The sequence below is a fragment of the Cynocephalus volans genome, chromosome 9 (assembly GCF_027409185.1).
Source record: "Cynocephalus volans isolate mCynVol1 chromosome 9, mCynVol1.pri, whole genome shotgun sequence".
In the NCBI taxonomy this organism is placed as follows: Eukaryota; Metazoa; Chordata; class Mammalia; order Dermoptera; family Cynocephalidae; genus Cynocephalus; species Cynocephalus volans.
Window position 1 is genome coordinate 98,350,213 of NC_084468.1, and position 288,358 is coordinate 98,638,570.

The 288,358-nt window shown below is 36.8% G+C and overlaps 3 protein-coding genes and 1 non-coding gene across 7 annotated transcripts; 2 read left to right on the forward strand and 2 right to left on the reverse strand.

The window, feature by feature from the left end:
* Window positions 1-751: 751 nt before the first annotated feature.
* Window positions 752-1,570, reverse strand: NEUROG2 (neurogenin 2). The gene has a single exon (XM_063107334.1). It carries the CDS (start codon window positions 1,568-1,570, stop codon window positions 752-754), a length of 819 nt encoding a protein of 272 aa, XP_062963404.1.
* Window positions 1,571-6,511: 4,941 nt separating this feature from the next.
* Window positions 6,512-104,173, reverse strand: ZGRF1 (zinc finger GRF-type containing 1). Its single transcript, XM_063107470.1, has 25 exons — window positions 104,153-104,173; window positions 102,716-102,775; window positions 100,633-100,818; window positions 98,359-100,314; window positions 88,346-88,396; window positions 84,420-84,605; window positions 81,714-81,813; window positions 81,532-81,624; window positions 75,002-75,666; window positions 74,142-74,280; window positions 70,311-70,495; window positions 68,152-68,348; window positions 67,171-67,310; window positions 46,452-46,566; window positions 44,976-45,238; window positions 42,935-43,094; window positions 39,755-39,832; window positions 39,403-39,550; window positions 35,987-36,114; window positions 34,606-34,729; window positions 29,262-29,438; window positions 28,993-29,127; window positions 27,967-28,228; window positions 8,398-8,617; window positions 6,512-7,235 (listed from the first exon to the last, which is right to left on the reverse strand). Exons 1-25 carry the CDS (start codon window positions 104,171-104,173, stop codon window positions 6,512-6,514), a joined length of 6,513 nt encoding a protein of 2,170 aa, XP_062963540.1.
* Window positions 104,174-113,202: 9,029 nt separating this feature from the next.
* Window positions 113,203-130,179, forward strand: LARP7 (La ribonucleoprotein 7, transcriptional regulator). Of its 4 annotated transcripts, none has more exons than XM_063107785.1 (13): window positions 113,203-113,366; window positions 117,623-117,826; window positions 118,488-118,588; window positions 118,662-118,745; window positions 118,921-119,085; window positions 119,167-119,260; window positions 119,334-119,684; window positions 119,868-120,012; window positions 121,732-121,865; window positions 122,688-122,806; window positions 125,971-126,130; window positions 126,362-126,453; window positions 129,938-130,179. In XM_063107785.1, the coding sequence occupies exons 2-13, from the start codon at window positions 117,625-117,627 to the stop codon at window positions 130,016-130,018; spliced, it is 1,728 nt and encodes a 575-aa protein (XP_062963855.1). In that variant the 5' UTR covers window positions 113,203-113,366; window positions 117,623-117,624; the 3' UTR covers window positions 130,019-130,179. The 4 variants fall into 4 exon arrangements, with proteins under 4 accessions (XP_062963855.1, XP_062963856.1, XP_062963852.1 ...); XM_063107782.1 differs by having other exon boundaries at window positions 113,204-113,366; window positions 119,331-119,684; XM_063107783.1 differs by lacking the exon at window positions 113,203-113,366 and adding an exon at window positions 113,700-113,719 and having other exon boundaries at window positions 119,331-119,684.
* A 65,112-nt stretch (window positions 130,180-195,291) lies between these two features.
* Window positions 195,292-195,365, forward strand: TRNAI-GAU (transfer RNA isoleucine (anticodon GAU)). The gene has a single exon. It is a non-coding gene; the product is annotated as a tRNA-Ile (tRNA).
* Window positions 195,366-288,358: the final 92,993 nt, after the last annotated feature.

Genomic DNA, 288,358 nt, shown 5'->3' on the forward strand with positions numbered 1-288,358 from the left:
ATGACTTCTAACCTGGCCCTCTAACAAAACAAGTTCTTTCCCCCTTATAAATCATAAGAGACAGATGGCAAAATGGGGAAGAAAAAGGAAAGAGAAAGAAGGGACAATAGGCATTGTGACGAATCTGGGAAACAGAACAAAGTGCACATCAGAGAGGGAAAGTTTGGTTTGACAGGTGAAATTCCCACAGCCTGCAGACAGCAATGGGAATAAAGCAGATGCTAGCCATTGCAAATCTGTGGATAATATTATTACCGGTAAAATCATTCAGATGCTAAGATACATTTCTTTCTACTCGACATTAACATCTCTATGTAGAAGCAAAGGTGAAGAGATCACAGGGACCAGTTGTCTCTCTCCTCTGGGAGATTCACAGGAACTGCACCGAGTCCACCCGCTACAGAGAGAGGGGAGGAGCGTCTGTCCGCTCTGCAAACTCTTTAGATATGCCACCCTCATCTCTTCCCAGCGTCTTTTTAGTCTCGAAAAGCGCCCCCCAAAACACCACCATCCTCTTTGACAATAAGCTCCATCACACCTTCAATAAATCAGAGCCCGTCTGAATGAATGAAACTCACAGCCAAGGAATGCAATAAAGAACAGAGGAATCAGAATAGCCACATCTGCTCTGTGAAGTGAGGTGGCTTCCAGGGTGTGGAAAGTGGGGCAGGAGAGGAGTGGGTGGAGGGCTCGGTTGGGGACAGAAAAAGGAATCCACTAAGGCCTGGTGTGGGTAACAGAGATGGCAGCTCTAGATACAATCCCTGGCTATGGGGAGGTGGGGTGCGTAGCGGTGCTTGTCGGGAGGTGGGGGCTGCCAATAGTCCATGTCCGACCCGGCCGGGCTGGCGGGCGATAAAGTGCAGCTGTAGGGGGAGGTGGAATTGGAGGACGCCGCGGAGGATGGCGCAGGGCTGTTGGTGCAACTCCACGTGGAGGCGGGCGACGGGCTGTCTCCGCTGCTGCTCAGGGCGGTGCTAGTGCCTCCAGGGCTCAGCAACACGGCCTCGGAGAAGAGCGCCCCCGGCAGGCCCCCGCCGCCGCCCCCACAGTGATCTGCCAGGCGCAGGGTCTCGGTGAGCGCCCAGATGTAGTTGTGGGCGAAGCGCAGGGTCTCGATCTTGGTGAGCTTGGCGTCCTCGGGGAACGTGGGCAGCACCTCGCGCAGCGCGTCCAGCGCCGCGTTGAGGTTGTGCATGCGGTTGCGCTCGCGGTTGTTGGCCTTCAGCCTACGGGTCTTCTTGATGCGCTGCACCGTTTCGGCCGTCTTGGCGCCGCGGGAGACGGCCCGCGCCCGGGAGGGGCGCCTCTTGCACTCGTGCACCAGACCCAGCAGCCGCGCGGGCCGGCAGCCCTCGCCACCCGCCACAGAGCCGCCCCGGACCCCCTGCCCGGCCGCGGCCCCACGCTGCCGACGCGCCCCGCCCGACGCGCCCAGCTCCTCCTCCTCTTCCTCGTCGGCGCTGGACGACAGCGGCGTCAGGGCCGCCGAGGCGGGTGAGGCTGAGCCGAGCAGCACCAGCACGTCCTCTTCCTCCTTCAACTCCAAGGTCTCGGATTTGACGAACATCCTACTGAAGAGAGCAGGGGAGGAGAAAGAGGTAAATGAGGGGTAAACATAGCAGCAGAGGCGAGTTCTGCGTGTCACTCGGCGTGCTCCTGCGCGCACCCGAGAGGACCGGCTCGGAACGGCGAGGAGGAACGTAGTTGGGGAGGAAACCCAGCCAGGGCTCTCCAAGGTCTGGGGCGCTCCTCGTTGGGACCCCGCTGCGGTCAGCCGACCCCCGCACTCTGCGGCCGCCCTGACGGCTGGGAACAGCCTGCGAAGTTGGTAGCCCGGCGCGGGTACTTACTTAGCTGGCCCTAAATGTGCCTTAGCGTCGCTGTTACTTTGGCGTGTGCCCGGAATCTGCGCGCAGCCGGAAGCGCAGCGCCGCGTCTTTCGCCCCGCTTGAAAGCAGCGGGCCTGGCGCTACCGTGGCGCGGCTCCGCAGGGGACCTCTCCGACCGGCGAGTTTGCCAAGAGCTTCGGCGGCGGCGGCGGCGGCGGCCCGCCCGGGTCTCGTGTGTTGTGGCGGTGGTGCGTGTCTGTCTGTCAGTCAGTCCCTGGCCGTGCGGCTCCTGGCACGCGACTCCCAGGCACTCCAGTTAAAGCGAAGCTGCTTGTGGTTCAGTGGCTGCGTGTCTGGCACACGACTCTCCTTAAAACCCCTTATATACCACCGAGAAAACAATCAGATCTGCCCCCGGGCCCCCACCTCGCCCACCCCCCGCCGCCGCCTTCTCCCCCCGCCGTCCTGCCCCCCCTCCCTCCCCCGGCTATTCTTTTCATTGCATTATCATCATTCATTTCTTTCTCTTTCTTCACCCCTTCCCTCCTCCCCTGGCCCTGCCATCCATCCTCCCACCCCCCCGCCTCGCTTCCCCCCTTTATCTAATCAGCATAAAATGGTTCTAAAGCTCCTGTTGGAGCTCCAGGCTGCGGCCCGAGCCGAAGCGGCGGCGGCGGCGGCGGCGGCGGCTCAAGCTGCGGCTGTTGTCGCCGCCGCTGTCCATTGTGATTGGTGGCTCGCGCTCGGCTGGAGCGTGCCGCTAATTTATTAATGAATGGAGGTCGCGAGGCGCAGCTGGCCAATCAGGGCGCCCCGGACTCCGGGAGGCCTGCGAGCCACGCGCACAGGAGCCCGCTCCCTTTCAGCAGCTCATTAGGGGCCGAAGCGCTGGGGGCGGATGGGGGACCCCGGCTACCGCCCCCGCCCGCGTTCTCGCGGCCGCCGGGCCTCCTAACTCCCGGGCGATGGGAACTAGGAATTAGTTAATGGGGGTCAGAATCCCGGGGAAAGCAGTTAGCCCTGTGCTGCTGCCGGGCGTCTCTTGGCAAAGCTTCTTAGGGGCTGTAACACGTAGTAAACGATTTTAAAACTCATTCATTTGGTTAAGGGAGGAAAGGGGTATGGGGGGCGAGAGGTGCGCACATAGTAGACAAGAGTGTTTGGGTTCCAGAGAAACACGTGGAAGGTGGGAAGGTGAAGGAAGAGGACATTGGGATTCACACAGGCGTCTCCGGAAAGGGCGAGCGGGTCGGGGAGTTGATGGGCTTTTAGAGGACGTGAGAACAGAAACACGTTAGAGCTCAAAGGAGCCTCCTCATTTTACCTGGGGCACACTGAGGCTCCGGGCACTGACAGGTTCTGGGGGGTTAGCCCCGGTTTACAGCGGGCGGCACAGCAAGGAGGCTTCCTGCGCGGCTGGCAGCGAGCAGAGCGGGACGCGCGGCGGAGCTGCCGCTGCTGTGAGCGAATGGGCTGCGCTGACATTTCCGTGACCTCTGCTCCGCGCTGGGGGGCGTTGTAGGGACATGGGGCCCGTCCTCCCGATTCTCCCGCTTTTCAATGAGAAAAAAGAGCTGAAGGGTTACTGGACTTCGGAGGAAACTTGTTCTGAATTGCTCGTCAGCCCTTCCCCCTTCCCGCACGCTCACGCCCACCCTCTTGTCAACGTGGCTGACTTTTCTCAGAGGCACAACCAGAGCCCCCAGAAGTGTGTGCTGGGCCAAGTGTTAGCCGGTACGTGAGTGGCGACAATGGATGTGGACTCCAGTAGACTGGAGAGGCGTCCCTTGAGATGCCTTTTGCAAATTAAGTTTAAGCAAGGCGCAGTTGGAGTGTTAGTCGAAGAGCGGCGAGAGAAAGAATACTTCTGGTCTCTGTCTCCCTTGGTTTGTGGGAATTGGCAACGACTTGTATTTCAGAGGAGGGGAGTGCTGAAAGTGTTGCTACTGTTTTGGCATAGTTTTAATTTGTTTAGTGTTTTCTGTGAGGAGGGAAAGAGCAAAATTGGAAGGCACAAAGTAAAGAAAGTGAAAATTGAGATTCTGGGAAAGAGACTGTTGCCTGTTGGAGCTCTCCAACCTTCAGACTTCTGTCTGTCTTGAAATGACTTTAAAACTATCGTGATTCTCAGTTTGCTCTTTGATATCTGTGTTTTCATCTCCACTCCTTTCAAAACAAATTCCCTAAATTTAATCATTCCCCAGTTCCCTCCTAAATCCTTCAGAACAGCTTGCTTTCATTCATTAGAAATGCAGACATGCAAAGGAAAGAAGAAAAGAGAGACATGATCAGTCTCTGCAGCACACAGCATCTGCCTCTCTCACACTTCTCTGGATCTGTCTCTGAAACCTGCAGAATCAGAACTTCATAAAGGAGTTTGATCAAACAAAAGACAGGTCAGTCGTAAAAGATGCCAGATATGTTTATCTTGGTTGCATGTACACATGAGCATTACTTTATACGTGATGATCATTGAAACCAAACAAGCAAATACTCTTCTCAAAGTCTCCCTAAAAGAAAACCCACAAAGGGTGTGGCCTTGGTCAGCTGGGTAGGGATTGAAGGAACAAGCGGGGGTGATTGCAGGATATTTTGTTTGTAGATTTGGATGAAATAAAGGATGAGAAGGCTAGGTTCTGAGAAAATGATCAAAGAGTGCTAAAAATTACTATCAGAATGGTAGGAGAAACCATGGTATGTTAGTCTTTGGATATCTACATCTCTCCACAGGAGTAGCCTGCAAAGAACAAGCCAGTAGATTAATGTGACAGAAAATAAAAGAAGGATTATGTTAGTATCAGTAGAAACATACCTTTTTGGACATGCTACTTTAAATTTTTGATTTAGCTAGGAACTGCTGGGTTGATTTAGTGATATGATATATTTGGGGAAGAACAGAATCAGAATCCAGTTAAGCAAAGGCTTAAAGGGAAACTTGGTGAGCCTTGTATAACCCCAAATAACAATGAGATCAAGCTGGGTCCGATGCTTAATGCTAGAGAAACACACAATGATTTCTTTAGTTGATTGTTAACAGTGTTTGGGCATTTGACTCCCCAGTTTTACATTCTCCCAGGATTTTATGTTTTTATGATTCACTGAAAGGGCACATGCTTTCCTTTGACAAAATCCAAACCTTCTATACTGTCTATGAGTGAGAAGTTAATAATGCATATTTAATTGTATTCTGTGCAGATGTTTAGTAATGGTAAAATAGTAAGGCAAACCACACATTTCCTATTCTGGAAGTTTTTTTCAAAAGGGAAAAGTATTCCAACACTGTCAAGAAACGTAGGGTTGTGTACTTATTTAAACATTGATATAAATCAGTTTTCAATCCATTTAAATATAAGGGCATCATGGGGTTCATAGAATTTTATTTTTAAAATAAGGTCTTCTTTGGGTATATTCAATGATGTATGTTAGATTACTGTGCAAAGTACCAGTGTAAAAAAATCACTGTATCACCTTGAAATACTGAGAATTTTTGTCATTCATTTGTACTGTAGCTTTCAAGAACTGTCTCACTCTTGATAACATAGCACTTCTGGAAATATAGCTATGAAAAATACCATTTTTAAAAAGAAAAGAAACAACCCCAAGGACCAGCTAACAACACTCGTGCAATCCAGAGACAAACCATTCACACTCAGTTGCCTAGACAGCAGAATTCTATTTGTTCAGCATTTTGCTCGGTTTTGCTGGGGGAAGAAAAAAAAAAAGCAATTTCGATTTGTACTCAGCTTTGCTAAGATGTGACCACCGTCAAATATCCTTAGCTGGACTCTTCTAGCACTCTTTTAACTTAAATAAATTCAAGAGGCACTTGTGTGGTCTAAAAGATTGTCCAGATGAAACGAGGCTGAAATGTTATGTGACGGGGGAGGGGAGCTCGTGAATAGCATCAGCAAGGATGGTGACCGAGGGCCGCTCCTGTCCATTGCGTGAACTGTCCTAAAGGGTCAAACTGTTCATCTTCAGCCCCTCTTTCAGTGTGCAATCCTACTTTAAGAGAACAAAAGCTCAAAGCAGGCAGTTATCAAGAAATGGGAGCACAATGATTTAAACTCATCCCTAAGCCTTAGAAAGAAAGGGGGCCGAGTGCCTGTAGCGAGAGAAAATGAAGTAAGGGGAGGGGTGAAGGGGTGGAGATCTTTAGAAAGTCTTTGTTACTTCTAAGAAGCTTGAACTTTGAGACGACCTAAAAGCCCTAAAGTTTAGGGTAGGTGTTGCTGTGGGGCCATAGGCTACATCCCATCCACACTTCGACCTCACAAGTAGCGAAAGAGGACAAATGGTCCCCGCACCGACTCTTGCTGTTGCAGGTGGATATCCGGCGACACGAAGGAGGGCGCCCTTCCTAGAGAGCACGAGAGCAAACGTTTGGCTGTCCAGCGAGCCCTCTCTCCAACTCACAGTACACCGCCCTGGCCGCAAGGAGAGCTGCTGGAAGGAACGGGGTGACGTGCCTGCCAAGGGGGGCTTTGTAGCCTGAATCCTAATCCTCCGGGTGAGCTCTCAGAAAATAGGAAAGATAGCGAGAAAAAGTTGGCAGATCTGAACATCTTTCATCTCCGCGGTCTCCAGTTCTTGGCCACGGGCTAGAGACGCAGTTTCCAGAGCAGGGAAGCCTAGGATGGGAACAGTTCGCTTGCTCTGCAGAGGGACCCCTTGCAGTGTCAGGATTCGTTACTGGTGGTGGTGAGCGCTGGGGGCGAGCGTGAGTTCGGGTTGTTTGGCAGACCCCTCTCCGGAAGCCAGGGAAAAAACAATGTAAGCTCACAGCCGCCTTCGTCCTGGTCCCCAGCCACCGCTCCCGCATGGTATTCCCTGTCTCCTCCTCGTTTTCTGCTTGGATCCTGTCCGCAGGGGATTCGGCTTCCACCGAGTCCTGCAGAGGTCCGGGCTGGGTCGCGGAGCAGCCGGACCCTCCCCTTCAGTGTATTCCCCGCGTCGGAGGAATCAGCGAGAGGAGAGAGACAGCGGGGAAGATGGTCCCCCAGCCGCGGAGCTCCATTCTGGAGACCCTTGCCCCCGGCCCACAAAATGTGCTGTGGTACCCCCAAACCAGACACGCGGGCTTGACGCGCAGGTCGGCTGGGTGGTGGCGGAATGTGCCCCACAGGAGCTGGGAGGCTCCCCTCCTTCTCAGACCTGCCCTCTCCCCGATGCGCTCTGGAGGCGCAGAGCCCCTCACACTTCTCCTCACCCTTGATGAGGCCCGCTACCCAAAGGGCCCTCTTCTTCCCCACGAAGGAAATAAGTCCGTTTAGGAGATTTTGCCAGTCTCGGGCAGCTTTCTCATTGCTTTCCTCAGGTAAGGGCAAAAGAAGAGCCGGCGTGTGAATAGGAGTTGGGGGCCCACTAGGGAGAGACACGTCCCCATCCCCCAACCCTCTGTGCCTGCAAAAAGGGACATTGGCTATCCAGGGGAAAGTGCAAGAAAGAGAGCACTAATCGCTGAACCAGGAGACAAACACGATTACCAGCTCTGAGCCTTGAGTCAGAAAGTCTCATAGACTTTAAGATGTTAATCCCCAGCATAATCCTTCCTTTGGCGTGTAGGAATAGTGCAGCCACAAGAGTTGTTTTGTTATTTATATTGGCGTTTAATAAAACTCAGCCAGTGGTGAATGGGCTGCCCACTCTCCAATGGTAATTAATTCCCTATTTCAGTGACCCGATTGTCCTGGGACAGAGCGGTGGGCCCGTCCCGGTGCCCCGATCTGCCTTTGTGCGGATACACTGCCCTCGTGCTTCAACAGCTATGGAAACTCATTCTTTTGATGTCATTCAAGGAGTTTTCCTTGGGCATCTTCTAAACTTCAAGGACCCTTTTCTTTCTCCGTTTCATGAAAAGCAGTGAGAGCTTGACCACCTCTGTAGAATTTAATGATTTGGTGAAAGGGCCCTTTGGGGTTTGTGTAAGGAGTTAGAGAGAAAGGAAATTTGGCAGCCTGCTCCCTCGCAGGGACGCTCCTGAACCTGGAAAACACAAAACATATTCAGAGAAATGGATAAAGATCTTGGCAGCTGATTTTCCCTTTCCTCTCCCCACTGAGGAAAAAGCAAAAACACAGAAAAACAACACAATTCTCTTCTGGAAATAAATGTATTGTTTGTTGTTGTCGTTGTTGATATAAGTTCAAAAGGTGAGGTTGGGGTAAGGAAGTTTGAGTCTTTAACAGAGAAGGTTTCCTAAGCTGTGCCTTTTGGGAATAGAATATCATTTATTACTTTATTCATTGAATCATCTTTCCTTCCTACATTCAAAATATAGTTCATGAGCCACCGATGTACCAGCCCCGGGAAACACTGCGATGCGCAGGAAAGACACAATTCCTGCCCCCATAGAGCTTACATTCAAATAAGTAGACCAAAAAATTATATACGTCAAAAAACGATATGTTATGTAGACAATAAAACAGTGTAATGCAGCAGAGAGTGTCAGGAGAGGGCGAGGACACGGTTTGTTTTCAGGGACCCAGGGAGATACTTTAGAACCCAAAACATTCGGGGTCGACCCTTACAGCTGACTTGTTCTCTCATTTCCCTCCCTCCACACCCCAACATTTCTCGAGCGCCTACTGTGTGCCAGCGAACCCAACAGCTGTGTCCTGCTTGGTTGTTTATCATAATATTGCGATAACGCAGTTGCTGCTGCCACCCCCGGCGGCGGAGCGAGCGCCGGGTCCCCAGGCCGGGAGGGGGCGGCCGCGGCGGGCCCCGGCTGCGCTCCCTGCACAAGTAGCTCTTCTGTGTCTTTACACGCACTTCCAAAAAAACTTCGCAAGTGACAGAAACAATTCAGAATTCAACTACGAAAATACAGAGTGAACCATATGGCCCGGGTGGCTCGAGTCGGCTGCATTTTCCTCCAGACAAAGAAGGGATTGAGGGTTGAAGGAAAGGAGGAAAAAAAAAATCCCAACTTTCCGGCTGATGAAGCTGTTGTCTGGAGGCAATGATCCCAAATCTGAAGGCTTTATTCCGGCTCCGACGGAGACGTGATATGTCATATGATTAGCATCTTTCATATTTACAAGAGTGGTATGGGCTGCCAGTCTTGAGAGAAAGGCGAGAGAAAGAAGGGGGCATATGCTGAAATGGATTTAGCATTTGAAAGAGAGAAAGGAGATCGGATAAATACACTTAAACGAGGATTTAGTTTTAGTCCTGTTGAGTTCTAATGGATTGTTGATTGAGATTTTAGGGGCCTGGAACCGAGGTGTCAGCAGTAATTTAAAGAAGGTATTCAGTCCCCAGCGCCTCTTTTCTCCATTTCCCCCTCCCAGTCCTCATTCATTTACGCCTTCAAGCAGTACGGGGGCGGAGAAGGCTTTTAAAACAAAACACAAAACAAGATTTTACTCGAGGGCGGTGTCCGGAGGAGCCCGAGCGTGGCTGGGCTTGGAGGAAGCGCCCCCTGCAGCCGGCTGCGCCCCCTGGGGGTCAAGCTCCCTTCTTGCCACACCTGAGCGTTTTCAGCGCGCGGTGAAGTCCTGACGCCCCCTGGCGGGGCATGGCGCGGGGGAGAGGGGGGTGGGATACGGCTGGGCCTGAGGCCGCGGGGAAGCTCCTTGGCCAGCCGGCCGCAAACAGGACCGTGGACTTGGCGTGGCTTCGCAGTCGCTCCCGGGACGCCCTCTGGGAGCCTTCACCTGTGGCTCGGGTTACAAACGCACAGTACCCAGCCGCCCCCTAACTTGCAGATTCAAAAGCATCAGTGGTGGGTGCCTCTGAGCCGAAATCAACACATAAACACTCAACACCTCCCCCAGTGGTGCTGATGGCAGACAAGTTTGAGAACAATCGGATCTAAGCCCCAAGACATTTGCTTTGTTTTGAAGATTCAGCAATACAGCTAGAAGTGACAACAAGATCCAGTAAACTGGGGCAAAGACTTGGGCTCCAAACTGTGAAAAGGACCTCTATTTTATATTACGTAATGTATGTACAGAACAACGTATTCTTCATTCACCCAGAGCCACATTCCAGATTCATTCTCCAGACTGCTTGTCGCTCTCTGGTACATTTTTGTTCTCTTCCGAATTGGCATTTTTTTTGTTCATCTTTAGCTAGATGCCACGTGTGTAAAATGAGGCTCACAGCGTCATTTGCCTCAAGCCTCAGCTTCTGGGTACAGACACTCGAATTCCTTTTCCCCCTCCCCATTTTCATCTCTTTCCTGCTTAAATTTACTTGTCCCTAACTTTGTCAAATTATTGTGCTTTCCCAAGAGTCAAAGGTAACTTAAAGACTTATTTTAGCACTTTACCTGTGAATCAGAATGAATTAGGGGTGCCCACATTTACCAACAGTAGAGACTAATAATAAATTATACAATAATTTACTACACTATTTTTGTAGTAAGTAGTGTAGTAAATATATTTTAGTATAATTACTACAATAACAGCATGTCATTCAGACTTTTAAATCATGTTTTTGATGGATATTTAATTTTTTTTAAATCACATAATGCTTATTTAGTGTGACCCCAGTTTGTAGACAATATTTGTACCTGAATGATTGAACAGACATAGATGCATATAATATACATCCTGGACAGAAAAGTATTCATAGTGGTTATCTTTTTTGCCAGTAGGTAGTGGTAATTTAAATTTTCATCTTTGCATTTTCTAAGCAAATATTGGAATATTTATAATCAGAAGTTGTTATTTTAAAAATGCCAGCCTTCTGGAGAGTGCCTTTTCTTTTGTAGTCTTCCTTAAAATTGAAGGGAAATTTCAGATCAGAATTGTCTGAAGTGGGGTGAATTACATCATAGAACTCATCCACAGTTAAAATTCAGGTTTCAGGAGTTGAATCACCAAGGCTGACGTGGGATATTGTAATTCAAAAACAAAGATTTAAAGCTTGGTCTTGAACTATCAATATAAACACTGTTGCAGAGGACTGAAAGATACAGTGCTAATTTCAGTATTTTTCATAAATCGAAATTCCTGGGGCTGGACAGAGAAAGGAACACTCCTAGATGCTACTATCTTCTATATTCTGGGTAGATCACACCTAATCTTCAGAGAGATAAGACCACATCATAGAATTTGGGTAAATTTCTAAAGAAAGTTTTTTTAACCAATATCTCAAAATAATACATTCCTTTATTTAATAACACTTGATAACAGGAAATCCTTTCTGTCTAATCTTTCTTAAGTGTATTTCTTCTTGACCTGCCCTCAGCAGTGATTAAAAACTTTCCTCCTCTTTCATTTTGTGCTTGAAAATATGGCATTTATAGCTACTATTTTAAAAATAAACAAGATCCAGGAAATATTTAATTCTGAGTTTTGCTTTTCTATGCTTTTAGGCTTTTGGCTTTCTCTGTGACAGAAGACATTACCCTGAAGGAGGCTTCTGTGAGTTCCTATTTAACCGTATTTTTATAGCACCAATCACCACACTGAAACTATGTTGTGCTATTGTTGATGTATGAGACAGCCAGACTGAGAATTAGAGAAAGGAAAGGATTTGCAAGAGAATAATGGCATTCTCCTCAGCAAATTCTCTTTTTCTCCAGGCTTTTTATTTTTGAGGATTTGAAGGATCATTTTCTCTTGAAGGAAGAAAAAGAATAATTTCACAATGCAATATTGTACAAGAAAATCAAGAGATGTTTTCTAAGGCTTTTCATGGTAAAAGTCTACTAAGGAATTCTGAAAGAAGCAAAATCAGCTGGAAATAAAAAATAAAACTCTATGTCAATAATAACCCAAACTGAACTCCTATTAATGCCATACGTAGAACATAGCTTTCCCCTTGCTTTTAATTTTTTAAAATTTTTCAAATTTCCCAGATGGGTAGAATCTAATATGCCACTAAAAATTGGAGAAAAATACAGTTTTATTATTTGCATGACTCTGATTACTCCTATCTTTGTACTTCAAATTGAGTTACATTGGATTTGAGAGACCAATGATATCTCTCAGAAAATGGGTGATCAGAGATTTAAGGAAGTTGCTTTAGGGCTAAATGCATTGTTTTCTAGGATAAATTGCTGGCCACTCCCAAAGAATCACATAGTATTTTGGCTGCTTCTCTGAAACTTCCTTTGGCTCTCAATTGGCATCAACGATGCTTGCTTTTTCCCATACTGATGCTTGGAAAAAATTCATTTGTTCACAGTGAGCTAATTAAGGAGCAGAGCCTTGTTAAAATAACAGCCTTTCCTTCCCTCTCATCCCCAGAAGTTCAAAGTGATTTTCTTTTCCTCATAAATTAGAGAAGAAATAAAATAATCCACATGGGATTTTTAAATAATAATGAAATAAAAATGTATACATATGATCTCATAAGAAATCAGTAGTATATTTCTTGATTCCAAGCATTCAGCTAGGAAAGAATATCTAGGTAGTGACTTCATTCACAATTTGCTGGCAAGTGGAATTTCTCTCTAAATTGATATTTAAGGAGAAAGTCTGTAACTACAGAATACAAAGTGATTTTTTCTTTAATCACCAAGATTATTTGATTACTGTAGAGACCCAAGTCAAAATTTAGGTCAACATGGCATCTCTAGAAATGAGCACCATCTCTTTTTCCTCCTCCTCCTCTTCATTAATTAATATTAATTGGACAGTGTGCAGTTCGTGGCTATACTACGGCTGTGTCCGATCCACATCAGTGCTCTTGCCAAAATGGTCCTCTAAAGGAATAATCTCTTTTGCAGCTTTTTCTCTGCTTAGTCTTTCCCTGTATTTTCAGTTGATTGGCCAAAGGAGGCAGGGTTTTTTCTGGAGTGCTTTCTTATAGGCTTATTTGTGGCTGATACCTGATGAAAACTTAGACGAAAAAGAAACTACTTTTCATAGAAGTAAAGCAAACCTATAATGAGCCAGGCACTGTAGTGAGTATGAACTTTGAATATATTATTTTACTTTGTCTTCACACAAATCCCAATGAGGACATTATTGTCATTACCATTTTCACAAATGAGAAAGTTTGCCCAAGATCACCCATCAACCAAGGGCCAGCATCCTGATTGTAGTCAGGCCTGTCACAGTGTATACCCAGGCTTGACAATTCCATGCTGTGCCATTTCCTTGAATAATGTGTTGATCATTCTGAAAGGGAAAAGATTCTTTGTGGCCCCATCAGTGTAGACCACGGCTATTGTCATCATGATGTTATCTAAAGATGCACAAACATAAATCTTGCTATAAGTTCCTTATGTTTTATTGTTTTTACAACTTTGAAAACAAAATTTATAAATTAGATGTACACACAACTATAAAGGCAATTTCATCCAAATCAATATTAACTTGATGTGATAGAGGATATATAGTTTTTAATTACCTAAAGACACAACACAAATTCCATACAACCTGCCACTATGAAGTTTCAAGTTTGGGGATCTTTACTATGACACCAAGTATTGTGTGATATGCCCACCACTTTTCTCCTTTAGATATAATCTTTGTTCATACAGTGACATTTGGCTGTAAGTGTTGACCAATAATATATATAGTAAGTTCCCTTTTTTTTCTCATTAGCTATTAAAGCACTCCTTGAAGCCAACATGATCAGAAACATAAATGTAAACAAGGATGCTAAAATCACATTTACCATTGACCACAGAGAACCTCTATGTCACCATAAACACCTGTCCTTAGATCCATAAGCTCCACACAAGAGCTGGGATCTACCCCATGAACTGATGGGAACACTACCTCCTGAGTCCTTCAAGGCATGCAAAGAAGTAGATATATACTAATGAGATTGAATGGGAATGTCTTTAATGTGACACCCTGTGGAAGAGACTGGCAATGGTCATCTGTTAGCTATTTTCTCCTCTTTTTAGAGTAATAGACCCCCACTTTTAGCTGGGCACTTGGCTGCCTAGAACAAAGTCTCCATTTCTCACTTTCCTTGCAGCTAGGCCTGGTCAGTGCAACCCAATTCTAGCCAATGAGATGCAATGGCAGTGGTGTATGCAACTTTACGTCCTTATGTGTAGGGGTGTGCCCTCCCTCCTCCTCTTCCCTCCACCCTGTTGCTTGGAACATGGCTCTGATATCAGGATCTCCATCTTGGATCATGAGGAAGAGGAGCACAGCCTGGAGATGGTGGAGCAGTGACACCATGTCAATTCTCCATTGCCTACTTCCAAATTTGTATGCATGACACAAACTTTTACTTATTTAAGCCATTGTTGTTTGGGTTTTTTTGTCATTCACAACAGAATGTAACAAGCTCCAAACTTCCAAACCCATAAAAACAGAAAGAAGAAGCTCTTTTTTGCCTCTCTGTCAATTTCACCTTGATTCCCAGATAGCCAAAGATGGCAGTCTTGGTAACAGAAGAAGGTAAACTAGCAAGCATCTTACTTGATCCCTCATAATCTAGACAGGATATCCAGAATACCCAGCAGATTGTATAATTGGAGTGAGTTAAATGAGCACACACAAGCAGAACGCCTCAATTTAACAACTGCTAATGACAACTTTTCTATCTTTAGAGAATGTGAGACAAGATCAGAATGGATAGGTAGCACTTGGTGGCTGATTCAATCTATTATCATGAGGAGGCAAAGATAACATATCCCTGAGGAAACAGAATTAGAAGCACAATCTTAAAATGAGCAAAGTTGAATCTTAGAAGAAAAGTTGTGTGTTGGTCATTTGTCTGTTTTTTAGCTGAGGTATAATTTATGTAAAATAAATCCCCATCTTTATGTACAGATCTATGAGTTTTGAAAAACTCCTACAAACCTGTAATCACTACCACAATCAAGATGTAGAAGTTTCCTCACTCTAAATAATTCTCCCCTGCCCTTTGTAATCAGTCTCTCTTCCCTTCCCCAGTCCTTAGCAACCACTGACCTGTAAATGGAAGCATACAGTATGTAACCCTTTGAGAACAGCTTCTTTCATTTAGCATAATGCATTTTACCTATGTTGTGAGTTTCAATAGTTCATTTCTTTTTATTGCTGAGTAGTATTTTCTTGTATAGCTATACCGCAGTGTTGAGGGTTAGAAATCTTGATTCTCATTTGATTTTTAGAATAGGGTTTTTAGATAAATACATATTGGGGCAAAAGCCCTTGCGTAGGGGGCCACAGCCCACAGATAGCCAGGCCACAGCTCATCTAATCAACTCTAATCACTGTTTAGGTATGGTATTGCATACTATAATTTTAGAGCTAACAGGTGGTTGTCATACCAATACTGTTAAGAGATTTTAAGAATTACTGAAGGAAAAGATGTGAAAAAAATAGTTGCTAGGGGCAAGCTGTCAGTTGGGGGAAACTTTAGAGATAATTGTACTTAGATTTTATCTTAAGAACGTAACTCTTGCTTAAGGAGAGGTTAGTTATACTTTAGATAATGAGCCAGTTTGACCAATTTAGCTTTTCACAAATTGTACTTTGGAATGTCACATTGTTAATTTTACTGATGTTACTAGTATCCATTGCTTAAGCTATACTTAGCCGTAGATAACTTTTGTAACACTGTCCATGTTCTTGTGTCCTTTTTAAATGATTGAATCAACTTAATTTTCTTGTGAAACTTCCTTTTCTTTACAATAAAAACCAGAAGCTAACTTTGAACCAGGGCTGCTACACTCAGCTTTGTCCTTCTAACAGAGAAATTGCTGGGGTATAGTCACTGTGGGCTTCTCAACGCATCCATGGTGCTTTGAGTAATCCCTTTTTTCATCTCCCTTACATAGTGGGAAGTGTAACGCCACAGTTTATCTGTTCACCAGTTGAAGGGCATTTGGATTGTTGCCACTTTGGGGCAGTTATGAACAAAGCCACTATATACATTCATATGCAAGTTTTCCAATGAACCTAAGTTTTCATTTCACTTGGGTATTGGAGTAGGATTTCTGGGTCATATGGTAAGTATGTATTTGACCTTATTAAAACCTGCCAAACTCTTACAAAATTATTGTACCATTTTGTATTCTTATCAGTAAAGTTTGAGTTCTACTTGCTCTGACTCTTTGTCAGCACTTAACATTGTCAGGGTTTTTTTATTTGTTTTGTTTTCTTAGTCATATGTGGTGATATTACATTGTGGTTTTAACTTACATTCCTTTCATGACTAATGAGACTGAGCATGTTTTCATGTATTAATTTGCCATTCCCATGTCTTTTCTTGGTCAAGTATCTTCAAATCTCTTGTCCAATTTAAAATTGGGTTATTTACTTTCTTATTATTGAATTTGGAGATTTCCTTATATATTCTGAAAACAAGTTTTTTATCAGATGTGTTTTGCAAATATTTTCTCTGTTCCTTGTCTTTTCATTAAATTTTGAAGTGCTCTTTATCAATTTTTTCTTCTACAGATAGTGCTTTTGGCATATTATCTAAGAAATCTTTAAATCAGGACACAAGAAATGTCTTATCATTTCTTCAACCAGTTCTGTAGTTTTATATTTTACAGATTTATCTATGGTTTATTTTTGCATATGGTGCAAGGTATGGATTGGGTTCATTTCTTTGCATGTGGATGTTAATTGTTCCAGAACCATTTGTTGAAAAGACTGACCTTTATTCACTGAATTATTTTTGTATCTTTGTCAAAAATAAATTGTTCATAATTATGTGTGTCTATTTCTGTACTTTCAGTTCTGTTGCACTGATTTCTGTCTCTATGCTTTCATACAACTTTCTTGATCACTATAGCTTTATAGTAAGTTATGCAGTCAGATAGTGTGAGTCTTCCCTCCAAATTTGTCCTTCTTTTTCAAAATTGCTTTGGCTTACCTAGATCTTTTGCCTTTCTATATACATATTAGAATTAGTTTATTGATTTCCACACACACAAAAAAAATCCTGCTGGGATTTTGATTGGAGCTGCATTAAATCTATATATAGATCTGGTTGGGAAGAATTGATGTTTTAACATTATTTAATCTGTCAACCCTTCAAAACGGAATATCTCTCCCTTTATTTAGGTCTTTGATTTTTTTCATCATGTTTTGTAGTTTTCAGCATACAGATATTACACATAGTTTTAAAAAATTATACCTAAGTATTTTATGGTTTTTGGTATGATTGTAAATTGTATTATTTAATTTCCATTTTCAATTATTCCTTACCAGTATATAGAAATATAGTTAACATTTTTATGTTAAGGTTGAAACATTGATAAACTCATTTAGTTCCAGTAGTCTTTTTGAACATTTTTTGGATTTTCTATATAGGCAATCATTTTATTTGTGAGTAGAGACAGTTTTATTTCTTCTTTTCCAATTTGTATGCCTATCATTTCTTTTTCTTGCCCATGGCATTAGTTATGACCTCTAGTACAATGTTTAATAGGAATGATAGAAACAAACATCTTTTACCTTGTTCCTAATATTAGGGAGAAAACATTCAATCTTTCACCATTAATTATGATGTTAACTGTAAGTTTTTTGTAGATGCTCTTTATCAAATTGTAGAAGTCCTCTTCTATTTCTAGTTTGCTGAGTTTCCCTCATGAATGAATGTTGAATTTGATCAAATGATTTTCCTGAATCTATGAAATGATAATAAGGCTTTTCTTCTTACATCTGTTTATATAGTGAATTATGTTATTTTAGAGTGTTGAACCATACTTGCATCCCTGAAATAAATCTCATTTAATCATGATGAATTATCATTTCTATATATTGTTGAATTGCATTAGCTAATATTTTGTTCAGGATTGTTGCTTCTGAATTCATGAGGGATATTTGCATTACCAGGAGTTGGTAAACTATATCCCATGGGCAAGATGTCTGTTTTTGTAAATAAAATTTTATTTAACAGCCATTTCAATTTGTTTACATATCGTTGATGGCTGCTTTCATGCTACATGGTAGAGCTGAATAGCTGCAACAGAGACTGTATGACCTGCAAATCTAAAATACTTACTATCACACCCTTTAAGAAAAAGTTTGCCAACCCCTTGGTTGATAGTTTTCTTTTCTTGTAATGTCTTTTTTTGGTTTTGGTCTTAGGGTGTATTAGTCCATTTCTGTTGCTTGTAACAAAATACCTGGAACCGGGTAATTTATAAGAAAACAAAATCTATTTGCTTACAGTTTCTGAGGCTGGGAAGTCTAAAGTACAGGGAACATGTGACGGTCTTGGTGGTGGTGACAGTGACCCAGGGGTCTCACATGGCAGAGCAGAGAGAGAAAAACTTGTAAAACCCTCAGAATCATGCCCCTGACTGCCATTATTAATTCATTCACTACAGCATAGTCCTACAATCTAATCACCTCTTCAAGGCCCCACCTTTCAATTACTATAATAGGATTTCCCACCCTGAATGGTTACTGTGGGGATTAAGTGTCAAGGCGGGGGGGGGGGGGGGGGCATCCAATCTTCCAAACAAGCTAATGTTGCCTCACAGAATGAGTTGAGAAGCATTTCACTTCTATTTGCTGGAATGGTTTGTATAGAATTCGTATTATTTATTTCTTAAGTATGTGTTAGAATTAACCAGTGAAGTCATGTGGGCCTGGAGTTTTCTTTATTCAGAGGCTTTTAACTGTGAATTCAATTTCTCTAGTAGATTAGAATTCTTCAGATTACTTATTTCTTCATGAGTGAACTTTGATACTTGTGTCTTTCAAAGAATTTGTCCATTTGACTAAATTGTTGAATTTATGGGCATAATGCTTTCTGTTTGGGTTTTTGTTATTATTGTTGTTTTGTCTCAGACTTAAACAACTCTTTTCCTGCCAACAACAATTTCCCAGCCTCCTTGGTTTGGCCAGTGGGAAGCACTGGAAGGAAAGTAAAAGGCAAGAGGAAGGTAGAAGCAAGCCTTTGGGGCTTTGAAGCAGTATTTCTGGTAATAACTGTATCTTCTTCATTATACTTGCTCCAGCTGAACAGCTAATCCATCCTACTCTCCATTATCCAAGTTTCTGCCAGATTGCTTCCAATGGCTCCCACCAAACAGTCCCAACACTAGGACCTGGTACCTTCTTCTCTCTTTGCCTTTACTAATCTCTGTGCTGCCTCATTGTTTTGTTTGGCTTTTCAACTCCCACAATATCTTTGTAATTAGTTCTTTTTAAAGTTCTTCTATTGGATTTCCTGGCTTGGGCTATATTTTCCTAACTGGACCCTTACTGATGGGTTTAACTTTGATAGACAGTTTTTCTGGATCCTGATTTAAATTATTTACTGGAGTTCAACCTTAACACTATTCACTACTCAATGAATGAGAAGAGTCATCTGTACTGTATGAATGAATACAATAATAAGGTACTTCTTACTCAGCTACACTTAGAAAGTAAAGGCAATTTGCCATTCCCAAAAGACATTTACTTAAGTCATCATGTGGAACAGTGAGACTCCTGGCCCCATCTTCCCCACATGTACAACCCTGGACAGGCAATAGGAGAAATGAGTAGCCTCAGAGAAAGTACATACACCTACGGGAGTTCCCAGTGAAACATCTTGCTCACCACCTGGTGACCTGAAAGTGAAGCCCATTAATTGAGCTAGTCCTCCCCACCAACATTCCCACTCCCATATAAGAGCTTCCAGTTAACTTTTTAGTATCTTCCTTCTGAATATGAATATAAGGTCAAGAATCATTACACATATCAGGAAAATCTTCAGCATGTAAGTGTGAGATAAAAACAAGCTGAAAAATAAATCTGGAGTAAACAGAAATATTTTAACGAGGATTTTTTAAACAAATATTTTCAAAAAGAGAAAAGAAAATATTACCTATAAAACAAGAATAGAATGCTACAAAAAAAGAGGAATAATCAGAGAATAAGAAAGTTCCTGGAAATTAAAATTATATATGTGTAATAATGTACATGTTATAATATATGTATGTATAATTATAATACATTATACCTGGCATTATAGGTTATAACTTTAATAAAAGACTTTGAAGATAAAGTCAAGGAAATCTCCCAGAGTGCAGGAAAAAAAAGTCAAAGATACAGACAATAGTAGGATAAGATATTTAGAGAATCAGTCCAGGAGTTCATCATATGACCAGTGGGAGCTGTAGACAGGACAGAGAAAGAGGAGATAAATTATCCCAGAAGTAAGGCTGGCTGGATAGCTCACTTGGTTAGAGCTTGGTGCTGATAACACCAAGGTCAAGGGTTCATTTCCCCTTACGGGCCAGCTGCCAAAAAAACAAAAAGAAAGAAAGAAAGAAATTATGTCAGAAGTAAAGAACAGGTGAATAGATTAAAAATACCAACTATCACTATTGTTGATCTATACGAAGTTTTAAGGCAGGCAAAACTAGTATATGGTGAGAGTGGATTAGTAGTTAGCTTGTGAGGAGGGATTGATTCCAAAGGGGCACAAGGAAACTTTTGGGGATGATGGAAATGTTCTATATCTTGATTGTGGTGATTATACAGGTATATACTTAAATTGGGCATATTTCTTGTATGTACCTCAATGAAAATAGTTTTTGAAAACAAAAGAAATTTCTTAGGATAAATGACTTTGAACTTAATGGTTCTGTTACAGGTGAACCAATGATTATATGCTGAAAAACTATTATAGGTGATGAGAGGACATCAAAAAATTCTAATGTGATCACATTTTCATGTTAGAAAAATTATTCTCATGGGAAGAGTGACTCAATGAGTTCAAGAGCTTATTAGGGACATGTAACTTCTGGGCATGTTGGACGTGTGAGATCAGTTATCATAAATGTATTTTGGCACCCATCTATCTGCACATTAGTACAATTCTCTCTAGAGCACCCAATAGCCCAAGTGTATGAAAACAGAAAAGAATGTGTGGACTAATCCACGGTTAAAGTTTTATCAGCTGGAAAAACCTACAGCAAAGCAGCAATATGCCAAGGCAGTTGAGAGAGGTTAAAAGGATGGTGTCTGGGCAGACAGAAATTGATAAGGAACCGATAGATTGACAGAATAGTGAGGAGTCAGGAGGTGAGAGACTGTGATGAAGCCAGAAGGTATGTGTAGGTGAAGTGAGGGAGAGACTGCTGTGGTAGTGGGAGGTTGGAATAACTTAGGGTGATGACTAACATTAGATGATTTTTAAAAAAAGTACAGACAACACAGAATGATCTCTAAGACATATTGTTTAGTAAAAAAGGCAATGTACACAAAACTGTGCATAGTAGGTTACTATGTTAAGACCATTTAGATTCATTTACTTGTATGTTAATAAGAACCTCGTAATGTTGGTTGACTCTGGGGAGGAAAACTAGAAGACTGGGGACACAGGAGGGAGGGAGACTTTTCTCTGTATTGCCTTTTGTTCCTCTTGAATGCTGAACCATGTGAATGTTATTACCTATTCAAAAATATATAAACAGAATTAAACAAATAAGGAAAAAAGAAATAGATGTAATATAATGAATAAAAACAATACAGAATGAGGTATTCATGCTTGAAGTGTATAAATTAGGCATATACAAGAGTACTACAAAAATATCATGGAAAAATAGAATTAAACAATAATAAGAATCTTTCAATGAATTTTTTGAAGCACTTTGTGTATGAACAAATACCAGAAGGTAAGAGAACTTAAGCCCCATTTGATTTATTTAAGAATAAATAGAATAAAATGTTTAATAGTAGGCAATGTAAAAAAAAAAAAAAAATAGATCACCTGGACATTCTAGATTTTTATATCATTCAATGGTTAAGCACTTACTAATCATCTATTGTGCTGGTGCTGATCCCAAATTATAAAGGCAAAATATGATTCTGAAGAGCCACTGGCACTAAATTATACACGTAGTTCCTTTACCAATATGTTGTCTATTTTGTCCTTGGTCCCTATATTGTCAGCTTGCCTGTGCAGTCTGCATGATACATAAAAGCAAGTCTCATACAACAATGTCTAGACTCAACAAGTTACCCTGGACTATTTGCTTTCATTACACTTTGCCTTATGCCCAAATCCTGTATTCACGTGATGTCACCATGTTGCTCAAGAAAGTCATCATCAACCCAATACACTGGACAGGACCTGTGATACCTAAAAGAAGTCACAGACCAGTTGGAAATACTATTTGGTTACACAGACAGACAGACAGACAGACACACACACACACACACACACACGCACACACACACACGCACACACACACACACAGTGCTAAAAGACCTGAGATCTTTTCATGCCTCACAATTTGTCAACCGTATGTCTTCCCTACCAGTTACTTCCCTCTTTCTTCTACCTGTCACTGCCTTACCTGATCTTCCTGTACCTCACACCCAGTAGCCTGACACTGACTCTAGAGATAAGGAACTCAGGATGTAGGAGACAAAGTATCTGAGCTCCTGACAACATCATGGCCATATTATTTCTTGGTTTATTTAGAAGTACACATTCCAAAAATGGGAAAGGGGCCTGATTTTCTTACTTCAAGTATGCCCCCAAATTTCTCCATCAGATTTGCCCCACATGAGGTTAGGGTGTTATGTAACTAGCGCTGCACTGCATGCATGGCCTGACATAAAACAAGCTGCACCCACCTCATACAGAAGATTGAACCAGACTGCTCCCTAGTTAATTTACACCGGGCCAGCAGCCACAGAGTAGATGCTCTATGAATGACCTAACTGCACCAGAGAATTAGTTCTATTCCAAGAAGCCACAAATCCATCATAATTGAGCCAATAAAATGTATTGTTTCTGTCTTAAAAGAGGCTGGGTAACAGAGGTACCCTAAAACTTTCATTTAAGAAGTCTTCCGTACTAGTTCTTTAGCCACAAGTTGACTGATTCCTGATTTTTCACACATACATGTGCGTACACACACAGACAGCCTCGTTTACTCTATTGTCAGGACCAGATCTGCCTAATTAGAAAGTAGAATATAAGGAAAAGCAATAATTTAGAGACTAAGAGTTTAAAAAAACCAACCTAACTAGTGTTTTGGCGTGAAAGGAACTCAAGAGGCTCGCAGAGATATTTGGTTTGTATTTTTCCTTTACTTTATAATCAAATCATTTTAATATTAACCAAAAACACAACTTGAACTGGCATACATTTCACTCATGACTAATTACAAAGCAGGCTTTTCAAATCAGTGTTGATCTAATGTTTTTAGAAATTATTTAATTTTCAGGGTCCAATATCTGTCGAGTAAATCACCAATTTCCAGTTCATTCTTATTTAATATAAAAAAATCTAATTAGTATGAAGCTATTTCACAGCTGTCTTTAAATTAAACCACAGTCAACAGCATGCAGCATTTGGGGTTTGCTTTGGCATCTCCAAATCAATTGTTCTTTTTGTTCAAATATAAAAGTTAAGCTTTATTTTGAAGTATTAAGCTGAGCTTCATAACCTCAGATTTTAACTTGTAATTTTTCACAAGTAACTCAAATTTTGAAATGTATGTTTCTAAGGACAGGGGTTGGCTACAGAGGAGAGCAGAGTACAAAACATATGCAGTATATTATTTTAAACCTACTTCTGATAATTAGAAGAATTTTGAGAATCACCAGCTCATTTATTAATACTTTAGTTAATAATCAGGTTTTTTTGCATTAAGTAGATAACTAGATCTTCCTCTAGCAAATGTACACCTTCAAAGACCTTCAAAGTGAAATCAACAAACCCAATTCTCTAGTAAAAGTTGTATTTGTCAGGAAGGTATGGATTGTGCAAACAAACAAATTGCTAATAAATTGTTACACACTAAATTAAACAAGGTAAATTATCAGAACATGAGTCTTATTGGATCAAAGAGGATTATAAGATTTTTGGTTCTAGGTCTTTCACCCTTTGATGAAGTAAAGTGACTTACAATGCAGGCAGTGCAGTATAGCCTAGCCTTGGAATTGGTATATTCTGGGTTCCAGCCATGTCTCATACTAGATATGGTAGATTAGGAAGATCACTTCAAATTCTCTGACCCTTGGCTAAATTATTTATAGAGTGAGGAAAATTCATGTCTCCCCACTGGGGATCAATGTGATGTTTATGAAAGAATCTTGAAAAAACCCAACACACATAACATGTAAAGTAAAGGCAATTAATAATGAGTGGATTAAAGCCTAGAAATTTCATTTTATTTCAGTATGTCATGCATAATCTAATAGACTTCTTCTATAAATAAAAGTCTTGAGAATATTCTTATACAATCCTAGTACATATTGAACACAAGATGGAAGACATCATTTTACGATTATTGTTATCTGTAGATATTTGACAGCTATAATTGTAAAACTGACTTATTACTTTGAGCATATTGTAAAATCATGAGAAATTTTAATATTTTGATTGTTTATTGAATGGGATACTCTTTAAAGTTCAATTTTTGTCCTTTCAACTTTGAAACTTGAGATGAAAAAGATAAAGAATGTGTCAGTCTAGGTTTTGGGGATTTTTCTATGTCAAATATTGTTATGGTCTTTTTGTTCTTGAAAATATAAATAAAGGCACTACTAATATTCATGGTTTAGACAGTATAATTTGATAATTTAGATAGTGTATGTTGCTCAAAATATATGATGAACAAAAGACAACTCTACAATGATCAACACTACCCAATCAGAAGAATGTTTTATTGGTCTCTTTAAGAAAGATACAGTAGATGAGCCAATAGATTGCCACTTCTCTTACTGGGTCTTTGAAAGAAATAGGAAATGAGAGCTAACTGTTCTTCCCTCTATTTCTATTGTAACAGGCTTGGGGAAAAGGAATGAGTGAAGATGACTGTGCTCTGATGGAAAGGGTGTGGAGCAAGAGGACTGTGTAAGATCTGACCACTAAATATTAAATCAGGCCTGCTGCAGCTGACATTACATTTAGGGATGACACTCTGTGACCCAATCCAAGATGGGAAAGTTGTTGTTTCTGTTTTGTGCTCAGCCACAGTGATGAAACAAACCCTGGACCTTGGTGTTATCAGCACCATGCTCTAACCTACAGGATGGGAAAGATTAAAACTAGAGACAAAGCTACTAATACCATATCCACTGTAAGTCAGGTCTACGCAGAGGGAAAGAAAGCCTGAAATACAAATCTCCTCCCTGGGCTAAGTGAATGGGGTAGCAGGGGAACAGAAACTAAGCCATTTCTGTTTTTTCCCTTATTCCTCCCACACCATCATTACTTAACGTGCCTGGTATAAAAGAGTGCTTAATGTAGTGAACTATGTAGATGAGCTAGAAAGAATGAAAAGGGTTGGTCCAGAAGCAACTCTGCAAGACCAATGTTATTTTCTATTAATTAGGTTTTAGTTTTCTGTTAATTATACTATAGAGAAAGGAAAAACATTGTGTATATAATTATATGTAAAATTGTGTACATAGCTACCTCTTATCGAAAATACTAGTATACTACATTATCAATTTCTTAGCCACCTACTATACCATAACATTTATACCAACTTCTTATGTTCTAAACAAGAGGAATATTGTTGAATGGTAAGTTCTTTTAAAGATTTCAATGTGTCCTGTTTAAAAGGTTTCAGTAGCCTCTGCCACATTAAAGTAACTATGATAACATATATTTGACACTCATAACTGACACTGTCAGAAATTGGGAGAAATAGTCATGAACTGAAAGGAATATGGAATTGGACTGAAAACTTGTATAATGTCATTAGAAACAGAGTAAGTATACCCACTTAAAAATAAAAAGACCCTCTGCCCACCTTTATTAACTGTTGTCTGGATTAAAAATATGAGATTTATACCAACTAAAAAAATAGGGCAGCCATACTTCTAAGTGCAATTTCTGCTTCCTGAGACAGCTTGAATGCTAGGCCCACCCTCTCTCTACATCAGGATGTGTGGCAATGTCTGGAGACATTTTAGTTGTCACAACTCGGGGGGTAAGGTGCTACTGGCATCTAGTGGGCAGAGGCCAGGGATGCTGCTAAACATCCTATGAGGCACAGGACAGCCCCCCATACTAAAGAATTATCTGGCCCAAAATGTCAAGAATGCCAAAGTTGAGAAATCCTGCTCTATACCATCAAGACCTCTTCCCACATCATTGCAGAAATTGAAAACTCTCGAAAACTGACAAAATGAGACGTGGAGGGGAGGGAGGAAATATTGCCAGCACAGGCACAAGTGAGGAAGATTGTATTGGAGTCTTTGAGCAGTTCTAGATGAGAATTAGTAGGAGTTAGACTAGGAGCTGTGTGAAATCAGTCATCCAGCTGTAGATCTGAAATGGAAACGAACAGAAATCGAGACCCAAGGTCAATTCCCATAGTGTCTAGATAGCTCTCACAAGTGTATGTAACAGAAATATATCCTCATATATACAAAGACTCAAAATATATATCATCTACATATACTTTTCTTGGGAAAAAAAATTGAGACTTAGCTCCAGCTGGTCAAGAACAGACTCAAAATTAAGAAATAAACAGGGGAAGTTTGGGCAGCAAAATTCAGGAATCCAGTTTAAAAATATTTTGTCAGTTAGACTGTACAGTTCATAGGCAATGTATGGCTCTGTAATAAATACTTCCTTCAACTGTTCCTTACTCATTGTAAGAAACTGTTGGGAGTCACATTTTTGCTTCACAGTTTGAATGAACACTTAAAAAAGTAACTGTTGTTGTAATCGGTAACACATTTGGGACAAAGCTTGGAAAATTACTAAACCACAAGTTTTATTTGTTGGATTTTTCTGTCTAACATAAGAAAAGAGTCATAGAAGTAGGCGGGCCATTTTTTCTTGTGAAGTAATTCAAGTAAGCAATTTTCATAATCTTTAAAATGAATATTAAGTGACTTGAGTCACTGAGTTTTTTTTAATTACTAAAGAGAAATATTTCATTGATATTAGTTATACAGTCAAGCCCTTCTCATTTTTCTGTTTATGATGTGTAAATGTTCCTTTGTTAATAATGTCTAAATATCAGTATGGACTCACATGGTTCAAAATTTATCTACATGTAGAATATAAGCATAGAAAAGATTGAAGAAATATGTTAATGATTATCTCTGGGTAGTGGATTTCTAGGTGATTGCTGTGGGTTTTTTGGTATACTTTTTTGTATTTTGCAAATTTTCTACAAGGAGTATGTATTATTTTTATATTAAAAAGTTTTAATTCATATATTATATATATCAATATATATCAATAACTACTGTGTAAATAAATGCCTAGGAAAAAGACTAGAAGGAAATGGACAAAGGTAGTCTTTCATTCATTTGTTCATTCATCCAATGGATACTTTTTAAACACTTACTAAACCAGGTGTGTGTGTGTGTGTGTGTGTGTGTGTGTGTGTGTGTGTGTGTGTGTGTGTGTGTGTGTGTGTGTGTGTGTGTGTGTGTGTGTGCGTGTGCGTGCACGCGCGCGGGCACTGGCCATGGCAAGGTGTTGAACACTGCTATCTACAGGTTTGAACTTTTAGTGTTCTTTTTTCTTTTTTGTACTTCTCAGAAGTTTTATTGTGGAGATGTTTTTGCTTATAAAATGATGGGACATTATTTACAAAAGATTCTGATAAAGTTAGAGTTCAGAAAGGAGTGTGTTGTTATATCTGTGTAGACATGATCTAATAGATGAGCTTTTGAGATATTTACTTCTTTTGGAAGTACACTGGTATTCCCCATGATGGCTTTCCCTCCCTCTTGTAAAATTCATTTCTTTAGCAAACAGAAAAAATACTTTTTAGAAAAAAAAATGTTTTTATCAGTAAGATTTTATATTACCTTCAACATCTGCCTATCTTAATAGAGGTAACATATACTTTTTTGAAGAGCAAAGTTGTAAATGTGTTTATTTAGTATGTTATTTAAATATCATCATGTATTTTTTTATAATAGGGGTTTTAGACTAATACAAATATAAAAAATTATACAGTGTAAAATGAGTATGAATTTACATAAATACAAACTATCTATACCATGTCTTTTTGTGAAAGAGATTTATCTTTAGATTGACCTTTCTCACTCTTTTTCTTCTGTTTTTCTTCTGCTTGTTTTTCAAAATAATCTTTAAGGAGAATGTTCAGCTGTGGTTCATACTGACTTGCATGTTGCAATCCATCTTCCCTTCCTTAAAGAGATATAAAACATGAGACAACTATTCTTTATTTTATAGTAGTCCTTATATTATTAACATGTGAATTATCTCCCACAGTAGCAAATTCAGAGCTGTTTCTGCCTGAAAATCCACAAGTATTAACCCATCAAAGTCAGTTTTAATTAAAATGCTTAAGTTAAACACATTCTTACTTTACCTTCACAGTGTTGGATCACACGCCCCCATAGTCGATTTTTCCTCAAACAGGCTAAATTTCCCACAATCAGCAAATGCCTTCTTCCTCTTGTCAATGCAACATTCATTCTTTTTTCTGAATCAATGAAGCCTACTTGTCTTGTCCTTACGCAGGACAGAATAATGATCTCCTTTTCAGCTCCCTGAAAAGCATCTACTGTGGACACCTGCACAGTTTTAATATTAGGATGGTCAAAGTCCACAGCACTAAGTAAATGACAAAGCTGTGGAGAAAAGAAGACAAGGATCATACAGTGCAGAGACTGTATGAAGAAATGTACGAAGGGATCACTGTATAAAGGGATCATACAATGCAGAAGAACGAAAGCCTCTGAACCTACTCACAACAACCATTTTAATTTAAAGTGGATAATTTCCATTTTTCTTTAATAACTCACATAGACTTAGCCAGATAGTTTCTAAAATAACAGATAAATGACTAGATGACAATACCAATTATGAAATAAAATCAAAACTGGTGATTTATCTTTTGGTGAGGAACTCATTTGGATATGCTAATTTGAAGGTGATAAACTAATAATAAAACAGATGAAAAAATACTAAGAGAAAAAGAAAAATCTAGTTAGAAGTAGTTGGCTCATGTGTACATTAATATTTGGTATCTATCCTTGATTTCTAGTAAAATGTAATAATAATGAAAGAACATTTTGGAAAACAGAGATTCGATCCCATCTGTCCCAAAACACAAAGCATACACCATATTTTCTTCCCTCTAATTTGTTTATTTGCATTTTTGCCCCAACAGCTGTAAACTGAATTTAATTAAACCTTGTTAGGTTTATATTTAATTATACAGAAAAAAAGCCAGACCAGAAAAAAATCAGAATGTTTCTTTTTAAATACATTAATTACAGTCCCCAAAGTTTTTCAAACACCAAACCAAACTACTACAAATGTAATATAAAATATTGTAATATATAATTATAATATTTAATGTATAACAAATATTGTAATATGTAATACAAACCTTGTACACCTGGGATTTGTATAATGTTATTACCCCAATCATAGAGCCTGCTATTCCACTTGCAATCAGTGACTCAATCAGCTTGAGTGTAAAAGTAGCTTCTGCCACGTTATGAAAGCTGTTATCTCTTTCAATCTGGAATAAGAAACAGATCCAAAATTATATTTCCCAGAAAGGCTAGAAAGACCAAGTAAAACCATACAAACAACAATAAAATTAAACCAGGAAACTAAACCATGTTGAGTCCCATCAACATTAATGTCATTTACCTGTTCCAGTCCTCTAACGTTATAGAAACATAGGGTTGGTAGCCATTCCAATAAAGGGCTCCTCTCTGTTTCCGAAACACCATTCATGAGGTTTCCTTCATAAAATAGATCATTAGCAATAGCACTAATTGCAGGGTGACAACGATATTGGGTTCTCAATAGAATTGGCTTGTGACCCTAAGAAATTTAAATGCAGAAAAATAAATTAAAACATAACATTTTTTTTTCTCAAGGGAAAGAAAAATAGCAATATGATAAAAATTGTAAATGTTGCTTTTCTGTGGTCTTAAGAGAGATGAATTACAACCATGATAAAGACAATAAATAAAAATATTTTTAAGATAAATTACTAAAAAATATGCTCATATTAAATTGACACAAGAAAATTAAAAATATAAAACATTTCAAATCTTTGACTTATTATCTAATTAATTTTGGCACCTAACATTATGCTTTTGCAATCTATCTGGAGTTGGCCTAACATTAAATTGAAAAAGAATCTTCAAAATTAGAAAGTGTTGTTAACTCTTTATTAACTTTCCTCACTGAATAAAAAGCCATTTTTCATTCTTAATCTTCAAAGAAGTTTCAGTTTTTGTTAATCTATCAAAAAATCCAAGTTCCATCTATTTTAGGCTCTTCTGGAGCATGTTTTTATTTGAAAAAAGTTCTACAGTAATGTTGAAACATTTTGAATAGCTACAACACATTCTAATAATAATACATATATAATTAAATGCAGAATTAATGACCACATGGACAAAATATCTTCTATAGGGGAAAAACATAAGAAAAAAAAATCAATTCTCAGTACTTTCTGGGGCATAAATTCGTCTAAGTTTATAAGTCCAAGTCAGTACGTATGTGAAACCTCTGACAAAAAGTGTTAAGTACAAAAATAATCAGCAAAAAAAAAAATGCTTAATGGATCATTATTTATAACTGAAAACAACTAAATGTTCAATGTTAGACAAATGACTAAATTATGCAATATACAACATAATACTAAGTGATTAAATATACATATGACAACAGTGATGATTACACAGCTAGTAATAACAAGAGTAGATGATTTACCATTATGCAGAGTTAAAAAAAAGCAGAATAATATATTTATGGTATAGTTTCAATTATGTAAAAATACATACATTTGATATATGCATATAGTCCTAGGATAAAATATGGAAGGAAAAAAATACTAAAACACTACAAAGGGTTTTCTTTTGGGTGCAGTGAGGTTATTATAGTTGTATTATTTTCACCTGGTAGGAGGACAGGCGTGAAATTCTTCACTGTCTCCATGCTTTTTGGTTCCTCTAGAATTTTGAACCATGTGACTATATTTCCTATTCAAAAATGTTTTAAGAATTTAAATAATTTCTTAAAATTAAGATTTTAAAAAGCCATTAAAAAGATCTGATTCAAATGAGGCTAGACACTGACATTGTGGAAGGAGTAGAACATTTTACAATTCAATTCAATTACAATCAAAAACACAGGACAACGGAAGCTTGGTTCTTCATAAAACTGAACACAACGCAACTCAAAAGTTAATGCAAGTTGAAATTCAGTTTAAGAAGGAACTTCTGAAATAACAGGGAAGAATAAAGCTGCCTTGCAGAACCCATTCTCTAATACATAAATGTACAAAAAAATGCTAAAAACAGCAGCAAAGAAAAAAATTCAGCAGTCATGCAACAAAGAAAGGTTTACAGCCAGCCCAGTGCCATAAACATTAAACAGTGCTTGTCATCAAGAAAGAAACAAGATTCTGAGGTAGGAAAGAGAAATGCAGCAGAGTGAGATTACTAATTTCTCCAGAAGTCATATAATGGAAATAGCTCCTAAGAAGAATAATGAAACAGGAGAAGTGAATACGAAGTTTTTAGTGGAAGCAAAGGCTCTGAGGACCATACATGGAACTGATGGGACATTTGAGGCCCAGGAGTATTCCTACTTTGGGAAAGGAACAATACCTCCAACCATGTGAACTGAATCCTTGTATAATGTGTTTAACAAAACCTTAGAAGTGAGCATTGCCCACATAAGGTCATAAAGACAGCATACATTCTTAACCCGGTTCTATTTCAATTCTACCTCTTTTTTTTTTTTTTTTTTTTTTTTTTTTTTTTTTTTGTCTTTTTCGTGACCGGCACTCAGCCAGTGAGCGCACCGGCCATTCCCATATAGGATCCGAACCCGCGGCCGGAGCGTCGCTGCGCTCCCAGCGCTGCACTCTCCCGACAATTCTACCTCTAACCCTCTCTCCCACCAACATATTTTCATGGAACTGGGAAAACAGAAAGAACACAGAATACAAATCTGAGAGAGCTGCCCAAGAAAGTCAGAAAATGAAACAGGAATGGCAATCATGCAAACATACTATAGCCCCTCCCTCAAAATTAATAAAATAAAGGAAGACAATGCAAAGGATACATACAGAACCCAACGCAGGCAAAAACATAACCAAGGAACAGAAGAAAAATGTCCATAATTTAATCAGAATTTAGAATTTAATCAGAATACAATTCAGTAAAACAAAATCTCAAAGGTGATATGATTAAAAGATAATGAGATTAAAAGGGAAATTTCAATCCTAAAAAAACAAACTGGTTTTCAAAACAATATCATTTAAAAAACTAATAAACTAAAAGCAGCAAAGAACAAAATAGAATTTCTTCACAAAACTCACTAAAATTCAACTTAAAACTAAATGCAACTTGAAACTCAATGTAAGGGGAACAGAAATAAAATTCCTGACATAGAAGAAAGGCTTCACAGATAATGTAGATGAAATTAAAGTAATTTAAACAGAAGACAGATAAAGACACCTAATTATAAGAATAATTGAAGTACTTCTATGTTATGGACTAAATGTCTGTGTGCCCTCAAAATTCATATGTTGAAGCCTTAACACCCAATGTGATGGTATTTGGAGGGAAGACCTTGGGTGGTAATTAGTTTTAGATGAGGTCATGAGGAAAAGGGCATGATGGGATTAGTGTCCTGATAAGAAAAGGAAGAGACCAGAGCTCTTTCTCTCTTTCTCTTTCTCTCTCTGCCATGTGAGGACACAACAGGAAGGCAGCCCTCTGCAAGCCAGTGATCAATGGAATAGAATAGGGAGCCTAGAAATAAGCTCTTATATAAGTGGCCAATTAATTTTTGATGAGGGTGCCAAGACAATTCAATGGAAAAAGGACAGCCTTTTTAACAAATGGTGTTGGGAAAACCAGATATCCACATGCAAAAGAATAAAGTTGGACACTTACCTTATACTATATTCAAAAATTAAGTCAAAATGGATCAAAGACCTAAATATAAGAGCTAAAATTATAAAACTCTGAGAAGTAAACACTGGGGAAAATCTTCATGACACTGGATTTGGAAACAATTTCACTGATACGATATCAAAAGCACAAGCAACACAAGAAAAAATAGGTGAATTGGACATCAAAATCAAGAACTTCTGTGCATCTATCAAGAAAGCAAAAAGACAACCTACAGAATGGAGGAAAATATTTGCAAATCATACATCTGATAAGAGATTAATATCTAGAATATATGAAGAACTCTTATAACTCAACAACAAAAAACCAACCCAATTCAAAAATGGGTAAAAGGCATGAATCAGCATTTCTTCAAAGAGTATATACTCGTACAAATGGCCAATAAACACATGAATAGATGCCCAACATCATTAGTCATTAGGGAAACCACAATGAGATACTACTTCACACCCGTTAGGATGGCTATTATTTAAAAAAAAAAAAAAAAAAAAAAAAGAAAGGAAAATAACAAGAGTTGGCCAGGATGTGAAGAAATTGAAACCCCTGTGCATTGCTGCTGGAAAGGTAAAATGGTGCAGCTGCTATAAAAAATACTGTGGCAGTTCCTCAAAAAGTTAAATATAGAATTATCATATGACCCAACAATTGTATTTCTAGGTAAATAATGAACTAAAAGCAGGGATTTGGATAGATAGTGTGCAGAAATGTTCACAACACCGTTATTCACAATAACCAAAATGTGGAAACAACCCAAATATCCATCACTAAAAATGCAGTATATACATGCGATCTAATATTATTCAGCCTTAAAAAGGAATGAAATTCTGATACATGCTGCAACATGGATGAACCTTGAAAACATATGCTAAGTAAATAAGACAGACACAAAATGATAAATACTGTATGATTCCACTTATATGAGGCACCTAGAATAGGTACATTCATAGAGACAGAAAGCAGAATAGAGTTTACCAGGGGCTGGGGGAAGGCGGAATAGAGAATAATTGTTAAATGGGTACAAAGTTTCTGTTTGGGATGGAGAGGTGACAGTTGGACAACACTGCAAATGTACTTAAAAAAAAAGTAGTATAGTGCTGATTTATGCTACAATGTGGGTGAACCTAAAAAATGTCATGCTAAGGGAAAGAAGCCAGACACAAAAGGTCACACTTTGTATGATTCCATTTATATGAAATATTCAGAATAAATAAATCAATATACAGAAAATAGACTTGTAGTTGCCTGAAGCTGGAAGGAAGAGGGAATGGGAAGTAACTGCTAAATGAGTGTGAGGTTTTATTTTGGAGGGATGAAAATGTTTTGGACCTAGATAGAGATAGTGGTTGCACAGCATTGTGAATGTACTAAATGCCAATGAATTATTCACTTTAAAATGCTTAGTTTTATGTTAGGTGAATTCCACCTCAATTTAAAACTATATTAATAATTAATATAAAAACTTTTTTAAAATGTGAAATAGAGCTCTACACAGATAAAAGAGGTGTAAGTTTTTTGATTTTAGAACAAAATCAATATGCTTATTATCCACTACTAAAGTACACAGGGAAAAGATTCCTTTCATTTTATTTATTTATTTATTTTTATTTTATTTTATTTATTTTATTTTATTTTATTTTATTTTTTATTTAATTTAATTTAATTTTATTTTATTTATTTTTTTGGTGGCTGGCCGGTATGGAGAACCAAACCTTTAGACCTTGGTGTTACAAGGCTGTGCTCTAACCAACTGAGCTAATCTACCAGTGCAGATTCTTTTTATGAAGGAGTACTTGAATTATAGGGTCCTACTTATCTTTAAAATGTGTACTTTTTTTTTTTTTTTTTTTTCCTTGTGACCGGTAAGGGGATCGCAACCCTCGGCATGGTGTGGTCCGCACCACACTCAGCCACTGAGCACACCGGCCATCCCTATATAGGATCCGAACCCGCGGCCTCTCTTCCGAGTGAGCCACGGGGCCAGCCCTAAAATGTGTCAACCCCCCACACAGTATATAATTAATAAATGATAACTGTATGAATTTAGCAATAGGTACCATTAAGCAAAGTCGATCAAAAAGAGTTTGTTCCAGTCCATTTTCATGAGCTGCATCAGAACCCTGAATAGTAGGAGGCAGCTGTTTGGGGTCTCCAACAAGAACCAGCTTTTCACATTCAAACCTAAAAACAGAATTTCAAAAATTAATCTAAGCCATGAAAAAAGGGTACCAGATCATTTATTGCACTGCTTTCCAAAATGTATTTCAAAGAATTCAAATCCCATGAAGTGTCCCAAGAAGTAACAAGGCTTAATAGTGCTAACAAGTGTATTAAAGGCTTTCAAAAGTTACACAGTAAAGAATCCTTCATATAACTTGATTTTTTCCTACATAAAACCTGTTAAGCCTTGCCTCTACATGAATTTAGTATTTCACAGAACATATTTGGGAAATACTGATTTTTAGAATCCATATACTATTAGAATTAGAGGCTTTCTTAGAAGTCATTTGGCTTAAACTCTTGTTTTAGAGATGAAATAAATTAGGCTCTTGGAGGCTAAAAGTCTTTCTAAAGAGGAGTAGGATAAAGTGGGAAAACATCCAAATTTTGTAAGCAAACCTATATCCAAATTTCAATTCTATTATATTTTATGGATACAGCATATTAATTAATCTCTTCATGTTTCAGTATTCTTAGTAACCTGTAGGTAATAGTACCTTGCATGGCTTTGCAAGGATTAAATTAAATATATGAGTTTAGTATGCTCAACAAGTATTAATCCTCTACCCTCTGCCACTCTTCCATCCCTGGCTCCTTAGTAGGGTGACCAACTCATCCTAAAAACTGAAAGCCTCATGATTTGGGAACCTCCAAGTCTCGGGCAAACCATGACAGTTGGTTCCCTACTCCCTCATTAATTGGGACAGAGCAAGGACTTCCCAAGAAGAGTGCTCTAGTACTCTTTCCACTACTTTTAGGAGTCCTCAATAAGGGATGCTTTACAAGCACACTATTTCAATTGGCTGAAACAGCTTAAAGGATTTCACAGTTTTCTAATTTTAAGAGAAAAGTTTTCATTTTCAACTTGTTTTTCTTTATATACTTTATATCATTTCACAATCTAAAAATTATTTTCAGAAACTAAACACGAATTTTATCAAGGTAAGGAAACTGAAGGACATTCTTCAGTGGAGTTTATGATTAAAGAGCAACTTTTAATTTAGTTGAGAAATCTGCAAGATTTTAGTAGAATCCTAGCACTAGGGTTATCAATGCTTTAAGAATTATGTCATCCAATTTTCTAAACTGTGATCTTACAATATTTTGATATATTAACCCCAAAATTTCCCTCTGTATTTGTCTTAAAAGTCAGTTTAGTACTTGAATTGCTACGAATTTTCACAAAAATTTGGTAAGGGAAAAGAATTTTTAGTTTACCTTGCAATGGGAAGTAGAGAGGCTGGTTCAGTTATTTGACTACACTCATCCAGCACTACCACAGGAAATTTAAGATCACTCATGCATGGGAATGGGCAGGCTGCACAGGTAACTCCAACTACTCGAACCTTTATTACAACAAAAATGTTATTAATTAACAACTATTAAAAGAAAATGAAATTATGTATTTACCAAAGAAATTGTAGGCTAAAATCAGAAAGCGAGTTAGTCCTAATTTAATTTCTGGCAATCAGAAATCATAGGTCACTTTATCTCCACATTTTCATTATTCTTACATACAAAATTGAAATCAGAATATAAGCTACTTAAGCCACAAGTCCCTTAATAAGAACAAACAAAAGTCATGTTTTGATATTCAAAAGTAAAATATTACAATATTGAGGATTTTTTTTTTTTTTTTTTTTTTTTTTTTTGTGACCGGCACTCAGCCAGTGAGTGCACCGGTCAGTCCTATATAGGATCCGAACCCGCGGCGGGAAGATCGCCGCGCTCCCAGCGCAGCACCCTACCAAGTGCGCCACGGGCTCGGCCCTGAGGATTTTTAAAGTATCAAGGATAACACACATTTTTATCTTCTAGATGGGCTGAATAAAGATAACATGCCTTATATCAACACAGGCCAAAGTTCTCCACAAAGAACACTGAATATGCTAATAAACTATCCTTTGCTTAACCTTCAAGCACACTAGGTTTTTGATTTACTTAATTAGGTAAAGAGGGCTAACTAATTCTGAATAACAGTAAATTAAAGTGTACTTGTAGCCCGTAAGTATACTTGAATCTTACAAGTTAAATATTATATCAGAATGCTATTATTCTAGGCAAAAAACTTAATAAAAGCTGGTATTTAATCTCTGGAACTAAATGGAAACAATGGAAAAATCTGTGAATTTTCTAATTGGATGTGGTCATTGGCCTAGTAGTCCACTAGCTATACACATGCATGCATGGACACATGGATGTGCCTGTGTATATATGCATATATTTACATATATGTATACACACATATATTCTTATGTACATACACTCATACATATATACATATTACTAATTACACTTCTTGGTAACAGGGTAGTCCATAAAAAACAGACCATATCTTTTTTTCAACAAATATAAGTGACGAAAATATGCTTTAAATTTCAAACAAATTAAATATTGCTTCCACAGATCCTGTGAAATAAAATATCATACCCATCCTACCTATATATCTTTAATAATAAATAACATTCATCTCACACAATAGCTCTATATCAGTTATGTTTTCCTTCTCTTGTTAAAAACAAAAACAAAAATCCTAAAGCCACATTTATATTAGAAATTCCAGAGTATTTAAACATTTGATTCTCTAAAAATGATTAAGCCTTGGTATTATTCTGGAAATATCATTCATTATCTAGTTTCTGATAATAATATCTGATAAAAACAACTTTAGAATGAGAACTCCAAAGTTATGAATCAGGAAGCATGTTTTTTAATTTAAAGAAATATCTAATACAAAAACCTGAAGTACTAATTTTTTTCTTTAAAAAATTATATTGTTATTTAATTTATTACTATATTGCTGAGATTCTAACAGCAGAAAAGATTTAGTTATTGACCTAGGAAGCAGTGATGAACTATGAAGCACTTTTTAAAATTAGTTTTATTGTAAAGACATGTCACTTTAGGAATGTGTCAGGTCTGAATGCCTGATTGGACCTTGGAAATATGTTAGAGAAAACTTAAAAAAAAAAAAAGATTCTTCTAAAATAGCTTTCATTTGTGAATAGGTGGGACCAATAAGCAATAGATTATGGTAACCAGGCTTTCATTTAGAAAATTATCAAAGAAACCATTAGCAGTTATTTTTACAAGTCATTATTATGTTGGGTAAGTGAGCAGAATGGTAAGTAGTTTATATAAATAATTTGCATTAACTAAATACTACCAAACTAAGCTTTTCTAGATTTGGTTGAAAACAGGGTACAGATTTAACTGTATAATTCAGATAACAGAAAGATAGTCTGAAACCCTTTGAGGATTCTAGAACCAAAACTTATTGTGGATTTGTTATTTCTGATTTCTCTCTTCCTCCCTGTGAGAGTACTATTACACATCCACACCCTTTGCTACGTGACTTAGTAGTGCGTCCCACCAGAGAAGTAGGTGGAACATAGGAGCTTACTTCAAAAAGCTCATGGAAAGATTTGTATCATGTTTCAATTCTTTTTTTCACGAACTTTTTGAAGTACCCTCGTGTTTCCCTGCCTCACTGATGTTGGGCTTAGCCATATGACCTGTTATACAGCAAATGGAATGTTAGCAGACATGATGTGAACAGATGCTTTAAATGTGTCATGTGATCTGACCTGCCTCTTACTTTTCTGCCATATATCTGGAGAAGAGCATCATGCCATAGGCAACTGTTCTCATAATAAGAGACTTGACCCATTGCCTCAAGCCAAGCCACACCAGTTACCTGTATAATCATAAGTTGTTGTCTTAAAATATTAAGATTTTATTTGTTTTTTTTTTTTTTTCCGTGACCGGCACTCAGCCAGTGAGTGCACCGGTCAGTCCTATATAGGATCCGAACCCGCTCCCAGCGCAGCACTCTACCAAGTGCGCCACGGGCTCGGCCCTAAGATTTTATTTGTTAAGCATCATTATTTCAGCAATAGCTGCTCAATACAGAGTCCCAAGCAGGATGATTTTCCCAAATCTGTTACAGAAAGTAACCAATGTCCACATGGGCCAAGAAGCCAACAACCCCATCCCCCTTTCTTTTCCCCATGCTCTCCTTTCATAGGAGGAAGCTACTGATTAATTTCTTTTCCTTCTACCAGCTGATGCCCAAGCTGCCCTGGATCAGAACTTGAAAAAGGGAACAATACTACTTGTTACAGCTTGGGATCCTGTGTCTCCAGTCTTGGCTCCCAAAATCTGGAAGCAAGTGTCTGAGCCTCCTGGATTCTGGGATGTAGACAGACTCTGAAATGACTAGCTTTCTAGGAAAGCATCGAAGACAAATTTCACTTGGATATTTTGACCAGGGTCAGATCTTCTCTTTCTCTATTTTTCCTCAAATACAACCAATTTCATTTAACTTGCCAGGAATCTATTCCCACCTGTACACTTTCCTCTTCAAGCCTATAAAAAGGTATGCAAATAAGGCAAAGAAGAAAGAATGACTCAGTCATAGTGAGTTGGATCTGTTCATAAATGTGAAGAATGCTTTGAAGCAAACATAAAATATGCACTGGGTAGATTATATCCAAGGATGTACATGTGCATGCCTTAGTTAAATCTAAGTTATCACAATAGTTTTGTTTTTGTTTTTAAACCCATCAACAGAAATAAGAGAATCTGAATAGTATATATTAATTAAGAAACAAATTGAAGTTTCTTCCTTTTACCTGCTTCAGCAGGGTTTTATTGGTCCCCAGTTTATGCTGCTCAATACTTTTTCTCACATAGACTCTTTCCACAGGAGTTAGGTCTTCTTTCATTAGAGCGTGTAGTTCTTTTAATTGTTCATTTTCATTTTCTGAGCCAGCATGCAAGCTAAAGAAAGAATTACATAAGAACACCCCTCTTTATTCCACTTTTCATAGCATCACTAAAAAGTAAAATACAGACTAAGATAACCAAGAAATAGATAAGGCTTTCTCCACTCTTCTTCAAAAACTAAATTTACGGTAAGAGTTATATAAAATTACCATACTTCTCTCTAAACATTCTGCGACTTTTGAAATTTAGCATTCTTACCTATAAGGTAAAATTGGCTTGGCAATCTTCCTAACACTTCCAACTCTGACAAACTTTTCAAATCCAAGACTGAGAAGCCTTCAAAAAACAAACAAACAAACAAAAAAACAAAATAAATTCTGATTACTTAGAAAATAGAATATAAAACAAAGTTTCATGTAATATTTTGTTATAAAAGTTAATTTTCTATACAGTATATTATAGAGTTATATAATTTAATGTGAAATACCCAAACTCAAATAAAGTAAATGCAGTGTAGTTGAAAGATTTTTTAATATAATGCATTTTCTAGAGAACTTAAAAATACCTATAAAGGTACTTCAGAAAGTTCACAGAAAAACAGAATTAAAAGATAATGCAGGGGCCGAGCCCGTGGCGCACTCGGTAGAGTGCTGCGCTGGGAGCGTGGCGACGCTCCCGCCGCGGGTTCGGATCCTATATAGGAATGACCGGTGCACTCACTGGCTGAGTGCCGGTCACGAAAAAACGACAAAAAAAAAAAAAAAAGATAATGCAAATCTTTCCATGAACTTTTTGAAGACTCATATTATTTTATGTTGAAGTCTCATTAAATGGTCATAAAATACCAATGTTAGTACTTATCACAAAGAAAATTACCTCTAAAGACATAATAATATGGAAAACAATAGCTACCATATATTTAACACTGAGATTTATGAAGAAGAGCCTCTCTACATGAATTACCTTGTTTAATACTACATCTCTGCACAATATCTCATCTTGGAGATGAAGACACAAGTTCAGAGGTAAAGTCATTTTGCTGAAGCCACATAGCTAATACATGAGGTCAGCCATGATTCAAACCCAGTCAAATCTGTCTATATCCAAAGGCTTTGGTCCTTTCTCTACACACATTACCCCCCAGTTAGAGCTTTGTGAGGAAGGACCCCTCTCCTACCCTTTCCTCTTATATATCTTACAGCTTTAGCTCTATGCTAGGAACAGAATTGGAAATAAGTGAATACCGAATCCTCCAAAACATCTACCACCTCAAAATGAGAATTTAAAGAGCTAGAGAATGAAACTATAGCTCTCCAAACATAATTTCCCAAAATATTTATGAAGCAATTTATTTAATGTCAATACATTTCAATTTTTATATTTTTCATAGTCTTCATTTTGGGGAATAGTCAGCTACTTTTCAGTTTGAAATACTAGCTTACATTTTTTTCAATGCAAGTTGTGTTAAATCTATAATAACAAAGGGTACAATATCCTCATAGTACTGCTATTTACCAATGCTCTTCCATTTCTTCTCAGGAAACTGTACTATCCTGTCCATTATGATAGGAATACATTGTCTGTTCAAGTGCACATCAAACACATTATTTCAGCATAAAGAAATATATTATGAGTTCAGACTATAAGCAGTTGAGGCATATATCCTAATTATATATTCACATTTCTCAGCTCCTTATCAGAGGTTTAAGCATTAAAGAATCTCTTTTAAATGTTTCCTGTTACCTTTTAGTATTCAGTATTTACCTTCTTTCTTCATTCCAACTTCTTGATTTTTGTTTTGTTTTGTTTGCTAACAGTCTACAGTTAAATTTTCTTCTCAGGCTAAGCAATCTAAAGTTCTTTCCTGTTCAGTCCACAGGTCCTCATTGTCTTTAATCAAAAAAATATCCTAGGGCTGGCCAGTTAGCTCAGTTGGTTAGAACGTGGTGTTACAACACTAATGTCAACGGTTTGGATCACTGCACCAGCCAGCCACCAAAAAAAAAAAGCATTGTCCTCACTTTTTGATTACTTTTAGATTACTTACATGAGTGAACACCTTTCTGAAAGGCAATTTTGCAAAGAAGCTTAAAAATGTTCATATCTTTTATTTTAGACTTGGGACTTTTTCCTAAGAAAAGAATCAAAAATGGGTACAAAAATTTATGTTTAAAGGTATTTGTAATAATTTTGAAAGAACTTACTAATCAAAAATCGCTTAAAGTATATATAAGCAAATCATTGAATATAATAGCTATAAAAAGTTATGTTTTCTAATAAGATTTAATGCCAGAGAGGAACAATATTTATGTAAAAAAAGCAAGACACAAAACAATATATACAATTGAATCTCAAGTCTGGAAAACAAAGTGTATGTGTGTGTGTGTATTAAAAAATCTGCAAATAAATATAATAAAATATTAGCCGTATAGACTGCATATTTTCTACCATAGGCATTAACTTATGTGATTATAAAAGCTAATTTTTTAAAAAGCCTAGACTTATAAATAATGCATTATTTCTACTAATCAAACTTTTTCATTTATCTTGAAATTCAGATCATTAAACACTGGAATATTGGTAAAATACTGTAATATTTTCTTTGCATTTTAAATAAAATGTTATGCAATCATAACATTTTCTACCTGCAGAACAGACTGCTATTGCCTTCTCTGGATCCTTCTTATTGAAATAAAAAGCATAATTTACTTAAATTGTTCAGCTCTTTTACTATTATGTGTTCATACATGCAGATGAGCAAGAGACTGACCTATAACTGTTGGTTCTGGGATTTGTTTTAGCCTACTTCTAAGGTAATAGACCTGAGACTCCTGGGTCAGAGGCAAAGGACTTTTACTTATGGCACAGGAAGCAGCATAAACGCCATCGTATCTGCACTGGTTTCCCTTGGCCACCAAGTCACACAGGGAGACTCAGAGGGTCCAGGTGGATGCCTGCACATGCAGTGGGTTGAGTTGTAGGACAGAAGCACTAGGTTGGGGATCCACTGTTTTTACAACAAGGAGTAAGCAGGCCTGCTCTTTGTCCTGGAAGGAGACATTACCTCATCAGTCAAAGCTGCTTACTGCAAACACAACCCTGAGAAATGTCTTTCATAAGCATGGTCACAGCCTTGCATCTCTGGAATCTATGGCAGATTGCCTCCCCCAACAATACACGTCTAGCCCTACATGTTCTTGGCTAAACTCGAATTTTTATATGAGTATCCCCATGCCAAAATTGTCAGGTTTGGTATTTGATTTTATCCCACTTACAAATTAACTAGTTAGCCTGTTGCACAGATGGGTCAGAGACAAAGGCCTTACATTCTTGGCTTATCCAGCAAGAATGTGCACGGACACTCAGGGCCCGTGGTGGATTGCCTCTCTCAACAATAACCTAAAACATTAGCTACTTAAATTCACTTGTCATACCTACCCAAGAAGTACTCTGTCAACAGCTACATTAGTAGAAGAAGCAATCAGAAGTTTCCATGGCCTTGCATTTCCAATTGTAGGAGCTTCACTCCTTTCAAATAGCTGTACAAAGAACAAAATCACCACTGCCAGCAAATAACTCTTTCCTGCTCCAAAAACACCTAATTATTTTAAAGAAAGGGGAAAAAAATAAAGGCAATATAATAAATTTCTGAAAGAACAAGAAATTTTTCTTCCCCCTCTCTCTGTCTCTCTCTCTCTCCTTCATTTGATTAATTTGTTCAAAAAACACTGAGTGTTCACTATATGCTAAGCACAAAGGATAAATAGATAAACAGTCAAAATACCTCCATCTTTAATGAGACCACAGTTTTCAGATGATAGACAAGTAAGGAAATGAAAATAAGATAATATGGTAAGTAAGACTAATATGGGATCAGAGAAGGAAGAAAATCGATCTCTGCTTTGGTGGAGATAGGAATGCTTCCTAAAAGTAAGGAGCAGAACTAAGCCTTCCAGGATAAGATATTCAGACTGTTTAGAGAAAGGGTCATTCTAAGCAGGGGCATGACAAAGCATGTAACTGTTAAAAGAACTTTAAGTATTTCTATGTAGCTTACAGCAAATAGGCAAGGGATGACGTTGATGAGATAGGCAAGGGGATAAATCACAAAATCTCGGCTTGCTACGACTAAGAAAGTTTAAATTTTATCTTAAAGGCCAGGAAAAATTACTGAAGGATTTTAAGCAATGGGATTGACTTAATCAGATTGTTTTAGAAAAACAACTTGGGTGAAAATAGGAAGAAAGGGAAAACTAACAGTAGATCATCAACTAGAAAGTTGTGCGCAATAATCATAACAATAATAATGCCAACTTTACCTAGTGCCTCCCATATTCTAGGCACTGTTCCAAGCCCTTTACAAACTATATTAACTCATTTAATCATCCAACTCTATGAGGTAGATGCTATTAACATCCCCATTTTACAGAGCAGGAAATTAAAGCTAAGTGATAAGTAACCTGCCCCAAATCATATAGCTATCAAATGGTAGATGCACAATATAAATCCAGGATTCTGTGGAGGTGTGATAAAGGTATGATGAAACTGGAAAGGAGATAATCAATAGGAAATATGGGTAGAAGCTAGAAGGGACACATCTCAATGACGGATATGATGTGGGGAGATAAATAGTAAGAGAATAGGAGAAGGATTAAGAGAGAGAGTCAATCTAGAGAGAAAGAATAATCAAGGATGACTCTCAGGTGTTGATTTGGTTAACAGGGTAGATGTGGTGTAATTTCTCAAAACAGGACACAAAAGTAGAATTAGCTTTGAGACAGAGATCTATGGGAGAAAATGTCCTACAGAAGTTACAGAATCTAGATAAAAGTATGTACTCTGAATAGGAGGAAGTAAAGCTTCTTCATTGGGACAGAACCAAAAGAGGTAAGAACAGGTCCAAAATTAGGTAAGTTGGAGAAGGAAGGCAGAATACTGAAAGAAATTTCTATTATAAACTTCATTTTCTGTTTTAGAGGCAAGATCAAAAGAGCATGGGGCAAGGATGGGGTCATGAGAACAATGACAGTTTGGAATAGCTGCTGTGAAGGACAGAAGAGTGAGTGACTAGGAATTAATAAGAGGTTTTGCTACATATTGTACCCATGTATTGATATTCGATTCTGTACCTCAAAAATACATATAATCAATAAAAAAAAAAAGAGGTTTTGCTGATCAAAGTTGAAGTCCACTCTAACAGAACAACATGTAGACAACTAGTTGAAATCTGGATACTTTGATAACAAGTGTATAATGCTATTCATTCATCAGATATGCTGCCAATTCTCCCTTTTAAAAAGGTGGTCAGTTCTGCTCTCATCTAATAGTTTACTAAAATAGGTTCAGGTTAAAAAAAAATCTACTTAAAAGTTATTTTTGAACCCTGTTTGACTAAGAAATTACAAAGGATTAGTCTGAGTTACAAAAGTTTACACATAATAATGTATTTACTAGAACTGTTTTCTTCCTTGTTTCTTACCATGTATGATTGTGATAGGGAGGGTATGGGTTCGCAGTTCTTTCACTTCTTCAGCATTTTTGTGTGATGCCATCATTTGAGCTATTTGAATTAGAGCCGTTGCTTGATCCTTGTTTAACTTGTGTGCCTGAATTAACTCACTAGCTAACTGCAATGCTGCTCCTAGGCTGAGTAGTTCAAATTTTGTGTTTATATTTGTGAAGCCTGGTGGGATAAATTTTCTCTTATTGACTCTCTTGTTGCTAAGTGTAGCTGACGAAGACCTAATAAAACAGCAACAATCAAAATCAAAGAAAAATTAGGGGCTTTTGAAATAGGTATGTAGACCTATTCATAACTTAGTTTTCACTTTATCAGCATTACAGAGAACTTTTTTTTTACGGGAACAAACCAGAAATGGTACATACCCCAATTTGGAGAAAGAAAACCACCATTTGCTGACTACCTACTCGGTGCTGGCATTATGCTAAGCATTTTTTCTTTTTCTTTCTTTTTTTTGTTTTGGCAGCTGGCTGGTATAGGAATCCAAACTCATGACCTTTGTGTTACAGGACTGAGCTCTAACCAACTGAGCTAACTGGCCAGCCCTTATGCTAATATTACAATATTACTTGATGAAATCTTCACGATAACACTAGGAAGTAGTTAATTATCCCAAACAGAGATGCAAAAATATTAATTTTTCCCCCCAAATTGCACCACCAATAAGTTATGAACTGGCCCATGCTCTGTTATGTAAACCTGACTTAGATCATTAATATAGTCCCTATTCAGGTAAGACTACAATTAATGAATTGGTTTTATTTCTATTTCTATAAAGACTGAATTCATATCAAATTGCATAAATAATATAATGGAACCATAAGGATATTTATGATTAAATATGAATATTAAATATAACGATTATAATATCCTTATGGGACTTCATTGTGGGAAGAAAAATGAAACACCATGAATAGTTAATAATACTCTAAATTGGAAAATAAATTTTTTCTATTGCTTTAATGCATTTAATATAGTATCACTTCTAATTTTTAAAAAGATTTGGTGCTTGAAAAATTAAATATGAAATATAGATAATATCTAGAATAAAATCAATATTTATTTATATATTAGATTGAAGCTATAAAATGATTCTTTTAAATGTTAAATAATTTGTGGTATAAAAATACAGATGAACAAAAAAATAAAACCAACACTCAAATGATTCTTAAGAAATTATCCCTTGACAAAAAGAAAAAATTTGCAGTAACATTAGCCCAAACCATAATAAATAAATAGGTAGGTGGATGGAAAATGATGCATATTTCCCTTTCTCTTTTTATTTTTAACTACTGACAGATGGTAATGCCATAGTCTGAAAGATAATTAAAATTTTATTAGCAACATTTATGCATGTACTTTTACTGTATTTTCATATTCACTTTTAGTTACCATTTTTAAATACCAATGACCCAAAGGCAAATAATGACTTACATTGTTAACAGGTATTGCGTTAGAGGTAGAGTAGCTGGATTAAAGTAGTCCTGAATGTTTTTCAAAGTAGTCAGCTCTGTGCTAGCATTACAAACCAATAATGCGTGGACGACTACTGCAGAGAGGATGCAGAAAATGAACATTTGACATAAATAAAATGGACCATAAAAAAACTCTGTATTAAACGTCCACATAACTCAGAGTTCAGCTACTGAATTAATTACACAACATAAAATAAACCCTTAAGTACATGCAGAGGTCCCAAACACTCAGCCGTTAAATAAGTATACTACCTGCTCATTCCTTTTATATATGGGTATCCATAAATTATATAACCTAAATCACAGGAGGGTACTTCAAAAAATTTGTGGAAAGATTTGTATTCTTTTAATTCTATTTTTCCACAAAATTTTTGAAGTACCCTCATATGTGAACTTCCATGTGTCAGCAAATGAACAAGAACACCTGCCAAGAGTTGTTGTATAGTGGCACTGCCTGACATCCAGCAGTTTCCTTTCATCAGCATACCACTTGTGCTATACAGTGGAATTTGTCTAATTTTTAAACATTTTCTTGCATTTCTTCCTCAATTACTTTATAGAAACATATGGAAAACAGAAAATTACAATGTTGATATTGGTGAGGAAACAAGTGCAACAAAAATGAAAATATCCATATAAAAAGCAACAAACATTTACTTAATTAGGCTCTTACTGGACTCAAGCTGGTTGGCTATATTTATTCAATTATGAAAGAAAGATCAAAAATTAAAAACATATATGAAATACTAGAAATGTATCATGAAATACTACTGCATCTTTAATTAGTTATGGACCAAATTCAACTATCAGAAATAATTCCAGAGATCTAAATGTATAGAGAAGTCTAGTGATTCATAGAACTGTACAGAAATTCAGCTTACTAAACATTTCTTTCTTAAAAGAAAAATAAGGCTGTTAGCTTACTGTCTAATTAAGAATTTCTCAAGACAGATGATAAGATACTCTCAAAGCAAAAATCACAACCTCTGCGCAGTTCCTTGCAAAATCTACAAGACCTTCTCAATGTAAAAATAAATTGTTTACTAAATGCACCTTCAAATAAACCAAGACAATGAGAACTCAATGGTAGAAATTATTTGAGAAAATTCTCATTTAAAATGTTTAATGTTTACATTTTTAAAAATCAGGTATATACTATGTAAAATTCAACTTTACAAAATGAGTAATTGTTCAAGAATTCATGGTCAGCCCTACAATACTAACTGCAGAAACTGCAGAGATTTTTATATATTCAACTTTCATACACATTTTTCAGGAACACATTGTACACAATAGTAGGAACCAGAGGTGGGTGCATTTGGTTGGCTTTTTTTGTTTTTTCTTCCAAATTTTATTTTATTTTGTCAATATACACTGTGGTTGATTATTGTGGCCAGTTACAGAAACCTCCCTCCCGCCTCCCTCTCCCGCCTCAATCCCAACAATGTCCTTTCTGTTTGCTTGTCATATCCACTTCAAGGAATTGTAAGTGTTATGTCGTCTTCCCTCCCTCGCCCCTGGTTTTTGTGTATTTATTTTTAGCTCCCACCAATAAGTGAGAACATGTGGTATTTCTCTTTCTGTGCCTGACTTGTTTCACTTAATATAATTCTCTCTAGGTCCATCCACTTCGTTGCAAATGGCAGTATTTCATTCTTTTTTACAGCAGAGTAGTATTCCATTGTGTAGATATACCACATTTTCCGTATCCACTCAACTGATGATGGACATTTGGGCTGGTACCAACTCTTAGCTATTGTAAAGAGTTCTGCGATGAACATTGGGGAACAGGTATACCTTCGACTTGATGATTTCCATTCCTCTGGGTATATTCCCAGCAGTAGGATAGCTGGGTCATATGCTAGGTATATCAGCAATTGTTTGAGGAACCTCCATACCATTTTCCATATAGGCTGCACCATTTTGCAGTCCCACCAACAATGTATGAGAGTTCCTTTTCCTCCACAACCTCGCCAGCATATATCGTTCAGAGTCTTTTGGATTTTAGCCATCCTAACTGGGGTTAGATGGTATCTCAGTATGGTTTTGATTTGCATTTCCCGAATGCTGAGTGATGTTGAGCATTTTTTCATATGTCTGTTGGCCATTCGTATATCTTCCTTAGAGAAATGCCTACTTAGCTCTTTTGCCCTTTTTTAAATTGGGTTGCTTGTTTTTTTCTTGTAAAGTTGTTTGAGTTCCTTATATATTCTGGATATTAATCCTTTGTCAGATGTATATTTTGCATATATTTTCTCCCACTCTGTTAGTTGTCTTTTAACTCTGTTGTTTCTTTTCCTGTGCACAAGCTTTTAAGTTTGCTATAATCCCATTTGTTTATTTTTCCTTTGGTTGCCCATGCTTTTGAGGTCATATTCATGAAGTCTGTGTCCAGTCCTCCTTCATGAAGTGTTTCTCCTATGTTTTCTTTAATAAGTTTTATTATTTCAGGGTGTATATTTAATTCTTTAATCCACTTCGAGTTGATTTTAGTATATGGTGAGAGGTATGGGTCTAGTTTCATTCTCCTGCATATGGATATCCAGTTATCCCAGCACCATTTCCTGAAGAGGCAGTCTCTTCCCCAGTGTATAGGCTTGATGCCTTTGTCAAAGATCAGATGGCTGTAGGTGTGTGGGTTGATTTCTGGATTCTCTATTCTATTCCATTGGTCAGTGTGTCTGTTTTTATGCCAGTACCATGTTGTTTTGGTTATTATAGCTTTGTAGTATAGGTTAAAGTCAAGAAGTGTTATGCCTCCAGCTTTATTATTTTTCTCAGCATTGCTTTGGCTATGCGTGGTCTTTTGTTATTCCATATAAATGTCTGGATAGTTTTTTCTATTTCTGAGAAAAATATCATTGGAATTTTGATGGGGATTGCGTTGAATCTGTAGATCACTTTGGGTAGTATGTACATTTTCACAATGTTGATTCTTCCAATCCAAGAGCATGGGATATCTTTCCATCTTCTTGTATCCTCCCTAAATTCTCTCAGCAGTGGTTTGTAGTTCTCATTATAGAGATTTTTCACATCCTTGGTTAACTCTATTCCTAAGTATTTTATTTTTTTGGTGGCTATTGTAAATGGGCAGGCTTTCTTGATTTCTCGTTCTGCATGTTCACTATTGGAGAATAGAAATGCAACTGATTTTTGTGTGTTGATTTTGTATCCTGCTACTGTGCTGAAATCATTTATCAATTCCAGCAGTTTTTTTGTAGAGGTTTTAGGCTGTTCGATATATAGGATCATGTCATCTGCAAACAGGGACAGTTTGACTTCATCTTTTCCAATCTGGATGCCCTTTATTTCCTTCTCTTCTCTGATTGCTCTGGCTAGTACTTCCAACACTATGTTGAATAGGAGTGGTGAGAGTGGGCATCCTTGTCTAGTCCTGTTCTTAAAGGAAAAGCTTTCAGCTTTTCCCCATTCAGGATGATATTGGCAGTGGGTTTGGCATAAATGGCTTTAATTAGGTTGAGATACTTTCCATCTATACATAACTTATAAAGGGTCTTTTTTGAATTTTATGAAATGCCTTTTCAGCATCTATAGAGATGATCATATGGCCCTTGTGTTCTATTTTCTTAATATGGTGTATCACATTTATTGATTTGCATATGTTGAACCAAACTTGCATCCCTGGGATCAATCCCACTTGATTGTGGTGAATAATTTTACGTATGTGTTGCTGTATTCTGTTAGCTAGTATTTTACTGAGGATTTTTGCATCTATATTCATCAAGGATATCAGCCTGTAGTTTTCTTTTTCAGTTGTATCTTTACCTGGTTTTGGTATCAGGATGATGTTTGCTTCATAGAATGAGTTTGGGAGATTTGCGTCTGTTTCAATCTTTTGGAATGGTTTGTAGAGAATTGGTGTCAATTCCTCTTTGAATGTTTGGTAGAATTCTGCTGTGAATCCATCTGGTCCTGGGCTTTTCTTTGTTGGGAGCCTTCTGATAACAGCTTCAATCTCCTTTATTGTTATTGGTCTGTTCAGATTTTCTACATCTTCTTGGCTCAGTTTTGGTAGCTTGTGTGTGTCCAGAAATTTATCCATTTCCTCCATATTTTCAACTTTGTTGGCATATAGCTGTTTATAGTAGTCTCGAATGATTCCTTGTATATCAGATGAATCAGTTGTAATATCGCCTTTTTCATTTCTAATTTTTGTTATTTGGATACTCTCTCTTCTTTTTTTTGTTAGCCATGCTAATGGTTTGTCAATTTTATTTATCTTTTCAAAAAACCAACTTCTTGATTTGTTGTTCTTTTGAATTGTCCTTTGGGTATCAATTTTATTCAGTTCTGCTCTGATCTTAATGATTTCTTTCCGTCTGCTAACATTAGGTTTGGATTGTTCTTGTTTTTCTAGTTCTTTAAGGTGAAGTGTTAGGTTGTTCACTTGCCATCTTTCCATTCTTCTGAGGTGAGCATTTAATGTGATAAATATCCCCCTTAGTACTGCTTTTGCAGTATCGCACAGGTTTCGGTATGATGTATCATTATGTTCATTAGTTTCAATAAATTTCTTGATTTCCTGCTTGATTTCTTCTTGGACCCATATGTCATTAAGTAGAATGCTGTTTAATTTCCATGTGTTTGCATAGTTTCCATAATTTCGTTACTGATTTCTAATTTTAATCCATTGTGGTCTGAAAATATACATGGGATAATTCCAATGTTTTTGAATTTGTTAAGACTTGATTTGTGACCTAACATGTGATCTATCCTGGAGAATGATCCATGTGCTGATGAGAAGAATGAATATTCTGAGGTCATTGGATGGAATGTACTGTAGATATCTGCCAAGTCCAAGTGGTCTGGTATGTTGTTAGATCTTGTGTTTCTCTGTTGATTCTTTGCCTAGATGATCTGTCCAATATTGACAGCGCGGTGTTCAGGTCCCCTGCTATTATGGTATTAGTGTCTATTTCCTTCTTTAGGTCTAATAGAGTTTGTTTTATAAATCTGGCTGCTCCAAAATTGGGTGCATACATATTTATGATTGTTATGTCTTCTTGATGGATCAGTCCTTTTATCATTAAGTAGGGTCCCTCATTGTCTCTTTTTCTGGTTTTTAGTTTAAAGTCTATTTTGTCAGATATAAGAATAGCTACTCCAGCTCGTTTTTCTTTTCTGTTTGCATGGTAAATCTTTTTCCATCCTTTCACTCTTATTCTATGTGAATCTTTATGGGTGAGGTGGGTCTCTTGTAGGCAGCATATAGTTCGGTCCTCCTTTTTGATCCAGTCAGCCAATCTGTGTCTTTTGATTGGGGAATTTAAGCCTTTTACATTAAGAGATGTTATTGAAAGTTGTTGATTTATTCCTAGCATTTTATTGGTTGTTTGGTTGTCTTAGGTGTCTTTTGTTCCTTGCTTTCTGATTTACTGTTTGGTTTCTGTGTTTGTTGGTTCCTTAGGTTGTAGATAGTGTTTTTGCTTGCTTGTTTTCTCTTCATGAATGCCATTTTTATTATACTAGCGGGTTTAGATTTTTCTTGGGTTTTTATGGCAGTGGTAGTTATTTTTCAGGAACCAAACCCAGTACTCCCTTGAGGATTTCTTGTAAGGGTGGTTGTGTGGTAGTGAACTCCCACAGTTTTTGTTTGTCTGAGAAATATACTATTTGCCCTTCATTTCGGAAGAATAGCCTTGCAGGGTAAAGTATTCTTGGCTGGCAATCTTTGTCTTTTAGTATTTTGAATATATCATCCCATTCCTTTCTAGCTTTTAGGGTTTGTGATGAAAAGTCTGATGTTAGCCTGATGGGGGTTCCCTTATAGGTGATTTGACACTTCTCTCTTGTAGCTTTTAAGATTCTCACTTTGTCTCTGAGTTTTGCCAATTTGACTATAACATGTCTTGGAGAAGGCCTTTTTGGGTTGAATACGTTTGGAGATCGTTGAGCTTCCTGGATCTGAAGATCTGTGATTTTTCCTATACCTGGGAAGTTTTCTGCCACTATTTTGTTGAATATGTTTTCAATGGAATCTCCATTTTCCTCCCCTTCTGGAACACCCATGACTCGGATATTTGAGCGCTTAAGGTTGTCTGATATCTCTCTCAGATTTTCTTCAATGCCTTTGATTGTTTTTTCTTTCTTTTTGTCTGCTTGTGTTATTTCAAATAGCCCATCTTAAAGTTCAGAGGTTCTCTCTTCAACTTCGACACGCCTGCTGGTTAAACTCTCCGTTGTGTTTTTTATTTCGCTGAATAACTTCTTCAGTTCAGCAAGTTCTGCTACATTTTTATTTCAGGACATCGATTTCCTTGTACATGTCCTCTTTCAGGTCCTGTATACTTTTCCTCATTTCATCATGATGTCTAGCTGAGTTTTCTTGTATCTCATTCAGTTTCCTTAGAATTATCACTCGAAATTCCTTGTCAGTCATTTCAAGGGCTTCTTGTTCTATAGGATCTAGAGTTTGAGATTTATTAACTTTTGGTGGTGTACTTTCTTGATTTTTTGTATTTCTGGTATCTTTTTTTTTATGTTTATTCATTGTGGCAGGGGGTTTCACAGTCCACCGGTTTGAGACTATTGACTAACTAAGATGTCGCTGTGGTTGCCAATTAGGTATGGCTACCTCCGTAAATGCTCAGTTGGCCTTTAGTGCCTTGTGTGTATGGTTGCCTCGGGTCGTGGGCCTCTCCGGGGAGCCACCTCTCTGGTCAGCTTGGACTCTGCTGGGCTGCTGGATCACGTACCACAGGGTGTGTGATCTCTGTTGAGCTTTCACTTACCGTGCAGGACTTCTCCCTGTTCCGTGTGCTCTGGCCCCGGCTGTTGGATCGTGCAGTGGCGACCCCACAGGGTGTGTGGTTTCTCTCTAGTTTCCGCCTCCCTGGCCGCACGTCTCCCCACTCTGTGCGCACTGGGCTGGGCTGGGACGTGTCTTCTGGAACCCTCGTCTATCAGCTGGGCCTTCAAGACCCTGCTTGGCACTGCCTCACCCAGGAAGTCTACCAGGTTTCTGCTAGGCACTGACGACCGGTCCCTCTGGGTGCCTTTGTAGCACTCTGTAGATCTTTCTCGGGACTAATCACCTTCCTCCTGGTTTTGCGGTTATTTGTGTACTTGTCTTATCTCCCACACCATAGCGTGAGCTCCTCGGGGGAGGAGCCCGTAGCACATGGTTCACCTTTGTATCCCCCCGGCCCAGACGAGTCCAGTGCCCGCCTGCAGACAGCTCTCCTGCAGGTTTAAGCGGACTTGGGAACTCTCCTACCACACTGTTCCCAACCAGAAATTGGTTAGGCGTTTTTCCGAACTGGTGTCCGCAGGACGGTATCTGCCTCCCAGTAACAGGAAGTGTACCGGGCCGGAGTCCAGGGTGTGGTGGAGTGACAGTCGGCCCCGCCCGTACTAGCTTGCCCTCCCGACACTGGCCGGGGACGCCCCACGCCACCAGCCCCACCAGAGAACCACGGAGGGAGTAGGAGGGGAGCCCAGCCCGTAGGCTCCGGGAAGCCCCGTGCCGGAGCAAGCAAGTGGGAAGGCTCAGTGAGGAGCCGAGCTGGGCCGGAGCTGCCACCACCTGAGAAAATGGAGGCAGCCCTGGGGCGGTGAGTGGCCCAGTGATGCAGGCGGAAGCCGGGTGGGCGTCAGCCCCCCCCCCCCCCCCCCCCCCCCCGAGCAGGGCCAGGCCAGGGGTCACTCACAGGGCTGTGCCAGGTCGGGCGCTCACTCTCTGGTTTGTCGCCTTCCCCGTTCTCGGTTCCCGCCCCCTCAGGCTGCTTGCTCGGTCCCGTGGCGCGGCTCAGGCGCTCCCAGGAATCTTCTTTTATGCCGGCCTGAAACCTCGAATCCTGAATAGGGCAGCTGGCCGCCTTCAGCGCGTCCCCGGCCTCCGGGATCCTGTCTGCATCCACAGCAGCCCTGGCGCCGTGTTCCCTGTTTAGAGACTTGCTTTTGCAGCTATGAAATTGTGCTTTATTCTCGTTTTGCATTTCTGTTTGCAGGATAAATGTTTTTCCATCCTTTCACTCTTAGTCTATGTGAGCCTTTATGGGCGAGGTGGGTCTCTTGAAGGCAGCATATAGTTGGGTCCTCCTTTTTAATCCAGTCAGCCATTCTGTGTCTTTTGATTGGGGAATTTAAGCCTTTTACATTAAGAGTTGTTATTGAAAAGTGTTGATTTAATGCTAGCATTTTATTGATTTTTATTTGGAAGTCTTAGGTGTCTTTTGTTCCTTTCTTTCTGATTTACTGTTTGTTTTCTGTGTTTGTTGGTTCCTTGGGTTGTAAATAGCCTTTCTATTTGTTTGTTTTCTCTTCATGGATGCCATTTTTATTATACTAGTGGGTTTTGATTTTTCTTGGGTTTTTATGGCAGTGGTAGTTGTTTTTCAGGTACCAAACCCAGTACTCCCTTGAGAATTTCTTGTAAGGGTGTTCGTGTGGTAGTGAACACCCAAAGTTTTTGTTTGTCTGAGAAGTATACTATTTGCCCTTCATTTCGGAAGGACAGCCTTGTGGGGTAGAGTATTCTTGGCTGGCAATCTCTGTCTTTTAGTATTTTGAATATATCATCCCATTCCTTTCTGGCTTTTAGGGTTTGTGATGAAAAGTCTGATGTTAGCCTGATTGGGGCTCCCCTGTAGCTGATTTGATGCTTCTCTCTTGCAGCTTTTAAGATTCTCTCTTTGTCTTTGAGTTTTGCCAATTTGATTATAACATCTCTTGGAGAAGACCTTTTGGGTTGAATACGTTTGGGGATATATCAGCTTCCTGAATCTGAAGATATGTGTCTTTTCCTATACCTGGGAAGTTTTCTGCCACTATTTTGTTGAATATGTTTTCAATTCAATCTTTTTCCTGCCCTTCTGGAATACCCATCATTCAGATATTTGAGCACTTAAGGTTGTCTGATATCTCTTTTTGATTTTCCTCAATGTTTTTAATTCTTTTTTTTTTTTTTTTGTCTGCCTGTGTTATTTCAAACAGCCCATCTTCAAGGTCATGAGTTCTCCCTTCTACTTCTGCAAGCCTTCTGGTTAAACTCTCTGTTCTGTTTTGTTATTTTGCTGAATGAATTCTTCAGCTCAGCAAGCTCTGCTACATTCTTTTTCAGGGCATTGATTTTCTTGTACATTTCTTCTTTCAGATCCTATATACTTTTCCTCCTTTCATCATGTTATCTAGCTGAGTGTTCTTGTATCTCATTCAGTTTCCTTAGAATTATCACTCGAAATTCCTTGTCAGACATTTCAAGGGCTTCTTGTTCTATAGGATCTAGTGCTTGAGAGTTATTACCATTTGGTGGTGTACTTTCTTGATTTTTCATATTTCTGGTATCTTTCCTTTGATGTTTAGTCATTGTGGTAGGGGGTTTCACAGTCCACTGGTTTGACACTATTGTCTGGCTAGAATGTTGCTGGGGTTGCCAATTTGGTATGGCTACCTCAGTGTCTGCTCAGTTGGCCACTAGTGCCTTGTGTGTGTGGTTGCCTAGGGTCTTGGGCCTCTCTGGGGAGCTGCCTCTCTGGTCAGCGTGCACTTGGCCAGGCTGGGGATGGAGTCGGGTGGCAGCGGTGAGACCTACCTCCTGGGTCACGTGCTGGCACCACAGGATGTGTGGTCTCTGCGGAGCTTCTGCTTCCCCTGCTGGATGTCTCCCTGCTCTGTGCGCAGTCGGCTGGGCTGCAGTGTCACACGCTGGAACCGCCGGGCATGTGGTCTCTGCAGATCTTCCACCTCCCCTGCTGTACGTCTCCCTGCTCTCCGCGCACTCAGCCGGGCTGGGGATGGAGTCAGGTGGCGGCGGTGAGGCCTACCTGTTGGGTCTTGCTCCAGCACGGCAGGGCGTGTGATCTCTGTGGAGCTTCTGCCTCCCCTCCAATGTTTTAAAATTTTTTGATAAACTGGTTTAATGCATGCAGATACACCCTCCTGTGGTATTTTCCTTTTGTTGGCTTTAATAAAACAATCCCACACACAGCATTCTTGCTCATAGTATATCCTATGACTATCATTCTTTTTAAATATAAATTAAGATGATCAAGGTACTTACCATTAGTGGGCCAATTAGAAGGGAAATAGCCTTTCAAAGGTAGAAGCTCTACCTCATTGATAGATGATGGTCCATAGAAAGCACTACATGCAATAAAAGTATCCAGTTCAAAGTCTAGGGTTTTTGAAACCACCCAAAGATCATCTGAAAAGATAAACATTTTTTCTCAGCTTTACTGAAGTATGATTGACAATTAAAAATTGTGTATATTTAACATGTACAACATGGTGTTTTAAGTATTCCTACAATCAAGCTAATTAACTTATCCATCACCTGACATAGCTAACTTTTTTTTATAGTGAGAACACTTAAGATCTACTCCCTTAGCAAATTTCAAGTATACGATACATTATTATTAACTATAGTTACCATGCTGTACATTAGATCTCTAGAGTGTATTCATCTTGTAACTAAAGTTTGTATCCTTTGACTAACATCTCCCCGTTTCTCCCAGCCCCCATTCCACCCCCAGCCTCTGGCAACCGCCATTCTACCCTGTTTCTCTATTTTAGGTTCCACATATATGTGATACCATGTAATATTTGTCTTTCTGTGTCTGGCATATTTCATTTAGCATAATGATCTCCAAGTTCATGCATGTTGTTGCAAATAGGAGGATTTCTTTCTTTTTCAAAGCTGAATAATATTCCATTGTATATATAAGATACTTAGGTTGTTTCCATGTCTTGGTTATTGTGAATAATATTACAGTGAACATGGGAATGCAGATATTTCTTCAAGATACTGATTTTATTTCCTTCAGATATATACTCAGAAGTGGGATTGCTGGATCTATTTTTAGTTTTAGTTTTTTGAGAAACCTCCATACTGTTTTCCATAATGACTGAACCAGTTTACATTCCCATCAACAGTGTACGAGGATTCCCTTTTCTCCATATCCTCACCAAGACTTTCTATCTTTTGTCTTTTTTATATCAACCATTCTAACAGATTTGAGGTGATATCTCATTGTGGTTTTGATTCACGTTTCCCTGATGATTAGTGATGTTGAACACTTTTCCATAAACCTGTTGGTCATTTGTGTGTCTTCTTTGGAGAAATGCTTATTGAGGTCCTTTCCCCATTTTTTAATCCAAATATTTGTTTTCTTACTATTTAATTAAGTTTTTATAACATATTTTGAATATTAACCCCTTATCAGATATACGGTTTGGTACTGGCAATGTTTTTTTGGATATGACACCAAAAGCAGAAAACAAAAGAAAAATAAATAACCATGCTATGATTTAAGTGTTGCGCTCCATCTAAAATTCATGTTGAAACTTCGCCAATGTGACAATAGTAAGAGGTGGGATTTTCAGGTGATTAAGTCAGGAGAGTGGAACCCTCATGAATGGAATTAGGTACCCTTATAAAAGGACTTGCCAGAGGGAGTTCGTCCTTTTTGCCCTTCTGCCTTCTGCCATGTAAGGACACAGTGTTCAAAGTGTCACCTTGGATGCAGAGACATTACCCTCACCAGACAACAAAACTACCAGTGTCTTGATCTTAGACGTCTCAGCCTCCAGAACTGTGAGAAATAAATTTCTGTCTTTAGAAATTATACAGGCTGTGTTATTTTGTTATAGCAGCACAAACAAAGTAAGACAAAGTGAGACTACATCAAACTAAAAAGCTTCTGCACTGCAACAATCAAAATAAAAAGGCAACCTATAAAATGGGAGAAAATATTTGCAAACCATGTATCTGATAAAGACAAACTTTTTTTTAAAGTATGTAGAACTTTGCTCAACCCAAAGCTAAATTTGGATTTCTTCAACGATTATTCCCATGTTGTTTTTTAAAAAAAAAAAAAAAAAAAAAAATGGAATTGGTTATTATAATCTATAAGATTCCACCTAAACTAAGACTGGAACATATAATATTTTATTTGCATGTCTGTAACTTGATTAGTTTTATGTTTTTAAAGTTAGTTTTATAATTACTAAAAAATATATAAATAAAGCAAAGAAGTCAACATCTAAATCATCTTTCTCTTGTAATAAGCTTTATAGCTACATCACACTTTCCTAAGATAGAATATTAATCTAAAAAGATACGCTGTGATGTAATGGTTTCCCCATGCTCAAATGAAGTCAGTAGTCCATGGATAGAATACACATTCTTTTAATAGGCTTCCACTTAACTGACTCCAGATTAACTGATGTTATTCTTTCTTTCTGTATCACACGCCTACTCATCTCCACAGTACACCAAGCACCCCTAGCTAGCCGGCTACTTTCCATAGTACCTGTACAATATTTCTACCACCAGTTGCGTTTATATTCACAAAGAACCAATTGTATCTGTTCTAAAACTTATTTATACTAGTTTTATTTATTATTATAACTTAATCATGTATTAATGGAAACAATGAGTATGAAGAAAAGAATTGCTATTTTAGAAAAACTAAAGTAAATAATTTAGAAACACTTAAATTTGCTTAAAAAAATTGCTATGACTCTAGTGCAGGTGAGATAAATGTAAACCATTAGAAAAGATATTGAAAAAAACCTATAATGATTCTCCACTTAGATTGCTTCTCAAGTACCTTTCAGTTCTTATTCCATGTTAAGGAATTCAAAAGGGAAATCCTTAGTTTATACAGGAAAGATAAAAAGAATCTTCAATCAAAAATCCCATATTCAAAGAAAAAGCCTTGATTTTTCATCAGAAGATCATTAAATAAAAATATACTCATATACTTTAAGTTAAAATAAAATATTTAATATTTGTATGCATTATTGCTATGATTTGAATGTTTGTCCCTTCCAAAACTCATGTTGAAACTTAATCCCCATTGTATTAGTATTAAAAGGGTGGGAAATCTGACTATGGTATTTGAAAGGTGTAGCTTAATACCCATCAGTAGGAAGTGACTTAATAAATTATGGCACACCTATACTGCAGACTTTTATGCAATAGTTAAAAAGAATGTGATATGTTTATCTTAGTGTTTCTCAAGAATGCCACTGGCATTTTGGGGTGGAAAAATTTCTCACCATGTGAGGAATATATGCATCACAGGATATTTTGTGTACTTGGACCCAGACATTTAAGTACCAGTAGTGGCCCCAGTCATATCTCTAAATGTTTTCTAGAGGGAAGTACAACCTCTGGTTAAGAATAAGCAATCTATCATGGAAAATCTCCAAAATAAAAATTAGATACAATATATAAATAGTTCATATAAATATATATTTACACATACATATATGTATGTATATTTATACTACACAGACACATACAGTATGGTCCTATATATTTAAAAATTATATATATGTACATACATGTCTAAATACATCTACATGTATACATATACCTAGACATGCTTAGAAATAAAGTTCTGGAAAGATACTTGTTTTAGTCCGTTTTGTGTTGCTATAACAGAAATACCTGAGACTGGGTAATTTATAAGGAAAAGGGGTTTATTTGGCTTACGATTCTGAGACAGCTGCATCTGGCATGGGCCTCAGACTGCTTCTACTCATGGCAGAAAGTGGCAGGCAGCCAGTAGGTACAAGCAGATCACATGGTGAGAAGAAGCACGAGAGAGGAAGCAAGAGAGAGAGAGAAGGTGCCAGGGTCTTTTAAACAACAAGCTCTCGCGGGAACTGATAGAGTGAGAACTCACTCATTTATCCCCCCTCCTCCAGGGAGAGCATTAATCCATTCATGAGGGATCCTCCCCCATGACTCAATCAGTTTCCAACACTGCCACATTGGGGATCAAAATTCCACGTGAGTTTTGGAGGGGATAACACATCTAAACTGCATCAATACTCATCAAACTGTTAACCTGAGGTTGGGAGTGCTCCTGAACAAAAATAAACAACATCAGATTCTGCATTCCTAATCCAGTGCCCCAGACTTTAAAGAGATGGCAGAATGACTTGATGAGCCAGAAAGAGGCCAGTGACATTGCACAGGAAGCTGAGTTTGGTAAAATGGGGTTTTGCATGAACCTACAGAAGGCCTAAGAAGGCAGGACATGAGTTGACACATAAGACCACTGTTTCCATCTGTTCAGGCTGCTATAACAAAATGCCTTTGGTGAATAATTTATAAATAATAGAAATTTATTTCTCACAGTTCTGGAAGCTAGGAAGTTCAAGATCAAGGCTCCAGCAGATTTGGCATTTGGTGAAGTCTTGCTCTCTCTGCTTCATGGATGGAGCCACTTGCTGTATCCTCACATGACAGAGAGGCAGAAGGCTGTGTCCTCATGTGGCAGAAGGGGCCAAAGGAGCTAGGGCACTCCCTTCTATCTCTTTTATAAGGTCACACTAATCCCACTCATGATAGCAGAGCCCTCATGACTTAAGGGCTCTATGTCTTAGTGCTATCACGTATGAATTTTGAGGGGACACATTCAGATCATAGCAACCATCTAACATACTGCAAAAGAAAGTAGTATTAGACTCAGTTTAGGCTAACAAAACCAACGGCCAAGGCATTGGCAATTGCAACAGTGCCAATGATTAGATCAGAAAGGATGTTAGCAATTCCAGTAAGCTGAAAAATAGCCGCAAAATAGCAACATAATGATCCCATTTCCACTGACAAGCCCTCTTTCAGAAAAGGTGACCTTCCTCCCCTCTTGCAACTGCCTAGCAATTAGCAGGTGAATTTTGTGAAATCAGAATTACGTCCAGGGAGGAACAGGCTTTTAAAAAATGAGAAAGGTGTGGAAGCTCTGAAAGATGGACCTTAAACTAAGCAGTGACTAAGATTTTAATACCCAAACTAGTTTAAAAATTACTAGACAAAATCTACCCGATAGGATTCATCTTAAATTTTCCCTGCTGCAAATAGGAATGGGGGATTAGAGTGAAGAAGAGTACAAACAGTTATGAAGATGAAAGAGAACTTTGAGATTATACATATCTAAGCAGCAATTACTATGCACTTTCAAATGGTAACCTACAAGAAAGTGAAAATCAAAGGTATTAAAGAAAAATTTTCATGTTTAACTAATACATACTGTTTCTTTATTTCTTGATTTTTCATTGTATATATTTATGTATTACTTGTTTAATTATTTTAAAAACCTTTTTTGAATGTTCAATTTCTAAAACTTCAACCACTTCATGAATATCTTATATGTAATATAAATTAAAAAAATAAAAACATAATGGTCCTGCACAGAAGTTTCCTAAGAAGGCCACATTACAAATTTTTTTTGCTTACTGAATTAATAACATAATTCAAAACATGCACGAAAAATACTCAATAAAATTCTTAAATAAACACATTTGAAATGCTTAGGGGGCTTCCTAATTTTAATTCCAAACCAAGATGCTGAATGGCACAGTATGATCACTAGCTCCCTTCCTGGAGGGAACAGAGGGAAGTACATAAAGCTATGGAAAAACCCCGGAGTTGGAGAGGCTGTTTTGAATGGGGGGGGGGGGTGTCCCTGAGGTGGTTTTGGCCTACGATAGAAAGGTATCCGAGCAGGGCTGTGGAAGAGGAGATCAAAAAAGGTGGAAAGGCTGTTGGAGTTCTGTTCTTATTTTCCATCCCCGGCCTCTCTCCCACTCCCAGTTGCACTGGGACAAATAGGGTGTACCCATTCATAGGGCAATTCACACTTCTGGTTCAGAAATCCTTTGGAAAAAAATCAAGGCAGCAAGCTCTCTGTGTAAAGAGCAGAGAAAAGCAGGTGACAACTAACTGATCACAGGCAGTCTCTACCCCACATCATTCTCTCCAATCTCTTAGAGCTAAAGAATTTTGCAATATAAGAAATGTTTCTTCTTAACGTTGCTTCTTCCTCATTGGAGCTGACAAGACTGGGGTGGGTCTTCCCCAATATTCATTGCCACAAAGACTAGCTGATACCACCAGGAGAATATGAGTTCACAGGCCAAAATAATGAGACATGTGAGGAACACAAACACTTCAAAAGAAAAGCATACTGAATTATAGATTCCTACAGAAAAGGAAATACAAAAACAGAAGGGTAAAAAATTGACATTTAGCCTGGAAAGGTATAAAAAGAGATAACAGAAGGTAGTAGCAATGTAAAATAAGAAGAAAATGTGGAAAAGAAATGAACAAAAATATTAAGTTGGAAAAATATGGCAGTTGAAATGAAGTTATAATTGATAAATACAAGAATGGATATATTTGAGGAATAAATAAGCAATCCAGAAGACCGTAGTGAAGATGCATTTCAAAAGGAAAACAAAAAACAAAACCCCACAAAATAGAAAAGTTAAGAGATCTGGAAGACAGATTCAGAAATACTAACTAATAAAAGACCTAAAAAGAAAAGAGAGAGAAAATAAAGAGATAAAGAGGAAGATTATTTGAAGAAATAATGAAGATCAATTTCCCAGAATTAAAAAAAGATAAAGGTCCTTAGATTTATAAGGCCAATAGTGCGCCCAAGAGGAGAAAAAAGGAAAAGCCCACAGTGAGACACAATTATAGGGAAATATACAACTATCAAAGTCATAGAGAAAATTCTAAAGCTTCTAGCCTGAAAAAACAAACATAAACAAACATGAACAAACATAAAGAATCAGAGTGCCATCAGATTTTTCAACAGCAAAAACATATGAAATTGCTATTTTTGTAGGTCAAAAGTATTAAAGGAAAAGAACTTAGAACCTAGAATAGAAAATAGACCCTTACTAATCCAGAAATTACATGTTTAGACTAGCACTACTCAAAGTAGCCTGTACTAATGGTTTGTTATTGGTCTACAACAAGAAGTTTGTGCCACAATATAATTAAACAAACCAACATAATTCTTCCTTTATTCAGAAAATCTTGCTACAAATAAAACAAAACACAGCTGAACTAAACAGTCTTCTGAATGACATAGACGATTTACATTCTGGAGCAATTCCTCACCTCTCTTTGGAAACCAGTAAGGCTACAGACCAGAACCAGCTTGCAGACCATACTTTGAGTAGCACTAGTCTGTATGGTGTCAACTGGGGGCAGGGGTAAGGAATAGTGAGGGGAAGGATCAGGGAAAGAACCAAGGAATATGAGTGCTTTCTAAGTACTTGTTTTATTGTGGGGAGGGGTAAGATTTAACTATCTTTTGTGTTTGTTTTTTTTTAAAGGCAAAAAAGTATTTAAAAGAACATAAGGTAGAATGAACAGAAATAATAATTTAAGGTTGTAGAAACATACCCAAGTATTTCAATTATAATAAACTTAACTACTGAGCTTATTCCATTTACAAGTCAAATTTTAAAAATTGAGACATATGCTATTTAAAAGGGACACACCTATAAGAACACAAAAAGGTGAAAAAAGGTTGAAAAATGACATCAAGCAAATACTAGTCAAAATAAACTTGGTATATTGATATTAATAAATAGTCTGCATGACCAACCACTAAAAAATGAAGGAAAAGCAGAAATAATTATTAGAGATGGTGAGACTCTCTACATAATGATAACTTGGTATATCTGTATTAATAGATTTTAATAAAATGTATTAGAGATGGTGAGGGTCTCTACATAATGCTAAAAGTTTCAATTTACCAAGAAGATAATAGTAATTTAAAACATATATGTGCCTAATAAAATACTCAATATATAAAATGCAAAAAGTAATAAAATAACACAAAGAAAGTACACGATAGAGGCAGATTTCAACTTATCTCCCTTGATTACTGATAGATAACTGCCATAAAAAATTGGCAAGACTATAGAAGATCTGGAGAAGACACTTAATAAGCTTCACCTGATGGCTAAAGTATTCTACATCCAACAATTAGAGAAAATTAGATATATTTCTCATGTATTATACCATTAAGAAAATCTTAATAAACTTTAAATAGTATGAAAACCATAATGTCTGCCCATAACACAATTAAGTCAGAAGTTAATTAACAAAAATACAGAATAGAAATTCTTTACATATTTGAATATTAAAACATATGCTAAATAACTCACAGGTTAAAAAAGAAATCATAATGGAAAATTTAAAAATCTGAATTATAAGGAAAAAATTACTTCAGCAAAAGTACAGTGGTACTTTGAGGGAAATTTACAACCTGACTAATTAAATTAGAAAAGAAGAAAGCCTCAAAATTAACAAGCTAAGCAACCACCTAAGATGTGTGAAAAAGAACACTGTACTATACCCGAACAAAACAGAAAAGGTCATAAAAATAAGAATGGAAGTCAACAATGAAAACAAAACAAAGATACTTTGCTGATCTTCTGATCAACAAAGCCAAAAGTTGGTTCTTTGAAAAAACTAACAAAATATATAAACCTCAGGCGAGACTGATCAAGAGAACAAAAATACAAATAATATGATAGTATCAGAGAATATAAAGTGTCTATAAATAAATCTTTTAAAAAAAGGTTAAAGACCTCCACAGAGAAATTTGTAAAACTGTATTACAAGACGTTATAAAAGATTTAAATAAACAGATATAGCAAGTTCATGGATAATAAAACTTACTATTTAAAAAATGTCATCCCTCCCCAAGTTGATCTATAGATACCATTCCAATCAAGATCCCTACAGGTTATTTTCATGAAATTTGATAAGATTACTCTAAAATACATATGGAAGAGAGAAGGACAAAGAAGGACAAAGATGTTCTTCACATCTAAGAAGAACAAGGAGGGGGAACTTGCACTATCTGGATCAGGACTTAAGAAACTACAGTAATTAAGATAGTGTGGGATTGGCACAAGGATAGGCAAATTGACCAATAATATAAAATAGAGAGTCCAGAAACAGACCTAGGCTACTTTGAACTTGATTATGTATGACAGAGGTAGCATTTCAGATCAGAGAGGAAAACAGAGACTAATCACTAAAAAATGGTTAGTTTTCCAGCAAAACTGGTAACTATAAAGAAAAAGATGAACTTAGATCCACATCTCACCTATATACAAAAAAAAAAAAAACTCCAAATGGATTTAAGAAGGTGAAAAACAAAACTTTAAAACACTCAGTACAGGGCCGAGCCTGTGGCGCACTTGGTTGAGTGCTGCGCTGAGAGCGCGGCGACGCTCCCGCCGCGGGTTCGGATCCCATATAGGAATGGCCAGTGCGCTCACTGGCTGAGTGCTGGTCAAGAAAAAGATAAAACACTCAGTACAAAATATAGGTAAATAATTTTAGACCTTAGCACAGGAGAAAATTTTTATAATAAAACACAAAAATCATTGTCCAAAAAAAAAGAAAGACTAATAAATCTGACTATCCTAAAATTAAGAATATTTGTTTATCTAAAGATACCTTAAAGGAAGTGAAAGACATGAAACACACTGGGAACAGATATTCTCAGTATACATGATCAACAAAGAATTAACATGAAAAATATGTAAAGAAATTACATAAATAAAAAAGTTTACAAAGAACCCAATAGTAAAATAGGTGAAAAGAAACACATATAGATAATATGTACATGAAGAGCATTTCAATATAATTGGTGAGCAGAGAAATGCAAACTAAAACCACAATGAGATCATTTCACACCCATATAAGTAGGCTGATACATAAGATCTCTTATACTTTGATAGTATGAGTATAAATTGATATAACTACTTTAGAAATCAGTTTGCCATTAAAACCTAAAGATATATAAAGCATTTTCACATCCTGTAACGCAACATTTTCATTTATAGAATTATATTCAGAAGAAACTTCCACATCTACAAGAGAATACAAGAATACTCATACATAGCACATTGTTCACAATGGCAAAACTTAGAAACCCAAATGACCATCAACGGGAGACTGAATGAATGAACTGCAGCATATTCACAAAATAAAATATTATACAATAGTCAAAACAAATAATCTAGACTCTAGAGCAGCACCAAATAATATAAATAAATTACAGCAATACATTAAGTGAAAAATATAAATTCCAAAAGACTGTACACAGAATATCATTTTAATAAGGTTAAACAAAACTGAAAATTTTTAAAATGCTCTTTAGGAATTCATTTATATAAATCTATATGCAAAGGAAAGCAAGAAGTTGATGATGACAAGAATCAAAATAATTACCTTGGGTTAGGAGAGACAGCCAGATGAGTTAGTGGGTTTAATTTATATTAAATGGACGTTAGTATTAAGTTATTAGATTTTGCTTTGATTTATGGGTTCACAGATACTTACATTATTTTAAGCAATTAAATAACTAAATAAAAGCAAGCTGTGTGAGAACCAATGACAAGAAACCAAAAGATAATGATTAATCCAATTTATTATACCTATGCTCCTTTAAAAAACTCTGTTTAAACGATTTTATTTCCAAGAATACAAAATTTAGGGTCCAGTGTTGTCAATATGTGGAGACAATGAAAGAAGTACCAATAAACATTACATTTTTCAGCTTAAATATAAATATTAGGTCAGAGTACAGTTGAATCAATATACTTATTTATATGATGCCAACCAAGAACTTAGTGTAACTTTTTAAACAAAATTAAAACAGTTTTCAGTTTTTAGTATTCTTTTAATAAAGTTTAGAAAAAAGCCCTAAAATATTAAAATGATTTTTAGAAATGGTCTAATTTATTATACAGTAATAAAATACAATATGTAACACTATTAAACTATACTTTTAAAATTCTCTTTAATATAAAGAATTTATAGAGCTATATGGAATGGAGATACAAGGCTAGACTGAAACACTAACATGATCACATCTACTTACCTTTGCTATAAACTGAAGAACTTTCCTTCCGACTCAGCTTTAGATAAAGTTTGCTTTTTGGTTCATTGTAAAACTCAGGATTTACAGCCGTAAACTTCTTTAGTTTGCCGTACTGTTTTCTCTGAAAATCAAATCCTTTTCTAAAAAAAGACCAAAAATTAAAAATGAATTTTAATATTAAGGTACAAATTTTTTCAAAATCTTTAAGGTACAGTATGAAAAGGAAAGAACTAGGGTTGTATATATGTTTATATCCTTTCACACATGAATACAAAATATAAATTATTCTGTCAAAATAAGAAAACAACCTTCATAGAATTGTCATTGGTTTTAAAAAAGATTGAGATAAGAAAAGTATCTAAAAGACAGACCATCTCATTTTCTACAGCTGTAAAATGGGAATAATAACATCCCCATTATCTCCACATCTTATAGGTTATTGTGATGATTACATGAAATAATACATGCAAAGTGCTTAGAAGAGGGCCTGGCATATATAAGCTCCCAATAAAGGTTACTGTTATTATTAAATTACCATGCAAACGGTCAGTATGTTTACTTTTTGAGTAATCTCAGTTTTATAAAAGATATGTTTCCAAAAAGTAGCATTCTATTATCCTACAAGATACGTAGTTCAGGCTTGTGAATAATAACTTACCTATTAGCCTGCACTGAGAAAAATTATTCCTATGGTTTGTTCAATAGGGTTTCTCTTAAGATTGTGAAGAATAGCCCTGACTGTACATAAAAATGGCTAGAAAAATAGCATCCTGCCAATTATCTTGACATTGCTGACACTGCATAATGTTTAGAGGGGGTCAAAATAACTTTAAAGATTTATTCCCATTTAACAGTTATACAAACAGGTACTCTTTTAGAGACTTTTCCTATCTCAGCCTCTTTTAAAACTAATGATAATTCTGTGATGGTTGCTATTCTCTAATACAATTATAGGCAATTATTTGGTATTATATAACATACCTCACCAAAAGCTGGCATTCCTCATAGAGTGGTATCTTTTGACTTCTTAAGTACAAGCCAATACTCTTAATATCACTTAAAACAATGCTAGGTAGAGATTCTTCCTGTGTTAAATATCCTGGAGTCACTTCCTCAAGCCATTTGAAAAATTTACATTGATCAGCTTTGGGTCCATCACATGCATAAAAGAGACGACCCTAAGGGAAAAAAAAGATATTAAAAATTGGTGAAGAAAAATGCTTTTATTTTTCTATTGTTTTTATGTAGGTCAAGACTTTAATAATAAAAACTGCTTGGCATTAATGTACTTCAGTAAATTAGTGATGGAGTTTGGATGTGTTGTCCCTTCCAAAACTCACTTGGAAATTTGATCTCCAATGTGGCAGTGTTGGAAACTGATTGAGTCATGGGGGCGGATCCCTCATGAATAGATTAATGCTCTCCCTGGGGGAGGGGGAATTAATGAGTGAGTTCTCACTTGATTAGTTCCCGCGAGAGCTCGTTGCTTAAAAAGACCTTGGCATCTTCTCTCTCTCTCTTGCTTCCTCTCACCATGTGATCTGTTTGTACCTGCCGGCTGCCTGCCGCTTTCTGCCATGAGTAGAAGCAGCCTGAGGCCTGTGCCAGATGCAGCTGTCCCTGAATCGTAAGCCAAATAAATCTCTTTTCTTTATAAATTACCCACTCTCAGGTGTTTCTTTTATAGCAACACAAAACGGACTAAAACAATTAGTCACCATACAACTTAACTAATTTAAACAATAAAAATTTAAAACCACCTACTTTTCCATTTATTTTCTCTTCATCAAAAGATTATGTTATTGGAAGTAAGGAATGGGAAAAGGGCCATGAAGAGCAATGATAGTGTATATTATTGAATATAGTAATTATTCTGATGTGAGCGTCACATATTTCACACGAATATTGATGTTCAATTCTGTACCCTACAGATATGTACAATCAACTTTGTTACAATAAACATAAATAAAAAAACAAAAGATTACATTATTTTGAGAATAAAACCTTACTTGAAAATTTGGTTTCCGATTAAAAATGTTCACTATAGACAACTTGAAAACTGCCCAGAAACAACTACAAGCAATATTTTATGCATTTCTTTCCATCTTTTTCCTCACATAAGTAGACACACATACACACACACAAAGATATACACACGTATGTGAGGGTACTTCAAAAAGTCCATGGAAAAAAAATTATAAGATATATGAATCTTTTCATGAACTTTTTAAAGTACTCTCCTATTTTTTTTAAAACAAAACGCAAATGATATATTTTCTACTCTGTAACCTAATTCTTATACCCAACAACATAGTATGAGCATGTAACTATGACATCAAACAATCTTAGAAAGAAAATAAAGAAATTTAGTGGCTATATAATATTTTACTCTATGGTTACATTATTATGTATGAATTCTAGCCTTGACAACTAAATTTAAATCCAATTTTTTTTTTTTTTTTTGGCAGCTGGCTGCCCTGGCCCTTGGTGTTATCAGCACCACACTGTGCTAAATGGCCAGACCCAAATCCAAATTTAAACATCCAATAATGATGAAGTAGGATACGCAAACGGTGGAGGAAAACTGTATTATTATTAGTGAAAGCAGTCTGTACAAGCCATCAATCAACATACATTTTACTAACCTAGCTTCCTCCACAATATGTTACCAGCAATATAAATTGTCAACATGTTTTTCTGTTCCTCTGATCTTATCTGTTACCTGTACTGGGGATTTCATTTCTTTCAGACTCATCTCTGAATTCACTCTCTAAGCCCTCAGGTTGGGACACACTTCCCTTCACAGTGCTCTCACTGTAACTTGAGCATATCCCTCCTACTTCATCAGTTATAGTACCACAGAAAATTTTCTTTTATGTATCTCTCTCTGTACACGACCATACAATAAGTTCATAAGCAACTTAAAGGTTGATCTTAACTCATTTTTGTGTCCTCGAACACAGATCATTCTTCCAATAAAAATTTGAGAGCTTACTACATGTTAAGTTACTAACACTTCCAAAAAAAAAAGGCTCCTAATCAAGACTAACTCTTTAAGTCTGTCATAATGCAATACGTACCTAAACTTTTTATAAGACAAGTATTTGGTGGGGTGGGGGAAAGGGAGGCGGGAACTTTACCTTATTTGGACCTTCCTTTTTAACCATGACAAGTTTTGCAGGTTGATTATGATGGCAGAGTGGCACATTATTTTCTATGTTTTTCAATTTCTCTCCTCTTGATGATGTGTAGAATGACATGTCAACTTTTGAAAGAGCTTTGTGCAACCTTTGTGCCAACCCAAAAAGCAATATGTTTAGATGTTCTACAAAAAAAAAAAAAAAACTGAAAATTAAATACAAAATAATTCATGTTTGTATCACATATCTGCTGCGTGTTAACTAAATCTGAAAATGGCCTTTTAACAGAATCAACAACATAATACTATTGTCTATTTTTTTTAAGGCAAGTTTTGACCTTTACTTCAAAACAATCAGACCTAATCATGCATCATATTTAAAATTTTCCAGTTAATGTGACAAGGTCATTTGTAAGACTTCTACTTTTTGAAGAAAAATAAGGGACTTCCGGTCAAGATGGTGGAATAGACGGTCCCCAGTGTCACTCCCTCCCACAAATCAATGAATTTACAACTATAAAAATGTAACATCAGCCACGCTGGGGCTGCTGGAGCTCAGGTGCAGAGGAGAGACCTATGGAACTCATGAAGGCAGGAGAAACCACGAAGAGAGAAAGAAAAATCTGCTCTCAGCGTTTTGGGCCATGGCCACTTTAATGCTGGAGCACATGGAGCAGGAGCCGGCAAAAGCCACAGCTGTGTCCCTTAGATGGAATTACTTGGAGGCGGAAAGGGAGAAGGACTTTGATGGCCCCCAGGACAGCAAGACCACTAACCGGGTTCCCGTGGACCCATGCAGGAGCGAGGAGCCAGAACAGCTGAAAAAGGGGAGCCACTCAGAAGCTGGTGAGTCATCACAAGGGACTGGCGCAGGGCCCATCTCATGGGAAGTGTTTGGAGCACGAGCGGTGGGGGAGATGAGCCCACTGGGAGAACACTGGGATACAGCAAGGACAGCCAGTCTGCCCTCCAATCAGTGCAGGACCACTCAGAGGAAACCGGTCAGGAATGCAGAATTGCATGAGGTGCAATTCGATGAAAAAACTCAGGCCCAGATCAGAGTTTCTTTTTTTTTTTTTTTTTTTTTTTTTTTGTCGTTTTTTCGTGACCGGCACTCAGCCAGTGAGTGCACTGGTCAGTCCTATATAGGATCCGAACCCGCGGCGGGAGCGTTGCCGCGCTCCCAGCGCAGCACTCTACCAAGTGCGCCACGGGCTCGGCCCCCAGATCAGAGTTTCTACACAACCTAGTTGCACTGAGTATCTGGAGAGCCAGAAGTACCTATAAGGTCAACCATTAATCCCTGAGCTCCACAAAAAGCCTTCCCTAGGGAAACAGCAGCAAAACAGCAATTTACCTCAACCACACAGCTCAAGCACTGGTTCCCACAGGAAGTTCCCCTGGGTTAGAAGCAAGCAAAGGACAAAAACTTAGTTCCGGCCCAGGCACACCATGAATGCCTTGGGGCCCACCAAGGGACATGAGGGATGGAGCCAGGGGCAGGACCCCTGCCCACACCCACTCACACCACCAGCACCTTGGGGCCCCACCCAGGAACACCAAGGATTGGAGCCAGGGACTGGACCCCACTCCCACATACAGGCACACAACACCAATGCCTAGGGGCCCATCCGGGGACCCGGGGCTAGCAGCCAGGGACCGAACCCCTTCCCACAACCAGGCACACCATGCCAGCACCTCAGAGCCCACCCAGGGACCCAAGGCATGGAGAAGGGGACCAAGACCCCCTCCCACAACCAGGCACATAGTGCCAGCACCTTGGGGCCCACCCAGAGACCCGAGGCATGGAGAATGGGACCGGATTCCCCTACCACAACCAGGCACCCTCTGCCAGCGCCTCCGGTACCACCTGGGGACCTGAGGCATGTAGAATGGGACCGGACCCCCCTCCCACAACAAGGCACACCATGCCAGCACCTCAGGGCCTGCCCAGGGACCTGGGGCATGGAGAAAGGGACCGGACCCCCCTCCCACAACAAGGCACACCATGCCAGCACCTCAGGGCTTGCCCAGGGACCCAGGAGAAGGAGTTGGGACTGGACCCACCCTCCCACAACCAGGCACCCCGTGCCAGCGCCTCGGGCCTACCCTGGGACCTGGGGCATGGAGAAGGGGACCAGACCCCCCTCCCACAACCAGGCACCCTGTGTCAGCACCTCAGGGCCTGCCCTGGGACCCAGGGTATGGAGCCAGGGACCGCACCCCCCCCCACACAACTAGGCACACTGTGCCAGCGCCTCGGGTCCTGCCTGGGGACCTGGGGAATAGCGAAGGGGACCGTATCCCCCTTCCACAACCAGGTACACCATGCCAGCATCTCGAGGCCCACGCTGGGATCTGAGGTATAGAGTAGAGGACTGGACCCCCCTTCCACAACCAGGTGCACTGTGCCAACACTTTGGGGTCTGCCCTGGGACCCAGGGCATGGAGAAGGGGACCGAATCCCCCTCCTACCACCAGGCACACTGCACCAGTGCCTTGGGGCCTGCTGTGGACCGAGGCATGGAGAAGGGGAATGAAACCCCCTCCCACAATCAGGCACACTGCACCAGCGCCTCGGGGCATGCCTAGAGACCCAGGGTAAGGGGCTGGGGACAGGACCCCCCTTCCACAACCAGGCGCACTGTGCCAACACTTTGGGGTCTGCCCTGGGACCCAGGGCATGGAGAAGGGGACCGAATCCCCCTCCTACCACCAGGCACACTGCACCAGTGCCTTGGGGCCTGCTGTGGACCAAGGCATGGAGAAGGGGAATGAAACCCCCTCCCACAATCAGGCACACTGCACCAGCGCCTCGGGGCATGCCTAGAGACCCAGGGTAAGGGGCTGGGGACAGGACCCCCCTCCCACAACCAGGCACACCATGCTAGCACCTCGGGACCCCCTCGGGGACCCAGGGCATGGAACCAGGATTAGACACTCTCCACAACCAGGCACACTGCCAGCACCACGGAGCAGGCCAAAAACATCTCCTCCATGTGGGTGGCCCACCACAGCCACCACGATAACCATGGCTGCCGTGAAGGCGGCTAGATGCCACAACCACCATGCAGATGGTCCACCAGCCACTGGAGTGAGTTGACACAAGGAGAGTCACCAGCAGAGATAAAGAAAAGAGGAGGATGTCTGTCTCCACAGAGCCTATTTCATAGTGACGGAAGAGACATCTGCTCTATGGTAGTATTGGGGGACCTGATCACGCCTCTCAGCATTGGACAGATCATTTGAGCAGCAAATCAACAGAGTAACCATTTCAGAGTAACCATTATTCTCCTCAAAAACAACAGGGCATATATGGGTAGTAAAAATTAAGAAACACTCTAGGAATAATAAAGGTCAATACTGACTCTTTAAATACAAAAACTGATGTGGCAACATCAATTCAGTTAATGCCTAAGGGGAAGTAACTGTGAAATCTCTGTTTAAATTTCAACACTAATAACGTAAGGAGAGTGGGTGATAATAGTACCAAACTGACAAAATCGTTGTGAGAATTAAATGACCAAAGCACTTAGAGCACTACTTGGACTGTGTTTCAATAAATGTTAGCCAATATCATCACAAGATAAAGAAATAAATAATTATAACTTTTAAAAGGTAATGTTATCATTTCCCACTTTTAAAATTCAATTTTGATCTAAAGTTGGAATAAAAGTTACTGTAATAACTGGAGTAAACATGGAAAATAACAAATCTCAAGTGGAGAATTTAGTACAAAAATTCACAATATAAGATATTACACTCTCTCATAGTTTACTACTTACATTAAGCAGCAATCAATCATAATAAAGTGAAAGTATAACAGTCATACCTATGAGACAAGATGTAAAAGTCTGCTTATAATGAGCAGGAGACTGAAAAACAGCTGGTATGTGAATTTGTCTCTGAGGAAGATAAGCAGATTTTATTTTCTGCCCACTTGGGAAGCATAGCTCAGAACTGTTTATCTCCTGAAATGGAATAATTCAAGTTATTATAATAACTCCAGAAAAATACTGCTTACTCATGAGCAAATTACTTTCCATAGATATGTTTAAGAAAACCACACTAATTTTTCTTTTGATTTCTAAAATCGTTGAAGATTATTTTCTAATTTTAAATGAGAAACCAAGTGTAGCAAGAATAGCTATGTATGGCACGTTTAACCCTAAATAAGACTAACTTTTCTTGTCTGCCCCATAATAAGCTTTTAAATATTTTTTCCCAGAAAAATTTAACTGATATGAATGGATCATTATGTATCTTTATTTCTGGTTATGACTATAAGAATTACTCACAACTAATATGTAATAAGTTGTACCTTTACCCTAACAATGTCCTTATCAGCAAAACCGAGCTGATAGTCAAAAGTAAAAACAATCATAGTAATAGCAGTAATGGAAGGAGTGGTGAAAACAGGAATAGGAGCAATGATTTACTAAGCACCTATTATGTGCTTAGTAAGCACTGCACCAGATACTTTCAAATACATAATTTCATTTGATGTTTACAACTACTAGGAAAGAATTTAAGTTAAAGGAGATAAGGCGACTATAGCTAGAGTTTTAGGTCAAAAAAAGCCATCTGCTCCAAAAGTAAAATTTGTATTACAGAATTTTGGCAATTCTTTTGTTGCAATTCAGATAATTACTATTAGAAAAAATGTACCAAGAGACTGGTACATTTCCTCACCTGTAAATCTTTTACACTGTAGTTGTAGCAGGCGGACCCTCCTAACACATTTTGAACTTCCTCAGTCTTGGATGTCTGCTTTAAATTCAAAGAAAGTACTAACTTTCTGGAAGCCAAATCTTGACTGCTAAGATTCTGCTGCTGTTGATAGAGCATATCTTTTATCACTTGCAAATGCTCAGAGTCTAAGGAGCTTTGATTCATAGCATCGTTCTGCCTTTCGCCTATGTCACTAAAATGTATCCCAGAAACATCCTCAGCAAAAAAGCCAGCTGTTACTTTCTTATCAATTCCATTTGGAGTAGTCAAGTTGCATTGGGAGGTGTTTTGATATTTCAGCCACTTGCTTTGAGTAGACATATTACTGAGAAGTAAAACATCCCTTGGAGTCTCTTCCCTAGATTCTTTCACTAGGTCCTCAGGCAAAGAAATTTCACTTTGGTCCTCAGGCCCAAAGCTAAAAGAAAGAACTGCCGACTCTTCACACAAGTTGAACATGGGGGAACCAGAAGACTCTTGTGTGTCACAGTTGATCACATATGAACAAGAATCTAAGTCCAGTGACCCATCTGTAGGTGGCAAAGTAATAAGTGGAACTTGGCCTCTACTTACTAATGGTAGCTTTTGAAGGTTTTTATTCTCTAGAGAACTGAATTTTTTCATTCCTAAAAGAAAACAAAATGACAATTAAATAAAAATGTACTACTAGTCATCACCCAGCTCTGGAAAACAGCAAGCAACTATACAAAAGCAAAAAGTACCAACTTGCCCTGAAAAAAGAAAAAATCACATAATTTTATTTTCTTTAAAAAAAACTAATGGTTTTAATCTAAAAAAAATAAATAAATAAAGATTTTAAAGCTTAATTTATAGCTCCAAAACTTAATTTTAAGTTTGATGAACTTGAAGTTTTTCTCTTTATCTTTTCCTCCTTACCTATTTTTTTCCTAATTACTATATTATGCTTATATAAACTTATGTTTTCAAGGCACTTTAAAGCTAACAAATGATGCATAATTCTCATTTTACAGATGAGATTACAGAGACCTAGAGGTAACATGACTACCAATAGAGAGAGTCAGGATGAGAACCCAGAACTAGTTTTTGATATTGACTTTATATTCCTTCTCCAGAGACTGAAGTTCATGGTTCATTTATATGACTATGTGATTATAACTTCCTTTATATATTCATTACACTCACAAATTACTACATTACCCTTCAGGGTAAAGAAGATTTTAGCTTTATTTTTATCTATTGGTATGTGATAAGAGTACAAGTCTGTACATTCATGTCAGATATTGTCTGAAAGATTTTTACAATTTCTTCTATCTCTCAGTGATTTTAGTAATAGATATATCCCTGAAAATGTAAAAAGCAATAAATATTTGTTGAGTACATAAATGAATAATACTGCATGGGAACTAGGCAGGCTTAAAGTTTTTATCTAACAATGTTATGGGTTCCTATTTTATAATAACGTGCCTTTCTGACAGAGTTTCTATTTTGTTGGAAATAAATTCTGGAGTTGATGTGGGAAGTAGTGTAGCAGTAAGTGAGACAATGAATATTCTTTTATAAAGTGCTATGTTGTGATTTTAACAACTCAATCAAGCAACATTGACATAAAAGTTAAAACTCCATTAAAGAAGTAAAAGATTTGTGGGATAACTGTGAAAATCATTTATTATTCCACTGCCACTTCACTTGTTTTAGAATACCTACACTTCCCATACTGACTCTTCCCAACCTTGTTGCCTCCTACTAATATCCACTAAACCTTCTCCAACACAACAACCCATTTACATTACAAAATTTTTATTTTTTGTATCATCAAAAAAATTACATACAACTTCACCCCTCACCCAACAGAACTTCAGAATCAGGGAAGGATATATTGATGAGATTATAAGAGAGAGGAAACGAGAAGTTAGTGGAAGGGATCCCACAGAATAGTATTACACTTATCAAGAAGCAGGAATCAAAATGAGTCAAAATGTATGAAAACACAGAGGACTGAGAGTGGAATGGTTGTAGCAGCAGTTGAAGAGTTTCCTGATATTGCAAGGATCTCAAAGCAAAAAAGGAGAAACTAAGAGATTATACTAAAGTCAACCAATGGTGTTGATGATTCACAATGAGTCGTTCCCCTGGAAGAGGAAGTAGCTAATAGAGGGATCAGGCTCTGAAGTTACAGCTGTGAGAAGTATTCAATGGAAGAAGACACTTTCAGAGTTCTGTGATGACAAAGTTGGGGGGAGAAATAAGAAGGAACTTGAAAGCTGTAAGGGAGTATTGTACTCAGAATAGCTATCTATAATAGAAAAAGTCAGAAAGAAAGGGCGGGGGAATGCTTCAAATGGTATGACACTGAATCTGGTTCCAAAACATTTTTAGTTTAGTAACAATCTCCCAAAAAAACCCACTTCATTTTACATGGACAGACAGATGTTAGAGCAGTATGATAACAACTATACTCCACATTGAGAAAGTAAAGATCACCAAGTAAAGTTCTTGCTTTCAGGCACTCCTCAGAGAATTCTAGCACGAAGTCTTCATCTCTTGACTTCAAAGAAAAAGTAGAAATAGGGCTCAATGTAGAGATCTTTTGTCTTGGTGATGTTACCTATCCAGAAAGAAAAAACAAAACTACAGACCAAAATCTTATTGCATTTTTTCCCTACTGTTTGAATAAATTTTAGTAATATATATTATAAATTTAATGATTTCAAGCATATTGTATAGAGCTATTGTGGTGGCAAGAACTATAAACTTCTTCCAAAAAGGACAGAATAGAATAAACTCATTAAAATCAACAAGAATAACAAAGTGAAATACAGAACATAAAACACTTTGAATTTATTTGAAATGGGTCAGATTCTGATTTAGACTGATCTCGGTTATGGGGATTTGGTTCTGAAGATCAATTATCATTTTAAGAGGCTCAGGCCAAATCAGACCTCATATTTAGAGCTGCGAAGATCTAAATGCCTACAGATTCAAGGACTGAAGAGTTTTCTCTTATGTCCTCAGGCCTAGGGTTTATCTATAGTTAATCTAAACCTCATGATATTGCTCCCAAATGAAGTGAACTTTTTAAATATATCCTAGATCTGAATAGCCATATAATTCACCATGTTATTCTTGTTAGAACAGCATTTAATTTTGCTTCTGCTTCTTCCAGAAATTAATCATCTTAAAATCTAATATCACCATTACCTTTAAAATATATGTTTGTATAAGCACAGACTAATAGAATAAAAGTTTGGAAGAAAATTCACTAAACTGTTAAGAGTGGCTTTTGAAAGAAGTGGGACCAGAGGAAAAGCACTCTTTTGCTTCTAACTTTATACTCTTCTGAATGGTTTGAACTTGTTAAAATGAATATGTTTGTGTGAGGTTTTTTTTTTTGTTCAAGTAAATGACAATAAAGATTAAAAGTTTATATATAAATGTTAAAACATTTTCTTGACTAGCTACGGGGTTCTAGGTGCTGTGCTAGGAATTAAGGATGTGAAATGAATACTCATGGTCCCTGTACTCAAGGAGTTCAGTCTAGTGGAAGACAGAGACAAACAAATGGGAAATTACCATATGATCATCACCATAATAATAGTCTTACTAAGTTCTCGAGTTCTTACTATGTGCCAGCAACTGTTCTAAGCACATTATATTTCTAACTTATTTGATCCTTACAACCACCATGGTGGGTACTCTTTATTTTCCTTGTTTACAGCTGAGAGAACTGAGAAAAAGGGCAGTTAAGCAGTTAAATTTGATTAAATTCATCCAGCTTATAAGTGAGAGTTGTGATTCAAACCTAGGAAGTCTACACTGTATTGCCTCCTCAGTAAAAATAACAGTAACAGTCACTACTTATTGAGTATTCTACCATATTCCCCTAGTACATTCTCTACAAATTTGCTGGGGAGTTATTCCTAAAATTTAAGTTAAATCATTTCTCTCCTCTGATCAAAACCCTCCAATGGCTCCCAGTCTCTCTCAAAGTACAAGGTGACTCTTCCAATGTCCTATGTGGCCCAACCTGATCAGGCTCCTTACCTCCTCTTTGACCTTACTTCCTATCACTCTCCTCCTCATTCACTCACTCACTCCATGGCAGCCACCTTGCTGTTCTACAAATTGGCCTGTATTCTGCCTCAACACCACTTGCTATTCCCTGTGCCTGGAATGCTTTTCCCCGAGATATCTGCATGGTTCTCTCCCTTCCTTCATTCATATCTCTACTCCAATGTTATCTTATCAAAGACACCTTATCTTATATATGTAAAATAGAATTCAGCCCCATTTGCACACCCTGTCCCCCTTAAATAGCTATATCATTCTCCAAAGCACTTAAAACCTTCCAAGGTACTATATATTTATTTATTTATTGCCTGTCTACCTTCACTAGAATGTAAGTTCTGTGAGGGCAGAATTTTACCTTTTTTATTCACAGGCCTGTCTGTAAACCTAGAAGAGTGCTACATACAGTAATTGCTCAAGAAATATTTGCTGACTGACTAAATATGCTAATCTTTTAAAAAGTTTGACACACACAGTCTCTACTTTCTTATTTCTTTCTCATTCATTCTTTAATCCACTTTAAACTGATTTCTACCCTTGCTATTTCACTGAAACTATTCTTACCAAGGTCACCAATGACCTCCAAGTTGCTAAATGAAGTGACATTTCTGTCCTCATTTTATTGGATGCCTCAACAATAATTGACATAACTAACCCTCTTCATACCAATTCTTGAGAATGGGATATAACCCATTCTCTTCTCTCTCTACTTTTGTTGAAACTTTTTCAACGAACCCATCTATTCTTATTGCCTTAAACTTTCTACATGCAAATGACTGCACAAACGTCTCCTCTGAATCAGACCCATGTATGCAACCTCTTACTTAACAACTCTACTTGACTGTCTCACAGGCATTCCTTATCTATTCTTATATACTCACCAAACCTGTCCCTTCCCTCTGCTATGGACTAAATTGTGTCCCCTCAAAAATTCATGTTGAGGCTGGCAGGTTATCTCAGTTGCTTAGACTGCAGTGTTATAACACAAAAGTCAAGGGGTCGGATCCCATTACTGGCCAGCCGCCAAAAAAAAAAAAAGAAAGAAAGAAAAAGAAAAAGAAATTCATGTTGAAGCCCCAACCCTCAATGCAACTGTATTTGGAAATAGGGCGTTTAAGAGATAATTAAGGTTAAATGATGTCATAAGGGTAGGGATGGCCCTGATCTGATAGAATAGTGTCCTTATAAGAAGAGACACCAGAGAACTCTTTCTCTTCAAGTACAAAAACAAAGGAAAGGCTATGTGAGGACATAGCAAGAAGGCAGCCACCTGCAAGCCCTCAAAAGAAACCAAATTGGCTGGAATTTTGATCTTGGATTTCTAACCTCCAGAACTGTGAGAAAATTAATTTCTGTTGTTTAAGCCACCCAGCCTGTGGTTATTTTGTTACGGAAATCCTAGCAGATTAATAAACTGCTTTCCTCTCCAGTGATTTCCCAGTGGCACACAGAGTAAAATCAAAGTTCTGAACCTGACCTGTAGGACTATATGTCTGGTCAAGCTCACCTGTTCAACCTCATTAATTAGCACTTTCTCTTTCACTCACTACAATCCAGCTGCCTTGGCCTTCTTTCACTTCCTCAAATCAAGCCAACTCTTTTCACCCTCAGAGTATTTACACTTGCTGTTTTTTTGCATGGAGTATTCTTTCCCTCACTGTTGCCATAGCTGGAGAAGTCTTCCCTAATCACCCACTCTACAGCAAATTCTCCCTGTAATTTCAGAGTACTTTCACAGCTTTCCTTCATAGCAATTATCTCTATTTATTTGTTTGTTTGTTCTCCTGATTAATATCTCTCTCCCTTGCTGGTCCTTAAGGACATAAATCATACCTACTTCGTTCATCAGTCTATATCCAAGTCTTACAAGTCTTCTGACCTGCAGAAGGCATTCAGTAAATACTGTTGAATTGTACTTAATCATGAATTTTATATTTTACAGTAAAATTTCATGGTCTATTTCATACATGTCCTGCACATTTCCAATTAAGATTATGCTTCAGCATTTTATATTATTTGTTACTATTGTTGGGACATTTTTTCTATTACATTTTTTAACTGGTTTAGGAATGCTATTAATTTTTCAAGTTTATCTTGTCTTTATCTCCTTTACAAAATTCTTCTTAAACTTTTAACTAATTTTAATTGTATTTCTTCCTTCCTAATTATGTCTCTCATTTTATGTCATATTGCAAAATAAAAATACTTTTAACAAAGAAGATAGCAGTCATTCACATTTTGTTATTGGGTCTAACAGAAATTACTCTGCTGTTTCATCACCAAAATAATGCTGGTTAGTTGTTGATAAACATTCTTGATCATGTTTAAAAATCATCCAGACTTAAGATTTTTACCTTTTTAGTTTTTAATAGATTCATTTCTTGGCAGACTACCAAAAATTTTTTACTTCCAACTACTAAAGCTTTGTTTACATTTTACCTTACTTACTTCCCATGAAGTCTTCTCTGCTGATTTAAAATTATAATCCAAACAGTGGTATGAATGTTCTGAATCTTTAGGTGGAAAATCTAAAATAGCTATGGAGAAAAAAAAGCAGAATCTTTACATAACAGTTTATCACCGTTAAATTATTTTTAATGTTATATTTTACTTACAATTTACTTACAATCACTTTCAATTGAATCCTTATCAGACCCAGCTATCACCTGAAAATTGTCTTCAATTTTAAAGCTAGTACCTTCTTTTGGAAAATCTTTATCTGGGAACTAAAAAACAGAGATCTATCAATTTACTTAGTAAAAAGAAAAAGTGTGTGTCTATACATATCTATATCTGTATCTATATATAAATGTACTTCAAAAAGTTCGTGGAAAGATGGGTATTATCTTTTCATTCTATTTTCCATGAACTTTTTGGAGTACACTCATATGTACACATGCATACATACAGTTTATGGTTATAATTTGAGACACAAAAATAAAAACAAATATATTATGAAGCCATTTCTATTCAGGGATATTAGAGTACATTATGTTTTATCAATTCTTATGATTCACATTTTTTTTACATCTTAACATATCTGAAGTAGGAACGTACTTTAAAAGTGATGATATTTTGGGCTGAGCCCGTGGCGCACTCGGTAGAGTGCTGCGCTGGGAGCGCGGCGACGCTCCCGCCGCGGGTTCGGATCCTATATAGGAATGACTGGTGCGCTCACTGGCTGAGTGCCAGTCATGAAAAAACGACAAAAAAAAAAAAAAAAGTGATGATATTTTTACATCTCTACAGCACATACAACAGTTGTGACATAACTGTCATTGCCTGTGCATGTGCAAATATATGCAAGTTAGTCATACTGTTCATATAATGATCACTTAAATACAAGTTAGTGCATTGCTAATATTAGACATGTTCTAAGTAATTTTGCTGTTTAAATGTCTTCAAAAAGATGAACAAAAAATTACTGTGTTCATAGACAGGCGAGAATACAAAGCAGTGTAAAATACAATAATAACCCTTGCTCAAATAAATCAAAAAGCATTGTTTCAGTAGGTATAACATTAGAAATCTAAGTGAAGATGAAAAAGTTCTAGAGATGTTTCATAACAATGTAAATATACTTAACACTACTGAACTGTACACTTAAAAATGGTTAAGATGGTAAATTTTATTATATGTGTTTTTTACCACAATAAACAAATTTTAATGTTTTAAAGTCTATATGTAATGTTTAATTGATTGCTCTTCTTTCTTGGTGGTATATAACAAAATGGTGCTTCTTGCAGTGACAGTATCTTAGAATTTGATAAAATACAGAATATTTTTTAAAGTTCAGACACTGGTATGTGTAAGCAGTCTGTCACAGTTATTCAAAAATGCACTTATCTCTGTTGTAGGTCTAGTCATTTTGCTTTAGAACATTTTTTATAAATTCAGGCTGTAAAACATATAACCATAAGTGATGTATGTGAAAATAATTAGGAACAAAACAAATGGACATGTTTCTTTTTCAATATGGAGTGCCTAAATTATTTTTCTCTCAAAAACACAGAGAATGAGAAACAGAAACTCCATCTTTGATGAAACTAAGAAATAATGATAGCCCTGAATTACAACACAATATTAAGAGGATGGGAAAATAGTACAGACTTGGCAATATGCAGGAAAGTCAAACCAAAGTGCCTATTACAGGGTGGCCCAATGAGAAGTAACTGATTTGCACCAGTAACCGTGGAAAGGCTCAGAAACTAGAAGCCACAGGTGCTACTGAAAATAGGATACAATGAACTGAAACATTTGATTAAAGATTCTAGAAGGAGAACCAAGAAAACAGTGGGGAGAAAATTACCAAACAAATGATTTTTTTAAAAAAGTTTCATAGGACTGGTGGACTTGTATCTGCAGGATGAAAAGAACCATTGAACACACTGTATTAATGAAACCTGAAGGAAGGCTCATCACTGTGGAAATTTCAGAACACCAGGAATAAAGAAAAGACATTAAAAATTTCTGGAGAGAGAAAGCACTTTTAAATTTAAATTTAGAAAGAAAAAAAGCAGATCATATCCAAATTCTTTATCCAACCAAACTATCAATCAAGTATGAGAACAGAATAAAATCATTTTAACATGGAAAATCCCCCAAATTTTATCTCCTATGCTCCTTTTCTCTGGAGGTACCCAGAGAAGTGCTCCAGCAAAACCAGAAAAAAAATACATAGTGTTCAAGATATGAGGATACTTCAAAAAATTCACAGAAAAATAGAATTAAAAGATAATACAAATCTTTCCATGAACTTTTTGAAGGACCCTTGTATAGGTAACCCAAGATAGGAAAGATGCAAAAGGCATTCTCAAGATATCAACTATATAGTTCATGTTGGAGCAGAAAGATGGAGGACTTTTAATAAAAAGGGAAAATTTTAAAAATCTCTGACAGGTACTGTCTCAAATACATGCATATTCTCACTCCATGACCTCTATTTTCATCTCCAGGGATTTGCCTTGGTAGCAATGAGAGGTATTCAGTGTCACACTTAGAGGTGGGGGATATTAGAAGAGAAAAAAATCTAGCTGTTAAACAGATGAGTCTTTTGTATTGTGTTTTTTGCCTATTTGTTCTTCTCATGAATTCTTAGTCTTCCCTGAAGTGGAAAGATCCTTTAAATTCCTAATCCTAAAAAGACAGTAAATCTTTCAAATAATATATTCTTGTCATATTTAGTTTCATGAGGTATTATGCTTCTTGTCAATTTACTGTACTCCTTTTTAACTTATAACCATAGAAAGATTTAACTCTACTATCTTTACGACATTTATTATTGACATAGAGAAAATGATTTGGCAAAATGCCACCACAAAAATAGTTTTACCTGCATGAAGTCAATCTGCATAAAAGTGTTAGGCAATTTTGGTGTCAAAAAACAAGTGTCTGTCATGAAGTTTTCATATTCAGTGCTATCTGGAAACTGACTGCATCCTAGCTGTGATCTGTGTCCTCTGATCATTACACCACTAGTAGCTGATCCTTTCACTTGATGCCCCTGAAACTCAACAGGCTACAGGTAAATTATTAAAAATGAGAACTGTATAAATATATAAATATATATTGACATATATATTAACAATGTATATACATAGAAAATAATACATAATTCAGCATTTTATTAAATATTACTTAATATAAATAATTACTAGGAAACTAATTTCAGCAAATACCCAGGAAATATTTCTATTATCCTAAAACATATGCTAAGAGTAACTAATTTAAAGTGCATCAGTTTAACTCCAATCAAGTTCAACATTAATAAGCATTTTTTTTATTACAAGTATAAGATGAGTATAATATTAATGGCTAATTAATCCAAAAAGACTTAATTGCTCCTTTCTCTATGCCTCCACTGTACATTACACAACTATACATTGAAGGAAATGGTTAATGGACTTCTGTGGTCAGCACCCAAGGACGTGTTCACTTGGTGAACTTGCATACAAGTAAACAACCAAGAAATGTCAAGGATTGCAAACAATCCTTGAGAACATTTGAAGTTGTGAGAACACTTTCTTGGGATGTTCCCAGGAGGCGCATTATAGATAACCAAGTGCTTGAGAAGGGAGGTAACAGCCTTCTGCTCTTGAGAAAAGTATAACAGAATTTATGCATTAATGCTTATCTCGCATGCATAAGCTTGCTAAATGTAATAAAAGCTGTAACAGTGGCTGGGTCGGTGCTACTCGCCTGAGAGAGCAGTGGCCCCCCGCTCTTCACCTGCATCTTGTCTGCTGTGTCTTCCTTCGTGTCTCCGATCATTTTAATCAACAATACATTTATACAACAAAATACATTACAGACTTACCACTTCATACTACTATAAAGTTTCTCCTTATCTGTATGCTAACTGTACTGTAAGGCCCTTAAGGACAGAGACCTTTTTGTTTCATCTGGGTATCATCTACATTTAACACAGTGCTTGGCATACAGAAAACAATCAATAAACATACAACAATATAAGGGGAAGAGATAATAGAAATAATAAAAGATAATAGAAAACACAGAAAGCATTTTCCTTTGCTTGTTTTGTAGACTACCAGACTTAACTGCAAGGTGGATGATAGGCTGTGTCTCCCAGTAGAACATCTGATATCCCACCACTCTTGGGAGCAAAGGACTAAGAATATGATTCCAATGCAGACATATACCTCAGAGAGGTTCTTTCATCCTCTCAGGGAATAACCTGTTTTCAGGCTTTAAATGGTTTTCTCTGCTGCCCCCTTGAGAGTTCTAGGATTTTTACTCCACACAAGGTAACAAAGCCTACCCAGAATGTGGAAAAATGAGATGACTAATAGAGTCAAAGGAATGTACATAAAGGATCATTTATTTCTAACTGATGAATTAACAAAATGACAATAATATACGTCAATATACTCATTCAAAAATGAAGATTCTAAATCACACATTTGAAAGATTTGAAATGAAAATCAAATCTAAATGTGCCTTTATAGAGAAGTTTTGTTGAAAATATTCTTCTGAATTTAAAAAAATATATACATTTCAACAAAAACAAGTCTCAGCTGTTAAAGACGCTGTATATTTCTGCTTTGTTTGATAAAGAATATACAGTGCCCACAAGGAAATAGGTGCCTTGTCTTCTACACTGCTATGTAGATCTCTTCCAGATGTGTGCTGGGTTTTAGGAATAGAAATCACTATTTACAAAACCCAACCATTTATATGCTGTTGTTTCTGTCAATTTTTGATGTGGAGTAGGTGGCACTACTTAGAGCTTGGATTATACATACTTCCATATATCCAGTCAGAAGTAGAAGTGGTAGAGTAGACTATAATGAGTTAAAGACTATAAAGATATTCATGTTCTTCTCCACAGAGCATTCACTAATTGTACTCTTCATGGCTTTGTATCCAACATCTAGTGTACCCTATGTATGTATTCATACTGCATACGCTGCATTATTAGCTCATTAGTAGTACAGAGAAGGTTCAAGACCAAAAATAGAAGGGGTAGGAGTCATTGAATAGTTTCACTTATTCTTAAAACCAGGCTAATTTATTATGCTCCTAACTCTCCACCTGTGAAAACTATGATACTTATGTAAAAAACAGCAGGAAAATATAGTGGGTTAGAAAATTACTGTTCTTCACAAATTTTACCTTATGGTCACAGGTTTTTCTGTCTACTTGTTTAGGAATAACAGCTAGAAAAGCAGTCTCTTCGTCACTTCCCAAGGAAGGGAAGTAGAATAAAATATCAATAAGTTACCTAGTTATCTATTTAGTTGACTAGAATAGTTTTGCAGGTGGTTCATAAGTTTGATGGAAAATATTTGCAGAACTTAAAAGCAGGTTTGCCCTTTGAAAATACACTTGCCATCTCCATCTTGCTTCTCTCTACACATACATATAAGAAGGCTTTCCTGGTACAGGAGTGCTCTAGCTGATAAGATAAAATGCTAATTAATTTAAAAGCTCAGCATATTAGAAAATTCTGATTCTAAATTTTAAACTGAATCTTTTAACACTAGAAAACATAATAAATCACCCATCAAACCTAATACTATGTTAATGTGGATCATTTAATTCAAATATTAGTATAAAATTAAAAAAGGAAAAATTGTACACAGTATAACAGTTTCAAAGAATCGAATCATTTTCTAGTGACTGTGAAACACATGACAGTGACAACAGCAACTAGTCGTTTTTAGCTCATCAAGTAATATATAAAATAACCATAATTTTTAATATGAATTGGATAGATTTAGAAAGTAAATTCAACTCTAGAAGCAATTTTTTCTTATTATTTATGAAAGAAAATCTTTTCTCGATAGACAGAAAAAGTGTATTTCTTCAAATAATTGTCACTTTCTTTTAATAACACTCTATTGCAAGTGACACAACTGCCAACCAAGTTGTTCTTGAAAATGTTCAACTCATATTTTAGAAATGGAATTTTCTAACATAGTGAGTTTAAAAGTTAATTAGCGTACTGTACTACCTTCCCTGCTGGAACACATCCTTTGCTTTGTGTAGCTGATTATACTTACAGAAATAAGGCAGAGGTGGCATTAAGTGTATCTTCAAGTAGCACCCTAACTTTAATGTTTCAATATTCCTTCTATCACCAAGGTACATGAAGACGCTGTTTCAGAGAATTGTAGTAAGAACGAACCTATTACAAAAATACAAATGTACTCCTACTGTAATGCTAAAAACAGATTTAAATAATTTTTATTGCAAAAGATTATAAGACCTCTTTCATTACTGTGGAATTACAACAGATTTTTTTAAATGTGTGACATTCATTTGAAATGACAACTCATTCTGGTGGAAAATAATATTTTTTCAAGTAAAAAAAAGAATGTGGTTATTTGTAAGTTAAATTATGCATCTGCTAGTGGTTTATGATTTTTGCATTTGATCTTTTTATATACAAGGTTGAAAATGGTAAGTCACCACAACACAGTTGTTTTTATTTTATTTTGTACTGTTTTAAACAATAGAGCTGCATGAACAATTAATTGTCAATGACAATTCATGAGTTTGGTAATGCTTGCAAATTTGTAAAATTAGCTTTATGATAATGGATTTGTTATTTAACCAAATCATACAGATCATACAGGACATTTATACAAAGACAGCAGGCTCATCTAAACAAGTAAAGGAGTAATTACAAATGAGTTTGAAAACTGACAATATATAATACAAATTTAAAATTATATGCCATTACTTATATATACAAATATAATTTCTGGCTACTTTGCATTTTAAAAGATAACTTACCTGCAAAGACTGAAGTGGTTCACTTGGTTCAACATCATTTTCTTTGAGTATCTTAGGAATAGAACATTAATGTAAGATAAACAGGCAACAGTAATTTAAAAAATAAAAATATAAATTTGTATTAGACATAAGAAATACAGGAACACTATCACTAATAAGATTTTAAAAACTAAAATGCTGACAAAATCATATTTTTACTTAGCAAGAATTTAAAAAGCTCTTAACAGTATTGGTAAAAATGAAGTGAAATATTCTAATTGTAAAACACTAAGATTTTTAGCTTCGACAATAACATGAAACTAAGAAAGTTGTTCCGAGCCTTCCAAGTAATTAGTTCCATTTCTGAGAATCAAACCTAAGGAAAGAAATTAAAATGCAAATAATAACTTATGTACAAAAACATTTACTAAAGTGTTATTTATAGTAGCAAAATACTGGAAATGATCTAAACGTACAAAATAGGGAACTGTTTGTCCAAAGCATAGGATAGAATGGTAAGTAAACTTTAAAAGGTATATTTAACAAGAGTTTTTGATAATGTGAGATAACACAATACGATATTAAGGGGAAAGGATATAAAATTATTAATACACATCAATCTAACCACATTTTTTTAAAAAGGCACCAAAAAAGTTGGAAACAATAATAATTGTCTCTGGGAGGCAGGGTAAGTCTTATTTTTTCTTCACTGTTTTCTGTATTTAAAAAAGAAAGAAAAAAAATCAAGATTTTTAAGAGGAAAAATAAAAAGGACTGGGTAACACAGAAAATAAAGTAAGATACAAAATAGGGGCAAATGAAACATTTCACTTTCTTTTCCTCCAAACATATATGCTAGAAAGAGTATATAATGAAAGAATTGTCCATCTAAAAATTCTAACAGCATCCCCCTTGAGAAATACAAATCTAGATGGTTTATTCTAGAATTTCAATTCATCCTAATTAGTACTATTATTTTTCATACTACTACCATGGTTCCCAAACTGTGCAACAAGGTACTATGGGGTCCTGCAGTGAACTCACAGGGGCTCCTCAAGATGTTTTAAATTTAAGGAAACAGTGTCCCTCGACATTTGTCAGACACTAAAAAAATTGCTAACTCAAGGTAGTTTAGTTTCAACATCAGATCCCGCTACATTTCTTTCAATGACATCACATCTTTATGAAGATAGTTCTTCAGAAATTGATATGATAAAAGCAATTATCTCCTTCTGAAAGTCTTAAGACAAAAAAAAAAGCAATTATCATAAGAAAATCAATGTGGAACAAGAAATGGGGTGATGTTATCTAAGCTACTCCAAGGTTTGAGAAGCTATGCAGTTCCTAACGGGGCACATATTACATTAGTAACTGGGTTTATTTAAAAATAAAATGCTTACTAAGTTACTAAGATATAAATACTTATAAGTTGTTTAATACTACTAAATACTTAATAAATGGAACTGTTAGTTATTTCTTTTCACCAAAGGATGCAATAAAAAAATTACTAAGATACTAAGGGGGGTCAAAAACCAAGACAGCTTGAGACCTCTGTATTCTATTACAAATTACAGAACATTCATATCAAAATAAAATATACTGATAGGAAAAAAAAAATGTACCTGCTGAGAATCCTGGTTCAGATGAGACTTTGATATAGCTTGTGAAACTACTGTAGTAAATGGATTCTTAGCTGTGATGAAGAAAATCAAATGATCTTATTCATTGTAAGTATAGTAGTGCTCTAATAAAACTTTACTTATTTCTAAAACTGAAAGGAACAAGGAATATAACTTAAATTTTGAGATGAGACAAAATTTTCACTGTACTATTCTGTATAGGTTTGAACGTTTTCATGATTAAAATTTTAAAATATTTAGAATGAAAGCCTTTTTGGTTACTTTCTAAGTCAACGGTAGGAATGTTTCCTTGTCTTTTTTTTCCAAACTATTTGAAAAATAAATATTAAGCCAATAGCAAATAACCTAGGCTACAAATGCTAAAAATGATATATTGACCAATGGCTAGGATCAAGAAAGCCACGATCACCATTATACTTGTGTGTTCAACCATAGCAAACGAAAAAGCACTTAATGCCATTTCTGAATCTATCTTAAATCCATTTAACTATGGCTTGGAAAAAAATTTATATTAATTTATTCATTCAACAATTAGTTTCTAAGCACAGTATGCCAGGCACTGGGGAAACAGCAGTGAACAAGACAAAATCCCTTGAAAAGGGAGGGACACAGAAGACAAATAATTAAACTAGAGAAATTCAGACTATGATACAAAAGGGTATCATACGGAAAGAAATGATAGAGAGTAATTTTAGATACGGTGGATAGGAAAGTTCTCTCTTAGAAAGTAAAACTTAAGCTAGAACCTGAAGAAATAAACAACTATGCCAGGGGTAAACATGTTCGGATGAAAGGAGAACAAATACAAAGACTATGGGTAGAAAAGTTGGCAAGTCTGCAGAATGAAAAGGAGGGTGGCTCATCATAACACATTTTTGGGTGTCCATTTCAAAATAGGACCTTTTTTTCTTAAAAGAATAAGTGCCTATTCAAAAAAATTGTTTCATCTAAAGTCAGAAGAGTATAATTGTAATGTTATTACTGTAAAAAAATATCATAGCTATATTTGGTGTAATCTTCATTTTTAGGCAATTGCTATTTCTGGTTTCATTGCTGTTCTGTTAAAATTCAGAATAAGTTAAATGAAATAAAAATAAATGGATTTTGGAACTTCATGTTACTTCTATAAAGTTTTTTAAAGGCACTGGATGAAAATTTGTGTTTTTCCTTTACTGCCTTCATTCCAGCATAAAATTCTAAATGAACATTTCTAAGCTATATTCAATCCTTTACTTTACTGCCTTCATTCCAGAATAAAATTCTAAATGAACATTTCTAAGCTATATTCAATCATCTCACAAAAACTTGAACAAATTGGAGATATTTTTAATACCTTCATGCATTCTAAATTGGTGGTAGGGATGGCCAGTTAGTTCAGTTGGTTAGAGCTCAGTATTGATAACACTAAGGTCAAGGGTTTGGATGCCCATACAGACCAGCCACCCACAACCCCCCCAAAAAATGGTGGTAAATTGATTCTTCTCTTTGTAATAAACTCCATGAAATTATTTGCTATATTCCAATAGATTCAATATTCTCAAATTGTGTCAGGAAAACCAACTTATAAATGTATCCTTTTTAGAGAAATACATTTACATCGCAAAACAGTTGATCATTACTCATGGAGTCTGCCTACTCCTTGAAATTTATTTGTAACCCCAAAATCAATACTCACAGTGCTTTCATGGTCTTTCATAGACATGCACAGAGCAGCAAAAAATGAATTGTCTGAAATGCAGTTTCCCTTCAAGGCAACACTCTACCTTCTTGTTTAAGCTTATACTGTAAACAAGTGTCTTTTTCGTGGTCCATTTAGTGCTATATTTTTCATATTTCTGTGCTTTTTGTTGGTGATTTAGCTATTTAAAATGTCCCCTAGAATAAAGAAGGCTGTGATATCCCTTATGGAGAAAATATGTGTTCTACACAAGTTTTGTTCAGGCATGAGTTATAGTGCTGTTGGCTGTGAGTTCAATGTTTATGAGTCAATAATGCACATTAAATAAGGTGTCTTTAAACAGAAACATACATAAAACAAGGTTATGTATTGATGAGTTGAAAATGTTCTGACCAGAGGCTTATAGGAACCTAATCCTGTATTTCCACAAGGAGCAATGGTTCATCATTCACTAATTCAGTGTTTGTGGTAATTTCACAGAACACAACTACAGCAAATAATGAGAATCAACTGTAATCCTCTTTATCAACTTGATGAGAGTAGGTTTCCCAAAACTAAATGTTATAATTCCTAAATCTTCATATTAGAAATGTATATTCTAGTATGTTATTATATAATTATATCTACCCATATTTTTCATTAAAGCTTTTTATTTATTTTTAATTTTTTAGAAAATAAACTATAACAATTATCATCAAACTTTACATTACAATGAATCATTTTAGTAGGTAAATAATTTATTCATACTTTTCTCAGGAATCACTTGAGACATTCAAATGAGTTCAATTTGAGAGTATCATAAAGTGCATTGTTCACTTACATTCATATGTATACACTATTTTCTATTACATTCTTAAAAAGACAATGCTGTTGGCCATGTACCATAAGCAAAATCAAAAGTGTAAGAACCCAAATGCCCCAAGGGATCACACCCTGATCACATAAGCCCTTCTCGGCCGCACCCCATCATGGCGCTGGTTGCCCTTCTCTTCCACATTCTCCTTCCTGCCGGCATGAATCGCACGCCAATCAGCTCCCCCCCAAGCCCCATGCAGTATGCTAAATAGGGATTGTATTTTAAACCAATCAGCTTTCCCTTAAAGCCCTATATATATGTGTGTGTGCTGCCTAATAAATGAGCTCTCTCCGGTGGTCAACTGGTGTCGACTCGTCCTCTCATTTGGTGCCAAAACCCGGGAGAATTCCCCTCGAGCAGCGACACTTTTCGGATCGCAGTGGCAACACTTTCCAAGTCGCCCCTTGGGGCTCCCTCGAGCGGAAACACTTTTCGAATCGCAGCGGCAACACTTTTCGAGTCACCCCTCGGGAACTCCGTCCCGCCAGGACCGGCCTCCCTTCCACCGCTCACCACTGACGGTCCACCCTCGTCCATTCTTTTCAGCACTGGCTTCTTCCGCTCACCAACGGCTCATCATTAGGTAAGCCCCCTTTCCTAAAGGGCACCAGCCCTTTTTCAGGCTACCGCAGGGAGTCTAGATGTGATCGGTCCGGTAGCCCCTAACGCCCATACCCCACCCCACCATGGTCTTCACGACCACCATAAATTCCCAAATTATAACAGGTTCCAAAGCCCCGGTAAACTTTTACTTTCATTTTTGGAGGTTAAAAGCCCCATTCTGTTCTCTCCTTCTCTCTTTCACCCTCCTGTCCACCACTCTCTTCTCTCCACCTCCCGGGTCCAGGACCCGACCAGAAATTCCTAGCGCTAGGCTCCTTCAGGCACCAGGCTTTTGCCCTAGAGAAGTGAAGGTCTGAGTGACGACCCACACCTCCCTTCTCTCCTCCTGGTTTGTACCTGAACCTGCCGGGACTGATGTGACCTACTGGGGATGCCCTCTAGGATCCCGCCTTTCCGAACCGGCTAAAGGATCTGTCTTATCACTAATCTCTGTCCGATTTCTGTCTAAATTCCCATTAAGAGACCAGAATGGGCGCTTCCTCCTCCTCCCTAGGGGACTCTCCACTTCAATGCCTTCTGAAAAACCTCACCAACCTTTCCCTCAGGCCGGATATTAAGCCCAAACTCCTCACCAAATTCTGTACACAAGATTGGCCTTATTATCCTTTAGATAATCAAAACACATGGCCCCCTGAGGGCACACTAGATCCTAACATTCTACAAGACCTCTTTAACTACTGCCAGATCCTAAAAAAATGGAAGGAGATCCCCTACATCGAGGCTTTTCGCCTCTTGGCTCAGAACCCCACCCTCTGCTCCTCCTGTGCTCCCTCTCAAGTCCTTTTAGCCTGTAGTCACTCCTCGATTCTTCCACCTTTGACCCTGCTGATGAACCCCCACCCTACCGACCTCCTCCTTCCCGTCACCTTCTGCACCTCCTGCGCCATCCACTCCTCCATCTTTACCCTCCCCTACTCCTGACCCACTAAGCCCCCCTTTCACCCATTCCCGAGGACCCCTCCCGCCCCTTTAACAATTGCCCCACTACGTGAGGTAGCTGGGGCTGAAGGAGTAGTTAGGGTCCATGTTCCCTTTTTCTTAGCTGACCTTACAGAATTAGAAAAAAGACTAGGCTCTTTCTCTACTTACCCTACCACCTACATTAATGAATTCCAATGGATCCTGCAGGCCTACAGCCTCACACATCATGACATCTTCATGCTCCTAGCCAATACCCTCCTCCCCGAGGAACGCTGCAGGGTCTGGGATACAGCCCAAATCCATGCCACTGACATCCATCGTACCAATCTGAATCACCCGCCAGGCCCCCAAGCAGTCCTAGAACAAGAACCTAATTGGGATTATAACACAGCCCAGGGAATCCAGGCTCGAGATCGTTTGGCCTCTTGCTTAATAATTGGCCTCAAAAAATCGGCTCGCAAGGTCATCAATTTCCAAAAAATTCAAGAAATTGTCCAAAAAAAGGAGGAAATTCCCTCCGAGTTCCTCAATAGATTAACTCAGGCCTTTCAACAATACACTAACTTAAACCCCAACTCAGAAGATGGCTGGCATGTCCTTATGACCTATTTCCTGGCCCAATCCTACCCCGACATTAAAACTAAACTTAAAAAATTAGAGCAGGGTCCTGCAACCCCTCGGACCAAAATCCTGTCAGTGGCCTTCAAGGTTTTTCATAATTGGGAGGAGGAAAAGGAACGTCGAAAACAAAAGGCCGACCACGCCAACTTCCAGATGTTGGCCCGGCTTATCAAACCCCCTGGGCGCCCTCCCACAGCCTCCACCTCTAAGCCTCCACCTGGAGCCCGCTTTAAATGTGGAAAGGAAGGGCATTGGGCAAAGGCTTGCCCCACCTCCAGGCCACCCACCACTCCTTGTCCAAAATGCAAAAAGGGACATTGGGGATCTGACTGCCCCCTCGCCCGAAGGGGTGAGGGACCAACTGCCCCACAGTCCCCCGAACCGTGGACACCACCTATGGTGGGCCTTGCTGAGGAGGACTGACGGAGCCTTGGGCCCTTCCCGACCATCTCTATAACAAAGCAGGAGCCCAGGGTATCCATGGTTGTGAACGGCCACCCAATATCTTTCCTCCTGGACACTGGAGCCACCTTTTCGGTCTTAAGGGAATATAAAGGCCCCACCACCTCCAGCAGCTCTCCTATAGTCGGGGTAGGAGGTAAACAAATCTTTCCCCAAAAAAACCCTCTTTTAACCTGCTGCCTTCAAGGCACTCAATCCGTTTTCTCCCATTCCTTTCTAGTCATGCCACAATGCCCCGTCCCCTTGTTGGGTCGGGACATTCTATCACGGCTTCAAGTCTCCATTACTTTGCCCCTGTCCTCTTTCTCTTCCCCCGTTTCCTTCCTCCTAGCGCTAGTTCAAGCCCAAGATCCTACTAATCCCACCCCTCCAAAGAAGTCCTTACCCATCTTAACACACCCTGTTAACCCCACAGTTTGGGACACTGCCAGCCCTGCTCTGGCCCAGTGTTTCCCTGTATGCACAAAACTAAAAGACCCTTCCAAATATATTTGTCAGGCTCAGTATTCATTAACCACAACAGCCCTCCTCGGGTTAAGCCCCATCATTCAGGACCTATTAAAAAAGGGGTATCTCCGTCCCACTCACTCCCCTTTCAATACTCCCATACTCGCTGTAAAAAAACCTAATGGCGTCTTTCATCTCGTCCAAGATCTCCGCCTTGTTAACGCCGCTGTCATTCCCATTCACCCCCTTGTATCAAATCCATACACTCTTCTTTCCAAGGTCCCAGTGACCTCTACTCATTTCTCAGTTCTGGACTTAAAGGATGCCTTCTTTTCCATACCCCTGGAAACCGATACTCAGGTCATTTTTGCCTTCACATGGACTGACCCACACTCCCGTCACTCCGAACAACTCACTTGGACGGTCCTGCCACAGGGATTTCGGGATAACCCTCATATTTTCAGGCAGACCCTAGCACAGGAACTCAAATCTTTTCACTTAAATCATCCAGAGTCCACCTTATTACAATATGTGGACGATCTCCTTCTATGCAGTCCTTCATGGGAACAATCCCAAGCTGACACTGCCCATTTGCTTAACTTCCTAGCGGGTAGGGGATATCAAGCTCTCTCTGGTGGCTCGTCAACTGGTGTCGACTCGTCCTTTCAAAAAGACCAATGACATACTGAAAGAAAACATTTGGAACATTTATCATAAAGGGCTAATATCTTTAACATATAAAAAACTCTTATAAATCAAGGAGAATTAAAAAGACCAACACCAATTAAAAAACTGTACAAAAAGGCAGAACAGACAGTTCATGAGAAATGATATAAAAATGAAACTTAAACATAGGAAAAAAATGCTCAATTTCACCTATAATAGAAACACAAATTTAAAATACATTGAAATGCCATTTCTCATCCACAATTGGCAAAAATTCAACATCTTGGCAACACACTCTGTTGGCAAGGCTGTGGAGAAACAGCCACTCATATATTACTGGTGGGAGTAAGAAATGATATAATCCCTATGGAGAGAACTTTCACATATCTTATAAAACTACACATCTATTTACCCATTTACCCACCAGTTATACTTCTAAGAATTTGCCCTGAAGACACACCTACAACAATATGAAAAAAAAAAAAAACCCATTTATTTATATGGAGATAATTATAGATATATAAAGCTATCTATCATCACATTATCTGTAATAGTAAAAGACTGGAAACAACCTAAATGTCCATGCATAGGAGAATGGTTAAATGATGGTATATCCACACAGTGGAGTATTATACTACAATGAACAATAAAGTGAGGATGACTCCTATGAACTGATATGATTTCCAGGATACATTATTAAGTGAAAAAAAGCTAAGTGCTAAAGAATATATGAGTATGATATCCTTTGTTGAATAATAAGAAATAAGAATTTATATATGGAGCTATTTATTTTTACAAAAAGACACAGGTACAATACATTGGTTACCTACAGAAGGTGGATAGAAATGGGATGGGAGGTATAAGAAAGAGTTCTAACGGTCAGTTTTTATATAGCTTTGATTTTTGAACTCAATTAATATTTTATATAGTCAGGAATAAAAATTATATAAACAAGGATGGACAAAAAGCCCTCATATAGAATATAAGCAAAGAACTTAACTATATATCAAATAATATGTCATGCTTAAGAAAAAGTAACATAAGTAATTTTTGAAGTGGTACTACAACTCTATACTCTGAATAAAATATATTTTAAAAAGAAAAACTACAAAGGATTTGTCAACTTCACCAATTTGTAAAGGTTTTTTGCTAACAGTGATATCGTCATGACAACTTGGGAACTATTTGGTGTGAATTGTAGAACTGAAGAGTATACTGATGCTGTTGGGACCAGGCCTTCCATACTGTGGGAGTAAAGAAGCAAAATTATAGAATGGAAGAAAGAGAATACTGTAGTGTAAGATTGGAATTACAGGTACATGAATATGAATTCATGTTGTTGTTGTTTTTTAAAGTATATCCTAGTACATGTCCAAAAATGAATAATGATGAGAATGGATTATAATACAGACACAGATACAAACACTTATGTACATATATAAAATATACTCACTAATACGTGTTGATAAATGCTTATATATGCATAGACTATTTCTGGAAGGATATCGTAGCAGATTGTGGCTAATTCTGAGTGGACTGAGGGACTACACACAGTAGGAAGGAGACATACTTTTCACTATACTATCCACTACTAGAACTGGTTTTACTAAGTACATGTATTACCTGTATTACCTAGCTAAACACTACATAATTCTTTTGGGGTGGTGGGGGAGGGCATCTGGCTGGTATAGGGATCTGAATCCTTGACCTTGGTGTTATCAGCACCGCACCATAAGTAATTCTTTGAGCTATAAAGAGAAAAATCCAAAACAGACATGCCATTCTGACCTTCAGGACTGCTATCCAGCTCATATGTCTGCTGAGTTCCTTGTTGTTTAAAGGCAGTATTTTTCTTTTTCAGTACTTCCAAGCTATCTAAAGCTGTACTGTGCTCAGACAGTGACTTTAAAAGGGAAATGTTATTTATTAATCCAGAAAGTTCTGAAGAATTTCTAGGATTATTCCAGTATTGTTTGCTTTTTCTGGCAGTTTCGACTTCAACATGGTCCTGGGATGAACCTCTAATCTTTACCAAATCTTCAGATTCAGGAATATCTGTTTCTATGTATTTGGAAATAGGATGCTTTATTCCCAGAGAGTAAAACAAAGAATTGGAAACTTGGGTATTTGGTTTATCAAGTGCAGTACATTCAGAGTGATTCTGACTGGTATTTAATAGTTGGATACTGTTGTCACTGCTAGAGGTTGATGGTAAAATCTGTTCATCTTTTTTGTCTAAGTCACTTCCCAAAATACAAGACTGAGGTTGAGCATCTTCTAAAAACAGGATATTGTTTTCAGGAGTCTGATTAGTGGCTTTGTTTGGAAAAGGAGGAATACATAAATTCGTATTTATATCTTTAGATTTATTAGGGAGTGAAGCAAAATCACAGTTAATTCTAACTTTTTGGATAGATTTATTAGCATCTTCTTTATTACCTACAAATACATCAGAAGTCCACTCTAAAGATGTGTCAAAATGGCTTAATGTGTCACTATACTCCTCCTCTATTTCTTTTGCAGTGTTTCCATCTTCACAAGGTCCCATGTCAAAAGCTACACAAGTTTCATCACAAAACTGTGATGGTGACAGAGTCTCTTGAGTAAGAAATGTCTCTGTAGGTTTGCCACCAATAGATGTTAAGAGTGGCAAATCTTCATTGCCAATTTCTTGACAGCTTATATTCTCACATCTCTTTTGAACACATGCATTGCTGTTATTAACCAAAACTTCGTTTACCCAACTCTCTGAATCCTGGTAAATTTTGTTGCTTTCCTGTGATTCCTCCTCCATGTCACTGGTCTCAAAATTGTCCAGATCAAAATTTACCTCCAACAATGGTTGTGTTACTTGGCTTAGAGATTCATGAATACTATTAAGACTTTCATCATCAGTATTATGTTTAGAAAACATGTCTGAAATGTCATCAGAGATCCTAGAATTGCTGGTTACATAAGTTTCAATTTGTAGATGTTCTGATTCTGGCAGAGATGACTCAAGTTGTTTATGCTCCTTTTCTGGTGTTTCACAACTATTTACCTCCTCAGCATTTTCTCTAATGAGAATTGATCCTTTTAGGCACACCTTGTTATTTTGATTAAAGGGCTTTTTATTATTTTCTTGAATGTCAAATTCTGATAATAAACCATCATTCTCTGCACTGCTACAGGTAATCAGTAAGCTGTTGCTTTCACAGAATGAAGGCATTTCTAATTTTACTTCCTGATTACAGAATTGATCATTACGATCTACTGGCTTGTCTTCATTATACTTTTTCACCTTTTCAGCCCATGTTTCAAAGAACTGTACCTTTTTTTGTACCAAAAGGTCTTTCAAATTCAAATTTATATCATCTTCCTGGGCCTTGGGTTTCCTTTCTATGTCATTTCCATCTGTAGCAGAAGAATGTATAGGTGATCTCTGTGAGAATAAATACATCGACCACCGGCTTTTATTTCTCATAGTATTTTCTGATTGATGATGGTAGTGTAAATTTTCTGTGCTCTTCACCTCTGCAGACTCTTCCTGTTGAATTAAGCACTTTGGTTTAGCAGGGATTTTTAAAATTTCTTGTGGTTGTATCTGAAGAAAATGTTCTGTAATCTCAGCATTTAGTTCCTTATATGTACTAGTTGATTTGGATTTCAGAAGAGCTAATATCTGTGCTTTGCTTCTGATGTTTTGTGAAACTCCTGAATAGCGAGATGCCAAACTATATCTTTTTATGGGCTCATTGGTCAGTAAAGAGTCTGAATGCCTACTTCCTGAACTGATAGGAGAGGTAAAATAATTTTCTTCACATAGCATATCGAGGTTAATATTGGAGGATGGAGTAGAGACAACCGAAGGAAAAAGCATGCCATTTCTCTCCCTGTTCTTGTAGGTAACAATGTTCTCAGGGTCCGTTGGCATATTATTTATATCTTTCTCGCCACTGGTAGAAAATAAAGGAGATGTGCTATAGAATGAAGAAAAAACAGTAGGGCCAGGTTTTTTATCCTCAAATGATGCAGCTGATTCACCATTCTCTGTAATAACCATTTTCTTTGGGATCTGACGTGGTCCTTGAAAACCCTAAAAATATTAAAACAATTATTAGTTGTATCATTACCTATAAAGAAAATGTAAAATGAACTGACTAAAAAAAATAAAATAAGGAATGTGTATGCTTTGCCTAAGGTAAAGTAATAATTAAGATTTAAAGTTTTCTAAATTAAAATGTAAACATTCATTTGTAGTAAGATTTTTCTAAGTAGGGTTTATTTCCTTTCTATCTAAGTATACTATCAAATACAATTTTAACGACAGAGTACAACAGCTTCAAAATTCACTACTTTTCACAACGATTTTATAAATACATGTTGATGTACTATTTTTCACAGAGAAACTTACAGAAAACTTCCTTTTTAAACCAGCGGGCTGACATCCAAGAGACCGGCCAGAGGATATATACTTCCTTGAATTTGACTCTGGTGCCTCTTTAATGACATCCTGTTTAATAGCTATACTTCCAGAAACTTTAACTTCCTCAACTGTGATTAAGTATCGATCACTTTCTAAGTCGTCTCCAGGTTTCACCTAAATTTTAAAGAATAAAAGTCAAAACCATATTCATCTAATTATTTAATTACCTGTGTGTTCCAGTAAGCTCACTAGCACCAACCAAGAAACAATGGATGTTCAATAAATAGTTGTTGAATGAATCAGTTACTAAATTCTTCTATTTATTTATTGTTATGCACTAGTTAACTATTAACAAGCACAAAAAAGGATAATAATGTAAAAAAAAATAATATAAAAAAATTTCATTAACTTGATCATTCAACAATATGTAATGGGGACCTATATGAGGCCTTTTGTTACATGCTGGATATACAAAGACAAGCAAAAAAAAATTGTTATGCTTGCTTAATCATATTCCAAAAAGCATTTTAATCATTTTAATGAACAAATATAGAACTACCTCTAACTGCAGCATAAAAATAAGATTATCAACCTAGTTTGAAAATACACAAAATCTTTATCAGAATAATCTTTTACCAGTGAAACAATTTAAGATGAAATAATAACAATAGTTACCAATAACTGGCATACAGTGCAATGCTTCTCCTAGACCTTCTTTTGATAAATATAAAAGTACCACATCCAGTACTAATGCCACATAAAATTTTAAAATGAATTAAATACCATAGCCAAAAATCAACGTAATAAGAATATCTTAACACATTTAGAATCACTGCACTAAACTACTAGGCACTTTACATAAGTTATTTCCAATCTTCAGATCAACTCTATAAAGTCTGTCTGTGATCTACATCTCACAGTTGAGAAGTTAGCCAAAGAGAGGTTAGGTTAGCTAGGAAGTATTTCAAAGTAGGAAATGAACCCAGAATGACCAATTCTAATATCCTTATTCTTTACATTAAAATAAGCCTATAGTTCCCTTCCCTTCCTTTTTCCAGTAGGAGAAAAACACTGAATAAGTATTTGAGTAAACACTTAAATGGGAATAACTTCATAAAAATTTCCCACTGTAGATCTCTATCAAAAACCCTTGTACAGGAGTTCCCCATTATTCACGGTTACACTTTCCGCAGTTTCAGTTACCAACAGTCGACCATGCCTGAAAATATTAAATGGAAAATTCCAGAAATAAATAATTCTTAAGTTTTAAATTGCACACCATTCTGAGTTATGTGGTGAAATCTCTCACTGTCCCACCCCATCCCACCTAGGACATGAATCATCCCTTTGTTCAGCATCTTCATGCTGTACATGCTACCTATCCAATTAGTCACTTAGTACCCATCTCAGTTATCAGATCTACTGTGGCAGTATTGCAGTGCTTATGCTCAAATAACCCTTATTTTACTTAATAATAGCCACAAGGAACAAGAGTACTGTGCCTAATTTATACACTTTATCAGGCTGGCCAGTTATCTTCAGTTAGTTAGAGTGCCACCTTGCAACACTAAGATCAAGGGTTCCAATTCCCATACTAGCCAGCCTCCAAAAACAAAATAAATACAAAATAAACTCTATCATAGGTATGTATGTATAGAAAAAACAGTATATATAGGGTTCAGTACCAACCGAAGTTTCAGGTATCCACTGGGGATCTTGGAACATATCCCCCAAGAATAAGGGGAGACTACTGTAATAGAATCAGATTTTAGAGTAATTCTTGGGTTTAATTCCAGCCCTACCACTGTAACCCTGTGAACGTGGGCAAGCTACTTAATGTTTCTGCACCACACTCCTAACATGTAAAAATTACAGTGTTGATTAAGATTAAGTGAAACAATATCTAAAAGCTCTTAACACAAAGTCTAGTTATAATAAATGCTCAACAAATAGCAGGTACAATTATTAGTATTGGTACCATGACTATATTATTTAACAACATTTATAAAGAAAGAATCTAAAGGGATTTTTAAACAATAACTTAAAAATAGGAATAAATATATTAAAATACCTCAAGGCACTTAAGAAACAGACTCTCCAAACATGTTCCTTTATCATCATATAAAATTGCCTGTATTAAAACAAATGTTAAAAAAGAACAGAACATAATTATGCTTTTCTTAAACATCTTCAATAGCAAATCAAATACTGTTATACAAGTAAATCATGTAATGAAAGGATTATCTGCTTTAACTTGGATTTGAAAGTGCATCTATTTCAAATGTTTATATGCATCACTCAGTCTGTGCAAGAATGAAGGCATACGCATAAAAAATTCAAGAACTGAATTCCTAACAGGAGGATCTTGGAATGGAATTGGGAAGAAAACAGAATTGGAATTCATTAGAGGAGGCAAACAGGAGAAGAGATCAGTTAAGAGATTATTGCAATGGTATGGTGTGGAGAATCAGGGAGATGATTAGTGCTTAAAATACGGTACTGGCATTGGGAATAAGACAATTATTTATGAGCTCTAATGAATAAAACTTGTGAATGTGACAGATAAAGGAGATAAAGGAAGCTAAGGTGATTATCATTTTCTGGCTCTCCCCTTGTAACTCTAGCAATTTCCCCAGTAGCCCCTGTAATATTGGTATTTCCATCACTGTAGAAAACAGTTTGGCAGTTACTTAAAAGGTTAAACATAAAAGTTACCATATTCCACTCCTAGGTATATACCCCAAGAGAAATAAAAATATATGAAGGATCTTCAAAAAGTTCATGGAAAGATGCTTACTATCTTTTAATTCCATTTTTTTGCATACTTTTTGAAGTGCCCTCATATATCTACACAAAAACTCGCACATGAATATTCTTAGCAGTATTATTCAAAATAACCAAAAAGTAGAAACCCAAATGGACATCAACTAATAACTGGATAAATGAGACATGATATATCTATACAATGAAATATTATTCAGCAATAAAAAGGAATACATTATTGATACAATCTCCAACATGGATGAACCTTGAAAACATTATGCTAAACTAAAAAAAAAATAAAAAATAAACCACAAAGGATGACATAATATATAATTCCATTCATGTGAAATTTCTAGAATAGGCAAATCTATAGACAATAAGTAGATACGTGTTTGCTGGGGTTTGGGTAGTGAGTAGTGACAGCTAATGGGTATGGGATTTCTTTCTGGGGTGACAATACTCTATTCTTTTCATTCTATACTCCCTCCCTGAGCAGTATCATCCATACAAATCAGATGTTATGCTTCTGCTCAAATCATTCCAATATATCCACAGCTCCCTAAGAACAAAAGTCCTTCCAGTAGGCAATAAGGCTTATATAATCCCCTTTATCTCCATTCCCACCCTTGTTCAGTCTATTCCAAGTACACTGATCTCCCTGCTACTTGCCACACTCATTAAACATAACTATTCACTTAAGTTACTAGCCTGTCTCCATGTTATTTCCATGAAGTCAGAGATTTACCTGCTTCGTTCCCTGCTGCATCTCCTAGAACAGTGTGTAACTCCTAATAGGTGCTCAAAAAATATTTGTTAAACAAATGAGTCCACTCCAATAGCTTCAAATACCATCTAAATGCCAGGAACTTCCAGTCTATATTGGTAGCCCAGAACTCTTCCCTGAATTCCAGGTCCCTATAGCCAATTACGTGAGCATATGTAGGATACTTCAAATTCAGTGTGTTCAAAATAGAACTTAAAATCTTCATTGTTCCCCCTAAACTTACTTTTATTTTTGAAATATCCTATCTCAGTACCATAATCAAAATACAGAAACCTAAAAGTAACTCTGGATTCTCCTATCATCTTCTATCTCCAAGACCTGAAGATTCTATATTTTCATAATTTCTCTCTAATCATCCTTTTTCTCTATTGACATTGCTAATGCCTGCTTGATCAGACCCCCACCACTTTTTGTCTAGATAATTCTACAGCCTCTTCACTACAACAGTCTTCCTAAATCCAATCTGACTTTCATCCTACATAACTTTTACATTGCTGCCAAATGATCTTTTAAAAATACACATATGATTATGTCATTCTTCTGCTCAATTCTTCACTGGCTCCTAAGAACGAGCATACAAAAAGTCCTTCATGATATGGTTCTTGCCTACCTCTTTAGTTTTATATTCTGTCATTTCACAACATGGGCCCTTCATTCCAGCCAAATTTATTTGCTTATAGTTCCCTATATGTTTCATACTGTTTTATACATCCATGTTGTTATGACTATGACAATATCTTCAGCTCTCTTTTCCCCAACTTAGAGCACACACAGGGTCCTAGGCAGGAGCCTGCAAGGATGGCTTGCTGCCACAGTAGCAGCCACAGCCAACATGCAGGCTTTCCACCACCCACTCACATTGACACAAGGAAAGTCACCAGTGGATAATGGAAAAAGAAGAGGAAGTCTCTCTTCTCAAAGCCTATTCCAGAGTAAAAGAAGCAGCAACTGCTCTACCAGATGACCAGATATTAATATAGAGATACTAGAAATAAGAAAAACCAAGAAAATATGACACCACCAAAAGAATACCATAATTCTCAAATACCAGACCCTATAGAGCAAGAAACCCTTGAAATAACTGAAAAGGAATTCTGAGCAACAATCTTAAGGAAACTCAATAATATATAAGAAGACTCAGACAATATAATGAAATGAGAAAAAAAATCCAGGATATGAAGGAAAAAATTTACAAAGAGATTATTGCCTTAAAAAAGAATGTAGCAGAATTCATGGAACTGAAAGATTCAGTCAATAAAATAAAAAAACATAACCAAGAGCTTAAACAGCAGGCTAGAGCAAGCAGAAGAAAGAATTTCTGACCTTGATGATAGTCTTTTCAAAATAACCCAGGGAAACAAAAAAAAAAGGAAAAAAGAATTTTAAAAAATGAAGAAAATCTAAGAAAGCTAGCAGACAACCTTAAGCACACAAACATATGTATCACAGGTGTTCCAGAAGGGGAGGAGAATGGAAAAGGCATTGAAAACCTATTCAACAAAATAGTAACAAAAAACTTCCCAGGAATAGGGAGAGACATGGACCTTTGGATACTGGAGGCTCAAAGATCCCCAAACAGATTCAATCCAAAAAGTTCCTCTCCAAGTCACATTCTAGTCAAACTGGTAAAGCTCAAAGACAAAAAGAATTCTAAAAGCAGCAAGAGAAAAGTGTCAAGTCACTTATAAGGGAACCCCTATCAGAATAACAGCAGATTTCTCAACAGAAACTCTACAGGCCAAAAGAAAATGGGATGATATATTCAAAATACAAAAAAAAAAAAACTGCCAGCCAAGAATACTATCAGCAGCGAAGATATCATTCAGAAATGAGAGAAAAATAGTGTATTTTCCAGACAAACAAAAACTCCAGGAGTTCACCACATTGCACTTCAGTTAGTCTAGCCATTATCAAAAAGACAGAGAATAACAAATGCTGGTGAGGATGCAGAGAAAGGGGAACTCTCCTGCACTGTTGGTAGGATTGTAAATTAGTGCTGCTGTTATGGAAAACGGTATGGAGGATCCTCAAACAACTACAGATAGAACTGCCATACAATCCAGGAATCCTGCTGCTGGGTATTTACCAAAAGGAATGGAAATCATCATGTCAAAAGGATATCTGCGCTCCCATGTTTACTGCAGCTCTATTCACAACAGCTAAGAGTTGGAACCAACCTAAATGTCCATCGATGGATGACTGGGTAAGGAAAATATGGTATATATACACCATGGAATACTAATGTGCCATAAAAAGGAATGAAATTCTGCCATTCACAGCAACATGGATAAACTTAGAGAAAATTATGTTAAGTAAAATAAGCCAGACACAGAAAGAGAAATACCATATGCATGTCTTCACTCATAAGTGGGAGCTGAAAAAATAAAAAATAAAACAAGAAAGAAAGATACAACAATCACAATAATTTCTTGAACTTTCAAAAGGAGACAATTGAACTGAAGCTACCAGAGATGGAGAAGAGGGAAAGGGAGAGAGAGTTAGGGAAAAATTGGTAAAGGGCCACAGAAAATGTTCACATTGTGTAATGATTAAAAAAAAAAAAAAGAATTATAAGTTACCATTCAATTGTGTGTTTATGATGTGGCAAGTGGTTTGTTAACAGTTTTACATTTTTTCACTTAATCCTTAAGACAACTTTATAAAGTATCATTTTCACCATTTTCAAAAGAAAATAGAGGGACTGAGAGGCTAAATAACTTGTCCAAGATAACACATCTGACTGGAATTCAAACCAAAAATATCAATATTTTTGAATTAGGACCATAAATAGGCTTTAGTAATTAGACAATCTGATATTAGGTAATCTGATATTTAAAGTATTTGTGTTCTTTTTAGTTTTAAGAAGTTCTTTTTGATTTTATAAGGTACTTGTAATATTTTAGACAATTTATATTTTAAATATATCTAACAGATTAGCTTTATGATTCCAATTTAAAATGTGTAATTGAGAAATTCATTTGGATATCTGACTTTTAAATTGAAAAGAAAGGGGTAAGTAAATTTTACTAGGTTTATAAACAGTATTAGAATACTTAAAGGACATTAAAATTAACTGTATTCATAAATTTAATTTATTAGAATTACTGGAAGGGCTTAAGCACTTGGAAAGTTTTTGTTGGTTAGGGGCAACTAAAATGCTGAAGAAAGAAAATCAAATATAGTAAATTTATAAATTTGATTTAAATGCTTAAGGTAAATTATGTTTGTTAAAAGACTGATTATTTTAAAGCATTTAGCTTTTTCAACTTGAGTGAACATTAAGCTAAGATTCCATTGAAAATAACTGTTAAACTTAACTAGGTTTATAAATTTAAAAGGATTACATAAAAGCTTAAGGCCAAACTTTTTCTTTAATTTGCTGTTTTAATAAATTAAACATTAAATTTTTAAAAATAATAATAAATAGCATTTTCCTTTCTGAAAAGCTTCCCTTAGTGATAACTTCACAGTGACAGATAGGTAGGATAAGGGCAGAATATGGACATCTTCAACTGCTAGACTGAGGAGTACGAACTTCATTCAGGATGCCATAGATGTCATTAATGTATCCTATATATTGCCAACTCATCTGTAATAAAGTTCTTTTTTTAAATTAGTAATATTAAGAGAGACAGTAGAATTGTTGGAGCCAAAAAGCTTAGTTCCATGTATTATAACTCCACTTTCAAGCTGTGAGATCCTTGGGCAAGCTATTTCACCTCTGTGTGCCTCAGTTTCATCATCAGTGAAATAAAGATAAATATAGTACTAACCAGTAGGAGAGTTATATAGTCTAAGAATATTGATACACTTAAAACATCATGCCTGGCACATAGAATGCACTTGATAATATAAATTTTTTAATCAAAACAAGTAACATTTACTGAACTTTTATAATATACAAATTAACCACTGTGATATGGGAATCATTTGAAAACTTCTGTTTTCACAGCACATCAGTGTATGGACATACCTAACATTTTATCTTCTACAGAGTTTTCTTAATATTCAATCAAAAAGTGAGAACCTAGCTCTTGGACTCTGTAGTCAATTGCTTTGCACTTACTTTGTTTCCTAAGTGAGTGATCTTTAGAATTCCATCTTGCCATACTTTTGATTTCTTCATCTTTTGATGAGTGTATAGGACCTTATTTCCAAAAAGTACAAAAGCAAAAAAATGGTTTGTATTTATATATATTTGATGTTATGTATTTTATACCCTTCCTACATACAGAAAATATTTAAGACGCTTTTTATAAAAATAAAAGCACAGATATCCTAATAACAACAAAACATTAACTTTAAAAAAATAAAGAAAGAAAATTAGGTAGCAAAAGGCAGGGGAAGGGAGATAGGAGAGGTAAAATCTAAAGAAAAAAACTGAAAAGTTAACTGAGTACCAGAAATAATTTTGAGCTTTCTAGTCACCAGTGGGAAGGGAAAAAATTGTTGATTTACTCATAATCCATGCAGTTCTCAAAGTGTGGTTCAGAGACTCCTGGAGGTCTCCAAGATCTTTAAACGTGTCTGTGAGATCATAACTATTTTCATGATGTTGTCTTTTCATTCTCATTCCTTCAGGGGTACAGAATGGAGTTTCCCAGGGTTACATACATACAATACTGCAAGATTCAATTGTAAATTGAATGCGGAAGCAGATATGAAAATCCAGTTATCTTTTATTAAGTCAAATGTTAAAAAGATTTGCAAAAAAATGTATACCGATGCTACTCTTCTCAATATATTCTTTTCTGCTGTTGTTATTGTTTTGGAAAACTTAGGTATTTTTCATTAAAAATGTTATATACGTTAACATATATTAAATTTATTAATATTTTAAATAATTCATAAATAAATATTATTAAATTTCTATTTTAATTTCTAATATGAAAAATATCAATAGATATAAGCCCAATATATAAAAGCTCTTTGGGGTCCTCAATAATTTTTTGAGTGTAAAAAGGTCCTGAGACCAAAGAGTCTGAAACCAAACCACTGATCTAGACAGAAAGGCATGTCAGGTTTTCAAGAGAAAAAGATAGTTTTCTAGTCCCAAGCTTCCAAAGAATTTGTTACAAAGAACTATGTATGACAAATATTAATAGTAGGTAAGAGATAGGGTTGCCAGACAAAATATAGTGACATATTTATGACATACTTATACTAAAAAAGTATTCATTGTTTATCTGAAATTCAAATTTAACTGGATGTCCTATTTTTTGGTTTTTGTTCTGTTTTTGCTAAATCTGGCAACCCTAGCAAGATGTTTATGAAATGTCAGGAAGAAAGGAAGGAAAGTTGGGAGGGATGGAGGGAGGGTGGAGAAGGAAATTGTGAAAATTGGTAAGACTTACAATAAATTCTTGGCTTTCCATTGTTTCTTCTGAAGTTATAAACCAGAAAGGCCCAGAAAATAATCAGTAGTTATTCAACTATTTTATACCACCTAAAATAAAAAATGACACAGAATATTCAACACTGATGAAAAGAATAAATGTAATTTTTCCCAATAAACTCTTGACCAGAGACAGGAATCAAAAAGTTACAACAATATCTAACTTCCAAGGGAAACGGAGGTGTAATCAAATTATCTGTCACTGAGGACATAGTAAAAGTTATACCATGCTGTAGAAAAAGAATTTGCCAAGTAAAGAGAAAACTAAGCAAAATATAAAAATTAATTAGTTGTCTACAAAAATATTTCTAGGTGCCATAATATGCATCAGAAAATAAGACTTTTCCCATGTAAATGTTAGGTTCTTTATATCCAGAATTCAATTTTTAGAAGTTTGATGAATTCTATGGTCACCACAAGATGGCCCCCTTGTGTTTTAAATTTTTCCTTTTACTGTACATCTTAAAGTCAGTATACCACAGTATCTAAAACTAAATATTATACAATACCTCTGCAAGGAAAAATCTTTTTTAATACTGTTACAATATGTACTGTAGTTACCCTAAATTGGATAAAATTGTCATTGTGAGCAAATTTGTTAATCCAAAATCAGTGAAATGAAGAAGTAAACAAATGCCAAGAAACACTTTTTTATTTTTTCCTAAAGTAGTTCCAAAGGTATGAACTTGCGGGCCAACAGCATCACCTAAGAACTAGATAGAAATGCAAATTCTCAGTCACCACCGTTGACCTATTAAATCAGAAAGTCTGGAATTGGGGTCGAGTAGTGTGTGTTTTAACAAACTCTTCAAATGATAGTGACGCATGCTCAAGTTTGAGGACATGGCCCTAAAAGACCTAGAGGGATTCAATAGAGCTATAACTTGATATTCTGGGTTCAGTTCCTCCTTTATACATATAAAATGTCACCTACATGTTATTTATAAATTGCATGTATTTACTTAGTACTTACTATGTTCCAGACATTGTGCTAGGCTGAGATAGTAAAATGAACAAAATATTATCCCTGGTCTCAAGGAAATGTTCAGTATAAGCAGGGTGATAAGTGGTAATTACAGTAAAATAGGACAACACCCAACTTGGTCTACGCTTCTACAAGGAGGTAATGTCTAAGCTGTAAGCTGAAATAACCATTAATCAAGAGAAGATGCTAGTGAAGGTTTTCCAAACAGGAATCGATATGTAGAAAGGCCTGATAGGGAACTTTAAAAAGCACAATTAAGGGGTGAAGTGCAAGAGAGTGAGTGGTGAGAGAAGAGACTGAAATAATTAGTAATTGAATTCAGAGAACCTTCTATGTTCTAAATACACGATTCCTAAATAGCGTATAAGTAATTCTAAATTAGTAAATACTGGATTTATAATCTGTAAATAGTGATAATACCTACTTTTCAGGATTATGAGACTGGTAAATATTATATGTAAAGTATCTAGTCCAATTCCTGCCTGACACATAGTAGGTAATCAATAAATAGTTATAGAATGTAGTATTTATATGAGCACCAGAGTTTAAACTACTCGGTTTTGAATTCTGAATCTGCCATTTATTTACTTTATGACCTTGGGCAAGTTACTTACCCCACTTTCCTCGTTTGTGAAATGGATATAAAAATAATATCTACACTGCAAGGTGGTGAGCATTTATAGCATTCTAACAGTGTCTAGCATGTAGTTGCAGTGAATAAATGATAATTATTATTAAAGAGGTATACTTTTACCAACTGCCACATGCCAAGCACTGTGTCTATGACCGTGTATTCTCATCTTCATACACAGACTATCTAGCCCATTCAGTAACTGTGAGCAAGTAACTGTTGATCCAAAGCACCAGGGATGATATGTTTCTCTGGACCTCTATCATCTTGGCATTCTTAGGTATCTAGCAATTCCTGTGGGCTGGACAGGAGGGATGTAGGATGTGGAAGTTATATTTCTGAAAGGCATTGCCTCTTTAGGTCTGGGTCTTGTCCTGTGACCTATGTACTGGGGCCTGCCTCTCCTTTATCTCAGCCTTTTTCAACTCAGCAGCCAGAGTGATCTTTGTAAAACCAAAGTCTGATTGTCAGTTTATTCTTAAAATCCTGCCATGGATTCCTACTGTCTTCATGGAAAGTCCAAACTCCTTAGAGGAAAGTGGGGTAAGTAACTTGCCCAAGGTCATAAAGTAAATAAATGGCAGATTCAGAATTCAAAACCGAGTAGTTTAAACTCTAGTGCTCATATAAATACAACATTCTATAACTATTTATTGATTACCTACTATGTGTCAGGCAGGAATTGGACTAGATACTTTACATATAATATTTACCAGTCTCATAATCCTGAAAAGTAGGTATTATCACTATTTACAGATTATAAATCCAGTATTTACTAATTTAGAATTACTTATACGCTATTTAGGAATCGCAAAGTAAACTCCCCATTATTTTTCTAAATTAGAAATATTACTTCTGTGATTTCCAATTTAAAAGGAACTGATTAGGTTCAAACTCGCAAAAGTGGTAAATTAGATTATAGGATTAAACCTCGGGGGGGGGGGGAAGCTAACTGGATTTTAAAATACTTTGAAGAGCACTAATACTTACATTCAATGAGAATCAACACTCCTTTTTTATCTTACCATTAGACAGGAAAAATGGCTTTAGCCAATAGCACGCAAGAATAAAACATTTCCTCAAAGTGTAAATCTGCCCACATGTCACACAATTCAAATGTTGACCCGCCTTTAATTAACAGAAAGATTAATCTGCATAGAAGTTTTTAAAGTGGTGTTGAGACCCCAGATGTTCTGTGGTTAAATATGTACATACATACTTATCATAGCACGTATATATCATATATATATATGAGTATATAATTCGGTATTCTCAGTAAAATATGAGCCATTCTTCTTGTTAATTACGACATGCTTTTGGTCCTTTTGTTTTTGAACAAGCAAGCTTTTCCAACCCTAAACGTGAACCCCTAAATGGTTCAGATTTAAAAGTTTTAGAATCACGAACTCAACATCCTGTTAAGAAACCACCAAGTCCAAATAACGAAAAGAAACCCATATTTCATTGCCAAGATTCTAATAACCATGATCCTGTGTCACCAAATGACAATGGAGCCTTGATTCCTTGTCAGTCCTAAAAACAAACAGCAAAGTCCTCTCTGGTCCTAACCTGTATGCGGGCAAAGCAGGCGCTGGGAAAAGCGCGGAAGACGAGGCACCAATTACTACAGCTGTGACTGACATCCCCCTAGCCCCAGTTCCAGCCAGCACCGGTCCGCTTCTTGCGGAGCAGATTCTTTCGTCCCTTCTCCCAGATCGCTCAAGTCCCCCTGCCTATCCATCCTTCATTCGCCGGAAACCCCGAGAAACACTTCACCTGTCTCGTTCCACAAAATCCACTTTCGAATTTCTCCCGCGAACGAGTGACGTCATTAGCCCGGGACCGCAGCAGACGAGGACCCGATACTTAGCTCGCCCACCACCGCCTCAACCAGACCGCCGTTTTCAAACCGCCAATCAAATTTTTCATTACCTTAGAGCCTCCTCAGCGGGCCGCCTTCTCCGATGCCCCGCCTTCCCAGAGCCAACCCTTGCGGGTGACGTGAACGACGGAGGCACCGCCTCTGGGCCTGTCTTTCTTGAGGGGGACGAGAGAGTGGTGTCGCTCGTCTTATGACGCGAAAATAACCACGACGTTAAGGATCGAGAGACGGAAAGAGCTGAAGGACGCGGTCTCTGACCCCGTATTTTGGGAATTGAACGGAGTAAGTTACAGATGGCCTAATGGGTCGCTCGTTGGGTAAAGTGTAAATTCCTCTCAAGTCCTTTTCATGCAGCCCATTCTGTCATCCGTCCTCCCTCTCATCCCGCCCCCTCCCACGAACCCATCAGTTCGCTCGTCCTTGTTCTCTGTGCGCACGCGCAAAAGTCTTCTGGCGGCCCTGTGGTTCCAGTCTTGAAAGAGTGGGGGCGTGTAGTGCACTGCGTTGGGAGGTTTGCGGCACGCCCCGTATCTGGCGGAGGCCGTGCGGAAGTACGGCTGCCGAGAGGCGCCGTAGTTCCTAGGGAAAGTGTCTTATTTCGCACATCGAGGTTGAGCTTGGGCTGCCAAAGGAATGTGAGGACTTGTATTCCAAAATTAAGTCATTTTATTTTGCAGGATTCTAGTGCTTTTCCTCAAAGACTTGAAAATCCAGTCATGGAAGGAAGCTAACAAATAATAAGTGCTAAATATGGTGTACTGAGTGCGTTAATTGAGGTACTTAGGGAAAACAGATGAGAAGGCAGTTAATTAGTGGTGGAAGGCCATAAAGAGTAAGATACCATTTACCTGGGCCTTGGAAATTGAATAGGGGTTTATAAGGCAGCTTAGGCGAGAAAACTCATCAAGGCAAAGACACAGGTCATTAAGTGTTCAGGTATCGTTGAATAGTCCTCTGTAACTAGAACAATGGTTTTTAACCTTTTTTTGGCATACCAGTTCCTTTGAAAACGTGTTAAAGTTATGGATGAGCTTCCCAGGAAAATGTGCATGTACCTGTCAAAACATTTTGAAAAACTTTGAAATGGCAAAAAATCCACACACAAAAAAATGGTGTCTAGTCTAGCTCACTCTTTCAGGTTATCTGTGCCTTTTCGTTGTCATTGAGCTATTTTACAACTGTGTAACTTGTAGAAAACGATAAAAATGGAACTTATGTTTACCCAGTGGAGATGCAATTAATTATTGCCCTAACCAGTATCAATCAACATTCATTTCAAAGTTCCCGATTATCTGTATGTATCTGCTTTTTTGAATTCTCCTTTGAACTGGTTTTTAACATTTGTTCTCTCATTAATTACCTAACTAAAATCTTTACCATGTATTCATTTTATATTTGTACAAGAGTCACGATTTTATCTTTCTTTAAAACTTGTCTTTTAACCATTTCATGGAGTTCACCAGAATCTCTGAAACCCATCCAAAGTTCCATGGTACTTCAGGTTAAGAATTCCTGGGTCAGAACGTAGAGTGCATGTTGACAAATTGCAGGAGGTTTTACTAGAAGGTAGGTGATGTGGGAATCAGACATACCTAGGCTCACTGACCTACCTGGCTTTGGCCAAGTCACTTAACCATTGAGCCTCTGTAAAAGGAAGGTAGAAGAAACTATCCAATGGGATTGTGAGGATTTAAACAAGGTATGTAAAGTGACTCGCATTGTTGTACAGTAACTTTTATTCTTTGTTCAAAGATCATGCTTAGAAGCATGTTACTGGTTTATTTAATAATTTTTTTTAAAAATACATATTATGTTATAGGAATGTGCCAAGGAAGTTGTAATGTTGCACATTTTAATCTCAGCATCACAAAACCAGATCTGTGTTTTAGACAAGTGAGGGATGGATGGCTTCTAGAGCAGTTTATAAACTGTTGCCTTCTAGTGACAGTACTTGTGGAATACACTGGATGGAGATGAGAGCCATTTCAAAGGTCAAATTGATAGGACTTAGTGACAGATGGGTGAAAAAATAGTAATGGTTACATATTATTGAGTTTCTATACAGCAGCAATTTGAAGTACTTTATTTAAATTATTTTGATTAGCCCTCGAACAACCTATTATTTAGGTATGATTTTTATCCACATTTTATAGACCATAGAGAGATGAGGTAATTTGCTTAAAAATCCATACAGCTAGTAAATGCTTGATTGGTTAACTTGGTGGAATATGGCATCCTTAAATAAGATGAGGATGGTAGAACAGGCCTGGGTAGGAAAAATAAGTTTGATTTTGGATGTATGGAATAACACTGAAGTGTGGACTTTGAGGATCAAGACTGTAGCAAAAGTATTGTTGTGTAACTTCACAATTTTCTGCAGTCATTGTGTAGTGAAGCTAAATTGTATCATATATTATGTTACTTTCTGTTTAATCCATTTCTTCCTCTAAATCAAAGGTATATTTGATTATTCTGAATTTAAATCCTTCAAGCCACAAAAATTATCCTTAATGGAAAGAGTGAAGGAGAGTCTTGGGCTGAGATATGAGAATGATGGGACAAGTCTGGTTTCTGGAAGAACCATGACTTTCTGTGCTTTTGTAGTTCTGTCCATTATTCTTAGATGGTGGGCTTTGACAAGAAAAGGAATTGGAGAATATCTAGTCTGCCCTTTATAATTTATAGTTTTTTCAGGAGGGAAGGTTAGCAGTGGAGCCTGCTATAGTGATAACAATAACCTACATTTGTATTTTATTTATATCGTACCACCTTACAAAAGGATTTGAAATGCTTAGCACTTTTACAGTTACTTTTAAATATATTTATTTAATTTACAGATTCTAGTCAGCATTCAGACTTAAGAGAAACAAATAAACTTTAATACTGTGTTTACTTAGTTTTAAAGAATGATACAAGGTAGAAGATACAGTTGGTGCAGCATCTCTATCTCATCAGGGGGCCCTGCACCAGCACTTACCCAAATTCAGCAATTACCAAAATTCCTGCTTTTTTGGGGGGTGGGGGGCTGCCTTACCTACAGTAGGTGTGTGTGGCTTCCCTGGATGAGAGCCAAGTTATCTTTCGGTCCGCATTAAAACATAAAAGCTTTAGCTTGCCTACCAATCTTTTATGTCATTCTGGTCACATAAGGCCCAAGGCCTACATGCCAACTAATAGCTACTCCAATCCAGGTGCAGCAGGGGAAACAGGTACAACTCTCCCCATTTGTCTTAATTCTGCTCTTTCTGAGAAAACCGTATTATTATGGGAGACTTGAGGTTATTCTCAGGCAGGCCTGCATCATCCTAGGCCTGATGTTAATCCTTTGGTCCTACATTCATTTTTGTGTATGTACCTCTAGTGATTCAATTCATTGACAAATTTATTTTATTATTTTTTCCATTCAAAAATTTTAGACACAATTTACTTAACAAATTTTCGAGTGACTGCTGTGTTTGAGACTGGGCAATCAGTAAACAAAACAGATAAAAATCTATGATTTCATCAATCTTACATTCTAGGAAGGATGAAGAATAAAGAAATTGTATAGTATATGTTAGAAGGTGATAAGTGCTATGGAAAAAAATAAGGCAGGGAACTATCTGTCCAGAAATTTGCATTTCTAAATATGGTTGTGGGAGGAGACCTTACTCAGGTGGTGTTCAAAGACTTGAGGAAGTTGAGGGAGAAATCTGTATTTTCTCAGGGGATCAGTGTTTCAGAGAAAACAAGCTCAAAAGACCCTCAGCTGAGAGTTCGCTGGGGGAGTTTTAAAAACAGTAAGAACAATGGCTGGAGCTGAGGGAGCACAGGGGAAGAGGCATGCAAAGTAACTTGAAAGGAGGAGGGGGTTGGGAATTGCTGCCCAAGAAATAAACAGAATAGGAAAAAGAAGTCTGATCCTGTAGCTTAGCAGTTGAATTCAGCTTCTAGAAATCAGAAATGAATATGTTTAAAATCAAAATCAAAAAATCAGTTTATTTTTATTTCGTCTATTGGTGGTTGTAGTACTAGGAAATGTGAATAAAATGTCCTTATTAGGCTTGTTGGTTGGAGAGTGACTGAATCCCTTAATCTTACACTTTAATTTACTATCTTAAAACTGTAGGTTGGTGAGATAGATAAAGATGTAAATTTCATAATAAGATAATCTGATCCTGCAGTTTAAAAGACACAAAAAACTAAAGCTATGGTGGAGTACATAGGAAGTAAATTATTTTATTCTTTTTTTTTTCCTGCTGGTTGGTACACCTTGGTGTTATAAGGACTAACCAGACAGCCCTAAACTATTTTAAAAGTAAAAACAAGGCCAATGAAAAGTGAGCCGGTAAGAACTTAGAAAGGAAACAAAAAACAAACCCAACTAAATTTTCCTCAATTACTTGTTGAAAATGCCTGGGAAGCATTCCCCTGAAAAATTTGTCTTCTGGCATCTAAGTGTTGGCCTCTTTATCCCCTCAGACAATTAAAGGCTAATCCAAATATTTTTATGTATTAAGTAGTACTTGCGGTGATTTAAATATTTTCCTAATTTACAGGAATGGAAACTGAAAGTGGAAACCAAGAAAAAGCAATGGAAGAGGAAAGCACTGAAAAGAAAAAAGAAGTAGAAAAAAAGAAACGGTCTAGAGTTAAACAGGTGCTTGCTGATATTGCTAAGCAAGTGGACTTCTGGTTTGGTGATGCAAATCTTCACAAGGATAGATTTCTTCGAGAGCAGATAGAAAAATCTAGAGATGGATGTAAGTTTGCTTCAATATTTAGATGTGTTGCCTTGAAGTGAACTTATCTAGTATAGATATAATGTAGTATATATCCATTTTTGCAAATGTTCTCTTAAATTTTAATGACAAATAACCTTTAAAATAGTATTCAGAAGTTTTAGTTGCCCAGATAAAAACCATGCTTAAGTTTCTTGTTCCTAGAGTTTAAGCCTGTTTTAAGTCAGCTTTCAAACCTGAGCAGTAAAATAATTCTAAAGACCTACTTGATAAAGGTGCTTAAAATAACTTTAGGTCTTGGGATTGAATTGCTAAAATAATCATTTATCATGCATATCTCAGAGATGAAAACTTAAGTTTAGTTCAGACAGGAAGGCATTTCACCTATTCCAAACCTCAGATTGACCATGTGCTCTCTATAATAGAGAGCAAGTGAGCACATGCCCTAGGGACTCTTGTTGAACGTGTTCAAATTTTAAATCTTATTTATATTAAAATGTTAAATGAGTTGTTAGGCATGCCAAAAAGTACTGTGCACCACCTACTATTGTATAATTAGTGATATATAGAGTCTATAGGGGCATATTGAAGCTTAAGAATTGCCAAATTCAATGCAAATTTCATTTATCCTGCTGGTTTAATTTTCCTGTGCTCTTTTAATTATTCTCTTTTGTGTTTTCAGATGTTGATATATCACTTCTAGTGTCTTTTAACAAAATGAAAAAATTGACTACTGATGGGAAGTTAATAGCCAGAGCATTGAAAAGTTCAACTGTTGTAGAGGTAAGAATCATTACAATTTTATTATATCCCATAATTACACTTAGTTTTATTAACTGAAGGTACTATTTTAAAGCTGGATTTAGAAGGCACCAGAATCAGGAGGAAAAAGCCTCTGGGTGAAAGACCAAAGGATGAGGATGAGCGGACAGTATATGTGGTAAGCCGTTTTTCTACAAAAGTTAGAGCCCAGATCCCCATTCAAAAAGTGACACAGAAACATTTTAATATTGAAGCTAAAATTTATTGACATTTGTAGTAAGGTGTAGGAATTGTGGATAGTTTAGGGTATAGTTAGTAAATCCTTATTTAATGCTGCTTTTAATTTATCACAGGAGTTACTTCCCAAAAATGTTAATCACAGCTGGATTGAAAGAGTGTTTGGGAAATGTGGCAATGTTGTTTATATAAGTATACCGCATTATAAGTCTACTGGAGATCCAAAGGGATTTGCCTTTGTGGAATTTGAAACAAAAGAACAAGCAGAAAAAGCTATTGAGGTAGGTCCAGATCCTAAAAAGAAAAAGCAAAGAACTTTAAACTGTTAAAAGTATTAAAACATTTTATTGTAATCATTTCAGTTTCTTAATAACCCACCAGAAGAAGCACCAAGAAAACCTGGCATATTTCCTAAAACAGTGAAAAATAAGCCCATTCCAGCCTTAAGAGTAGCTGGTAAGTATTTACTTAATATTTAATTAGATGTAGTTTAAGTTAAATGAAACTAACGATAGCATTGTTACAGAAGAAAAGAAAAAGAAAAAGAAGAAGAAAGGTCGAATGAAGAAGGAAGACAGTGTTCAGGCCAAAGAATTAAATACAGACACAAACAGCGAGAGCGTATGTAAAATGAAGAGATCAAGAACTACATCTGAGGGCTCTGAAGGAGAAACTACTGAACCCCAAAAGCAACCCTCAAAGAAAAAGAAAAAACGGGAAAGAGTTGAAGTATCCATCTTACCTGAAGTCAGAACAGGGAAGAGGAAGAGAAGTAGCTCTGAAGATGCAGAAGGCTTAGCTCCCAGATCAAAAGTAAAAAAAATGGCTCAGAAAGACAGCATTAAAAAAGAAACATCAGAAGTTTCTAAAGAAAACAGAGGTATAACATCTTTAAAGTTAGGATTAGATAAATTAAGGTTATATGCAGGGTCTCCAAAAAGTTGATGGAAAGATGCATATTACTATCTTTTAATTCCATTTTTCCACAAACTTTCTGAAATGCCCTCGTACTTCCCCCATTTAATAGCCACGAATGTCTTAACTGATTTTTTAATTTCTCAAGATTTAGAAGTCTCTACAGAAGAGGAAAAGGATACTGGAGATATAAAAGATGGTTCACTCTTAAAAACCAAAAGGAAACATAAGAAAAAACATAAAGAGAGACATAAAATGGGAGAAGAGGTTATACCACTAAGAGTACTATCAAAGTAAGTGCATTATATCAATTCTATTGTCGTTGACAGTTGACTTAACCCACTCCATCACCATTGCTAAAGTGCAATTCCAATTTATATTCAACAGAGTTGCATATTAGCAACAGTAATGGCCTGTAGCCAATGTCTGCACAGCGTGAGTGTAATACAATTGAAGATTAAGTAGGAACCACCACACTCAAACATGGAAGCACTTATTTTTACCACATCACAGCAAGTGCCTCCATGTTAAAGTAGAGGGGGCCCCTTAACAGATTTTAAACGTAACTCAAATTTACTAAAAGTGGCCAGTACAGCTAATTAACAATCTCTTGAAGGCTTGTAATGTAAAAGGAAGACGCACCATCACCAAAACATGGAAGCACTTACTTTTTTAGTTTCAAAGCAAGTACATCCACGTTTAAGTGGTGGGGAGCCCAGTCTTTGGGGAAAAATGGGATCTTTTAACCTGTAATGAAAAGTTTAACAGTCAAAATCTGTAACAAAAGTTGTGTCGGTTTGGAGACACCTCCACTGAAACATGGAAGCACTTACTTTTGTTTCAGACAGCAGGTACCCCCATGTTAAAGCAAAGGGGATCCCTTCAATCTCCATAAGTTAGCATGCTCCATTCTGCAAGAGTAAGTTGGATTCACTTCTACTAAAACATGGAAGCACTTACTCTTTTTTAAAAAAGCCACAGAAAGTACTTCCATGTTAAAGTTGAAGGGAGTCCACGTAAATAATACTTCTTTGGACCGCAGTGGTGACAGCTGAGTAGGAAAAGAAACAAAACAAAATAAAACGGCATACCTTTTACAGAAAAGATTTTCTTTACCCTCCTGGGTTAGTTTCCTAAAGTTTCTGTCCTCCTCTTGAAGGGTAAAAGGCAAGGACTTAAGGCACTCCTATTTATACTATTCTCAACTCCTGAGTTCCTTTTGCCTTTTTATCTCAGAGAATCATTACAAGAGCCTTTTGTTATTTTAATGTATCAGCTCTCAGGGAATGTATGATCCTGGGTGGGTCTGGATACTTTTTTTTTTTTTTTTTTTTTTGAAGTATACAGATGTCAATGTTAACAGCTAAAACCATTACCACCAGTTATCCTCCTTTTTAAAAAAATCCTCTATCTGCTTGTTTGATGGCATAGATTAGGGTAACAATGAGTGCTCCCACAGAGCCAGGAGAGGCATTGTGCTTCTATCTGGAGGAGCTCTAGCTGTTTGAAGAAACATCTACATGTTAAATGTATGTAAATAAATAAATTGCTTCCATGGGGTGTTTCTTTCTTCTTAGAAATTCCTTTTGATTCAAGTAAATACTAAGGATTGTTATCTTTCAAATTGAAAGCAGCTTAACAAATAATCTTAAAATTTTAATCTCTCATTTTTCCCTCATAGATGACTTATCTAGTAAATGTTACTAGTTAATTAAAAAATTAATAATAAAATTTTACTTTCATAAATTAAAGTATTTGAAACACTCAATTTAATTGGCAAAGTTAAAATATTTAATGTGAATGTTGGGTTAAGGGGAACTCCCTTTGCTTGTTTGCTAGATGGATTTAGAACCCAGGAAACAATTTGAGTGTATGTGTTTAAAGAAAGCAGAAAGTTGGGAGGAGGAGTGGTTGCAAGTCACTGTGAATGTATATATTTAGAAATTTCCATATTTACTTTCTATTTAGTCATCTGTTGTCACTGTTCAATAGCTCATTTTTTTTCCTTACAGGAGCGAATGGATGGATTTGAAAAAAGAGTACTTAGCACTACAAAAAGCCAGTATGGCTTCTTTAAAAAAAACAATTTCCCAAATAAAGTCAGAGTCAGAAATGGAAACAGACAGTGGAATGAAAAATGAAAAAGGTAAAGATCACTGTGGTAGTTTTTGTAGCATTATAATATATTTACATACTAAAATGCTATTTCTGAGTTATTGTAGGATAAACTTTAATTTCAAAAAAATTACACAGGGTTCGTTGTTAGAATAATTATTGAATTGTCAGGTTGTCCAGATGTGTGATTTTTTCTTGATATAAGAATATTTGAAGGGCTCATTATATATAGTATCTTTTTTAATAACCTGAGTTTTCTCTACAGTTTTTATTATTAATGAGATTTAGTAATGAGTGTCTAATCTGTAGATTGAACAAGTTTATAGGAATAAAGATTATAGTTTCTCACCTGTAATTTTATTTCACAGTATGAGCCACAAGCAGGAACCAGTTAAAGCAAGGATCTTATGAATTGTTCAAAATTAGGATATCTTTTAAATTCCTATAGATAGTAAAAATAAATTTTTAATTTGAATAATAATGTATTGTTATTCAAATCTCTTTATTTCCTTTATTTAATGCCTTTTTATTTCTTTATAAGTAAAATTCTTGGTTCAGGGAATAAAATCGTTCTTTTAAAGATTTTACAGATGCTCGTTTCTAAGAGTAACAGTTTGCATTTAGAGTAATAAAAAGTTCTACGTTTTATTTCATGGTAATTTGAAATATGCAGTATAACATACAACATAACCTTCTTATTTATTTAAATTAATTATTTTTAAATTAAGTAAATTTAAAATTAATTATTTAAATCGGCCTAAGAAATCATTGTTGTCATTCTAAAGTTGTCCTCCTAAGTGTTAAATTAAGTCTAAGAGACTTATTATTGGTCTTTTCCTTTTGAAATCAACAGCCAACAGTGAAGAGTGTCGCCCTGAGGAGAAAGTTAATTCGACAGGACCACAGTTTGTGAGTGGGGTGATAGTGAAGATTATTAGCACAGAACCTCTACCTGGCAGGAAACAAGTCAGGGTAATGCTTTTGAGCCCCTAGGGTATTTGTCCCTTTCTCCCCTAATTAACTTCCTGCTGTGAAAACGTTTGAATATGGAAAATGCAACAAATCAAATTAGAATTTGTGCCTCTATGGTTAAACTACCTGTAGAGTTTTGATTCCATGGTAACTCTTAGGTTTAACTTGAAGCAAAATGTAAAGACCAAAATTCCACACTAAACCAAATTTACAGTGAGTACAGTTTAAACATCCTTCTCTATAGGAAAATTGCAACTTGTGCTTATTTTTATTGGTACCCCTAATGGTTGGCTGCTGTGTAGGTGAATGAGGAAATATACTGGAGTTGTTCTAACTAAAGGAGTAGATGTAGTAAAGTGCTTTTCTAACATTAATTTTTTACAGGACTATTTTTCTGTTTTCAGTGAAAATAGATTTTAGAAAAATACTTGGTGCCAAAACTGTTTTGAAGATTTAATCCACATTAGAGTTGTCTGAAATTATTTTAAAATTATAATCACACTATATGGTCTGCTTTGGGAGCAAACTAGAGAATTTGTAAATTTGTTTTCATTAGCACTCTTAGCTTTCAATAGATTCCTAAATGATTTTGTTGCCTTAAACAAAAAAGTTAGAACTGCTGTTGTGGAATAAAAGGAAAAATATGCATATTTTTCACTTATCATGGATTTAGTTTATTTTTGTCTTTTAATGAATCCTTTTTGGGAATTGAAAATTTTTCCTGAAAGAACTACAGTGGTTTTTGTAGGAAATAGACTTTTACCTTTTAAAAAAAATTTTGGTAAAGTATTTTCAATCCATGCTTTTTGTTTTAAAATTTTCAAACAATTACAGAAAAGAGAAATATTTTTGAAAAGCTGCATGCATGCATGCATGCGCAAAGAAATCCCATAGTTATATATAATTCACACTACAAATTACTATTTATGCTGGTTTTTAATCTTCTTATTTCACTTTATACAGTTTATCTTCTACAGCCTTTTATACCAACACTGACAGCAATGCTTCTTTCTTATTAATGAAATCATATTCCTTTGTGTAGGAATACCATATCTTTACCCTAATCTGGCACTCAATTTGTTAAGGCACTTTCTTTTTAAACTACATATCGAATATTTAAAAAATTCTGTTATACTGACATCCAGCACCACATATTATGTTGTTTGTAGTGTTGGGGTGCAGAAAGATGTTACCCAAAAATATGGTGCTTTGACATGTTGTTTTGGTTTTGCATAGACTCATACCAGTCACATTTTTTTAATTTGAATAACCATTGAGATTGTTGCTCACTATAATCATCTTTTAGCATTCTTTATCTGAAACCCTGTCCTAAAATCCTGTAGCTGCACTAAGACATAAATTTTGATTCTCTTCCCAGTATTGGTGAGGGATTTGGCCAATCCCAAATTTCTATTACCAGCTTGCATTTCAAGATATAGTAGTAATATAGAATTTAGGGTAAGAAGACTAAAAAATTGAGGGTCTTAAATGCTGCTGTGGTTAGTCAGATTGCAAAAGATTTAATACAAAAATTATTCAGTTATTTGGAATTGCTGACATAGGTTTAATTGTGTTTATCAATGAGCTTTTATTATCTAAATGGTAATTCTATCAATTATAAATTCTTCATTTATAATCAACAAAATCATAAAATAACTGCGTTAATTAAGTTAGTAATTACTTACATTTTGCTGGAACAAAACTGAGCTATCATGGTAGTTACTGCTGTCTGTGACTTGCCCATGTGATTACCAGGCTAATTTGTCATTCTAAGGTTTTTAAATTCTAAGGGTTTTTAATTGGGAGATTAGCCTGACATTATAATGTATATTCAGTAAATATCTTTTGAACTGTAGTAATCTAATCTGTCTGAAAAATCAGTTTTAAAACTCATTACTACCAGTGAATACATTCAAATTTCTTCAATTTAATACCGATTATTTCTCTTGCTTTTTCTCTAAATTTAGTACTAATTAACTAAATAAAGAAATGGAAAGGATTGGCAAATATATTTCTTTTCAGTTCTGTCATTTTTTTTTTTAATCGATTCTGCAAACATGTACTAAGTGATATTTTGTGATAAACAGTATGCTAAGTGTGGGTTGGAATGACTTAAAACCTACTGCCTGGTTTCTAGAGACTCACAGATATTTATTACATATTCTTTATTATTAACTAATAAACTTTTTTATGATGAAATAATATTTACAGGTATTGCTTAAGTCTTAAAAAAATTCAAACATCTAAAAATTCAACATCTAAAAATACTCTACTTGAAAAGTTGGGTCAAAACTGGAGGGGAGATAAATAAGACTTTTTTTTTTTTTTTCCAGTTGGGAATCTCCAGTTATTTCTTTAGTTTTATGAATGGAAGTTGATGAATTAAGAATTAGTGTAACATTCCTGCATAAATGCATTGTATACTATGTAGAACCTGCTGTGAAGAAAAATGACTAAGAATGCAGGAATCTTGTTAATTTGCCCTCACAGCAGGCATTATAGGTAAAACTTCCTTGCTGGGTGACCACACTTGTTTAGAAGAGGTTACTTAGGTATTTTATCAGAAAGTAGGAGCTTTTGAGCTATGCTCTAGCTGATCCATTCAGGAACCTAGAGTTTTTGTAGATTTAATGAAACTTTTTCTCATGAGTTGCTTTAAAATTTTTACACATATTTTAAGTTATAAGTGATTTTGTACAGCTGAGGGAGAGCAAACCTTCTCCCCCAATCCTTTTTTTTAAATTTTATTTTTTATACTAACTACTCCCAGACTTGAACCCCCTGAATTGGGAAAGGGGAACACTATTTGTATATTCTGCTTTACAAATATGTTTCCCTTATAGATTTTATTAGGGAATATGATCCCGTTATAGACAATATGATCCCATTCTAGTTCAGATTTTAAGGATGAGGATTAAAGAAAATAAAGGAAAGCAAATTATGATTAGAGTTGATGTTAAATTGGTTCTCTTCTTTGTCCAAATCTATTTTCATGAACATTTGTGTATGTCTTAAAGGAAATGTTTGATGTAGAATATTTACTTCTCATTAATCTACGTAACGTTTATTTATAGAATATATTCTGACACACCATTGGAATAATTTCAGAGTTACAAAACATTTTTATTATTGATTTTAAGTCTTTCTACTTAACTCTAATGCAGGATACTTTGGCAGCAATCGCAGAAGTTCTTTATGTTGATTTACTAGAAGGAGATACAGAATGCCATGCTAGATTTAAAACTCCTGAGGATGCTCAAGCAGTAATAAATGCATATACAGAAATTAAAAAGAAACATTGCTGGAAACTCGAGGTCCTTTCTGGTAAAACTTCATAGAAATTTCTTTTTTAAACAATTCTTATTGTGGTGATTGTATTATATTTTCTTGAATTTGGCTAATCTAACTAGTATTTTTCATACTTTAATGTGCATAAAGTAGCATAAAATATTGTCAAACAACTATTCCTGTTCTATTATTGAGAATATAATACCTTGAATATGTTTTTTCACATGTATCCATGTTCATACATCAGAGTTTTTGTTTGTTTTTAAGGTGATCATGAACAGAGGTACTGGCAGAAGATTTTGGTTGATAGACAGGCCAAACTTAATCAGCCTCGGGAAAAGAAAAGAGGCACTGAGAAGGTAATTGATTAGTATTTGTTTTCATAGAATAAACTTTTTTTGGAAGTTGAATGTCTTCTGAAAGTCACTAATAGGTAGTCATAAAATAACCTTGGTTTTGCTGTTACATACATATTTAAAGAGTATAAACTGTTTTAGGTTAGGAGGGAATACACATTTCTATAGATTTCAAAATAAGTGAAACTAGAATTATTTTTCCTACAAGGATACATAATTTAATTTAGAGTTTTCCTTTTATTCTTTCCTTTTTTTAACCATAGATGTACTTTAAATTTAAACAGTCTTGATTTCTGGCTGCTGTGTTTTTTAGTTTTGTGGTAAATGATTATAGAAAGGTTGTCTTAATGGTAAAACACAGTGTATTTACAGTGTAGTTTATAAAGGTATGAGACTCCACAGATAAGATTAGGAGACCTTATGCATAGTCTTCCTTATAGCAATGATAAGCTTTATTCCTTTTTCTCTAGGATAGTCAACAAGTGACACAAACAAGCTTAAATAAAATAATTTAAAGCAAGCCCCTCTTTCAGTAATATTATTTGTGAGTCTTAAAATGACAATGGAAATTTATAAAATAATTGTTGCTAGTGAGCTATTGAGTTTATTCTTTTGAAACAAATTATTATATATGTAAAGGTTAATACATTTTAAAATCCTTAGGAAAAATAGGATACATAATAAATAATGTTAACTATTATCATAAAAATTTAGAAATATATATTATAAAAGTCTGAGAAGATCCTAGAAAGATGTACATCCTTTTATGTTTGGTGAACACATTAGAAGTCATACTTCCTGTATTCTAGGCTTGTTGATTTTGGGTCATATTTATTAAGTTCATTTTAAAAAAAAAAAAAAAAAAGAAAACTTAAAAATCAAGTGTTTTTCATCAGCCTCCCATTGCCTGGAATTCATTGGAATTTATGATGATTTGGGGGGAGGTTTCCTGCTGGTCTTTGTTAATTTTGTTTCCTTGAATGGAAACAACTTGCTGAGATGAGGAGGCCTCCTTCCTTCCAAAGGACTCTTTCAGATCTATGAGGTGTTAATTTCAAAGCTTGTTAGAGATTACTTAAATGTTAAAATCATTAATACAGAATCTGTAACTGAAATGAAGTCACTTTGTTAAATAATACTTATCCTTCTAATTGGTGTGAAATTTCACTGTAGTTGTATATATTTTTTAAACTAGGAATTTATTTTTAATTTTAGAAATTTAGAAAGCTCCCATCTTTGAAAATTAAATTTGAGGCAGGAAATAAACATTGGCTAGGGAATTTTATAAATTGAGTTGGAACACATTGAGTAGTTCTGTTACTGAGTTGGAGAGTTCTTTTCCTGATTTCATTTACCTGCTGTACCATCAGGGTTGACATTAGCATGATTTGTTAAGTAGAAACTGCTGAAGCTGTGAAGTAGCTAGTTGGTTCATATCATGAAATAAAAAGAAGGTACCACCCAAAATAAGTACTATTACAAAGCTTATCAGAGGAGAGGAGTAGACCATAATTCTTTTAACCTATTTGTTTGCAAATTAATTTAATATTTTTTTAGTACCCCTTTGTGTTAGCCACTATTCTTGAAACTGGGGGTACAGCCATGAATAACAAAATCCCCTGCTTTCATGAATAATATGTTAGGTGATGACCAGTGCTGTACAGAATAATAAACCAAATTAAAGACTGTTGCAGGATAGTTTACATCAGATGAGACTGTCTGGGAAAGTTCCCTCTGTGAAGGTGACATTACAACGGAGACATTAGGGAAGTGAGCAAGCAAGAAAAGAGAGTTTAGAAGCGCAGCTTTCTGGGCAGAAGCAACAGAAGCTACAGAGGCCTTGAGTGAAGATTGTCAGGGCCTAGAAGTCCAGGATAGCTGGAGTACTGGGAGCACCTTAGTAATGGAAATTAAGTGTTTAGAAAAAATTAACAGAATGTCAGTGTTTCGGCCAAATTATGACATAAATACCTTACTAACATGACAGTCCAACATTTTCAGAGTAGTATTGTGTAGTATTTGTCCATCACTGAGTGAAAAAAAAGCATTAATAAAGCATTCTGGTTCTTATTGTTCACATTATGGAGTAGAACAATACTGGGAACAATCTCCGAAGCTCCATTCAGTTTATACAGAATTAAAAGGGGAAAAAATGTATAGGTAAAGAAATTTTTTTTTATTTTCTACATATTTTTACTTATAAAAATCAGGCACAGGTAAATTAAATGGATGACCTTTGGCAAAAGATCTGGAAGATGAAGGAAAGATCTGCCAAAAGAGGTGTCACTTATTCATTCTTGCGAGCCCGGATCTTTGTAGTGTGCCATATCACTCTCAGCATATTGGTAAAAATAGATAACAGCTATCAGAGACAGAATGAGGTTTTTCTTATTTCTCTTAAGCTTTTAAAACATTTGAGGTTTTTTGTTGTTGTTTTTATCAAAGTGGTCTTCTGTACAAATTACAGATGTCTAATATTCAGCAGGTTAAGGCAGAATACATAAAATTTGAACAGTGGCATGGGTGTGATAGAATTTTAAACATTTTTTACTCACCTCACTTGTCAATAGGATTTTAGTTTAATCCAAAAGTGATTTCCTGCCAATGGAAACTTGGCATCAAACACTTTAAAACTATTTAAATGAATACTCGTTAGAATCTATATTTTTAAGAGAAAAAGATTTGCATTTACTCCAAAGCTAAATATTTAAAATTTTTCCATTATGGATGCCTTTTGGAGTATTTTAGACATTTTAAATGGTTTCTTCTGCATTCTCCATAATTCCATTCGCCTTCTATAAAAATACCCAAGAACTTATGTAAGGGTGTAATAGTAAATAGTCTTAATAGCAGATCCTTATTTGAAATATTTTATAATTTTCAGATTTATAAGCAATTCGTAAGCAAACCTTTTTGGCCCAAAAATATACTGTCTCATTCAAATAATACATAAATTCTCAAACACAATATAATTTTTCAGGACAACATTATCATTTAAAAAGTGTGTTGGTATGGCCGACCCTGTGGCTCACTCGGGAGAGTGCGGTGCTGGGAGCGCCGCTGAGGCTGCAGGTTCGGATCCTATATAGGAATGGCCAATTAATATTCAATCCCAAGGGGATGTGAAACAAGAAACAAATACAGGTCCTAAATTTTCCTAAAAAGTTAAAAAAATTACCAGGTGTAGAGTGACTTTTTTGTTCCTTTGGAGTGATTGTTTTTAATTAAGAACTTTCAAGTAATATGGAACTAAATAGGGGGTGAGAGGGAAGTTAGATAATTTAAAGGTTTAATATCTGTTATAATTAATAAGCCTTAATCTCAACAATTCTCTCTGTAATTGATTTGGCCTAAGCATAATTAACTCATTTGGCTTGCTCTCCCCCTTTTTAAAAAAATTTTATTCATGCTGATAGTTATGAAATTTTTCTAGTCATAATTTTTTTTGTTTCCAGTACATTCTAATTTCTTATTTCTTTCTTTATAGTTAATCACAAAAGCTGAAAAGATTAGACTGGAAAAGACTCAACAAGCAAGTAAACACATTAGATTTTCTGAATATGATTGAAAAAAATTACAGTTCACTTCTTATTTCAGTAGATACTTGAGCTATCTTAGGAAATCCATTTTTATTATGGTAGTACTGCATAATGAATGTTTTTCTAAAGCCTATGTTTAATTAGAAGAAATACTTTTGTTCCTCAACTTGTAAATAAGACATTTTTTAGAGATAAGTACAATGTATATCACAATTTTTTGTTAAACATTTTATTTGTTAAAATTACTTTATATATTAACTTCGAGTGATTTAGCAAATAAATGTGTTTTGAACATTATTTTGAAATGTGTTAATTTTGTTTTTATATTACAAAAACAATACATAATTGCAAAAATGCAAACATGAACATAAAGTTTAGAAAAATGTTTAACAGTGTACTCTCACCATATTTATTATTTTGGAACTTATTATTTTTCCATTTCAAATATCATGGATAACTTTTCATGTTTCATCTTCATAAGCAGACATGTATGTGTAATATTTCATTCTATTTATTGCACTTTGCCTATCTGAGCTTCCATTTATAGACCATATGAACTGTTGCATTTTAAAAGTACTGAGTTTGATTTTTATAAATCAAAGGTATTATAAATTATTATTTATAAATTATTATTTACATGATTTATATGATTTATAAATTATTATTTATAAATCAAGGTATTATGAACACAAGGGTAGAAAAATCTAGAAATCAACCTCAGGCAGAACTGAGGTCTGTCATTTTATTCAGGAAAATCACAGGACTAGAGCACGTAAGGCCTTTCCAGACCTTAATTCACTGGGTCTGTACCAGACTGGCATCTTAATCTCTTCTCAAAATCTCAAGAAAGTGCTCTGGACAGCCATGGGATACATTTCCTTGGACTACAAACCCATTTCTGGTTCCATCAGCTTTGGGGGCCTATTTAGCTTCCCCTTCCGTGGATGGTGGGGGGCCTGCAATCAGGAATCGGTTGTTCACTACTAGGAGCCAGAGAGTTACAGAGATGGACTACCTCAATGGTTGGGGTGACAACAGCTGATTACCACTCAAAATAAGTACTCTGGCAAGTTGCCACTTACTCACTCACTTCCTCCATGAGGAAAGCTAACATATACACTCCCACAGAGATCTATAAATAGTTGCTAATAGTCTTATTATGAGGATTACAACTAAAGATGTTCCAGTAGATCCAGAATAATCAGAAGTAAATAAATTTTTCAAGAATTCAGTTCATCTCAGTGAGGAATATCTTAAAGGGACATTGGAGATGTTACCAAGTAAAATTTCAGAACTTCTGCCCTTAGTTTTTAAAATAAGTGTTCATTCAACAAATGTTTCTTGAATATCTATGTTTGGACATTGTTGTAGCACTTGGGAGACATCACTGAACAAAACAAAGATCACTTTCTCAGGAGTTTATATTCCAGCCATAGATACAGACAATGAAAGTAAGTAAATTACACAGTTGGTTAGAAAGTGACAAGACCTGAGGAAGAACAAAAAAGGCAAAGGAGGAGAATCCTATTCATTCATTCTTTAACTTCTTTATTCTTTAATTAATTTAATTCAAGGAATGTTTATTAGTCCTGGCTGTATATCAGACACTGACATTTTAGATATTAGAGATACAAAGGAAAAGAAAAGTCCTGCTCTTGAATAAATAATGTAGTCTCTTGGTGTATTAATCCATTTCTGTTGCTTATAACAAAATATACAGAACTGGGTATTTTATATAGAAAACAAAATGTATTGCTTACAGTTTTGGTGGCTGGGAAGTCCAAAGTCCAAGGAACACATCTGGTGGTGGCGACAGTGACCCTTCGCATTGCAAGATGGTGGAAGCAGAGAGAGCAGCATACTAACCTCATTCACACTCTTTTTAAAGCCCTCAGAACCATGCCCAAGACCACCATTTTTAATTCATTTATTATGGCATGGTCCTAGAATCTAATCACTCTTCAAGGCCCCACCTTTCAATTACCATAATAGGATTTCCTACCCTCAACAGTTATAGTGGGGATTAAGTTTTGGGGGGACATTCAACTTAAGGCACTTGGGGAAGACAAGTAAACATATAATTGTGATAAATGTAAGTGATGTGACCAAAGTTACTCCAGATGATATGTGATGGATTCTAAAAGCAGTCAGATTTCTGCATGACCTTTCTTTTGGGTAAGTATATCCTTCTTTATACAACACTTAGCACACAATAATTGCTTAATAAATATTTGGTTAATTGAATTAAGTTGAAAGTGTGCTTTAGGTTAGTCCCCAAGTGCAGATGTTATTATTGCATAACGGATATTTTGTTTTTCTCAAGTTGCTCATTGAGGTGTCCACTATGTACCTATCTTTGTGCATGTCAGTGGGATTTGCTTCTTAAACTGCAAAACCAATTTTGTTCAGACACCCCTGAGTAGCTCAGTATCAGTTTCACAAAACCTTATTGACCATTGTCTGTTATTTGTTATGTGTTAGTTGTATTTTCTCAATGAAGTATGTTCCATTATTATCACCACTTTTAAAATGAAGAAACTGAGGTGCTTGCCAAAGGCCCTAATAGCTAGCTAGTGTGAGATTTAAACCCAGATTCTCTTACTTGACAGGCCACATGTTTAATGACTATGGTAGCTCCCTTGCAACCCTCCCTCCCTCCAGTCCTTTCTTCCTTCTTTCCTTCTTTCCAACTTTGCATCTCATAGCAGACATATACTGTAATTTATATAATCATGCTTCCATTGGACTTATAGTTGTCCCTTCTTTTTTACTGCTTTTTTAAAAAAGCAACACTGCAGTGAACATCTTGTCCTCCATCTTGCTGATTTATGTTAGTGTGTCTGCAGGATAGATTTCTGGAACAGGAATTGTGTCCAAAATAGTCCAAAAATGCTGTACAAATTTTCATTGCCAGCAACAATGTTCAAGGGTAATTTTGAGGGTTTGGGGGTTTTTTTTTTACTGAACTCTTACTAATTCAGGACATTATCAGTCTTTTTCATTTTTGCTAATCTGTGAGATGAAAATGCATCTCATTACTGTTTTAATGTGCATTTCCCTGATTACCCATGTGATTGAGTACGTTTCACATGCTTAATAAATATTTGTATGTCCTCTGTGAGTTGCTTTTCTTAGTTTTTTAAAGGATGGATAATTTTTTTAAATGATTAATATGCAGGAGAACTTTATATATTACTAACATAACCCTGTAAATATTTTCTCCCATTCAACCACTTGTCTTTCAACTTGGTTTATAGTACAATTATTATATAGATATTTTATATTTTTACAGAACCATGTCTATTAATTTGCTTTTAACAGAAAATGATTTCCCTGTCTGTGAGTCATCATTACTTCATTTCTTATTCTCTGATGTCCAGATGAGGGAGGGTATAACAGGGCTCATTCTTGAATTAGCATTAGCGAGTCTTTGTTCTTTGCAACCAAATACAACCTTAATTAAAGCAATATCATCTTAAAAAAAATAGATTACACATTTTACTTTTTCCATGCCTTGGAAAGTTTACAATATGAACAAAATAGAAGAGCAATTAGAATGCAAAACTAGGAAGGAGTCAACACTATCATTTATACTTATTCCTGGCTTATCTGTTGAGTTTCTTAATGACAGGCACAGACAAAGCTGCATGCACCATACAGCTACACAAGTGATGCACTGCTAGCAAGCATTCACCTAGACTACAATGTGAATGGTGTTCTTGGAGTTGTGCACTGCAGTCTGTACATCACAGGTGGCAGCCCCATGCACAAGGATTCTTTGTACTTTGCAACTGTGACCATCCTTTCACTGATAAACAAAACAAAAAACTGACATTCTTAGAAAGTATAAGTAGTTCAGATCTGAGGTGATCCAAACCTGGAAGCATGATTTCTAATATAGAACAGTTCATCATCTAAGTAATTGTACCTCACTTCAGGGATGAGAATTAGAACAGGGATCTCTAAGTATAGGCTTCCTGAGATTTTGCAGCTATTTAGGACAATGGTAGCATTTCATGAATAATCATAGCAATACTTACAGCTATGTTTATAACTACTTGCATATTCCAAGTATCCACTAAAAGGTTTTAGATTTGCTCTATCTTGACTAAACAGGGCTTGGTCTTGAGAAAAGTATTGTATTTCTGTTTTCAGTTTTTATTTTTAATTCTAAAAGTCAGTGAAGATAGGATAAACAACTTAATAGAAAAATGAGCAAGGATTAAGAAGTACTAATGGCCAATAAACAATACATGCATAAACTCATTAGTAATCAAGGAAATGCAAATAAAAATAAAATGAGGCACCTTCCTTTGGTTGATTACATTGATAAAAATAAAAATAAAAATAAATTGACATTACCCAGTATGGTCAAGGATAGGGGCAAAGAGGTAACATAATATACTGTTTTGTAAATTGGTACAACTTTATTGAAAGAAAATTTAGCAAATATCTATCAAAATTAAAGAATATATACTATAAACCCAGTCTTCAGAAAATGAACTACAAACAACTCTCAGACACGTAAAAATAGTCTCAAACCTCATTCATAACAGGAGAAACAAAAGTCAAACTGCACCAAGATACTATTTTTCACTTATTAAATTGGCAAAGATCCCAAAGTTTTATAACATACAGTGTTGTTGAATACATCAGAAAAGCAAGTAGGCTCTGTCTTTTGTTTATGACTTGATAAAAATCTGTTTAAAATATAATCCTTAATACATTTCAGTTGTCTTGAAATGAATAAACTCCAATCTGGCAGTATGACTTCAGCATATAAATATATATATATATATTTTTTTTTTTTTTTTTTTTTTTCTCGTGACCGGCGCTCAGCCAGGGAGTGCACCGCTCATCCTTATATAGGATCTGAACCCGCGGCGGCGGGAGCGTCGCCGCGCTGCTAGCGCAGCACGCTACCGAGTGCGCCACGGGCTCAGCCCTAAATATATATATTTATATTAAGAAAGAAATTATACAGTCCTCATGGCGAGAGATGATAAAATGTGTATAAAGGAACAAAGCCAGGTCCTTTCATGTCCATAGGAGCAAGCCAAGTATTTAATAGCTTGCAAATTTATAAACCAATATTATGGTCAGAGATTTTTATATGAATTTCATTCTTGGAATTATCTGTAGGGATTGCATTAAAAAGCAAATAGGGGGCCGAGCCCGTGGCGCACTCGTGAGAGTGCTGCGCTGGGAGCGCAGCGACACTCCTACTGCGGGTTCGGATCCTATATGGGAATGGCCAGTGCACTCACTGGCTGAGTGCCGGTCACAAAAAAGACAAAAAAATAAATAAAAATAAAACGCAAATAGGGATACCTCTTTAGAATAATAAAATCCTAAAAATTGTAAACAACTTCTTTAATAATGTAATTAATTTATAATTACTTAGAGCTGCACTATCTAATACACATGTGGTTGTTAAGCATTTGAAATGTGGCTAGTCTGAATTAAGATGAGCTAGAAGTGTATAATACATACCGATTTTTTGAAGATTTGGTAAGAAAATTTATGTCATTAATCTTATATTGAAAACATTGAAATAATATGTTTTATTTACTGGGTTAATTAAGATATTGTTAAAATTAATTTTACTTGTTTCTTTTTTATTTTTTTTAATGTGGCTACTAAAGAATTTTAAATTACGTATGTGGATCACATTATATTTTGATTGGATAGTACTGACTTGGAGGAACCGCAATGCAACTGTAATCAATAGCAGTATTTACTGTAATAGCTTATGCTGACTTACAGTTACTGAATCAAATGAGAATATCAAAAGCTTTTATCTCTGCAAAAGACTTAGTTGATGCCAGAAAGAAAAAAAAAGCTATTTTGTGCCTTGAATCAATTTGATAAGCCTCTTGCTGTGTTATCTTTTGACTTGCAATAGATATGGATTGTATTTCCATAATCTCTAGAAGTGTGACTATATGAAAATTGTCAGATTTTAAGGAGTTTATTTTATTTTCCTATACTTCAAGAACATTTTGTGGAAATACACAATAACCATTGAATTAAACCTCTGCCTAATCCTTATTTTAATATAAAGAAGATAATAGTAAAATTGGATAGATATTTTAAAATTAATCTTGATATTCTGTGGATTAACTAGTGAGTTCATTATGCAATTGATAAATTAGATTTTGAATCAAATGGGTATGGTCAAATAACATACATCTTATAGTGCTTTCCTAAATTTTAATGCAAAGCTATTTTTTCTGTTCCGTACAAATCTCAGTCCACAAACTAAGGTGTACAAGAAATATAACTTTATTTTTTATAATTCAACTTAATTTCTATTTCAAACACCACATTCTACAAAGCTTCTTAATCTCAGTCAATTCAGAATCTCTCTCTTTCTCTTTGAGTTGAGTCAAAATTCTGGGGACCTATGCAATATCAAGTTGGGGGACCCACCAGTCTCAAGTCATCTATCTGAGAAGGCCTCTGTCCCAATTAATCTCAAATCATGAATTCATTCCAGGTGTGTAGATATCCCTTGTTCCTGCATACCTTGCCCAGTTGTTCTTATGCTCCTTCTGGGCCACGCTCAGGACACAAGAATAACATGAGAGCTTTTGTGCTGTGTGTAACTTGCTCGCTCATGAAATAGACACTCAACGATTGTTGGTTCACTTCTTTTCACCTGTCAATCAGAGCAGGGATAGGTCAATATGGAACCCATCAGCATATTTATAGAATAGGCATGCAAGAGCAAGTGAAAAAAATTGTATTATTTATGATTCTTTTGATTGTAAGAAATAGATATTACCTCCACTATATTAAGCAAAGGAAAAAAAAATTATTGGGAGAATACAAGGGAGTCTCAAGAAACCTGAGGAAGAAACAGATGAATAATAAAGCCTCAGGAAGTGAAGCAGCTCTAGACCTCTCAATAGTAAGAGTTTTTAGAGAAGCTACCTTGAGTTACTGTGCAGTTGACCAAATAGCAGTGCTCCCCAGGCTCACAAACTCTTAGCTCAAAACTCTTAATTCCCAGGAGACAGAATCTGAAGACCACGCCTTGTTGGGATGCATTCATCAATCAGTTGTGGCAGGAAGAGCAGAGTGTCTGAATTCCCACAGTAGGACTACAGGTTTGGCAGTAAATTTCTTAATTGCAAAGGTTAGCTGAGCATCTACCCTATCTACTAATTCTTTTATAAGAGTACAGTTGAGAGAACAGCACATGTAAAAAGACTAAAGGGGAAACTTGCCTGCCAATGTCTGGGACACAGTGAAGAATCTCAGCAGCTGAAGAAGGCTGGTAAAAAAAAAAAAAAAAAATTAGGAAAAGATAACAAATGAGAAAGGTTGATAAAGATACATGTATAGAAGTTTTTCGAACGTTGTACTCAGGAGTCTACCCTGTTGGCAATTGAAGATTTTAAAGAAGGGAACAATATCATGAGATATCAGTATAATAAAACTAAAATCAAAATGTCTACTATTTGAATTAAAATAAGAAGAAACAGGTATCAATAAAACAAGGTTAGAAAGCTACTAAGATAATTTAGTCATGTAGAAATGGCGTTCTAGTAACTATCCAAACTAATGTTTAAGAATTTCCCTTAATGAGTTGTTCTCACTCCAGAGAGTGCATACATATAGCATAGCTCACAATGAGTCATTTCTTCTACACCAATGATTGTCAAACGTTTCTGATGGGAACCCAGAGTAAGAAATAAGGTTTATATCACAATCTTATCTATCTATCTAATCTATTGTGTGTTTGTGTATGTATGTGTGTGTGTTATGTGTATATATATATATATATATATATATATATACGTATGTGTGTATGTACATACACACACGTCAAGTATCACCAAACATTTGCCTTATATACCATACACTGTGATACTTTCTATTTTTAATTTTTTTAAAAAATACTGTTTAGGGCCAAGCCCGTGGCGCACTCGGTAGAGTGCTGCGCTGGGAGCGCAGCGACGCTCCCGCCGCGGGTTCGGATCCTATATAGGAATGACCAGTGCACTCACTGGCTGAGTGCCGGTCACGAAAAAACGACAAAAAAAAAAAAAAAAAAAAATACTGTTTACAACCCATGGTTTGGGAAATGCCACGCTATACCATTCCATACCAATGCCCACCACCTGCAAATAATAGCATTACCAGGAGTAGCAGTCACATTCAATAATGTATGACAAAAAGAAAAAAAAATGGAGTTCCAATGAAAGTGGAAAGGATGTTATGAATGCAAGGCCTGGGTCAGAGGAACAGCTGGCAATCCTTGATGACTGACAGATACAAATGTTGATGGAAATGGAAGAGCCAAAGCTATCTGTGAGATTTTAGGCTGGATGGCAGAACAAGGCAGTTGATTTTTTAAAAATGTTAAGAGGAGAGTTGATTTTCAGGAGGTGGGTTACTGGGGTTGAGTTATGATTGTAAGCTCTTTAATATGTGTTAATTTGGGGGTGGAGTTTTACATGGAAATATTCTATAGGTTGTTGGACTACGAGGGTACTTCAAAAAGGTCATGGAAAAATAGAATTGAAAGTTGATACGAATGTTTCCATGACCTTTTGAAGTACCATCATATAGGAACCATGATCAGATAATATCAAGAGGCCAAATATAAAAACTTGAGTTTTCCCCAAATAGCTGGACATTTGAAGAAGTTTTCTGGGGAATGGACTGTAATATGTATTAGTTATATATTTGTAAAAATTATATATTTATCAAATATGCAAAAGCACAGAGCTAAAACTCAATAAAAGTAACCTAACTAATCACTTTATGTTGCATAGAGTGTTTAAGTCCTACAAAAAGCAATTGCACTAATGACAACTTCTTCAACTCACTTCAACTTCTTATTGAAGTAAAACATATATACTGAAAACTGTATGTAAAAACTTAGTAAAGATCCATGAAGTTTTACAAAAGGAACATACAGGGGTAACCAGCACTCAACTCAAGAAATGTTATTATCGCGTTGGTGGTATAGTGGTGAGCATAGCTGCCTTCCAAGAAATGTTATTATCAGCAACCTGTGTAAGAACGCATCCTCCCTTCCCTTCCACTCCCTCCCCCAAGGGAGGACTCAACAGAATAGATTGGTTGCACCTGATTTGTGCTTTATAGAAACAGAATCATACATTTAGATGTTCTTTTGTGGCATTGGTTTGCTTATCCCAGGATTGTTTCTAAAAGAAGAAACCCTAAATCATTAAAACGAGACTAGCTATTTGCATTATGGTACATTTATACAATGGAATACTCTGCAGTGATCAAGATTGAAGTAGAGAAAAGATTCACAAGTCAGTACATATAGTATTAGCCCATCTCAGTAAACGTATTAAATAGAATATATCTTATTTTAAAAAGCACATATCATATATGTGCTGTTATATACATTATATACATATATATTACATTTTAGAATTGTAATATACAAGAAACTGTTGAGTGGTCTGTTTGGTGAAGAACTGAACTAAAGACAGAGACTTTCTTTTTTTTTTTTTTTTTTTGTCGTTTTCGTGACCGGCACTCAGCCAGCGAGTGCACTGGCCATTCCTATATAGGATCCGAACCCGCGGCGGGAGCGTCGCCGCGCTCCCAGCGCCGCACTCTCCCGAGTGCGCCACAGGCTCGGCCCAAGACAGAGACTTTCATTTTTATTTTGTCTTTCTGTCCTGTTTGTATGTTTTAATAAATGTATTATTTTTATTTAATAAGTTTTTTATATGACTATAATGTTGAGGAATCCTTCTAATACCATCTCACGTTTAATATGAGAACCTTTGTTGACAATAAGACATTGGTCCCTGAACTTAAGTTGCAGTGCTGAAAAGTGTCTGAAAATTCTAGGAAGAACTGGTGACCCACTAAAATTGTTGAATCAAGCCATTTTCACAATCAACATTTTCAAGCTTTGAGAATAAAATTGGACTGATAATTAGTATGCATATCTATTACTCAGGAAATCCAAACAGTTTTAAAAGAAAGGAATGGAGAAAACAAACAGAAAAGGATGTTCGGGAGCTTTTAGCTGCTATTACTACGGAAACCAACTCTATTTGCCCTGTGTCTAGATTAAAAAAAAAAAAAAGCCAAAAAGTTTGATAAAAAGTAAAGAAAAAGACTAAATGAATTAATGAAGATATATTTTAAAATTACCTCAAATATTAATAAAAATATAAAAATAAAATAATCTTTAATTTTTTATTAGAAATTACTTCCCTCATTAATTTCAGTTACATTAATAACACAAATTCATTGTGGAAAACACTTAGAAAATAAGTAAGAACAAAAAAGAAAAGAAAGGGCTGGCCAGGTACCTCAGCTAGTTAGAGCATGGCCTTTTGACATCAAGGTTAAGGGTTTGGATCTCTGTCCCCATACCAGCCAGCCACCAGAAAAAAAAAAAAATCACCAAAATTCTATAAATGCTATTACACTGTTCCATAACTTCCTTTGTTTACCAAATAATATACTGTAAAGATTTTTTAAAAAATAAACATTATCCTCTCTATGTCAGGTTTTTGACCTGTAAAATAGAGATTGTAATAATATCTACCATCTCACACATGCTTGGCAGATGATAATCATTCATCAACTGTCCTCTGTCTCTGTGTCTGTCTTTAAAATAGCATATTTTTAATAGCTAAACAGCATGCCATTCAATGTATCTACCATAACTTATTAATTGATCCATTATTGATTGACACTTAGTTTTTTATTTTTTAATTTTTATAAGTATTTGTGTGCTTAAGATTAACTCCTAGAACTGTTCATGGCAGGCAAGGTGTGGAGTTCAAAGGAAGTGGTCCATGAATTCCTAAGCAAGGGCCCGTTAAACCTTCCTAGGCCTTTTCCCCCTCCTGCATAAAGATATGATTTGTCTCATGTATGTCAAGAATTCACCTTGCTACCATAATTGTTAGCGATTAGACCAGAGCCGAAGGCAAACATTTGTGGACTAGACCCTGGGGAGGCCAGGAGTCTGTTGCAGGCCGGGAATCAAATCCCGTTCAGTCAGTGCGCTACTGGGCTCAGCATCATCTTCCCCTTTGAGTGGTAGGTCTCTCATAAGCAGGCTGAGCTCTTGTGATTCTCCAAGAGGACTGCTTTTATTGCACGCTTGACTGAATGGCAGATGAGTTGACATCTGTGTCATACACTGAACTAATCCAGGCATGTCTCTCTCCTACCACTTTAAAGAACCTAACCTTCACCTTCAAAATGAAATAGGAGAAACTGTCTAGAAGGAACACCTTATTAGACATTTCTAAGGCACTGTATGTTTCTCCTAGCTCCGAATATACCTTCCATGCTTCTGAGCACCAGGTGAACTGTTGATCTCTGTCCACACCAGCATGAAGACCCGTACATGCTGTTTCTTCCCAATTGTGTTCAATGTTTCAGTGATCTGATTAAAACACCACCTTTCTAAGAATTAGCTGTCTGTAAACTTCTGCTCACTTAGTGCTGTTCACTTGCATTCCTCACTGATCCTATACCCAGAATTCTAGTCCAAAGATGTGTTCTCTGTTTCTGTGGACATATCTCTGTTTAGATGAATCTAGCATTACTCTTAACTTTAATATTTCATGTATCAAATTCTGTTAGATTATTTTTTTTTTAAAGCTGACCTCAATCAATGTCAATGGATAAATTATCACCTTAACAATGTACCATATTCTCTCTTACGCATGTGTCCTCTCTGACCACAAACTATCCAGCTTGGTATTACAGACAGCCTGCAAGGAATCTCCTTATCCTATTTGCTTATGTGTGTGGGCGAGTGGGTGAGGACCTTAATTTATAGTATATTTAATTCTATACAATATATAGTGGATATCGATCTCTTTCCAATTTTAAAATAAATACAGTAGAGTGAAAAGGTAAGGCAAGTTGAAGAACAGAATGATCCCACTTACATAAAGCACATATATGTATACACATACAGATAAAAATTTGTGTATGCATGTACAAAATCTGAACAAAAGAAAACCAAACTATTAACCAGGATTGTGTCTGCAGAGTGGAATGGGGTGTAGGGTTTTCACTTTTTATTTTATATATGTCTGTATTCATAATAAAAGCTAATTTTCACAGGTGTTTTTTTGTGCCAGGTAATGTTACACACCCTGTACATTTATCAACTCATTTTTTAATGACAATTCAATGAGGTAGGTACATTTTACAGATGAGGAAACTGAGGCTCAGAGAAATTAAAAAACTTGTCTAAGGCCACACAGCTAGTAAATGGCAGAACTGGGACTTCAAACCAGGTAGTCTGACCAGAGTCCATGTCCCTCCTATTTCTACAATACTGTCTTTGTTATTTATGTATTTATTTTTTACAATGATTATATGTTACACTTGTAAATAAAATATAACATAAATATTAAAGCAGTAATGCATGTTTATTGTAGACGGTTTGGAAATTAATGAAAAAAATAATAATTACCTAATGATATTCTATTGGGTATCCAACATTTTTTACTTATTAGAAGCATTTTCCCAGATCCTTAAATGGTCAAGAACATGATTTTTGTAGGTTGTATATTCCCCAGCCCTAATCTATCTAATTCTCTATTGTGAGACATTTTGGGTCTCCCGGTTTTTTAATATTGCAAATATTTGTGTGTTTAACATCTACATGTATATTCATTACTCCCTTGGGCTGTATTTTATTAGACTTCTTTTTTTGAGGGCTAAGGAAGACATGCTTGAAATGCCATATGCAAGTCATAATCTCCTTGCTCACTTCCAAATTATACTGTTTTTATTTATTTATTTATTTCAATTTTGCTTCTGCTTTATTTATTTATTTATTTATTTCAATTTTATTTTGTCGATATACAGTGTGGTTGATTATTGTGGCTCGTTACCGAAATCTCCCTCTCTCCTCCCTCTCCCCCCTCCCACCCAACAATGTCCTTTCTGTTTGCTTGTCCTATCAACTTCAAGGAATTGTAGTTGTTATGTCTTCTTCCCCCCTCCCCGTTTTTTTTTTTGTTTTGTGTGTGTGTGTGTGTGTGTGTGTGTGTGTGTGTGAATTTATTTATTTATTTTTAGCTCCTACCAATAAGTGAGAACATGTGATATTTCTCTTTCTGTGCCTGACTTGTTTCACTTAATATAAATCTCTCAAGGTCCATCCATGTTGTTGCAAATGGCAGTATTTCATTCGTTTTTATAGCTGAGTAGTATTCCGTTGTGTAGATATACCACATTTTCCGTATCCACTCATCCAATGATGGACATTTGGGCTGGTTCCAGCTCTTGGCTATTGTAAAGAGTGCTGTGATGAACATTGGGGAACAAGTGTACCTTCGACTTGATGATTTCCATTCCTCTGGGTATATTCCCAGCAGTGGGATAGCTGAGTCATATGGCAGATCTATCTGCAATTGTTTGAGGAACCTCCATACCATTTTCCATAGAGGCTGCACCATTTTGCAGTCCCACCAACAGTGTATGAGAGTTCCTTTTTCTCCGCAACCTCACCAGCATTTATCGTTCAGAGTCTTTTGGATTTTAGCCATACTAACTGGGATGAGATGGTATCTCAGTGTGGTTTTGATTTGCATTTCCCGGATGCTGAGTGATGTGGAGCATTTTTTCATATGTCTGTTGGCCATTTGTATATCTTCCTTAGAGAAATGCCTACTTAGCTCTTTTGCCCATTTTTTAATTGGGTTGCTTGTTTTTTTTTTCTTGTAAAGTTGTTTGAGTTCCTTATATATTTTGGATATTAATCCTTTGTCAGATGTATATTTTGCAAATATTTTCTCCCACTCTGTTGGTTGTCTTTTAACTCTGTTAATAATTTCTTTTGCTGTGCAGAAGCTCTTTAGTTTGATATAATCCCATTTGTTTATTTTTCCTTTGGTTTCCCGTGCTTTTGGGGTCATATTCATGAAGTCTGTGTCCAGTCCTATTTCCTGAAGTGTTTCTCCTATGTTTTCTTTAAGAAGTTTTATTGTTTCAGGGTGTATATTTAATTCTTTAATCCATTTTGAGTTGACTTTAGTGTATGGTGAAAGGTATGGGTCTAGTTTCATTCTCCTACATATTGATATCCAGTTCTCCCAGCACCATTTGCTAAAGAGGCAGTCTCTTCCCCAGTGTATAGGCTTGGTGCCTTTGTCAAAGACCAGATGGCTGTAGGTGTATGGGTTGATTTCTGGATTCTCTATTCTATTCCATTGATCAGTGTGTCTGTTTTTATGCCAGTACCATACTGTTTGGGTTATTATAGGTTTGTAGTATAGTTTAAAGTCAGATAGTGTTATGCCTCCAGCTTTATTTTTTTTGCTCAGCATTGCTTTGGCTATGTGTGGTCTTTTGTTATTCTATATAAATGTCTGGATAGTTCTTTCCATTTCTGAGAAAAATGTCTTTGGAATTTTGATGGAGATTGCATTGAATTTGTATATCACTTTGGGTAGTATGGACATTTTCACTATGTTGATTCTTCTAATCCAAGAGCATGGGATATCTTTCCATCTTCTTGTATCCTCTCTAATTTCTCTCAGCAGTGGTTTGTAGTTCTCATTATAGAGATTTTTCACATCCTTGGTTAACTCAATTCCTAAGTATTTTATTTTTTTTGTGGCTATTGTAAATGGGCAGGCTTTCTTGATTTCTCTTTCTGCATGTTCACTATTGGAGAATAGAAATGCAACTGATTTTTGTGTGTTGATTTTGTATCCTGCTACTGTGCTTAAATCATTTATCAACTCCAAGAGTTTTTTTTAGAGGTTTTAGGATTGGAAAAGATGAAGTCAAACTGTCCCTATTTGCAGATGACATGATCCTGTTTTTTGTGTGAGTATCTGTGTATGTGTGTGCAATTTCCCTAACTAAATTATAAACTCCTCAAGAACAAAGTATACTTGATAGTATAGAGTACATTGTGTCATAGAGTGCAATAATATAAGCTTAGTAATTTCTGCAAGAACATTTATTGGAAAAATGATTAAATTTAATAGGAACAAAAGAATATTTAATTAAATAAAATGAGTTTTTAATTAAAAATAAAAACCAAAATGGAATCACTGGCTATGCAGAAGCCATTCACCATGTCATGAGACACTCAAGCAGCCGTAAGGACGAGGCCTACTTGGTGAAGTACTAGGCCTCCTGTCAACAGCCACGTGAGTAACCATCTTAGAAGTGAATCCTCCAACTCTAGGCAAGCCTTGAGATGACTTCAGCCCCAGCTGACACCTTGACTGTAACCTCAAGAGACACCCTGAGCACCCAACTAAGCTACTTCTGGATTCTTGAACCCAGAAACTGTGAAAGAGGAGAGAGAGGGGCACAGGGAGGGAGGAAGCAGGGAAAGAAGGAGAGGAAACATATAAAACAAAAAAATAAAGTGAGACACCTTTATCTAAATCACACAGGTAGTTTTACCATTTCAATAGAATTTCCCAATTAATAAGTAACAATAAATTATGCATAATTCTGGAAGAAGAGTTTTTAACTGGTTAGAAACTGATCAGTTTTATTCAAATGCAAATCCATTTGTCCATGTACAAATTCTGAGTAACCTAAATACATTTTGTTCTGCTTTTGCTTAAGGAAGCAATTAACTTGGAAGCACAAAATAAATTATATCAGTACAGTTGTCTGGTAGGGATAGTTACAGAAAATTTGATTGAAGACATTAATCTTGTCGAAAGCCTACTACTTTCATTTGCTTGGAAAATAGCAATGGATAATTAACAGAATTTGTCTCATAATTAACAGAATGATGACATAGCAGTTCCCTTTATTAAAAATATTAGCCAGGCCCCAACTTCTCCAAATATCATCCTCTCCCAGAATTTCAGTATTCAAAAGATTATTAACTTGTTCTTTAAGAGTATAGAGGTTTCCTGCAAAATAGCACATTTTTTAAAAAGGTTCTCTAATGATACAGCTACCTTTAAAAACTCACAGAATTATAGATAAGGTTTGCTTTCCTTAAAAGTGAGCTCACTGGGTTTTTTGTTCTCTCCTCTTTTTGCTCCCCACGGCAATACACTTAATCCTGTAACATTTTCGAGAGACTTGATCTTTTGAGAAGATAACACAGTGACCTGTTTCTTTTACTATACAGATGCTCCTCACCTTACAAAGGGGTTACATCCTGATAAACCCTAGGTTCATCAAGGTTTAAAATATCGTCAGTCAGAAATGTACTTAATACACCTAACCTACCGAACATCATAGCTTAGCCTAGCTTACCTTAAACATGCTCAGAACACTTACAACAGCCTGTAGTTGGGCAAAATCATCTAACACAAAGAATATTTTATTTATTTACTTTTTAAATTTATTTTTATTTTTGGTGGCTGGCTGGTACGGGGATCTCAACCCTTAATCTTGGTGTTACAAGGTTGTGCTCTAACGAACAGAGCCAACCAGCCAGCACACAAAGCCTGTTTTATAATGAAGTGTTGAATACCTCATGTAATTTATTGAAGACTATACTAAAAGTGAAAAACAGAATGGTCGTGTGGGTACTGAAAGGGCGATTTCTACTGAATGCGTATTGCTTTTGCAACATCTTAGGTTTAAAAATCTTAAGTCAGGGCCGGCCCGTGGCTCACTCGGGAGAGTGCGGTGCTGATAAAAATCTTAAGTCAAACCACTGTTAAGTTGGGGATTGTCTATATAGAGAATATCAGATAATTGTAAAAATTTAAAGAAGAGTTATTTTAAAAAATGGATGTGCTGTCCAGTTAGCTCCATCAGTTACAGTGTGATGTTATGACACCCAGGTCAAGGATTCAGATCCCAGTACCCACCAGCGGCCAAAAAAAAAAAAAAAAAAAAATGGATGTGAGATGAGTTAGAATGAAATACCCTAAGTAGGAAATTGTGATTGGCTAATTAAACAAAGATTATAAATAGAGTTAAACTTATTTTAATTTTCATGAGGATAAACTATTTTTTGATTACAGAAGAAATATCCATCTACATACAATTAAGATATTGATTTCAAATTATTCCTGTTTAGTGACATTTCCTTACACTTTATTTTTATTATTCTGTCTTGAACTACTGCCAAGGAATGTATGCCAAAAGAGAGAATGTATTTCTTTAAACTATTCTTTAAATCAGATTTTAACTAATTCAGACATCTTTCCCCATTAGTTTTAATTTGTGAGGTTTGACATCTATCAAGTAACATAAAAGTATATTAACTATAGACTGAGGTTCTTCTACTGAATATTTCTAATCATAGACAGCAATTGGTAGAATAATTAGAAGGTAGGGCCGAGCCTGTGGCGCACTCGGGAGGGTGCTGCGCTGGGAGCGCGGCGACGCTCCCAGCGGCCGCGGGTTCGGATCCTATATAGGAATGGCCGGTACACTCACTGGCTGAGTGCCGGTCACGAAAAAGAAAAAAAAAAAAAAAAAAAAAAAAAAAAAAAAAGAATAATTAGAAGGTATCACATGATGTTTCTTAATAATAGATACTGATAACTGGTATTTATATAAATAATACAAGCTTTTAACAAAAGATATGAGAAAAGTGATCTTTCTATACCCTCACATGAGGGACACTGATGTAGTACTTGTGAAATGTGTAGTACTTGTAATGTGACTCTGGACTCATAATCTAGCCCTGCCACTTACTAGGTAAATGATTTTGGTAAGTTACGTTACATTTCTGTGTCTCAGTTTCCTCAACAGTAAAATATGGATTAGAATAATACTTATTTTCATGGGGTGTGGGGAGAATTAAATTAGTTAATAGGTATGATGCACTTGGTATATTACCTGGCATATAGGAAGTGCTATATAAATGTTTATTACTATAACAATAAAAATGAATTGCTAATCTTTTCTTTATAAATACATTTTGCCTACATTAAAGAAATTATTTTTATCTTGCAATTACCAATAGCTAATAGATACTAATAACTTGTATTTATATAAATAATACAACAAGCTTGTAACAAGAGATATGAAAAAGTAATATTTCTATGCCCTCACTTGAGGTACACTGGTGTAGTACGTGTGAAATGTATTTAATATCAAAAAAATTTGTTTCAGGTCCCAAAGTAACAAGCATCATTTGAAGAACACAGTAAGAGAAAAACAATAAATGTTTATTGATTGACCTGAAAGCAAACATGAGTAATCTTTCTTCTCTGGGACATTTAAATGTTTCTTTGTCCTTTTTTTTTCTCCCTATTCATTTTTCGTTTCTCATCCTCATGGTTTCAATTGCTCTTATTTAGATATTTGTATAAACTTCCCATTTTCCTTATTTTGAGTTATTTTCTTATGTATTTCCTTACAAAACATAGTTTCTATTGAGAAACAATAATGGAAAAACAAAATAAAATTCACAGTCTCAAATCTACAATCAATTTAGAAAACTTCTTTAATGTCTATAATACTGTTTTTTTTTTAAATTTATTTTTGTTGAAGCATAATTGATCGTACATTTTTGGGGGTTCAACACTGATTACCATCACCTGTGTACAGTATATGTTGATCAAATCAATATTATTAGCATATTCATTATTACAAATTACTCCATTCTTTATTCCCCTTATCCAATCTCTCCCCATCCCCTTCCCCCTCTCTCTTCTCTCACGAAGTTGGAAAACCTGAGGATGGGCTGAATAAGTTAAACATTTCTTTTTTTTTTTTTTTTTTTTTTGTCTTTTTCGTGACCGGCACTCAGCCAGGGAGCGAACCGGCCATTCCTATACAGGATCCGAACCCGCGGCGGGAGCGTCGCTGCGCTCCCAGCCCCGCACTCTCCCAAGTGCGCCACAGGGTCGGCCCAAAGTTAAACATTTCTATTGACAGTTCCAAAAGTTCAGATTGTTTCTGAGTCAGGAACCGGCAGCTCTGACAAGGGAGGCTGCACTTGGAATAGTCACAGAATCAAAACTTTTGTGTGCAAGAAAGACACATGGGCATCATCTCGTAAATATTTCTTACTGTTACAGAAGAAAAACAGAGGCCTAGAGATGTTCAGTTACTTGCCCAAAGTCACAGGGCAACAAGTGGAATCATCCCAGATGTTGGGATTAGATGCTGAACCAGCAACAGGGAGAAACACCACCAACAGCCAAATTTATCCCAGGAAAAAAATGCCCCAGGAAGAGCCTCTTCGGAAAAATTCATTCTTTGATCCCAGCAGAGCCAATTTTCCCACGTTTATTAAAAGTGATCCCTTTTCCTTCAGTTGGATACCAATGTATGTAAGAGTCATGTCATATGAAAAAACATGAACCTTTAAACCCTAAATCACACTTAAGTGTAGCTCAATGTTCACACTCAGAGAAGAATGTGGAAAGTGAGCTGTCGGGAAGGGCATAGTCGCTTTCCCAATTAAGTAGATTTCCCCATACCAATTAAACTAGCACACTCTCCCTCTTCCCCTTCCCTTCCTTCCTTTTTTCACTTCTCTTCCTCTTTTTCTCCCTCTCTCTTTTATGAGCTTGTAAGGTCTGCTATTTAAAGTAAATGTAGAGCTGGTCAGTTAGCTCAGTGGGTTAGAGTGTGGTGCTAGAACTGAAGTCCAGGTTTCCATCCCTGTACTGGCCAGTCTAAAAAAAAATTTAAAAGGAAATAAATAAATGTACGTATTTTTGTGACTCACCATAGTTGATGGGCCCACAGGACAGCAAGAAGAATTGAAATAATGGGAACAGAGGTGAAAATAAAAGATCCATATGCATCCGCTAGGGAGGAATCTACCCAGTGGTTTTCTTTGGTTTATATCAAGAACGAAATCCTCACACTTCTTTTCTCACCATCTCATTTACTTACTCTCCCAAACCTCAGTCCTCATTTCTCAAAACTTACTTTTAGCCAAAACGTTAGTGCTGACCCTTACACATGTTGAACTTCATCCATGAGTTCTGCTTTTCAATACTTTGCTCTCCCTAGCTCTTAGAGTCCTTGACAGGTTTGGAAGGTTTCACTCTGAAATCATCAATTCCTAGGCTATCAAGCCTTGGCAAAACTCCTGCACTGATTTGCTATCCATCATTTCTGCTGTTGATTTAAATTGACCGCGGTATCCCTGAGTTACGTGGACCCCAGAGTGAACAATTACAGCTCAATTATAGATGGCTTGTTATGCATGTAAACTATTAATATTAAAAAGAAAAAATAGAACTCAGGGTTAGTACTGAACAGTATTGCATGATATTTCTTCTTTTATTTGATATTTTTGGCACAAATAATTTACATTAGAATTATTTTACTCTGTGATGCTGGGGTAAATAGGGCAGAGAGTTATTAAAGCACATTAAGTGTACAAACAGGAGAAAAAGCCATAACAGTGCAAATAATTATTATATATCTTATTTGCAAAAATTCCTGCTTTAAATGGCTTATATTGCCAACAGCATAAGCCCATGGAGTTTTCTTCTACAGCAGTATTCATTTTGAGTATCAACTATTCTTTATAGGTTACTGTAGTTTTCATCAAATCACTGCCTTATTTGTGAGTATATTAAGATTCCCTGTTTACTGATTGCCATATCTCTCGGTTTAGCTTTCTGGGCTCACTGTCAACTCTTCAACCTCATGTTTTGTTATTCCCTAACATGACCTTCTTTTTGAGCCAAGTTAGTTGGCAGATCACACCCAGCACATGACCTGCTAGTTCCCCTCTTTCAGCCCTTGGAAAAGACATTCTCTAAACTTGAAATTGCTTTCCCACTCCCTGCCTATCCATATCCATCACTTCCTCTTGGTGCTGATTCAAAGCTTAATTTTCTTCAGGGAGCCTTCCCAATCTGATCACTTCTTTATGTCATATTCCCTGATCACTTAAGCTCTGTGGTGCTTCTTAATGTGGTTCTTGTTAATTTCCTTAAGTTACTTCAAGTGACTATTGTCTCGACAGAACTGGAACTGATTCCTTGTTTCTTGTTTATTGGAGCTGAACTTAGCACATGGCAGCACTCAATGTTATCTTCAAGAGGAGATTCAAGTGGTATTACCACTGCTTGTTATAAAAATCAGAACTGGGTTATTTTATATTTATAAGCCACTGAAAAGAAAGCACTCAGATTGTAAAACATAAAAATGACAAACATATGGGCTAAACTGACACGTGGAAGTGTGTACATGAACCAAGTGAAAAAAACAGTAGCCTTAAATCCTTTATAGAAAAAGATAAAGCATAAACACACAAGAAATAAATTAAAAATAAAAAAACACTGCAAAATTGTACATACACACTGATTTCAACTCAGTAAAATAGCTGTTATGTACATTTACTTCATACAATGTAAATGCTGCTAGAGACTAAGTTTTTCCTGTTAATTTGTTGGAGTATAATAAAAATCAAAACATAAGACATGAACGACAAAAGTTGAGAGTTCTGGTTCTTTGGTATATATGAATATACTCCTGCCCTCCCTCCCTTCTTTTGCTCTACACTCCATAAGAATTGATGAAGCACCTATTCTGCACAGGGCATTGGAGGAGGTGATCCATCAGTACGTGATGATTGTACTAGGGCACAGGATCCACTCCTTCAGTGGTTTTCAAACTTTACCATGCATCAGAATGACCCAGGGGGCTTGTTAAGCTTGCTAGTCTTCACTCCAAGAGTTTCTGATTTTTTTGGCAGCTGGCCAGTATGAGGATCCGAACCCTTGCCCATGGTGTTATCAGCACCAGAGTTTCTGATTCTGTAGATATGGAGTGGATCTGAGAATTTCATCCCCGGTGATGCTGATGCACTTTGAGGATCACTGCTCTACTGTTTCTTTGATGTTAACTACGTGGAACAAATTATTGCATATCATTTGGCTTTTATTTGCTTAAGCCCCACATCATATTCCTTTGTGAGCTAACCCGTTGTCTGTTTCCAATGTACCCACCTCTGTTTGCATTTAATTTTCCTTCTTCTACAGCCTCTGTGTAAAAAAGATCCCCATCCTCTAAAATAGAATCGCTTCCTGTCTAACTTACCTACACCAAGAGAGAGCTATAATTAAAAGTGTTCCAGAGCAAGTTTTCTATCACTCTGCTTTACTTGGCATCCAAAGCTGATGTTTAATCCTAGTGTGGTGAGACTGTGCAGGCCTGGAGACTTTGGCCACAAACTGCATATTATTGACACGTAACATCTACTGATTATATACTTAACTTCGGAATGGTCTGAAAAAGTAGGAGGAGACTTAAGACCTTCCTTATGTTGTTCTTCTCTAAAAGGGCTCTTGAAAATTCTCTTTCCAAAGACACAGAAACCCTAGCAGAGGCCCAGATAGTGGTTTGAGAGTGTGTGAACTATCAAACGTGAAAAGAATGCTGTCACCACATGACAAATGTTCTTGCAGCAGCTGGGAAGGCATATATAGCTTCCAATATGATACAGTATATTTTTGTCTGGAGTCATAGTCCCTGCCTTTAAATATTCAGGTTGCACATTGAAAGGACATAAATACGAGATCATTTAAAATTTCAGATTATTACATAAAAAATAGAAAATTGCGAATTTTAACTTCTTAAACTTTCCTATATCAAAGTTGTTGATGGGATCTTATTTTGGCAGAATTACACAGTCTTTATTTCTTACAGTATAGCATGGCTATATTTAGCTAGCTGTTTCCTTCTGGGCCCTTGAAGTAATTTTTTTTGGCTCTGTTGCCCTTAGAGGAAAAGGAGAGACCTATTAACATGAATGAGAAATGGCCACAAAAGGGTTTTAAGGAAGCAATGGAAGTTCTGAGGTGAGGTTTAGGTTTTCCTCAGTTACCAGGATTAATGCAGTACTGATGCTGACCTGCTGAAGAGGGTTTCCTTCTGCAAAATAATCAAGTAGATAAGTTTCTCTGCAGACCTCTAAGCCTTCCTCATTCTGTGCCCTTCACCTCCTTGGGTGGTATCTCACCTGATTCTCGTGCTCCTCACAAGACTGTACTTTTATTAAAATATTTTCTGGGCTGGCCAGTTTGCTCATCGGTCAGAGCACGGTGTTGATAGCACCAAGGTCAAGGGTTCGGATCTCCATACTAGCCAGCCACCAAAAAAAAAAAAAAAAGAATTTTTCTTTCATCTTCCATATATACAAGACAGAGGTACATATGAGTATCATTCCTTCCTTCCCTTCTTCTTTCATTCATTCAGCACATATTTATGATGTAGTATAAAAGGCCAACCATCAGTAACAAAATAATGTAACTACCCTCATTGTGCTTATACTCTAGTATAGGGAGATAGCAATAAAATAGATAAATACATGGGAGGTATTTCAAAAAGTACATGGAAATGGAATTAAAAGATAATACAAATGCTTCCATGAACTTTTTGAAGACCACTGATATATACATATATACTTTATTAGATGCTGATACGTGCTATGGAGAAAAATAAAGCCAGGAAGGATGATAGGGAGTTCAAGGAGGTGGTGTGAAAGCAGATGTTATGGTTTTAAGTAGGACACTCAGGGTTGGTCTCACTGAGAAGATAACATTTTAGCAAAGACCCCAAGGATGTAAGGTAGGGAGCAATACAGATAACTGAGGTGGAGGTGAGAGAGAAGACTTTAAGGCCCAAGGACAGCAAGTTCAAAGGCCCTGAGCTGGGAGTATGCCCCCAATGTTGAGGTACTATAAGGAGGCCATCACAGCTGGTGTGGCATGAACAAGGGAGTGAGTGGTAGAACTTAAGGCCAAACTGAGAGCTAGAGGTCAGATCCATATGGCCTTAAGGGTCACTGAAAACATTTTTAATTTTGCTTCTGAGAAAGATGAGAAGCCATTGGAGGGTTTTGAGCAGAATTGCATGGTATAAAACAGCTTAAAGTACTATCCCTTCCAGGAGTACAAAATTGTGAAGATAAAATAATGACAATATGTAATGTTATATATAATATAATGACAATAGAAAAAGCCATTATATATTAAACAATTCATATGTACAGGCACTATGATAAGCATCTTATAAGGAGATTCTGAAACAGAATTTCGGGGATAGGAAGATATTTTAGGCAGGGGTGTCTTCTTTCTGAAATCATCTCACTTGCTGTGTTCTACTGTCTTCAGAGAAGACCAGCCATGCCTTACACTGACTGGCCTTTGCTGGTGATGTGCAAATGAAACTACTCTTTCACTGACAAGAGGTAAAATACAAAAGAAAAAGAAAAGTTTCAGAAGACATTGTTCCAGAAATATTATTCTTATTGTAAACCTATCATTAAAGGGGAGCCCATCATTGCTAACTTACAAAAAAAAAAAAAAAAAATGCTGACTAACTCTTAGCACTTTGTATTCATTCAATGCTATGTGCATGGCTATCTTCTCCTGGATCCTAAGTTCCTTCTAGGATGAGGCCAAACAATTGTTCCTCTTTCTTCCCTTTCTAAGTTCTCTGATTGATTCAGATTTATATTGAGAGTCTCTGAAACTGATGGCTACTGCAAAGTCCTAGCGTAGGCTTTATTGCAGCATCCTGGAAAATTCCTAGGTCTGTGTACTAGTGTCCACTCTTTCAAATTCTCAGTCCCTTTCTTTTTTTTGACATGCACTCAAGCAGACTCCATAACTTGGCATATGCGTAAGTGAATGACAGCACTGGGCACGCTTTTGCTGCATTGAAAGACCAGGAGGTTTCTTTCTCCCTTGTGGAAATTCTCAGATGCCTAAGCTGGCAAAGAATTGAACTCACGTCTATTATGTGCTCATCTAGTTCATTCACTCATAACAAACGCACATAAGACACTATTCTCGGTCATAAGAAATAAGGGTTTAAAAAACTATCTGCCAGTGGGCCAGCCTATGGCTCACTTGGGAGAGTGTGGTGCTGATAACACCAAGGCCACGGGTTTGGATCCCTATATAGGGATGGCCGGTTAGCTCACTTGGGAGAGTGTGGTGCTGACAACACCAAGTCAAGGGTTAAGATTCCCTTACCGGTCATCTTTAAAAAAAAAAAAACTATCTGCCAGTTATTGTATTAATCCTTCGAAATATATTATTTTAACATTTAACACTTAAATTTGCAGTTATGTATTGTTAGCCCCATTTTGCCTGTGGAAATTGAAGCTTAGAGAAATAAAATTGTTTGATGAAATTCCTGCAACTAGTAAGTGGCAAAGTCAGGAGTAAAATTTCAAGTTTATCTGACATCAAAGCCTGTTTTACCAGCGCAAGTGGTAACATTTTAAAAATACAATATAAATGTCAAGCGCAGTCTATATATAGTTTCATATTCTGTGGGACACTATACAAAATTAAACTATTTAAATTGTGTATTCCCGTGGCAAGAGATCTCTGATCTTTTACTGAGGCAAGAATGTTTCCCGAACACAAAGAGATCCACTAACTAAGGCAAGGCTGATCACTAGAAACCCTAAGAAATCACTCAGTGCTAGCTGGAATGTCTCAGACATTTGCGTTGTAGGGTTAATACAGAAGAGTAGGAGTTTAGTTGTATCATGTCTTAACGTGTGTCTCAAGGACAGAATGGAGGAGGGAGGTAAAGGGCAGGCACTTGATGTTCGGCAGGAGGCCAGGTGCAAGATGAGAAGCAACAGCAGCTGAGGACCCAATAAAAAGAACCACGGGGCCTTGGAAAACTGTCCTTCCTCTTTCACCTTGACTTATTTTTTCCACTTTCTTCTATATCTAGCATCAATCTTCTCTTACTTTGTGTTTTCTGCTCCCTGAACTGAATAGGTAAGGCCTCCTAAATCCCTCTAAGAAAAACATCAAGAGGATGTGAAACTTCAAAGATGCAGCTTTTGATTTTTTTCAAAGATGAAAAATTAGGTTTGTCCCCATTGTTGACGACAAATGACACAGACAAGTGCAGGTGAAGTTCAAGGAACATATGATATACATTCATATATAAATATAAAAAGATACAGAATGGTATATGCCAAGAGTTAGTTTTGTTGCTTGGATTATAGCTCTTAGGTTTCTTTTTCTTTTCCTTTTCTATTTTATAACAGTTAAAGGTGATCAGGGATTGCTTTTTTAATAATTGAAAAAGGTTATTTTTCATTTTAAAATATGCATAAATGATGACTTAACAATACAAGGTGGAAAACTGGCATGTAAGTTAGAAAGTTTGCACAAGACAGATGCAGCACCAAGGCAGTATTAAAGAAATTCAAAACAATAGGTGACTAGTTAAGGAAAATCTGCACAGTCTGATATAGAGGTTTCTGCAACTTATTTCCACTCTCCAGGAAAGACTGTTTGGAGGACCCCTTTAGAGTGCTAAGGGAGAACTAAGAAAACCACTTAGTTTGCCAGAGCAACTTAATTAAGCTCTGTGATGGATGGGTTAACAATAGTCAAAGATAGATCATATTATTACCCAAGTGAATTTCATAGAAAAATGAATAAATGAATAGGTGAAAGAAATAAGGTAAGAGAGTCGTAAAAATGGCTCCTGTTTTTTAGTACATACTATGTGTCAGATTCTGTGCTAAGCCCTCCATGACTAATCCTTAAAGTAACTGACAAGATAGGTACTATTATCAACATCATAATCTTCCTTTTATGTCTGAGGTTTTCTTTCATTTATTCATCTACTCATTTATTCCACAGATTTGTTGTGGTCATTAAAAAAGTATGCTCATGAAAACTGTTACATGGAGAAATGTTAAGCAAATAAGTTGGGATGCCAAATTGTATTTATAGTAGGAATACAAGTAAGGTTTTTTAAAAAATAAAAATACTCTGAGCATTAAAAAATACTGGCAGGAGATCCACTGGTCGTCTAGCTGTTACTGATTGTAAACTGTTTTTCTTATTTCTATCTCTCTGTATTTCTAAAATTTTCCTAAAAAGTTTGTTAATTTTGAAGTGAAATTAATAATAAAACCATGGTAATGAAATTTTAAAAATAACTACCTTTTCATATATCAATCAAATACTTTGAGAAAGATTGTTCTTGTGAGACTTGACTGAAGATTTAAAAGCTTAGATCTCTATAAAGGAGGTCTTTTCATGTTCACCAAGTTTGTCTAATTTTTATCTTAGATATACATATATTGAATAGAGGAATATAATTAAAATTAATTTTAAGATATTAGACAAAACATTCATTACTTTTAATCCAGCAATTCAGATCTAAAATTTCGGCCTAATATTGTAATCCAAAAGAAGAAGCACTCCTTCAGTGCTATTTATTTTTTTATTTTTAAATTCTATTTTTAAAATTCTCCTTTTTTTTTGGTGGCTGGCCAGTATGGGGATCCAAACTCTTGACCTTGGCTTTAACAATATATTTTTATTTATTTATTTATTTTTACAGTGCTATTTATAATAAGGCAGAATTGGAAGAAACTGCATGGAGAATAGTTTTTAAATTGTTATGTATACACTCTGTATTATACACCTATTATAAACATTGATTTTAAATGCCATGGAGACAAAAGGCAAAGCTGAATATACAGTATGGACAAAAGACTATTCCCAATATTTTTATTATGTAAAAATATGTATGCAGGGCCGAGCCCGTGGCGCACTTGGTAGAGTGCTGCGCTGGCAGCGCAGCGACGCTCCCGCCGCGGGTTCGGATCCTATATAGGACTGACAGGTGCACTCACTGGCTGAGTGCCGGTCACGAAAAAACGACAAAAAAAAAAATATATATATATGTATGCATTTTGCAAAGTTCTAGGAAAGGAATATACAAAAAAATTAATATTAGGCTTAGGGAGGTGTGATTATGTATGATTTCCGCCCTATTTTCTAAACTTCCTTTAAAAATTTTTTTAATAAATATAGTTTGTCTTTTAAAGGAAAAAAATGTCTAAAAAATTATCACCCAAAAAACAACTCTGAAGCAAGAGAGGTTACTTTATATGGCAACTAGTCTGGGTTTGGGCACTGGTAGTAAGTGACATGGCTCTAAGCCTAGCTCTCTCCCCTTTGCTCTCTGTGTGAATTTGGATAAGTCACTCTACCTCTCTCAGCCTCAGTTTTCTCATCTGTAAAAGGAGGAGGAGGACGATGATAACAACATCTATCTTGTCAGTTAATTTAAGGATTAGTCATGGAGTGCTTAGCACAGCATCTGACACATAATACATACCAATAAATGAGAGCTATCTTTACTGACTCTTACCTAATTTCTTTCATCTATTCATTTATTCATCAAACCTCCTTCAAGGGGCCATGCCCTCAGCATTCTGAAAGTAGAAAAGAGTCATTCTCTATTAAAAGTCAGAGAATGACGTTTAATGGGGGCTGGCTGGTTGGCTCAGTTGATTAGAGTTCAGCCTTCTAACACAAGGTCAAGGGTCTGGATCCCCATACAGGCCAGCTGCCAAATAATTATAATAATGATAATAGTAAAAGTCAAAGAGATCTACAGGTGCATTTGGGATTAGCTATGCATAAGAAATTTCCTAAATAGAAACTGGCTGTTGGTAAGATCAACAGAACTCAGGACAGGGCTAACTTTTCCATTAGGCACAGTAGACAGTGTCAAGGGCCCACAAAAATGTTTTAAGTTATTTTATAACCAGAAGAAAAAAATGAGGGCTGGCCGGTTTGCTCAGTTGGTTAGAATGCAAACTTGTTAATATTCCTGTACCGGCCAGCTGCCAAAAAAAAAAAAAAAAAAAAATGCAGTCTTGTAACATCAAGGTCAAGGGTTCAGTCTTCCATACTGGCCAGCCACTGAAAGAAAAAAAAAGAAGAAAATGACTTTTAGGTTGGAGAAAATATTTTAATATATGGTATTAATATGTTCCTCTCTATATTGTAAAATACAGTTATAAAATACAGTTTTCTATTTAAAAGGGACCCACAAAGATAAAATTGCCTTGAGCCCAAGAAAGTCATAATGTGGCCCTGCCCCTCTAGGTGTAATCAGCACTCTAATAATGCACTCGAAGCTCTAAATTTAAAAATATCATGCTGTTGGGCCGAGCCCGTGGCACACTCGGGAGATGCTCCTGCCGCGGGTTTGGATCCTATATAGGAATGGCCGGTGCACTCACTGGCTGAGTGCCGGTCATGAAAAAGACAAAAAAAAAAAAAAAAAAAAAAAAATCGTGCTGTTAAAAGTACATTGAACTTAGAAATAGTGACACTGAAATGGCATTAGCTATAATGGTATTATTAGGTAGTCTAGGAAACGATCAACAACATTTCACATTTACCCTACAGACCTCAAAGAGGAGAGACAATGGTATTTGGAGGTGCACTAGAAAGTCATGCTGTCTGGAGGAGACTGCAAAATGGTTTAGTGGAATATCAACTAATTCCTCTTCCCCATCTGTGCACAGCAAACAACCTTCTCATGTCCTTGTCTTTGTATTTCTTTCATCGTCTGTGTGTTACAATTAGTTGTTTGGGAGTCTGTTGTCCTCATGTGACTGTAAAGGGCAAAAATCATGTATGACTCATCATTTACCCATATTGAATTGCATATAACAGGCATTTAATATGTCCTTGTTGAATTTATTATTAAGCTAATTACCCAGATACCTAGTTAATAGGAAAGGAGTGATCTGCAAATAGGACACATATAATTCAGTCACCAGTGAGCTATACACTTTTTAAAAAATAAATAAATTGCGTTTATGGCATGTGAGTTTGGGTAGCTTGAACCATTTTCCTTAGAAGGTAATCATCGTTGGGTAAACTATCAAGGTCCCAGATCAGAAGGGCTGAAGAAAGAACTGACTTTAACCTGCATTACCCTTGCAGAAAGTATGTTGCCAAAGTATTCTTAGCTTTAGGAGCTCCTCAGTCCTCTTATTCTCTGGTTAACTTTGTTTCAAAATTGCTACTGCACATCCCAATAGAAACATCCATAAAGGATGTGAACAGAAAAATAAATGGTAGATAAACTATGATATATGTGTATAATATAACATGCAAATTACAGCAACCATGGAAAATCTTTTCATTTTTTTCCTTGAAAATTGGTGATTTAAAAAAAATTTACCACTCAGTGCTGACAAGGGTTCAATGAGAAGAAAGTGATCATCTGCTGCTGGTAGGTATATAATTAATATTTTTAAGAAAACAATTAAACAATTTCTTGAAGAGCCTTCAAGAAAGTTCTATTCTTTGACCTAGAAATTCCATTTCTAGAATTTTTTTCCTTAAGCAAATAAATCAAATATGTGGGAATGGCCAAGAAAAATATGGTATATTCATAAAATAAAATATGATGTAGCCATTAAAGATGATATTTTTGAAAAACTTTAAATGACATGCTAAGGGAACTGTGCTGAGTGAAAAAAATATCAGGTGCAAAATTCTATATAAAGTATGACTCCAATTATCTTATGTTACATATATCTTAGACAATATATAAATTAGAAATAAAAGGATAAGAAGGAACCTTGTTAAATATGTTAAAAAATGAAAGGAGGAATATATGTTAAAATTTCAAGATTTTAATACTTAAGTGGGGACTTTAATTTTTCTTTATGTTTTATTTTTCCCTTCAAGATATCTTCAGTGAATATTGGTTTTATAATCAGAAAAAAATGTTCTTGAAGAATGTGCTTCTAAAATCCATTAGACTGAAATGTTTTCTTGCCTTTGTCTTTCCGGCATCCAGCACATTTACTAGCATTCTGTCGGCACGCAAAAATACTGGATAAAAAAGTATATGAAAGGATGAATGAACAAACGAGCAAATAAATAAGACAAAGTCATAGGGATTCAGGTCACTTTGACTACTATCCATTCTCAGATTTGTCAGGTTTAGTTCATAAACAACACGGATCTGACCTTTCTTACCTCATACACTGACACCATAGTATCAAGCTACTGAGTCTGCACAACTAGACCATTGCAATAGCATCTTAACTGACCCCTCTACTTGTTCTTGTCCCCTACAACTTATTCTTTATAAAGCAGGCAGAGTGTGACTCAGAACTTAATCACTCCTCTCCTCTAAAACCTCCAATGTCAATGTCAATGAAAATGAAATGTAAAGTCCTTCCAATGGACTATCAGGCTCTATGAATTGACTCCCACCCTCTGACCTCATCTTCTACCCTTGTTTACTCCAGTCCAGCCACGTTAGCTTTTTGCTCTTGCCTTAGATCTTTACACCTGCTTGTCCTCTGCCTGGAATGCTCTTCCCCAAAATAACTTCAAGGCTTGCTCCATCACTTCATTTAGGTCCCTGTGCAAATGTCAGCACATCAGAGAGAACATCCCAGATACTTCTATTAAAAATAGCACCATTCCTCTCCATCACTCCCCTGTCATTCTCTGTCCTCTTACTCTGCTTTGTTTTTCTTCATAGTCCTTATAACCACTGGATATAATATATATTTATTTGTTTAACATATATCTCCTCTCCCACCTCCTGGCTAAAATGTAAACTTGATCAAAGCAAGGGCTTTTGTTGTTGCTTTTTCACTGTTATTCACAAAATTAATTCCTTACAAAATTAATTTTTTGAAAATTCAAACACAAATATTGTCAAAGGATTAAAGATACATCCTTAAAGATTTGTAATAAGGACATCCTAAATTCATTTATTTTTTAACCTCAACTTTGAAAGCTAAAATTTCCAAAATGTCCATGTTGAAAAATAATGTGTTAAAGCATACTTGTACCATGAGAATTACAAGACATCTAGTATAAAGGTGCCATAATGTACCTTGCAGACCAAATTATAAATATTTTGATTGTATTATTAATATATTTTAATGTATTAGTTAGCATTAATTTATAATGTAGGTATTCCAAAACCAACTGGTTTCAATCTCGTACCTGACACTAGCAGGGTGAGCTTGGGTTCTGTCCCATAGAAGCATAATGTGAGACAAATCCAGTAATTAAAAATTTTTTAGTAGCCAGGTTTAAAAAAACGTGAAAAGAAACAGGTAAAATTAATTTTAATAACATATTTCACTTAAGTAATATATCTAAAATATTTCCACATGCAATTAATGTAAACCAATACCAGTGAGACAGTTTACATTCTGTATGTGCTTTACACCTAGATCTCAACTCAGACAAGCCACATTTCAAGCGCTCAATTGCCACATGCACTAGTACTGGCTACTGTATTGAACATTGCAGGCTTATTTCTTCTCTATAAAATTTGCATAATAATATTATCTGTCTCATGATTAAATTTGTTAATGGATACAAAGTGCTTGCACAGACTCAGGATTTAAAAAGGAAAACTTGTTAATGGTATTGCAGGAAGTAGCCAGGGAGAGCTCACTGGTCAGAGGCTGGGAAAACCTCTCCTCATTTCCTTAGTACATAAAATTACAAGCTTGCTGTAATATTGGAAAATAGCCCAAGACCCTCTGCAAGAGTGGCCTGGTGTGTTCTACAGGGGAAGAGGGGGTTGTTGACACTCAGAGTAGAGAGGGGAGATCTCATGACAGGAAGATCAGCAAGGCTGTAATTATAAGTTAGCAAAGGTCACAGGGGCACTGATAGCATACCTTTGAAAGAGATCACAAGATTTGCCCAGTAAAACATTAATGATTTTGTTGAGAAATTAGTGTTCTTTCTCTAATCACTGACATGTAGCCCTATCTTATTTTGGAGAAACTCATTTCTGCAATAGGAAGTGATAAAAAAAAAGCAACTGCTCTTAAATTATTATTTAATGTATTTGCAAACAATTCAGGAGGAAGAGTGTTTTTATCTTCATTTTCCAGGCTAGGAATTCTATATATGAAATCAGGAAAGAATAGATAGTTTATCCAAAAGTCACCTAAAGGGATGACAGAACAAAGCTTTTGACCTGGGTTCATCTATTTCCCAAACTCATGTTCTTTTCATTTCACTCTATACTGACAAGTATCACAGATTGTGCCAAATATTTAGATCAAATACATTTTTAGATTTGTCTTTTCACAATATCACATCTTAACACTGTTACCTAATAGGCATATATGTATGAGTATTAATTTCTATTTTTGTGGATTTTAGTTTTTGAAATGGTACTAAATTTTACACATTAATACTGCACCTGTCCAGAATGCAAAGAATCATGAAGTAAAAAAATTATTCTGAGTAGGCAAAATAGTTGCTATGAAGTCCAGTGCCCTAGAGTTCACGACCATTCTTGTAAGAGAGTCTACAGAACCTCATTTTGAATTTGTTTATATTTTGCATAGTTACAGCACTTTTCATGGTGTTGCTTCCAAACTTGTAACATTAGAATGGTGTTAGAGGAAAAACAGCAGTTTCATGTGGCATATTAACAATAGTAATAAGTGGCAAGTGATTTCCTATCAACAAGAAAGAAAAAAGAAAAATATAAAAAGGGAAAAAAATACTCCAGAAAATAGTGATAGACATTTAGTAGGGTCAAACGGTCCCAGTATTTTTTAGCAAGCAGAGAGGTTATAACACATCTTAGAAATGTTTCCACAAAAATGATTAATATAAAAATATTTTGGAGCTTATAAGGAATATCATCAACTATCCTCAAAAGTCTCCATGTGTCCATTCATTCATCCATCCATCCACCCATCCATCCACCCCTTAGATAAATTGAATTCAGTATCTAGGGAGTTCATATTCAAGTGGGGAGAAGACACACATAAATCATCACAGCATAGTAACACTATATAGTACAATTCCTGTCACATAATAGGCACTCAATAATTGTTTATTAAGTGATTGAATGAATGCATAACATAGGTAAAATGAGAGCATAAAACAGAGGAATTTAAATTAGACTGGTAGGGGGTAGGGGTAACTGAGCCTAGAATAAGGACCTTGAGGTGTGTTTTATAGAAGGAAGGGGAGCATTTGAGTAATAGGGAGCAGGATGTTTGAAGGCAAGGTGGTGGAAACAAGTAAGGTACGCTCAGGGCACTGTGTGCAGTGCAGCGTGTAGGAATGGCTGGGGATGATGCAAGAGCCACAGGCAGGGACCAGATTGTGAAGAGCTTTGTGCATTAAGCTGAAGAGTTTGGATTTTTATCCTGAATAGTATGAAGAGTCTTTGAAGGAGTGGAAGCAGAGGTGCCACTTGGTTAGACCTTTTGTTTTAGAAAGATCATTCTAGGACAGATCACAGGATCAGAGTCAGAGAGAACAGTCAGAAAGTCCCTGCAGTAAAACAGGGGTAAAAAGGGTGAAAGCCTGAAATAAGATAGTGGCAACCACAAAGAAAAAGAAGGGGACTGCTACAAAAGAAGTTGGTTTGGAGAGAATTTAATGACTGATGTGGGGAAGATTAGAGGGAGAGAAGAAGATTAGGATAATCCCTGAATTTCTGGTTTTCATTGTGAGAATGCAGAGAAGCAGCTGAAGTTGGTTTTGCACATGCTGAGTTTGAGATGCTTAACAGGCTTGAATAGTTGACCTATACAGAATGTTTTATCCTCATCCTGTTCATTTAGCATTACTATTCTTCATATATCCCCTTGCATTGGTTAAAAGAGGAAAAGGAAACAGAGAAGGGAAGAAACTCTTAAGGACACAAACTAAAACTTTGCTTGAATGTCAAACTGCAAAACAATATTGAAGTAATTATCTTAAAAGCTAACTAACTAATAAAGTACTTTTAGCAGAAATAGGAAAATAATTGTTTCATTTTGGGGTCACTGAAATAAATTACCCTCCATTTCTCTCCTGTTCTCTCTGATCTATTTCAGTAAAGTCACATTTATGCACCATATGCAAACCGATGAAATTTGGTATTCAAATTTTCCCAATTGCCTATGAATATTCTGCTCCTACTTACAGAGCATGTATTAATTGACAAAAACATAAAGGGTTAAATGTACATTTTCCCATCTATAAAACTGTCTAACTTTATTTCTTCTTCTTAAATTCCCTCTATGATCTCAAGAGCTAACATCTCAAAGGAAAGAAATTCCATCATATGGCAGAATTCTTATATATATCTGTACAGTCGTTTTACATTCTTATTTCCTCTTTTAGAAAACTGCTTCTTGACAGAGTACTAACTCACATTTTCTGAAACACTTTATTTAGCTGTTTCAGCAATTTTGAGGTTCAATGTGTCCTGAACTTGTAGTTTTCTCATTCTTCCTTTTTCTTCAAAGTGTCCTAACCTTTCTGAATGGGCAATATTATCTTAATATACTAAGATAATTCTTGCCCTTCAACAGGAAGTTGTTCCAAACACTAGAGTGAGCCTATAAAAGAGCACTTCACCCTTTTGACCTATTCAGATAGTTGGTTTCCACATTGGCTCTATTTTTTTTTTTTTTTTTCTGGCAGCTGGCCAGTATGGGGATCCAAACCCTTGACCTTGGTGTTATAAAACCATGCTCCAACCAACTGAGCTAACTGGCCAGCCTCCAATTTGGCTCTTTATGTATTAGGCATGCTGCCCTCGAGGAAGTGGAAATTATCCCAGTGGAGAAGAAGGTCAGAGCCTATTCTGGAGATTTCATTCAGTCTAAGATTACTATTCTTGTTCCCTAAGGTTAAATTGAATTGTGTTGACCAAATGATTATATACATATAAATGCAGTGGTACTCATTTTTATATTTTCTAACTTTATACATTTCCTATTGGAAAGACTGTCTTGGGCTTCACTCAAGGCCATATTCATAATTTTACCATTACACTCCTGAACACAAGGCTATGCCTAAATTAATTTCAATGCAATCCTTGACTCTTAAGAGTCACTTGTACTTGGTTTCTTAAACTGTGTTGTGATAGAAGATGCTGTGGTGTCTGGTATAAGATTCTAATGTATACTACTCTGCAATAAATAGGAATAAAACATTGTTGCGTGCAACAACTTGGATGAATCTACAGGGAATTTTGCCGAGCTAAAAAAGCTGACCTTAAAAGTTACATACTCTATGATTCCATTTATACAATTTTTATTTATTTATTTATTTATTTATTTAAATTTTATTTTGTCAATATACATTGTGGCTGATTATTGTTGCCCCTCACCAAGACCTCCCTCTATACAATTTTTAAAATGATTTTTGAAATATCTTTTTTGAAATGATATTCTAGAAATGGAGGACAAATTAGTGCTGGCCTGGAGTTAAGGAGGGGATGTTTACAAAAGGCCAACACGAGGGATCTTTGTGGTGTTGGAAGTTTTTAACATCTTGTCTGTGATAGTAGATGCAGAATCTACACAGGTGATAAAATTGTATAGAACTTAATACACACACATAGTCACAAGCAGGGACAAATGAGTACTAGTAATGGGGAAATCTGAATAAAATTTGTGGGCTATATCAATGTCAATATCATGGTTATAATATACTATATAGCTTTGTAAAGTGTTACCATGGGGGTAATTGGGCAAAACGTACAAGAGATATTGCTGTATTGATTCTCACAACTTCATGTGACTCTACAGTTATCTCAATAAAAACTTTAACTTAATAAAAAGGAATGTCAAGAATCCGTGGTTTCATTATATCAGTATAAGCTCATTGCACAATGTTTTAATTATTATATATGTTTTACATAAGTTTTTTGTAGGTATCAAATATTATGTTAAAATAAAAATGAAGTAAATTTATAGTACTGATATGGCAACATGGCCATGCTATATTGTAAAGTAAAAAAAAAAAAAAAGCATCATATCAAGTAGCATGTATCATACAATCCCCAAAATACACTTATTATGTTTCTGTAGATATGTGTGCTAAGGGTTTAAATAAGAAAAAGTTTACAGTAGTTACTTCTGGGGATGGGACTGGAGGAGCAGAGAGAGGAAGACTCCTAGTTTTCACTTACATAATTATGTAATGTTTGTATGTTGTTTACCATGAGCATATACTGCCTTTATAATTAACATTTTATGAAAAAGATTCCAGCTTAATAACAATTTAGAATCTTAATAAAATTTTGTGAATCATTAAGATATACTTATAAATACGAGGGTAAAAAACATCCAGAATAACTTCAAACAATAAAGTATCAGTAAGTTGTCAGCTAAACACCAGTGTGTTCTTCAAAACTTGCCTCTCTACACACCTTATTATTTTGAAGAAACCAAAAATGACTGGAAAAGGAGAAAAATAATTCTTTTTAAATTTAAAAATGTCCATTTCTAGTGATTTTTCCATTTTTGATGATTTCCTCAAATTATCAACTATCATCATTTATTTCATGCCTGTTATTCACAGAACGTGTGCCGGGGTTATAAGCAAGCATATGACATAGTCCCTGACTTCAATATATTCACATAGTTACTGGAAAATAGTATATATACATAAACAATAAATTACTGTACAATATACCATATATATTATTTTTATTATATAAGGAATACATAAGCATCATATGTATTACATGACTGCTACAGACAGCAAATGTTAATAAATGATCAGAAGGTGAGGTAATTGCAAAAGTCAAGGGAAATCCAATAATGCTTCTGGTAGGAGACAGAAATAAATTAGGGATTTTATTTAAGATTGAGTAGACCCGGCTGAAAAAAGATAAGAACTAAAATTGAAGAGAACAGAAGGAGTCTTAGTGTGAAGAGTCTTGAAAATCATCCTCCTGACATTCAGTCTATACTTAATATGAATAGAACTTGGATCAAGATCCACGAAAGCTAGAATATCTGAATTTTGGCCTAATGATTTGTTTTATAGCTGAAATTCTGCCCTTTTAGTGTTTTAAGATTGTTTTGGACCTTACCTATATTGGTTTAAGATATTTGAGTGTGGTCCCGATTGTCTTTAGAGATTTATTACCCCTCCCAATTTTGTCTGGAAGCTGTAGAGAGACTTTTAAAACCTTACATAGAATATAGTGTAGAAAGCAAGGTCAAGGGCTTTTCAACTACAAATTCCACCTAAAATGCCAATTAAACTCTAATAAAACTGTCTTTCTCTTATGAATAAGGAGGGTTCTTAGTTTATTTTCTGGTTATTTATGGCAGTAGAAGAGGAGAAAATGACGACAACCTAACTACAAACACTGTAGCCAGGTGATATGCTGAGGATAATGATACTTGACATTTGTATGCCATGGCCATTTATCATTTACAATGTGCTATCACATATATTTGATCCTCTGGAATGCAGCCCTTGATCAGAAAGTGCTGAATAAAGGCACATTAGTGGTAGTCCCAAAGTTTCCTAGCAAGCTGATTCAGTGTTTTGCATAATCTAGTATGGTAACAAGTTGAAGCATTCATTTCATGTTCTTCATGGTCTTCAGTTCATTTGAGTAAACGGGAAAGGAGGTAGAGAGAAATCAAGCCTCATAGTTAAAAGGAAAAGGAAGAAAATAAAATGCTTTTTAGTTAGAATCAGGAAACACCCATGAATTTTAATAAAGCTCCAATGTAGTATAATTCTGCAGAAAGTGTTCGACAAGGGCTCTGAAAACAGCACTTACTAGCCATGCGACTTGGATCAGGTCTAAACTTCTCTGGGTCTCAGAGATTATGATTCACTATTGTTTTGAGTTGTGCTTCTTTAAATCTCAAGCTTTATTAAGCATTTGTTAAATGTCAAGAACTATGCTAGACATTGTGAATTAAAAAAAAAAAAAAAAAAAAAACCCAGTCTTGACTCTCAAGAGCTCATAGGCTGGTTGGGAGTCAATTGTACAGGCAAACAAATCATAGATGGACAAGTATTAAAATAGAAACAGGGAAAAATCGGGGGCACTGAGAACAAACCCCTACTCTGAAGGAGTTAGGAAAGGCTTCTTCTAGATCTATGTTCTGCAGGGTGTTAGTCAGGTGAAGAAGAGAGGTGAGGGCATTCTTGCAGGTGGAGCCCCGTATGAGTGAGGCCGGAGTCACAGACAAGGCTGGCTTCTGAGAAGGAGAAAGTGGCAGGAGGAAACAGGTTCAAAAGGCCTGTTTTGGAAAAGATTGGGAAAGGCAATCTACCATTAGTGCGGGGGATAACGAATAACTTGAAACAATTTAATGAAAACTTCTGGTTCTGAAATATTTACCTAAGCTATTATTTGAATGGATGAATAGCATTCCATTACACATCTCAATATTTGGAAGTTCCATAATGTATACACTCAGTCCCCTCTTTTAGAATATTTAGGTGATTTCCAGGGTGTTGTTATTATTGTTCATGTTTTTTACTCTTTTAAACAGTGCTGTAGTGAAAAATCTTTACTCATGTCCATGATCATTTTCAAAGTCAAAGAGTATGTACATTTTTAAGTCCTTTTGGTATTGAGTGACAACATATCCTTCAGAGTTTGTACCAATTTACATTCCTATCAACAATGCCTAGTATCCTTTCTAAAGCCCTGGGGGAATATTCATTACTTAAAACCTCTTCTCTCCCAGTTTTACTTGTACAAGTGAAAATAGTATTTTGTCATTTCAATCTGCACTTCTTTTATTGCTAATGAAGCAAAGCACTTTTTTTTCATCTGCTCATTGGAAACCACTATGTTTTCTTTTGTGTGTTTTCCTGACTCCTCCCCGCCTTTGAATAAGGTACTTGTTTTATATGTACACTAAGAATTTTAACTCCCTCTGTCCATAAAAATTGTGTATATACTTTTTCTTTGAGTCATTTAGCTCTTAATTTCTTCTCTAAATACACACAAATGGGTACACAGATATATGTATATTGTACCTTTTCATATCCAAATTATAATACATTTTAATATTAAGAAGTTTTATGATTTTATGTAGAATCATTTTTCAGTTCTTTCCTTTTTTATTCTCTTATAGCTATCTGTCTTAAGAATGTCTTCTTCAATACAAAAAAGTATGTCAATATTTAAAGTGCTTTTACTTCACAGCAAAAGGATGTAGATTTTATTCTGAACGCAATGGAAAGCAATCAGAGCTTTTTAAAAGGAGGGTTTTTTTTTTCTTTAAAAGGAGGATACTCTGGCTGAATTATGCAAGATGTTCTAGGATAGAAAGAGCTCTGCAGGACCATTATTAAGAAACTACAACAATACACTAAGGGTAGCTGAAAGCCTGGACTAAAGCCATGTATATGGGAAAAAAGAAGCAAAACATTACCACATTAGAATTCACAGGTTTTGGTGAGTGATTATAGAGAATGAGAGATGTAGAGGTCAAAAATGACACTAAAGTTTCTAGCTTGAGTGGCTTGATTGATGGTGAGAATCTTCATCCAGATTAGAAATGAAAAAAGATGGAGTGGATTTTGAGTATTTGTGTATATAGATGGGTAGGTGAGATGGATAAGAAAAAAGCAGTGCATTGTATTTTAAGTATATCGTATTTTAAATATGTCATATTTTAGGGACTGAATAATGCCTTTACAAACCACTGGAGCTAGTTAATCCTTAGAAGGAGCTAGCCATCTGACACCTCTGAGCACTTATCCTGTGCCAGGTTGTGTTCCAAGTGTTTTACCTGTATGAAATCATTCTACCAGCCCTGTGAGTTTAAGGGAGAGTGGTAACAGATGAAGTCAGAAAGGTAATAGGGTTAGGGAGGGGGAAGGGAAAACAGGTGCTGCTAGTATTTTAAGTTTTATCCTGAGTGAAATGAAAGACTATTAGAGGGTTTCAAAGAGAGATATGACATGGTTGGGTTTATATTTTAGAGATAACTCTAAATGCTCTGTTGCATATAGAGGTGGCTATAAGTGGCTATTACAGTAATCTAAGACAGAGATAACTGGTGGCTTGAACTTCTGTAGTAGCAGCGGAAGGATTGAGAAATAGTTAGGCTCTAGACAAAGTTTGAAGACTGGACCAACGGGATTTCTAATGGACTGGATGTGTGGTGTGAGAGAGAGAGTAGTCAAGGATGACTCCAAGGTTTTTGGTGTGAACCCTTGAAAAGATGGAGTTGCCATTTATTGGGATAGAGAAGGCTGCTAAAGAGGTATTACATGCTTAATTTTGTACACGTTTAGTCTGAGATACCACCTAGATATGTAAATGGAGATGGAAAGTACTCAGTTGGCAAAAATAGAAGCTGTGGGGCTAGACATATGATTTGGGAGTTGTCAGCATATAGATGGTATTTTATTTTATTTTTATTTTTATTGTCGTTTTTTCGTGACCGGCACTCAGCCAGTGAGTGCACCGGTCAGTCCTATATAGGATCCGAACCCGGGGCGGGAGGGTCGCCGCGCTCCCAGCGCAGCACTCTACCAAGTGCGCCACGGGCTCGGCCCTAGATGGTATTTTAAATAATGGGAATGAGGCCGGCCCGTGGCTCACTCGGTAGAGTGCGGTGCTGATAAATAATGGGAATGGATGGGATCAATTATGGAATGAACATAGACAGAAAAAAGAGGTCCAAGGACTGAAGTTATGGCTTGAAAAGGAGCAGCACATGAAGTAGAAGGAAAACCAAGACAAAATGTGGAGTCCTGGAAGTCAAGTGAAGAAATTTATTTCAAATGCTGCTGAGAGATAAGTGAGAAGTGAGGAGACCAAAATTGACCAAAGTATATGACAACGTGGAGGTGACAGGCAAACTCAACAAGAATAGTTTTGGTGAAATGGTGGGGAGGAAACCTAAATGGAGTGGGTTGAAGAGAGACTAGGGGGAGGAATTGGAGATAGCAAGTACAGACACTTTTTTTTTTTTTTTTTTTTTTGGTCATTTTTGTGACCGGCAGCACAGCCCTCAGCCAGGGAGCGTTCGGCCATATAGGATCCGAACCCGCGGCGGGAGCACTGCTGCGCTGCCAGCGCCGCACTCTCCCGAGTGCGCCACGGGGTCAGCCCAAGTACAGACACTTTTCAGAGGAACTTTTCTATAAGTGGAGCAGAAGCATGGGATTATATAGGGAAGGGGATGTTTGCCTATGGGAGTGACCCAGTAAAGGGGGAAAACATGATCTAGGAGGGAGAGAGCATGCACAATTCATCTATAGCAAGAGGATAAAAGGAATCATTCAGCTTATGGGCAGATTATAGAAATGGTGAAAGGAACATGTGGAAACTCTATTTGGATTGTTTTGGTTTTCTCAGTGATATAACATCAGCTGAGAATGAAGAAGCTGGAGGAAAGGAAGTGCAGGAAGTTAGAAGAGAGAGAAGTTATTGATAATTTTCTTGGAGAGTGGGAGAATGAATTGATTAGGGAAATATGGTAGGATTGCCACACACCACTCAGGGCTTGCTTGAAATTAGTGGCCATCAATACTGAAGTTCACATTTCATGGGTGCAGGCTTAGAGTAGATAGAAAATCAGATTTAAAATCAAAATTTAGTTTTGCCAGGTGAGTACGGCAAATAGAGAAAGGAGCAAATTGAAGTATATACAAGGCAGTGTTTATAACAATATAATAATGGTGCATGGAATCCAAATTGAGTTAGGAGGAGAAGAGGAGATGGAGTAGGAATAGCGAGAAGGTTGTAGGGCTGATGAGTTGTAGGTTTCAGTGGAATTTGAGAATTATTGGAGATGGGGTGATAGAGGGAGTCAGTTGGAAAGAGTAAGTGATGATCAGAGAATGGAGCGCTTGATAATAAGGTCATAGAGAGGGTGTGGTTATCAATAATTACAACCCTAGAGTATGACTATGGGGATGGATAGTGGCTATCTGAAGTGGGGTGAAGGTCAAGGTAATTGGAGGATAACAGAGGTATTGTCTATATGGATTTTTAAAAATAAACAAGAATTATGATAAGGATATTGCTGGAGAAAATAAGTTTTTAAGGTGTTCAAGGAATGTAAATGACTGCAACAAGTAGAAATTGTGGGTGGTATAGAGTGATTTTTAAAAGACTTGGGTTTCTTAGAGGAAGGAGTAGGGACAAGGGTCTTGAGGTAGCAGTTATGAGCAAGGATGAAATTTATCCCAGGAACTGAAACAGGAAGAGGGCTATTGGAAAACAAATAGCCACTACCTGAGAGGGCTTCAGAGACGACTATGGTATTGTCCATTTTGCATAGTTTTCTGGTAAAACCAAATGATGCCTTTCCTGGAGCACTCTTTACTGTTGTGGTAAGTGACAAGTGACACCAGGATTTATGAAAGTAAAAATGGGAATATTTTCACAGTTACAATATTGCTTTATATCTCTATCCATATCTATCAATCTTCACATCTGTCTCTATTTATCTACCTATTATTTACCTGTTTATTTTAAATTTTAATGCTATTTATTGATATGTTTGGTTTTGTTAATTTGAACTAAGTACCCCAAACCACTAGAGATTGAAGACCTTGTCTATTGTCCAGTTATGATATAAAACATCAGAGAACCATAGCAGTATTACCAGTACTTACTTGCCTCATTAAGTTTCCCTTGTTTCTCTGATACGAAATAAAATTTCTTTTTTAACTGCCTTTATCCTTAGCCTCCTATTTTTAGGTACAGATCATTACATAAATAGTAATATGTACATTTTTGAATATTCACATTGTGTGTTTACAATGTTTATATATATTATTTCAGTTAATAGTCACAATGACCATATAAAATAAGTACTATTATCTCCATTTCACAAATAAGGAAACTAATTTTTTTTTCATAGAGATGTGAAATAACTGTGATCTCAGAGCTGGTGACTGATTTCAGTTCACCACCCTAACCACCATGTCACTCCAACCATAAAAATTGTAACATTGGGTGACTTGCAGAGATTAAAAAACAGTTTTATCATGTATCATTATAAAGAGTTTTCCATATTTGAACATGAAAATAATTTTTATAATTTTTATAATTATGGATATAATTCTTTGAAATGTGTAATTCTTATACACATTTAAAAAACTGTAGTATAGATGAAAGAGTTTTGGGCTTTGAGCTCTATAGTTCAAGTCAACTAGAGTTCAAATCATGACTCCCCAAACTTTTTAATAACCCTGGCAAAGATAATTCATTCAGGGCCAGCCCCATGGCGCACTCGGGAGAGTGCAGCGCTCCCGCCGCGGGTTCGGATCCTATATAGGAATGGCTGGTGCGCTCACTGGCTGAGTGCAGTGCGGACGACACCACGCCAAGGGTTGCGATCCCCTTACCGGTCACAAAAAGACAAAAAAAAAAAAAGGATAATTCATTCAACAAATATTTATGGAATAGCAAGGTGTCCAACACTGTTTAAACTTCTGGAGGTTCTAGGTGTGTATGATGGTGAACAAAACCATATCCCTGTCTTTATGGAACTTACCTTCTAGTGATAGGTGAGCATCAATAAACAAATAAGTAAACATAAACCCTGTCAGATAATAAATGTACAGGAGGGATATATAGCAAGGTAGGAGAAATAGGGTTGGTGGGGTGTTTTTATTTTATAGGGCATATTAGTTTTCTAGGATTGCGGTAACAAAGTACCACAAAGTGGGTAGCTTAAAATAACAGAAGTCTGTTGTCTCACAGTTCTGGAGGCTAGAAGTCCAAGATTAAGGTGTCAGCAGGGTTGGTTCCTTCTCAGGGCTCTCAGGCAGAACCTGTTCTGTGCCTTTTCCCCAGCCTCTGGTGGTTTGCTGGCAGACTTCGGTGTTCTTTGGCTTGTAGAGGTATCATCTGATATCTGCCTTCATGTTCTCATGGCATTCTCCCTGAGTGCATGTCTGTATCCAAATTTCCTCCTTTTTTTTTTTCCTGGCCAGTAAGGGGATCACAACCCTTGGCTTGGTGTCGTCTGCACCACACTCAGCCAGAGAGTGCACCGGCCATCCCTATATAGGATCCCAACCTGCGGCCTCGGCACTCCCAGCGCTGCACTCTCCCAAGTGAGCCACGGGGCCAGCCCTAAATTTCCTCCTTTTATAAAGACACCAGTCATAGTGGATTAGGGGTCCACCTTGCTTCAGTATGATCTTATCTTAACTAATTACATCTGCAACAACCCTATTTCCAAATAAGACCACATTCTGAGGTACTGAGGGTTAGGATTTCAACATACAAATTGGGGCAGGGAGGGACACAATCATTCCCTAACATAGGGTAATCAGGGAGGCCTCATAAGGCGATAATAGCACATAGGCCTGAAGGAAGTAAGGGAGTGATCTATGCAGATAACTGGGGAGGAGTGGTCCACCGACAAAGGAGCTGAGACCAGAGTGGGCCTGGAATGCTCAAGAAATGAGAACAAAGCCAGTGTGGCTACAGGGAGTGAGCTGAAGGGATGGCTAGAATAAGGTCAGAGGGGTGGTGAGCAGGAATGGAGGATGGATTACAGATCCCATAGACTATCAAAAGGCCTTGGCTCTTATTCTGAGTGAGATGGAAAGACACAGAAATGCTTTGAGTGCTGGCTATCTGCTGCACTGTTGCAAGCTGATTGTGAGGAGTAAGGGTGGTAAAATGCAGACTGGTTAGGGATATTTGCTATCAGGCAGGTTGAAGATGATGGTGGCTTGGATTAGAGGGATAGTAGTGGAAACAGAGAAGTGGTTGGATTTTGTAGAACCAACAGGATTTACTGATGGATTAAATATGGGGCATGAGAGCAAGCAAGGAATTAAGAATACTTTTGAGTTATGTCCTGAGCATCCCAAAGATGGGAAAAGCTATATCAGAGCAGCTGATTTGTTAGGGAAAGGTTAAAAGGAGCTCATTTTTGGACATGGTAAGTTTGAACTCTTAGATGTCCAGGTGGAGGCAGAGGCAGTTGGCAAATAGGGGTTAGAACTTAAGAGGGGAGATTGGGGATGGAGATATACATTTGGGAATTAACAGAATATTATATTTCATTTAAAGCCATGAAACAGTATGATATTAACAATGCAGTGAGTATAGAGAAGAAAATGAGGATCCACACAGAATCCTTTGACATTCCAAAGTTTAGAGGTGTAGATGAGGAACAGCCAGGACAGGAGACTGAGAAGAAGCAACCAGTGAGATAAGAAGACGACTGAGTGAGAATGGTGTCCCAGAGCCCATGGAAGACATTTTTAAGGAGGAAGTGATTAGATTTAGCAACATGGGGAGCACCGGGAACTTGTCAGGAGAACGTTTGCTGAAGTAGGTGGAGGAATGGAGCAGATTCAATGGAGACTGGGAGGAGGGGAACTGCAGATATGCAACCTTTGTAGAAGATCTTTTTTTGAAAAGAGGTGTAGAGAACTGGAACACTAGCTGGGTGCAGTGGGGAATCTGTAGTAAAGGAAAGTTTTGTTTTGTTTTAAAGGTAGGTGTATGTTTGTATGGAGATCCATAAGACAGGGAAAACTGATGATGCATAAAAGAGGGGACAGTTAATCTCATGCGAGTCATCTTATCTGTAAAAAATCATAATTCTCACCACAATGGGGCAGCTGAGCCAATAAAAGAAGATAATGATCAGATCTTGGAAGGTGGCTTGTTTGCTCAAAATCAGAGGTAGCTCTAACTATATCCCTGGGAAACAGTGATGGGAACAAGGCCAGCCCTTGTGTGGGATTCACGACTTCTGCAATAAGCTCTTGCACAGGTAGCAAGTCTGCAAAACTTGGTCCTGTCTTGTAAGTTCTTCACAGAGCTACAGAAGAGGTGCTCTCTGCCTTAGTGAGGATGGGGTCGAGTCACGACCCTGGAGGGTAGCTGGAAGATGCCTTCTCATGGTGAAGGCGGTGGGAAAGGAGAAGCTGGATCCTGGAGAAGGCAGAACAGCCCAAAGCGTAAAAACGACCAAAGCGCTTGAAGCATTTCATCTATCAGAGCAGTCCACATCTGACAGGGACTGAACCCCATATTCACTCCATTCATTAATTCCTCCTTATCAATAGGGAGTGTTTAGCAGAACAAAGAAATGTGTGCGCGTGGAGGCTAGAGGTGGGTGGGTGCCTATTCCAACGCAAAGGGGAGAGCAAGTGTGAGCAGGAGAGGTGTGTGTGGTATGAATGGACACAGCCCACGGTGAGTGTGGAGATGGGCAGGGAAGAGGTGGACGTGCCCCAACAGCCGGGGGCCTCCCGCGGGAACGTCTGCCCGTGATGCGGGAGCGCCCGCGAGGAGCTCCTTATCCCCACCCACCTCCCGAGCTCCGGCAGCCAGTGGTGCATATAGACATATTTCTGGGAGCTGTCCATGAGCTCATCGCTCTCCTGGCGATAGCGGCAGCCGCGAGGGAAGCAGCCTCCTTTCTCCCCGCGCCGCCGCTGGAATAAGCCCGGCGGCTCGCACGTTGAGACACGCGCGCGGAGCGCGGCAGCCGCCGGCCCAGCCCCGCGGTCAAGGTCGTGCCTGACCCCGGCCAGCCATGGCCCCGAGTGTCCCGGCCGGGAGGTAGGTGGGAGCGGGAAGGCGCGAGGGGCTCCGGCCAGGACTCCCGGCTGGCGTCAAAGGGGACAGCCGTCCCTTCCACTCTGCGGCACAGCAGCCGGGGCCGGTCCGCGGGGCGAGGCGGCTGCGGAGCCTCCCGGTTGATCCGGGGACGCGGGCCGCAGGCCCGGCGCTGAGGAGACGGAGGAGACGCGGGAGACCCGGGCGTGACAGGAGGAAGAAACCCGAAGCAGCAGGAAGATGGCTTCTCCCACCTCCCCGGCCCCGGAAGGCGGGGCCTCCACCCCGCCGAACCCGCCACGGATTCGTCAGGTGGGTGCACAAAGTGCGGGAGGGGCTCCTGCACCCCATTATACTCGCCTCCCCCAGGGACAGGGACCTCGCCCCCAGTGCAGAGGCTGACGGAGGAGTGGGGCAGACAAGGCATAGTTGGCCACATCGCCTGGCCCGGGACCATTCTCTCAATCTCTTTTTCTTAGTCTCACTTCACACAGAGACACACACACGCACACCCAGACCAAGAAAAACACACGTCTTCCAAAACCAGACATGTAACTTCTGCACACACACACACACACACACACACACACACCCGCAAACTCACCCCCCGCCGCGCACACAGGCACACACCCAGCTGTCACATGACCCACTGCAGAGCTGTACCGTTAGAAGAAACCCAGGGTGCGCTCAGCGGGGAATGAACCCCAGACCCAAGTCCCCTGAAGACCTTGAGAGGATTGCTGGAAACATTCACTTCCCACCCATAGGAGAGAAAGAACCTCATCTAGAGGTTACTTACCAGTTCTCAACTTTCAAGCAGAGCTACACCCAACAATTGCAGACCTGTATTTCATATGTAGTACTAGAAAACGTGTTCCAGCTCTCCCAGCGTCTATGGAGACACAGACATCTTCCCCCATCCCTGCAAGGGGGGAATGCACATTTCCTTGGCTGTTCGAGTAAACCTTTTTTTCTGTTTGTAGGCAGTATTAAAACAAGGGAGTACTCCATCTGGTTGTGATCTGCGACGTGGTATCTAGAAGATTTTTTTTTTTTTTTTTTTTTCCTGCTACTATTGCCAGGAACTACACCCCTAACACTTTAGGATATCATAGCAATAGCAATTGTCCGCTTGCCCTGTTCAGGGTAACATATGAGTGTGAGAATATGATCCACTGACTGCAAGTAGAGAACCTCTTTACCAAGGAGAATTGGATTCTGATTTAGAAATAGTGTAAAATTGCTTGATGGTTTCTATCTGCGCAGGAAGGTAATGCCCAACAAAACTGTCTCTCTCTGTGGCAATGTAGAAATTTTGAACACTAGGTACTCCAGAATTTCTGAAAACGTGATAGTAATATTTTGTTGCTCTTTATCAAGGTCTATGCCATATTTGAATTTTAACATGTGTAGGTAATGTTATATTAGGGACAACCTTTGTTTATAATCATTTTTTAATGCAATGACTAAAAATTAATGTGTACTTTTTAAAATGGCAATCTGTGTCCCAAAGAAATTCTTAGGATTTTAAATCTGTATGGTATCCAGGACTCTAATTTTGTGACAATGCATTTTTAATTGTGCCTGGAGCTATTTTTTTTTCTGAAGAATTGTGATAGCAGGTATCATTAACTCTGTATTTGTGATAGTTATGCATCGAAGAATGAAGGTGAAATTATTGCTATTTGAAATATAAGAGAAATCACATGCTAAGCCAAAAATCATTTTTATATCTGTCTGGCTAGATATTTATGTATGGATGGATGTATGTACATTGAAGAAGTAAAACATGTTAATTTAAATAGAATATATGCACTCAAAAATATCTATGAAATTTTATTCTATATTTAGAATACTTTTGTCAATCTAAAAAATAATATGTATGAAAACAGTTGTTAGAAAAAATTTGCATGAAAGCTCATTGTTATTTTGCAGAGTAGACGCTCTACTTAGAGGATCTCATAATCAAAAGCTGTGTAAAGACATAATGCTACAACACTGAAGTTATTGACTGGTGTCCTCTGTTCAGGCTTTGATTTGGATGACCTTACAGAAGCACTCTTTTGGTGATTGGTGCATTAATTTGCATAGAATGTAGAAATAGGTTGCTGGAATTATTGTCATTCCAGTCTACCTGATTCATCCAGTCAAGTGGAACAGAGGTACTGACGTCCTCTGGCTGTGGAATCACCATTTGCCTGCAAGTGATTTTGAGCAAATTAGAAATAGAAAAACAGAAGGGATAGCCGTGTTGTCCTTCTAAGTGGTGAAATTCAAATTTCTTTCTGAACTGTTGTTGGGAGAGAATGTATAACTGAAAAAGCACAGAAGTCCAAAGGAGTCAAATATTTTTATGAAAGATATTACATGAGATTTTAGCAACAAATTCATTGTCATGGTTTTAATTATGTAATGGAAATTTACAAATTAAAATATTTTAGAAAGGCTTTTGGTAAATATAAATATAACTGGTAAATTAGTGTATTTACCAATTTCAATGATAATATGCTATGTAGACATTCGTTTATTCAACAAACATTTATTCAGCATATAGTAATGTTTTAGGCCCTAAAGATAAAGAAATGAATAGGGCAGAAACCTTACCCATTAGTAAGTGTAGATATTTTTAATGAAGACAAACATCAAACTATTTAAAATTTGAATTGCTTGTAGGGTCCTTTCCACATTAGACAGAATAGTTGTTTCTCAGCTTTTTGTTTTGATCATTCCTCCAACAATGAGCCCAAATAATGCCTAAGTTTTGTGTACCTAAAATGTCACTGTATGACTGAATTCATGTTAGCCTCTATTTGTTATATTTCTGTCCTCTTTTAATTACTTAATATGTTATTACAATTACATATCATAAACGATATATGTTATTTTTGTAATTTGATCTTTTGGATAAAGATTTTTTAAAAGCTTTTGGAAAATGCTGATATAGCATGAAATATCTAAAGTCGTCCAATACCTTCACATAGTGTAGTTAAAAATCTAGACTTCCAAACATGAGAAGGCCGAGGAAAATGACCTTCAACCTCATTCTGTTAAAGGAGAGAAAAATTTATCCATACATTGTGTTTTCAGGCTTCTAAGATATTAAATATTTCCATTTCCCCCTTTTTTAATAAAAGGGGTATCTTTATTTTATATCCATGATGACTAAGTTACAGAACTTTCACTAACTTTTTCTTTTTTTTTTTTTTTTCTTTGTCGTTTTTTCGTGACCGGCACTCAGCCAGTGAGTGCACCGGTCAGTCCTATATAGGATCCGAACCTGCGGCGGGAGCGTCGCCGCACTGCCAGCGCAGCACTCTACCAAGTGCGCCACGGGCTCGGCCCTTCACTAACTTTTTCAAATGTGTGCCTAAAATTAGTTAGCAACCTACAAAGACAGATTTCCTGAATTTCAGCCTGTGTTTATTCTTTATTCATTTACTAATTTTGGAAAGGAAAAGATTAAGAAATGATAGTTTGCAACTGAGTTTTTAAATAGTTTGTCTATATGTATCATATGCATTTAAGATACCCTATATGATTCCTATAGCCATTGCCAGAGAATTTAAATCAATTAATTAAATGAGTATTCATGAGATCTTGAAGTATGAGACACATTGCTAGCATCTTTTTGGCCCTTACATCTTTCCAGCAGTTCTGATCAGTGTTTCTATGACATCAATTGCTGAGACTTGGAGGAGCTGGAAGACATCCTCTATCATTGGTGCCAGTAAAATTTAGTGTCTTTCTCTTGTTTCATGACCAATCTTTCCCCAAGATCTCTGGGTAATGGTGTTATTTCATTTATGGCAGAAAACTAGTGTTCTTTCTTTGCTGTGGAAACTTAGAGAGCTCCCATATGGTAATAACGAAATATTTGCAACGAGCCAGGCATGGTGCTGAGCTAGGCATGGTTTTCATGACAATCCTATGAAGGAGACATTGCTATTCCCATTTTCCAGATAGGTAATGTGGGTTTAGAAAAACTAAGCTACATACTCAAGTTCATAGCTACTAAGTTGCAACTCCAGAATTTAAAATTTTGTTTAATGATGCCTTACGTTGCAGTCACTATTACTATCTTTCTCTTCTAATTTGCAGGCATTTTGACTATAAGGGAACTTCTTTAAGCACTCTGCTGCTCCTGGCCTTCTATCACTATTCTCATGGAGTTCTCCTTTGTGTTACCTCGTTTTAACTATAGAATTTACAGCAGAGTTGAAATAATTTTCATTACTCAAATTCATCAAATTAGAATAAATTAAATTCCATTTTCATTTCTGTGTTCTCTAAAAAAGCATTTCTCCAGCATCATGGTGGCTGAGAGGAGAGACTAAGGGCCCTCACTTAGCTTTCGCTTCACCTGAGAGCTCCTCAGTTTTTCCTGCTGTTTCCAGGATGGTCCTAAGAAAAATAATTCTGAGAATGAGTTAGGTCAATGGAGAATCATCTTGAACAGGTCAAAAAAAATAAAATTAGTCCTACATTTTCCAGTTTCTCTGTTTCTTCTCTAATTTTGTTTTTTGTTTATGCTTGTCATGATGTTATATTTTGAATTTTTATGTTATGCAAAGTATTTGAGTTACAAGAGACGATAATTTAATATAGACAGTGAAGGGTTGGGAGAGACAATAAATGAATATAGCGATGTATTGACATTATCAGTCTAGATTTTTTAAAATTTGTTTTTTAATTTATATACAGTAAAACTCACTTTTTATATAGCTTAATGAGTTGAGTATGAGTTTCTCCCATTTTTTCTTTTAAAAGCTTTATAGTTTTAATATTTTACATTTAAGTCTATCATTCACTTTAAGTTCATTTTTTATTTTTGTGACATATAAATCAAAGTTCCTTTTTTTGCATATGTATATCCATTTATTCCAGCACCATTTGTTGAAAAGAGTATGCTTTATCTGTTAAATTGCCTTTGCATCTTTGTCAAAAATCAATTGACACTGACATGAGTCCATTTCTGGACTCTCCTCTGTGTTCAGACATTTTGAGTTTTTCAAATTTTAGAAAAAAATTATGTTCCATGTAAATTTAAAAATCTTAATGACATTAATATGGTTTTATCTTTGTTTTTTAAAATATTATTGACATAATTTTCAATCTAAACATCACATGAAGGTACAAGACAAGTACTCATGTCTGGGAGGGAAGCTGTTTATGAAAGTAAGTGCATACAATAAAACTGTATCAGAAAAAAATGGAAAAAAATCAAAGTAAGATGTCACATTGCACACCCTACTTGCTCAATACAGAGAGTTCCCAAAGGCTTTAAGAAAACAGTATCTAAATCAGTTATGTTGAATATGCACAGTAAGGTGAAAAATAGATAGGGACTTCATTCACTACAAGCTTTGGAGAAAAATAGCATTTTATGTTTTTATAAAGAGTTATTATATGGGTAGTTTATGGTATATTAAGGAGCTAATTATCTATTTCTAGTGACACAGCCTTGAGTTCAATTGCCTGTAAACCTAGCTTTTATTGCAAGGATGTATAAATAGTTTCAGTTATCTATTGCTGTATAACAAACCACCTCAAACAGTGACTTCAAACAACAATAATCATGTTTTGCTCATTAATCTATAATTTGGGCAGGGCTTAGTGAGGATAGAAGGAATCACTTGGGGTGACTGGAAGACTGGAGGTGACTGACTCCATGGCTGGGGCAAGAATCATCTAAGGTTTGCTCATTCACATGTCTGGTGGCCAATGCTAGCTGGGGCTGTTGGCTAGAACATCTGTATGAGTCCTCTACATGTGGATGCTTGTCTTCCTCACAACATGGTGATTGGGTTCCAAGAGTAAGAGTCTTAAGAAATTAAGGCAGAGCTTATAGGCCTCTTTATGACCTAGCCTTGAAATCACATGGGGTCCCTTTTGCCACACTCTATTAGTTGAGGCAATCTCAGAGGTTCACCCAGATTTAAGGGGAGAGGACACAGACTCCACCACTTGGTGGGAAGAATGAGTATCAATCTCACATTGTAAGAACAGCATGTGGGATGGGATATTGGCCACCTTTGAAAATATGATTTATCACAGAGAGTGAAAAATAAGTTAACACAGAGTAAGCTGGTATCAAACTCAGCCTGTTACTTTTGTCATTGGGTCAGGAGGTAACACAGATGTGACAAGAACTAGTTAAGAAAGCATTTCACAGGAAATATCTTCTCACTTCAATCTTCATGTCACTATAGGCAAACACTATACTTTTGCTTTTTGCCTTATTTTCCATAGTTCGGTAGTCCTGGACTTAAGTTCTGCCCTTTGCGTTTGGCAAGTGTTACACAGTACCACCCTTAGACATAAGCAGGAGAGGCCATGGGCTCTAGACCCTTCCACTTTGGGCCTCCTCAGACCACACCCTTTTCTCACCCTTGCTCACACAGGGCTCGCACTTCCTCTTCTCGATGATCCCCTGGGTAGTCAGGAACGGGAATTCCTGTCCCCAGGGCTGGAACAGTCCTTTCCTCCAGGTCTGTTCTCCAGAGCACAGACTGTGAGACTAGCATGTGCGCTCCTGGACCCAAGGAGGCCTGTTTGTGGTGGGTACACACAGAGCTTGACAGCAAAGGCTGGGGTGTCCACATGTCTTGTGCAAAGTCTGGTTTCACCACTTAATAGATATGTGACATTAGGCAAGCTACTTAACCTATTTGTGTCTAATTTCTTCACTTGTGAAATGGTGATCATAGTGTACCCATTGCATAAAATTAGTTTAGGGATTAAATAATATAATGCACATAGTACGTTTTGCTCCATGCCTGGAAGTTGTTAAATAGTGAATAATTTTAGCTATTGTTATATGATAAATAGCTGAATAAATATCAGCCTCTTTCCTTCCCTTCTAGGATAACACTAGAAGGAGAGACAGCCATTTTACTAAAGATTAGACACAGAAGTCGGAAATCAGGCTTGTATGGCTCCCTGCAGTTGCTATCTGAGTAACTGAGTAAATTATATAATCTTGCTAAGTTTTAGTTTTATAGTCTATAAAATGGGAACAATCATTCTATCTCATAGGTCCATTATTAAACTCTAATGGTATAATATTTGTGTAAGTGCTTTCTAAACAATAAAATATTATAGTTGTATATGTTACTGTGGAAAAACAAGTAATTTTGATTTGCATTATTTGTATCCAAAGCATCTTGTTTAACTAGAGGTTTATTAGTCTAAAAGTTTTTAAAACATAATTTTATTGTACTTTTTTAAATTGAAGAAATTGAGCAAGAATGTGGTAGGAATATCATCTATTTATAGATGGATATATGGGAAAAGTAAACTTGACTCCAAATCCAAAATCTGCAAACTCCCACTCCAGAGGTAACTACTTCTTATGCATCCCCTCAAGAAATATTCTGTGTTTATGGAAAAATGTATCTGTGTATACACACTTTCCCCCGTTTGTTTACATTAATGGGAATCTACTATACACATTGCTTTATACTATGCTTTTTTCATAAAAATTTGTTCTGGTTATCATTCCATTTTGGTACATACAGTTCATTTTTTATTTTGTTACATATTATATGAATATACCATAATTCATTTCACTTTTCATTATGAATGAGCAATTAGGTTGCTCCCAGGTTTTTGCTACAGTGCACATCTTGTATATCTGTCTTTAAGAAAATGTGTGAATGTAGAGGGGTCTTTGTACTTGTACTAGTAGATAAATCCCCAGAAATAAAATTGTTGGATCAAAGGGTATTTTTACCACATCTCACTTTTGGGTATTATATTCAATAATGTAGAAAACCCTGAGTAACAAACTGAATTACATTAATTTTAGTCTTAGGTGTACACTTGCCAGTCAAGCTTTATATTCTGCAAATTCCTTATTTCTTTCCTTCACCTTTAAGTGTTACATGCTTAAATGTCACCATATTAAGAAAACAACCCTCATAATCTTGTGACAAGTACTTATGGATTATACTTTGGCTGAAAATGATTTTGAAGAAAATCATTTAACTCCATTCTTTCCTTAGGCTACTTTAGATTATTCAGCTCCAGAGTGTTATTAACAAGTACCATTTCTGTTCACTTTTCAGATTTCCTCCTTCTTTGTAATACTTGAAAATTACTTAAAGACTGATATCTATAACAACTTGGAAAGCAGATAATCCATGTTTTAGATTTCAGATTAGTAAAGTAGATGCACTAAGAGTATGGGTAACTTGTTTAAAATTACCTAGCAAACAAATGGCAGTCCAAACAAGGCCCTACTTAGTAATCATTTGCTCTTTCATCTATGGAACTTTATGACATTTCATACCACAAGATAGCAATCCACAATCACATTTTCAGTATTAACTATCATTTGATGGAAGACATCTTAATAATGTAACCCTCCCTTACATTTTCCCTTGGACTTTATAGAAAATAGCTGTTAAAATGAGAAAACAAATTTAAAATTTCAGGTATTGCCTGGAGTATACTTCTTGGCAGTAATTTTAAAAGATATGCTCCTCAGATTTTTCAAAAGATAAGTTATGATATATAAGATAAACAATGGTTCATTGAAAGAACATAGAATATTTTAAAATTTTTCCTAAAAAGGACATTAGAGATATATCGCTGCTCTAAAGGATCTTACAATCGCATAGAAGATGAAATCAAGCACTGCACACAGCTTACTATAGTACAGATAGAATATAGTAAGGGCAATAATAAATGTACAAAATACCATGGGAGAACAGATCAAAGAAGTTTATTCTGGTTGGAGGAAATCATGTTAGGTTTAGTGAAGCAGTTGAAATTTGAATTGGATATAGAAGAGTGGATTTAATTTTGATAAGTAGAGATTGGATAAAGAGCATTTCAAAACCAGAATGAACAGCATGAAGAGATACATGGAGATGGGAAAATATTGGAGGGTAGGCAGAATGGTTAGTGATCAATCACAACTGGCTGCAGAGTAGAGGACAAGGAGTGATTAGTTGGAAAGATAATTCAGTATAACATCTGGAGGGTCTTCAATTTGCTAAAGAGTTTCGTGTTTATAGAGTGAATACTTCTGCAAGGGGTTGGCTCCATTAGCCACCTCCCTTCCATCCCCAGATAAAAGTCACCTCCAAATAAAATCATCATCATCATCATCATCATCATCATCACCACCTCTACCACCACATAGTCATGGAGGCCATATTTTCACAATCTTATTTAAAATCCAAATAAAACTTTACAAAACATTACTATTTTCATCAATTTTGTAACATAAAATCTAATGAAAGCAATGTGTTTACTATCTGCACGAGTAACTTTATGACATGTACCCTTAGAATCTCTGTCTTCCAATCAAATTGCATATATTAAGTCCCTCCTAGATAGAAATTCTGGAGCTATTGCTTCATGTGGGGTTTTCAGTTGAAGAAATAATTTCTTTCTTTTTTTTTTTGAAACATAATTGATTATACATATTTGTGGGGTACAGAGTTGACTATCAGTATTTGTTTACAATATATGATGATCAAATCAGGACAGTTAGCATATTCATCATTACAAAATGTACTCATTCTTTGTGTCCATTAACCAGTAAATAATTTGTTTCAAAGGCCGAACAGTAAGAGATTTAAGATCATAGTTTTTGCTAAGATTCTTTTGTGCAAATGTAATTTGTATAACACTCAGAAAAATAAAAAAAAACATTGTAATGGATATTGCTTAACTGGTTTGACTCATTTGAGCACCAGATTTTTAACCAATAACCAAGTATTAGAGCAGATTTTTTTTAATGGTATTTTGAAGAGGTTCTTTAACTCAAGACTTTATGAAGGTAATAAGAGAATTCATAGAGAATAACAAAACACACAATAGAATGCCTATTACCTACATATAAAGAGACAATAACTTAAATATATCTCTGCAATTATTAATACTGTTCAGTGGGGTTTTGATATGAAATTCTGGGCCTCTTCACTGAGAAATCTCAGTTCTGTTTGAATTTTTTTTTCTTGCATTCCTAATCACATTCTGAGTTCTATATTGTTCTTTTCCAGCAATGTCTGTGCTGAGGTTGTTGGTAACTTCCTTGTTTAAGGGGCATTATCATTATTTGTACATTTATCTTCTTTGCTGCTAATGTGGTTAACTTTAATTTAAAGTCTTATCATCTGATTTCTGAGGTGTTTTGCTACTGTCACTTTATTGTGCAAAACTTCCACCATCGTATACCTGTTAACCTGAGAATAATGTACCTCTCACCAGTGTCTTCTGTCTTGAATATATGTATTTGGCCATGATCACTGTTTGGTGATCTGTGGGTGTTGGGAGGGATATTTTCAGTTACAGCTTCATAGGTCATTTTTTTTTTTTTTTATCTGAAAGGAATTTATTGATATAAACATTTATGGTTGTAAGTCAGAAATCCTAAAGCCCAGTCCTGACAATCAGCCAATTTTTTTTTAAATCAGATTAGACTTTTTTTTGGTTATGAATATTCATGAGATACAGAGCTGATTGTCACCACTCGTGCCCAAGATGTGAAGGCTGGATCCAGACTGGCAGCATGTTTATTACTACAAATTATGATTGTACCACAGGTCATTTCTTGATTAGAGTTCAGGCTGAAAACAGAACCTCTGGGCAGAACACAAACTGGTGGCACTTCCTGTGTCACAATGACCAGGAGCAGATCCTCTGGGGATGTGCCCTAGTTTAGGAGATGAGAGACAGAACAGCTCAGCAAGAAGCAAAGAAGGTTCGCTCATAATTGTCGAGAATGGCGTTTCACAGCTTGAAGAAATTAGAGAAAACACCAAGATCTGGGTTACTGTCAAGTGCTACCTCTGGAATTTATTTTTCCTTTTAATGGAATTAAGCAAACATTCTTTTGTTTTGTCTGAACAGGTCTGAAAACAGTTTTATTTTTTTAAATGCTTTATTTCACTTGTCAAAAGTAGTAAAAAATCTCCTAGAATCTTCCACACTATCTTATTAAAAAGTTATCTATCTCAACAGTTTTCCTTTATAATGGATGGTATTTTGCACTCTTGGTATTACATTAGACTCCTGGAAATGCAGTTTTTCAAATCCATTAACCTTTATTCAACTCTTATGCTAATAAGTGTAGAAGGATCACATCATTTTTCTGCAGTGTATGATCTAATATAAATTGGGTTTGTCTGACCCTTCTTTCTGATTGTTCTAACAGATGGGTTTATAGAAGTAAAATCTTCTTACAGGTTTTATGAATACTGAGTTTCTCTTTTGCTATTTTTGCCTTCATTTTAATTTCATAAAGTTATTTCACCCCAGTCCATTTTGGGATTGAGCAAGTCAGATAAATCCTTTCTGGAACTGGGATTAACCAATTTGCTGCTACATGTGATGGCTGATAATCATGAACATGAAGGGAAATGTTAGATACATGGTATAGCGATATTGCTAAAATTGAGTGAGCTAATAAGTTTCAGAATACTAGCTAAATTTAACATAAATTATATGGACTAATCACTTTCTTAATGCTAGTTTATAAAGAAAAATGGTTATTTTGTAAATTTACACCACTGAGCTAGAGATAATATCCAACAAATGTATATACTTAGTGCTATTACCTTACAAAGATAGAACAAAGTATTTGTATAACTTTGTTAGAAGTGCTTATACAGTTTATTTAGACACCAATGAATACTTACTGTAAGAAAACCTTAGAAATATAAAAAGCTAAAATGTACAAGGGTAGCAATGCTGTTAATTAAATCAGACTTCTAATTAGATAAGAAACCTTGTATGCCAACTTAGGAAATTTTATCTCTCTAATAAAAGCTTGGATTGTTGAATAGGTGACTTAATTCTTTCATCTGAGAGTACAAAATGTTTTATTCATTAAGAAGTGGCTTCTTTTAAAGCTGCCTTCTTCAGTTATAAAAGAAAATCAGGATCACACATCCACTTCTAAACATCCATATTTTCACATATTCCTGCCTTCTTTCCTTCTGGTTCAGAGGAATAATTATCCTGACCTTGATCACATCTCTTCCTTCCTATTCTAGGAATTTTCTCTATCCAGTAATTGTTTTCTTTTTTCCCCCATTATTTTGTCTTTATTGGTTACAGAGACTGAAGCAAGGCTGAGCCTGACAGTGAGGTTAAAGCAACCCAACTGCAGCAGAGAGATGGATGCTTTGGTTAAGAGTTTAGCACACTGATAACCCAAATTCCACTGAACTTCTCAGCAGTTTTGATTCTATTGACCATTCATTCCTTCCTTCCTGAAACTCTTCCCACTAGAACTGTACAGCAACATTCATCTATTCAACAACTGTACTGAACTCCCTCTGAGTTCAAGACACTCACACTTACTGAGCGTGTGCCAAGCTCTGCGACAAGTTCTTTAAATATACTATTTCTGGCCGACCCCATGGCACACTTGGGAGAGTGCGGCGCTGGGAGTGCAGCAGCGCTCCCGCCGCGGGTTCGGATCCTATATAAGGATGGCTGGTGCGCTCACTGGCTGAGCGCGGTGCGGCAGGTCACAAAAAAGACACACACAAAATATATGTATACTATTTCATTTCATTCTCCCATCCATCCTATGAGATAGGTACAATAATTATCCCAATTTAAAGATAAAGAATATGAGGCTTAGTAGTTTGCTCAAAATCACACAGTTAATTAAATGGCAGAGTAAGTAATTCACATCCACTTGTATTGTTAGACTTTGAAGCCTGTGTCCTTAAACAGTGCATGTAATACCACCTCCTCATGCCAGCTGTCATGTGGAGCCAGGAAAACATACAGTACTCATGGAACTATGGTATATTGGGAAAACAAACTAAATAGAATGTGATGATTTTGATAATGGAGGTAGGATCTAATGCTGGGAAATTCAGCCAAGGCCTCAAAGAGAAGCTGGTGCTTGAAGGAAGAGTCTCATCACAACATGATTGAGATGGGACAGGAATTCTAAAATTCTAGGCAGAGAAAACAGGAGGTGCAAAGGCATGGAAATAGAAAGCATATTACCTTTTAGGGAGTTCTCAGAAGTTCTGAATGGCTGGAGCGCAGTGTTTGGGGAGGTCACAGAAGATGAGACAGGTGAATCAGTCAACCGTAGGATCATAAGGAGCTGTGTTTATTATCATTTATGATAATGACTCATTCCTGGTTTTCCTACTAGTGTTTCCGTTCAGTGTTCTTTATTATTCTCCTCTCTCACTTCCTCTTCCTTCACTTGCAATTTAGGTTTTAGTGTCTTTCAGGGTTGTGCTTTCCATCTTTGATTTTCCCCTTATATATTTATACTTCTTCCCAGACCAATCATCCACTCCTGTAGCTTCCATTACCACCATATGCCGATGTCTCTTCAGTCAGTATCTTAAGTGCTTACCCCTCTCTTGTACTTTCATCTGACTTCCATAATCCACCTATTTATCCTGCAGTTCCTTCAAACTTAACATGTCTAAACAGATCTCTCTATTTGGTCCCCATCCCCAAGTGCTGTCCTCTCCGTTCCCTGTCTTGGGTGATACCATCACAACTGGTCAGTCATCTGATCAGGAAACCTTGAACTGTTTTTGGTTCCTTTTATTCTTGTTCTTTCCTCTTCTCCAATCTCACTTTTACTGTCCAAGTTCAGGCCCACGTTGCAAATTATTATGTTTCTTAATCAGTCTCACTCTGCAGTCTTTCCCTTTTACAACCAACACATCTGATCATGTCACTTCCTAATGGAATCAGTTGTATATTTCCCTAATTGCTATATTATGACATGTCGAGAATAGAAAACATATCTGTACACCCAGTCCTAACATATTGGCTGATATGTAACAGGTGCTCAGTAAATAGTTAATCTTTTAAAATTGAAATTAAAGTCTCGTATGTGGACTAGACAGAAAAAAATAGTTTGGTTTTATAAATAGAGTTTATAAATAGAGTTTACTTTTAATAATTAAGGTATTTCAATTAAGGTATTTACTATGTAATGCATAAGTCAAATATCTGTTGCCTAGAGATCGTACTGGCAAATGGAAAAGATCATGCACTGAAAAAGAACTTACATTTGGCTGTGACTGTTAGAGGAGGTACCAAGGATACAATGGCTCAGAAGTTTTGCCTAGCTTTTGTTTTTCTGAAGAGTGCTATGGTATTATCTCAGTATTTAGGAAAATTCCCCACTCTTCCCCCACCAGCATCCACTGACTCCTTTTATTCTTTTCTTGCTATAGGGAAAATAGAATCTCTGATTCTCCAAGGCTCAGAAGCCCATGCTCCCAGGCCACTCTCAGGTTTGGGTATGTGAGAGGTAGGAGGGAGGAAGGATGCGGAGGGAACAGTGAGACAGAGGATGGAGAACTCCTCTGTGCTTCTTAGAACAGGGGCTTCCATTGTGTGACGTTAACAGAGACTCGGGCTTGGCTACCCTGAAGAAGGCAGTGTCCCTGTACACCTGGAAAAAGGGTATGAGCTTCCAGACTGGAGTGTGGAAGAAATGGAAAGTAGGGGAAATAATTCTAAAGCTATTACTCTTTTTCAAAGGAGAAGATAACAATGATGTTGTGAATCCTGAAATGAAAGTGTCAGGATTTATTGTGTCTGGCTAGCAACTCACATGCAGGTGTGATGGAAATGGCATTGGGAGAATAGGAGAGATATCAAAAGCAAGTTATTGTTTGAGTGAGTCACCTGGGATCACACGAATATAAACTCATGGCATCTAGAATGATCTCTAAAAGTGAGTTTCTCCTAGAATAAAAATAAAAGGGTCAGAGAAGGAATTTGCATATCTCAAATGCATCATTGGATTTCATTTGTTATCCTTCTCAAATTTAATAGGAAAAAATTTAATCTCATAAAAGGGTTTATTTTATTAACTTTTATTAAATATCCACAGATTTCTGGCTCCACAGTCACATTATTTGAGCCATGTCTAAACAGCTATCAGCATTGGTATGTTCTAACTTGCTTCGAGGTCTTCAGGGGCAGCTCCAGCAAAGATTATGAAATAGTTACAATTTATCTTGTGTTTATATCTTCAACTCTTTTTTAACTCATCCCTACCTTTGGCCCCCAAAACATATGAATTTGGAACACCTAACAGTATCTCTTTGTCTCTGTCTCTTTCTCTCTCTCTGCAAATGATGAAGTTGCAGTCCAGAATCACAGCTATTTAATTGAAGATTCTGCCTGAAACACACACATGCACACACACCCACATATACAATTGCTCACACATGTGTGCACATACACACAGATTTCCATTAATTGTGGCTTAAACCATAAGGGCACTTACTGTTTACCTAACAAGAAGCCCAGAAGTTGTTAGTCCCAGGATTGTTAGTTCAGTGGCTCAGTGATGTCATCAGTAATTGAAGCTTCTCTGATTTTTCTACTTTGCCATCATCAGGTGATAGCAGTCATCCCTTTTGGTCACAAGATGGCTGCCACCATTCCAAGCATTATGTGTTCATGCGATGGTGTCTAAAGTAGAAAGCAGAGTTAGGAGGAAGGTGTCAGGTGGTGCTGAAAGTCTTTCTCTGTTCAGTCTCTTTCTTATCAGGGAGATAAATTTTTCCTAGAAGCCATCCTGCAAGTACCTTCTTTTATCTTATTGTTGGAACTGAGTCATGTGTCTACCCCTAGAAAAATCCCTAGCAATGAAGAACAGGATGCCATTATGTTGAGGCTGGGTTCATTGTCATCCAACCAAAATTGGGTTTTGTTGGGGAAAAGAAGGGTGTTAGTTAGCCAATCAACAACATCTCCTACACCTAAACAAGTAGGACTCAATTGAATTTTAAATCTCACAAACCTGAATTAATTTACTAAAGACTAAATCTTATGTTCAGTTAATCTAGCTCAATGAAAGGAAAAGTAGTTTTCATGTTCTTTTTTCATTTGGCTGTCTCTAGAAGAGCTTGGTATAAACTTTGTGGCTAATATTTCCATGGAGATCCAAAGCATCATCATCTAAGAGCATTCCTTTATAAACCTAACAGCAAAGGACACAGTTGGGTGATGATCACAGGAACAAACAAATACGGTCCTTGATAATTGCTAATAATGTGTTTTGAAAGAATTTATTCTTCAGTTTATGTGATGTATGTATTGCATTATTAAAATTATATCTGGGGTTAAATTTTAAAATATGATTAATAGAGACAAAGGTTTCAATTTTAGACCCTAAAACTTCTAAGGGAATCTGTTAGAGGTGGTCTATATAAAGATCCCCACAATAACTATTCTCTTTAAAAAGTAACTATTCTCTTATCTTTTTATTTATTTCATTTTGTTATTTTTCAAAATTTATTTATTTATTATTATTATTATTTTCCACATTCTAAGATGTTGTTGTGGAGCCACTGGGGGGTAGGGGAGAGGGGAAGAGGGAAGGGGATACTGTTGGAGAAAGAGGAAGCGGGGGTGTGATCAAGGCCCATGGAACACAACCCGGGGGCTTCTGGCAGCTGCTCAGTTGTGGCTGGGTTGGATGTGGATGTTGCGGTGGCATGGCTGAGGACCTTGGCAGCCCCCACCCCAGCTTGGGAGGCTGGGGGACTTCTGGTCCTTCTAGGTTTCATAGGTGTTCTTTAGTGGTGTTAGACCTTTACTGGTTAATATCAGAACTTTGTCTCTGACCTGTGGGTTTTTTGATTTTTCTTTCAGTTCTTTTTTTTTTTTTTTGTCTTTTTGTGACCGGTAAGGGGATCGCAACCCTTGGTGTGGTTTCGCCTGCACCACGCTCACTCGCACTGGCCATTCCTAAATAGGATCCGAACCCGCGGCGGAGCGTCGCTGCGCTCCCAAGCGCTGCACTCTCCCGAGTGCGCCATGGTGCCAGCCCCTTCTTTCAGTTCTGTGTTGGATTGTTTGCTGTTCCCACCACTAAACTCTACACTGGAATTAATTTGTTGTCCTTTGCTTACTTCTAAAATGGGGGAACTTCCTGTGGGGACCAGCACTTGAGCCCTGTGGTTGAGCTAAATTGCTGCTTTGCTGCTGATTCTCAAGGCAAGGCTTTTTGTTCAGCTTAAGTTTTAACTGTTGACCTTGTAAGCACTTACAGGTCTTGTGAAGTCTAATATGCCTGGGTTGTATGGAAACTCTGATCTGGGCCTGAATCTTTTCAGTAAACAGCACTCCCTGCAGTTCTATATTCCTAACCAGTCTCCACTGAGTGGGCCTATGCTGACTGGAGGACAGATCAGCTGTCCATGCTATGTCCCAATATTCGCCCAGTGGGCCCATCTCCCTGACCACCCGCACAGCAAAAACTTCCCGTGGGACGGGCCATGCACTGCTCTCTTGTGATGACTCACCAGCCTCTGAGTGGCTCCTTTTTTCAGTTGTCTGTGGCTCCTACTTGTGGCTCCTATGTGGTCTATGGGAACCCTGTTAGTGGTCTTGCTAGCCTGGGGTCCACCAAGGGCCTCTTCTCCCTGCAGCCTCCAAACAATTTCATAGGAAGGGCACAGCTGTGACTTTTGCCAGCTCTTTCTCCATGTGCTCACCAGGGCCAGCCTTGAAATGGCAGGGGCTCAAAACAGCTGGAGCAGTCCTTTCTTTCTCTCATCATGGCTTCTCCCACCTTCATGAACTCCGTAGGTCTCTCCTCCTCTTCCCCTGAGTTCTAGTGGCCCCAGCTTGGCAGTTCGTTGCTTTTTAATAGTTGTAAATTGGTCAATTGTGGGAGAGAGGGATGCTGGGGACAGTCTATTATGCCATCTCGATTGGAAGTCTCATCTTTTTAATTTGGATAGTTATGTTAATATAGAAGAAATCTTTAAGATGTAATATTATTGGTTCATTCACCAAATTTTTTTTGGATGCCTAATATGTCAGGCAGTGTTAAAAGTTTTGGAAATACAACAGTGATAAAAGCAAAGTCCTGGCTCTCATGGAGCTTACATTCTAGTACAGGGGGAAGAAAGACATAAAAATGCAGACACATACACACACACACACACACACACACACACACACCACCTCACACCCATTAGAATGGCTACTATCAAAACAAAACAAAAACAGAAGACTACCAGTGTTAGTGAGAATGTGGAGAAATTTGAACCCTTGTGCACCACTGATGGGAATGTAAAATGGTATAGCCGCTGTTGAAAACATTATGGAGGTTTCTCAAAAATTAAGACTAGAACTACTGTACGATCCAGCAATCTTACTTTTGGGTATATACACAAAAGAATTAAAAACATGGTCTCAAAGAGATAATTTTACACCTATGTTCATAGTGGCATTATAGCCAAAAGGTGGAAGCATATCAAATGTCCATTTATAGATGAGTGGATAAACAAATAGTGATTTATACATAAAATGGAATATTATTCAGCTTAAAAAAGAAAGAAGGGCTGGCTGGTTAGCTCAGTTGGTTAGAGCATGGTGCTGATAACACCAAGGTTCATGGTTCAATCCCTGTACCAGCCAGCTGCCAAAACAAAACAAAACAAAAAAATTCATATAAAAAGGAAAGAAATTCTGACACATGCTACAACATGAATGAAACTTAAAGACATCATACTAAATGAAATAAACCAGTCACAAAAAGACAGATACTATGTGATTCCGCTTATATGAGGTCAAGATTCATAGAGACAGAAAGAAGAATGGTGCTTGCCAGAGGCTGGTGGAAGGGAAAATGTGGAGTTGTTATTTGATGGGTATAGAGTTTCAGTTTTGCAAGATGAAAAGAGTTCTTGGAGAGTGATTGCACAGCAATGTGAATATACTTAACTATACACATAAAATGGTTAAGATGAAAAGTTTTGTGTTATGTTAATTTACCACAATTTAAAAAAATAAATAAATGTTTTAAATGTCAGGTAGGGAGCTATGGAGAAGATAAGATAAGGTAGATGTACAGAGCACACAGAGTGTGCTGGAGAGATTGCTACCTTATATTTGATGGTCAGAGAACACCTCACTGATGAGTCACAGTCAAGCAGAAGACTGATATGAAGGAGGAAGCACACATCTGGAGGAAGAGCATTTTAGGCAGATGTTAAAGCAAATGCAAATGGTAACAGGTGGACCAGTTTGGTGTATTCTAGGAATAAGGAGAAAACCAGTTGTAGCTCAAGCCAGAGTAGGCCAGAAGGAGAGGGGAAGAACAGAGTCTCGGAGAGGTGGGGGTGGACAGATTGTATTGCAAGTTATGACTGAGTATGTATAATTGCATCCTGTTATGAATAAAATGTGGGTCTTATATTTCTCTGTAATTGTAGACATAGTGTCTGTTTGAAAACTGATGCTTATATTTACTTGCCTCACGTATATTTTCAGTCTTGGTACCTCTACATAGTTAATAGATGAACGTTTGTATTGGAGTATACAGTCCCTAAACTATATTCAGTATGATTCTTCCTTCAACCCCAATCTTGCCATTTTTCTAAAGGAATAGATTTCCAAAATTTTCGAGTTACAGAATGAACACTGTGTTCATATCTTCAGAACCAGAAATTAAGCTTATTTTAAGAATTCTATTATTGCAAAAGTTAATTTAAAAGTACAGAAATCAAAATAAGACCTTGATTTTAGAATTATGTAGAATTAAGTGGAAAATATATAAGTTGGGGGTTTTGAGTGTTTATAAATACCTAGCTATAGCTTACTATAAACTTTATATATAAAAGTAAATAATACAGGGCTGGCTGGTTAGTTCAGTTGGTTAGAGCACAGCCTTGTAACACCAAGGTCAAGGGTTTGGATCCTCATACCGGCCAGCCAATACACAATAAATAAATCAGATAAAATAATACATACATGATTCAGAAAGTAGCTGTAGTATGCAGTTTAGATATTTATTGCTAAAGTGCTATATGTTGTTAAATCTAAATTTTTACATGGAACTGAATAAACAAAACAAAACAAAAAACTCTCTTAATTATGGCATGAGGTGTAATACTGAAGAAAACATAAGCTTTAGCCTGAAGAGAGCAGGTTCAAATACATCTTATATTATTTACTAGATGTGTAGCCTTTGGAAAGTTATAAATCCTCTCTGAGACTAGGTTTCATCATGTGAAAATATCTGGTTGCTGTAAGTATTAACTGAGATATTGAAAAGAAAGCACATGGTATACATCCAATTGATTGTCATGAAATCATACATTAAATAAACAACATAATGTTACACATCAAGGAACCAAAAAAGAAAAATAAACTAAGCCCAAAGGTAGTAGAAGGAACAAAGTAATAAAAAGTATAGAAAAATAAATGAGTAGAAAAACAGTAGAAAAGATAAATGAAACTAAGAGTTGTTTTTTTGAAAAGATAAACAAAATCAACAAAACTCTAGTTAGACTAATTAAGAAAAAAAGAGAGAAGACTCAAATAAATTAAAAAGAAAGAGATGGCATTACAGCTGATACCACAGAAATATAAAGGATCATAAGAAACTACTATGAACAATTACTTATATGCCAACAAGTTGAATAATCTAGAAGAAATGAATAAATGTCCAGATAAACACAACATATCAGGACTGAATCATGAAGAAATAGAAAAGCTGAACAGACCAATTACAAGTAATTAGATTGAATCAGTAATAAAAAAAAAAACTCCCATAAAAAATCTCAGGGTCTGATAGCTTCACTGCTGAATTCTACCAAACATTTAAAGAAGAACTAATACAAATCCTTTTCAAACTCTTCCAAAAAATTGAAGAGGAGGAATACTTTCAAACTCATTTTATGAGGCCGACATTACTCTGATACCAAAGCCAAACAATGACACTATAAGAAAACTACAAGCCAATATCCCTGATGAACATAGATGCAAAAATCCTCAGGAAAATATTAGCAAACTAAATTCAACAGCATATTAAAAGGATCATTCAGGGCTGAGCCCGTGGCGCACTCGGTAGCGTGCTGCGCTAGCAGCGCGGCGACGCTCCCGCCGCCGCAGGTTCAGATCCTATATAAGGATGAGCGGTGCACTCCCTGGCTGAGCACCGGTCACGGAAAAAAAAAAAAAAAAAAAAAAAAGGATCATTCAGCATGATCAAATGGGATTTATCCCAGGGAGGCAAGGATGGATCACCTATGTAAATCAATAAATGTGATACACCATATTCACAGAATAAAAGACAAAAAACAAGTGATCATCACAATGGATGCAAAAAAAGCATTTGACAAAATTCAACATACACATAGTCCAGTGGAACAGAACAGAGAGCCCAGAAATAAATCTATGCATTTATAGTCAATTGATTTTTGACAAAGATGCCAAGAACACTCAGAAGGAAAGGACAGTCTTTTCAGTAAGTAGTGTTGAGAAAACTGGATATCCACATGCAGAAGAATGAAACTGGACCCTTATCTCACTTCATATACCAAAATCAGCCCCAAAAGGATTAGGTTTAAATGTATGACCTGAAATTCTAAGTATGAGAAGAAAATAGAAAGCTCTATGACATTGCTTTGGGCAATGATTTTTTGGATATGACCCCAAAAGCACAAACAACAAAAGCAAAAATAGGCAACCGGGATTACATCAAACTAAAAAGCTTCTGCATAACAAAAGAAACAATCAACAGAGTAAAGAGACAACCTATGGAATGGAAAAAATATTTGCAAACCATACACCTGGTAAAGGTTAATATCCAAAATATGTAAGAAACTCAAACTATGCAATAGCAGGAAAACAAACAACCCAATTAAAAAATGAGCAAAAGACATGAATAGATGTTTCTCTAAAGGAGACATAGAAATAGCCCACAGGTATAGGAAAAAATGCTCAGTATCACTAATCATCAAGAAAATGCAAATTTGGCTATTATCAAAAAGATGAAAGATAAAAATTGGTGAGGATGTGGAGAAAAGGGAAGCCTTGAACAATTTTGGTGGGAATGTAAATTAGTATGGCCATTACAGAAGACAGTATGGAAGTTCCTCAAAAAATTAAAAATAAACTACCATATGATCCAGCAATCCCACTACTGGGTATACATCCAAAAGAAATGAAATTGATATATTGAAATATCTGCACTCACATGTTCATTGCAATATTATTCACAATAGCCAAGATGTGGAATCAAATGTCCATCAACAAATGAATAGATAAAATGTGGCATGTATATACAATGGAATACTATTCAGCTTTTAAAAAGAAGGAAATCCTATCATTTGTGACAACGTGGATGAGCCTAGAGGACATAATGTTATATAAAATATGCCAGGCACAGAAAGACAAATACCACATGATCTCACTTGTATGTGAAATCTAAAAAAGTCAACCTCATAGAAGCAATGAATGGAATGGTAGTTACCAGGGACTGGAGAGATATTGGCCAAAAAACATAAAATATCAGTTAGACAGAAGGAATAATTTCAAGAGATCTACCGTATATCATGGTGAATAAGGTTAGTAACACTAATGAATATTTGAAAATTGCTACGAGTAGATTTTAACTGTTATCACCACAAAAAAAGAGATAAGTATGTGAAGTAATGGATATATTAATTAGCTTTATTTAGCCATTCCAAAATGTATACATATGTCAAAAAATCATATTTTATACCATAAATATATATACTTTTTGTCAATTAAAAAATAGAAACTTCAAAAAAATAAATTATAAATTATATTAATAATGTCATCCAAATGGAAATTATTCATGCATTTATAGTGGCTCTAGTCTTCATCCTAGAGGGGATTAAGGGTGGAAATCTGATTAGAAGAAGCAGAAGCATCAGGGAAATGTTTTGCCACTGCATTTGCATAGCAAACATACTGTTTTAGTTAGGTTGTATGTTTATTTAGAGCCTCTTGGGGAGAAGAGTATCCTTGGGCACCACCATAAATTTAGTATTCTGAAAATTACAGTGTATTCGAACATTCCAAAATCAGAGAAAATGCTGTGATAAATATTATATGAGTATATATAGTAACTAATATCTACATATTTTACATGTATCTAGCACTCACCAAATGCCAGGCAATTATATAAATGCTTTACACGTAGTGGTGTACATGTACCAGCTCATGAGAGCTGATGGTTAAAATATCAGGAATTCTGTGAGCTGGTTGACCTCATGTTGGTGGCTTGAAATCAGTTGGAAATTGGCAAATGCTACATAGTACCCTTATTCCCAAGTCAGTTATTAAACATTTACCAGTAGACCGTTGTGTGTATCACTCATTTTACTCTCCCAATGACTCTATAAAACAGGTACCATTATTATTTCTGTTTTGCAGATGAGAAAACTGAGGCCATGAAAGTTAAGGACACTTGCCCATGATCACTCTGATAAGAGGCATATGGCAGCAATTGTTAAATGCAGCAGTCAGCTTCTTAAGTTCATGGTCTTAAAACCTTTGCATTGTTGCTATTGATTGCTCCCAAAGAGGTGTTCTCTCCTTACTGTATTTTCTACAAACAGAATGCAGCCTCACAATTGAGTGTTGGAATGTACTCTTAGAGGTCATCTGTGTGGGTCTTTGCCAACACCAAACAACTTGGTCTACCCTGGATTGGAAAGATCCTGGGTCTCCCTCTGCTTCTAAATAGCACTCACTATTGCTCCTTGAGACTCAGATTCCTCACCTAAAAGTAAAGAGTTAGGATTTGTTTATATTTAAAAAGTCTCCCAAGTGTTAAATTCTAACTTAGCCAAAGGCTATCCAATTCTGCCTCTTTGTCCTGGTGTTTGGAGACCCAGCATCTACTCCACGTGTAGTCTATGGCTCTACCAGTGATCAAGCATTTAAGTTCATCACTAATTTTCCTCTAGTTATTTCATACATGTGCATAGTTTTTCTACAGAAATTGGGTAGGTTTTAGACTAATAACTTACCATGATTTTGAAAATTAATTAGTCTTTAAGCTTTGGCAGAAAACCTGTGTGTTTTTTCCACTTGTATAGTATTCAAATTAAACATTTGTTGAATGAATAAATGAAATTTTCTTCAATTCAGTTCAACTATTCAACTTCAACTCAAATTAATAAGGATTAATACCACGGGTATAAAGTAAACATATTGCATGGGAAAGAAATGGAAAAACTGGAGACAGAGAATAGTTATATGATGTGATGTTGGGGGTGTGTTCATGTGTAACATATATATTTGCATATATATGTACACAGAATATCTGCAAAAGGAAACAAGAAACTGGTGACATTGCTTTCCTTTAGGAATGAAGAGTGTAAATTCAATTTTAAGCCTACGTAGTCTCTCCTTAAGAGAAGATTTCTTATCTCCTAACCTTTTGGAAAGAGAACTAAGCCCTCTAATTGACTCACTGATGAAACTTGACCAGTTTTATAAAACATTCTCCTTAGCATAGTAAGTAGTGGGAGCATTCTTGCTATTGCCTCTTTCTAGTTAAATTTAGGGCCAATTATACATCCCTAGGATGGCTTACAGCCTTTTCTTCTCCTGTGTTCAGAGTCATTAATAGTAATGAACTACTTACTGAGAAAGTACACTGTGAAGAACCCTGCTAAGGGCATGTGAAATCAATGAAAGACAAGTTACCTACCACTACGTAGCTGTTAATCCCCACTGTGCCTGGTGATGCAGAGATGGGCTCCCCTTCATTTTTCTTTTGGATTTCAAGGAATATTTCTCTCATTTTCCATTGTCACTTATTATGGTAATAACTTATTTCATCAAATATTTTTTCATTATTAAAAGATGTTTATGCTTATTTTTAAAATGAAATAAAAAGTAATACACAGAGAAAAAAAAAAAAAGGTCTTACATTGTGTTACCACCACTCCAAAATAATCACTGTTATTGTGAGACATTTGTTTCCATTTTTACTTTTATAGTACTTTGTTGGTGTGTGTGGGAAGTAATCTGGGCATTTTGCCCAGTGTGGTTTAATTTTTGTTTACTTGTGAAGTGTCTTAGATTGCAATACACTTATTAGATCATTACTGTTATTAGCTTTTACTAATGTTTCATCATAATATGTTCTTATCAATCTAAAATTGAAGCTACAAAAAGCTTATTCCCCAGGGCAATCTCATATGTTGCCTCAATTATGAAGAAATGATGCACAGTGGAAATACAACTCTAAATACAATGAATTTGAAATTCCCTGGATTGTGGTTCTTTAGGCATTTCTTCTCTGTGCACATTGCTTGAGTGTAGTCTCAGACTGGCTCCTTTCCTATCCCCCAGTACATTTTCCCCCCTCCCCAGTTTTGTTCATCTCTTCATCTTCCCATCTCTACCTGTCAAAACTCAAGTCATCTTCAAGGACTGCCACTAGTTTTACTTCCTGCAAGAAGGCTTTCCTCATCACACTGACCTCATTCACACCAGACAGCAATGGATCTCTCATCTCCTCAAACCACTGAAGTACTTACTGTCTGTATCATTCATGGGGTATTTATATTCTATATTTTTTCTTGTGATTAAAAAACACAAATCACAAAATTTACCAACTTAACCATTTTTAAGTTACGGCTCAGTAGTGTTAAGTATAATCACATTATTGTGTAACCAATCTCCAGAACTTTTTCATCTTGCAGAACTGAAACTCTATATCCATTAAACAACATCCCATTTCCCTCTCACCCCAGCCCATGGGAACCACTGTTTTTCCTGTTTCTATGAATTTGACTACTTAGATGCCTCATATAAGTGGAAACATATAGTATTTGTCTTTTTGTGACTGGCTTATTTCATATAGAGTCGCCTATTTTTCTTTATTGTAATTATTCACATATGTATGTTTTCTTCTCAATTGCCTTCAGCTCAAAATAATCCTTATGCCAAAAAAACATATTTTGGAGTGGTATATTCTGGTCTCCTACACTTTCTTACCAGAATTTGAGCTACTAGAAAAACATTGTTATGTTCATTTTCTGATACTTCATATTCTTAGCATAGCAGATAATTTTTCATTAAATGTGTTCCAGACTTACAAATCTGACCCACACATTGAATTGCCTTATCTACATACAGAGTATACCTGAGGAGAACATGAGAGATATTTATGTAACATTTATTATTCTCAGTTTTTAAAAAATAACTAGCTTTAACTTTGTTGTCAGGTTTAATGTGGGTAATTTGTCTAGGAGTCATTTGCACTAAATGTTTCCAGAATCGTATCTTTCCTTTTAGGTTTCAGAAACAGAAATAAAGCCCATATATTACCAGTATCTTCCAATTAAATCATGATATTTTATAATGCCTTACCTGACTTAATGACTTAATAGCTGCTAAATTTATCTCACATTTAAATAAAAAATAGAACCATAAAATTTTACAGAATTTAAAAAATCAATTAGTGTTACAGATGAGGAAGTTGAGTACAGAGAATCAGGTATACAGAAGTATGTGACAGATCATATGTCACTTTCCCTCCAGGATGACAAATTTCAGGCATCTACCAGGTGGGGAAGAGATTTTTGGTCAGAGAGGCATTTCCTTGCAATCACACCATTTCAGTAGGAGCTGCAAGTGTGGTTAGGTTAATGCTCATTCTGCAAATCCTTTTTAGAGGTCAAATTGATGATTGAGTCATCCCACTCCTAAACACTGGTGGGGGGCTACCATGCAGTGAGATTGCTGATTGCATCACTAGACCCCTAGCAATGGAGGAGCACTGCCCAAGCTGGAGAGAAAGAGAAATGTTTACAGAATAACGACAGCAATTCTTCCTTTAAGGAGCATAATTAAATGGATCTGACTACTGGTGGTGGTGCTGGTAGTGGTGACTCTTTTCAGAAAGTCACTCTACTCAGCATCTGGGAAATGCAAATCAAAACCACACTGAGATACCATCTAACCCCAGTTAGGATGGCTAAAATCCAAAAGACCCTGAATGATAAATGCTGGCGAGGTTGCGGAGAAAAAGGAACTCTCATACATTGTTGGTGGGACTGCAAAATGGTGCAGCCTCTATGGAAAATGGTATGGAGGTTCCTCAAACAATTGCAGATAGTTCTACCATACGACCCAGCTATCCCACTGCTGGGAATATACCCAGAGGAATGGAAATCATCAAGTCGAAGGTATACCTGTTCCCCAATGTTCATCGCAGCACTCTTTACAATAGCCAAGAGTTGGAACCAGCCCAAATGTCCATCATCAGATGAGTGGATACGGAAAATGTGGTACATCTACACAATGGAATACTACTCAGCTATAAAAACGAATGAAATACTGCCATTTGCAACAACATGGATGGACCTCGAGAGAATTATATTAAGTGAAACAAGTCAGGCACAGAAAGAGAAATACCACATGTTCTCACTTATTGGTGGGAGCTAAAAATTAATATATAAATTCACACACACACACACACACACACACACACACACACACAAACCGGGGGGGGGGGAAGAAGATATAACAACCACAATTATTTGAAGTTGATACGACAAGCAAACAGAAAGGACATTGTTGGGGGGTAGGGGGGAGGGAGAAGGGAGGGAGGTTTTGGTGATGGGGAGCAATAATCAGCCACAATGTTTATCGACAAAATAAAATTAAAAAAAATAAAAATAAAAAATAAATAAATAAAAATAAAAATAAAAATAAAATGGAGAAAGAAAAAAAAAAGAAGTGATTTCAAGAGATGTACTTAGTTTATGGGATTTCCTTTTCTGTAAAGATAAGAGCAAAATAAAAATGTAAGTGTAAAAAAAAAAAAGAAAAAAGAAAGTCACTCTAGTGTTATTAAAATCCTGGGCTCTGGAGATGCATGGTCTGGGAAATCCTGGCTCTGAATCTTGCTCAGTGTGTGAACTTGTACTGCTTACTTTATCTCTCTAAACCTCAGCTTCCTTTTCTGTAAATTGGGGATATTATGTGTAGCACAGAGCTGTAGTGAGAATTGAATGATGTATATGAAGTGCCTGGCACATAGTAAATGCTTCATAAACATTAGTTATTTTTCACGACTAAGAAAAAAATGGTAATAGTGCTTGATTTAATAACACATTATACTGCTTGATTTAATAACACAACAGACCACTGTATGTCCAGAAAATGTGGGAGTATTCTCTGTGAATTTGCTGTTTTTCATTGCAGCAAATCTTTAAGTATATAGTACACACACACACACACACACACACAAATTGTCCCTCAGTATCTGTGGGGGATGAGTACCAGGACCCCTCCCAGGTACCAAAATCTGTGAATGCTTAAGCCTTTTTATAAAAAATGGTGTAGGATTTGTATTTAACCTATGCACATTCTCCCATATACTTTAAATCATCTTTAGATTACTTATAATACCTAATACAATGCCTACATATCACTTTATTCTTGTGGATTCAAGGTGGTGCTCAGAGTGCAGCAAATTCAAATTTTGCTCTCTGGAATTTTGTGGAATTTTTTTCCCCAAATGTTTTCAATCTGTGATTGGATGAATCCATGGATGCAGAACAACAGATATGGAGGACTCATTTTTATATATGGTTAGATATATGGTGTATTATTTATAAGAATTTTAAATATTTATCTACCTATCATCTATCTCAGTTATCAATTGCCCCATAACAAACCTTTTTACTATATAGTGGCTTAAAACACCACCAATCATTTATTTGTTCATGATTCTGCAATTTGTGCAAGACTGGGCAGAGCAGCTTGTCTCTGGTCCATATGGCATCAGTTGGGGCAGCTTGACTGGGGTTGGATGGTGCACTTCTAAGACAGCCCATTCACATCACTGGCAAGTTGGTGCTAGTTGTTACCTGGGAGTTCGGGTTTGGGAGAGATTCAGTTCTTGCTCAGCTGAGTTCCTCAGTTCTTGCTATCAGCTGGGTTCTCAGTTCTATTCTATGTACCCTCACCATATAGATAACTCGGGCTACCTCCTAATTTAGTGGTCTCAGGATAGTTGGACTATATACATGGTGATTATCTTCCAATTGTGCAAAAAAGAGACTGCCAGGTTTTCTTAAGGCTTAGGTCTGGAACTGGCACAGGGTAACTTCTGCTGAATTCTATTGGCTAATGTGTCACATTCAAGAAGGGGCTGCACAAGGGTGTAAACAGCAGGAGGTGTTCGTTAGGTCCACCAATATAACAGGCTACCACACCATTCATCTGATATAAATATTTAGCTACCCTTGGTGTATAAAAGAATATTCATTTATTAATTCCACAATTAGTTACTGAGTATCTCTGCTGTGCCAGGGCTTGTAGTAGGCACTGGGGATAGACAGTTGAACAAAATGTACAAGATCCTCACCCAGAAGGAGCATGCATTGGGTAATTAAACAAGTGATTTCAGTAACATGTGACTTGATGGGTGCTATGAGAACAGTAAAGGCTATATGCTGGAAGCATTTAGCAGGGGCCTTCACCTGGTCTGAGAGTCGAGGAAAGTTCTGAATTGTGAGGTAAAAATAATACACTCCATAAGAATTCAATGAAAGGAGAAAAGCGGGGTTAATGTAGCCAAGGAGAAGTCTGATATTAAATGATATGAGCATGGTAATGTTTAGGGGAGGAAGCACTCAGATGAAAGAACTCAGTGTTGAATGTGGAAGCAAGTGTGTGTGTGAATGAGGTGCTGGGCTTGTGCTGCTGCTTCACTGCTCTCCGATGCAGAGCCCCGGCACCTGCTCACAAAACAGCAGGCAGAGAGGGGTGCACTTGATACTCACGAATCTAGGGATCGGCCTTCAACCTTGAGGTTATCAGAAAAATATCCAGGTGATTCTAGAGAGGGAGAGGCAAATAAATACAGGATGGATGCTTTTAAAAGTTATCTCTGCCCACCCTCCTTAAAATTACCAAATTGGTGATACTCCCTTTCTGAGGGGAGTGGGGGGGAGAGGGGAGGGCATAGCAATCTCTTCCCACCTCTCTCCTCCAGTCATTCTTTCTGATAAATCTGTTTTGTGCCCTCAGCCTTGTTAGCATAGAGCTAACTTTAAATGTCTTTTAAAAATATTTAAATGACTTTAAATATCTGTTAGGAGAAAATAGTAAGAGAACCAGTGATTTAATTCAAGTATGCTAAGAAGTTCCCAGAAAAATATCTATTAGTAACACCTTGTCATTGTTGAATATATCCATTTTCCAACCTCTATTTAAAGTAGGAATTCTCATCAATTAGAATAAAATAGGGGCAAGTTTAATCAATTCAGGCACACTCACCTGCATCACGAGGAAGTTGAATTAGATCTGATAACTTTCATACTGTATTTTTGTTTTAGGAATTAAAAACATGGGGTTTGAGTTTTATTTTTCAAATATATTTTGTTCCATTTTTAGACAATTTGGTTGAAGAAAAATACACAGCAAGGCTGCATGGTTTCCCTTCAGATTCATAATCCTGTACCTCAAAGGGCCCTTAAGGCTGCCCAGAAATGTTATTATCCCGCCCTACTGTGTACTCAGATTTCAGCAAGCATTACCATTATCAGGTTTATTAAAACACAGACCTCTGGAAGCAGGTCCTCCCTCCAAAGTTTCTGATTCAATAGGGCTGGGGTGGGGCCTGAGAATTTGTAATTTCTAAGTTCCAGGGTGATACTGGTACTGCTGGTCTAGGCACCACACTTTGTGAACCAGTGTCCTACACCATTCGTTCTCTCCCTCTTCTAGATGAATATTTCCTAGTTTCGTAACTTCTCCATTTTCTTAACCTCTAACATACCTTCTTCATCTTCACTCTCAGCTGATGACCTTGCTTCTAGATTCACTGAGAAAATTGAAGCTATCAGAAGCAAACTTCCATAAGCTTCCTCCACCACCAGTACACCCTGCTCCATTGAAAGGAGCTAAGTACATACGCTCCAAGTTATTTTAGAGAAGACTTATCGACTATCTTTACAAAAAATGTAGCGCATTTATAGAACACATTTATCCTATGTATAACGCATTTCCTAATAAAATACAGCTCATATCACTTTCTACGTAGGCTGCTGTATAGTTACTCATTTGAAATAAGAGTTATACTGCTAAAATCAAAATTGGAAAACCACTTAAGTGACCTTTAAGATCCCTTGCAGCCAAATCATTTTTAGACTTTATGTAATGTGGAATAATGAGATAGGAATTGAAATGAGGTAGAATAATACTCATGAAGGGAAGGGAGGGTCACTTCCATGGAAAAATTAAATATAGAAAAACTACAACAGTTATCTTGTTGGACAAAGTTTCACTGTCGTGATGAAGAACTACAAAGAGCTGATTATTAGTAGTCACCACATTAAAAGATATGACATAGGTGAATGACATCATTTGAGTTATGTTTATAAAAAATTACTCTGGCTACTATGTGGAGATTAAATGGAGTGGAGATAAGAATGTTAGCAAGATTAGTTAAGATATTACAGTATTTCATTGGAGAGATAATGATAACTTGGATTAGAGTACTATCAATGGAGATAGAAAAAAGTGGACAGTGTGGAATAAATTTAGGAGATAGAATTGACAAAATTCCTCATGCATTGTCTATGGTGGGTGAGGGAAAGACAGGAAACAAGTTGATACAACGTTTGTCACTAATAATAATTGGGATGATAATTTTATTTTCCTCTTCATAATTTCTGTAATTCCCAAATTATTGTCTTGCCTTAATAATGAGGAAGAAATAACAAATGTTATTTACAATGTTCTAAGCCATTTAAAAAGGAAGGTAAGCACAGAGTGTGAGTTCTAAAATTTCTGAATGTTTTGTACAATCAAAAGCTATACTCATGAAAGAAATTGTGAATTTAAAATTACTTTTATAGTAATATGACATAATATTTTCTATTTTGAAAATATGAGAATATACATAAACTTTTCCTTTGTTCATGTGTAAATTTCATAAGGGCAGAATTGTTTCATTTTTTACTGCTTATTTTCTCTGGTACCTAACTGGGACTAAATAAATACTTAGAGAATATATATATATTCTAACATACACTTTTAAAGTTTATTTCTAAAATATTTTGTTTACGATAAACAATTTTGATAGATTTTTTGAATGATAGATACTCCAGGAGGACAATCTTAAATCCCTTCAGCATGAGCTTGTTGTAATTACATTTTCTTTCTTCAGAAGGATGTTGGAAATTAGACATACTCTAAATTTATTGGATCACTGTTAATCCTAGGGGATTCTTTCTAGCTCTAAGAAAGAACAGTTGAATGTCAGGTTAATTTTGGTAATAAATAGTTTCCCTATTTACTTCTTTCCATGATGTTAACAGTTTACTCTGAATTAAAAATATGGTCTACTTTAGATGCAGGTGCATAATTAGCATTAATGCTCATGCAGGGCTGGTAAACACCAATATGCTTTCTTCTGGATTTATCAGGGAAGTATGGTTAGAATTTCAGGGGTAGGAGAAGAGCCATGCAATACAGCGCTTTTATACCAGAATAATAGATTTAAATGTAATCCTTGCAACACTGCTTTTTTTCCTCCCTCAGCTCAGATGATCAGGTCTCATCTCTTACGCGTCTCCTCTCTCTTGTTTCTTACTCTCCTGTCTCTTGCTAGCCCTCTCGCTAGTCTCACTGTCTACTAATTTATCCTTTACTTTCCACCAGAGAGATTTTTTAAAACACAAGTTTATCCTGTTATTCCCTTGCCCGAAACTATTCAATGACTCTTCATTGCCTTTAAGATAAAGTCCAGATTCCTAACAAGATTTTTAAGATCCTCAGTTTTCTGGCTTTTCCCTTCTGAGCAGGGCCTCAAGTCTCTGAATTTTCACTTATCCTAATTCCCTTAGATTCCAAGCCTTCTTCCTCCTTTCCAACCATGGAGAGTCTACTTCATTTTCTAGGCTCCTCTCAAGAGTCACCCCTGTATGGGAGTCTGTTTTGATTTTCCCAAGTTGAATTGATCAGTCCTTTGTGCTCCACCTCTACTTTAAAGACTTTCATTGCTGCCAATAAGTTTAATTCACTAATTTATTTTAACATCTGTAACATTCTGGAGGGGATGGGCCATGTCTTATCTTATCCCCAGTGTCTAGCAGGGTGCATGGTGCATAGAAGGCACAAGATAGATATTCTCTGAATTGTTAAATGAATAAGTAATGTTTTTCATCAGAAAAATCCTTTTTAATAAATAAATATCTTGATTGCAGGCTGGTTCTTTTAGCCTATTTTGTTTTTCAAATTCTCACCACCACCTGTTCTTTTTAAATGTGGTTAGCTGTCAGTATTTGTACTCAAGGTTCTGTTCTGATGAGGGGGAAAAAAAAAAAAAAGGAAAAACACAGACAAATAGCTATTATCAAAGGGGAAAGGCATTATTCTCTGCAGGGTTATTATCACGTATGACAACCACTCTCTCCATAGCAACAACTGTTTATCATGTGCTTCTGTATCCAGAGATCCAGTTTTTTCTTCCTCACCCAGGCACAAACACTCAGGAGAAAGAGATTAGCTCAATTCCCTTTTATTCAGTGAGCTAACTATTCCGACCTAGGCTTTTCTCTAACCAATAGGCTTTCTTCTTTCAAAGAGGACTTTCCAGTAAGGCATTTTCTTTCCAACAAACTCAGCATCCATACACTTGGTCCTCCTCAGAGAGTTTACTTATTTTTTTAATCAATTAATTAATTAATTATTTTTTGCAGCTGGCTGGTAAAGGGATCCAGACCCTTGATCTTGGTGTTACAAGGTGGCACTCAATTGAGATAACCGGCCAGTCTCACATGGCCATCTTAACAAAGCAAACCCTGCTCTATCCATATTCTCTCTTAGGGCTGGAATTGGGCAGTATGGTTAGGATGGGAGGATGGGCAGGGCTTATCAACTTTAGGTCTAGGGGATGAGAACAGTCAGCCTGTCACCTACCACAGCCAGCTCTCTCACAGCTGGGTCCATACAGATGCCTAGTGTATGCATTCATAGTCAGATTTTGATGTGGACATAATTTTATGATTGTAACCTTGTTTTTTGTTCTTCATGCCACTTGGATTTCAATATTCTTCTTTTGAGATGGCTGGTTTGTAAATCTTTAAAATTGGCATTGGATTCAAAACACTTCTCAAAATTCAAAATTTTCCTGATTTGTTGATATAAACAATTACAATATAATAATGTTACAAGATGTTGAACACTTGGCCACTTGAATAGGTTACTGTTTAGAGGAGAGAATAGGCTCTTATGTAAAATAAAATGTGATAAATGCTACACAAACTTGGGGAAGGCTTCACAGAGGAGATGAAGTCCTCTCTGTGTTGGCACAGTGTCCTCATCAACTTTTCAGAGAGAGAGAGTGTGTGTGTGTGTGTGTGTGTGTGTGTGTGTGTGTGTGTGTAGGTGTGTGTAGGTGTGTGTAGGTGTGTAGGTGGGGTATGGAGTTCTGTGAGTGAAGACCCACCCTAGATAAGGCTGGTTAAGGTAGTTGGGGCCAAAATGTTAAGGCCTTGTTTGCTTTGATAAGGAGGAGCTGAGGCATTATTCTTTAGACAATGGTTACCTTTAATAGACTTGCAAGTAGAGGAGTAACATGATCTTTCTTCTTAAAACAAAGTAAAACTAAAATTGAAGATCAGTCCCCAAAATGAAATACCAAATGATACAAAATTCCATTACAATTCATAAACAGATTTTGGGGGGTTACAGTCCTCATTCCACATCTCCTTCTGAAATCTCCTGGGGCTACCAAGTCAGATTGAAGGCCGAATGTTGACTCTGATCTTTGCATGAAGAATATGAAACTTTAATATTCCTCAGGATGTCAAAGCAAATCTTTTTCCATATCAGCTCACTATATCACTTGGTCCATGACACTGTTATTAGAGAACTGGCTTCTTCCCTAGTATCTCCATTTTAAAGTTCTTTTATAACCTTTCCTTTCTATTTGGAACCGAAACATGAAAATGCAGGCCCTGTGGCTAACTGACAAATTCATTATGGTAGAATCCTGTTTGACTCACTTTATTTATTCCCTAAATTATTATTTACATATTTTCTTTCAGTTCTACATTTTGGTTTCTATTTAAACATATGTATTAATATATACTTGTAAAATATTTGAACACTACAGAAACATGTTAAAAGAAAATACGAGTCTTTTATAGTACTTTCTCCTAAAGGTAATTTCCTTAGTATACAGTTGTCTAACTCTTTTACGTGCATATTGCTTTAAACCAACACATGTTGATGTATATTATTCTGTATCTTATATTTCTCATTGAATATCTTGGATAAAATAACAGAATAGATTTACCTAATGGCTGCAGACTATTACGCTTAATAGATAATGCTATTCTGGGAGCCATTTCCATTGTTTACAGTTTTTCGTGTTATCTATAATAGTTCCTTAGGATAAAATTCTAAAAGAATTTCTGGGTCAGACTACGAGCATCTTGAATTTCAGTATATGTTGCCAAATTATCCTTTACAGTTATGGCACAAATTTATCTTCCTACCGTATACAGAATATGAGAGTACCTGTTTCAGCAAATGCTTGTCAATATTCATCTTATTCTTATCTTATATTCATCTCATTCTTTGCCACTCTGATAGTCAAAAAACGTTTCATTGGATTAATGATTAATATGTATTTCTTCATTTGTTATCAGGTTAAGCATATTTCTGCAAGTTTATTAACCATTTATATTTCATTATTTGTGAATGCCTGTTCACAGTCTTCGGTTATTTTCTATTGCTTTGCTGTCTTTCTTATTGACTTGTAAGGCTTTTTTTTCATTATGTGTCATATGTGCTCAAATATTTTTTTTTCAGTTGAATTGGAATCTTTGGATTCTATTTATCACATTTTTTCTTTATTACATTCATAAGTAGGTAGTCAATTTTTTAGTCTTCTCTCCTTCGTGATTTACTTCATCCATGATTAATTCTTTTAAAAAAGCATTATATACGTTCTCCTATCACACAGTCATGACACATATGCATCAAATATAAACTCATACATAAAAACTACAATACTTTTTTTGTTTTTTTTTTTTTAGCAATACAGTATTAATCCTATTCTCTCACCTACCTCCACTCCAACAAAGGCCCTTTAAATGAATCCACTGTATTTTTAATTATATAGAGGATCTCAAAGAGATTTTGGAAGTTCTTAGGATTACATGTGTTTGGGATAACAATTAAGTTAGCAGGTATGGTCAGCTTTTATTGATCATTAAAACAATTAAAAATTATATTAATTTTAAGGGTAATTTTCTGAGTATATTTAAAGCAAACACTATGTTTAATTTCAGTTAAAACTGCTTTTTTTTTTTTTTTTAGCTCTTACATACGACACAAATAAAAGGAGTCCAAATAAAATGTTATTTGGATTGTGGGGGTAGCAGAGTTAACCTGGGGGTTAGAATGCCTTTTTGAATACTGACCTCCCCTCATATGCATACTTTTCTGGATAAAGAAAGACATCCTTATCTTTCTTAAATCGAAGAGTTACAGATGATGTGTTCCTTAAGTTATGCATGTGCTTTAATGTTAAATAATATTTAGTTTCATCTGAAGATTTGTAAACTTGGGACAAATACTTAATAAATATTAATCTAATGGAATTTGTTCATTTTTGTAGCTTCAAAATAGATTTGAATGACACGTAATTTAAATTTTAATCATGCACCGAGAAAGACTGATGAAGCTTTTAAAAGTTATTCCTTTATTTTTTTCTTTAATAAAAAATGACATGCTTTTGTTGTTTTTCTGCAGATACTTCAAATATTTTTAAATATTCAGTTTCAAGCAGTCACTAGGGCTGTAACTATAGTCACACATTTACAGCATCCCTAAAACAAATTTTGTGTTATTTTATTTCAGGTATTGAGCTCAATCAACCAGGGTATCAGACTCACAGGAGTAGACATTACCATTACATTCCCTAAAAAGGGAGCAACACCAAACAGATCTTTTAAGCCTGAGGAATTGCTAACAGCCTTAAGTTATAATGAAGAGTATCAACACCCTGAGGTGATACATTCTTCACCCAAAACTCTGTGGGGATTCTCAGAGTGAGAAATTCTTTTGTATCTTTGAAACCAGGCAAATCAAAGGAATTTCTTTTAATCTGGTTTAAATCCAGGCTAGTGAGTAGCACTAATGAGGAACAAACACATTAGCACCAAAAGGGAATGGTAATTAGAAGGGAAATCTTAATCCATTGCCCACAGGCTGGGATCTCTAAAGCCTTGCTACTGGACTTCAAATGTAAAAATCACATTCAAATGTGCAAAATGATAATTTACAAGAGTATTTGCATGTCAAAATGAGTGGCTTATGTGCATAATTGGTTAGTGGAATACCTTTTGTTGGGGGCGGGGATAGAGTTCTCCTAAGAATTGTTGGATTTGGGGTGGAAGCAAAGTTTTCCGTGAAAGTGCTAAATTTAAGAGTGGATTTATTTTCCAAATTGAGAGTTAAATATTGAGTGCTGAGAATTAGGCAAATTGATTCTGATCTGAAGTGATTTATTTTAACAGAACTTCTCTAATTTCTGATTCCATTTATTGGAATCCAGCTGCCCTCTTATTATTGAGAATTAAAAGAAGGTGGAGAGAGTGATAGGACAGAAGTAATAATAGACTTTAACTCTCCAGTATCCTAGGATTGAAAGGGAAATATTGTGAGACAAAAGGTAGTAGTAAGGATTTCTGAAAACCTGATAACTGCTAGTATTATCAGAATATTCCTATCACAAGGGGGTAATAAGTTCTCTATTTTAGAGAGTTCCATGAAATGTTATATGTATATGTATATTTACTAATTTTTTAGTAGATAAAAAGATTTGGCTATCACCCTACAATATAATGAGTTCTGCATTAGCTATTGAGATGTAGTAAAAGCTGTTTTCATACATACCTTTTTTTGTAAGGCATCCTCCAAGTGATCCAATATCTGCAGTACATCAGGAAAATGTGGTGATTAATATCGTATCATGCAGAACACTAAGAGCTCTTCTTGAAGACTCTCTTGTTTCTGTATTTCTTCTATACCAATTTACAAGGGGATACCCTAGGTAAAAACCAGTTTTTAATCTGAAACTGAACAGTACCAAATTTGCCTATATAGACAAACATGCTTACCACGTAATAATTGTTATACAGCAAATTAAAATGATCATTGTGGGTTTTATAGAGTAAATGTGGCACAAGTCGGAAATCAAATTCAAGGTCCCAAGCAGTGGTAGAACTAATTCAGACTTGTTAGACTTGAGCCCGCCATGGAAATGTAGAGAACATTCTCATAACAAACCTGTTGCAACATATTTTTTTTAGGAACGTGGGTGACCTGTTGTACTTAATTCCTGAATAGGGCTAGTTCACAGTGACAAATTCTTTTCCCTTTAAATCTCCTTTTTTTCAGGCTTGCTTTATTTTTACCTTGTGGTTAACCTATAAGGCTATGTTAATTTCATGCACACATAACACATTCCTGTTTGAGCTTACTTCTCTTCCCCTAATTCTTGTAGCTGTTGGGCCTGAAGTTTCTCACAGCATAATTTTGTCCTGGATGTGTTCTGAGAATGGATGAATCAAAGATCCTCGAATACATGTTTTATGGTCCTCTGAATTGAGAAAATTGAAAAACACTTGGTTGGGGGACATTTTGAAACACACTCATGCTTTTCAAATGCTTTGAGTCATTGGAAATGAGGATTGCAAATCATCAGCTTAAATAAATAGCAGTTAAAGGTAGAGATGGCCCTCTAAAATAAAGTCATTAGACTGACTCAGGACTCTAAGTCACTTTGGATCATGCATGAATTCTTCTATGACACCTGTACATTTCAGCAGTTATCATCATCTGTAAAGTCACCAGTGATATCATTGGTAACATATATATATAAGGATTTCAAGTTTCTGTTGGGAAAAAATATCTTGGAGGACTTTGTACTTAGATATAAAAATAGATCCACAGATATCAATGGCTATCACTTGTTTATGGATCCAAATAAACTTTGGAATTTCAGGGGGTGGGGATTTATATTCTGAAAATATATGGAAAATCCTGGGCTCTTTACTCCAAAATTTACCAAAGTCAGCTCTCACCAACCCTGCAGAGCTTGTGAGGTAAATAATCTCCTACTGAATAGAGTTACTATATTGAAAACAATCACAGAAATATTTCCTAGGATTGCACCATGATGTTTATAGAAAGTGGCAGATAATAATGAAGCAAATTTTTGATGTTAAGATTTATCATGGAATATAAAAGGTGCTAATTTCAGGATTACCTAGTTGTAGGTATCATCTAACACAATATTTTCTTACTCCCATATTTTTTGACTTAGAAACTCAAGAAAGATGCCCCCAAACCCAAATTTTCTGATTACCCTTAGTAACCATAAATGAGAAAAATCCAATCCAATCAGTAGTAAATAAGCACCTGTTGTTTCCATGATGTAGAGCTTGTATATTATTAGGAATTATTGTATCTGTAAGAATATTTTCCTTCTGTTAAGGGAAGCAGATGTTGAGGTGGTAAATCTCAGGTAAACTAAAGAGTAATTATAGGAGAAGTCAGTGGTTATAGAAAGCCCCCAGGACCCCCTGCCTAATTCCAGGGTAGATGTGATTGAGCACATCAAGGAAAGACAAAGAAAAATGGAACCCCTTGAACAGAAGCTTAATAAGTAGGAAATGCCCACCTCTTTTCTTAGAAAAATCACCCTTCAGACTTTTCTGTACTTAGGTCTGGATGAGTTATCATAGCTGTGGACAAGAATCTCAGCACATACTGCCTTTTAAACAGATTTCCTATTTACTATCATATGTATGTGTGTGTGTGTGTGTGTATACACACACACACACACACACACACACACATCTATACAGTATTTGTGCGTATATGTCTGTCTATATATCTATCCAGTCTGCCCAACTTTAGCATCTATGGGCTTGAAGATTTCTCTAAAGTTCTTTCTACCACCTGCTTGCACAGTTCTTCAAAAATCCGCAGATGAAGCAAGACTCCCTCTCTGAGCCCAAGAGAAGAACTACAGTGGGGCTGCGGGAGACACTGAGGTGCTCTGAGAAGGAAAGAGCCTGGGCTAGAGGAAAAGAGTGTGGGTGGAGACCTGAGGAGAGTGAGAGACCAGGCTTATTGTAAGGTTATGGGAAACACTATTGGTGTGAAATGAAGGGCAGTTGTGGTAAAGAGATATTCATAGCCAGGGGGCGTTGCTTACAAGAGGAGGAAAGAAAGGCCCTGTGTGTACTCCAGGGCGAGAGCTAGAATGGAGAGGCGCCTCTCGGTTAACATTTATTGACCAGACAGCATGTGCCTCTCTGGCCTCATCCACGTCCCAATTGCACAGCCCAGGTGTGCATGGAGGTTCACTGTGCAAACACACCCACCCACATCTCACGGGGTGGGGTCGAAGAGGATGGTAAAGAGCAGAGAGTGATGTTAGTAATCTAATGAGGGTAAGGGACCCAGAGCGAGGTTCCTAATGCAGGATTGGGTATAAAGTAAAGTAGGCTCAGTAGAAGGGTGATGAATGAATAAAGGGTTGGTTTTCTCTCTTGAATTTCTGTCTTCTAAAGAAAATTTAGCTCCTGAAAGTGCGATTGGGTTGTGCTGTGTGTGTATAAGAAGTTGTGACTTCAGTGGTCATTTACCCTTGGATATAAGTCCTAAGATGGTAGCAAAAACATCAGAACACACCCCAGATTGCTTTCTCCCTGTTCTTTTTACTTATAGTAAAACCAACTTACTAAAATTTCTGTCTACACTAAGCAGGCTTCCCAGCTGTGCTGCACCATTGCCGGCCCCTTGTTGAGACCTTAGCACATCCTCTACATCCCCCACAAGATAGGTCCAAAAACTTCCCCCAATTCTTAAGGCCACATCACCTCACTTGGGATTCTTTATGCAGATGGCCCTCTCTTCCTACCTTAGAGACAAGATCTCTGCCATCTGGTGTGAACTCCCTCCATACCCTGCATATCTCTGAGGATTTCTGTCCTGGAGTTTTTGCTAAATCTCTTTTCCTTCCCCTTCACCCACCCCACTCTGATTCCATCCCTTCCTCCCTCCTGTTACTTAATCCTTCTCATCCTTTAGGGTCTAATCTAATCTGTGGCTCCTCCATAAAGTTTTCCCATACATTTCCTGCCCACAATGATATCTTTCTTCTTTGAACTTCAGTGAAGTCTGTCATAAAAAGTCCTAGAAGCACCAAGCTGGCAGTACCTTAAGTCGCCAGCTAGTCTAACCCCATCTTTGCCTCGTCCTTTAGTTAGTTGTTAATGGCTAGGCTACGATGGGCCTTGGCTTTGTGTTTTCCAGTGCTATATTAGCCACATCATCAAATTTTTAAAATTAAGGGCCATGTGTTTCTTCCCTTACACAGATTGTCTGATACTGGTATATGGCATTCTTAATGCTGGCAGTTTCCCTCCACATTGCAGGCATGGTCACATTTTACACTGCCACATTTCCTTGTAGGAAGGGGTTGCTTTGGAGAGAGAATGACAGGGAGAGACAAGAAGACAGGTCAGAGAGAAACTTTTTCTCTGGGGACTTCACTTTCGGGTATTGTTTTCTGAGCCCCAATATTAAGGATAAAAGTACTAAGCTTAAATCTCTACTCTTAAAAAAGTAAGGTAATTTATTTGGTTAAGTAAAGTAACCTCTAATTGGCTTTATGGTATGATTCTTTTGAGTCTACTTTTGTTAGAGTTTAATACATTTAGTGGCAATGTTTAAAAATCAGTGAAACATTTAGTGGAAGAGAATCAAATTAAGCCACATGAATGCTTTTCTAATTTTTTTTATACTATATCTTGCATTCTATTTTGTTTTTAATACTTCAAAATTGATTTGTGAAAACTAGGGTTTTTTTCTTGTTTATGCTTCTGAGCTTCTGGTGCCCTCTAGTGGCAAGAACTTACTGTCAAAACCTTAAGTCTTGAAAATGCTCACTTCCACTTGAAATAGTTTAATACTATGCATATTCAACATTTCATTGGGAAAAAATAAAATTCGCAAATGATGGGAGAGAAGTGCTAATGTGGATTAGTATAAAGCAATAACTCCTAGAAACGTTGGAACATTTCATGAATAGTCAGTTCGTTTAAGAAAAAAGATTGTACTACAATTCTCAAAAGGTATTGAGACACAGTTTGGAGCTGAATGCCATGGAAATTTTACCTAGGAAGCTAATGGTATCAAATCAAGAGGACATCAAGAACATACAAAGTGGAGTGATAACTTAGTTTCTTTCATCTGTAGGATTTAGATAATTAGGAAATATTGCCCATGGGAGGGTGAGCCTGCTCTATTCAAAAGATAAGTAAATGCAGTGGAATTTACCCTGGTCCCAGGAGTTCAATTATTGGAGTACAAAGCAGAAGATAATGGGTCAGTTTTCTTTTAGCAAACTCAGAATTATCCAGTTGAAAACATTCAAAGACCTAGGCTCTAGTTTTCAAGGTCAGTCTTTGAACAGCAGTCGTCACTAATGGGAGGGAGGTACCTACAATATTTGTCTTTTTAAATTTAATTTTAATTTTAATTTATTTTTAATTGCCACATATCGATTGTACATATTTATGGGGTGCAGTTATATTTCAATACATGTATACAATGTGTGATGATCAAATCAGGGTAATTAGCATATTCATCGTGGCAATACTTTATCATTTCTTTGTGATGAGAGCATTTGAGCTCCTCCCTTCTAGCCATTTGAGAACATACAGTAAACTATTGTTAATTATAGACACCTAGGACTACTGCTTTTTGTTTGTTTGTTTGGTGGCTGGCTGGTTCAAGGATATGAATCCTTGACCTTGCTGTTATCACACCTTGCTCTAACCAGCTGAGCTAACCTGCCAGCCCCTAGGACTACTGTAGACCACTAGAAATTATTTTTCCTACCTAGCTGTAATGTGCCCGTTAACCAACTTCACCCTACCCTCTTCCCCTTCCCAGCCTCTAGTAACCACAACTCTACTCTCTACTTCTGTAAGCTCAACTTTTTTTTTTAGTTCCCACATATGCATGAGAACATGCAGTATTCATCTTTCTGTGCCTGACTTATTTCACTTAACATAATGTCTTCTAGGCTCATTCATGTTCCTACAATATTTGCAATGCACTTGTCTGTTATCACCCAGGCTGGTAGACTCAAGATCCAGAGCCTGGAGACCTGAGTTTGTTTACTCTAGCTCTGATTAGCTGTCGCCATTTATTCTCCCTGGGCTTCAGTTTTCTGATCTGTAAAATGGGGATACTAACACTTTACAAGTTATTACTTTTATCTTATATGCTAAATAAAATGCGTGGCTAAAGCAGTTGCTAACTTTAAAACAAGGTTATTATTGTTACCAGAAACAGTGTGAGTACATAGAGAGAGGCCAAGGAGGGCCATACAGAATTAATATTTCAACTGGGCTTTTGGCAGCTGCTAAGAAATTTCAAAGATTTTGCTAATCCCTGAGTTGAGGACTGTAATACAAGGAGGCTAGGTCTGAAAGGTAAATAAAGGTATGTAGTACTAGCTTCTCAAAGGAAAAAGACTTGACATCTCTTCCTGCGTTTGTGAACAGTGTTTATTTTGTACCCTTCTCTTTTCACTATGTGAGTGTTAGGCCTTTACTTGAGTCTTTGTTGGGGACCATGTTGTGTTTTCATTCACCTTTGCGAATTGTTTTTGAAACTTTTCAAAATACATTTTTTATGAATTTTCATTTTATGTAAGATACAGGCTGGCCAGTTAGCTCAGGTGTTTAGAGCACAGCTTTGTAACACCAAGGTCAAGGGTTCGGATCCCCGTACCAGCCAGTCACCAAAAAAAAAAAAAAAAAGGGTACAGACATTAGGATCCAAGCTTTTCCTTGCTTCGGTCTACCTGTGGGAGTTAACAGTGTCAGTGACTCAGACCACAGTGTGGCTTCTGGAATGGAGATTTCACTAATTTAGGGGTTCAGTCTATACTTTGACTAGATCTATTATCCGGTGAATAGGAAATCTTTCCTTAAATAAATCATTCCCTCAGAATTCACAAACTTATCTTCTACTGAGGTATTTTCCTTGTATCTTTGAACTGGTCTCCGTGACTCCACTCTTGATCACTTCTAATTCAGTAGTCATAGTTCCATTAATGACAAGAGTTCTAGGGAATCTTGACTATGAAGTAAACCACAGGAAACTTGCTTGTGTCACATTATTAAAATAACTTTAGCTCAAACAATGGCAAACATTAGCTCAAACAATGGCAAATGTGAGCACTTCTGGAGCAAAGCTTTTCTCAGCATGCCTTGCTGCCTTTTCTTTCACTGGAAATTACCATTCTTTTGCACCTCCTGTGCTCCCTGGTATTTTCCAGCCTCTCTTTTCACTGGAAATGTTGAGACTCTGCTCTGGCTTCCTATCTGAGCCCAGGGTTCCCATTTCAGCTCTAAATTGAAACTACGAGGGTACTTCAAAAAGTTCATGGAAAGATTTGTATTCATTTTTAATTCTATTTTTCCATGAAATTTTCAAAGCATGCACATATAGTGAAGAGGCGACAGTACTCCAGCAGCTGCATCTCTCAGATTCTAGCCTAAGCTTTGTTCTCCAAGGCTGTTCTTTGTCTCTCTTTAGTGTCAGCCAAACCATCCTCACCTAGTAGTCCTGATATAAGTGCTTTTATAGTGAGTTGGTTAATCCAACTCCTTCAATTAGTTGTTTTTAGGTTCCTTTCTCCTTAAACTACTTACCATCCATGTATGAACAATAAAGCTACTTTCCTGTATTTTTACACCCTATTGTCTCATTTGATCTTACAACATCCTTATGGGATAGGTTATGATGATCCCACTTTACAGATGCAATTCAGAAACATTTAATGATTTGCTGGCAAATGGCAGAGCCCAGACAAGACTCCACAGCTCCATGATCTCGGTCCCATATTTTCTCCACTGAATTACTGTCTGTTTTTTATCTTCTGTATCTCTTTCCTCTTCTTCCTTTTTCTGAATTTCTGTCTACAGAAATTTTTCAAGGAAAGATTGTTTAGTGTTCACAATTTCAGTATTTTGTGTGCAATCTTTTATTTAATCCTCGTATCCTTATGCTGGAGGTATTACTATGGACCTTATATTACAAATAAAGAACTAAATGAAACATAGGGAAGTAACGTGTCCAAACTCACACACATAGTATCTGGCAATGTGAAGAGCTGAACCCCAGAAGTATGACCCCGACTTCTTGCTGTCGCCCACAGTGTTTGCAGGCTTCTTTTGTTTAAAATTCTTCCCTGGTTCTGTCAACATGTCCTTTTCCTTTCATCACCAAAATCATACCCATTATCTATTATCTCTACTCCCTTATCAGCTCTTCACTCTTCATCTCCCTGTATTCTGGCTCTCTATATAGAAACATTTTTTCCCTTTTTAAAAGTTCAGCAATCACCAATTGTCTAATGCAAGTTCTCTCTCTCTCTCTTTTTAACCTCCCTTTACTTCTTGGCACACTTTGAGATTTTCCTCTTTTTGCAAAGCTCTTTCCTTTGTTTTCCATGACACATCAGTCTCCTAATTGTACTACTATCCCTCCAATCATTCCTTTTCTAAATCATTTATTCAGACATTTATTCATTCTGTGTGTGTGTGTATGTATGAGTGAGTGTATGAGAGAAGGTGAGAGGTGCTGTTCTAGTCATTGGAGACTGGAAAATGACTTCTGTGGTACTTTTATGTTTTATTTCTTAACCTGAGTCCTTATTATATAGATATGTTTACTGTGTGAGAATTCATCAAGCCCTACATTATGTTTGTGCACTTTGTCAGTTTTCAACAACACCTTTAAAAACTAGTAAATACAATGAGTTTAGGGTCTAGTGTGGGAAAGACAAGGAGACAACTGATTACAAAACAGTATGACTGTGAGGTCATATATAATGATATCTGTTATGATGCTTGGGGTCTTATGAACTTACAAACTGATTGTGAGAACTGAGGAGGTCATGCGAGAGTTGAAAGTTTAAAAAAAAAGGTTTAAGAAGGTCGAAGAATTTGAAGATTTAATTAAGGAAAGACTGAGTGTAAACACCTTTTAGGCAGAGGTTATAGCACATAAAACGTATATTTAGAACATAAAAAGAAGGTGTCAAGTTTGGAAGACTCCCTAGCCATCCATCCATTCATCCATCCATCCAATAGTTTTTGCATACCTATGCTTAGGTTCTATGCTAGGAATGACAGACTCAGTCTTTACTCTCATGAGTTTACTGTTTATTGTAGTATGATATAGACAATCAAGCAATTAGTTTAAGGTGTGATGAGTATGACTTCCAAGGAAGTACAGGGTGATATTGAAGTTGAAACCTAAAATAAATGAATACATATTGGGCCTGAAACTGAGGCTCTAATGGCCGTGTTAATTATTTGGGACTTTATCCCAAAGGCATTTTGAAGACAACTTTAAGTTTTACACCAGCAAGTGAAAGGATCAAATCTGTAGTTGAGGAAAGATCTCTCTCTGTTGCTATAGGGCAAGACTGGAAGCTAGGGTCCCAGTTAAAAGGGTGTTGAGACAAAAGAGATGAAAGAGATTTTAGAGGCTTGGATGTTTGAGACTTGGATTTGCTAGCTGCCTTTGTGATAGTGAGACAGGATGGATTCAGTAGGTAGACTTCTCAGAACCTGGTGTTGATTGGATGTCTGTCAGAGAGGAAGAGCTCAGGGAAGTCTTCCAGGCTTCTGGCATGGTCATCAAAATAGACCATGTTCTAAAATAAAAAATGTGAGAGTAGGTCTCGTTGTAGGGAAAGTTGATGAGTCCTGTTTTGGTCTTGTTGAGATGAAAGTTCAGTATGGCTAAATGGCCACAGCAGGTTGCAGCTAGACTAGAAAAGTGGGTGAGGAGCCAATCTTAGAAGGCATTTCATGTCTGTCTGTGTACTTGGAATCTGTCCTTAAAGGCACAAGGAGTCTGAGGGCTTCTTTCATTTCATGATTTGTTTTTTTATGCTCAACACTCTTGCATTTACCCATCTCACTTATTACCAATGCTTTAATCACTATTTTCATGCAGAATATTCCTAAATCTATGTTTCTAGCTATATTTCTCCCAAGACCCATATATAGCATTTCTGTTGGCTTCTTTGGTGATTGGTGCCACCTGGTTGTCCTATATCTCTCCTTAGATATCTCACACACATTTAAAATTTAACCTGACTCCCACATTTGCTCCTTCTGGATGTCATGATTTTTTCCCTCCCACTGTCCTCCCCCTTATGCAGCTACTAAGTACTACTAAACTCTAGCATCATCTTTGATTTCATTTACCCTGCACATCTAGTCAGTTAGCTCCTGATCTCACTGACCTCTTTTCTACTATATCTCCCTAATCTATCTCTCCTTTCATTCCATTGTTGTTTTGTTTTGGCAATTGGCTGGTAGGGTAAACCAAACCCTTGACCTTCCTTATATTTTATAACTGGCCTACTCGACCAGTTATCAGTACCCTCTAGTTCAGTGATTCCTGATTTGCGGGGCTGGCACAGGCGGCCATCATGAATCACAATCACCCATGGAACTTTAGTATATTCTGTTTTCCTAACCCACCCAAGATGTACCAGACTCTCAGAATATACTTTGCTTTCTTGTGCCTCTGTAATCTAAAGAGAACCAGCAAGTCTAATTTCAGTTTTTCCTAAAGGATCAGAATTAACTGGAGTGATTCCTGAGCTCACTCCCTGAGATTACTATTAACTTGGTCTTTGATGGGGCTCAGGAATTTGTAGTTTAAGACCCTGTATAACATTGCTAAAGTTATATGAAGGTATTCAAAAAGTTCATGGAAAGATTCATATTATCTTTCAGTTCCCTTTTTCTTTCTTTATATTTTCTCTTCTTAGGCTACTCAAGTGAAGCAGTGGGAGTGTTAATTCTGTTTTTCCACAAACGTTTGAAGTAGCCTCATATTCTTCGAGCACAGATCAGAGGCAATCTGTGCACTAAATATGGAATCAGAAGGCCTGTGATAATGATTTGCCTTCATTGTTTATTTGCTCTGTGGCCTCAGAGAAGTCCTTAATGTCTTCTCTGAGCCATGTCTGTAAAATGGGATAATAATAAATCACAATAATCATGATATTGAATTTATCCGGATCAGAAATTTCTTCAATTGTGAAGGGCTGGCCAGTTAGCTCAGCTGGTTATAGCACCACCTCGTAATACCAAGGTCAATAGTTTGGATCCCCTATATCAGCCAGCAGCCAAAAACAAATAAAGATCTAGATTATGAAGGTCTTTTACTAGGGTGTTCAAAAAGTTTATGGAAAGATTTGTATTATCTTTTAATTATATTTTTCACAAACTTTTTGAAGTACTCTCATATATATATTTATTTATATCTTTATATATATTTCACTTCCTTTTTATAAAAATGTGGGTATTGGTATCCATTTTCCTTAACTCAAGTTTCAGAACTGGGTCCAAAAATGAGAATGCAAATGTAGAAGAAAGGGTAACTAAATGCTGAGATCTAGGATCAGAGCTATTTTAAAAACTCTCTTGACTCAAGTCAGTATTAGTCCTGTGTTTCAGATTGGTATAAGGAACTTGATCGTGTTAGGTTTAGTGAGACGGAGAAAAGGGAGACCCGAGCCAGGTGCTATTTCAGCCAAGAAGCTTTATTCCACCAGCATGGAGGGGAGAATGAGTCAGATCAGCTCCCACCCCTGCTGCTGTACAGACTGAAAAGGTTTTATAAGGTTTGAATTAGAGAAAGGACGTTGGGTGGTCGTTTTTGCATAAGAATCTATTTTGCACAAGTTCTGTTTTTTCTCTGAAAGCAAGGGGGTAGGGGGTGGAAAGTTGATTAACATGAGATAGGGAGGGGCAAGGGGGAAGAGGGTGGAAAGCTGATTATCATGGCTGTGCTGAGATGTAATAGATAGGGCACCACCCAGACAGGATGGGGGAACCCCACATCCACACATGAATAAGGAATAAGATTTTAGGGCAGCAATTCTCAATTTGGCTGCTCATAGGACTCACCTGGGGAGCTTTAAAAATTACCGAAGCCCAGTCTCCACTCTTAACATTTTGATTTAATTAGTGTAGGGTGGGGTCTACAAAGCAGTAAGTTTTTAATACTCTAGTGTCTAAGTTGTTTTAATGTGCAACCGTGGTTTAGATCCATTGTTCTAAGGTGTCTCATGAGGAGTTTCCTTTTTTCCTTCCAAGTTAATACTTATTAAAGTAGAATGATCACCTTTTTTTTAGGTCAAGAATTTATATACAGCTTAATATGTGCCAGGTATTGCTTTAAGCAGGTTGCACATATTAACTCACTTAATCTTCTCAACAGTGTATAAAGTAATTATTTATCTCTACTGATGAAGAAATTAAGATACTGAGATATTAGGCAACTTGACATGATGATTTTTCACTGCTGAATATTTATATTTAACTATATGAGTATGTAAAAACATGAACATTTTTCTTAATAGCTACTTCACACACGATGGACAATTCCTTAATATCATCTGAGATCTAATCTGTATTCAAGTTTCCCCAACTGTCCCCAGATGCCTTTTAAAGCTAAATTGTTCATATCAGGATCTAAGCAATGTCCACACGTTGCATTTGGTTTTGTTTCTTTGGTCTCTTTTAATCTAGAATGGTTCTCCCTGCATCCCCCTCTTTTTTATGACCTTGCCTTGTTGAGAGGGAGGACCAGTTGTCTGCAGGATGTCCCGCCTTTCAGTTTGTAGGATTAAAGCTCTATTTTACCATTTTACTGTTAGCTTGTTTTATTTTTCTCCTGGCTAAAGGTGACCTCAAGCATTTTTTTATTTGTTTGTCCCTAATCATTTGCTATTTTGTAATATTTCTTTCTGCTCACTCAACTAGATCTTCTCAGTTTATTAAAACCCTTATTTGACTTTTGCCTTCTCATGCTAAATATCATTCTGTTCTGCTTTCTGGAACAACTTGTCCTCCCATTTTTTTTTTGGTTGTTGTTGTTTGTTTTTTCTCTGATCAGGACTTCTGACATCTGACGTGTTTTTTTATACAGGATATGCCTGACACCTCTAAAATCCTTAGTACTATAAAGTCATGATTCATCTTTCTCCTAACTCAGTGGTTCTAAGTCAGGAATAGTACTTCCCCCACAGGAATATCTGGAAATATGATCCTTTTCAGATGTCACAGTGACAGGGGCTCTACTGGCATATATTGGTCAGAGGCCAGGGACGCTAAATGTTTTCCCACACTTGGAATAAGCCTGAACAACTAATAATTATCTTGCCTAACATGCTAATAGTGACTGTTGAAAACATGTGGCTGATCCTAGTTAACTTACTGTTAGGCTGACTGACACAATGTGATACACCATAAGCACATAGTAGGTGCTTAATAAATACTTGCTGCATGAATGAATTAATTTTGAAATTTGACCTTTTAAAGCAGAATGTTTTGCCACCCAAAGAAAATATGACGCAGAAGAAAACTATTTTGTTAGAAGTTTTTAAGTTACAAATGAGAAAAACTAATCTCACACTGGATTATGTACGTGAAAAGTCCAGAGGTTTCTGCCTTCAGAAATTGCTGAATCTAGAGGGTCAAATGGTATTATCGGTACTTGATTTCCTTTCATCTTTTGGCTTTCTGCTCTAGATACTGGCTTCATTTTCTGATGGACTCTCTCTTCAATGTGGCACCCAGCAGCCCCAAAGCTTATATCCCTCCACCCTTGAGTCCAGCAAAGAGAATTGTTTTCCCAATAGTTCCAAACTACACGTCAATCTTACTGGAGTCATTTACAGCAAATGCCTGTACCTAACCAATCACTGTGGCCTGAGGAGATGGGGTACATTGACGGGTCAGGCTGGATTGTGTTTTCTCCTTCACTCAAGTCAGGAATTGAGTTAGCCCACTTGAACCAGATGCTATTATCAGAAGAGGAGGGGATGGATACTGAGCAGAAAACAAACAGCACACATTTCCACTACAAAAAATATCATCCACCATTACAAAATACCAGTCAAATATTCATTCAATTACTATCACCTGTGCTAGACACGATTTTTAAAAAGGTAATTATATGGTACCTTTTTTTTTTTTTTTTTTTTTGGTGGCTAGCCAGTATAGGAATCTGAACCCTTGGCTTTGGTGTTATAACACCATACCCTAACCAACTGAGCTAAATGGCCAACCCGTATTCTGATTATTGTATGATGTAAAGCATCATCTCTTACCACGAAACTAGAAACTAAGGAAATATTTTGAATGTAATTGAATTCTTTCATTCAATTCAACAAGTATTTATACTTGTGGCATCAAATTCCTAATGAAATAATTGAAGAGCAATTCAAGGTGGTATGAGTCAAAATGCTAAATTTAATCTTATTTATAAAATATATGGTCCACACCATGCAGACCATGTATTCCTAGCCTTTGCTTTTTTGGGAAAGGGAACGGGCAACAGGCAGATAATATTTACAGATGAAAATTTCCCTCTGGATATGTCATGAATATGTAGATGCTGTTAAAAATTAAATGTCTATTTGTTAACAGTATTTTTGGCCATTCTTACTACCTTAACAAATATTAAGAGTAACATTGTTTTTTAAAACTTAAAAAAGACTTAATTCCTTCAAAAAGGCTGGGATTTCTGACTCAGGCAATCAAGTACTCATTACAGAGATACCTTTTCCTCCCACCCCCACCCCCCACCAAGGTCTGAAATACCTCCCCTTGCATTTTAGCTGAGAACAATCAGGAAGAAAGGGATAGGGCCAGAAGAGCAGGTGAAGGAGAAAACAAAGGGAGAAGGAGACAAGAGAGGGAAAGGAAGAAGAAACGGGAGAAGTGGGAGAAGACAAAACGGGCATGCAAGAATTGTTGAATGGCTGTTGAAGGGGAGTAAGGGCCACATGGGTGCCTTTAACTTTATATATTGTCCTTTTAGAAGCATTTGATACTATTGTCCATGCTTTCCTTCTTGGAATTCTGTTTTTCTTTATTTTCTGCAGTTTTATTTTCTCCTGTGGCAGGAAAAAATACCTGTTTTTCTGCCTACACTTTAAGTGGTGTTCCCCAAAGTTCCTTGATTTGCTCTTTTTTTTTAAAAAATTCACTCTTTGTGCTCTCAGAGATCAATTTATGCTGATAACTCATATTTATGTTGCCAAAAATTTTATCTGAATTCTAGGCTTGTGGTTTCCAATCTGACTTTTGGATGTTTTTACCCAGATGTCCTGTAATTATCTCAAACTCAAGAAGTCTAGATCTGACCTAATCTTTCTCTATGTATGTGACCTGCCTCCATTCCAAAAATTTGTATGGAAATGGTTCTCAATATCTAAATTATCTGTTGCCACAGTATTGTATAACAAGTCTCCCCAAAGCTCAGTGACTTAAAATAATAATCATTTACTATGACTGAGACAGTTCTCAGCTAGTTTCACTCATGCATTATGAGGTCAGCTGCTCTTTGATTTCATGGCTGTGCTGAGCATAATTGGGCTTTCACATGTTTGGGATCAGCTGGCTATAGGCTGGTCTTCACTGATGTTGGTTGGATAAGTGGGCTCTTCTTTATGTACCTCTAATATGTATATGTTTCTCATGTTCCTCCAGCATGCTAGCCTGGGAGTGTTTTCAAGCAAGTTTGGGGAATATTCTCAAGGCGATCACAGAGAAACAAAAGAGATTGGAAATGCTTGAGAGCTTTTTCAAGTTGCTGCTTGCTTCAAGCTTGCTAATGCCACATTGACCGAAGCATGTCACAGAGCCCAGCCCAGAGACAGAGTAGAAGGGCAGTGAATAACAATAAATTATAGGGTAAAGGGTATATAAACTGGAGGCTATTTAATTGGAGCCATTAATGCAATCAATCTACTGCACATGTCTAAGTAGATTTGGAGTCTTTCTTGGTTTCTCTGTTTCCCTTACTTTTCATGGAGTTGATCATGTCCACTTCATTCTTCTTCTGAAATAGAATCATCCCTTTCTCTCCATTAGTGCCACTGACACTACATGATTAAAGACCTAACCATCACCCTCATGATGGTTAATTCTACATGTCAATTTGACTGGGCCAAGGAGTGCCCAGCTTAAACATTATTTCTGGGCATGTCTGTGAGGGAGTTTCCATATGAGATTAGCATTTGAATTAGTGGACTAAATAAAGTAGATTGCCCTTCTCAATGTGGGTGGGTATCATTCAATTCATTGAATTCTTGAATAAAACAAAAGGCAGAGGAAGGAAAAATTCACCCGTTTTTGTTTCCTGCTTGCCTGCCTGATTGAGCTGGGACAACAGTCTTTCCCTGCCCCTGGGCTGGGATTTACACCATCAGCTTCCCCGGTTCTCAGACCTTCAGACTTGGACTGGAATTTATACCACTTGCTTTTCTGTGTCTCTAGCTTGCAGATGGGACATCTCAGCCTCCATAATCATGGGAGCCAATTCCTCATAATAAATTTCTGTGTGTGTGTGTGTGTGTGTGTGTGTGTGTATGTGTGTGTGTGTACACACATACACACACACACACACATCCTATTGATTCTATTTCTTTGGAGAACCCTGATAAATACAACTCTCCTGGATTACTACAATAGTTTTGCACTAGTGGGTTGTTTCCCCTTCCCCTTTATGAAGTTCTACATCAAATCACAATACAACTGGCTCAGTTTCCCTATGAGCCCTGCAGATCCTCATCAGTTGGTTTCTCCCTTGTCTGGCAGCCCTAACCCATGATGTTTTAGCTTTCCCAGGCCTGTGCCCCAGTCAGGAGCTCCAGGGAATGTGGACACAGAGTTTGCATGAACCTGCTGCAGATTCTGTGCTGTTTGTTCATATAGCAATGGACAGAGTATCAGAAAGCACACCAAGGGCGCATGCTCCATTTGCCATACCCCTGGTTAGGTGGAGCGAAGCAGTCTTCACTGTAGACAATGCTGAGGAGGGTTCCAGTTCCCCATGGAACACACAGTAGCAGAACACTGGAGGCACCAGCATTAAGAAAACTTCTTAAAGAAAACATAGGAGAGACACTTCAGGAAATAGGACTGGACACAGACTTCATGAATACGACCCCAAAAGCACGGGAAACCAAAGGAAAAAATAAACAAATGGGATTATATCAAACTAAAGATCTTCTGCACAGCAAAAGAAACAATTAACAGAGTTAAAAGACAACCAACAGAGTGGGAGAAAATATTTGCAAAATATACATCTGACAAAGGATTAATATCCAGAATATACAAGGAACTTAAACAACTTTACAAGAAAAAAACAAGCAACCCAATTTAAAAATGGGCAAAAGAGCTAAGTAGGCATTTCTCCAAGGAAGATATACAAATGGCCAACAGACATATGAAAAAATGCTCAACATCACTCAGCATCCGGGAAATGCAAATTAAAACCACACTGAGATACCATCTCATCCCAGTTAGTATGGCTAAAATCCAAAAGACTCTGAACGATAAATGCTGGCAAGGTTGCGGAGAAAAAGGAACTCTCATACACTGTTGGTGGGACTGCAAAATGGTGCAGCCTCTACGGAAAATGGTATGGAGGTTCCTCAGACAATTGCAGGTAGATCTGCCATGTGACCCAGCTATCCCACTGCTGGGAATATACCCAGAGGAATGGAAATCATCAAGTCGAAGGTATACCTGTTCGCCAATGTTCATCGCAGCACTCTTTACAATAACCAAGAGTTGGAACCAGCCCAAATGTCCATCATCCGATGAGTGGATACGGAAAATGTGGTATATCTACACAATGGAATACTACTCAGCTATAAAAACGAATGAAATACTGCCATTTGCAACAACATGGATGGACCTTGAGAGAATTATATTAAGTGAAACAAGTCAGGCACAGAAAGAGAAATACCACATGTTCTCACTTATTGGTGGGAGCTAAAAATAAATAAATAGATTCACACACACACAAAAAAAAAAAACGGGGGGGGGGAAGAAGACATAACAACTACAATTCCTTGAAGTTGATATGACAAGCAAACAGAAAGGACATTGTTGGGTGGGAGGGGGGAGAGGGAGGAGGGAGGGAGGTTTCGGTAATGGGCCACAGTAATCAACCACATTGTATATCGACAAAATAAAATTAAGAAAAACAAAAAAACAAAACAAAACAAAAAAAACCGTCAAATGGGAAAAAAAAAAGAGCAGATTGTGGAGAGCTATAACTTTGGTGTCACTGAAGGTCAGTGAAACAGACTCAGGTTGGGATGGCACTGACTCTCTGTGGTATCTCCTCTTGAGTATATCACTGCCAACCACTCAGAGAGCCTTAAATCTTCATATTTTCTGTAAGAATAGGAGCTTGTAACACTGATTCAACATTTCTGAAAGAAAATCTACAGGTGGCCTCTATGGACAACAAACTGGGTGGGATGTTTGTCTATTTCCACCATGCGGATGAAGTGAGGAGGTGTTGCAAGACAGACCGAGACCTCAAAATCATCACGGTGGTAGTCAACAAGTGTCTCAATAAGTACCAGTGTCTTCTATGGCCCTGGGACACAGGAGATGGAGGGAGAATTCTGTACTGAGTGGTTTGGTGCTGACTTACCATGCTGATCCAAGGATCTCCAGAGCTTTGTGGCAGAGGCCCCAAAGAAGTACAGCCCAAGCAGATACTATTCATATTATCCAGGTATACCCCACTGTGGTCCAGCTCTGGCCATTAGTGAGGGATCAGGGACCCTGAATGTCAGGGTGGCCTCTGAGAAGAGCATGGGACAGAATAATCAGAAAATGATTCTTGGCCCAGCAGCGGGGGTGGGGAGTGGGGGTAGGGGGCAGCTGGGCAGCAGGTGTGGGCAGCTTGAGGGGACTCTTATTGGATAGAAAGGCACTGAGGCTCTTTGGTGCCTGGGCAGAGACAGACTCACTGGCTTTCTGTCCAAATAAGACATAAATACCCATAATATGGCTGCTACTTGATACATTGTAGATGTAACGTGTTTGATTTTCTTTTGTTCTCTTGGGGTTAATTTATACTATCAGAGCTACCTTTCTAAAATGCAGATCTATTACATCACTTGTTTGTGTTAAACCACCAGTTACTACCTTTACCTTGCAGCAGTGGTTTCCAAACTTAAGAGCTTTAGAATCACCAGGAAGGCTTGTTAAAACACAGATTTCTGAGCCCTATCCCAGATTTTCTGATTCAATAGATCTATGGTAGGGCCCCAAAATTGCATTTCTAACAAGTTCCCAGCACTACACTAATGCTGATGGTCTAGTGATTGTACTTTGAAAACCACTTGTTATAGAATACAGTCCCAACTCCTCAGCATAGTAAACAAAGACCCTATAACTGAACCTCGGGAGTGAAGAACAGGGGACTCTGCCAAGGAGAAGTGATGATGCAGATGACACTATTGGAGAGGGAAAATATCCTGTCTTCCACCCTTCTGAGTTCTTGGGGCCTCTGTAACGAAAGACAGATTAACAAGAGAAAAGCATACAAATTTTTAAAATATATGTTTTATGCCACACATCAGAGCCTTCATAAGGAAATGAAGACCCAAAAAAGTGGTTAAACCTGAATGTTTTTAATGCTAGATTTGATGAAGAGTGGAAAGTTGTGGAGAAATATGGTAGAACAAAGGCATATGCTCTAGTGGTAGTAAACGGGGACTTAGCAAGGGCTGTTTGTCCAGATTCTTCTTGGCCTCCCTGTGTCTTTAGAGACAAGGACGCTCCTTTCCTCTGAGTTCAGGGTGGACACCTTTCACATGAGGATCTTATGACCTGCTTCAGGGCAAGGTCAGAAAATCCTTCCGAAACATACTGTTTCTCAAATTCTTTTAGCTTAAAAGATTCAATAGGCCAAGGTGTCATATTTTGAGATAGTGTGTCTTGAACCCCTTCAGCACCACCTCAGAAATTCCTCACTGGAGACTCACCCAGGCTGAATTACACCTGGATCATCCTCCCCTTTTGGCCAGCCAATATTTTATTCTCCTGAAATCTGTCTTAAATGAATATCAAGAAACATTCTGAGGGGAAAAGAAGGCACTGAAGGCAAATGTAGCCTCATTTAACGGTAGTACATAACCTAAGGGTACCACGTAACCTAAGTGTGTATTCAGGAGGGAGAGGCCTGAGACCCTGGCTGTGGAATCCCTTTGGTACCCTCTGTATAAGCAGGTTATGCCTTCAAGGCCATCTTATTAGCTGTAGGTGAAATTGTTTTCTTCTTCTGTTACATTTTAAAATTAATGGCCCGCCCCACCCATTCACCTCCAATCAAGGGGTAGGAAGTGATTATACTGGGGAGCATGTGCCCTGAAGTTGTATCAGAATCATGGGGAAGGTTTGAAAAAAAAAGGAGATTCCCACTACTGACTTACCAGCTGAGAACCTCCAAAATGAGGCCTTAGAATCTGTATTTTAATTTAATTTTTCTTAATTTTTAAATGGTGTATTAGATTTAAAAAATACAGAAAAATGTAAAATAGAACACAAAATTGGTCCGTACTTCCTCTATTCAGATGACTCATATTAGCTTAGGAAAAAAAGACGTGCATGTGTTTGGAAAATTCACACAGTATTATTGAAGGTATAAAATAAAAAGTAAAAGCTTTTCTCCTCCCTCCTACCCTGGTCACTTTCTTAAGAGGTTATCACTCTTATTACTTTCCCATGTTTTTACCTAGATAATATTTTGGGAATCCCCTTTTTGAGGGAGAATCTCCCCATGTAATTATCATGGTCAGCCAGATTTGAGAGCTGCTGTTCTGAAGAGATCCATAGACACACATTCATGCTTTCAACTTGTGCCAAGAAAGTTAGGTTACATTAGCCTAACCTTTGGGTGGAGATAGATACAATATGTATTTCCAGTCAGTAAGTATTTATTGAGTACCTTCAAAGTAGGCTAAGTGGTGTGAGAGATAAAAAATGAATTTAGGCCCTTATCATGCCCTTAAGCAAAGAGCTCCTCTCTATGGGCAGTAAGATACATAAATAGCTAACTACTATACAGTGTGCCTTAAGAAACGAAGTTGTAGTAGGAGTATAAGGAATGTGTCGTGAGCGGCACAAAAAGGACCAGTTGATGAGCTCTGGTAGGCAGGTAGCATTTGAGTTGTTTTTGAAAGATAAGTGAAATGGTAAAGAAAGAGAGATGGAAATAGGAGGCAAAGTCTGCATGGAAGGAAGAGCCTGAGTGAAAGTGTGGAGTAGTTCACCACATCATGGGAAGGGGCAGGGGCTTCACAACTTATTGTCATGTTAAAGACTTGGAACTTTTTATAGACAATGGGAAGGTCTGAAAGTTTTTGAGAAGAGATTTAAGAGGGTAAGACTGAAGTTTGGAAAAATAACAATACTATTTGCGGGCAATAGCGTCAGGGAGAAAATCTGGGCCTCAGGAAAACAGTTTTTTGAAACTCTCAGCGTGGGATTTGTATTGATATGCAACACAGCCTCTCCACAGCTCCTCCCCTTCTCAATGGGTTTTGCGCAGCAGAAGTGTGATGGATCCTTTTGTGTGGGGATCAGCTGGAGGTGGGGAGGCCAGTTACTGATTATCCACAGCACAGGCAGCGAAAGAAAAAAGGAGAGTAAGGCTGAGTAAGGCTTAAGAGACGTGGCTAAGGTAGTATCAGGATCTGGGGACCAGAGGGGACTGGTAAGAGAGGAAGACAACTGAAATGGATAGTTTTTAAGATTTCTAGGCTGAGGGACCAGGTGAGTGTTAGGAATCATTCATTGAGATGGAACAGTAGAAAAAGGATCAGGTTTTTAGGTAGAAGTTGATCAGGAGGGGGGTAGGAAGATTGAAGTACATCACTTTGTTAAATTTGAGTTATGCTGGGGATATTCGGATAGAGAAATTTAGCAGGCAGATGGGAATTCAGGTCTGGAGCTCACAAAATTGGTCAGTTCCAGGAATATAGATTTGTAATACCCAACGCCTTGGTGGTGGATGAGATTGCTTGGGGGCAGCAGTTTTCCACACTTCAGCATGCATCAGAATCTCCTGGAGGGCTTGTTAAAACACATCCCAGGGCCTCATCCCTGGAGTGATTCAGTCTGGGTAAGGCCCAATAATTTGCACCTCTAACAAGTTCCCAGGTGATGCTGCTGCTGTTCTGGGGACCACATTTTGAGAAGCACCAGCCTAGGGAAATGTGTGGTGGAAAGAGAGGACTGCAGGTAGGATTTGGGGGACTGTCCAGGTTAAGAAGGAAGTGAAGGGAGAAGAGCTGATGTAAGTTTTACGTGACTTGGAAGCCCTCATAAGGAAAGGAATGCCCAAAGAAGCAGGTAGAGTTGGACTCATATGTGCTAAATTGGACAAAGAGTAGTAAATTATGAAAACATCGCAAGACAAAGAGGCTTGGGCTAGGGCAGTTAATGGTGGAAAAGTAACTAGGAAGGTAAGGATTAGTTTATCAAGGCTTGTTTGTACAGATTTTTCTCAGCCTCAATTCCCCATCTCTCTAATAAGAGCGTTACTTTCCTTCTGGAATAGGGAGAACATCTTCCATCTGGGATTTTATCTCCTGCTTTTAAGAAGAAAAAGGGGAGGCCAGACAGCCCTTCTTGTACTTGCTGTTTTTTTCAAGTATCTTTGGCTCAAAATAATACTTTTGCCAAAGCGGCATATTTTTCTCTCACACTTCAATACTTATAGATGTTTTAGAGTTCTCCTCACATTGTAATAAAAATAGCTGTACATTAAATATGTACATTATGTACATATATTTGCAAATTAAATAGGCACCTATCAGGAACCCAGTTAGATAAGAAATTCAGAAGAAAACTGGGAAAAGAAAAAATACTGGGAGTCCCAGGAGTTTGATTTTTCTAGGAATCCCTCTCACTTTGTTTAGTTCCTGAATGGCTTTCATTTGGGAGTCACTCATTGTATACAGGCCTGAATAGCTAGTGCTCTCATTAGCTGATCCCCAAAAGAAAAATGTCAAACCAAATTATAGTCTGAGATTTCCTGTCATCTGCTTCTAAAAACTGAAATGGATTTTAATTTTTCTAACTATGAGGACAATGAAAATAATATGGGTAACAAAATAACTCAGTGATGTTGTTATAATATATTATTATTAATTTGGGTAAATTGTTTCTATATACATTTTTGTTGTTTGTTTTAATTTTTATTTTAACATTTACTTGTACATATTTGTGGGGTACAGTGTGTTGTTTTAATACATACATATCTACACTAAGTGAATAATTTTGCAGTATATGCATGTATTAATGTAGTTTTGTTTTGATGGGTAAGCTATAGCTGACGAGCAACATACACAGAAAAGGCTGAAAATGAGCAAAATCACATTGTAGGGAAGTTGCTCACTATGTAAATTATTAAAAAGCCCTGCTAATAAAAATATTGAAAAAATATTGAAAGCAGTTTTTAAAAATATACTCATAATCCCATTTTTGAGAAATAACCACTATAAAGATTTAGGTATATTTCTTTATAGTCTTACATGTATTTAGAAAATTGAAATCAAATTATTTACTTAATTTTATATATTAAGTTATATAAGTGAATACATATTTTTCATTTATTCCACTCAATATTATAATGTGTTGTTTGCCCATATCCTTTGGAAACTTACTTTTTATTGACAATAGTGAATTCTAGTATATGGTTGTATCACAGTTTATTTCACTATTGTTTCAACTTTTCCTTCTTAAAACTATTCTAATCAAAATATTGTAAGGTAAAACTTAATTTTTTTAAATATCATAAAGCTTTTCTACTATTATGTAAACAAATATTTAATTTTTGGCAACATTCTTTTGATATTAAGATATTTAGGTGATATCTCATTTTAGTCTTTTGCTGTTTGGATATTTAGATGATATCTCATCTGAGTCTAATAGATGTATCTATTGTTTAAATAAGCACAAGTTTTATTTTTCTTGATTTCCTTCATTTGGTAGATATGAGTCATCTGTCTGAGCCTTTTTTGCTAATTGTATGTATATGACTTTTAACAATGCCTGAAAACAGTAAACACTTATTGAACTCTATGTATCAAGAAGTATTAGGTATTATGGGAAATTACAGAGATAAATAAGATGGGGCCTCTTCTTCAGAAAGGTTACAATTTAGTGAAGCAAAAATATAAGCACACTATAAATGATCAAATTTAGTTTATTGGTCAATCGCTCTGTAGTCTAAAGTTCCAAATTCAAAGAAAGAAGGTGTTAGACGATAGAAATCACATATATATTTTCTCCTTTCCTTAGAGCCAAGAAAAAAATACCATGGTGTTAAATATGTACACTGATTATAAAATGCATCCCTACTCTAGAAACATTAAATATGAAAAAATATGTATTTCAGAATTGAGAAGTTATAATTTATATGTATATATCTGTTTGATATTACCTACCTACCTACCACCTGTCTGTGTATCAGCTTTTGGCTTGTCTTTATTTTCCTTTTATATTGCTTAAAGAGGGTCTCTTATTCTAGGACTGTTTTGTTGGCCTTTGGCCCTTTAACTGCTCCCTGCCTCCAGTCTTCTCTGATCTTTCTTATTATTTCAAGACCAATATTCAATCCCCAGCTGTCATGAGAACATTATAAAAACCAAGTAGATGCTAGTCTGGGGCCTCATCTGATTCTGTGATTGTCAAGACAGTTGATGTCAGTTTTGGTTATGTGGAAGAGAAAAAATATCTTTTTGTCTGCTTATTTTAGTTTCATTGTCTGGGGCCCCTGTAACAAAAGACAGATTAACAAGAGAATAGCATACAAATTTATTTAATATAACTCTTATGTGCTATCGGAGCCTTCATAAGGAAATGGAAACCTGAAGAAGTGATTAAACCTGAGTGTTTTTATGCCAGGTTTGATGAAGAGTAGAGAGTCGTGGAGAAGTATAACTGGAGGACAAAATGGTACGATCTAATGGTAGTAAACTGGGGGAGCTTAGCAAGGGCTGTTAAAATTCTTCTTTGTGTTCCTGTGCTTTCAGAGATAAGGATGCTCCACTCCTCTGGGTATAAGGAGGGCACCGCTCAGGTAAGGGTTTTATGACCTGCTTTAAGGAAAAGTCAGAAAATCCTTCCTGCACATGCCATTTCTCAAATTCCTTCAGCTTAAACCATTCAGTATGCAAAGGTGATATATTTTGGTATGGTATGTCCTGAATCCCATCATCACAAACGAGACGAAGGTTCTGCTGCTAACACTGAGACCTTAAAGAGCTATTCAGGATGGCTGTCACTAGCCCTCCTCTTTTCTGTGGTTGCTGGAATTTGATAGTTCAACACACATGTGGTATGGAGAAAAGTACATTTGATATAGTACTCCACAGTTTGAGACCCATCTTTGCCACCTAACTATCTTGGTGTCTTTAGGAAAGTCCCATACAATCTTGTTCAGCTTTTATAATCAAGATAATAAATCTTCCAGGTTCCTTTCAAGATTATGATAAGAAAGAAATCAGCTGTGAATCTGAAAGTGCTTTCAAAAGGATAAACTGACCTACAAATATATGAAAGTACTTTAAAAAGTTCATCAGAAAATAGAATTGAAAGATTATATGAGTCTTTCTGTGAACTTTTTGAAGTACTCTTGTACATAGGTTAAATTTTGCCACATCCTGCTAATGCAGGGGATGGCTAAACCCAAATCCTGAAACATGACTTCCAATCAAATGTGACTTGAACAAACATGAGATCTGTGAATGATAAGGGCTGCGGAGACAGGGATAAACAATGTGCACAGTCCCTCTCCTTAAGGGGTTCGTCATGTCTAGAGCCTCTGAGGCATACAGGTGGATAGACACCTGTGCTTCGCTTGCCCCTTGCAATAACTGTTTTGGAACCATTTGTTGAGAATGGATACCAGCCTACAATAGGATTGTTAGCTAGGCTGTTCATTCCTGTTTGTGTTTAGGGGGTTGGGGTGGATTGTGGGAGTGTCTATCAGATAATCACCCAGCAAGCACACCATTGCTTGAAACTGCATTTGTTTGTTTAATTTTTTACATGGGGGAAATTGAATGTGTAATAACTTCTGACTTCTCAACACCATCATTTATAGGCAGCACTAATACTACTGATTTCTGACTTGCTGAGCTAGCTTAAATTACTTGTTCTTTACATCAAATTGGACCTCTAGGGAAATCTAATTTATAGCAAAGTGGTCAGAAACTGGAGTCTGCTCCTGTGCTAGTTTACTGTATCATCATTCAGTTTCAGTGATTCTGCAATTCCTATTTGTCAATGGTGTCTTCTAGGACTATGGAGCCATGCTCTTGATGAGGTCCTGGTATACTCTTTATAGCTATACACATTTTATAATATAAATGTGGAATAAATAGCTTTTTGGATACTTCTGCTTTTTAAAAAATTAGCCACCTTCTTCTTATTGACAATAAAGTATAATAGTACGTAGTAGATTTCTCATTTTCTTCATAATGATCTCATTTGTACAAATGTATGGGAGAAATTCTTAGATTTTACCTCTAGATTTAGCATTTTCCTCAAAGTCCTAGAATGTGGAATCCTCTAAATGACTGTTTTATGTAAGCGTTTATACATATTTAATTTCAGACTCTTTCACAATTTTTTTATCTGACAGTCTTCTTCCTTGCCTTCACCTGAACATAATCCTAAAGGAGGAGGAAAATAAAACATTTATGATAGAGCTTGACATTTTGTTTTCCCAGAACTAGGGGTTTATTGCAGGGCATCTTTCAAGGTTTCCTTTCTCCCAGGAACTCTGCCAGAAGATGGCATTGTGCTCTCTGAGCCCCTCTCCTCTGCACCGAGTCAGTTGAAGTCAGTGAAAACTCTGCAGTTGGCAAACCCATTAGCCTCAGCGAGGCTGACAGGAAATGAACTTGCTTGTGCATCTCCAGTCAGGGACAATGCCATTAAGGTCTGCAAAACTACAATATCCCAGACTAAAGATTTTTAAATTCTATTGCTGGCACGCCAATAAGACGCTTTCATTTCAATATAGACCAAGAACTGGAAGCCTAAGTAACAAAGGCACAGTAGTTAAGGTAGAAAACAATTATAACTATGAAAGAAACATGTAATTCAAAAGCGAATTCAAAAAGGAATCTATATATTGAATTAGCTGTTGAATAGCAGACTCAATAATCTAATAAAAGTATTAGGATATAGTATAATTTGTATATAGAATAATAGTAGTATATGATTGTATAACTGTTATACTTTAATGACCATAAGTTGAATCTTTTTAAAATTTTCAATGGTATTTCTTTTTAAAAATGCTGTTTGATACCAGGGGACTTCAAACATAATCCTATAAAATAGGTACTAACAGTATTGTTTCTGTTTTATATGTGAGAAAACTGAGGCAGAGTGGTGCAGTATTTTGACAAATGACATATGGCTAGTAAGTAGTAAAACCAGAGTATGAACTCAGCTCTGTCTCCAGAGCTGCTACTCTTAACTACTAAGCTATGCTACCTATAGCTTTTAATAATTAGGGCATATGTATACCCTAATTTGCTCAGAATAATTTTCATATAAGCCTGTTTTCCCAGCATAATTAATAGCACCACCTTTCACTCTCAAAAGCATCTTACTTTGAATAACAAATTATATTGTCAGCCTATTTTCAATAAAGAGTAATTGTTAACTGGACATGGCTGAAATATAAAACAGCATAAGATTATTAATTCTGTAGATTTTATTATAACTAGGTAAACTAATTCTATAATGTATTTACTGGGACACAAAGGGAGTATGGGAAGGAAGAAAAAATAAAAAAACTAGAAGTCAACAGGCCTTGATTGAAGACCAGGATCTGTTACTGGTTAGTTATGTGGCATGAGGCAAGTCACATAACCTCTGAGTCTCAATCTCATCTGTTGCATGGAGTTAAAAACTCCAAATCCCAGAGTTGTGGTAAAAAGTAATTGAGATTACACAGGAAAAGTACCTGGAATAGTAACTTTACACCTAGAACATGATAAATTCTCAAAAAGATAAATGTTTTGTTATTCTTTGGAACACAGTTTCTCTTATATTATACTTGTAGTAATGTGACAAATGATTGCATTGGCAAATTTGGTTTTATTTCTTAAAATAAATCTAATATATGCATATGGTAAAAAGGTAAATAAATAAGGGTAAAAATTGAAAAGTAAAACTTGCCCTATTGAACTTCTGACTTCCATTTCTACCATCACTTATTAGTGTTTTATATGTTCTGTGAGAAATAAAATAAAAACTAGATTGTCTACAAAATAGAAATAAGCTCATATTCTTTATCATTTTAATGTTAATATAAAAATTATTTAAACAATTTCTATGAAAGAGAGTCAATAGTCTCTTTCTGGTATGTTCCTATTTGGATCCTGGTATAAAAAAGTTGTAAAAAAAAAACCCAAAATGCAGGTTCTATTTCTTCTTCCATGTGTTAGTCACAAAAGTATATTCACTTTGTAAACTTTCAGCAAGCTGTATATTTATAAATTGTGCAACACAAAGTTTACTTATAAGTATTTATGGCACCAGCAATGAAATTTACATAGTGTCTGGATATTTGATAATTGTTAATTCTTAAATTATGATAATGGTAATTCTGGTTATGTTTTTTAAAGTCCTTATATTTTAGAAATATATATTAAAATATTTATAGATGAAATCTAAGATTTCCTTCCAAATAATCTAATGTGTATTTCTGGGAAGGGGATGGGAGTAGAAGTGAAACATAATTGGTCATAATTTGCTAATTGTTAAAGCAAGGTAATGAGTACATTTGGGTTCATTATACTTTTCTCTCTACTTTTGTTTATATTTACAGTTTTCCCTACAAAAGTGAACAATATTTTTATGAAATATTCCAGCCATGCAACAAGCTACAAAAAATAATAGTAGTGAAATCAAATAGTGCTCACCTGTGTGCCAGGCCCTGTTTAAGTCCTTTACACATATTAATTAACTTCGACCTCAGTGTATCCCTGTGAAATATATTTTATTATTATCCCCATTTTACAGGTGAACAAACTAGGTTAAATAACTTGTCTAGTATCACAGAGCGAAATAGTTGGTGATGCCACGTGGTTTCATGTGAACACATGTACATTCACATCTGAGCTTATGAAATAAAACCTAAAATCCTGAAACACGACTTCCAGTGATTATTACATAATCAAAGACCACATATATGTTGGGTTGAACCATATGAGATTGTTGTTTTTGTAGGTAAAAAATGGCTAAACATTGGCAATGCCATGCAGTTTAACCTAGAACTTCTTCTCAAATGCATCCTCCCCCCAACCCCCAGTAACAACTGTTATCATTCCCATGCGTTTCTTTGTATTTTTACTTCATATGTATGTTTTCCTAACAGCGGACAGAATTATTTCTCATGCTTTTAAATTTCATGATATCACGCTTTTTAGTATTTTGGCAATTTGCTTTTCAACTTATGTTTATGAGATCCATTTATGTTGATGTATTTTAAAAATGTATACTCATACTCTGGCATACTATGTAATAGTAAAAATACATGAACTAAAGCTAACTAACTACATAGTACCCATTCATTGTATGAGTGAACTAATTTACTTAACTAGCTCCCTAGTGATGGACATTTAGGTTGTTTCCAGTCTGTTTTTACGATGAGCAATGCTCCTACAAATATATGTGGCATACCTATGAGAGTATATTAAAGGGATAAATTCTATGAATAATGGCAACTTATCATCTTTAAAATTAGTGGATAAAAATGCTAAATTAATCATCCTATTTTGCTTCTAGAACATATTTGATTTATTTGGCCTTCCCTGAAAATATTCCAAATGGCTCTCACTGATTCTCATAACTGACTACATTTCATCTGGTCTTATAGAAAAATATAGCTCCCCTTAAGAGCAATTGGAAGCATGCATAGACAAAGAAGACGAAAGCAAATAATGCAGTTGAGATGGAAAATGTTTACTCAGTTTGACATTGGGGCCAGTAAAATAAAACAGGAAGAAAATAACCAGAAGTAGGGGAAGAAAGGGAGTCTTTAAAATTATAGCACACTATTTTATAGCAAATGACTTCAATGCAGCTTTGGTGAAACAGCTGCTTGCCTAGAGAAAAATCCATCTGGAAGGTTTTGTGGTCTGTGGAAGCAAATGATGGAAGAGTTTGGGCATCTGGATTGTTGGTGGAAATATTTATGCCTTTTTACTGCTCACTCTCCCATGTCTCCTTTGCTATGTCCCCCTGATCCTTAATGCATCTTTGCCTCTGTCTGGATTATGAACAGTCTTTCCAGTGACCTTCAATGGTTGAGGCTCTTGGCGGTAGTTGCTCTCTCTTGCATAAAACCTGGAAAGGTAAAGAAAAGGCTTAATGTTTACCAGAGGCTGTGGGGTGGGGAAGTTACGGGGGAAGAGAAGTGGTGGACTAACAGATAGAAAACTAGGCTACCACCCTAAGTGAATCATTGTGCAGTATCTGTATGTATTTAAACAACACGCTGTACCCTGCAAATATGTACAGGTAAAGGTTAAAAGAAAAGAAAAGCCTGATGTTCAGTAATGAATACTGGGCATGCCAAGATAAATAAAGCCATGATCCATTCATAATATAAATATTCTCTGCTAAGCTGCAGCAGCTCCTGTGCCATTGGTATGCACATTTTAGAAATAGAAAATAAGTGCTGGAATGACTGGAAAATAAATTGTATAATTTGGTGGTGATTTTAATTGTAAGGTTTTCTCTTATTCTAACCTTAGCAGTCTTTGTTGATCAATATGTAGGTAGATTTTTAGTTGAGGCCACCTTGGAAAACTGGATGTTTGTTTTCTTTTCCTGAATATAAAGCTTGTTTTGGAAAATGTTTCAGCTTTATCCCAGACTTCACTTCAGAGACAGCCTAGGAAGATATTTCAGTGAAAGGATTTTGGTTAAAAAAGTTTTTTTAAAGCATACGGTTAGACACAAGAAAACACATTTTAGCATCTTATTCCATTAAGTTTTCTGGGTACTTATGCTTTATTTTTAAAATGCTTATGAAGCAGAACCACTTATCAGGCATTACAAATTGCAGCGATAAAGCCTTTAATATTTAGATTCCACTACACGGAAAATCAATTTTATTTTGAGATATTCTATAAACTTTTCACAATGTTGAACAAAACATTTTGGCTAAAATTCATTCTTCACTGTATGTCAACATATATGGCAATATGAGGGGTAGGTGTACGTCTCCATCTTTTTTTGTGTGTGGGAAAAAATGATTTAGAGAGCATCTGCTTGGTGTGTCAACTCACCACTAGAATTTTTAATGCCTTTGGTCATCTGTGACAAATAACTGTAAAATCAAACATTTTAATTCATTTTATTCAAGTCACATATGTCTCTTGCAAATTAATTTAATTTATTTCAGTCTAGACTGATAGGTGCTCTTTTGGTTTTAAGTTTTGTCAAATGTGCACTGGCAAGATTAAAGTAAGATTAGATAAAAAAAGAAAAATACATATACAGCTGACCTTCAAAGTTATTCACATTTGAAAACCTCAGTCTACTGTTCTAAACTTACCTTCTGTTATTCCCCTCGATAAACCCTCCATTCAGGGCAGACTCGTGTATTGCTTGTTCTCAAGATATGTTGCATGAGGCTTTTTCGGTTGCAAGGAAGAAATTCACTCAGATAATCTCAAAATAAAGGGATTGGGGCTGTCCTACTAGCTCAGTTGGTTAGAGTTCAGTGGCATAACACCAAGGTCAGGGGTTTGGATCCCTGCACCAGTCAGGCCCCCTGCATCCCCCTGCCCCCAAAATAACATAAAATAAAGGGGTTTATTGTAAATACCCAGGACCTAGATTTTGTCTTCTTGTGCATTTCTAGAAGGCTGCTCTCTTACTTTCTCCCTCCTGTTCAACCCTCTCTGCATTTCCCAGTATAAATGCTGGAGGAAGATAGTCTGATTGGATTAATTTCCATTGCCCCAGCAGGAAGAGTACTTGAGGTAAGGCCACTCCATGGTTCAAGACCCAGGCTGTGCAGGAGCTGCCCACTCTGTTAGGTTAGGCCCACTCTGTTCCAGTCAGTGGTCTTTCTGTGTAAGGGATGAGTAGCACTAGCACTACTGCCATGGGTAGGCAGTTTCACTTGGAAGGAGTGGACTTTCTGTGTGACCCTGGGGCTGTCATGTTGAGGACATTTTTCTTTTTTTCTTTCCCTGGGCCTTGATTCAGGAGCAGTACATATCTAAAGTGCTCCCTGCCTTTGCTGACAAATATTCTGCCATCCTTAGATTGTTCTATATGAATTTACACATTCTCAGAACCTACACAGCTGAAATCTTAATAAGTTAGGCAAAGACTTTCCCAAATACTGCAGTATTCTGACATCCTCCATGTATGATCTCTCTGGATTATCACTAAGCAACTATCATGTGCTGCCCAATATTTTAAAAAATTATTTAATTATATATTTCATCATCTCAAATAAAGCATAAACTCTCTGAGGGAATGGACCATGCTTTGTGTATTTTTATTTTCCCCCCAACATGTTTAGGGCATGGATTCTATGTAATAGATTATGATTTGGTGCCTTCTGCTAATTTTTTAAAAATTACATTCAATTCTAAAGAAAAGGTCATGCATACCTATCTGTGATAAACAGAACTCTCACTAAGAAGTCATTGTGTATAGAGGTTGCCTTGATATAATTATCATACTTTGGTAAAATGGCAAGCTAAGAAAGGGCTCAGAAGAGACTTGAGGAAAAAATCCCTAAATCATAGATGAGTTAAAACCTGAGGTTCACAGATTCCTAGAAAATCCTTAAGTGTTAGAAGACTAGAAAAGGTATAAAAAGACAAAAGATAGATGGGAGACAGAAAGGCATCCAGAATATGGAGACCAAAATGGAGGTTTAGCTGAGGTGGTACCTGATGACTACATTGTTAGGGGCCCTTAGAGGAAGAGCACAGAGCACACCATCCAAATCAGCAGGTCAGAGGGCCACAGGGCAACAGCTCTGATTGGAGGCTAAGGAGGTAGAGGAAAGTCTTGAAAGGAAAGACTTTTTCAACAGACTGTAGGGATGCAAAAATTAGCATACCTATGTTTATTAATTTAGAGTGGAATTTATTCTGGGCTTGGAGAGGAGAAGCAACATGGACTGATAAAGACAACAGTGACTGCTGAATGCTTTATATCTGGCTAGTGGTTTACCTTGGATGCATATAGTTCATAACCCCAAGTTCTTGTACACTCTAGTAAATCTGTGCCCTTGATCTCTCTGTTATGGACCACAGCAGTTGGAATAAGAGAAAATATGCTCCTAGGAAAGAAGAGAAATTAAGGGGTGAGAGAGGACATGAACCAAAAGGTGGAGAACTTGAAGGCAGAAAATCTCCTTCTCTTTGCATCAGAGAAATGCAAACTAATACCACAACGCGATGTCATCTCATACCTGTTAGGATGGCTGCTATCAAAAATAACTACAAACAGGGCCGACCCTGTGGCACACTCGGGAGAGTGCGGCGCTGGGAGCGCAGCAGCCCTCCCGCCGAGGGTTCGGATCCTATATAGGGATGGCCGGTGCGCTCACTGGCTGAGTACCGGTCACGAAAAAGACAAAACAAACAAACAAACAAACAAAAACTACAAACAAACAAGCAAAATATATAACAAGTGTTAGTGGTTATGTGGTGAATTTGGGACTCTTTTGTACTGGTGGTGGGGTTATAAAATGGAGAAACCACTACAGAAAACAAATGGTGGTTCCTTAAAAAATTAAAAATTGAACTACCAGATGATCCAGCAATCCCACTTCTGGGTATATATCCAAAAGAATTGATAGCAGGGACTTGAACAACATTTGCACACCCATGTACTTAGCAGCACTATTCACAATAGCCAAGAAGTGGAAGCAATCCAAATGTCCATCAGCAGATGAATGGATAAACAAAAAATGTGGTATATCTGTACAATGGAATATTATTCAGCCTTAAAAAATAAGGAAATTCTGCCACATGCTACAACTTGGATAAACCTTGAGGACATTATGTTAAGTGAAATAAGCCAGTTAAAAAAGGCAAATACTGTATAATTCCACTTATGTGAGGTATCTAAATTAGTCAAATTTATAGAACGGAAGTAGAATGATTAGCAGGGGCTGGGGGAAGAGGAAAAAGTCAAGTTGTTAGTAGGTATAGAGTTTCAGCTTTGCAAGATGAAAAAGTTTTGCAGCTCTGTTTCACAACAGTGTGAAAATACTTAACACTACTGAACTGTACACTTAAAAATGGTTAAGATGGTAAATTTTAGGTTATGCGGGGGTTTTTTTTGCCATAATAAAAAAAAAAAACTCCCTCTCTTTGATCCTTGGAAGCAGCATCAGAGAGTTACTTACCCAAGATGGTGACAGTGAAAGATTCATTGAGGAGGTTCCCAGACACCAAACGATTGAACTTATTTCCTCTTCTAATATAGTTGAGATAGCTTACTGTAGTGAACTACTTAGTTTGTCCCTGTGGAAAAAAGTGAATGAATAAGAGAAGATTGATTCAGACATTTTGGAGATAAAAAAGGTGATAAAATACTACATTAACTTCTAATGAGAAGGAATTAATAGAGTATTGGTTCACAGTGACCTCCAGTAAATAGAAATAATCTGTTCTGATGATGTACTCATTTATCTTCATAAAGTATCAGATTTCCAACCAGTTGATCTTGAAGTCTACCCTGTTGATTTCTGAGCCATCTGACTAGATTTCTAGCAGAGTGAGGGGAACTGACAGGTTTTTCTTCCTAGACAGGTGGCCCTGTTGACTGTTTCCTTCTTGCTAAGGGGTTTGAAGAGTGCACAAAAATCAAAAGTGCCTTTTCTTTAGGAAAACGTTACATATCAGGAATAATTTAGCAAGTTATAGTGTCCCTGTAATATTCAGACTTATAGGGTACTTGAGAAGTCCTTCTAGATCCCACATTTTTAAAAAGGACTGATAAATTGGAGCATGTCTCAAAAAGACAGGGTTTGAAAGATAGGAAGACTTGTTAAAATATTTGTAACTCTTTACTTGAAGAAAAATGTTATTGAGAAGAGAGATTTAATTTATTCCATATAGCTTCAGAAAGCAGAAGTTGGATTATTGGGTAGAGGCTGGAGGAAACCGCTCTCTGATTAATATAAGAACTTTCTAACACTTAGAGATGTTTGAGGGTGGAAGTAGACACTTTCTGAAGCAGGAAGGATTCTGTGCTTAGAATGTTTGAATAGAAACTGGTTAGCCATGTATCAAGAATGTTGTAGAGGGAATCTCCACACTAGGAGAGGCTTGACCAGATAACATCAAAGTTTCCTTGAATATGAAGGAACAGGGGAAACTAGATTTTTGAAGGTTGGACTCTATAGGGGTACACATTTGTAAAAAGGTTTGATCTTATTCTGGGAGCTTCTTAGGAACCAAGATCATAGGTGTTGGGAAATTGAGGGGGAAGGAAATAAAACTTCTTACATTTAGAACTGACTATACTTGGTTAGATATGAGAATTGAAAATACTAGAATTCACTTAGATAAAATTTCCAAATACCTTAATCTTCACAAACAACCAAAATAAAGGGAGTAAATATGTTTGTCACATGGTTGGTTCTTTAAAGACAAATTCATAATAATGTAATAGATATGTAATTAATAGCTGCTGATAACTAGTTTTAGAGAATACAAACCACATCTTATTTTGTTCTACATGTCCTAGCATATAGTTATTTTTTCAGTAGGCAATTACATAAATTTGCATCAGGTAGGATATCAGGATTGAACTTAATGACAACTAAACATTTGATGGATTTGAGAGCATCCTTAATGTACAGGTAGTATTGACATGGAATTTGAATTCTTTTAACCTTAAAAAGGATCAATAATCTGCACTGGTAACCATAAAATGTTGTGGATTACTATAAAATGGTTACTAGGAGAGAATGGTTATTTTAGGTGTTTGGTGTTTACTGTGAGTTCTACTAACTTTATGCTAACTGCAGCAGAAAAATATTTTGTCTGATACAGTATGTGATAAATTAATTTGATCTGATACAAGATATGTAGGAAATATAGAGATACCACACATTGTATAATTTCCCATCTTTCCTGCTTAGCTGATTTTACTCCTCTTTTAGAACATGGAAAAATATAGAACCAAAAGGAAGAAGAGAATTTCAAAAGTTTTGCCCAGATAAAAAGAAGGGTGTAAGTTTTACTTGCATGCTTATGCTATTCTCTCATTGTTGTTTTATTATAAAGCTGATACATGCTTGTTATAGAATGTTTTGGAAAGAGTGCATTATTTTTAAACCTCCCATCTGTTACCTCAAAACTAGATTTCTTTTTTCCTTTTTTGGATAATATGAACTAGCAATTCCTTTTGATCCAAAATTTAAAAATAAAACCACAAGAATGTCATTTACTTTAGGGAGAACTTCAATTTATACTGTTAAAAACTTAAAGGCATTAAAAAAATGCAAAAAAACTTTAAATTAAATTTTTGTGTCTTGTGATGTCATTTGTTAAATCATTTTGTTCAAAAAATTGAAACACATAAAGGAGTGAAAATTAAGCTTTTAAGGTAAGACAAAATTATTGATATGAAAAGCTAGAATAATACTTATATTTTGTTTAAAGAATTTAATTATATTAAAGGCATATTAGTTATCAGATAATAATTTAGAAAAGTAGAATAAGGCAAGTTTATTTACCCAGAAAACCTCTTGCTAAGAATTTTATCTCATCATGCCATTACTTGTTAAAAATTAGATGGGAACTATTTTATATTTTGGTTTATCATATTGCTGAATAACCAAATGATAGAAACTCAAATATCCTTAGAGATGATTTTGTTCAATTCCATTTTAATAACTAGCAGCTCCTCCCTCCCCGGCATCATATTTATTTGTGGGGTTTATAGAGTAGCTAATTATTTTATTATTATTATTATTTTATTTTTTATTTACCCCATGCACTGGGGCTTATTATTATTATTATTTAATTGACATAATAATTGTACATATTTATGGGGTACAGAGCTATGTTTCAATGCATGTATACAATGTGTGATGATCAGAGAGTAACTAACGATTGATGTTTCCCCCATCCAATGTGTTGGAGGACATATTTAACAATGCAAACACAGAACTCTGAAATGCTTCTATGACAAAAATAAATGTCATTTTAAGACAAGCTATAAAAGCTCGTGAAAATCCCCTGGAAAGTTTTTAAGGCAGTTAATAGTGTATTTGTACAGATTTCTAACTTGGGTGTCTTATAAAATCAGTTGATGTGTATTAAGATTTCACTTGTACGAATTTGATGTATTTTAATGAAATATTTTGATAGACAAGTGTCCTTATTGTCTAGAAGAAGAATCAGGTCATTTGTTGGAAGATATTTAATAGGAGCAGAGTATGTAGTTATCTTATTTATTCATTGCTTTGTATATTCCAGCCAATAAAGTAAAATTAATCCCATAACAAATACTCCTGGAAAAGCAATTTAAGTATAATTAAGTCAACAAAGTCCAGTGTGCTTGTAGGGAAGTACAGTATCCAAGCATGAATTTATACTTAGTGATTTTCAGGCATCAGGTTTAATTTCCTTCATATATATGAGTTGGAGTTTCTGTTTTCCTTTTTGAGCCAAGAGAGGGGCTGAATGCAGATGTAAGAAGCACTTTCTTCTGCAACTCCCCAACTCACCCCCCACTCACCTCCCAACTGTTCTAGCTGGAAATCAGTCTTAAGTGCTTTCATCAAAGAATGAACTTGCTGCCAGAAGTCTCATTTTCCTGCCAACATGAGAGTTTGGCTATAGATTTTTTGATTTCAGGGTTACACAGCTCTTTTCAAGGAGGAGCCAATTTCAGAAATTGACTCTCTAGGCAAATGTGAGACATAATAGAATGAACCTGGGCTATAGAGTCAGAAAATAACTAGGTCTGAATCCTAGTCCTAGTACTTGTGAGCAGTATGACTTTGGGAAATACTAATTGCTCTGAGCCTTAGTTTGGCTATCTATGAAATGAAGATAATAACATTTTTGTTATGAGACTCAAATGAGATAACGACTGTCAAGCACCAATGGCAGTATCTGATACATGCTGTGTAATTTTTAATTCCGTCTCTGTCCCCTACAAATCCAACTCTACTTCCTTTGGAGACTAAATCTGCATAATAACAAAAGCGGGGACAAAAAGCACTGGGCTACTCCAGAAACCATCTTATCTATGGATATTACTTTCCAATGAATGTAGGAGAGAGTAGAGTTTTCCATTCTCCACTGTGCCCCATTCCTAACCCCAGCTCTAACTACAAACAGTGCAAATCCAATTAAATCTGATTTCTAGAAGCCTTGTCTTTGGATATATTACTCAGAGACTTGACATGATGTTAACTCGCCCTGCCTTACAGGATGTGGTAACCCAAGAGTGGGTGGCCCCGGTTGTGTACAGTCAGTGCTCAGGTAAAGTAGGTAAATGTTTTCTCTATGAAAGATGAACAAGATCCTAAAGTTAGGCAGATGTCAAGAGCCTGGGCCTGGACCAGAAAGAACAACTTGATTAATTTTTTTTGGAAAATTATGGTAAAATATGCAAAACATAAAATTTACCATTTTAACCATTTTTAAGTGTACAGTTCAGTGGCATTAAGTACATTCACATTGTTGTGCAACCATCACCACCACCCCTCTCCAGAACTTCTTTCGTCTCCCAAAACTGAAACTCTGTACCCATTAAACAATAGCTCCCCAGCCTCCAGCCCCTGGCCACCACCATTGTTCTTTCTGTCTCTATGAATCTGACTACTCTAGGCACCTCATGTGAGTGGAATCATACAGTATTTGTCCTTTTGTGACTGGCATATTTCTCTTGGCATAATTTCTTCAAGATTCATCCATGTTATAGCATGTGTCAGAATTTCTTTCTTTTGAAGGCTGAATAATATTTCATTATATGCATATACACATTTTGTTTATCTGTTCATCTGAAGTACACTTGGGTTGCTTCCACCTTTTGGCTCTCATGAGCAATGCTGCTATGAACATGTGAACACAAATATCTGTTTGAGTCCCTGCTTCCAATTCTTTTGGGTATGTATCCAGAAGTGGAATTGCTAGATCAAATTGTAATTCCATTTTTAATTTTTGAGGAACCTCTATTCTGTTTTCCAGAGCGCCTGCACCATTTTACATTTCTTTTTTTTTTTTTTGTCTTTTTCGTGACTGGCACTCAGCCAGTGAGTGCACCGGCCATTCCTATATAGGATCCGAACTCGCGGCGGGAACGTCGCCGCGCTCCCAGCGCCGCACTCTCCCGAGTGCGCCACGGGCTCGGCCCCCATTTTACATTTCTACCAGCAATGCACAAGGCTTCAGCTTCTCTACATCCTCAACAACACTTACTATTTATTTATTTATTTTATAATAGCTATACTAATATGTGTGATATGGTAGATTAATCTTAAAAAACATGAATTGTAACATACAACACATAACCTGTCTCAGTTCTTAGCCTAGAAATCACACACATAGTAGGTTCTTATTGAAAGAATGAATAGGAATCCATATACTGTATATGAAATTAACCAGCAATATAGTAGTAGAATAATATAATTTATACTCTTTCATACATCCATTCATTCAGTCAATTAAACAGAGTATGTGCCATGCATTATGTTAATTATTAGGAGCTCAAATTTTAACAAAATGTGAAGTGAAGACAAATTTGGTTCCTTCTCTCCAAGACTTCACAGTCTGTATCTCGCTAGGGAGGAAAGCTGAGTCAGCAGGATGTAACAGCTTAATTAAAGCATTCCTTAAAAACACCTAACCCCTTTGGCTCTAAAGTCTGTTTTTTTCCAGTTGCATTATGATTAGTAATGATACTGTATTCTAGTTTTGGTGACATATATTTTCTTTTACAAAGAGATGTGTATATATATATGTGACATATATATATATATATATATGTCACAGGACTTTACTTCATATGAGTCAGGTCCTCTGGCATTCTGGGAATGAAATAAGCACTAATAGCTGTAAGGCATCCATTGTATGTAATGAATCAACTTCTCTTTGCATCTAGAATGGTACTAGTTATTAACCACCCTTGGGAGACTTGAGAAATAGTCTCTCAAATAATTTTTTGTATTCTGTGTTCAGATGAAGAACCCCATTGAGAAAGTCAGCCTCAATGGCTTTTCACTTTTGAGTGATATAATAAAATTGAGCTTCTGAACCTGCAAAGCTGAAGACTATTCATTGGACTATGGTAATGACAGAAATGTGTAGGACACCAAAGGAGTCAGTTAGTTCTACAATGACATTATTGCTTCTGCCTTCTGTGTAAATTTGGAATGAGGATATATATTTGCAATTGAATCGTGGTCTGATTTCCTTCCTGTAGAGAGGAGAATGAGCTCATTTTTTGGTGAGATTTATTTGGCTTAAATGCAAGTTACTCCTTAATAGTCAACAAAATGCTGCAAATAATCATGCTTTTATTTTGTTCATTGCACTTAAGCCAAGAATTGAACTGCCTCCCTGAACATAAATGTATAGTACCTTGCTGCTAAGGATCTGCACTACTTCTTCTACATATTTAACAATTATTTATTGAGATTATACCATGTCCCCAGTACTGTGCTTGGTCCTGATTATACACAAATGAACTGATCCTGTGGTCTAGTGGTGTTGAGAGACAGCTAACAGGCAATTATAATTGCTAGGTGTTAATAGTTGACAGAGAAGGCACAGGATGCTGTGGTAGCATAGAAGAGACCTCTAACTTAGACTATGAGGATTATGGGGAAGCATCCTGACATAACTGATAACTAAGTGAAGACCTATGAATTGAATAGGAGTTAGCTATGCAGAGAGGGAAAACTCTTTCTTAGAAGAAACAGCACATACAAAGTTCCCAGCACAGGTGAGCATGCATACTTAGGGTTTAAAAAAAATGGGGGGAGTGTAGCTTGAGGCCAGATTGTGAGGGTGTGAGGTGAAAGATGAGGTGAGAGAGATAGCGGGAGCTCTCTCAGCTAGGATATTATAAACCCTCTTCAGGACTCTATCCTGAGAACAACGGAGGCCCATTGAAAAGCTTGAAAAAAGGGTGTATCATAATGAGATTTGTGTTCTGGAAGGATAACTGTAGCTGCAGTGTGGAGAGTAGTTAAGGGGAGGGTAAGGTGAAGTTTGATAGGCCATTCATGTGTTTTTTTGCAGCAATCCCAGAATGAAGAGAAGTATATAAATTTTAGTGGAAAAGACCAGGATTTGGTGTTTTGTTGTTTTTGTTTGTGTTTGATATATGATGTGGAGAAAAGGGGTGACTTCTTGGTTTCTGGCTTGGGTTGCAGGGTGAGGTGGAAAGACAGGAGGAATAGCAAGTTTCCTGAGGAAGATGATAGGTTCAATTTTAGGTAATTTAAATTTGAGTTGCCTGTGCAACAACTGAATGAAGGCTTTTGGGGTAGAAAGTTTAGGGGATATTAGAAGAAGTTGTTTTTGTTGATGTTTTAATTGTTGCTCTTATTGCTAATCCTCCTAAAGGATGCCACTGTGGACAGTGGGATTGGATCTAAAGAGTACACCAGGAAGGAGCACGCAACCTGCTGCTTCTTGGGAGCACGATGAGCTGAGGTAGCATTGTTTTGCTTCTTATTTTCTGCCAACAGCTAAATGATTGCTCTTTCCCAGTGATTTAAATATATGTATTTAAATTTTACATATGTATATTTATATATGCATAGATAAGGCCTTTGAAGTGTCTGTTGATGTGCTTATCTTTGGAATTGGGATTAGTTGGAGGAGAGGGGAAATATAACCTTATATTGCTGGAATATTTTTTGGACAAAGCACTTTATTTTTATGAAAAAATAATTAAATCAAAACTATTGAGTAAATAATTGAGTAAAAATTTTGAGTAAATTGGGTTGATAAAAAGTAATTGATATGGCAGGAAGTTTGGGCGATGTAGGTGACACAGAAGAGAAAAAGGGATACACCCCAAACTACATGTAGCAAATCTTTCTGCCTTCTTTCCTTGCCAGGTGGTATATTAGGATTCATGTGCAAATAATTTTTGTCATTTAGTTGCTACTTCCTATCTATTCTCTTATAGCACGCCTCTAATATTACATCTGTTTTCAGGACTGATGCTCAACTGGTACTCGCTGGTAAGCTGTTGTGGTTATTCATAATTGGCTTCTGCTCTGATTGGTCTGATTACTGGTTGTTACTATCAGTGCTGCTTCAGTAATTTATATTCTCTTATGGTTATGTTTGTTTGGTGACTGTCTGGTACAAGGATCTGAGACTGTGACCTTGGTGTTAGAAGGCTGTGCTCTAACCAACTGAGCTAACCAGCCAGCCCATAATTTATATTATTTGACACAACTGATTTAGGAAGACTTTCTTGATACCTGTCTCTTTTTTCATATCCTGTGCAGTTGAACTATCAGCTCTTTCTCTGTTTCTCTAGTATTCCCTAGTAGATGTCTATTATAACCCCTGTAGAAGGCTGAGTAGTGGCCCCCAAAGACATTGGGTCTTAATTCTGGGAACCCTTCAGTGTTACCTTATTTGGAAAAAGGGTCTTTACAGATGTGATTATGGATCATGAGATGGGGAGATTGTACTGGATTATCCAGGGGATTCCTAAAAGCCCATCTCATAAGAGACAGGCAAATGTCCTTCTCAGTGACAGGTAGAGGAAGATTTGACACAGATGCTGAAAAGAAGGAATGTAAAGGAGGAGCAAATAGAGATTTGAAGATGTTGGCCTTGAAGACTAGAGTGATGTGGCCATAAGCTGAGGAATGCTGGTGGCCACAAGAAGCTGGAAGAGGCGAGGAACAAGTTCTCCTCCAGAGCTTCTGGAGGGAACAGTCCTGTCAACACCTTGATTTTGACCCAGTGAAACTGATTTCAGACTTATGATTTGTAGAAATGTGAGAGAATGAATATCCCAAATATTGCATGCAACATACTTATTATACTAAAAACATGCTATTTGTTGTTTATCTGAAATTCAGATCTGAAAGGGCAGGCCTCATGTATTTCGTTTGGTAACCCTAATTAGAGACCATGTCTTAATCATTTCTGTATTATTGTTTAGCACAATGTTTGGTAAATGAATGTCTGGTGAATAAATAAATGACATGGTAATTTTGCAAATGGTTAAAAAGTATTTTCAGTATTGAAATTTCCAAATATATTCAAAAGCAGAGGGAATAGTATAATAAAGACCCTCATATCCACCACCTACAATCATAACACATGACAAATCTCAGCTTTTAAAACAATACTTTGTGCAAAATAAGCAACTCTGGTGGTCCTGTTTTGTGGTTTTACATTTATGAGTGTGTGTATGTGTGTATGAAGAGGGTGTAGTGGCAAAAACCACTGCATTTCAACGTACTACATCCTTCAACAAGAATCGAGGAATTGAAGAGCGATGGGCATTTGTTATGGGTAATGAGAGAGAAAAACGAAATTTATCTCATTGAGGGAGCTATCTCATTCAGATGTAGAATGCCAGGTAAGAAAGAGGACACGACCAACATTTTTCCAAATATACATTGCAACATGGGCAACATGAGATTGGTAAATGTAACTAACTTCTGGTAGTCCTGTTCTACTAAAAACAAAGCATTTGGTGAACCCTCATCTAGCTTTGCTGCCACTTTCACCTGTCAGAATGATGAGGAAGCAATCAGGGGAATGGCTATTCTGAAAAGAAAGGAGGAGCAAGTTGTAGATGTGGAAGTGACTGGCACTGAGTGACACTGTGACCGTATCATCTCTGAAGGTGAAGTAGCCAAGGAAGAGAAGGCTGGGCTTAGTCAGGCCACAGCTGTAGGAAAAAAAGACTTCAGAATTCAGATGAAAGATAGTATCATGAGGATGCTGAATGACAAGTGGTGCCAGAGAAGCAGGAAATTCTTTAAAAAATGAAACCTTAAAATTAGGTTTCCTATATTTCTATGCAGAGGGAAAAAACCAGAAGGCATCTGTAACAGCTGCTACTGGTCACCTACCTTTGTACTAGGTAACGTGATCCAGAAAAATAGGTCAGACCAACAATTGAGTCAGCAGATCCTTTTTGATCCCTTGTATGCACCGGACACTGACGAGATCATTCTAAATGAGTCAGACAAAGACTCAGTGCTCCAGGAGCTAATATTCCGGTGGTGGTGTAAGACAAAAAGGATGTAGGAACTGTGACAAGGCAGACAGGCATGCGGAGTTTTGTTTCTTTGTTTTTAAGATTGTGTGAGGAAACGAAATGAGCCTGCAGGTGAATCTGGCTCTTAAGTGGCCTGTTTCCAACTCTCCTACAGGGTAAAGTTGAAGTTCATTAGCATGGCTTCCAAGGCCCTCTCTTTTAACTACCTCTCCATCCTCATTTCCTGCCACTCCATAATTCTGAAGTCCAGAGTGCAGAACTGTTTCTAGTCCCTGTGCAGACTATGCTGCATGCTGCTCTGATCCTGTTGTTCTTCTGTAGTGGCCTTCCTGTCTCCTATCACAGTTACTGTTAAAATATCCAACACAAAATACATATTGGTTGAATTGAACTGAATAAAACCCACTACTGTGCTTAAGGAACTTAAAATCTGCTTGAGAAAACAAACGCGTATGCAAACACCTTCATAGTAAGTGCACTTAGGCACCATGATGAGCTTGCAGTGCTGGGCTGTAAGGAATGATATACCAGAGCAATGAAAACGTGTAGATGCAATTCACGTTACTATTCTTGAGGAGAGGTGGAAAATAGCAGAGGTTCTGGGTGATGATGAATTTTATCCAAGTTTTCAGAAAGATGGTAAACTTTGGACTTTTATGTACAATTGGGTCTGACATTGGTCCTTAACATTTAGAATGTCACCATTCTGACAGGTGAAAGTGGCCGCACTGAGTGGGAGCACTCAGATTGGAAAGAAATAATCACTGGAAATCAGTTTGGGTTTACAAAGAGCAACTGAGATCAAACTAATGTTGGTCCTTGTTTTCATAGGCCTGCTAGTTGGTAAGGAAATGGTGAAGATCCAGTATTCCAACTTAACTTTTGGGAAGTCCCCCAGAGGCGGCATTTGGTTGTTTTGTCACAGTGCTTGGTCCTTTGCTCTTTGTCAGACTTTGTGGATGAAGCCAAAAAAGGACATGTTTATTAAATTTGCGGATGGCAGTTTTAATTCTTTGAAAAATAGAATCAGGATTTATAGTGAAGCTGAAATGAAGGTCCAATATTGAAAAGATGAAATTTCACAAGGATACATGCAACCGTATATGTATAGATTCAGCATTCATGTGCTTCTGCTCAGAAAAATCAAAGTCTATTTTAAGAAAGAGTCAGTGAAAAAGTTCTAGTGATTTTAGTTGACTGTAAGCTCAATATGAGCCAATAGTGTAGAGAACTGCCATATAAGTGGATACAAATCTAGGCTGCATTAATAACAGCTGAGTGTCCAGAGTAAAGGAAGTAATACTTCTACTTCTTTGTGATTCTCAGACCACACATATTTGGAGTTTTGAGTTCTTAGGTTTGGGTTCCCCATTTCAAGAGGAAACACTGACCAAGTTGAGCATATCCACAAATGGATGAGCAGGACAATGAAGAGAGTAAAAAATCACATCCAGTAGGTAATGGTTGTGTAAACTGGGAGCATAATTGCTCACTTCAATTATGTGAATGAGGGAGTACACACATTTTATATCATTTCATAGAAAAGAACTAAGACCAGTGGTGTTGGAGAATTTGAAGAAAGCAAATTATGACTTAGTGTAAGGAGGAAACAAAAACTAGAGATCTTAAAATTTTAGAGGGCTTAAGTATTAATTGTCAGTATTGTAGAGATAATGATTCCTCCTAATTCAATTTAACCAAAATATAATAGAAAACAAACAAACAAAAAATCATGGGGTTTCTTTGGAGTTGGGGGCAAATTCCAAAAATTACCTGGAAAAATAAATAGACAATAATGGCTTTGAAAATTGAAAAGAGAAGGTTGGCTTATTACTACATAAAGCTATAATGATAAATTAAAATGACACTGGTACAGATAAATCAATGGAATAGTTATCTCAAAAATAGACCTTGATATTTCAATACTTTAATAAAAGACAAAAAAGATATAACAACTGGAGAGAAGTAGAGGGATTATTTAATAAAATTTCTAGGACAATTCATTCGGTAATTGGGGAAAGACAAAATACTCCAAAAAAACTTCACAGTAATTTAAATTAAATGTTAAATAGTTAACAAAAATCAAACCATAGAAATTAGAAAAATTAGAAGTGAATATTTAGAAAACTCCTGCACTCGGGAGAACTTTTCTGTTTTATTATATTTACTGTAAAATATTTCAAGTGTAAAAATAGAGAGAACAGTATGACAAATACCCATGTATTCCTTATCTAGGCTTACCAATTGCTATTTTTTTTTAAAAGTGTTGGAAGTAGATTACAGACATGTTTCACCCCTAAAATAAGAATGTTTTCTTAACTAAGCAAAATGCTTTCATCATCACATCTAAAAAATTAATAATAATTCTCTGATATCTTCTTTTTTTTTTTTTTAATCTTTTTCATGACCGGCACTCAGCCAGTGTGCGCACCGGCTATTCCTATATAGGATCCGAACTCGTGGCTGAAGCGTCGCAGTGCTCCCAGCGCCGCACTCTCCTGCGTGCGCCATGGGCTCGGCCCTCTGATATCTTCTAATACCGTCTACATTCAGATTTCCTCAGCTGCCACCTGAATATGTTTTCTAGCTAAGTTGCTCAAACCAGGATGCAATCAATGATCTGTATGACTGTTAACATTTGTTTCTTACTACAGAGCTATAGTTCTTATTTCTCTGTGAGTCCTTAAAAGTTCTCCTTCTGCTTCACCTTTTTTTTCTGTTACATCTTCTTGTTAAAGAGATTGGACTAATTTTTTGTTAGAATTCTACCTTCTTGATTTATATGATTGTTTCCTTTTGGTTTCTTTCTTCCTTTTCTTATTTATTTATTTACTTTTTTGGTGGCTGGCTGATATGGGGATCTAAACCCTTGACCTTGGTGGTGTAACACCACACTCAAACCAACTAAGCTAACTGGCCAGCCCTTCTTTTGGTTTCAGTTTTTTTTTTTTTTTTTTGGTAGGAGAGGAGTTAGATGGTTTATTTATTTGTTTGTTTGTTTATTTATTTATTTTTTATTGGTTATGGATATTCATGTAATACAAAGCTGATTGTTACCCCTTGTGCCCATGATGTGAGGGCCAAATTCATACTGGCAGCATACCCATTACCACAGATTGCATTTGTACCCCATGCCCCCCACCCAATTACCCCTAACCTCTCTCTCCCTCCCCCTTTCCTTCCCTCAACTCCATTTTGTAGTCCAAGGAATGTTCTCTCCCTCTGCAAGTCCAACGGACTACTGTGGTCTTTCTTTCCTTTCTTCTTTCTTAGCTCCCACATGAGTGAGTACATGTGGTATTTATCCCTCTGTGCTTTGCTTATTTCACTCAGCGTAAGTTTCTCCAGGCTCATCCATGTTGTTGCAAATGGGAATATTTCATTCTTTTTTATGGCAGAGTAGTATTCCATGGTATATATAGACCATAGTTTCCTTATCCAATCATCCATTGATGGACATTTAAGTTGGTTCCATGTCTTGGCTATTGTAAACAGAGCTGTCATGAACATGGGAGTGCAGGTGTCCCTTCAACATGACGATTTCCATTCCTCTGGAACCCAGAAGAGGGATTGCTGGATCATATGGAGGATCTACCTGTAGTTGTTTGAGAAACCTCCATACTGTTTTCCATAGTGGTTGTACTAATTTACAGTCCCACCAACAGTGTAGGAATGTTCCCTTCTCTCCACACCCTCACCAGCATTTGTTATTCACAGTCTTTTTGATTACAGCAGTCTAACTGAGGTGAGGTGGTATCTCAGTGTACTTTAATTTGCATTTCTCTGATGACTAGTGATGTTCAGCAATTTTTTCATGTACCTGTTGGCCATTTGTATGGTTTCACTGAAATTTTAGTTAACTCTCCACTGTGTTTACTGCAGACTAGAAATTTTGATCTAAAGTTGTGACTAAAGTCAGGTAAAACATTGTTGTCAAGAATATGTCATGGGTCATGCTGTGAACATTATATTGTATCATATCAAGAGCTGCAAAATAGCTAGTTGTGTTACTTTTTATGATACTAAGATTTATCCTTGGATTAATGGTAAATAGAAAAGTTACCAGATCTCTCTATTGTAAAGTTATGATTTTTCCCCTTGACAGAAGTGAATATTCTGTGTTAATAACTTAGCAGCCGATTCATGTCCAGTACCTTATCAACCTTACATTCAATGATTTTAGCACCTATTTCTGATTCTGTATTGAGTATCATTAGGATATTTATGTATTCAAGCATATCAATAAATTACAGTATTGCTGATGATATTGTGGCAGACTATATTTACAAAAGTAGTCTATCCAAGGATATTTGGTCCCACATGTTCTTCTTATAATGTGATGTTGACATTTCTCCATCACTTCTGCCCTGCACTCTGTTGGGACTCATGCTTTTAGTGAAATCCAACCAACCTGAAGTCACCGTGTTGAAGACAGCATACAGAAAGACAATGTAGAGATACAGAGAAATGACTGAGAGGGCTTAATTGTTCCATTCCTTTAGCTGTCCTAGTCCAGGCACCGGACATGTGAGTGAATGAGCGCACAGAAGATTTCAGTCTCCACCTTTTGAGATGCTCAGATCATGCTGAGTGGAATAGAAACCAGCTGGCCCACTGAACTTTGCCCAGATTGCAGATTTGTGAGAAAAAAATAAATGTTTTAAGCTAAGTTTGACATGGGTTTTTACATAGCCACAGTAAATAGAACAGATGTTTGGATGAAGTTGAGCTTTGGGAGCCTCCCCAAGTAGACTCCTGTGTCGTCTAACATGACCCTGATGCTCTTTGATAATTTGCTTGCTTTCTGTTATAAGATGATATACTAAGCTCACCTTATACATACTCTGCCTCAGATCTGAAATCAGCCTTTTTCCTAAAGAGACATGTTTTTTTTTTAGTGGGGAATGGTATTTAGAGTTCAAAATCTGGGCATTATGAGAGCTTTCAATGGAACAGATCACAATGAAAAAATTACAAATGATAATAAAACATTTCAACATGTTTCTTAAAAGCAGAATTGAAAGGCAAACAATGAAGCTGAACAGAATAGACAAGAAAAATATTAAGCATCCAATAAAAATAAAAATCAATATGGACAAGCACTTCACAAAAGATGGAATACCATTAAATAGTAATTACTGAATAATTTTCAACTTCGTAATAATAGAAAAGAATATATACTATTTTTCTTTACCAAATTAGTAGATTTTTTAAAAAATTTGTCAGCCTCAATGCTGACAAGAATGCATTAAAACTGTAACCTCGTACACACTCGTAGAAATCTCACTTGATCATTTTCTTTCTGCTAAATAATTTGGCAATATAAATTAGGAGTCTTAAAAAGTTCAAGCTAATTATACTAGCTAGAATAGAGCCTAAGAGACCATAACAATGAGGTAACAAAATGAAGTGTTTAAAAAAAAATTGTGTTTGTATTATACAACAGTCCAGAGTGAGTGGGCCAGTTGGAAGGGCAGCTCTGCTTTCTGTGGTCACCTAGGGGCCCAGTTTTCTTCCATTCATTTGATCTGTCATTCCCTAAATGTTAAAGCTGTGTGGTTGAAGCTAGGTCACAGCAAGTCTGTGTTTCAGCTTGCATTAAGGGGAAGAAAGAAGTCTAGAACCAGCAATTTTAGCTGGTTTTAGTTTTAAGCAAAAGAGGTGGAATTCTGCTCACAGGGCCATGCATAATTGCAAGGGAGGTTGGGAGCTGTAGTCCTTGGGCAGGCAGCTATATATCTAGCCTAAACACTATTACTTGGGATAAGACCACACCTTTGATTCAATAATTTGATTTCTGATAAGCTATCTATCTTAAGTCTGTTTTCTGCTGCTATAACAGAATACCACAGACTGGGTAACTTATAATGAACAGAAATTTATTTGGCTCATGATTCTGGAGTCTGGGAAGTCCAAGAGCATGGTGCCAACATCTGTCAAGGGCCTTATCCCATGGTGGAAGACAGAAGGGCAAGTGAGCATGTAAGAAAGAGAGGGGATGGGGGCTGAACTTATCCTTTTATCAGACTTCACTCCCAAGATAATTAACCCATTCTTGCTATAACAACATTAATCCATTCATCGGAGTGGAGCCCTCATAGTCTAATCACCTCTTAAAGGCCCCACCTCTTAATACTGTTACAATGGCAATTAAATTTCAACATGAGTTTTGTTTATTAATGAAATAAATTACAGAAAATGAGTGTTAATTACTTAATGAAAATAACTCAGCCAAAGAAAGTAATGTTAGTATATTACTTGCTTGAGAAAAAAGTTCCTGGAGAAATGTCTGTGCTGTATTATTAAAGAGTTTTAGAGACCATGGTAAAGAACTAAATGAGATGGGAAATGACTGGAGGGTTTTAAGTAAAAAAGAGATTCAATTTGATTGAATCACTTGCTGCATGAACGACAAGTACAAGCAGTTGCTATAGTCCAGGAGACAAATGATGATGGTATCTTGACGTAGGGTTTTAGCAGTAGTAGTGATAGTCTTTTAAATATTAAACTTTTTGTTAGCTCTTACTACGGGCCTTATGTGTCCCCCAAAAGTTCATGTGTTGGAAACCTGATCCCCATTGTAACAGTGTTAAAAGGGTGGGAAATCCTATTACAGTATTTGAAAGGTGGGACCATTGTGAGATGATTGGATTTTGTGGACAGTGCCCTCATGAATGTATTAATCCATTCATGGAGTATTGGGTTGATGGTTTAATAGATAGTTATGGGTGTGGACTGGTGGCTTCATAAGGAGAGTACATGAGAGAGCTTGAGCTTTTGCTCATGCTGTTCTTGCCATGTGATTGCCTGTGTTGCCATGAGACCCTGTAATGAGTTCCCACCCAGAAGAAGGTCCTCACCAGATGCACCCTCTGGACCGTGGACTTCCCAGCCTCCAAAACTGTAAGAAATAAACTTTATTTCTTTATAAATTAAGCAGTTTCAGGTATTCAGTTATAAGCGACAGGAAACGAACTCATATAGCTGTATAGATTTTGGAAGCAGCATTTTCTCTGTGAGGCCAAATTTCCCACTTCACTTAGCTCATATAGTAAGAAATAGTGGCAAAAGATCATTGTGGGGGTGGGTGGGTACAGACACATGAAAAGTGTTATTTTTATTTTATTTTAAAAAAGTGTTACATGGCTAAATTTAATTATATTTATAAAGTCAGCAAAATCCTAAGAAATTCAAAACAAAAAGACACTTTTCATTATTTTTTTCCTCACATTTAAAGTAGATTGTGCTATTTTCTTTTACATTTATTAAAGCTATAATACCAGTATTTGAGTAGTATTCACATAACCTCTTTGTTATGGAAATAATTTAATATAATAATAATCTATACAGTTATTAATCTAATAATAAATTTGTCATTTTACATATAATACTTAAGACAACTATTTGTTTTGTACCAAGTGTGTGTTATTTTCCCCTGACAGGGTGATTTGGATGCTTGTGAATGTGGAATTTGATATGAGGTACCTAATCTCCATTTGCTCTCTTTTGGAAATAAGCCCATTTATAAAGATAAAACTGTTTCTGTCTCCTACTGCTATGATCTGTTTCTACCCATAGAACACCTTTGACACCAAGTGTGTGTGGGTTTTTCACATCAAGACGTTCTCCAGTTCTCTGCAGACAGCAATTGAGTTTCTGCCGTGGGTCAAATGTGTCTGCCTAAAGTTCGTGTATTAGAAGCTTGATCTCTACTGCAACCGTGTTAAGAGGGCGAAAAATCCAATTAGGGTGTTTGAAAGGTGGGGACTTTAAGAGGTGATCAGATTGTGAGGACATACCCTGATGAATGAATTGATTCATTCATGGAGTAATGGGCGTGGTTGCAATGGCTTTAAAAGGAGAGCAAGTGAGAAGGTAACTCTATTGCTCAGCCCATTCTCACTATGTGACACCCTGTGTTGCTGTGGGGAGTCACCATCAAGAAAAAGGCCCTCACCAGATGTGTTCCCTGGACTTTGGACTTCTCAGACTCTGAAACTGTAAGAAATAAATTTCATTTTTTTTTGTAAATTACTCAGTTTTAGATATTCTAAGTAGAGGAAACAGACTAATACAGTGATGTACAATTTAATTCAGTTCTGACACTAACAACCCAGAATTAATGCAGACATCACAGGAGAAGGGCTCAGTTCCACAAAACTGTTCCCAACTGCAAATGTCAATCACAAGCAGTGGGTCCCCAGATAACTCACACTTCTGTTCAACTTGGCTACAAATTTGGGATTTCCACTATCCCCTTCTTAGGTTTGATAATTTGCTATGAAAGCTCACAGAACTCAGGGAAACACTTTATTAACTGTTACTGATTTATTATAAAGAATATTATAAGGGACACAAGTGATCAGCCAGATGAAGTGGTATATAAATTGACGTCTCGAATGGTCCTGATTGTAGGAGCTTCTGTCCCTGTGGAGTTTGGGGTATGCCACCCTCGAGCACATGGGTGCATTCACCAACCCAGAAACTCTATAAACCCTGTTGTTTAGGGTTTTGTTTTTTTTGAAGTTTCATCATGTAGGCATGGTTGAATAAATCATTGGCTATTGATGATTAACTCAATCTGTAGCCCATCTCCCCTCCCTGGAGTGGGGTGGGAGTGAAAGTTCTAGCCCTCTAATCACATGGCTGATTCCTCTGGAAACTAGCTCTCCTCCTGAAGCTATCTACAGTGTGTCTCTCTCCCAGCAGCCAAGTCAGAATAACAAAATATGGTCATCTCACCTCATTATTCAGGAAATTACACGGGTTCTAGGAGCTCTGTGCCAGAAACCAGGTATGAAGATCAAATATATGTATTTCTTACTCTATCACAATATCACAGGGTCAATTCATTTATTCATACTATTTATTGAACATCTTTTATGCTTATAAAAATGATATCAAAGTGCATGATACTTGATGGGCTTATAAGCTGGTTAGGGATATTCTATTTCTACACAAATATCAGAAATATAGTAGATAAGTAAAGTGCATGGGAAATAATGCAGTTAAAGTAGACTAAGTAAGTGAATTCTCCTCTCTGCTAGGGAAGAATTACATTTCTGTCATTGCTGTCTAACTTGGCTATAATTTTGCTTCACTGAAATTTACTGATTTGGGTTATTCTTACCTTAACGGTTACACTTATTACAACTTATTATAATGAGATTAAGCTAAAACATGGTTTTGTTACTAGCCTTCCAATTCGCTATCAGACACAGAACATTTTATGAGGAGCTTTGATAAGGCTATTAATTTCTAGTTTTATCACAGAAGTAGAATTAGAAGCCCTGTGACAAATATTCAGCTCTTTCCTGCATTCCAATATTCTCCTTTTGTACTAGACACATTAGGTGATCAATAAACAGTTACTGAATCAATGAATTCAAGCATGAATAGATGATCCTGACTTTCTGCCTGCTTATCTACCTGTAAGTCTATTTTTGTTGGACTGTATGTGAATCCTCTCACAATGGAATTATTGTATATTATACTGAGTCTGGTGTTACCTCTCTGAGATCTTCGGTGAACTACACTCGGTGGGGACTAGCTTAAAAACACACACACAAACCCACCAATATTTTATGGTTTAACCTTTTATGTATGTGTGTATATATATATATATAAACTTTATATAAAAGATGATCTACTGAAAGGTGGTGGCGGGGAGGGGATTTGGTAGTGATGTGCAGATGAAATCACTCGTACAGAATTGGCATCTTGACAGTAGCTCATTCCTCAGACTCCTTGAACCGGGCATGGAACTCCAGTTACTTCCTGTATATCCAATAAATTCAGACTGCAAACAAATCCAAGTGCTTTTCTTGCTTATTTTTTCCTTCTATTAGAAACAGAGGTACCAGGCAAAACCAAAAAAAAATTTTGTGAGTAAACAATTCCTTACTCTGTACCACCTGCTTAAATGCAAGCCAAAGGCACCCAAATGATGCAACCTATGTGTGTGGAAGAGGCTGGGGATGGGCTGTCACGTCTGGCTTATCTGATGTCACAGCAGATCATGTGGTGCTCTGTGGGCAGCTGGGACTGGCCTGCCGAAAGCACATGGATTACAGTCAGAGGCTGTAATGGGAAAGACGGTTCCGGGGCTGTTGTCTTGTAGACAGCCTGTAGGGACGCTGGGGGCCCCTCCTGCTGCTTGACTCACGGGCACACTGCAGAGAGAAGCTGCTGCTCCCAGTAAGTGTTTAAACAAGGTCTTTTTTCAGAGCATTTTGGAAACGGGGAGGAAGTGTTGGTGTTGATAGGGGTTCTGGAAACCCTTTGTAAAACATCCTCCCAGGATCCGGACTGGGCGGTGTTGCTTTCCATGCCATCCTGGAGTTCAAAAGCAGCACTGATGTGCAAATGTTTCCCAGCCCCGATTTCGGTTTGTTCTTTATGTGATGTGTTTTTCTGATTTGCATTTTCTATTTTTGTAACCGTAGGGCAGATTTTTTAGATCTGGTTAAAGTGAATTGATTTCAGATTCCCAGACCCTGAGTGGACTTGGTGTTCTCTGCATGGTAAGCAGGGAGCGGGGAGCGAGGGTGGTGGCTCTCTTGGTCAGAAGCACTGCTTGTGTTAGGGTATTAGCTGTATCTGTGCGGGAGAAATATTTAGTGGTTGCCACCCCTTCTCTGCTTTGGGTGAGTAGGTGGGGGAGAGAAAGCAGGGCACACTAGCAGTGAGATTTTTTTGGTAAATAGCAGTGCTGTTAGTATATTGCCTTTTTTAATGGTCAAAATTTACAACATAGTGTCAGCTGGCAAAACAGGTGCCGGCAGTGGAAGAATGATGGAGTTCTTTCTCTCTTTCTCCCAGCAAGTGAATAGTCTCCTGCTTCTAAAGCCCAATCAAAGAGTGGTGAGAAGTGTGAGAGGTACAGATTTCTAAGCACTGGGGGTTTTTTGTTTTGTTTTGTTATTGTCATCATTCGTGTTTGCTGGTAACAAGCACCACATTCACGTACTCATGCATCAAGAATGATCCTCACCTCTACAGTATCTTAGGTGTGGCCTTTTTGGAGAGCAAGGGAATAAATCCAATAAAATCTCATTGTTCTTTCTGGACATATAACATTAAATTTGTTTTAGAAACTGCAAATAAATGTATGTGGTTGGAAGGAGATATAAAGGAGAATTTCGGAGAACAGACTGTTTATTTGCCCTGGAACTTTTCTATGAACATTTGATAGAGTTTAAGGTCAAGGTGTATAGTGTGCCCTTGAAAGACAATAGGCAAATAATTAGGCTATGTCTTAAACATTGGAAAACCTTTCTTCTTCTTCTTCTTCTTCTTTTTTTTTTTTTTTTTTAAAGGATAACCTCTAGTCTTTTCTGAGAGTCTGTGCACCAAGTGTAAGCTCTGGGGCCAAAGACCGATTCCAGAAATATTTAGGCATTGGAAGAAACTTTTGGGTGGGAAAGATGGTGGGATGGAAGCAAAGAAAGTATGCTTAAATGAGGTCTATTCTTTTTGGCCTTTTGCAATAGATGGTTTAAGTCAAATAATACCAAACAGCAGACAAGAGCTTGCCCCACCCATAGTGCTATGAATGTGAATTTTCACTTGCCATTTTATTCCACTGCACTGCATAAGCACTAGTGCAGAGATGGTTCTAATTCATACTTTGAGTCACAGACACAAGCTATATAAACTGAAGGCATAGAAAAATGAAGATTCCACCTGCCCCACCCTACCCTATCCCACCTTGTTCTCCTTCCATACTATTGAGTGAAGCTACATTTCTCCTAGAAAGGGTTTCTATCACTGCTTGTTATTTTGTTAGCCATCTCATGTAGGTGAGCACAGTGTGAGGAATCTGGAGGTACTCTTACTGAATCCAGCTCCTTCTCTCTGTCTTCATTGACCACCTAGACCACACACCCATTTTGGGCCACATGCCAAAGGCTGTCTCTCTGAAGGGGAACTTGATAAAATGATGCTCATACTTGGGCACATTGATTCCTTGGTCATACAACTGAAGAGCCCTCATTTCTCTGCATAGTTCCACCACCTGCTACTCAGGGTAGAGATGCTCATTTATGTGGATTTTTGAATTTCTTTTCTTCACAAATTAATACATTAATACGAAAAGAAATGAAAGTTATCCATTTTCCCATCTCAGTCATATAAGGACTGTTTAATGTCTCATCTTAATTGTCACTTTAAGCAGGCTATAGCTTAAAGTGGTGCTATCTACACACCACACTTCTACTGTTCAGGGAAGCACCTGCAGTTAGGGACATAGAGCTGGAATAGACCTTATGATTGACAGTTCATCCCCATATTTTACAGAGGGGAAAACCGGCCAGAGTTATACATTCTGATGAGTGGCAGAGTCAGGACCAGCACCTAAATCACCTCCCAGCCTAGTGTTCCTTCTGTAATCGTACAGCCTGGAAAGAACATTTTCCTACAAAATCAGGCATTTTTTTCAATTTCAGGTTATTTTTTATTTTATTTAAAATGTAGTGGTATCACTAGAATAGTAACATCACTTGCAATTTCATGTTCTTTCCCAAAGAATGTCTTGGAATAGATTGGAAAGACTTTTAAAAAAAATTAAGTTCCATTTTCTTAGGAGAGTAGCATGTATATATTCTTTGTGGGTCATGTGATGAGATCTCAAATACCTGATTGCAGAGTTTTCCGATCTTGGCTTACTGGAAATGTGGACCACCCCAATTAAAAAGGAGGATCATTGTTTAATTATGACAAGTCACATACCACGAGAACATTTAGAAATTTTATTCCATTTGGTTGGTTTTCTGAGTCATATAATATTCTTTCCTTGTTCAGGCATATTCATTGTGACATATTTTAAAACATTTAAAAGATATTTAACTTTCTTTTTTTTGGCGACTGGCCAGTATGGGGAACTGAACCTTTGACTTTGGTGTTACAGGGCTGCACTCTAACCAACTGAACTAACTGACCAGCCCAAAAGATATTTAATAAAGTTTCAGGTTAGTTTTTCACTTTTTGGATTAATGCTAAACTCACAAGAGATTTTGAAAAAATACTTGTTGATTGAATGATAGAACAAATATACAGAACATTGCAATGCCTGCTTATGAGAATAATAAGATTTAAAAGGTAATCCAGTGTTATGCTGTTCCATAATGTTACTAGAATGCCCATCTGTTAATTATTCAATCTAATTTTGGTTAGGGTGAGATTCACATATTTGCTCGAGATCAATATAAATATGAATAAGTGTCACATGTAATTCATCTATGTTGATGCTGTTTGTAAAAGCAATAAACACAAAATAAGATTGGGTTTTGTTTAATTACATATTTTGGAAACCAAGTATAATACAGAGACCCTCTGATTATATCCTTGATGTGCAATAATCAGTTTCTACTGGTCCAGTGAGGGCATCTTTTCATTGTAGACATTAAACTATAGTGATATACTGGGAGAAATTACTTCTGGTAGCTTTGAGTGGTTGCAATAAGAATAATTGGAACACTGTTCTAAACAGCCTCACTCTCTAGCTCTGAAACAAATGGCTGCATGTGTGACATTTCTCAATGGTGACATCTCAAGGAATTGTCCAAAAAATTACTTATTGTAAACTTCAGATTGGGGGGGTGGTGGGCGGGAAAGGGATATTAGGCATTTATTTTCCTAATATGGACAGACAGAAACTCCAAATAAAGATGTCATTTATTTCAAAAAGATGTAACTTAAAGGAAATGCAAAAAAGTTCAGTAGAGGCTCAGTACAGTGAGGGGCGCTGTACCTATTGTAAATTTCACTCTTTAAGGTCTTGGGTGCCTTTAACTGATTTCATTTAGGCAGAAAGCACAAGCAAATATCTCTTGTCATAAACAAAGCAACAGATTTAAGTTAATGCTAATGCGTTCACAGCCAGAGCCAAAAGCTTTTCAGGGTTATTATAACACACTGGGCTCTTAGCCCATTCATCTAAGTGTCTCAAGCAGGCTAAAGTTATGGATCGGACCATTGTGTATACCATTCCACATGAGAGCCAGATGCTACTGTTTACTGTGCTAGTGACTTAGCCAGATTGAATGTGAAATCTGAGATTACTGTTTGGGGTTAATGAAAGTTATAGATGGACTCTTCTGATCATGGATTTAGGATCTTATACCCCACTCTGTTTTGATTAATGCTGATTTTTTTAAAGAACAATTTCTTAAACCTAATTTACACCAAACTGTCTAAACTATTTAGATGGCAGGCTTCCCTGTGAAAACTGTGTTTATTTATTGTCTTCTGGACATTGGGTATGATGTAGGTCTTCAGAATATTTTTGTTCTTTCTCTTGAGCATCAAAAAGAAGTCATGAAAATCTACCGCACAACAAGCACACTTGAAAATGTAGCTACAACATAACGTTTGAGATGATTTGGTAGAAAAACAGTTATGTTTATATTGATTTAGAAAAAGTCTATCCACTGTCCTCAGTTGAAAAGAAAATCTCATCATTTAAGCCCAATATTGGGTTTTGTTGGCATTGTTTGATCCTTTATTCCTTAACCATACCCCATTTGGCTTATGCCCATTGCATCAGATGAAACTGATTTGTGAGGATGTATCACAAGTAATAACAACAATGGCCACTTCTGTAGGAGAGGAAAGATTTCTTTTCCTCACCCATTGCTAGGTTCCTGGCTGAGTCACCTATAATAAAAGATTAATAAGAGAAAAGCACAAGCCAAATTTATTTAATATGTTTTATATGACATAGGAGCCTTCAGAAATGAAGACCCAGAGAAACAGGTAAACTTATACATTTTTATGCTTAGGTTTGGGAAAGAGTGGACAGTTGTGGAGAAGTATGATTGGACAAATGGGGTATGATCTAATGGTAATAAACTGGGGGGAACTTAGCAAGGCCTATTTGTTCAGACTCTTCTCTGTGTCCCTGTATCTCCAGAGATAAGGACATTCCTTCCTTTTGAGTATAGGGTAGGCACCTCTCACATGAGAGTCTTAAGACCTACTTCAGAGGAAGGTCAGAGAATTCTTTTTTGGCCCACTTCAAGGGAGAAGGGTGGGCGAATGTCGGAGAATGGCCTTCCTGCTTCTGGGCTTCCTCAAATACCGAGCTACTGTATTTTGGTGTAGTGTGTCCTGAACTCCATCACGGCCATATTCTGAGCACTTCCCATATGCAAAGAAAGACCCTGTGCTAAAACTTCATTTATTTATGAATATTTCACAGGTGGTAAGATGAACTTGCCTATGACTTGTCAGTTGAGATCCCAGTCAGCTCTAAGTCCAAGGCTCTCTCTCTTATAACCTATTCTTATAGTTTTGACTGTAAACTTTTATAGAGTTGTGTACACAGACATAAAGGTTGTAACAAATACCTCTTTACCTATATACAATACACAGTTTTGGTGGATGAGACGTTGACTTGTAGATGAGAAGAAAATGCCTTTATTTTGGATTAGATTTTATTATGCTAAATTGTGGTATGATATGGTTAAAAGATATGGGAAATGCTTAAGAGTAATACTTACCTGCTTGTTAGTTCCACCCTAGGTATCTTGAAGATAGTCCCCATAGCAACTTTCTAATGAACATATCAGAATTTAACAGAATTTCGTATTACAGAACCTTATTTTTAGAAGCATAGTCCTTTTAACTTTGTCTATAACATGGTAGCTTTATAGTTAGTTTAACTTGCAGTGCAATGGTTAAGTACTTCCTAAAGGCAATCAGTGTAACTTAATGCACTCATAAAAATATTTCATACTATTCTGATTAGATCGTCACATCATATATGCATGTATTGAAACAATAAACTGTACTCCATAAATGTACAATAAATTTTTTTTTTAATTTCACAGAACAATATTACTATAGGTGTGAAAAAGCACAATATCAAATTTGTTATATTTTTCTCCTTTTGAGCATCACTTCATGTCCACTAATTTGAGAAGTCAATGGCCAACTTACCTTAGGCTTCTTTAAGTTCCTTGAGAGAAGGGCTAAGTTTTACCTTGTCTTCCCTGAGCCAGCACAGTAGCCAGCACAGGATGTCACTTGTTCACAAAACTGACACCCGCTGTGAGACCCAGCTCTACAAAGGTGTGAGCTTAGTAGCTGAAACTTCAAAGTAGGATTCTTTGACATTTTAAGGTAATATATATGCAGAAAACAAAACATCAGAAAACAAAATATTAGTAATCTAAACCTTACTGCCTTGTGTTTCAGCAAAGCAATTTCACAAGTCCTTTCATACCACCGATTCACACCACCATTGTTGGGGTCTTATTTGTGACCTTTAAAAGTATACCCTTAATTGTGGTAGTTACGTGCTGGTGTAGAGACAGACACCAGAAAGTTTTACATTAGATCTTTTTCCTATCTCAATGAGTTCTGGAGCGTCAACTCTAATTCACAATGTTTCCTTGTGGTTTAATATCATTGAGTTTTATAATAAAGGAAACATTAAACCATCCGTAATGGAGAATAAAGCTGAGTTGTAGATTTTACATCATTTTTTAGTCACAAAAGTTATTTTTTTGCCATAAAAGACTGTTGTTTCTCCATGTTGTACAGTCTATGATTACTAAAACTTTGTTCATATGTATAAAAGCAGATTTATTTTAATAGTAAAGTTATTTGAAGAAAAATACCGAAGAATTTTAAATACCTCATTCTGATGTTGTATGATATTCAATTTCAGAATAAACTAAGTCCTGCAAGAACATTTGGCCCAGATACTACTAAAAATAATTGTTGCTGTAAAGTTTCACACAGAGAATAACATTCCATGAGCTTCTGCTTGTTATGCGCTCTTGCTCATTTTCCATTTGGGATTGAAAAGAAGGGATTCAGAAAAGAATATTTTTAAAGGATATATATTGTTGTTTTATAATTTTCAATATCCCTCTTCATTCAGTTAAATATAAATTGTTGTTGCAGAGACAACTATATACTTGTGTTTAGGCACTCATCTGTTTATATTATTTAAAGTTTAAATTGGAAAAAAGCAAATTCTCTTACAGACAGCTAGCAGGTAGCCAAGTGTGTGTCAGTTCATCAATACTTAGCTAGGACAGGTAGGTTGGAAGGACAGAAAGTGACCTATGGCAGCTGGATGGCAAGGCAAGTCTTCTTTGGACATGGGACAGTTTGAAAGGTGATCTCACTTTCAGTTGAAACCACCAGAGAAATAAACAGAGAGGTTTGCTGTTCAGACAGTGAAGGAAATTTCCTAGAAGTTCCAGTGAAGAAAGGCTTGGAATTCAGAAATATAAAAAGTTTTAACCAGAAAAAGCCAAACAGGAGGTAGTGGGGTAAGGGGAGAAAATAATAAACTGAAGTGTCAATCTTTAGAGAACAGTGGCTCTCAAACCTAGGACACTAGGATGTTGAATTGGACAAATGGCTGGACATTCCTGATTTTAGAGATGTCAGGGCAATTTTGCAATATAAATCTAGTAGGAGATGAAAGTTAGATTAGTTCAAGGTAGTGGCTGATAATCAGTTACAGCTAATGATTAGTTTTGATAATACCCAGTGAACACAGGTGGTTGTGTATTTTAATTTTTCTTTTAATTTATGAATGATTTATGTTTTTAAATACATAATAGACTGTTCCAAATTCAAAAGACACAAAAGGATAAATGTCTTCCTTCTTCCTTGGTGTTCCTGTTCCCTTCCTCAGAGACAACCACTGTTTTTAGTTCTATAATGTTATGGATCAAATGTATTCCCCTAAAGTTATGTATTGGAAACTTCCTCTCCATTGTAACAGTGTTAAGAGGGTGGGAAATATGATTATGGTGATTGAAAGGTGGGGCCTCTGAAAGGTGATTGGATCATGAGGACTGTGCCCTTATGAATGGATTAATGCATTCGTGAAGTAATGAGTTATCATGGGCATGGTTCTGATGGCTTTATAAGGAGAGGGAGTGAAAAGGTTAGGTCTTTAGCTGCTGCCATTTTCTGTGGTGATGTGATACCTTGAGTTGCTGTAAAGTCACCACCCAGAAGGTTCTCACCAGATATGTTCCCTGGACCTTGGACTTCCCAGCCTCCAAACTGTAAGAAATAAATTTCGTTTCTTTATAATTTACCCAGTTTCAGATATTCTGTGATAAACAAAAGAAATGGACTAACAACCATGTGTATCTTAAAGGTATACTCTGAACTATACATACTGTACATACATATAACTTTTTAAACACACATGATAGCATACTACATACACTATCATTTTCACTTAACATGTTTTGGAGGTTGTTCCCATCAGTACATAGAAAATTGCCTCAGTCTTTAAAAAAAATGTTTTATTATGAAAAAATTCAAACATACCCAAAATTAGAATGTATAATGGACCCCCAGGTATCCATTACTCTGCTTCAACACACGTATCAATATTTTGACAATCTTACTATGTATTACATAAAATTAAGGAATTATTAACTTTGTTTGGTGTGATAGTGGCTTGGTGGTTATGTTTAAAAATGTCCTTAACAATTGGAGACACATACTAATATATTTATGAGTGAAATAATATGTTGTCTGATGTTTGAAATTTACTTTAAAATACAGCAGAAGAATAAGGTGTGTGTGGGAGGAATATCTTGAACCAATACTGGCAAAATGTTGAAGTTGGGCGCATGCAGATTCATTGTATCGTTTTCTCTACTATTGTGCATATTGGTAAATTTTCATAATAAGAAATACATTTACAAATCTCATTCCATCCTTAGCTTTCCCTTGTTTTCTGCAGTATTTTAAAATGAATCTTAGATTCATGTAATTTTACTTATAAACACTTCTGTACATGTTTCTAAGAGATAAGGATTTTAAAAAATCACTATAATGCCATTATCACATCTCAGAAAATTGACATTAATTATTAATATAATCCAGCATCCAGACCATTTTTCAATTCCGCTGATTTTCTCAAAAAAAAAAAAAAAAAAGTCTTTTTTGTAGTTGTTTTGTTTGACTTAGGAACTAAATTAGGTCCATGTGTGGCATCTATTAAGTCCCTTTTTGATCTTTAATAATTTTCCTCCTTTAAAAAACAAACATTTATTTGTTGGAGAAACTAAGTTATTTTTCCCATAAAGGGCCCCACTTTCTGGATTCAGCTGATTGTTTCCTCCAGGTGCTGTTCCACTTGTTCCTCTATCCCTTGTACATGAGGCTTGATTAGATTCAGATTCAGAATTTTTGGCAAGAATCCTTTGTAGGGGGTGCTTGCTGTGTTCTTCCTTCTGTATCATCTCACAGGCCCAAATATCTCATGTTACACTTTGAGTGATTTTAAGATTTAGGAAAGGATTTGGGTGGTGGCAGCCTGACCTGCCCGTTGTAAAGTTCCCCATCAACATTTCACCTGATGCTTTTGGCATCCAATGACTGTTGTTGTCTGAGTCTTTTATTCCAGTAAGGGGTTGCAAAATGATTTTCTAATTATTTCATTCTTTTTGCATTTATTAGTTGGGATTGTTCTACAAAGAAGTCCCCCTCAACTATTTGATTAGCCTCAGTACAGTTGCCTTATTTTTTTTAAAGACCATATGGACATTTTATTGTACCACAACGTAATGATCTTCTTTTTATGGACATTTAGAATGTTTATTTTGCTATTTAAATATTTTTTCCTGTGTATTTCCTCATATACTTATGTGTTTATAATGAACTATGAAATTTTAATAGCTTTTTTTAATAGGAAAATAATTATTGGACTTTACTTTACTTTGTGCATGTTTATTTAGTATAAATATAAGAGTTAGAGTCAGAGAGGCCTGTATTTTAACTGTGGATCAGTTACTAGTTAATCACATGACCATGAGCAAATTATTTATCCTTTCTTTTTTTTTTTTCTTTTCTTTTTTTTCGTCGTTTTTTCGTGACCGGCACTCAGCCAGTGAGTGCACTGGTCAGTCCTATATAGGATCTGAACCCGCGGCGGGAGCGTTGCCGCGCTCCCAGCGCAGCACTCTACCAAGTGTGCCACGGGCTCGGCCCTTTTTTTTCTTTTTTTAATTTATCCTCTTCAAGCCTCATTCTCTTTATTTGTATACCAGGAATACTAATATCTGATTCCTGGATTGTTTTAGGGATTAAATAAAATAACCTATTAAAATGCTTGGTAGAGTGCCTAGCATAGATAAAGAGCCCAATAAAACGAACTTTTTGTTAATATTTGAGAACTAATTGAAATAGCACATGCAAAGTCCATTGCACAGGGCATGGTAAATAGATACTCATTAAATAGTGCTGTTCTTCTCCCTGTCTTCACCTTTTCCAATCTGAGCAGTAGTAAAGATTAATTTTTTTCCTAGGCTGTTTTCAGGAATAAAAAACCAACCAACCAACCAACCAACCAACCAACCAACCAACCTGTCCTGAGCTTTTTGCTGCAAAAGGTCATTGTGCTATGAGCCTTTATGAAGACACACATGGAGTTGCTGGGGTAATAGCTCCCTGTGAGTATCCTGGGAGGTCCTTGCCGCCTACTGAAAAATGCCTACTTTTAAGGCTATATCAGTCCAGAAAGGACCAGGTAGAATGTACACAACACTGCATTTTAACCTTGAGCTGTGGACTTAGGGTGAGTGCTCCTCTCCTCTGCCTTGCCCTCCCTGCCTCACCCATGGTTTCTAGTTCACACCTTAAGCTTTGGCTTTATTCCTCCACTTCCCCCTATCAAATAATGGCCAGTTTTTCCTCCTTCTCCTATGGACTTCAGGCTTCTGGCATCTGCTCTCCTCACTTTCTCCCCTTGTCCAATAATCTTTCAATTCTCAGAAGCACCATCTGTTTGAAGAACATTTCACACCACTCTTTGGGTAACACTTTGTCAACATGATTGATGAGGCTAGCCTTTCTCAGCACTGCTTCATTTCTTTTTCCTGTGTTCCTAGGTCATAGCTGATAAGCACTATACTTTCATTCACTAGTCCTAAGTTTTTAGGACAGAAAGAAAGGTTAAGTGATTTGAAAAGATTTGCTGATGATAATATAGAGTTAGCATTGCAGACTAGAAAATAGTAATTGGCTCCCCGATGCTCGGGATCAGGCTGTTTTTTTAATGAAGTCTGCTAAAGGAGCATATACGTATTTTAATAACAGCTTGGAAAACAAGAGATACTTTTGGTCATTCTAGAGTACTCCTTCTGTCTGTTTTCATGTAAGGTTATCATGAATGTGTGCTGAGTCTTTAAAGAGTGGGTGATGCTAAATATTTTGACTAATTTGAATTGCTGTTTTAAAGTATTAAAGTGTGGTTTGGTTAAGATGAATGCCATTGGTTTATTTGGTGAGATTTGGAGTATCGCAGACTTTCACAGAATGTCACTGCTTCTTAAGTAAAAAATAAAGAATAAAGTAAAGGAAAAAGATTAAAGAAAATGATTTAATGATTAAACCAAAATTAAATGAAAATTATTTTTTGATTAATTTATGACAAGTTAACTCAGATTTCAATGACCAGCTTTAAGGCAATAATAACCCATGTCTTCTCTTTATCCTGGGTACAGAGATTTTTTGATTGAAGGTTGACCCTTAAAAAAATTATATGCAACAGCTGAAATTTTGTCTTGCACATTCTCTGTGCCTAGGTATCATTTGAGGAGAAACCTCTTAAAAATGCCTGTTTGTGATCTTTCTCTTTTCAGTTTTGTATTCTTCTGTATGTTGAGCCATGCACTGTGGTTTCCACCTGTGAAGGACAAGTGTTTTCCCTACTGCTGTAATTCATTCGACAATAATATATTAAGCAGCTACTGTGTACTAGATCTCTTGCAATGTGTTGGAGGTACAAAGAGGACTAAGACATGGTCCTTGGCCCTGTCCTTCCTCTCATGGTTGGCACGAGGTTGAGCATCTCTGCCGGGATGAGGAGGGTTTTCCTAGAGTCATTCAGCTACTGAGTCAGAATCTTGGGATAGGCTTAGGAATCTGCATTTTCATCAGATGATTCTTATGCACTGGCCTAGATCATGGTAGGAGTGAGTTGGTTAATTGGGAGAGCAGCAGCCAGCACATAATACACTGCGATCCTTAGAGAGAGCTTTCCGCTGGGCATTAATATTTCTAGGAGGCTCCTCAGAAGGCAAACACTTTGCCTGGCTTGAAGGAGTTTCCCCTGAAGGGGACAGGCTTAAGTACTAGTGTAAATTCTGGAAATGCTGCAAATTCTGTCCTTCAGAAAGTCATACTCCTAGAACTAGGGGCAGATTCTGGGTTAGGTTGGGAGTAGTGGGTGGGGGGATAAGGACCAAGGGCTTGTACCTAGAGGGTCCATAACATTGCCCCTGGTGTGTCCAAAAGGGTAGAATAAAGGTGACAGCTAATATTGTTAGGATTCATTTAGGGAGAGAAAAATGCAAAGATTAACAGTAATAGCTAACACACATACAATGTCTTGCTATGCCTCAGTGCTGGGCTAAACACTTTACGTATATCAGTTCATTCAGTCCTAATAACAATCTTATGAGGTGGATGCTAGTACTATTATCCTACTTTTACAGATGAGAAAACAGAGAAGTTAAGTAACTTTCTGGAAGTCACCCAGCAGGACCAGGATCCAACCCAGGTAGTGTGGTGCAGAATGTAAGCTTCTCACCACTGTATTCAACTGCCTCCCAGAAGTATCATCATTCAAAAAGGGGAAAGCAGAGGTACATGGTGTTTTAAAACTCACACCTATCATACTGTTCTACTTGAGTATTGATTTTTTTCAGCTTTTCACCAAAATAGAACCCTTCTTTATCCATGGGCTACACAAAGAACACTTCTGGAAGTCCTGACAACTGTCCTCTTAAATGCCTTCAGAGATGGTTTCTTCTGTTTTAAAAAAGAAATTATACCCTTCTTTTTTGCTTTACTTTATAATCTAGATGCATATGAAAGAAAACCTTCCACAGCAGATCTGTTTCTTCACTTCCCTGCCTGAAGACTGGATGCACTATCTTTAGACACAAAGCCACAACAGCTCAGTCTTTAAGCAAGTGTGTGATATAAGAAAAAAACTCACAGTGCATATTTAGATGTCTGATCAACTTTTCAGTTTTTTTTAAAAAATTTTAATTTCAGATTGGGTGTCTAAAGTCTTTCATGTTGTGTGCTCTGTAAATGTGGGTAATTAATAACAAATTTTAAAAGTGTTAACAAGGAAAAATACATTTGAGCTGCATCTGAGCTTCTGACATGGAGTTATTTGACTTGAGTTTTGTTTTTTTTTTTCAGGAGCTATGTAAAATTTTTACATAGTGCATCAGGTGGCAGACACCTGGCTTGCAAACAGATACGAAGTTGTCTTGAATCAGAAGGAAATCGGTGCACTATGAAATTGCTCTCTTTTATTTTGTAGAATGAGGAGTGAGAAGCCTGTCATTTCTTGGAAATTATGTCCAGTGGTCTGACCACTTGGGCTTTTTCCTGGCTTCTTTGTTTGAAGAATTACACCCACGAAACATCATCTTAGTGACCAGATCATTCTTAGGTATAAGTTTGCTGCATAAACACTATTCTTTCATTCAACAAACACCCTTGCCTAGGTGTAGCACTTGTAGCTTTACTGAGGGACAAGGTTGTTTCTAGTTACGGAAAAGTACATGAATGTCTCATAGGTCAGGAATGACTATAGACCCTACTGAAAAACTCAAATCTAAATTATTTTTATTAAACTAATTGTTTATTCATAAAATAATATGTGCTTATTATTAAACAAATCCAATAGAAGAAATGTTTGAAGAGATGAATGAGCCTCACCTCAAATTATTTTCAATATCAACAGATATATTATGCTTCTCTTAAGATAATGTTTCCACTAAAGAAAGCAATAGTAAAGTTCTGAAAAAAGGAGTTATGATTCTTAAGAGTTGTTCATTTACTTTTATCTGTTAAGGTATTATGTTAGTATCCTGCTGCTGCTGTAACAAATTTCCATGAACTTAGTGGCTTAAAACAACACGAATTTATTATCTTATAGTCCAGAGATCAGAAGTCCCAAATGGGTTTCACTAGGTTGAAACCAAGATGTCAGGAGGTCTATGGTGTCTCTGAAGGCTCTAGGGGACAACCTGTTTCCTTGCCTTTTCCAAATTCTAGCATTTGTTGGCTCCTGGTCCATTCTCCATCTTCAAATACATCACTCCAACCTCTGATTCTGTTCATGTCACCTTCTCCCCTTCTCTACATCTTTAATTTAATCACATCTGCAAAGTCTCTTTTGTCATATAAAATAACATTCACAGGTTCTGGGGATTAGGAAGTGGCCCTCTTTGGAGTTGGCATTATTCAGCTTATCAAAGGATGTACAACTCACATTTACTAAGGTAGAAATTCATATTAAATTAGCATTTCTCCCTTAATTCTCCTTTCTATTTTCATCCAAATACTAGAAGTTCCATTCAGGTCTCACATTTGATTTATCTGCAGACTCCCAGCAGTGGCATGAAGAGGTCCCTAGAGAAACATTTTCCAAACAGAAACTCTAGTGACCCATGAAATGTTAAGAGAAATGTTTTTCTATGTTAAAAAGTGTGGGCCGAGCCCGTGGCGCACTCGGGAGAGTGCGGCACTGGGAGCGCAGCGATGCTCCCACCGTGGGTTCAGATCCTATATGGGAATGGCCGGTGCACTCACTGGCTGAGAGCCGGTCACGGAAAAGACAAAAAAAAAAAAAAAAGTGTTCTGGGTTAAATAAAATTGAAAAACATTTCACACTTATCCCACCCACATTCATCTTTAATATGCCTTAGCATATGGGAAAGGTACTGAGATTTCTCAATTTTCCAAGTATGTTTTACATTGAATTTTTTTCTTTTTTTCCTTTTTTAGAATGCTTATTGATCATCTCAAGGGATAGTAATGTATTATGTTCGAGAAACATCACCCTGAATGTGGTTTTTCATTCTAAAACTTAACTACATTGCCCTGGAAAAAATAAATGAAAAGGGCATATTGGAGCTGATAGTAAATATTTCCTACATGACATCTCTTACTTAACCTTCTTTAATACCTATGAGGAACTTCATTTCTTTAAATTTTAAAGAAACCAACAGTTAAAACCTGATATTAAGACAAAATTGTTTCTGTAAACAAATATTTAGAGTAATATTATATGCATTAAACGATTTTGTAACTATGACAAAAGTGCTCTGAAAAGCAAGATGTCTTAAATGTTTTTGAAGATGTGTAGAAAATTTTACTGTTATGAATACTATCTCAGAATCACAGGACTAGAATATATCTTAAGAAGTTGTATTCACCTTGTCCTTATTTTGAGAAGGTTCCTGGTTGTACTGCCCTTAGTGCAGGTTGGCAATGCAATCTTTGCCAGACAAGACTTTCAATTCACTTTCTTTGTCCCTTTCTTGTGACAGTAATTACATTTTACATATTAGTTACATGTTATAGTTTATCTGCCCAAAGTAAAGTTCTTGAGGGCAGGGTACCTTATGGTACTGGCTTTTCGAATAAGAGGAACTATAACAATGTTTGCAAATGAATGACTTAGGACGGAATTCCTAGCAATGTCAGATGTGTACTTCAATCATGCATCCATTGATTCATCTATTTATATCTTTCTCTACTTAAAATTTGAGGAAACTCAGAAAAGATATATTTAGAGCAAGCAAAAAGCTAAATTACAAATAGGTAAGATAACTAAGGAAAAAGAAAGGTAAGGGTTGGAAAGTAAAATGGATTTGGGAGTGAGCCTAATTCTGAAAAGTATATGCCATAAAATTTTATGCATTTGCAGGGGGAGGACATTAATTTGGTGCTAAGCTTGCCAGGAACCAATAAAGGAAGCAATTTGGTATTTGATTTTTAGTATCCATAAAATTATGATGTCAGTTGCTCACATGAAACATAGCTATTCGTGGAACAGGATCAACGAGAAATTTCTCTTATGGGATATCAGAAGTTTACTGTGGAATAAGGAATAATGTAGCCAACTCATCTTTACACTAAATACAGCAATGCATTTCAGGGGGAAATTTCTCATATCACCCTCAGTTTATGTGATAGCATCTCCACTATCATGACGTTATCTAAATAAGTAGTGCAGCTGTAGAAAGGGATAAATAGTGGTTCATGAAATCCTATTATGATAACAAAATCGCAAAGCAGCTATCAAACTTTTTTTGCAAAATCTGTACTTGAATTAATGTGGGAATACCGATTGTCAACTCTACTCCGCAAATACGTATAAGCAATTATGATTCAATAAATAAATAAATGTGGGTATAAAATTTCACCAGCAGGTAAAAGAAAAAAATGTGGAGTAATGCAGCATATGTTGCCTAATTATTAGAATAAATAAATTGTAATCCATTAGTATAATAAATTATCTGAAGATGGGGTTCAAATATTGATGTATTTCATTTACTTAGGTGTTTTTGCCTTTTCTCTGTATATATCACTACAGAATGCAGCAAATAGGACTAGTTATTAAACAACAGGAACAAAATTAAAGACAGAATATATTTTTTCCTTAGGTTGCAATTTAAGTTCCTTTTCAGTAGAAGGAAACTGACTCTAGTGAGAATTTGCAGATACCAATTATCCCAGAAAATGATGACTTAAGAGGAAGGTGTGAGAAAGAAACCAATTAAAGAAGGGTATGCACCTGGAGCCCTCTCTTGGGGATGGTAAAGTTGGATGGGAGCGTTGTAGCCGCAGGCATGTGATAGATGAAAATAGTGTGTCTTCCGAGAAATTAACCACCACTCACTTCCTTTCTCTTGTGCCTGCGTGGATTTTATACCACCATCATGTCATAGAGACACACTAATGTCAGTTTAGAAATACTTGTCAACATGCAAAAATTTACTGAAAAGAGTTTACAAAAATGTGGATTCCCAAAAGTTATTTTTAAATCCTGGGAATTTTCTTGGGATGTGGTCTCAATATTGGTGGTTCTAGGTTAGGATCACAAGTGATCTTCACCTCTTTCCTTAGTTCTGGGTTGTGGCTGGTAGGAGTGCCCAACCAGGTCCAGGATGGTAAACAGCCTTCTTATTGTCTTCTGATTCCTGTGAGTCATTGTGGGTTTACTTTGCCTTATATAGGGGTTTTGTTAAGCCTATATAATAAATTGTAAACCTGACCCTCAAAATACTTTTCTCCATCTCTCTTATCTTTACTTCTTGAAACAGTAGCCTTTCCCAATTGTATCTGCTTCTTTCCTTCCTATTAACTTTTAATAGACCACCCTACTACTTCACTGACATTGTTCTGGCAAAAGTCACCAAATTCATTAGCTTCTTCTTTTATTTTTTATTTTTTTGAAGTTACTTTTATTTATTTATTATTATTTTTTTAGTCTTTTTCGTGACCGGCACTCAGCCAGTGAGTGCAGCGGCCATTCCTATATAGGATCCGAACCCACGGCGGGAGCGTCACTGCGCTCCAAGTGCTGCACTCTCCCGAGTGCGCCACGGGCTCGGCCCTCATTAGCTTCTTTTTAATCTCCATTTTAGTTTTCTTCTGCACCATTTTATTTTATTTATTTATTTATTTTAGCAGCTGGTTGCCCATTTTATATTTCTAAATGGGTTTTCCTTTCTGAAGCACTGTCCTCTCTCTCGATCTCCTCCAATCCCTGTAGCTGTTTCTTTTCAGTCTTGTTAATGGGCCTCCACTCACCTTTTAAAGGTGGTTGTTCATAATCATGCCCCCCTGAGTTTTCTTTCCTTCTTTTCCTGGGTGATGTAATTCATCCTCATGTTTCAACTATATGTTGATGACCCCTGCATTAGCCAGAGTAAAGCTAAGCTGCTGTAACCAAGAGGTAGGTGGGGTATTTTGCTCTGTGAGGTCACCAAAGAACTCAGTTTTCTTCCTTCTTGTTGCTCCACTATCCCCTAACGTGTTGCCTTTATCTGCCCAATCCACAGTAGTTCAACAACACCATGTCTGTGTTTCAATATCCAGGAAGTGAAGGTCATGACATCCCTACTAAGGAAGTGATAAAGACATTATACACAAGAGCTTCACTCAAATTGCATCAAGGAGGATATAGTTGCATGGCCATTTGTAGCTTCAACGGAGGCTGGGAAAAGAGTAGCCACACAGTCTGCAAACACTGCGAGCTTAATAACTACAAGGAAGAAGGGGAGGAGGGATACTGGGCACAATTATCAGTCTCTGCTAAAATACCTTCAGCCACACTCTCTGATGCTCCAGATCCATAGATCTGGCTACTTTGTGATGTCTTCTGTGTGTGCTGCAGACACCTCAAACTCAACATGTCAAAACAAAACAAAAACTGAGCTAATTTTTTTCTACTAAATTTGCTCCTTCCACCTCTCTCTGTTTCAGTGGTATCATTACTGAGTTGCTCAAACTAGAAATCTCAACCATTCTTCATTCTTCTTTATATCTTACTCCCCACAGCAAATTTGTCACCAAATTCTACTTACTTTAAGTCTTGAATCCATCACTGGCTGTGTCTATCTAGAACCTAAAAAGTTCTATCTTGTATTATTTCAGAAGCCTCCTGCCTGGTCTGCAGCCCAAGAGTTATTTCCTTAGAAGACCTGTTCTCTGTACAGCCACTGTATTTATCTTTCTAAGTACATATGGAATGGACTCATTCTCATTCTTAAATGTCTGTAACGGCCTTCCATTTGCTACTGTGGATCTTCTTTAAATTCTTTAAATATGATTTTTAAGAGTGAAACCTTTTTTTTTCCTTAAAATAAATCCTACCAAAAACCCTTCAGAGTGGGAAAAAACACACACTGAAGTGTTTTCTTATACTTTTACTTAGTAACAATCAACACACAAGACTGACTTCAGTACCAAATGTGTGGGGATTTCTTCCCACCAGCACTCAAGCAACCAGTTCCGCAGCAGACACCAGCCAGGTGTTCTCTGATTCAATTCCGAACTAGCTACCTAGAGATAGCATCAAATCCCACAAGTTGAGGGCTTAGTCCCCAAGACTTTTTCCAATTTCTGATGCTAATGGCAAACTACAGGTTATTTTACCTTTGCTTTTGATCAACTGGTTCTAAATGAGGGTTTCCCCAACCCCCTCCTTGGGTTCAATTAATTTGCTAAGTGGCTCACAGAACTCAGGGAAACACTTATATACATTTACCCATTTATTATAAAGGATATTAGAAAGGATGCAGATGAAGAAATGCATAGGGTGAGTGCTATGGGTCAGATATATCCCCCAAAAGTTCATCTATTGAAAACTTGATCTCTATTGTAACAGTGTTAAGAGGGTGGGAAATCCAATTTTGGTATTTGAAAGGTGGGGCCTTTAAGAGATGATTAGATTGTGAGGACTGTGCCCTTTTGAGTGGATTCATCCACTCATGGAGTAATGAGTGTGGTTCTGATGCCTTTAAAAGAAAACCAAGTGAGGAGGTTAGCTCTCTCTTTCTCAGCCCCTTCTTGCCATGTGACACCCTCATTGCCATGGTATGCTGTACAGGGCCCCCACCAACAAAGCCCTCACCAGATGTGCTCTCAGACCGTGGACTTCCCAGCCTCCAAAACTGTGAGAAATAAATTTTGTTTCTTTATAAATTACCCAGTTTTAGGTATTCTGTTATGCAACAGAAAGGGACTGATAGAGTGAGGTATGGGAGAATGGACACGGAGCTTCCATGCCCTTCCCATATACATCACCCCCCACAAACCTCCACATGTTCAGCTATTGGGAAGCTCCCCAAATGCTGTGTTCTTGGGTTTTTATGGAGGCTTTGTTACATAGGCATAATTGATAAAATCACTGGTGATTAGTAATAAACTTAACCTTCAGTGCCCCCTGTTCCACCCCCTCCCCAGAGGTTGCAGGGTGGGACTTAAAGTCCCAACCCTCTAATTCTTCCTTGGTCTTTGTGGTGACCAGCCCCCATCCTGAAGACACCTAGGGTCTGCCAGCCCTCAGTCAACTCACTAATAAACAAAAAGACAGCATTTAGGAGATTTTAAGGATTTTAGGAGTTGTATGCCTGTGTGCCAGGAGATGGAAAGAAACCAAACATATATTTTCACAATATCACACCTTCAATATGTATGTTTAAAAAATGGAGAACTTTTCATAAGGACATTGTCCTTATAGTGTAGTTTGAAAATCACTGGCCTACAGAGTTTTAATTCAGATTACTTACCAGTAATTAGAAAGCCTTTACAACCTAGTTCCAGCTGACTTTCCCATCATCTTCCCTGCTCTAGTCATGTTGCATCTGTCACTTCTCTCACACATGACAGGTACTTGTGGGTCTGCGTTTGTGCCTGTTCCTTTTGTCACAAGTGCTGTCTCTCCATTGTTCATCGGGCACACCATTACTTACCTGAAGAAGCATGAACTTTGAGGCTAGGCAGACCTGGATTTTGAGCTCATCTGCACCTTAGTTTCCTCATCAGAAAAATAGATTTAATAAGAAAATCTACATAAAGTACCCAAATAATCATAGAGCCTCAAAGTGTCAA

What these genes read in the sequence shown, in the direction of transcription:
- NEUROG2 (XM_063107334.1), bottom strand. Translation starts at nt 1,570, where the DNA reads ATGTTCGTCAAATCCGAGACCTTGGAGTTGAAGGAGGAAGAGGACGTG.
- LARP7 (XM_063107782.1), top strand. Translation starts at nt 117,625, where the DNA reads ATGGAAACTGAAAGTGGAAACCAAGAAAAAGCAATGGAAGAGGAAAGC. An exon ending in ATGAGCGGACAGTATATGTG is followed by an intron (nt 118,746 to 118,920) that starts GTAAGCCGTTTT and finishes AATTTATCACAG; the next exon opens with GAGTTACTTCCCAAAAATGT. An exon ending in CCACTAAGAGTACTATCAAA is followed by an intron (nt 120,013 to 121,731) that starts GTAAGTGCATTA and finishes TTTTCCTTACAG; the next exon opens with GAGCGAATGGATGGATTTGA.
- ZGRF1 (XM_063107470.1), bottom strand. Translation starts at nt 104,173, where the DNA reads ATGCAGCAGGGAACGAAGCAG. An exon ending in GGATTCAATTGAAAGTGATT is followed by an intron (nt 81,625 to 81,713) that starts GTAAGTAAATTG and finishes TTTTCTCCATAG; the next exon opens with CTATTTTAGATTTTCCACCT. An exon ending in CCCTATCACAATCATACATG is followed by an intron (nt 43,095 to 44,975) that starts GTAAGAAACAAG and finishes TAAAATAATTAG; the next exon opens with GTGTTTTTGGAGCAGGAAAG.